The 288,358-nt window shown below is 39.3% G+C and overlaps 1 protein-coding gene and 1 pseudogene across 1 annotated transcript; both read left to right on the forward strand.

The window, feature by feature from the left end:
• The first annotated feature begins 13,173 nt into the window (after positions 1-13,173).
• On the forward strand, positions 13,174-139,951 carry TAFA4 (TAFA chemokine like family member 4). The gene is made up of 4 exons (XM_030801757.1): positions 13,174-13,187; positions 17,498-17,613; positions 126,016-126,171; positions 139,812-139,951. Exons 1-4 carry the CDS (start codon positions 13,174-13,176, stop codon positions 139,949-139,951), a joined length of 426 nt encoding a protein of 141 aa, XP_030657617.1.
• A 45,936-nt stretch (positions 139,952-185,887) lies between these two features.
• Positions 185,888-263,133, forward strand: LOC100596420 (annotated as a pseudogene).
• Positions 263,134-288,358: the final 25,225 nt, after the last annotated feature.

Here is a 288,358-nt window from a genome sequence, read left to right on the forward strand (position 1 = left end):
GCTGGGATTACAGGCATGAGCCACGGGGCCTGGCCCACATATGCTAAATCATTATCATGATAACAGATTCTTTGATTCTCTTCTCTTGACTTAAACACCAGGGCAAAACAATCAGATATGCCTTTCAATATTTTCTAGGGCCTGTGAAAACTTTTCTGGATTCTTGGATCACACATAACATGTTGATTTTAATCTCAGATAAAGCGACTGGTTCTGAATCACTGCTGGTGACGACTGACCTTTGCTCAAGCTGTAACATGTGTCTCCTTGGGGTCCCTTCCCATCTCACCCCCTTTTCACCTTGTCCTTCTCCAGCTCTCCTGATTGTACTCACTTCCCTGTGCCACATGTCCTGGACCTTGTTTCTCCCGTTCCTATTTACCTTAAATCAAACCTGACCAGTCCTTTGTCTCATTCCCTCACAACCTTACTATCTACCAGGAAATCGGTCAGTGAATTCCAATGTGATCTGTTGTCTGTGACTTCCTGTGATGTACAGTCTGGGTAACATTTTTCATTTGGAAAGAATGCTTTCACCTGAGGTAACCATGTCAAGGGGGAAATTTTGAGTTTTGTTCTGGCAAGTAAGATGGGTAGAGAAAAGGAGAGTCAATGAAGAGACTCAGGACAATCTGAACTTTGGACCAGTTACAGCGTGTGGTGTCTTGTTGATATATTCATTTATTTGTGTATGTCTTCATCAAAACAGATTTGAGAGCGACTTTAAGAATAATCATTGAAATGAGAGATAAAGGGAAAAATAAGTATTTTTTTTTTTTTTTTTTGAGATGGAGTTTCACTCTTGTTGCCCAGAATGGAGTGCAATGGCATGATCTCAGCTCACTGCAACCTCTGCCTCCTGGGTTCAAGCAATTCTTCTGCCTCATCCTCCCAAGTAGCTGGGATTACAGGCATGCACCACCATGCCCGGCAAATTTTTGTATTTTTAGTAGAGATGGGATTTCACCATGTTGGTCAGACTGGTCTCGACCTCCTGATCTCAGGTGATCTGCCCTCGGCCTCCCAAAGTGCTGGGATTATAGGCATGAGCCACTGTACCTGGCCAAAAATAAGGATATGCAAAATTAAGCGTAAGATTAGCATATAAAAGGCATGATGAAAAGTGCTGTTCACTTACTGAAGACGAACTATAGATTTGGCTGTCAGCTTCCTAGCAGCCAAAGTGAAGAGTGAAAAACAATAGATTAGGCTGGGCGTGGTGGCTCACACCTGTAATCCCAGCACTTTGGGAGGTCAAGGCGGGTGGATCACTTGAGGTCATGAGTTTGAGACCAGCCTGGCCAACATGGCAAAACCCCATCTCTACTAAAATACAAAAATTAGCCAGGCATGGTGGTGTGTGCCTATAATCCCAGCTACTTGGGAGGCTGAGGCAGGAGAATCACTTAAACCCGGGAGGTGGAGGTTGCAGGGAGCCGAGATCATGCCACTGCACTCCAGCCTGGGTGACAGACTGAGACTTCGTCTCAGTAAAAACAAAACTAAACAAAAACAACAGATTGTATGAAGTACAGTGTCCATAAGATAAAAATGAGTATTATTGAAACTTGGACCTTATAGTTAGTTCGGTAGTTTGCTCCCACATGGAGTGTCTGAGATACCCAGCAGGGATGTGAGAGGACCCCATTTAGAGGCCTGGGCTTCTTAGGTACCCTACTCTCCAGATAGCTGGCCAAATTCATTCTCTTGTACTTCTCGTCAAAACCTTAGTCTGTGAACAAGCAGTCAATAAGGTGTTTTGCCACTTTTTCTTCTCTTGAGGCCATCTATTTCAGTATTTGTTGTATTTGCCCATGAGACAGACACCAGCTCTAGAGAGAGGTTAAAAAACCGAGTGGCATATTGCAAGACTGGTAATAACATTTTGCTCACTTACTCAAGCATTCATTCATTCACAGATTTATTGAGAACCTGTTGTGTGCTCGGTGCTACGTTTGGCCTTGGAAGATCAGTTTTTCTTGGGCTGTGTTGTCACCATCCTGCTCCAAGCCATCACCATCTCTTGCTTGGACGGCTGCAGTAGACTCCCCGTTTCTGATCCTGCCCCCACATAGGGACATTCTCTACCCAGCAGCTGGAGGGCTCTTGTGAAAACCTAAACCATCTCCTGTTTCTCTCCTGCTTACAACTCTCGTGCCACATTTGGAATAAAATTCTAACGGCACACTATGGCCTACAAGCTTCTGCCTGGTCTGTCCCTGGATACCTCTCTGCCATCACCTGCTACCTAACATTACCTCCTACCTCTCTTTGCCTTGCTTACTCCCCTCTGGCCGCCCTAGCTACCTCTCCGCTCCTGAACACACCAAGCTTATTTTAGCTTCAGGCCCTTTGTGCTGTCTATTTACCTGGAATATGCTTCCCTTGGAAGGTCACGTTATGTAATTCACCATGATGTCACAGTCACCTCAGTGAGGCCAGGCCATCCCTGAACACCCGCTCCAAGTAGCTAACCTCTTTTCCTCCAAGCTCAGCTAGTCTCCATCACATTGTTCACTTTTGTTTTCTCTGTAATGCTTCTCTCAGTGCACAGTTACCTTATTTATGCTTGCTTACCTTTTTGTCCCCACATACTATAATGCAAGCTCCAGGACACTGGGGACCTTGTTTACCCTCTGTGTCCAGTACTCAGCACAGGCTCTGGTACAGAGAGTTGATAAAAACAAAAAAAATCCTTGTTGAATGAATCATGCAGAGGTGACCCATTGAACACAGAAATAGAGCATGGAGGCTGTGCTAGCTCTTCTAACTTCCCTGTGTATAGCTAATTACCCTCACCCACTGTATCTCCCCTCCTCTTTTCTCTATGTGAGTTCTGTGGTTTCCTTTAGTGTCTCTTCCACTTCCCCCACCTAATCAAATCAAAACAAAACAAACCCACGCACGTAGACAGACCTTTCCCGTCCTAAAGAACAACAAACAAAACCAAAAACAGCTGGGCACGGTGGCTCACACTTGTAATTCCAGCACTTTGGGAGGCCAAGGTGGGTGGATCACCTGAGGTCAGGAGTTCGAGACCAGCTTGGCGAACATGGTGAAACCTCGTCTCTACTAAAAATACAAAAATTAAGGCTAGGCCCAGTGGCTCACGCCTGTAATCCGAGCACTTTTGGAGGCTGAGGCAGGTGGATCACCTGAGGTCAGAAGTTTGAGACCAGCTTGGCCAACATGGTGAAACCCCGTCTGTACTAAAAATACAAAAATTAGCTGGGCATGGTGGTGGGCGCCTGTAATCCCAGCTACTTAGGAGGCTGAGGCAGGAGAATTGCTTGAACCTGGGAGGCTGAGGTTGCAGTGAGCTGAGCCTGGGCGATAGAGTGAGACTCCATCTAAAAAAAAAAAAAAAATTAGCCCAGCGTGGTGGTACGCCCCTGTAATCTCAGCTACTTGGCAGGAGGATTGCTTGAACCCGGGACGTGGATGTTGCAGTGAGTGGAGACCACACCATTGCACTCTAGCCTGGGCAACAAGAGTGAAACTCTGTTACAAAAGACAAACAACAAAACAAAACCAAAAACACCCTCAAACTTCTCTTTACTCCTTTCCATCTTTACTTTTACTGTTCTGTGCTGTTGCCTCTTCCAGGAAGGTTTCCTGGATTACAGCAGTCCCCAGTGATCTTACCCTTTTCCATATGGTTAAAGTCTTTGTTTTCATTATGCTAAAACATGCTGCCAAATATTGAATGGCCTACTCTGTTGGCTGCTCCTTGTGTGTTTTTGTCTTTTCCGGTTAGATTTGTGTTGAATTGACAAGAATCAGTCTTCTTAATTTCCCCCAGCATGTCCCAGTATAATGCCAGTGCTGAGTCTGCTTTCAGTACAGACAGGTTGGGTGTTTGAACATCTTTAAATAGCTTAGGACCTTTGATAGTTCAGAGCATAGACTTGTGTTACAGAAGTAACAGGGCCAGGCGTGGTGGCTCATGCCAGTACTTTGGGAGCCCAAGGCAGGAGGATCGCTTGAGCCCAGGAGTTTGAGACCAGCCTGGGCAACAGGGCAAAACCCTGTCTGTACTAAAAATACAAAAAATGACCCAGGCATGGGGATGTGCGCCTATCATCCCAGCTACCCAGGAAGCTGAGGTGGGAGGATCACATGAGTCCCAGAGATGAAGGATGCAGTGACCCCTGATTGTGCCACTGCACTCCCACCTGGGTGACAGAGCGAGACTCTGTCTCAAAAAAAAAAAAAAGTAACGGGTAGAACCAACAAATACTGAATCTCATTAAGCCTGCATTTATTAGTATTCCATAGAAATAATTACCATTTTATTTAGAAGCTGTTAGTATATTTTGATTTAACTTTTTCTTTTGGTAATACTATTTGGTGTGATAGTGTTATTTAAATTATATCTTTTGTTTATTTAAGGATAGTTTGCATTCTATTTATAAATATGGCATTATTAAAAATTTAAATGTGTAATTATTATAATAAAAACATGCATATTGTAAACCAGTTAAAGTGTTAGCACGGTCAAAGATTTCCTTGTTTTGCCCACAGGAGGGCACCATTGTCAAACAAAAGATGATTTTAAGGTTGAAATGTAATTACAGGTTTAGATTAAGCTTTTAAGAAGCCTTTATCCCACTAATAGATTAGAATGGCCAATATTGTCTGCGATGGGCTTTGTCTTGCCATGTAATCCACTCATGGCTGAATTTACTGTGTATATATGTCCGTGAGCTGTTTGTTAACGGTAGCTAAATCACACTGTACTTTTCCTAAAATGCTCTGCGAGTTATTGTTACAGCTGGAAGGCACCTTGGAGGTCATCCAGTTAAACTACATTTGTTTACAGATGAGGAATTTGGGAAGCGTAGAGGTTAAATGACCATTAATTTGGGAGTGAAACTGGGGGCTTACATTTATTAATTTATTAACAAAACATATTTAACTTCCACGGTATGCAAGGTATTATACTAGCAGTTGGGGTAGAAGAGAAATAAGACATCATCCTCCCCTGAAGAACTTTGCATTCTGATTATAAGTAAATAGACTCCCACCTGCCCATAGTAATGATGATAATATTAGAAGACCCGTAATTTAATGTTTACAAATATTTTTTATGTAGGAGTTAGATCCTATCATGTAAAAACTTTTCAGATAAAATTCAAGTACTTGGCAACTTGTAGATAATCTCCAAAATTTATGTTGGCTATTGATTATGTTAAATAAAATCCTTAGACATTCTGTTTTGAATATTTGAAAAATGAGAAATGAGAGGAAAATTTCCAATTAAAAACTGGTCTAATTAAAAGAAATAAACCCTCTGCAGTAAGGATAATTGGGCCTTGAGAGATTTATGGCTAAATTGTCATTACCGTTTACATTTGTTCAGCCCCAGACCTGGGCAATTTCACTTGGACAACAAGCTGTGGAGCCATGCTGGGTGCTGCTGATTTTGGTGAGCGCATTTTATTTTATGTAACTTGCCAGCTAAGTTTTCAGTTTTATGTATACCGGATCTCAGTTACCCATTATTACTTAGCAATGATTGCTTTCGTACTTCTTACTTCACAGGCACTTGAAGGCTAGAGTTTTTCTTTGTTAACAAAATGTGTGGTTTGACCATATATCCATTAGGAAGGAATTTATCCGTGCACTTAAATGAAAATGCTGTGTTGTTTTAAGGAATTTCTCAGTTCTTAAAGTGACAGTGTAAACCATATATAAACATAGTATGTCTGTTTATTTAAATCATTTCTGACTAGAAGGGCCTTTTTTAAAAATGGGAGAAGAATCTTATTTCTTTCTTTGTACATATTTATGGGCACATGTACAGTTTTGTTACATGTATAGATTGTGTAGTGGTCAAGGCAGGGCTTTTAGTGTATCCATCACCTGATTAATGTGCATTGTACTCATTAACTGATTTGTCATCATCCACCCTCCTCCAACCTTCTCACTCTTCTGAAACAACTCTCTACCACCTAATTTAGATGAGATGGTATTGGTAACACTTGAAATTAAAATGCCGTTTATAAAATTCTTTAATATTTAATAGACAGTTATTGTCTTTAATGGCTCATTTACAATAGGCTTTAGCACGTTGTAAAATGGTTCAGTAGGAAATTCTTCACTGATGTTTTTAAGGAAGCAATAAAAAGCAATTTATGACAGGTGTGTACCACATATTGGTGGAAAAACATGTCTGCTTTAACATATGACAATGAATATTCTCTAAATTACAAAAGTAATTCCACATATGTGATAATTATAAATGATGGCTCAGCGGAGGTTCTGCCATGTATCAGTGCTTGAAATATATTCATATAAACATTGGTAACCTATTAAGTACATTTACTTTCATCAGCACACTCTTTAAGAAGGTCATTAATACCTGCCTTATTTCAAGATATATTTGTCAAGAGAGAGGTTACATTTCATTTTGCATGCTTTGGTGGAAAAGCTGTTTGCAGATTTCTAAAGACAATTCAATGTGATTGTGTTATTTAAGCAACTGGAAATGGAAACATCTTACCTCATTTCTGTCTAGAGAAATGATGAATGGTTTTATGTAGGCAAGTTCTGCTTCGAGATTTCTATTGATTATCCCAGAATGGAGAGACATCACTTAGTGGGATAGTCTCCCCGCATCCCTACCCTTCCGCTCATAAAACCCTCTAGTTACTCCCCAAACCCAGACTGCTGATTTCTGAAACATTTCTCCCTTCCATCATCTTCTGTCTGGGTGGAAATTAGTGTGGAAAAATGATTTACCACAATGTCTAAACTCTTTAGGGTGTCACTTCTTACATCATTAGCTGAAAAAATTATTCCTACTTGTGCCCCAGTACCCAAGGGGCTGAGTACAGAAGGCACCAGGCTATCCCGGTAGATCCCAGCCCGGGAGGTCAGAGATGAACTGATGGCGAGTCTGGAAATAGCTAATTATCCAAACCTCCTCACTCTGGAGGTGATGCAAGATGCGCTTGGAGATTTCCCTGGTGAGTGGGCAGGCGGGAAAGGGCAGTGTGTTTAGTAGCACTTGGGCTATTTTTTTTGTTATTAAGCAGACTCTGTTTTGCTGTGTATTGTTGCAAAAATGCTTCTGAATTCAAATGTGTTAGGAGATGAGTTTGAGTGGATGCACAGACAAAAATCCGTTTTTAATGTTTTGATGCTGAATTCCTTCATAGAAACCAACCGAAGTAATTTAGCCTTCATGTATGATGTTCTGGCTCTGGTATATCTTCACTGAAACGTTTTAGAGAGTTCTATTCAGAAGTGCAGCTGTTTTCCATATTTAAAAAAATGGTGGCGAAGGCACTCAAGCTGTATATAATTCTTGCATACTTGGTCTTAATTTGGGAAATGACATTAGTTAACCTTTAATAAATCTGTAGCAAATGAGAAGCCTGTGCCACTGTTTTTCACTAGCTTTTCAGAGATGAGGCAATATTTATTTAGGCATTAATGTAAACCATCATAGGCACAATCCAAGGATCTGCTAACAAATTCAGTCCAATTGTCTACACAAATTCAGCCACAGACAGAATTTTTATTGTCAGATTGATGACCAATGTCTTCAAGTCCTGAAGAAAGGCAGATTTATTTTCCTCCTGTTTACTAAAGCATGAAAAGGGACTGATATTTTTTGGAAATACTTTTACTAGAACTGAAACTGTAGGTACATTGGTACCATACAGCAGAAATTAGAATCTTGGCTCAGTCACTTACTAGCTAAGTGAGCTTGGACAAGCCACTTCTACCTATGCCATATCGTGAGGTAAATAAATCCTTCTTTTAAAGTCAGTGTATATTTTAAGATGACTAACAAGTGCATGGTTCCTAGCAGGCGCTATGTAAGTGTTTTTAAAATAAAAACAAATAAACCTGCTCTGGAGGCTTGGGTGAATGCTCAGAGAGGTGAATTAACCAGAACATTCAAACTTTCACTTTCCTTATTGTTTAGAATTGGCAATAAGCTCTCAATCATTTTAGTGTGTTTTATAAACTGAAGCCTTTTAAATACATATGTAATGTCTTAATTTAGTATAATTTCCAACTTAATGAAAAGTTCATAGAATAATACAAAGAATTCCCATATACCTCGTGCCCCTATTCACCAACTGCTTACCTTTCGCTTATTAGTTTTTGCATTCATTAATTCCCTCTCTCTTCTTCGTTCCCTCTATCATGCTCTTCTTTCTCTCTCTTTCCTCTTGGCTTCTTCCTGCCCATGTTTTCTTAAAGTCATTTGAAAATAAATGGGAGGCATTTGCCTCTTTATTCTTAAATATTTCAGGGTGTATTTAATAACAAGGGCATTTTCTTTCTTAACTACAGTATGAGGATCAAAATCAGGAGATTTAATGTTCATAGAACACTGTAATGCAATCTACAGGCTACTTTCAGATACTGTTGATTTTCTCAATAATGTCCTTTATGGCTACGTATATGTGTCCTTGTTTTTGTGTGGGCATACGGTTCATTCTGAGAATGACTATTTTTTCCTGGTCCAAGATCCAATGTAAGATCACAGTTGCATTTGGTTGCCATGTTTCTTGCCTTTATTTGAGACAGTTCTCATGGTTATTTTAATTTTTTTTGTCTTTCATGACCTTGATACTATTTAAGAATGCAGAGAAATTATGTTGCAGGATGTTTCTGAAATTTGAGTTCATCTGATTTTCCTCATAGTTAGATCCAGGTTTAAGGTGAGTGCGTCTTTCAGTTTTAAGAGGAACTGGTATTTCATCATCGTAGAGTTTTAGAGGGAAAGATGGGGGAAATGTGATGCCCTGCAGATTCACATGTGGAGTGAGGTGGGTGTAGCAGACAGAAGAGGTATTCTGAAGGTGTTCATCTACAAGCGAATGACTGTATTCTGAAAGAATAGTTCTCTAAGGGAATTCACCCCACCAATAATGGAGGCAAGTAGATCAAGAGACGAGGAAGGCACAGCCTCTCTATTTTCCTTGATAAGAAATCAAGTGTAGGTAGAATTCTTTCTTGTGTAACATAGAAATAAATTAAACATCTGAAGAATGGTCTCTTCTGCCTGGGAACCTCAAAGTTTCTTGGTACCAGGAGACATAAATAGGCTTTCTGCTCTTTTGTAGTAAATCAGTAACTGTCTCCACATAATACCCACACATCAGGCAGAAGATGAAAAATGCAGCCCAGCATCCACCATCTTTTTAGTTCATTCCGAGAATGACCAGACATGTTCTAAAAAAATTTTCTTAGTCTAGATATGGGCAATGTCTTTCATCATTGAAAACACTGAGACTCTTTAAAAACAAATGACTTTTGAAGCAGAGTGATAGAAAGGACTGTGTTATAGTTGGGAACAACAGAGGAATAAAATGATTCCAAGTAAATGCTTTCTTTTGGTGCCATGCACAAAGTTGTTGATCTTGAATGTACTGAAGTTTAGAAGTGACACAGTTTGGTTTAAGTGTCCCTTCCAAAACTCATGTTGAAATTTAATTGTCGTTGTGATGGTATTAAGAGGTAGGATTATTAAGAGGTGGATTAGGTCATAAGGCCTCCACCCTCATGAATGGATTAATGTCATTATCTCGGGGGCTGCATTCCTTATTGTGAGAGTGGATTGTTATACAAGCAAGTTCAGCCCTTTCTCACTCTCTTGAGCACTCTTTCCCTTCCATCTTCTGCCGTGGGATAATGTAGCAAGAAGGCCCTCACCAGATGCTGGCACCTTGATATTAGACTTCCCAGTTCTGGAACTCTGAGAAATAGATTTTTTTAAAGGTATTCTGTTTCAGTTTCAGGTATCGTGTTACAGCAGCAGAAAACAGTCTAAGGCAAAAAATTGGTACAGAGAGTGGGGTTATTGCTATAACAAATACTTGAAAATGTGGAAGCAGCTTTGGAGTTGGGTAATGGGTAGAGGCTGGAACAGTTTTGAAGTAAATGCTGAAAAACTGTATTGCTGTGAATGGAGTGTTAAGGGTGGCTCTGGTGAGGGCTCAGAAGAGAATAGCTGTAGGGAAAGTCTGAGACTTCTTAGAGATCACTTAAGAGGTTGTGATCAGAATGTTGTTAGAAATATGGATGGTAAGGGCCGTTCTGATGAAGTCTCAAACAGAAATGACAAACATGTATTGGAAACCAGAGTAAAGGCAATCCTTGTTTTAACATGGTAAAGAATTTGGCTGAATTGTATCCATGCATTAAGGTTTTAGAAGATGGAAGTGTTTTAGAAGATTCCATTAGAAGATGGAATTTAAGAGCAGTGATCTAGGATATGTGGCAGGAGAGTGTTCAAGGTGCTGCATGGCTTCTTTTGGGTACTTACAGTAAAATGAGTGAATAGAGAAAGTATTTAAAGACAGAATTTACAATTAAAGGGGAAGCAGAACAGAAAGATTTGGAAGACTCTCTGCCTGGCCATGTGAAGAATAAAACAGCATATTTGGGAGAGAATACTAAGGGTGTGGTCAGACAAAAGACATTGCTAAAGTGATTGATACAGCTGGAATGGAGCCAGGTGCTGTTCAAGACAATGAGAAAATTACCCTGACGATATTTCAGAGATCCTTTCAGGCAAGCTAGCACCTTGAGAGCAAGATTTCAAGAGGGGTACCTGCAGGACCTCAGCATTCAATGCCCTATGCGGCCTTGGAATTCTCCCCAAATTCCAATGCAGCACTCCTCAAGCAGGCCCAGGTACAGCTAGTGCCAGAGCTTCAGAGGGCACAAGTGGTATGCCTTGATGGTGTCCACATGGTGACGATCCTGTGGAAGTACTGAGTGCATGAGCCTTGGGGCCATGGTCACCTCCACATAGATTCCAAAGGATGTATCAGACAGTCTGGGTTCCTGGCAGAAACTTGTTACAAGGGAGGAGCCACCACAGAGAGCACATATGAGGGGGCAGTCCTTCGGTGGAGCCATGGGAGCGAGGCTACCTCAGAGACTCCCGAAATATAGAGCTGCCAGTGTACAGCTCCAGCCTGGGAGAGCTGCAGCCATAAGACTCCAACCCAAGAGAGCTGCTGAGTGGATGGGGTCCAGCAAAGCCATAGCGCAGGGCTGCCCATGGCATTGGCAACCTAATTCCTGCTGTAGCATGTCCAGGATGCAGGACATACAGAGCCAAAGGACATTATTCTCCAGCTTTAAGACTTAAGGTTGTTTTACCTGTTGGGTTTTGGACATACTGGGAACCAGTTACTTCTTTTCTTTTCCTGTTTCTCCCTTTTGGAATGGGAATGTCTGTTTTATGCCTGTTCCATCATTGTGTTTTGGAAGTAGATAACTCGTTTTGATTTTGTAGGCTCACAGCTGGAGGACATTTGAGGTGGGATGAATCTTGAGTCTCATATGTGATTTAGATGGAACTCTGGACATTGGGCTTTTGAATTGATGCTTTTGGGCTATTGAGATGGAATGAATATATTTTGTATGTGAGAAGAACACGAGTTTTGGGAGGCCAGAGGTGGAATGTTATGGCTTGAATGTCTCCTCCAAAACTCATGTTGAAATTTAATTGCCTTTGTGCTATTGGACTTCTTAGCCCCTAGAACTGTGAGAAATAAATTTCTTTGTAAATTACTCAATTTCTATTCTGTTATAGCAGCAGAAAACACACTAAGACTTGACAAGAAAGAGTTAATTCTTTCAAGTAAGTGCCTCAGGTACACTCTGGGAAAATATGACTGAATGAGTTACTGCTCAGCCTAAAATTAAACTCCTGGCTTCTTGTCTGGCGTATGAACTATTAGATCACATTACTTTCCACTGATGGATCTATTTTTTTAATGAATTGAAGAAAGAATACCCAGTGGTTCCTTTTGTGTGAAGAAAATAAGATAAATATTAGCCAGGAAAGGTCATTTTGGTTTCCAATATGTGGGGAGTTCATTATGATGGGTTCTGATAAATTATATTGTGTAGTTCTTTCTGCTAGCAGAAGGTCACATCATGCCGTTGGGTGGACATAAGGACAAACATACTTAATAAAGTTGGAGGATCTGGGAGATGAACATTTTCAAGTTGTTTTTTTCTGAGCAACTCTTATTTATACAGTTATTTAAAGCCATTTCCCTCTTGTTGAACTAATTACTCAAGGCCCATACTCTCTTACGTGCAGCCCCAAAGTGGCGAGTCTTCAAATTTATCACCGAAAGTGTTCTCTAATCAAACTTGTGGAATTATCTTTGGGTTATCTAAGAGAAAAATCTCAGTTGTGCTTGGTGGTAGATTCTTAATTGGTTCTACAGGATTCTAAAGTAATTAGACTGCATTTCAAAAATCATTTTTATGTTATATTTGTAACTTGAATATTTATTAACACATATCATAATTTTTCTCTGATCTCTACCACTGGGAGGGATGTATTTCACTTATCATCATTACAAATGGTATAGTTTCATGTTCTATTTTTTTCTTAACATGTCTTTGCTTTAGGGTCATCTCAGTCCTTTTACAAATGTGTTCACTAAGTAGAAAAATCCTTTTAGGTTTATGCATTGAGGGAGTGTCAACTACAGTATTCACAAGTGTTCTTTATATTTTGGTATGGTGGATTATATTGGAAACACTTTTTCTCTTGGTGTCGTATTAATATTTTTTCAAAAAGCAACCTTGTAGATTGTCTAGCATCATCTTCAGGCTTATGTCACACAAATCTAAGAATTTAGATCTTCGTGCTGGCTTTTCCACTGCTCTATGGGCTTGGGCAAATTGCGTGTCTTGAGAATGCATTATCTCCAATTTCCATTTTTGCCTGATGGTCAGTGAAATGGGAGAGTGAAGTTTGTGCATTTCAAATGATTTGGGGCCCTCTGTTAAATTTTGAATACCCTTCCTGTTGCAGGAAGTTCTTTAAAACTATATCGTGTTAAGTAATATGTGGCTAGTTAATGACTGTAGAATTCTGTATCTTTTCCTCCCTAATAGTAGGACACCTCACAACTATGGATATATTTGGCTGTCTGCCACTTGCCTGAAACTGCAGGTGTCATGGTTAAAAGCCATTATTTTGCTACTGGAAATTAATTTCATTTTAACATTAAAATGCTAATTGATCCCTTTTTTGGGCTTTTTAACATAGGTCTTCTGAGCTACGATAATTTTTTGGAACGGCAGAAATGATTGGTTCTAGCAACAGATGGGAATTTGGAGTCAGTCTGAAATATATCCTGGAATAATTGTGTTTGACTAGAACCAAATCGTATGAGGTCCCCAAGGTAAGATTATTTTAACATTCACCTGGACATGATATCTTTACAGAGTATTGAGAATTTAGGAAAAGTGAGTATCCTGGAGTTGATGATCCTTTTTAGAAGCCTGCTTTTACACTTTTTGGGAATTTGGGGAAATGTTGATCTTTTCATTTTAGCTTTCATCTGTGAAATGAAAATTATTTCAGTTTGCAAAACAGTACTTTGGTTTATTCAGTAGGGGAAAAGATGAGGAAATACAAATCTATTGCTGAATAGATTTCTGGCCCCACCCCTACCACTCTGACCTGGCGTTTCTCTGGGGGAATGGTTGTTGAGCTATTGTTAAGTGAATCCTTGTTTTAGGGACTGGGAACTTATTGCTGCTCACCCAGCAACTTGTTACATAGAATTGTCCACGTAAGAAGAAGATAGATTAGGGATCATTGTCCAGGATTTGGAATGTGTGCCCTTGAGACTTTTGATTTAAGGCATTTGTTGTTGGAATCCAACCAGGAAAACAGAAACCATTCTGCTGGCTTTTTCACTGCTCCGTGAGCTTGGGTAAATTGCATGTCTTGGGAATGAATTATCTCCGACTTCCATTTTTGTCCAATGGGAAGTGAATTCAGGAGACTGGTTATACATATGATGGGAGAGTCAGAGAAACTGAGCAGAAGATACACAGGAAGCCACTGCCATTCCCTGGCTGGGGACCATGGAAGCAGTTAGTCCGTGGGGAAGCAGTGCCTAGAAGAAGGAAACTAGAGTGGAAGCTAGAACCACAGTGGGCCCTTCTGGCAGGAACTGGAGCCATGGTGGAGAACTGGCCACCCCACAGATCCTGCCAAAGACAGAGAAGGTAGGGAGAAATGTCCTGGCCTATCCCTTTTCCTAGTTTCCAGGCTCCAGCTGTTGCCTTTCCTTGACTGAACCCAGCCAGTAACCAGCTGACCTGGGAGCCTGGGAAATGCAGCCTAGAGGGCCCTCCAGCCTTCATTACAGGGGAAGGGGGAAGAATGGATCTGAAGGCAAAACAGGCCCAGACTGTCATATAATTCATATATTTAAAATAAATTTTTGTTTCTTTTTAATAAACTTATTTTCATTTTATAATACAACTTTCATTACTGAAGAGCATCCCATCTCATGGCTGTGTCATAATTTGTTTAACCAGTCTCATACTGTTAAATATTTGGATCATCATTTTTTTTGTCTTTCCCTCCCTGCCTCCCTGCCTCCCTGCCTTCTTCTTTTGAGACAGGCTGTCACTCTTTGCTCAGGCTGGAGTGTGGTGGTATAATCATAGCTCACTCCTGCCTTGAATTCCTGGCCTCAAGCAATCCTTCCACCTCGGTCTCCCAGTGTGCTGGGATTACAGGCATGAGCCACCATGCATGGCCAGATCATTTTCAGTAGTATAAGCAACAAAAAAAAGTCCCATACATTGCTGGTTATTTCTTTAGGGTTAAATCCCATAAGTGATCTGCTGGATTGTAAACGTTTGACACACATGATCAAATTATCAATCAATTTATGGTTTTATCGAGTTAAACCCTTTCTCTTTGTATTAGAGATATTTCATTCAATTATTGCCAACGGTGGGACATTATTTTAAATATTTTAATTGCTTTCCTTTGAGTGTGGGTGGCATTGTGGTTTTGATGAGTTTCACATCTTTGATTAAATTACACCTGTAAGGCATAGATGAAGGGATTTCACAGGTGTTTTTACGGTTCCACATACACTGAATTTAGTTAATCAAAAGAGAGGCTATCCTGGGTGGGACTGACCTAATGAGATAAGCCCTAAAAAGGGGCTGAGCCTTTCCTGGAGGAAGAGATTCAAACCATGAAGGAGCATGTGCAGGGGCCGTGTGGCAAAGACGTGAAGGGCTTGAGAGCAGTTCCTGGTTGATAGCAAGAATATGGGGAATACAGAGAGTCCCAAGAAAATGGCTTTTGCCAACAACCTGAGAGCACTTGGAAGTGATCCTTCCCCAGTTGAGCCTCCAGATGAGGACACACCCAGCTGACACCTTGATTTTAGCCTGTGAGTTTCTGAGCAGAAGACCCAGCCAGAACATGCCAGACTCCTGACTTACAGAAACTATGAGATAATATATTGGTGTTGTTTCAAACTGCTCGTTTCCAAGCACTAAGTAGGCCCGACCCTGCTTAGCTTCTGAGATCAGGTGGGTTGAGGGTAGTATGGCTATAGATGGTTGTTTTAAACTTCTAAGTTTGGTAATTTGCTTCAGACATTGCTAACATCCTAAACTTACACAGAAACATGATGCCTTTCTGCTTTGAAGGGCCTTTAGTTTCTCAAAGCATGCCTTCCATCTCCACCTCAGCGTACTCACATGAAGAGGACAGAAACTCTAGAAGCAGCTTGAAATGTGGCAAAGAAAATAATATGTGGATCTTACATGAGTTCTAGATGCTATTATCAATCACATAATTTGGGGGAAGTCCAGAGGCTCAAATTCCGGTATTTGATGATTTTTTTTTGTTAATGGAACACTCTGTCTCACACATAATGTTTTAAAATTCCAGTTATTACCCCAGTATCAGCTATCGATCTATTTGTTACAAAGGTTTATTCCTCTTACCCAAGGATCAGAAGTTCAAATGGCCACATGTAAATGAGTCGGGCTGTTTGGGCCCAAGGTACTGACTAGTGGGAGGGACTATGGAGACCCATCTGGGGGCAGTGGCAACCACTCCAGCCTCTTACTCCCATGTGGAAATGTGAGCCCAGGGATGCCAGGAATAATTTTTCAAGAGAATCTGGATTCTGATGTGCAATCTGGACATTTTATGTGTTGGCAACCAATTCAATTTATTTTTTTTTTTAAAAGCACAGATCAAACAAAACACATTTGCAGGCTGGATCAGATACCCTGGCTTCCAATTTGTCATAATTAGTGGCCCCAAAAGGGACAATTTCAAGGCTTCACATAAATGAAAGATGAGTTTTCTATTCCTGCATTGCAAATTACCCAACATAGCCGTTTAAAACCATTTTGAAACAGTTTAAAAGGGCAAAAAGAAGCCAGTGCTTTTTGTTACTTTTAACACCAAGTTCTTCAAAGATGATTGGCCTGGCTACTTAAAAAGCAGACCAAATCTCAAATCAATAAGCAATACACCCTTTAACAAGATCTATTTGACTGAATTGTGAGAGGTCACGGAGAGAGAAGGTTGGCAGCAGAACATGTGTGTGCCTCGGGGTATGGAGTGGGCATGCAGTTACCCTGAGGCTTTGATGTGTTTTCCTGGAACAGGGAACTGGGACTTTGGTAGAGGCACTGCTAGGTTGCTGGCAGCTGGAGGTGCTTCCTTATAGGACTTCCTTGCCTGTAGGGGTCTTGCCTATAGTGTGACTCAGACAAGAAGCCAAACTCAGGTACCATGTTTTTATTGTCGGCCCATAAGTGTGTATATATTTGCATATATTAAACGGGGGTTTCTTCGATCCGTTGTGGTAATAATAGATGCCATGAGGCATGTGTGAGGAAGAACCTAATATCACCGGAATTTCAGATGCCAGATGCAGTGACTTTTGCTTCAAAAGTTAATATAAAAAAAGCAAACAAAAAAAGTTAATCAAGTTCTATCTACTTAATTCCCTTATGATGTTATAAAACGGCAGAAAATTAGGCAGCTGGGAATAATGTTTTTGTATCTTCCTTTTTTTACTCTTTTGTTTTAGAATAGACCATGCAACCATAATGTAAACTGAATTGTCTTTGAGCAACTGTTTAGATACTGTCCGTCATACGAAGTTAAATTCATTTTATATTCACTTGTACTTGTCCATACTCCTCCCCAAAGGAGGAGCTGAGATTGGTTTAATCAACTATGAACCTAGTCTTCCAGACCAGAAAGCCTTAGTGTACAGTCAGAGAAACCAGGAGAAAGTTCTTGGACCACATGTGCAAAATCTCCATGGATTCTTTCAGATCCAGAAACCATATATATTTTATCTGGATCTGGCTCTAAGTGTGTTGCTTTTACATCTCATGGTATAAAATAGAATAAAATCCCCATGCTCTATTAGGGTAACTGAAGCAACAACTTGCAGATTCATAAATAAGCTTCTCACTGATGCATAGTGCTAACTTGGAAAACTCTTAATTATCAAAGTTTTTATTGAAAATTTAGTTAATGCTCAGTGCAAATAAGGTTCGATTGGTGTTCTGTTTTCTTGGGAGAAAGGAATTCCGGCTCCAGGGATCTGCCCCTGCTTTGTCCCGCCTTCCTAGGATGGTGCTTGCCAGGGAGTCTGGCCTTCCTCAGCCCTCACTGACTCCAGCCCTGCTTTTCCTCCAGGATGAGAGTCTGTGCTAAGTCAGTGTTGCTGTCGCACTGGCTCTTTCTAGCCTACGTGTTAATGGTGTGCTGTAAGCTGATGTCTGCCTCGAGCCAGCACCTCCGGGGACATGCAGGTAAGCCCTTTAAGCTCATTATGCACTGCTGAGATAACAAAACCCCTCCAAACGTCAGAGTCCACATTAGACACAGATAACGGATGTGAGCTTCTGATGGGGTGTAAATAACTAGAGGAAGCATGAAATATGGTGGAGTAACACAGTTTAATGGTTTAGTGCTTTAAGAGTCCTTTAAAAATATTTTTCAGGCTTTTCAAAACTTTTGTTTTCTTGGGCACACTTTTATTTTTATAGCAGTTTTTCTCAAGGAATCCCAGAAAACCAGCAGTAATTTGTGTGGTTGGCGTGTGTGTGTGTGTGCATACATGTCAGTCCATCTGCCCATCCATCCATCCATCAACTCCTGCAGCTTCCTTAGAAGTAGAACATCTTTATGATAAACTTAAACTAACACTTGTAGGGCTGTAGTGAAGGGAATAGTCAGATAATTTAAGATATTTTTGAGAGATGTGGAGAAAATATGCTACATGATTTTTTAAAAAAAAGAAAAGAGAAAAAGCTGTGGTAACTTTCGTAAGGGACTTAAAATGGATGTTGTCTAAAGATTTAGAGGCAGTCATTCTGATAACTTATAGTGAAACTCATATCTCTGCATTGCTGATTTTTAAAGGCGAGATGAAAACCATCAGCTGCTGATCAGTTTGTGTTTTTTTTTTTGTGTGTGTGTGTTTCTGTCCTTTCTTACATCAACATTTAAAGTGACACAGTGGAAACTGCCCAGTAAATTATGTTTTCCTGAATAATTCATATGTGTCAATGGACTTGTGGTCAATTAATTTGCTCTCTCAGCTTTGGTAATCTGAGACATGGCAGTGCAACAAATGTTTTGACTTCTTTGGGAAAGAGTGATGCCTGAACCCTAAATCACGTATGGGTCAGAATTATAAATTCTGTCTCCAAAGGTCTTGTGTGTGGAAACTTCATGAGATATTCTTACCACCAAATATATAACATGTCATACTTTCCACTTCGTTATTCTGATATTTTAAGGTTAGTCATAATTTAAGGCTCAAGATAATTTTTAAAATCTCACACAACTCAATTTTCCCTCCTCAAGTGACAGTTCCAAGAAGATGAGAAAAATAATGATTGAAGTTTCAGCAAATCAGCATAAAATCAATACCATCTGGCTGCTGTGAAGTGCCCACAGCTAGTTGGTTATTGTGCTGTGCCTATTTTTATGAGTTTGTTCACGAGGATAGTGTTTGAGGTCCTCAATCTTATCTCTTTTCTTGAGTGGAGTTTAAGAGTCAGATTAGTTGACAGGTGAAGCATTGCAGTGGGATTACCACCCGCTCCCATTCATGCTGTAAATTTTCTCTAGTGATCTTCAGGGAATGAAAGTCCATGATCCTTGCAATGTCCATGTGGCATTTTTGTCCCAATTTAGTGCTCAGCTGATGGAGAACTTAGGATCACCAGAATTAACTGGGGCAGTGCACCGAGATCCTGAGAAACTCTGTTCAGATTTTCACTCTACTGTGGGTATGTTATAGGAGGTCTGACAGCGGGAGCAAGTTGCAGAGGGTTACCTGCAGACGGCTGTGTCTGAGTGTCCAGAGAGGCTCCTGGCACTGTCCCATGGGCTTCATGGTTAGTGCTGGCCAATTAAAGAAATGGTGGCACTAGGAAACCCTAGTTAGAAGTTGGATGCTTTTTATGGCTTGGATTAGAAGAGTGGATGTTGATTGCTGTGTGTAAACAAGGAGGTATTTTACAACCCTATCTCCACCTACCTGGCTAAGAGATGCAGAAGAAGGCGGGAATCTCCCCCCAGTTTTGGGAGATGGGTGTTATGGTAGGTGTGTATCAAAGATTTAATTTTAGTTTAAGCATTAAACCAAAATAAAAACCCACCTAATTTTCACAGATTGGGTGGTGAGACTCTTGAAGACAATTGGCATTAATACATTTCCGCAGAGTCCAGAGGTACTATTTTTAATCAACTAAAAAACATAAGAGACTGCTTTTGTTGTTTTTAAAGTCTATTTTCCATCATAATTGAGCAGGAGATCACATATACATATAGGACTGTGTAGCTTCAAGCTGTAGAAAAGGTGAAGGGGCCAATTGGCAGGTTCGTTTCTTTTAAAAGGAGGCCAGGGCTAACTCTTGTTATTTCTTCAACTAGCAATGTCCTTTTGTTCCCCCTTTTCTTTTTGGCTGTAAGCAGTGCATCATTTTCCCACAAGAGGGCAGCAGATATGTTTTGTGCGGTGGAAAGATGCCATCTGGAAGGAAGTTTTGGAAACTCGACTCCTGTGGAATTAAAGATTTACGGATCTTCCTAGAAATTTCATCTGGTGTAGACACGAGTGTTTGGGACAGAAAGCACCTTACAACTTTAAGATTTATTCCTGGGAATACTAGGAGACTTCAAAAATTCAGATTTTTGTGCTTTAAAGATGAAATCATAGCCAGTTTTCTGATGGAGCTGAGAGAGTTGAGAACTTGGGTGCTATTGATTTATATGTTCACTTTAATAGTTCCATGTCCCTAGAGAACTTTGAATATAACCTGGACTGCACTAATTCAATTCCACAAAATGCTGTGGTGTTTATTTAATATAATGTGTTGGCATAAAGTCCCTGGAAAAACTGGGGCACACCTGGACATGAGGCAGGTGTGGGGGGTCTACATGTTGGGGGGTCTAAAGTCAAACCTAATTCTGGTTCTGGTACATCTTGGCTGTGTGGCCTTATGCAGGCCACTTAACCTCTCTGAACCTGTTTTATCATCTGTAAAGATGGAATGATATCCATGCCTATTTTATTTGGAGTTACTGGAATAACTAAATAAGGAAAAGTAGGTGAAGGGATTAGCACATAGTCAACATTCCATAAATGGCAGCTATTTTCACATTTGGAGGCATCTAGAATGAGTGTGGAAAGGTTGGCATTCCAGGAACGGCTGAAGACTATAAGCATGGGTAGGTAGATGTGATCAGAGCCTTCAGGGTTTGAAGATTTCTCATGTATAAGAGAAAAAGGCTTGTTTTTTCACCGTTCTAGAAAACTGACTATGGCAAAGAAAGTCGCTTTATGAAGACTGAGGTTTCAGCTCATCCTTAAGGAGAGAAAGGCTTCAACAAGCTGGGGAACAGAGTGAACCAGAAGGGTGTTGAGAGCCCTTTTATTTGCTGGCCTTGAGCTAAATCTGCTGTAGAGAGGATGTCTCACTGATTGGGAGGTAGTTAGATGTCAAGAATTGTGAAGGGTCTGAGCTTTTACCCTCCTCGCAAGCTAGTAGGTTAGCTGGTCATAGTTTTGTGAATGCTGGGCAGAAGGCATGAGATGATTGGGTCAGAGACAAAAGATTTTATTTTAGTTAATCAATTTTTTGAGATGGAGTCTCCCTCTGTCACTTACGCTGGAGTGCAGTGGCGCAGTCTCGGCTCACTGCAACCTCTGCCTCCCAGGTTCAAGTGATTGTCCTGCCTCAGCCTCCTGAGTAGCTGGGATTATAGGCGCCTGCCACAATGCCCAGCTAATTTGTGTATTTTTAGTAGAGATGGGCTTTCACCCTGTTATCCCCCAGGCTGGTCTCGAACTCCTGACCTCAAGTGATCCACCCACTTCGGCCTCTCAAAGTGCTGGCATTACAGACCTCAGCCACTGTGCCCGGCCCGAGACAAAAGACTTTATTACTCATGGCACAGGAAGCAGCATGAGCTTCAGGTTTGCTTCAGTTCTTCTTTCATTCTTGGGCAAGTTATGAAACCTCTTCAGGACTCAGCCTCTTTCTGTGTAAAATGAGAATCATAAAAATAATAAAAAATAAACCTCAGAGTTGTAATAAGGAATCAATTAATACCTGGGAAATGCTGACAACTGTGTTTGCTTAGTGAGTGCTCAAATGCTAGTTATCCTTATTTAGACCTGTCTTCTTCTTTTGAATGTTATCTGTTTTGTATAGGTTCTGTACTGTTTAAATTTATGGAAATTTAGGTTTTCTGGTTTTTTTTCTGTTATAAATGATTATGCAAAATATGCATGTTGTGATTGTGTGTTTTGGTGGTTTATGTTGTTTTTAACTTACAGTAAATTTTTTGAAGAGCAGTTGTTGTAATCCAAGTTTGAGCCCATGTTTTCTGTCCCCTATCATGGCTGAAATTTATAGGAACCCTGCAAATACTCTTGACTGTATGGACGGTTTTAGTTCTAATTTTCTACAATAAACCTGGTAATTTCAAAACTACTAATTGAGTGGGGCATATAACATCTACTACAGGAGTCTCTCTGAGGCTTAAATTTGAGATAACATTTGTGAAAATGATAAAATCGTATGTACAAGCGGCTATTTGTACTTTGCCGGCAGAAATGAATTGTACTTACACAGATGTGTTTGAAAAATGATTTGCCTGCATTGCCTAAGTTCTGACACTAGGGGGTAGGCAAGGCTTATCATAGCTAAATAGAGCCACGTAATTTTGCATGTTATAAAAAACGCGCTGAAAAAAATCAAAGGAAACAGAGGAAATTAATTTTACTAACACATTTTATTTAACCCAATATATTAAAAATATTATCATTTTAACATGTGAACCTAGCCACATTTCAAGTGCTCAATAGCTACATGTGATTAGAGCCTACTATAATAAGTACCATGAACTAATAATGAGTTAGGTCTTAATGTTGCTTTTTTAAAGATTAGAATTATGGGTTATTTTAATTTTCATGGGTCAGTCGTAGAGCACATTGTTTTATCTCCCTTTATTTCACTTAATTTCTTTTATGTTTTATTTAATTATTTAGTTCTCTTTTTTTTTTTTTTTAAACAAATGACTACTAAATTTAGAAAAAGTACCAGGTAAGTGGGATTTGTAACCTCAAGTAATAAAGAAAGGGGAAGAGTTGTGTTTCCTGATGAATTGCTTATGCTATTATTCTCTGCAAGAGCATATATTTAGGGAGAGGGAAGTGGCAAAAGCAATTTGACAGTGTGTGTGTGTGTGTGTGTGTGTGTGTGTGTGTGTTTATGCATGTGATATCAACCATTAAGTCTTAAAGTTACCCACTAGCAAACTTATTTTGATCAATAATGAGCACTTACCCACTGGGGTAAGTGAAACTTGATGATACTGTTTTAATACGGTTTCTCCTGTACTTTTCTCTGTCTTCCTTCTTCCTGTCCCACTTCCAGTGAATGGTTATATCAGTAAATCTATGGATGTATTGCTATGCAGGCAACTCCACAATAACATACTCTATTTTATGAGCAAGAAAAAGAAAAGGCTGTGGAATGGTTTAAAGGGCCTATGTTTTGGTAGCGATGAAAAAAGGCATCTATAAGATAGTGGTTACTTTATTCTTTCCATGGGGAGTTTTTGCACTAAAAACACAGACGGCCCACTGCAGCTATATTCCATCTGAACTTTACAAAGTAGAGTGCAGACACCTGTATTATTTAACAACCGTACTAGTGATTACTCAGACCTGCAGCTAAAGATGAGAACCACTGATTCAGAAGAAAAAAAAAAAAAAACAACTGGAAGTTTGACTCTAGCTCCTATGAAGGTACAGTTTGATCTGAGTGGTGATGAGTCTCCATTTCAGTCTTGATATGACATGGTTAGGCTGAGGAGAGGTGTATTTCACCCGTCAAGGTGACCTCCATCTCCACATCTTGGGAAAGACTGTGACAGTACTTACTCATTTTGTACCAGCTAGGCTTTCTGGATGCTAAAAGCTTCCATCGTGAGGGATTCCATTGACCTCCCTTGTACCCCATATTATATTTCTTCAGTGCCATTTTGATGGGCTTTTAATAAGAAGGGAAAGGAGCACATTATATGAGGTGTTAAGATTCGGCTTCTTCTCACCTCCTCAGCTGCAAGTTCAAGTCCCAGTGCCACTGGCAAGGTCAGCTTTGCGAAATGTCTGACAAATGAGCATGCTTTACATCCTTTTGTGTGTGTGTGTGTGGGAAGAAAGGGTTGTATTACTGATGGGAGTAAAGAATTTCTGTTCCTCAAGTGAGCTTGTGAGCCACCCTACTTGGCAGAGCAGGCTTTTTCACCCTTCCCTCTTTGAGTCCTTAAGGCAGAACAGGCAACCGTCTTTGAAGAGTTCTCTGGGTAGTCTGGGAAAAGATTCTCCTTACCCTTGAGAAGAAACTTCCCTTTTTCTTCTTTCAAGCCACAGCCTTAGACTTCTCTAAACAAAGCCTGCAATTTGGGGTTTAAAAAGCTACAGGTCAATACCTCATCTGTATGCCAGTGCTATACGAGGGAATTGGAATCATTCGTTCCATATAAGGAAAATAAAATCATTGGTAAAAAGAAACAGCAGGGCTGTAGAGATGGGGCAGGAAGAAAAATGACGTTTTGTGTTTTCCTAGGTGTTGCTTGGATACTTTAAATATTTTGGTCCATATGGTAGTCTCAGAATAGATCTCTGGAAATAATATTATTGAAGGGACATTTAAAAACCCATTACAAAGGATTGATTGTGAGAAGACTGTGTTTGCAAGAGTTAAAAACAATTTGACTACTAAGGCCAATTACCATCGATGCTTATATTTTAGGGTATGTCTGGAATCATATAAGAACGATAACTAAGTCCGACAGGGTGAGAAGGTCCTGAGGTGGCTGGGTGTCTCCAACTGGGCTCTGTTTTTTTCTTACCTGTTGGGGATTGGGTAATGGGATCCTAGAAGCAGAGAGGGAACAATAGAGAAATTTGTTTCAGGAAAAATATAATATAGGCATGAAATGAAATAAGTGAACAGCAACACTGTTGTTAGCAGCAGGCAATTTTTCAGTATTTCATCACTGACATTGCACAGCTACCTGGGAAAGGGTTGGGAATAAATAGCAGCCATCCAAGGGTGTGGGAGATTTGAGCAATCTGAACTTGGTTGTGCATAAAGGGGTCAAGAGGTGTGTCTTCTTCCTCAAAGTCAAACAGTTACAGATTTTGGAAAAGTCTCCTTTGCTCTGGAAAGTCTTATTTGTTGTTTAGAAAGCATTTGCAAGAGATGGTGGAAGGCTTGTCTTTCAAGCAGAACTTTCAAAGCCTGGTTGGATTTGAGCTAGAGGAATGAACATGTGAACATGTTGCTGTTTTCTGCCCTCTCTGCAAGTGTCCTATGATCATTTTACAGGCTTTTCAAGTAAGTGTTGCCCCGTGGAGGACAGTGATTTCTAGCTAGGCATAGTCTCTGTGTTTGAGCTGTTGCCGGCTAAACATGTCCAATAGGAAATAATGCCGACATTGAAAGGGAGAGGGCAGCTATTAATATGTATTACTTGTCTAGTTAGTTGCTTTCAGGATACCATCTAGAAATTGGAAACATTCACAGAATGGCTAGGTCAGCATTTTTCTAGCCCAGGGTGTGTGTGTGTGTGTGTGTGTGTGTGTGGTGTGTATGTCTGTGTGTGTCTGTCTGTTGTATGTGTGTCTGTGTCTGTTTCTGTTTGTCTTCTCCTGCAAAACACGTATGACACTGTCTGATCTCTCCAGGCGAGAGCAAGGTTGTTAGCGTCTCCTACCTTATGTTGTACTGACGTGGAATTTGTTTTCTAATAAGCCTGATTCATGCCTTATAGGTGTGTGATGCATCAGAACCTGGATTGTTTCTATAAGTCACTGAGACCTGAATTTGAACCCTACTATTTTTAGAATTTGTAATGGAACGTGTGATGAAAGATCAGCCTTGAAATGATAGGGCTGATATTTACCCATGCTGTCTATGAAAAGGGATTTGCTAAGCAAATAAATGGTGTAAATACATTTACCCAGGAGCTGTTCCTGTTATCTTAAAAAATTGTCAAGTGCTTTGGGAAGCATTTGTTTAACAAGAAGTCAAAATGCTTGTGCCTTCTCTCTGCAAAGTCCTACCTATGTGACCCTGGGCAAAGTTGTTTAATCTCTCTGAGCCTCAGTTTCTTCTTCCTGGAAGAAGAAATACTTAAAAGTATTTTTGTGACATGAAATGAGACAGTTTATCTAAAGGGCTTGGTATTATGTCTGGAATTTAATGCATTTTCTTATTTATTACTGCTATATAATAGTTGTACATATCTTTGGGGTACTTGTGATATTTTGATACATATATACAATGTGCAATGATCAAACCAGGACAATTGCAACATCGATCACCCCAAACATTCACCCTTTCTTTATGTTGGGAATATTATGATTCCTCTTCTCTAGCTATTTTGAACTAAAACCAAATTATTGTTAACTATAGTTGCTGTACCGTACTATTGAACACTACGTCATATTTCTTCTCTCTAACTGTATTTTTTTATCTGTTAACCTCTGTTCATCTCTCCCTCCTCCCAACCCTTCCTAGCCCCTGGTAACCACCAATCAACTTTCTACCAGTATGAAATCTACTTTTGTAAGCTCTCATATATGAGTGAGAGCATGCAGTATTTATTCTGTGCCTGGCTTATTTCACTTAAAATAATGACCTCCAGTTACATCCATATTGCTGCAAATGACAGGATTTTATTCTTTTTTGTGACCGAATAATATTCCATCGTATATATATGTACCACGTTTGCTTTATCCATTCATCCGCTGATGGACGCTTACGTTGTTCCCATATCTTGGCTGTTGTAAATAGTGCTGCAATAAACATGGGAGTATAGTTGTCTCCTTGATATTCTGGTTTCCTTTCTTTTGGATAGATATCCACCAGTGGGATTGCTGGATCATTTGGTCCTTTTATTTTTAGTTTTTGAAGGACCGCTATACTGTTTTCCACAGTGGCTGTACTAATCTACATTCCCCCCAATGATGTATGAGTGTTCTCCTTTCTCCACATCCTTGCCAGCATCCATTATTTTTTGTCTTTTTGATAAAAACCATTTTGGCTGGGGTGAGATGATATCTCATTGTGGTTTTGACTTGCATTTCCCTGTTGATTAGTGATATTGAGCATTTTTTCACATACCTGTTGGTCATTTGTATGTCTTCTTTTGAGAAATGTTTATTCAGCTCTTTAGCCCATTTTAAAACTGGATTGTTTTTATTTTTTGCTGTTGAGTTGTTTGAGTTCCTTATATATGCTGCTTATCAATTGATTGTTGGATGGATAGTTTGCAAATATTTTTGGCCTTTTCATAGGTTATCTTTTCACTTTGCCGATTGCTTCCTTTGCAATGCAGAAAATTTTTGCTTTTGTGACCTGTGCTTTTGAAGTCTTACTAAAAAATGTTTGCCCAGACCAATACCTTGAAGCATTTCCCCAGTTTTTGCTTCTAATAGTTTCATAGTTTCAGGTATTAGATTTAAGTCTTTACTCCATTTTGATTTGATTTTTGTATATAGTGAGTGATAGGGGTCTAGCTTTGTTCTTCTGCATATGGTTTTTCAATTTTCCCAGCACCATTTTTTGAAGAGACTGTCCTTTCCCCAATATAGGTTCTTGGTGTGTTTGTCAAAAATGAGTTGGTATTGTAAATAGTGCTGCAATAAACATTGGTGTGCATGTGTCTTTATAGTAGAATGATTTATCATCATTTGGGTATATACTCAGTAATGGAATTGGTGGGTCAAATGGTATTTCTGGTTCTAGATCCTTGAGGAATTGCCACACTGTCTTCCACAATAGTTGAACTAATTTACACTCCCACCAACAGTCTAAAAGCGTTCCTGTTTCTCCACATTCTCACCAGCATCTGTTGTTTCCTGACTTTTTAATGATCGCCATTCTAACTGGTGTGAGATTTTGGAACCAACCCAAACACCCATCAGTGATAGACTGGATAAAGAAAATGTGGCATGTATACACACGGAATACTATGCAGCCGTAAAAAAGAATGAGTTCATGTCCTTTGCAGGGATATGGATGAAGCTGGAAACTATCATCCTCAGCAAACTAACACAGGAACAGAAAACCAAACACTGCATGTTCTCACTCATAACTGGGAGTTGAACAATGAGAACACATGGATACAGGAAGGGAAACATCACACATCAGGGCCTTTCGGGTGGGGAGCAAGGGGAGGGAGAGTATTAGGACAAATACCTAATGCATGCAGGTCTTAAAACCTAGATGATCAGCTGATAGATGCAGCAAACCATCATGGCACATGTATACCTATGTAACAATCCTGCACATTGTGTACATGTATCCCAGAGCTTAAAATAAAAATAAAAAAAATGAGTTGGCTGTAAATGTGTGGTTTTATTTCTGGGTTCTGTATGCTGTTCCACTGCTCTATGTGTCTGTTTTTATGCTAATACCATGCTGTTTTAATTACTATGGCTTTGTAGTACATTTTGAAGTCAAGTAGTGTGATGCCTCCAGCTTTGTTCTTTTTGTCCGATTCGGATTGTTTTGGTTATTTTGGGTCTTTTATGGTTCCATATGAATTTTAGCATTGTTTTTTCTATTTTTGTGAAGAATGTTATTGGTTTTTCATAGAGATTGCATTGAATCTGTAGACCACTTTGGATAGTATTGATATTTTAACAATATTAATTCTTCTAACCCAGGAGTATAGGCATGTTTCCTTTTTTGTGTGTCTTTTTCATTGACTTTCATCAATGTTTAATAGTTTTCTTTGTAGAGATTTGTTGCATCTCTGGTTTAATTTATTTCTAGGTATTTTATATTCTTTGTGTCTATTGTAAATGGTATTGGTGCCTCGATTACTTTTTCAGATTCTTTGCATATAAATGCTATGGATTTTTGTATGTTAATTTTGTATCCTGCAACTTTACTGAATTCACTTATCAGTTCTAAGTGTTTTTTGTTGGAATCTTTAGGTTTTTCTAAATGTAATGTCATGTCATCTATGAACAAGAATGATTTGTCTTCTTCCTTTCCAATTTGGATGCCCTTTATTTCTTTCTCTTGTCTAATTGTTGTGGCTAGAACTTCAAATGTTATGTTGAAAAAAAGTGGTAAATTTGGGCATCCTTGTCTTATTCCAGATCTTAGAGAAATGTCTTTCAATTTTCCCCCAAGCAGTATGTTAGCTATGGGTTTGTTACGTATGGCCTTTTTTGTTTTGAGGTGTGTTCCTTCTTTACCCAATTTGTTGAGACTTTTTATCATAAAAGAATGTTGAATTGTGTTGAATGCTTTTTAAACATCTGTGGAAATGATCATATGGTTTTTGTCCTTGATTCTGTTAATCTGATTTATCATGTTTATTGATTTGCATATGTTGAACCATCTTTGCATCTCTGGGATGACATTGATTATTTGATCATGGCGAATGATCTTTTTATTGTGTCATTGAATTTGTTTTCTAGTGTTTTGTTGAGGACGTTTACATCTGTGTTCATCAGGGATATTGGCTTGTAGTTTTCTTTTCATTGTGTGCTTATCTGGTTTTGGTGTAAGGGCAGTACTGCCCTTGTAGAGTGAATTTGCACATAATACCTCTTCTTCATTTTTTTGAATAGTTTGAGTATAATTGGTGTTATAAATAGTTCTTTTAATATTTGGTAGAATTCAGCAGTGAAGCCATCATGTCCTGGGCTTTTCTTTGATGGGCGATCCTTTATGACTGCCTTAATCTCATTATTTGTTATTGATCTGTTTGAGTTTTCTATTTCTTCCTGGTTTAATCTTGGTAGGTTGTATGTGTCCAGGAATTTATTCATTTCTTTTAGCTTTTCCAGTTTGTTGGCATATAGCTGTTGATGATCCTTTGAATTTCTGTGGTATCAGTTGTTATGTCTTCTTTTTGTTTTTCTTTCTGATTATATTTATTTGGGTCTTCCCTCTTTTTATTCTTAGTCTAGCTGAAGGTTTTTCAATTTTTTTATCTTTTCAAAAAAACCTTTTGTTAATCTTTTGTATTTTTTAAAGTTTCAATTTCATTATTTCTGCTCTGGTATTATTTCATTCCTTCTACTAATTTTGGATTTGTTTGGTTCTCTTCTAATTTCCTGAGATGTATCATTGTTTATTTGAAATTGTTCTACTTTTTTGAAGTAGGCATTTATTGCTATAATCTTCCTTTTTAATGCTGCTTTTTCTGTATCCCATAGATTTTGGGATGTTTGTTTACATTTTCATTCCTTTCATGAACTTTTAAATTTTCTTCTTAATTGCTTCATTTTCCCATTGATCATTTAAGAACATGTTGTTTAATTTGCATGTGCTTGTATAGTTTCCAAAGTTCTTATTACTGATTTCTACTTGTATTCCAATGTGATAGGAAAAAAATACTTGATATCATTTTTAGTTTTTTGAATTTGTTGAGACTTGTTTTGTCACCCCACATGTGACCTGTCCTGGAGAATGTTCCATATGCTGATGAGAAGAAGTTGTATTTTGCAGCAGCTGGATGAAATGTTCTGTAAATGTCAGGTCTATTTTGTCTAGAGTGTAGTTTAACTCTGATGTTTCTTTGTTGATTTTTCTGTCTGGATGATCTGTACATTACTGAGAGGGGGGTGTTGAAGTCCTCTACTATTATCATATTAGTCTGCCTCTCTTTAGATGTCAATGTTTGCTGTATGTGTTTGGGTGCTATGGTGTTGGGTGCATATATATTTACAGTTGTTATATCCTCTTGCTGAATTCACCCCTTTATCATTATATAATGAACTCCTTTGTCTCTTTTACAGCCTTCGACTTGAAGCCTATGTCTGGTATAAGTTTAGCTACTCTTGCTCTTTTCTCCTTTCCATTTGCATGGAATAGCTTTCCTTCTTTTCACTTTCAGTCTATGTGTGTCTTTATAGGTGAAGTGAATTTCTTGTAGGCAGCGTATAGTTGGGTTGTGTTTTTAAAAAATCTACTCGGCCACTCTGTGTCTTTTAATTGGAGAATTTAGTCAATTTACATTCAAGGTTGTTATTGGATGTGTAAGTACTGACCACTGTCATATTGTTATTTTCTGGTTGTTTTGTAACTCCTCTCTTTCTTCCCTTGTTACTGTCTTCTTCCTCTGTGGCTATGTGATTTTTTCTCTGGTAGTATGTTTTAATTTGTTGCTTTTCATTGTTATTGTATCTGTTATAGGTTTTTGCCTCGCAGGGGTTACCATGAGGCTTACAGAAAAAATCTTATAGATATAACAAGTTATTTTAAATAAACAATAAGTGATCACAAAGAAAAGAAACCAACAAATGAAAAACAAAAACCCTGCACTTTAACTTCATCCCTTCCACATTTTGACTTTTTTGTTGTCTCAATTTATATCTTTTAATATTTTAATATTGCCTATCCCTAATAAGTTGCTGTTGTCTATATTATTTTTGATAGATTTGTCTTTTAGTTTTCTTTTTTTTTTTGAGACGGAGTCTCACTCTGTCGCCCAGGCTGGAGTGCTATGGCGCAATCTTGGCTCACTGCAAGCTCCGCCTCCCGGGTTCATGCCATTCTCCTGCCTCAGCCTCTCCGAGCACCTGGGACTACAGGTGCCCGCCACCACGCCCGGCTAATTTTTTGTATTTTTAGTAGAGACGGGGTTTCACCGTGGTCTCAGTCTCCTGACCTCGTGATCCGCCCGCCTCAGCCTCCCAAAGTGCTGGGATTACAAGTGTGAGCCACCTTGCCTGGCCTGTCTTTTAGTTTTCATATTAGTGACATGACTGGGTTACACACTGTAATTACAGTATTAGCATATTTTGAATTTATCTGTGTACTTACTTTAGCCGTTAGATTTTTACCTTCAAATGTTTTCTTTTTGCACATTACTGTTATTTTCTTTCACATCGAAGAACTCCATTTAGCATTTCTTGTAAAGACAAGTCTAATGGTGCTGAATTCCCCCAGCTCTTGTTTGTCTGGGAAAGACTTTGTCTGTCCTTCATGTTTGAAAGAAAGCTTTTCTGGGTGCAGTATTCTTGGCTTATGGTTTTTTTCTTTAGCAGTTTGAATATGTTGTCCCATCTTTCCTGGCCTGTGTGGTTTCCATTGAGAAGTCTGTTGCCAGACAATTTAGAGCTCCTCAATATGTTATTAGCTGCTTTTCTCATGTTGCTTTTAGGATCTTCTCTTTTTCCTTGACCTTCGAGAGCTTTTTTGGTAGTCTTATTTGGGTTAGTTATATTTGGTGATCTCTGACCTCCTTGTACCTGGATATTTATATCTTTTTTTTTTTCATATTTTAAGATTGTATTTATTTGACATTCTGGAAAAGGAGAAACTGCAGGAATGATGAACAGGTCAGTAGTTGTCAGAGTTTGGGGTGGGAGGGGAAAGAAAAATAGGATAGATAAGTAATTGAATAAAAAAGAAAAAAACACAAAACGAAGGGCATGGGGAAGAATAAACAACTTTACAGACTATTTCAAACAACAGGGAAACCACAGAATTATGAGGAGGGCAGATTTACCTGGTCATGAATACCTGGTGTGAATTGCTCATATAATAATACATCAGTTCTTGGCCACCATATGCAGTGTAAATTAAGAAATTCCTGTTGCTCAGTGGATGGAAGACTTAGAATGTGAGGGTGTGTTTACAATTCTTTCATTTGCCCTTTACTGAAATGGTGATAGATGCTATAACATATTTTACAGAGAGAATAAGCCTGGATTAGTTGTAGACTACATGATGTTTAAGTTTAGCTATCAAGGTTCAAGAACGGTAGGGATATAAAACAGACTGGCAGAGTGCTAGATATGATGCAGAGTAAACAAGTGAGGGATTCAAAAACTGAGAGGTAGATAGAGAATGGCTACGTAAGATACTCTTGATTCTCCCTCACTAAGCAAGTAGAGAAATGTTAACCATATTACCCTCCATAAAATCTATCTCTATTACAACATTTTCTAAAGCTTAAGTTTTTTGTTTGTTTGTTTGTTTGTTTGTTTTTGTTTTTTTTTTTGAGGTGGAGTCTCACTCTGTCACCCAGGCTGAAGTTCAGTGGCAGGATCTCAGCTCACTGCAACCTCAACCTCCCAGTACCTGGATATTTATATCTTGCTCTAGGTTTGGAAAATTTTCTGTCATTTTCTCTCTGAATAAGGTTTCTTCTATCTCTTGCTCTTTCTCAATTCCCTCTTAGACACCAGTGATTCTTAGATTTGTTCTTTTGAGTTAATTCTTCATATTCTTTAGGTGTTCTTTGTTCCTTTTCATTCTTTTTTATTTCTTCTATTCTGACTGTATATTTTCAAATAGCCTGCCTTTGAGCTCACATACTTTTTTCTGGTTTTATTCATTCTGCTATTGAGAACTTCTGATGCATTTTGCAGTCCAACCCATGTATTTCTCAGTTCCAGGATTTGTTTTTTGTTGTTGTTGTTGTTCATCTGATACATTTCTGAGTTTTTTTTTTGTGAGTTTGCAGAGTTGGTTTTTTTTTTTTTCTTTTTTTTTTTTTTAGAACTGCTGTTTTGAATTCTTGATCTGAGAGCTCACACATCACCATCTCATTAGGTTTCATCCCTGGCTGCTTGTTTTGTCTGCTTAGGGAATTCATGATTCCTTGTTCGCTGTTGTTTCTTGTGAGTATATGTCTATTGCTTTGTATGGAAGGTTAATTATTTATTTCCGTCTTTGCCCCCTGGCTTGTTTTGGTCTTTCTGGGGTATGTTTTCTTAGAGGTTCTTTGCAGTTGCCAGTTGAATTCCCTTAATCCTAGATTGCTGCTTCCTTTTTGGCACTAGATGGTGCCCTAAACCCAGATTTGCTTCTACTCTTACTAAGGTTCTGCCAGTCCTGAAATGGGAGTGTGGGTCCCAGTGGGGATATCCTGCCATGTGAGAAGTATAGCTAGGGGTTCATGCCCAGAAGAACTGTGGAATGTGCCTTCTACAGTGTGGTGCTGCTGAACAACCACTCTAGTTTGGCATCTTTTTTGGCTAAGATAAAGTGCTGAGTTTTGTGAGCTGAGGTTGCTAGGCTTACATCCTGTATTTGTTTCTAGCACCCTCAGGGGATTTTCTCCCTACAGGGACTTGCTGTGTTTCCCATGGGTTGAAGCAGGAATGGTTTCCCTGCACAAGAACCCAAGATGGTTTGGAAGCTGGCTGTCCACCTCAGTCTCACTTTTTTCCAGTGTAGAAATCATAAATCTGGGTGAATTTTTTTACACATGGTGCTTGGCAGATTTGAGGGAGGTGCACTGCAGATGGAAAAGTCCATTTCTCTTACCATCTGTCTGGAGTTTTTCACCTCTCTGTGGTTTCAGGAAACATCTCAGCCTCAAATTTGAGCTCTAGCTGGTGTGGTATGTGCCTATAGTTCCAGCTACTTTGGAAGCTGAGGCAGGAAGATCACTTGAGGACCGGAGTTTGAAGCAGCAGCACACTATGATTTTGTCTATGTATAGCCACTGCATTCCAGATTGAGTGTATTCATCCATTTTCATACTGCTATGAAGAAATACCCATGACTGGGTAATTTATAAAGAAAAAGAGGCTTAATGGACTCACAGTTCCACATGACTGGGGAGGCCTCACAATCATGGCAGAAGGCAAAGGAGGAGAAAAGGTGTGTTTTACATGGCAGCAGGCAAAAGAGATGTGCCAGGAAACAGCCCCTTATAAAACTGTCAGATCTCGTGAGACTTACTCACTATTGTGAAAACAGTACAGGGAGAAACCTGGCCCCATGATTCAATTACCTTCCATCAGATCCCTCCCAGGACACATGGGGATTATGGGAGCTACAATTCAAGATGAGATTTGGGTGGGGACAAAGCCAAACCATATCAGCGGGCAACATAGAGAAAGCCAGTGTTTAAAGAAAAATTAAAAAAAACATAAGTTGTGGGATATTACTGGTGATAATCTGAGTGCTGAATGTTTGTTTTTGGTTTCTTGTGGAGAAGAGTGAAGCCAGATTGCTTCTGCCACTGTCAGTGCACATATTTTATTTTTGTTTTTTAACAGCTCTATTATATACCTAATGCTAAATGACGAGTTAATGGGTGCCGCAAAACAACATGGCACATGGATACATATGTAACAAACCTGCACATTGTGCACATGTACCCTAAAACCTAAAGTATAATAAATAAAAAAAAACAGCTCTCAAGGTATAGCTGACGTACAATAAACTGCACAAATTTGAAAGTGTACAATTTGTTAAATTTTAACCTATTTACACCCATGAAACCATCTTAATGATAAAAGTAATAAACCCTTCACCCCCAAAAGTTTCCTTATACTCTTTTGTAATCAGCTCCTCTTTCCTTCCCACCATCCCTAGGCAACCGCAGTTTTGTTTTGTTTTGTTTTTTGGTCACTGTAGATGAGTTTGCATTTTCTAGAATTTTGTTTGTGGGATCGTCTTCTCTTTCATCTGGTTTCTTTCTGCATAATTGTTCTGTGATTCTTCCATGTTGCTGCAGGTATATAGGTTCTTTTTTTAACTGAAACATTTTAAATTGACACACAAGCTCATTTCTTTTTATTGCTGAGTAGTATTCCATTATATGCCAGACATTGTTTATCCATTCACTTGTTGATAGACACTTGGAATTTTTCTAACTTTGGCTATTACAAGTAAAGCTGCTGTGAACATTTTGTACAAGTGTTATACAGACATATGTTTCATTTTTCTTTGGTAACTACCTTGGGAGAAGAATGGCTGGTTCATATGGTAGGTATTTGATTGATTTTTAAGAAACTGTTAAATATTTTTAAAGTGGTGTACCAACGTGCACTCACCAGCAGTGAATGAGAGTTTCAGTTCCTTCATATTCTTGCTAGCACTAAGTATTGTCTGTATCTTTAATTTTAGCCATTTTTAATAGGTGTGTGGTGATATCATATTGCAGATATAATTTGCATCAACCTAATGGCTAATAATGTTGCACATCTTTTCATTTTCTTGTCACCTGTCTATTTTCTTTGGTGAAGTGTGTTCAAATTATTTGGCCACTTTTAAAAGTCACGTTGTTTGTTTTTTCAATATTGAGTTTTGAGAGATCTTTATTTATTCTTGATACAATTCCTTTATCAAATAACCAAATTGCAAATATTTTCTTCTGGTATGTGGCTTATCTTTTTATTCTCTTAACAATGTTTTTGAGGAGCAGAAGTTTTTGTTTTGATGAAGTCGAATATACTAGTTTGTTCTTTTACATATTTTACTTTCGGTGTCTTAGAAATATTTGTCCCAATCCAAGATCACACGGTTTGTTTTGTATATTTTCTTTGAGACAGTTTTTAGTTTTTGGCTTTATATTTAGGACTGTGATCCATTTTGAGTTAATTTTTGTGTATAACACATTTAATGCATTTTTAGTAGGTAAAAAATTGCTCATTATAAATTCTTGTTACTTAGGTGAAGTTGCTGCGAATACTTGAAAGTAATAGATTTATTTTAAAATGCCTTAGGCATTTTAATAAGTCAGATTGGTATTCCCAGACCAATTAGTTTGAATTAGTGAATTACAATAAAGGATGTGATAATTTCAGCCATAGAGCTTTTCAGATAATATTTTAAACAGATCACATCTGTGCAGCTCTGAATAATAAGAATATCAACCCAGAAGCTGGAAGACTGGCATTTCTTCCACAATAGTTGGGTAGACTATGAAAAATTACTACAGCAAGTTGTTTACTCTCTTGGTCTCAGTTTTTACAGCTGTAAAACAGAGAAGTTACATGAGTTTTTAAGTTCACAGCATGTAGACTTTGGACTATTCGGGATGGGGCAGATTCTTAAGAGTCCTCATGTCCATCTTGGGATGAATAATTGACTGGATTGGATAAAGTGTCTCTTGTCTATACATTTCTCATTTTCCAAGCATGTGTTGATGGCATTTTGATGGAAAAAATACAAATAGACCTAAAAGGACTTATGACTTCCTGTCAATGCTGTATCATTCATCCATTTTTGAAATCATTGTTTAAGAATGCAACTACTATCTTATTGGAAATATACTGTGAACTTCATTCTTATTTTTCTTTCTACTTTTTTGAGACAGGGTCTCACTCTGTCACCTAGGAGGCTGGAGTGCAGTGGTATGATCATAGCTCACTGCAACCTCCACCTTCCTGGGCTCAAGTGATCCTCCCACCTGAGCCTGTTGTGTAGCTAGCTGGGACTATGGGCACGTACCACCATGCCTGGCTAATTTTTTTTTTTGTAGAGATGGGGTTTTGCTATGTTCCCCAGTCTGGTTTTGAACTCCTGCTGTCAGGCGATTGGTCAGCCTTGGACTCCCATAGTGCTGGGATTAGAGGCATGAGCTGCTGCACCTGGCTCGTGAACTTTATTCTTACTAGTAAAATGTACTCTTACTCATTTTAGCTGGGGAACCTCCAGCAAAATGAGTGTAGTGTGTGTGTCTGTGTGTGTGTGTGTGTGTGTGTGTGTGAAAATTCTTTTAAGCTTGGAGGCTGAATGAGGCCATGATGTAACAAATTGCTCAGCAGTTGTGGCTAGTGGTGGTTTTGGTAGCACTGAGATAGATGTCAGTTTCCAGACATCTCAGACGGTTCCAGCCCAAGGGGGTTTAAATGGCTTGACTCTGCTTCCGGGCCCTTGACAGTGGTCCTCACCCTGCTCAATCATGCTGTTGATAGCTCAGAAGGTGGCAAGGGTGATAGAGTGGTGCACATCACTATTGGAAATACATTTGTAGTTCAGGCCTTCCCGAAGGGGTAGAAGAGGAATCTCTGTCTATGACTACCCTATGTTATGTGCTAAACTGGAAATGCTCATGAACGTGTTAATAAGCAGGTTAATTAGGCTAAAAAGAGACATCCTTGTGAGAACCATTATGTGGTATGCTGCTAAATGCTTGTTGGCACGAACAGCAACACATCTGCCTACCCACAATCACCCTGTAAGTGGCATTTATAAATTGCTTAGATTCTTAACTTGGAGTGTTTTAATGTAACCAGTTTCCTTTTCAGTCTTATGAATTTTGTTTTATGCACTTACAATATGTGTTTTGAGAAGTTCATAGGTTTCATCATGGCATAAAAAAATGAAGAATTACTGTGAGTGTTTACAGGAAATCTTAGCCTACTTGCCTTTAGCAAGTCCCCTGACTTGTTAAGTGTCAGTGGTGGCCCAGACATCTAGTGGCTTCATCGGAAAACGATTTCCCCACAGGGAAAGCATGTGGTGGTCACTTGGGAAGCTGTCCTGTCATAACCTCAAGTTTGCCAGCTAACCTATGTGTCTGGAAAAAAGGGAGAAGAGGAAAATATGGTCAGCAGGAGGCAGCTGTGGAACAAATTGTGTAATATTGCAGTGTGGGGACCTGGAGCTTGCATGTGAATGATTTGGGGATACGTTAGTGAAGGTTTTGTGGCAATGTCCCCTTTCCCCAACACTATGTCTAGTAAATCACATGTCCATTACCCACATTCGTCTTCTGAGTGTGCATTTCCAGCCAGTGGGAGTCCAATGACAGGTCACAGGAGGCTTGATTTTCCACTGCCTTCTACTGCCCTTGTCTCCCTGCTTGTGGAGTGAGAAGTAAGTGAGTGTTTGAAGACTTCCGGGGCTGTTGTATTTTTCTCTGAGGGTGTTGAGCTGGGGTGGGGGGGGTTGGCTCACTCTGCTCTGGGGTGAATTCAACCATGTCATCCTTTGTTTGTGTCCTCTGGCACAGGCAGCACCTTGGGTGCTTTGACTGCATGGGTCCATGCATCTTTTGTGGTCTTTATTATAATATTATGTGAAAATCATTTGTGTCTGTCTCCCTTCCTGGACAAGAGTTTCTAAAGGTTAGGGGCAAGTGTCTTAGTTTTGTTTCATAAGATGAGTGGCAAAAGAAGATTAAAAAAATGAAAACTAACTGAAAGAGAGAATATTGAATCAAACAGGACGTTTTCTTTCCTAAATTAATTTTTCCTGCGGCTTGTCATCTCAGGTTTTCATATACAAGTGGGAAGGTTTTTCCAAGTTAGTTTTTGGTAGTGAAGGATATACTAAGATTCCAATTGCTGCAGAATATTCCACAGTGAACACTCATCGCGGGTAACTTCTGGATTTCCTTAGCAATGGACACTTAGGTTGCTTCAGCTCCCCACTACCCCCGAGAGAAAGACAAATGGAAACAATGGCACCAACAAAAATGCTTTGGTGATCATCCATGTAAGTGTCCCTTTAGGAAACTGTTCAGGAATTTTCCTGGGATGTACAGATGGGAAGGATTGCTGAGTCCTGGGGAGGGTGCATATTTAACATGACAAAATGCTAACTGATGGCTGACCACAGTGACCATTCCACTTTACAGTCCCAGAAACTGTATGTGATATTTCTTCTTTGAAAGGAAGAAATTTAAAGGCAAATATTTTAGAAAATAATTTCTCTGCTTCACTTAGTTTTAGGGTCACAGCCCAATGATGATGTGATTTAGCTTATTGGGTTAGAGACCTACGTGTTAAAGAAGTACTGTGGACTTGAACTTTTATTTTTATTTTAAAATTTTCATTTAATTTTATTTTTAGCTTTGAAATGCATTTTTTTTTATTCTTGGAATTCATCTTTCATGAAATTTTTGAGTAGTGTATTTTAAATTAAGCTCAAAAACATAACTGCAACCCAGTAGCAATACATGTAAGTGGTTTTCCATTCAAATTTACAAAATCATTATTTGTTAGTAACAAAAATATAGAAGGGATTCAGTTTGCCTTTTAATCCACAGTTTTTATTTTTAAAAGACCACTTACCAACGTCCTACTATAGATCGTTCAACAGAGAGAGGAAAAGGAGCACCACCTATCGAAGATTATTATAGCTGCATCATCCAAGTTACCCAGTAGCTTGGCGGTTGGATATTTCAAGAGCCCACTGTGGTTTTAAATGTTTTATTAGCAAATACATTCATTTGTGTACTAGATTTTTAATGTTTTATAGGTGAAAACCTAAAAAGTGACAGTAGTACACTTGATATTCATAACTAATAATTAAGTGAATAAACCCTTCTGTTCATTAGGTAGGTGCCATGTGGAGCAAGCTTTCACCTCATGAACTTATTTTGTTTTCAGAGAAATAGATACACTAATGACACAATAATGGGAACATTTCAGCAGGTTACCAGGAACTATTTCAAGGGAAAAGGAAATCCATAAACAATTACAAATTGACTCTGTCAAATTCTAATTTGACAGTTATAATTAACAATATCTTAGGTTAAAAAGCTCCAACACTAAGTTGGGACCTTACGTCCTAAGGCCAACTCCCCAGTCTAAGATGTTCAGGAAAGGTCCTACTTCCTAAAAGTCACGGGTACAATGGAGTACATGTTACTGAGAGTTGAACTATCTTGCAGAAAATTCTTTAAAACCACAGGATTCAAGGATCTTACCTAAATACTAGGCATACAATTTTTAATTTTGTAGTATTCTAGGAAAACCTCTTGCTAGGCACGCAGTTGGTGGATATTTACTATTTGTGTTTGAAACACTGGATCGCCCTTTTGTTAGCATTCTGGGTGTCCATCCTGGTTGGTGAGCTCTCCTTGCTAAACCCAGGCCGCAGCCTTAGCGCTGCTTTGCCTGCATGGCATTCCATTCAAGGCTGATGCATGGCTGAGAAGTTCTCAGCCTAAATTATTTCCCAAGTCTCAGTCCATTAACCAACTTGGTCAAAAGGCCAGAAGAGAAATGGCATTCTCGGAATATTATTAGCATTTTGTGGTGAATGCTAACTACTGTACATTTACAGCTGATTAAGTTTTGCTCTCTCTGTTTTATTATGGATTATGACAGGGATTTTGAGACTGAGTTCTGTTAAACAATAAACAGAACTAGCAAGGTCATTTTCTACCTCATCAAAGGAAAACTTTGCAGCAAGAAGACATGAATTAAGAAACAGGTTAAGTGTCTCGGGGAGGAAGGGATTCAAGTTTTTCAGAGCTGCTCAAGCAGGTATTTGCAATGAAATGTGAATATTACCAATTATTTATTGTCAGTGATACATAATTTTTCCACAAAAAATTGGTTCAAGGCCTGGTTTGAAGCAAAGCTCTCAAAGTGGTGGCCGATAGGTAATGTAGGCCCACAAATATGTTTTGTTTGGCTCAGACTATGTTTAATAACTGTTTTTTGAATTGGTTGCATTGTTTGAAAATCACAAGATTTGACATAATAATCCTAATTTGGCGCAACACTGAAATAATAACAGATTATTTCTTTTTTTGTAGCAGTCCACTGCAGCTGGCTTCTGGCTGCCCCCCAGCTCCCCACCCCAACTCTTGCAGATGGGATATTTTTCATTCTCTATGTGACCCTCAGGCCTGTCTCTCTCATTTACATTGACCCCTTGAACCTGCAGTATAAGCAAGTGAGTTTGAGACCTTTGACTCAGATATTCCAGAATGAAGATAAAAATAATTAGATTATATTCGAAATTTCAAGTTTCTTTGTCACCTTAGAACACAGTGGTTAAGAGTTTGGGCCCTAGGGTCAAAATAGCCAGGGATCAAGTGCTGGTTCTGCACAGACTAGCTGTGTGACCTTACACAGGTTACTTAACCTCTCTGAACACTAGTTTCCTCAGTTAAAAGGAGACAAGAGTTGTACCTACATTTTTATGTGGTTGCTGTGAGAATTCCACTTGCATCTATGTGAATGCATATGCCTGAAACACACACACACACACACACACACACACACACACACACACACATATCACTTAGAATGGTACCTAGTACATGCTAACCTGTCAAGTATTTTTATATTTGGTTGAAAAAAATTTTCACTAGGTCAGAAAAGAAAATTGGTAAGTAAAATGATGATTTCTCTTCCTTTTCCCATCAATTGGGAAAAGCAAGTAACATTTTGCTTTACATAGACATTCATTAAAATAGGAGGTACACTGGGTTAATGGTGTTATTAATCTGCATTCCAGCATTAATAACTACAAAAGAGAAGTTGTGTAAGCTGATGGATACTATTCTGTTCTTGATGTTTCTCATAGCAGAGAGACTTGAGGGGATGGAGCCATGCATTTCCACGATGCATTTGCTCATGAGTGAGCCTTCTTTCTTACGAGTGAATCACATGGCTTCACTTGATCTTAGCCAAAAGGTGGAGAAGCGAAGAATCGGATGACTTAAGCGCTGGCTCCCTGGCTCCACCTGGAAAGATGGCGACACTGCCATACTGACTGCTGAAGTGAGTGACATCTGACAGTCCAAAGAGGGGAGGAAAAGAAGGGCCACTCTTGTTGGAGACTTGATGTTTGATAAGCAGATGGAGAACCAGAAATCAGATTTAAATTACTGAATGATGGGATGAGATGGAGGTCAATTGGCCTGCTGTAGGCATTACAACCTCTCTTAACTAGAATCAGACCTTAATATGTTGTATTTCATCAGGTAATATGGCTTTCTCCCACCTCCTCTTTTCTTTCTTTTTCTTCTTTTTTTTTTGTTTTGAATGATGTTAGTTTCCAAAGCTATTGAGTGCTAAAGCCATGTCCAGTGAAATCTGCTTACATTCATTGGTCAGAACAGTCTTGAACACTTTGGAACAAATTAGGTTTCTGATGGCCAGTGCTATGGCAGAGTGGTCTTCATCTCAGGAGTTGTAACATTCAAGGAAAATTAATAACACTTTAATATATGTATATGTATTTACATTTCACCATGTATTTCTACATGTATCTTTAGATAATGATAAATTAGTAAAGTATTCATAGTTTTAAAAAGCTGATTGTAATTTCAGTGATTTGTAATCATATTGATGGCAATTGGGAGCATTTTCTGGGTTATCAAAAGTTGCTATCTATTGGTCCTCATTACCTAACCACCTAACATTATTTCCTGTTTATCTTCTTTTCAAATTGTCTCCATCTTCTAGGGTACAGGCATTGTTTTTCCATGTTTGCAGTGCTCCATGTGTGCTTAATGTACTTAGCAAATCAACAGGCCCTGATAGTCCCTTATTAAGAGGAATTATTGTCCTTTAGACATGCTATATTATTTAACATTTGTGCCACCCGGATAGCTGCATGTTTTCAGAAAGCCTCCGTGACAACATTTGGCAGTTTGCACAAATTGAGAGAAATCGTTAAATGCTATTGTGAAAGGGAATCTGATTGCCACATTTCGAACATATAAGGATAACAAGAATGCTCAGGATATTTAATTCAATAAAAGTGTTTTAAACATGACAAGTTTAATAGTAATTATTATTTTAGTATTATTAACAGGCACTGGGTCAAATCCTCTACCCTGCGTGTTGTCCCATTTGACTTTATCCTTGATCCTGGAGGTCTGTTCTATTATCCTGTCCTGTTTATGTTGAGGCTCAGACCCATTCTGTGTGTAGCTCAAGGTCACCCAGCCAGCAGATGGTGGAGCTTGGATTCCAGGTGTACCCATTTTCTTCCAAAGCTTTATCCTTCCCCTCCATACAACAGTGCTGCTCCAGCGATAGGTTTTGATTCTGTGTTGTGGTTCCTACCTGCGTGTCCCTGAACAGGAGTGAGGTATAATTCTTGTTGTTACTCCTTGCATATGAATGTGGAAGCTATAACTTGGGTTGACTGACTTTCCATGTAATCATTAGTGCTAGAAGTGAAAGTGGAACCTGTAATATCTGCCTTTTAGCTCAAGGTTCCTGCCTCATTATCACTATTATGGAGCTAATTTAAAGATCACATGAAGGTTATTGTACATATGGAGCCTGATGAAGTTACCCCAAGAGGCTGCCTAATGGGTTGAAAATATAGGCCAAGATGAAGACTGAAAGACTCTGGAAGTCTTTTCTAAGAGGGAATAGGTAAAATGTTTGGGAATATAATCTTTGGAGAGTAATATTATATAAGGCAACTGTGGTGCCTATCTACACTTTTGTGCCATTTAGAGATGGAATTTCAGAATGACATGCCTATTTTATTAATTTTAAAATGACACAAATAATAAAGCATTCTTATTTTAAAACATTTTAGAAAGTAGATAAAGCTGCCTTAGACCTCTCAATCTTCCTCTCCCACCATGCTCCTACCTAGTTTTCTCCTCAGGGGTAACCACCACCCTGTTTGGATTGTTAATCAGTTAGGGTTGTGTTCATCTGCATGGAATCAACTGAGTAGTTTGACCAAATCAGCATGTTTTTTCCTTACACCAAGGAGTCTGGGTGAGGGTAGTTGTACCAGCTCTGGATGGGTAGTCCAGAACTGGTACAAATATTAAGGATCCACACTCAATCTTCGTTTCTGCCTCACCATCTTAGTTTGGGACTGTTGTTCTCGTGGTGGGAAGGCAGCTCTCTAGTTTTAAATATTGTGTCTGCATTCCAGGAAGAAAGACGGGAAAGGGCAAAGGAAAACAGGTACACGGCAGTGAGCTTGGCCCTTTCTGTCAAGAGAACGGTCGCTTTGTGGAAGTCATGCCCAGTGAAAGCTGACGGCATTCAGTGGTCAGAACAGGGTTACTTGACCACTTTGGAACGAATAATGTTTCTGCTTGCAGGGAAGATGGGGAGAAGGGATGTTAGGTTGGCATTTACCTGTGTCTGTTTATCTACTCAGTCGTTTTCAGTGAATTTATATACGTGTATATATACATGTAGAAGTCTCTCTGTCTTTTAAGATACATGACGTCTACTCTAGATATTGTTTTGCAACTTTTTTTCCCCCTACTTATCAGTTTGTCTTAGGGATCAAATGCTACGTCAGTACATGTTTATCAGTTTCATTCTTTTCAGCAGCGGCTGTTTTTCTATAGTATGTGTGTACTGTAGTGCATTTAACCCTTATTCTCTTGATGGGCATTTTGGGTTTGCTAAATTTTTACTATTATATAGAATGTTTGAAAGTACACTCTTATAACAGTTGTGGAATTAAATGAAAAGTTGACTCCCTGACATATGTTCTATGTTAGCAGTTTATTGGGCTTCACTATCGAAACCAAATTATCTTCCCATTGTGTATAAAGTACAAGAATAAATCAAGGTGTTCTTACTATATACCAAAACTTTGCTGATTTTATCCACTTTGCATAGAAGTAATCTAGATTGTATTTTTTCTTTTTTGTAAATTAGAAGATAGAGAACATAATTGAACTCTTTGGTGTTGGTTACTTTAGAAACATTTAATTTTGAGTTGAGTTGTATAAGCCAGCATAGTTCTGTTGTGACTTACTTTTTTATTTCTTACTTAGCTTTCATATAGTCATTTGTTATTTATCATTGTCATTGTTCTGGCCCCTAAGAGTTCCACTGTCCCTTATTATGATTTTTACTCTGCTGTGGGTTTGGAACCAAGGGTGTTAGAATTATATGTTAACTAAGAGTGAACTGCTGTGTATCCAGACAGGTGCAAGTAAAATATAGAGGCTTTGTGTTAGGAAGTTGTGATTGATTTTTGGAGAGCTCAGTAAAATGTTTCTTTTCTGTTTTTCAAGTCTGTTTTCCAGAAGCCTAAGGTTGTTGGAAAGCACACCTCTGTGAAGGTAGCATTACTGTTCAACTGTCTTTGCAAATTGGTTAGGTAAAGAAACAAACAAATAAAAAAAAACTAATAAAATACACAACCAGAGAGAAGAATGTATTAGAGGGTACTTGGTGATTTAAAAAAAAATTAACAAAAACAAAACCAAGTCAAATAAGAGGCTAAGGCCACTCATCCGATTTGTAAGGCTTTAACCATATATTTGTTCTTTATTCTGTGGAACTGTATGACATTGCAAGACTCTTAAGACTTGGTGCCTGCCCAAAAAGGAGCTCAGATAACTCACAAGAGCAGCTGTGAACACACGGCCTTTTGACCATTAGTGAAAATGTATATGAATCTAGAATATTTTCCACACAGCTGATCATGTCACCTCCCCTGCTTGCAATCCTCTAGTGGCTCCCATAGTCCTTAGAATAAAGTCTGTAGTCATTTCCATGACCTCTAAGGCCCTGTGCAGCCTGAGTCCTGGCTCTGTGCCTGATGTCGTTTGCCATTCTCTTCTTGTTCACCTCGTTTCAGCCACACTAGCCTTCTTGCTGTTCCTCAGAGAACATTCTCATCTCAGGCCTGTGTTCCCTCCACCTGGAGCCCTCTTTCATGGTCATTCTTCCATTCCATTGAGAACTTGGCTTAAATGTAAATGTCATCTCTTCAGGTGTCTCCTCTTCCACCAAGTCATTCTCCCATACTCCTGCTTTATAATTCTTGATATAAATCATAATTATATGACATCCTATTATATTTTCATTTATTTTTCCAATGGCAATAATTATATTTTCATTTATTAGTTTCTCATTGAAAGAGGATTTTCCTAATTATATTTCCTGTGCCTCATACATAATAGGTGCTCAGTAAATATTTGCTAAATCACTGAATGAGTTTGAAAATATGACAGGCATCATGCCCTGTTTATTTCTGTATGCTCTGAGCCTAGGAATATGCTTAGCAATAATAATAACAGTAACAGCTGATGTTGATTGAGGCTTGCTATATTCTAGACCCTGTTCCAAGTGCTTTGCAAGTATTCATTTATTTAAAAAGCCTTTGAGGTGGGTCTTGCTATCATCTCTGTGTGCACAGATGAGGAAATGAGACACAGCAGTTGAACAGCTAGCTGAAAGTCACACAGATAGTAAGTGGAGGATCCAGAATGCCTCCACCTTGGGGCCTTCTTACCTGCCATTAGCTACCTTGTTGTGCCTTTCTTTGCCTCTAGCAGACAATCAGTAAATATTTATTACATTGAAATGGATAATTAATAAAGGGGGCATATTATGGGAAACAGATGGTAAGACACTGGAGGAAAATGTAGAAGGGTGCTAACTGTATTGTATAAATTAGAAGTAGGATAGGAATTAGCAAAGAGAGTGACCCAGGGAAGGTAGAGACCCATCCTCTCCTCCTTCCCAGACCTTCTTCAAAAGAGACATGGGGCTTGCCTGGGTTTTAAGAACAAGTCTCTACCAGTAGGCAGAGAGGAGGAAAAGTAGGCATTTTGGGGAAAATTAATCATAAATGATAAACCATGCATTTAAAATATTACTTAAAATACATTTGAAGGTAAGGGAAGGAAGATAGATATTACAGAGTCACACTTTCCCATATTCAAAACACAACTGACTCATGTCTATTAACACTTGAAGATTTATTTTTAGAATACTAGCAGAGAAAGAAAAGTTTTTTTTCTTGACTCTACAGTAGATAATAATAGTAATTAAAGCTAATAAAGATATAAGCATTGTGACACTCTGTTTATATCTATCTGACATCATAAAGTATAATTTACTTATTCAGGAATCATTGCTTTGTACTTTATTCCTCTGTTCTTGCAAATGATTCAAGTGAATCACAATTGCATTTCTTGTTTAAGAACCCTCAGTTTTCCTGAGAAGGGAGAAGAGTTTATTAAGGAGAAATTATTTCAGAACACTATTGGGAAACGTAGGATTTTAAGTCCAAAAGGATTAACTCGTCTGATCTTTAATATGGGATGAGGTAGATGAGGTAGATTTTCTTTTTCTTTTCTTTTTTCTTTTTTCCAGTGCTCACAGGATCCCAGGGTTTCAGTCTCATTGGTTTGCTTTATTTACATATTATTTTATTTTATTTTTAGTAGGTGACAATACTAAGATAAGGGTGACATAATAATGTTTGGGAACTTTGTTAGTAAATTTCAATGACTAAGGATTTAAGGCTAATAAATTGGAAAAGAAATTGATCATGGGTGTGTATTGACTTTTATGCTGAAGCTAAACTTGGCCAATTCAACTCAAAACTTTTAATTGAGGTTTTGGGAGGCCTGGTAAATTACACCCCCTACCCTGGGTTCTCCATCCCCTGAGTTGGTTGAGACAGTCACGGAGTCAGGCAGGTGGAGGTGAGTACATCACCTTAGGCACTGTTGAAACAGGCTGCCTTTAGGTTTGCAGCCAAGGAGCCTCACTAATGCTTCTCTCTGGAATTTGATGGACTTTTATACCCAGCTGCTGGCAGAGCTAGGCAGCCACAGGCCTCCACACAGAAATAGGCCCCAGTTGGCTCAGAACTGACCAAATACGAGTATGCTCTGGGAATGCAAGCGCCAAAGAGGGAGAAGAAAGTCCTAGGCTCAGTTTATCCTCCAAACTCATTAATTCTGTCAGTCACTCCTCCTTTAGATGCATGGTCCCTCCTAGCATTATATGGCACAAAAGAGTCCTCTCTCTCCAAACTTTGCTCCTGCAGATCTCCTTCTTTCTGTATTGGCCTCCCTCAGTCTTGAGATGCAAGAGTCATTTCTTCTCATCTTCATCACCTATCAGTTGTTAAGACTTCAGGTGGGGACTCTTAAAGTGTGGTCTTTGGCCACTTGCATCAGAATCACTGGGGAGCTGTTAAAACACATATTCCTGGGCTCCCACCCAGACAGATAGAGTCAGAGTCTCTTGGTGGGAGCCCAGGAATCTGTACTTTTAAGGAGCCCTCCTGGTCATCTGAGGCATGCTGGCCTTTGCTCACCCTTTTCCTATAGATCTGATCTCAGTATTGTCTCCACAGTTTGTTTCCCTAGATTTCTGGTACCACCATCCCGGGTACAGCCTCATTGATCTGTCTCCCATTTTGTTTCCTCCTCTGGTCTTGTCTTCCTTTGATTCTTTCCCGCTTACTATAACCTTTCAATGAGTTTTGAAATTCCAGTTTCTAATCCTATTAGCTACCAGGTAATGGCAAGTTGTGCAATCTATGGCTGGGAGAGTGTGCATATTGATAGATTTGAGATGATAATATTTGCCTAGCAAGTATATAAAAACTTCATTTTCCTTAGGGAGGCTTTTCCTGGCTAAAATCGCTCTCTCTCTCTTCACCCAGTTTCTATGGTCACCATGCTCTGTCCTTTATAGTAGCATAATTTGAATTTATGTTTATTATTTTTATTTTAAGTTCTGAGGTACATGTGCAGGCATAGGTAAATGTGTGCCACGATGGTTTGCTGCACCTATGAACCCATCACATAGATATTAAGCCCAGCATGCATTACCTATTTTTCCTAATGTTCTCCCTCTGTACACTGCACCCCCCGACAGGTTCTAATGTGTGTTTTTCCCCTCCCTATTTCCATGTAATTTCATTGTTTAGCTTCTGCTTATAAGTGAGAACATGTGTTTGGTTTTCTGTTCCTGCATTAGTTTGCTGAGGATAGTGGCTTCCAGCTCCATCCATGTCCCTGTAAAGGACATGATCTCTCCTTTTTATGGCTGCATAGTATTCCATGGCGTATATATACCACATTTTCTTTGTGCAGTCTATCACTGGTGGACATTTGGGTTGATTCCGTGTTTTTGCTATTGTGAATAGTGCTGCAGTGAACATATGGGTACATATATCTTTGTAGTACAATAATTTCTATTCTCTTAGGCATATACCCAGTCTACACAATACCATTCAGTACATGGGCATGGGCAAAGGTTTCATGACAAAATTGCCAAAAGCAATTGCTACAAAAGCAAAAATTGACAAATGGAATCTATTTAAACTAAAAAGCTCCTGCACAGAAAAAGTAACGATCATCAGAGTGAACAGGCAACCTACGGAGTGGGAGAAAATTTTTGCAATCTGTCCATCTGACAAAGGTCTGATAACCAGAATCTACAAGGAACTTAAATAAACATATAAGAAAAAAAAACCTGTTAAAAATGGGCAAAGGACACGAACACTTCCCAAAAGAAGGCATTCATGCAGCTAACAAACATGAAAAAAAGCTTGACATCACTGATCATTAGAGAAGTGCAAATTAAAACTGTTATGAGATAATATCTCACACCAGTCAGAATGGCAATTATTAAAAAGTCAAGAAACAGATGCCGGTGAGGTTGCAGAGATACAGGAACACTTTTACACTGTTGGTGGGAGTGTAAATTAGTTCAACCACTGTGGAAGACAGTACTGTGATTGCTCTAAGATCTAGAACCAGACATACCATAATTTGAATTTTTCATGTTTTTATTTTACTTATTGTCTGTTTTGTCCCTCACTAAGACATATACTGCATGGGGGTAGGGGCTATATTTTATTTACCTGCTGTGTCCCTTGTCCTGAGAGCAGTGATGGGTACATTGTGGATGCTTGGTAGTTATTGTTGAATGAATGAAAAGAAATGAGCAACTGAAACAATGCCTGGAGTCCTCAATTCCCTACCTTAGGCAATATTATTGTTGTATGATACCTACCCCTGAGTGTTGAGTATAAATGAGTTGCATTTATTTGAAGGTTTAAGAGTGCTTTGTGAGTCAGATAGAATTTGAAGAAGAGGAGGGTATAGATTCCGGTTGTTTCATGGGGAAAGAGGCAATTTTGCAACTCAATGGTAAATGGCAACTGGCAAGCCAAAAACCCTGACTATGTAATCATTTCTCAATGTGTACCTTTATCAAATCATCATATTGTACATCTCAAATTTATAGTTTTGTCAATTATACCTCAATAAAACTGCAAGAAAAAAATCCTTGGAAGGACAGAAGAATGGGCCTGGCATGCGATTAGAGGAACCTGTTGAGGGCTGTTGAACTTGAGTGAACTGTTCAGTAATGGATCCTTTGTCAGAGAAGAAACTCAGTAAGATACAATGTGAATGAAGGCTGGGGTTTTGTGAAAGGGCTGGTGTTCAGTGTTTCATTGCTATGTAAGCAACCACTCCAAAACTTCATGACTTAATGTTGTATTATATGTCATGATTATAGGTTGGGAATTCTGGCAGACCTGGTTAGGTGGTGGTTCTCCACAAGGACTGGGTTGCTTGGTGATAGTCAGCTGACACCTGGGCTAGTCCGAAGGGTCCAAGATGGCTTTACTCATACTTCTGCTACCTTGTCAAGGACAGCTGGAATGCTGGGCTCAGCTGGGTGCCTCTGCTGGTCTGTGTAGTCTCAGGGCCTCTCACAGAGTCTTTCTAGCAGGGTGACTGTACATCTTGTTAGTAGCTCAAGATTCAAGAACAAGCATTCCAGAGCCAAGAAGTGGAACCTGTTATCTCATGCAGCCTGGGCACAGTGTCATGTCTGCCATATTCTATTAATCAAACCTTTCACAGAGCCCGTTCACATTCAAAGGAAGGTGATATAGACCTCATGTCTTCATCAGAGAAGCATAGAAGAATTTGTGTCGATCTTAAATACGGCACAATGAGTTACTACCTTTTACATCAGTCTACTGGATAAAAAGAGTTTAAGAGATCTAAGAAGAAAATATGTGTTATTGGGCAAGGATCTTACTGCTAGAAGAGCCAAAGAAAAATAGATCATGGAAAACTCTATATTTATCATTATATTTTTATCAGCAAGAATTTTTTATTCCATTCTAGAAGGATAGCTTATGCTAGATATAGGAAATCTATTTATTTTAGGGAGAAATTTCAGAGGAGTATGTTTATTTTTCTCGCTAGGTACATTTTTTTTTTTAAGTTAGCATTCTCCTTGGTGAAGCATTCCAGAGAATCAAGTTGATTTTTTTTGGGTGACCTAATGAGGTGGAAAGGAGACAGCCTGTCACTTTGCATGCATCATGAGCTGTGCATGTTCCCACCCCAAGATGGTCATGCCGGAGGACATGGCAGAGGGGCTAGGGACTTTATTTTGGGGTAGGAAGTGGTGCAGGATAGATTTCTATTGCTCTGGAGTTGGCAACAGAAATTACTGTCTGAGCCACTGGTACTGGGTGTGGGAAATGTTAAAAGGGCATGGGGACTACTGGGAAGAACGTAATGATATTAAATATGCTTGTCCATTTATACTTTTAATCCAAGTGCATGGTATCATTGCCACCAAGGTAAGTTGATCAACCATGGTCCATGGAAAGGCTGTAAAGTAGGTTGAAAAGGCTGCTGAAAGTTTTTACTGTATTGATTTAAGATACCTCCTTCCTGGGGAAAAAGACATACAGGTCACAGGAAACTCCAGTTATATCTTGTGTCTAAAGAACTAAAAAATAAAAGCAAGACCATCGTTTTTTATTTGTTGATACATAGCTATCTGAGAGCAGAGAAGACTCTCACTGATCCATTGTCTCTCATCCCTTGCCTAGCCTTAGAGCCATGTGTGAGGTAGCACATAAGGAAATGCTGGACAGGTTAATTTCGTGTGTGTTCTACTTAAGTATGGAGAAGACAGATTCTCACAGGTGTTGCCAGGCGGTATAGTGTGACAGTTAATGTTGCAGGCACTGGAGTCAGACTCTGTGTTCCAAGCTTGGTTCTAGTATTTAATAGCTGTGGAAACTCCTCAACTATAACACAAAGATAATAATAGCATCTACCTTTTAGTACAGTTATGAGGATTGAATGCATTATTGTATGTAAAGTGGATATAGTAAATGCTACAAAAGTGATAGCTGTTAGCAGCAGTAATATTTATCTTTTTGAGAGCTGTTCCTAGCATTAGGTCTTGACACAAAGTAGAAACTTGAAAATGTTTGATGAATGAATTCTGCTTGGATTTATTTCACTTAACCTTTGGAGAGCATGTTCCAAGCAGGGATTGTCCACAAGGGTGGTAAATGTTTCTAAAACATGCTATACACCTGAGAAATTTCCATGGATTTTATGACCAAGTGGTTTCACACCTTACTGTGTTCATATCTGCTAATTTGTAACTGGTGGCCTTTAAAAAAAGTTCCTCTTGGATAGTGCAATCTGGCCCAGATACCGTGCTTTTCCCATGGTCTTCCCAACCTGCAGACCAGGAGATTCCCTCGGGTGCCTACGCCACCAGGGCCCTGGGTTTCAAGCACAAAACTGGGCAGCCCTTTGGGTAGACACCGAGCTAACTGCAGGAGTTTTTTTTTTCCATACCCCAGTGGTACCTGGAACATCAGTGAGAGAGAACCATTCACTACCCTGGAAAGGGGACTAAAGCCAGGGAGCCAAGTGGTCTAGTTCAGCGGATCCCACCCTGACAGAGCCCAGCAAGCTAAGATCCACTGGCTTGAAATTCTCGCTGCCAGCCCAGCAGTCTGAAGTTGAGCTGGGTGGGATGCTCAAGCTTGGTGGCAGGAGGGGCATCTGTCATTACTGAGGCTTGAGTAGGCGGTTTTCCCCTAACAGTGTAAACAAAGTGGCCTGGATTTTCGAACTGGGCGGAGCCCACCGCAGCTCAGAAAAGCCACTGTAACCAGACTGCCTCTCTAGATTGCTCCTCCCTGGGCAGGGCATCTCTGAAAGAAAGGCAGCAGCCCCAGTCAGGGGCGTATAGATAAAACTCTCATCTTCCAGGGACAGATCACCTGGGGGAAGGGGCGGCTGTTGGCACAGCTTCAGCAGATTTAAATATTCCTGCCTGCTGGCTCTGAAGAGGGCAGCGGATCTACCAGCACAGCGCTTGAGTTCTGCTAAGGGACAGACTGCCTCCTCAACTGGGTCCCTGACCCCATGCCTCCTGACTGGGAGACACCTCCCAGCAGGGGTTGACAGACACCTCATGCAGGAGAGCTCGGGCTGGCATCTGGCGAGTGTCCCTCTGGGATGGAGCTTCCAGAGGAAGTAACAGGCAGCAATCTTTGCTGTTCTGCGGCCTCTGCTGGTGATACCCAGGCAAACGGTCTGGAGTGGACCTCCAGCAAATTCCAGCAGACCTGCAGCAGAGGGGCCTGACTGTCAGAAGGAAAACTAACAAACAGAAAGGGATAGCGTCAACATCAACAAAAAGGACGTCCACACAGAAAGCCCATCCGAAGTTCACGAACATCAAATACCAAAGGTAGATAAATCCACGAAGATGAGGAAAAACCAGTGCAAAAAGGCTGAAAATTCCAAAAACCAGAATGCCTCTTCTCCTTCAAAGGATCGCAACTTCTTGCCAGCAATGGAACAAAACTGGATGGAGAATGAGTTTGATGAATTGACGGAAGTAGGCCTCAGAAGATGGGCAACAACAGACTCCTCCGAGCTAAAGGAGCATGTTCTAACACAATGCAAGGAAGACTAAGAACCTTGAAAAAAGGTTAGATGAATTACTAACTAGAATAATCAGTTTAGAGAAGAACATAAATGACCTGATGGAGCTGAAAAACACAGCACAAGAACTTCCTGAAGCATACACAAGTATCAATAGCTGAATCAATCAAGCAGAAGAAAGGAGATCAGAGATTGAGATCAACTTAATGAAATAGGAGTGAAGACAAGATTAGAGAAAAAAGAATGAAAAGGAATGAACAAAGCCTCCAAGAAATCTGGGACTATGTGAAAAGACCAAACCTATGTTTGATTGGTATACCTGAAAGTGACAGGGAGAATGGAACCAAGTTGGAAAACACTCTTCAGGATATTATCCAGGAGAACTTCCCCAACCTAGCAAGACAGGCCACATTCAAATTCAGGAAATACAGAGAACACCACAAAGATATTCCTCAAGAAGGGCAACCCTAAGACACATAATTGGCAGGTTCACCAAGGTTGAAATGAAGGAAAAAATGTTAAGGGCAGACAGAGAGAAAGGTCAGGTTACCCACAAAGGGAAGCCCATCAGACTAACAGCAGATCTAACTGCAGAAACCCTACAATCCAGAAGAGAGTTGGGGCCAATATTCAACATTCTTAAAAGAATTTTCAACCCAGAATTTCATATCCAGCCAAACTAACCTTCATAAGTGAAGGAGAAATAAAATCCTTTACAGACAAAGAAATGCTGAGAGATTTTGTCACCACCAGGCCTGCCTTACAAGAACACCTGAAGGAAGCACTAAACATGGAAAGGAAAAACTGGTACCAGACACTGCATAAACATGCCAAATTGTAAAGACCATTGACACTATGAAGAAACTGCAACAACTAATGGGCAAAATAACCAGCTAGCATCATAATGACAGGATCAAATTCACACATAACAATATGAACCTTAAATGTAAATGGGCTTAATGCCCCAATTAAAAGACACAGACTGGCAAATTGGATAAAGAGTCAAGACCCATTGGTGTGCTGTATTCAGGAGACCTATCTCATGTGCAAAGATTCAAAGGCTCAAAATAGGCTCAAAATAAAGGAGTGCAAGAATATTTACCAAGCAAATGGAAAGCAAAAAAAAGTAGGGGTTGCAATACTAGTCTCTGATAAAACAGACTTTAAAGCAACAAAGATAAAAAAAAGACAAGGGCGTTACATAATGGTAAAAGGATCAATGCAACAAGAAGAGCTAACTATCCTAAATATATATGAACCCACTGCAGGAACACCCAGATCCATAAAGCAAGTTCTTAGAGACCTACAAAGAGACTTAGACTTCCACACAATAATAGTGGGAGACTTTAACACCCCACTGTCAATATTAGATTAACGAGACAGAAAATTAACAAGGATATTCAGAATTTGAACTCAGCTCTGGACCAAGCAGACCTAGTAGACCTCTACAGAACTCTCCTCCCCAAATCAACAGAATACACATTCTTCTCAGCCCCACATTGCACTTATTCTAAAATCAGTCACATAATTGGAAGCAAAACACTCCTCAGTAAATGCAAAAGAATGGAAATCATAACAAACAGTCTCTCAGACCACAGCGCAATCAAATTAGAACTTAGGATTAAGAAACTCACTCAAAACCACACAAATGCATGGAAACTGAACAGCCTGCTCCTGAATCACTACTGGGTGAATAACAAAATTAAGGCAGAAATAAACAAGTTCTTTGAAACCAATAAGAACAAAGACACAACATACCAGAATCTCTGGGACACAGCTAAAGGAGTGTTTAGAGGGAAATTTATACCACTAAGTGCCCACAGAAGAAAGTAGGAAAGATCTAAAATCAACACCTAACATCACAATTAAAAGAACTAGAGAAGTAAGAGCAAACTCAAAAACTAGCGTTAAGACAAGAAATAACTAAGATCAGAGCAGAACTGAAGGAGATAGAGACATGAAAAACCTTCAAAAAATTAATGAATCTAGGAGCTGTTTTTTTTTTTAAAAGATTGTCAAAATAGGTAGACTACTAGCCAGACTAATGAAGAAAAGAGGGAAGAATCAAATAGACATAATAAAAAGTGATAAAGGGGATATCACTGCTGATCCCACAGAAATATAAACTACAATCAGAGAATACTATAAACACTTCTATGCAAATAAACTAGAAAATCTAGAAGAAATGGATAAATTCCTGGACACATACACCCTCCCAAGACTAAACCAGGAAGAAGTCGAATCCCTGAATAGACCAATAATAAGTTCTGAAATTGTGGCAGGAATTAATAGCTTACCAACCGAAAAAAGCCCAGGACTAGATGGATTCACTGCCAAATTCTACCAGACGTACAAAGAGGAGCTGGTACCATTCCTTCTGAAACTATTCCAAAAAATAGAAAAAGAGGGACTCCTCCCTAACTCATTTTATGATGCCAGTATCATCCTGATACCAAAACCCGGCAGAGACACAACAACAAACAAAAGAAAATTTCAGGCCATTATCCCTGATGAACGTCGATGTGAAAATCCTCAATAAAATACTGGTAAACCAAATCCAACAGCCCATCAAAAAGCTTATTCACCACAATCAAGTTGGCTTCATCCCTGGGATGCAAGGCTGGTTCAACATATGCAAATCAATAACTATAATCCATCACTTAAACAGAACCAATGACAAAACCATATGATTATCTCAACAGATGCAGAAAAGGCCTTTGATAAAATTCAACAGCCCTTCGTTGTAAAAACTCTCAATAAACTAGGTGTTGATGAAACATATCTCAAAATAATAAGAGCTATTTATGACAAACCCACAGCCAATATCATAGTGAATGGGCAAAATGTGGAAGCATTCCCCTTGAAAACCGGCACAAGACATGGATGCCCTCTCTCACCACTCCTATTCAACATAGTGTTGGAAGTTCTGGCCAGGGCAATCAGGCAAGAGAAAGAAATAAAGGGTATTCAAATAGGGAGAAAGGAAGTCAGATTGTCTCTGTTTGCAGATGACATGATTGTCTACTTAGAAAACCCCATTGTCGGCCAGGTGCAGTGGCTAACGCCTGTAATCCCAGCACTTTGGGAGGCCGAGGCGGGCAGATCATGAGGTCAGGAGATCGAGACCATCCTGGCTAACATGGTGAAACCCTGTCTCTACTAAAAACACAAAAAATGAACTGGGCATGGTGGCAGGCACCTGTAGTCCCAGCTACTCGGGAGACTGAGTCAGGAGAATGGCCTGAACCCAGGAGGCAGAGCGTGCAGTGAGCTGAGATCACACCACTGCACTCCAGCCTGGGAGACAGACTCCGTCTCAAAAAGCAAAAACACAAACAAAAAAAAACCCATTGTCTCAACCCAAAATCTCCTTAAGCTGATAATTCAGTAAAGTCTCAGGATACAAAATCAGTGTGGAAAAATCACAAGCATTCCTATACACCAATAACAGACAAATAGAGAGCCAAATCATGAGTGAACTCCCATTCACAATTGCCTCAAAGAGAATAAGATACCTAGGAATATAACTTACAAGGGATGTGAAGGACCTCTTCATGGAGAACTACAAACCACTGCTCAAGGAAATGAGAGACGACACAAACAAATGGCAAAACATTCCATGATCATGGATAGGAAGACTCAATATTGTGAAAATGGCCATACTGCCCAAAGTAATTATAGATTCAATGCTATCCCCATCAAGCCACCATTGACTTTCTTCAGATAATTAGAAAAAAGTACTTTAAATTTTATACGGAACTGCAAAAGAGCCCATATAGCCAAGACAATCCTAAGCAAAAAGAACAAAGCTGGAGGCATCTTGCTACCTGACTTCAAACTACACTGCAAGGGTACAGTAATCAAAACAGCATGGTATTGGTACCAAAACAGATGTATAGACCAATGAAACAGAACAGAGGCCTCAGAAATAACGCCAGACTGTCTGATCTTTGACAAACCTGACAAAAATAAGCAGTGGGGAAAGGATTCCCTATTTAATAAATGGTGTTGGGAGAACTGGCTAGCCGTATGGAGAAAACTGAAACTGGACCCCTTCCTTACACCTTATACAAAAATTAACTGGATGGATTGAAGACTTAAATGTAAGACCTAAAATCATAAAAACACTAGAAGAAAACCTAGGCAATACCATTCAGGACATAGGCATGGACAAAGACTTCATGGCTAAAACACCAAGAGCAATGGCAACAAAAGCCAAAATTGACAAATCGGATCTAGAAAGAGCTAGATTAAAGAGCTTCTGCACAGGAAAAGAAACTATCATCAGAGTGAACAGGCAACCTACAGAATGGGAGACAATTTTTGCAATCTATCTATCTGACAAAGGGCTAATATCCAGAATCTGCAAAGAACTTAAACAAATTTAAAGGAAAAAAAACAACCCCATTAAAAAGTGGGCAAAGGATATGAACAGACACTTGTGAAAAGAAGAGATTGATGTGGCCAACAAACATATGAAAAAAAAGCTCATCGTCACTAGCCGTTAGAGAAATGCAAATCAAAACCACAATGAGATACCATCTCCTACCAGTTAGAATGGCGATCATTAAAAAGTCAGGAAACAACAGATGCTGGAGAGGATATGGAGAAATAGGAAGGCTTTTAGACTGTTGGTGGGAGCGTAAATTAGTTCAACCATTGTGGAAGACAGTGGGGCAATTCCTCAGGGATCTAGAGCCAGAAATACCATTTGACCCAGCAATCCCATTACTGGGTATATACCCAAAGGATTATAAATAATTCTACTATAAAGACACATGCACACTTATGTTTATTGTGGCACTATTCACAATAGCGAAGACTTGGAACCAACCCAAATGTCTGTCAATAATAGACTGGATAAAGAAAATGTGGCACATATACACCATGGAATACCATGCAGCCATAAAAAAGGATGAGTTCATGTTTTTTGCAGGGACATGGATGAAGCTGGAAACCATCATTCTCAGCAAAATATCACAAAGACAGAAAACCAAACACCACATGTTCTCAGTTATAAGTGGGAGTTGAATAATGAGAACACATGGACACAGAGAGAGGAACATCACACACAGGGGCCTGTTGCGGGGTGGGGGTCTGGGGGAGGGATAGCGTTAGGAGAAATACCTAATGTAAATGAGGAGTTGATGGGTGCAGCAAACCAACATGGCACATGTATACCTATGTAAAAAACCTGCATGTTGTGCACATGTACCCTAGAACTTAAAGTGTAATAAAAATATAGAAATTTTTTGAAATTATACAAGACCTGTTATTTCTTCTCATATCTGATTGTTCTCATAATATTCCTGAGTAAGAAAGAGGTTGGAGTAGAAAGGTGTTAAAGTTTCAGAAGGAATATGGGTTCTCCTCATTCTGGAGCCTCCTTCCATTGTTTATAATAATACTATTTTGTGCCTCCTCTTCCCCTTCCTTGCCAGGTAATCCTTTCTGTCTACTGTTCTACCCTCCAATTCAGAGGAACATTTATGCATGCTCACTTACATTATTTTACTTATTTTGCATAATATCCTTCTGAGTTAACCTTCTTTTTTTTTTTTTTTTTTTTTTTTTTTTTTTTTTTTGAGGCAGAGTCTTGCTCTGTTGCCCAGACTGGAGTGCAGTGGTGTGATCTTGGCTCACTGCAAGCTCTGCCTCCTGGGTTCACACCATTCTCCTGCCTCAGCCTCCCAAGCAGCTGGGACTACAGGCTCCCGCCACCATGCCCGGCCAATTTTTTTGTATTTTTAGCAGAGACAGGGTTTCACCGTGTTAGCCAGGATGGTCTCGATCTGCTGACCTCATGATCTGCCTGCCTTGGCCTCCCAAAGTGTAGGGATTACAGGCGTGAGCCACGGTGCCTGGCCCTGAGTAAACCTTCTTATTATCCCTTTTTATGCATGAGAAATCTTGGTGTAATCAAATACCTATGGTTACATAGGTAGTGGCAGAGGTGGCTTCTCAAATCTGGGCCTTCCGACTGCAGGTCCAGTGTTCTTATGGCACCTTCTCACTTTGGTGCAAATAAAACTTTCCTGCCCTATGCCGTGATTTCCAGCCTCTGTGCTTTTTAATTTTTATTTAGTGCTCAACAGCCCTCCCTCACCTTGCAAAACTCACTTCATTCTCTAGAGCCCTTCAGCATCCTTGCTGGTTCTGAGGGTCCTCCTAGTTTGGCTTCTTTTATTATGAAAAACCTTGTTGTGATGTTGACCTTTGGCCTGGGTAACTGACAGTGTTGCTTTCTGCCTGAATCATGTTTGAACTGATGAAGTTTTACCTATTCCCTCTTCACATCCCTTAGGTTATAAACTGTTTGAGAGGAGGAATAGACACCTCTTTGTGTCTTCAATGGAATCTAAGATGGAGCCTTGCATAGAAGGGCAGAATGGTCACAGATTTGACCTGAGATACACTTTGGAAGGCCTCACAGATAGGGAAAAGCTGTCCTTTCAAAGGTTTCATTTTCATTCTTATGAGTTATGCTGGAGACTAGGTTTATTAAAGAGTAAAGAAGCTGCTCAGTGAGCCTCTCCTTTTTATTCTCCCTATCCTGAAATGTGTTCATTAAGGTAAGGTTAATACTGGATAAATAAAAATAAAATTCAGTGACTGCACACACTCTAGTGAAGGCCCCAGAAAGCCATTGCAGAAAGCGTTACTTTGCTTTTGTAATAGTGCTGTAATGAACATACACGGGCATGTATCTTTATAATAGAATGCATTCCTTTTGGTATATACCCAGTAATGAGATTGGAGTCAACCCAAATGTCCATCAGTGATAGACTGGATAAAGAAAATGTAGTACGTATACATTATGGAATACTTTGCAGCATAAAAAGGACTGAGATCATGTCCTTTGCGGTGATGTGAATGGAGCTGGAGGTCGTTATCCTCAGCAAACTAACACAGGAACAGAAAACCAAACACTGCATGTTCTCACTTATAAGTGGGAGCTGAACAATGAGAAGAGATGGACACAGGGAGGGGAACATCACATGCTAGGGCCTGTCAGACAGCAGGGAGAGGGAGAGCCTCAAGAAAGATAGCTAATGCATACTGGGCTTAATACTTAGGTGATGGGATGATCTATGCAGCAAACCACCATGGCACATGTTTACCTGTGTAACAAACCTGCATATCCTGTACATGTACCCCAGAACTTAATAGAAATTAAAAAAGCTTTAAACTTTGCCCCCAAGAGGTAAGTGAGAGTTGACCAACCAAGCATCAGACAGCGAGTTTAGAAATTAAAGGGTAAGAAAATCCTGTACGCTTAAAATGCCTGATTCATAGTAGGTACTTAAAAGTAGCTGCCGTTAGAGTCAGGCGGCTAAAACGACTGAATCCTAGTTCTGCCCCTTGCTGCCTGCATGACCTTGAATACTGAAGTCTGAGCTTCAAAACTGTCATCTGTGAGCCTGAAGATATTTCCAAAAACATTGCATTCTGTGTCACATAAAGCATAATTTCTGGTATTTAGTGTGTGGTAGGCAGAATAATGGTCCCTTAAGGAGATGCACATTTGAATCCTTGGAACCTATGAGCATGTTTACCTTACATGGTGAAAAGGGCTTTGCAGATGTAATGAAGGATCTTGAGATGGGGGAATGATCCTAGATGATGTAAATGGACACACTGTCATCACCAAGGTCCTTTTACATGAAAGGAAGTAGCAGGAGAGGTGGAATCAGAGAGGAGATACGATGACGGACACAGAGGTCGGAGTGATGTACTTTTAAGATGGAATGGGGCCACAGCCAAGCAACATGGGCAGCCTGTTTCAGAAGCTGGGGAAGGCAAAGAAATAATTTTACCTTAGGGCCTCTAGAAGGCATGCAGCCCTGTGGACACCTTGAGGTTAGCCCAGTTAAACCCATTTTGGACTTGTGACATGCAGAACCATCATAAATTTACATCATTTTAAGCGACTAAATTTGTGGTAACTTGTTACAGCAGTAATAGAAAAAATCATAGGAAGTATTCACAAATGATCTATGTTGTTGTTACAATTTTTTTTTTTTAAAATAACTTAGGGCAGTTATTTAGCCTCTCCAGCTTTCAGCTTCCTTCCCGGTATTTGGGCATGACCACTGTGGCATACCACTGGGGTTCTTTCTCTGAGTCATGGATCCCCTTGGCAGGATGGTGAAGCTGATGGACCCTTCTCATAATTATGTTTATAAAATAAAATCAGAAATAGGACAAAAGAGACCAATGATATTGAAATAAAATCATCAGATATTAAATACAAGTGTGATAGAGTAATATTTGTACTTTATTAACACATTTAAAAAGATCTTGTATATGTACCACATTTTCCTTATCTGGTCTATCATTGATGGGCATACATGCAGCCATAAAAAGGAACGAGATAATGTCCTTTGTAGGGACATGAATGAAGCTGGAAGCCATTATCCTCAGCAAACTAATACAGGAACAGAAAACCAAACACTGTATGTCCTCACTTATAAGTGGGAGCTGAACAATGAGAACACATGGACACAGGGAGGGGAACAACATACACTGGGGCCTGTTGGAGGGTGGGGTTTGGGGAGTGATAGCATTAGGAAAATTAGCTAATGCATACTGGGCTTAATACCTAGGTGATGGGTTGATAGGTGTAGTGAACCACCAGGGCACATGTTTACCTATGTAACAAACCTGTACGTCCTGCACATGTACCCCAGAAATAAAAATAAAAATTAAAAAAAAGATCTTGTAGCAGGCTTCAAAACTACGATAATTTGAAGTAGTGATGAGCATTCAATGACACTTCAACATATCTGCAATAACTGAGATGTGAGATGAAGAATGTGTTTGATTTCTTTTGATGACAAGTTTGCGGGTACTGCTAATACTACTGCATTTTAGTGCTTGTATTCATCGTTGAAAGAAATGTTAGATTTTTGTTGGAGTTTAATGGAATAAAGATGTAATTTTTTATCTCATTCAACTTCAGCACCGCATTTCCCCAAATTCTGTCGACCCCTTAAAGCCTGAAGACCTCAGGTTTGAATCACGGGCAGGGGCATTGTGAAAAGACCACCAGAAATCATGGTGAAACCTGAAGATCTTGATACTTATTGGTATCTTGATACTTACTGGTTGGTATTCTGTAAATCATTAGGGGTTGAAGGGGCAATAGGACTGTAGGAAGAGGAAATGACTGCTCCTAGTCATTTGGGAAATGCCAAAGCCATTCTTACAAACGCAACTGAGTTTATTTGGGCTTCATAGTTTGGAATGTTATTTGTAAAGCAGACTTACCAGAATAGAGGAGTTAGCAAATTAACAATTTTAGAGTAGAATTGAGAGTGGTGAAGATAAAATTAATTCCATCTTAGAAAGCATTAACACAATGAAAGAAATGGCATGATAAGAATTTTAGCAGCCAGGTGCAATGGCTCATGCCTACAATCCTGGTACTATGGGAGGCTGAGGCAGGCGGATGGCTTGAGTTCAGGAGTTGGAAACCAGCCTCCCTGAAACATGGTTAAACTCCATCTCTACAAAAGACAAAAATTAACTGGGCATGGTGGCACCCATCGGTAGTCCGAGCTACTCGGGAGGCTGAGGTGGGAGGATCGCTTGAGCCCAGGGAGGTCAAGGCTGCAGTGAGCTATGATTGCACCCCTGCACTTTAGCCTGGGTGACAAGTGTGACTTTATCTCAGAGAGAGAAAAAAAAGAATTTTAGCAATGTTGCCTCTTGGAGGTAATTTTGGATAAAAAAGAGTGGATAAGACAAATTTCTTGTCCAGGAGTGAATAAGAAAAAAGGCCAAGTAGATTGTGCTGGCCATTGTCACTCAGCAGGACACACAACTGAGCTTCATTCAGAGTTCATAATAGAGTAGCTTATTGGAGAGCATATCAAATAGCTCATTTGGTGAAAGTTTTAGGCTTATATCTGGCTTATGGCATTGCACATAGTAGGCATCCAAATGCTCGTTAAATTGTTTTGACTCAATAACATTTTATATCCCATTCACTGTTTGGGTTACATTTTTTTTTTTAAAAGTCAATATTTGTTTTCACTGGATAATTTAGAAAGACAGCTGTGGCAGCCACAAGTAAACAAGTAGCTTTTCAAAGCTGTCCACACCTGCCGTATAAAAAGAGCAAGCATAATACATTTTTATTTTGTTAACATGAGGCTCAATAGGATTGCAAAATTAATACCAGTAGATATTTTCTACAGGCGGTTTCCATCGCAGAATTACTGGAGAAGCATTCGCAAATACCTTTTTAAGTGATGGATTTGGCAGCACAGTCTTTAAATAGAAGACAGAGAGCTGTTAAGTACTTACCATGGTTTAAATACGTCAATATTTTCTCATTTTTCTTTGAATAAAAAGTAAATAAGGATAAAATACCTGAAAGAAGTATAGTAATTGGGAATGCGCCCTTCAGGCTTCACTCTTTATGGCGAGGTTGAAAATTCAGGGTAGCAGTGGTGTTTATTGCCAAGGTAGTGCCTTGAAGAACTCATATAATTCACAAAGCGTATCATTCAGGACTTGTTTTCTCTTTAAAAAAAAAAAAAAGCAGGGAGGTTGTCTACATAGTGTATAAATCTACAGCCATCATATCTTATTGTTGTTTTGATGCTGTGTTTATATCTTAGGATTATCTCTAATAGCTGTGAGTCTGCACTTAAATTAACAGCATGGTATATTTTGGCAGTGGTTCAAAAGTTATTGATTTTTGGTTATGTTTTTCAGCATCACTGAATGTATGGATGACATTATTATAGAATTTGTAAAAGGTTTTAACCTGGGAGTATTGGCTGTTAAAACACACAGCACAATAGTGACTAAAATGATTTACAGAATCCGTTTCCATACTACTAAGTCCGGGGGTATTTGTACACTACATCATTTGGTACCCCCTTGTAGTACAGCATAAACACAGTTTGTGATTCCTTTGGTTTACAAATTTTGAAATAAAATTCCTTGCATTTTTAAAAATTATGGTGTATTTACATTTTTAAAATTCTGTGCATAACCTGAGACTTTAATAATTTGTTTAATTGACAACTAAAAGTCATATGTATTTTTGGTGTACAAATGCTGTTTTGATATAGCTATACATTGTGGAGTGGCTAAATCAAGCTATGTAACATAGGTATTCCCTCACATACTTACCATTATTTTGTGATGAGAACACTTAACATCATTTCTCTTAGCAATTTTCTTTTTCTTTTTTGAAACAGGGTTTTTTTTTTTTTTTTTTTTTTTTTTTTGAGACGGAGTCTCTCTCTGTCGCCCAGGCTGGAGTGCAGTGGCGCAGTCTCGGCTCACTGCAAGCTCCGCCTCCCGGGTTCACGCCATTCTCTTGCCTCAGCCTCTCCGAATAGCTGGGACTACAGGCGCCCGCCACCACGCCCGGCTAATTTTTTGTATTTTTAGTAGAGACGGGGTTTCACCGTGGTCTCGATCTCCTGACTTCGTGATCCGCCTGCCTCGGACTTCCAAAGTGCTGGGATTACAAGCGTGAGCCTCCGCACCCAGTCGGGTTTTTTTAAAATAATAATAAGAGGCATATTTTATTCAGTTTCCCAGTAAGTCAATTAGAAACGTGCACTATTAAAACACCAGTTACAATTCAAATGGTACCATAAATAATTAGAATATACACTGAGCATTTTCAGAAATCAGCTTCCATGTCTTGATTACTAAATGGAAAGATTCTTTAGAAAAGTCCCTTACCCTATATACAGAAGAAGAAAAATTAAGGATGCCATAATGACATCTATCAGAATTACTGGAAAACATTTTAATTTAGCATACATTATTTTTTATTTTTATTTTTTATTATACTTTAAGTTTTAGGGTACATGTGCACAACGTGCAGGTTTGTTACATATGTATACATGTGCCATGTTGGTGTACTGCACCCATTAACTCATCATTTAACATTAGGTATATCTCCTAATGGTATCCCTCCCCCATCCCCCCACCCCACCACAGGCCCCAATGTGTGATGTTCCCCTTCCTGTGTCCATGTGTTCTCATTGGTCAATTCCCACCGATGAGTGAGAACATGCAGTGTTTGGTTTTTTGTCCTTGTGATAGTTTGCTGAGAATGATGGTTTCCAGCTTCATCCATGTCCCTACAAAGGACATGAACTCATCATTTTTATGGCTGCATAGTATTCCATGGTGTATATGTGCCACATTTTCTTAATCCAGTCTATCATTGTTGGACATTTGGCTTGGTTCCAAGTCTTTGCTATTGTGGATAGTGCCGCAATAAACATACGTGTGCATGCGTCTTTATAGTAGCATGATTTATTATCCTTTGGGTATATACCCAGTAATGGGATGGCTGGGTCAAATGGTATTTCTAGTTCTAGATCCCTGAAACAGGGTTTTGTTCTGTTGCCCAGGTTGGAGTACATTGGTGCTATCATGGCTCACTGCAGCCTTGACCTCCTAGGTTCAAGTAATCCTTCCAAGTAGATGGGATTATAGGCACATGCCATCATGCCCAGCTAATTTTTTAATTTTTTTGGCAGGATGAGTTTTCACTATGTTGTTTAGGCTGATCTCAAACTCCTGATCTCAAATTCCCCTGCCTCAACTTCCCAAAGTGCTGAGATTGCAGGTGTGAGGTACCGTGCCCAGCCTAACAATTTTCAAGTCTGTAATATATTGTTATTAACTGTAGCCACCATGATGTGCAGTAGATATCTTGAACTTATTCTCCCTGAAATTTTATGTCATTTGACAAATGTCTTATCCCCCAACCTCTGGCAAGCTCCATTTTACTCTCTGTTTCTATGAGCTCAACATTTTTAGATTCCACAAATAAGTGAAGTCATACAATATTTGCCTTTTTGTGCCTGACTTACTTCACTTAACATAATGTCCTCCAGGTTCATCTGTGTTGTTTCAAATGACATGATTTTCTTCTTTTGTAAGGCTGAATAGTATTGCATTGTGTATATATGCCACATTTTCTTTATTCCTTCGTTCATTTATGTACACTTAGGTTAATTTCATATCTTGGCTATTGTGACTAGTGCTGCAATGAATGTGGGAGTACAGGTATCTCTTTGAGATATTGATTTCATATTCTTTGGATGTATATCTGATAGTGGGATGGCTAAATCATGGTAGTTCTATTTTTAATTTTGTCAAAGGAATGTTGTACTATTTTCCATAATGGCTTCATTAATTTACATTCCCACCAACAATGTGCAAGGGTTCCCTTTTCTCTGCATCCTCACGAACACTTAGCCTTTGTCTTTTTGATAATAGCCATCCTAACTGGTATGAAGGGATATCTCATCGTGATTTTAATTTACATTTCTGTGATGATTAATGATGGTGAGAATGACTTGTCAGCCATTTATCTGAGAAATATCTATTCAGGTCCTTTGCCTATTTAAAAAAATCAGGCTTATAGGTTTTCTTACTACTGAGTTGTTTGAGTTCTTTATATATTTTGGTTATTAGTGCCCTGTCTGTTTCTTGGTTTGCAAATACAATCCATTAGTTGTCTCTTCCCTCAGAACAATAGAGGCCATAGATGACAAATACCCAAACTCAATGGTGAAAGGTTGAAAGCTTTTCCTATAAGATTAGGAACAAGATAAGGAGGCCCACAGTTACTGCTTTCACTCAACATAATACTGGAGTTGTAGACAGAGCAGTTAGACAAGACAAAGAAACACAGGCATCCTTGTTTTATTGCACTTTGCTTTGTTGCGCTTTGCAGATGCTTTTTTTTTTTTTTTTAATATAGGGTCTCACTGTGTCACCCAGGCAGGTGCGCAGTAGTGCAATCTCAGCTCACTGCAACCTCTGCCTCCAGGCTCAAGTGGTTCTCCCACGTCAGCCTTCAGATAGCTGGGACTGCAGGTTTGTGTCACCATGCCTAGCTGATTTTTGCAGTTTTTGTAGAGATGGGGTTTCACCATGTTGCCCAGGCTGGCCTTGAGCTCCTGAGCTTGAGTGATCCACCTGCCTTGGCCGCCCAGAATGCTGGGATTATATGCATGAGCCACGGCACCCAGCCTAGACATTGCAGTTTTTACAAATGAAAGTTTTGTGGTAACCCTATATCCGGCAAGTCTATCAGTGCCATATTTCCAGCAGCATGTGCTTATTTCATGTATCTATGTCCCATTTGGGTAATTCTCATAATATTTCAAACTTTTCATTATTATGATTATCTGTTATGGTGATCTGTGATCAGTGATCTTTGACATTACTACCGTAATTGTTTTGGGGTACATCATGCACTGTGCCCAGGTAAGATGGTGAACTTATTTGATAAGTATTGTGTGTATTCTGACTACTCCACCGACCAGCCATTCTCCCATCTCTCTCACCCTCCTTAGGACTTCCTATTCCCTGAGACACAATAATATTACAGTTAGGCCAATTGATAACCCTACTTTGGCTCCTAAGTGTTCAAGTGAAAGGAAGAGTGACATGTGTCTCCTTTTGAATCAAAAGCTACAGATGATTAAGCTTAGTGAGGAAGGGATATTGAAATATGCTGGGATATGCTGAAAGCTAGGCCTCTTGCACCAAACAGTGAAGTTGTGGATGCAAGGGAAAAATTCTTGAAGGAAATTAACAGTGCCATACCAGTGAACATATGAATGATTTCTTTTGGAAGCAAAACAGCCTTATTGAAGATATGGAGAAAGTTTAATCTGGAGAGATCAAACCAGCCTCAGCACTCTTGTAACATGCCTAATCCAAAGCAAACCCCTAACTCTTAAGTTCTGTGAAGGCTGAAGGTAGGTGAGGAAGCTCCAGAAGAGAAGTTGGAAGGTAGCAGAGGTTTGAGGATTAAATAAAGAAGCCATTTCCATAACATGAAAACTGTAGGATGAAGTAGCAAGTGCTGATATAGAAGCTGCAGGAAGTTATCCAGGAGATCTAGCTAAGATCATTGATGAAAGTGGCTACACTACACAACAGATTTTCAAGGGAGACAAAACAGATTCCTGTTGGAAGAAAATGCCATCTAGGACTTTCCTAGCTAGAAAGTAGTCAATGCCAGGCTCCAAAGCTTCAAAGAACAGGCCGACTCTCTTGTTAGAGGCAAATGAAGCTGGTGACTTTAAGTTGAACCCAGTGCTCATTTACAACCCTGAAAATCCTAGGACCCTCAGAATTATGCTAAATCTACTCTGCCTATGAGTAGAGCCAGGATGACAGCACATATATTTATAGCATGGTTTTCTGAGTATTTTAAGCCCATTGTTGAGAACTACTGCCCAGAAAAAAAAGAGATTCCTTTTCAAATATTGCTGCTCATTGATAATGCACTTGGTCACTCAACAGGCCTGATGGAGATGTACAGGGAGATTAATGTTGTTTTCATGTCTGCTGACACAACAACCATTCTGCAGTCCATGGACCAAGGAATAATTTCAACTTACAAGTCTTATTACTTAAGAAATACATTTCATAGCATTATAGCTGCTTTATATAGTTATTTTCTCTGATGGATCTAGCCAAAGGAAATTGAAAACCTTCTGGAAATGATTCACCATTCTAGATACCACTAAGAACATTTGTGATTTATGGGAGGAGGTCAAAAGATCAACATTAACAGGAGTTTGCAGGAAGTTGATTCCAGCTCTCACGGATGACTACAAGGAATTTGAGACTTCAGTGGAGGAAGTAACTGCAAATGTAGTAGAAATAGCAAGAGAATTAGAAGTCGAGTCTGAAGATGTTACTGAATTTCTGTAACCTTATGATAAAACTAGTGGATGAGGGGTTGCTTCTTATGGATGAACAAAGAAAGTAGTTTCCTGAGATGGAATTTTGTGAAGATTCTGTGAACATTGTTGAAATGACAATAAAGGATTTAGCATATTACACAAATTTATGTGATAAAACGCAGGGTTTGAGAGAATTGACTTCAATTTTGAAAGAAGTTCTGTGGGTAAGATGTTTTCAAACAGCATCACATGCTACAGAGAAATCTTTCATGAAAGAAAGAATTAATTGATGCATCAAACATCATTATTGTCTTATTTTAAGAAATTGCCACAGCCACCCCAGCCTTTGGCAACCACAACTTTGATCAGTCAGTAGCCACCAATATCAAGGCAAGACCTTCCACCAGCATAAAGATTATGACATATTGAAGGCTCAAATGATTGTTAGCATTTTTTAGCAATAATATATTTTTCAATTAAGTTTTTTAGACATAAAGTTATTGAATAGACTGCAGTAGAGTATAAACATAACTTTTATATACACTGGGAAATAAAAATTGTGTGACTTGCTTTCTCGCTACATTTGCTGTATTCTGGTGGTCTGAAACTGAGCTTGCAATATCTCAGAGATATGCCTGTAAAAGGTACCCAAGTCAGAAAGGAAGAAGTTAAATGGTCTCTGTTGGCAGATCACATGATATTATATATGAAAAATCCTGAGGATTCCATAAAAACTATTAGAACTAATAAATGAATTCAGTAAAGTTGCATAATAAAAATCAACATACAAAAATCAGCATTTCTGTACAGTAGCAACACATCTGAAAAGAAATCAAGAAAACAATCCCATTTATAGTAGCTACAGAAAATATATAAGAATAAATTTACTCAAGTACATAAAATATTTTTAAACTGGAAACTACAAAACACTGATGAAAGAATTTGAAGAAGTGGCAAATAAACGGAAAGATATCCCATGCTCATGGATTGGAAGAATTACTATTGTTTAAATGTCCACATTACCCAAAGCAATGTGCAGATTCCATGCATTCCTTATCAAAATTCCAATTACATTTTTTATAGAGATAGAAAAAAAAGAATTCTAAAATTCATGTGGAACCACAAAAGACCCTGAATAGTCAAAGCAATCTTGAACAAAAAGAACAAAGCCAGAGGCATCACGATTAGAAAATCTGTTACCCGATTTGAAAATCTGCTACAAACAAGTAATTAAACAACCTGGTACTGGCATAAAAACAGATACATAGACCAAGGGAACAGAATAAAGTGCCCAGAAATAAATCCACACATTTACGGACCATTGATTTTTGACAAAGGTGCCAAAACACAATGCCAACACACAGTGGGGAAAGGGAAATCTCTCAATAAATGGTGCTGGGAGAACTGGATATACACATGCAGAAGGATGAAATTAGATTATTATCTCACATCATGTACAAAAATCAACTCAAAATGGAGTTAAACATAAGACTATGAAACCATAAAACTGCTAGAAGAAAAAACAGGGAAAAGCTTTATGACATTGATCTGGGCAATGATTTTTTTTGGCTATGATCCCAGAGCACTGGCAACAAAAGCAAAATTAGAAAAAGGAGATTACATCAAACTAGAGAACTTCTGCACAGCAAAAAAAAATCAACATAGTGGAGACATTAATAATATTTTAGATTTCACTATTCAAAATTTGCATATTTCAAAACTAAAAGAAATTGCAAACAAATCATATTGGCAACAAATTAAATTTCCAGACAAATAACTATTCCCATACTGTTATAGTGAACTGTAATGTTCAAGTTATTTTGTTATACTGGAATTTCAGTGCATTGGGAAACCAAATTTAAAAACTGGTGGCTTCAATGAAACATTTATTTTGATTCATTCTGTGCTTTCAGTGTTTTGATCTTTACTTTAAAATGTGTAAGCTCACTTCTATCATCATATTTGAGTAGAATACCTGTAAATGGATTGTAGCTAACCATGAAACTTGCACTGTTTTCTAGGGTATAAGGGCATTCCTTGAAAGCAGTTGTTAACTATGAAGTTGATTTGATTATTATAGATTTTAATTTTATTTGAAAATATTTTTTGCTCCTCCCTTCTCTGCCTCATTGACATGTTTGATCATATGAGTTGCTTTAACCAATGAAATCTGAGTTTAAGTGACATATGTACCTCCTGGATAAAAGTGTAAAGTTAGTAGGGGTTTCTATGTTCTTTTCCTACTATCATGATAAGCAGCAATGTTCCAGGTAAAGCCTACTCCCTTGATTTGTGTACTAGAATGAAGATGACATGGAGCCAGAAGCATGGCTCATTTTCAGTAGACATTTGACATTAAGTCAGAAGTAAACTTGTTGTGAGCCACTGATATTTTGGGCTTTTTTGTTATTGCAGTGTAACTTAACCTATTCTGACTGCTATGCCACACTTAATTGTTATCTCTAGGTTTTTAGAGGAAGAAATGCTCACTAAGGGTGTGTGTATGTGGAAATTGAATTGAACCATAAAGGAAAGTCTAGAGTTTAGAGTATTAGAGATGAGAATGGAATTTGTCATGGGGAGATCAAAGGAGTCAAAGATGTGAAGATAGAATTTGGGACTGCTCATAACCTATTAGGAAAAAAGTAGGCTATGGTAGCTCATTCAGAGAGTTTAAGAAGGCAGTAGATTATTTTTTTAAGGTAGGTTGGGTCTAGATTATCAACACTTGAAGATAATTTGGAAATTTGGAAAGCTTTTGCATAAGATGAAGACATTAGTACTGCTTCATTTTAGGACAACTGTTATGATAGAAGGATGGATTAGAGAGGTGATGAGACAGGAGACAAAGGATGCTTTCCAATGGCTGGACTCAGGTGGGAGGGTTGAGGGCCCAGGACCAGCTGGAAGCTTCGAATGGAAAGGTCATTTTTAGGGGCTTGCTCATGTATGTGAACAATTCTGTCTTGTGAGACTCTGCTTTCCTGTGTGTTCCTTCTTCTCTATTGTAGCACTTCCTTTACTCTTCTGTGCTAAATTTTACACACAATATAATCTATATGCATATGTTACACATCCTTCCAATATAATGCTCTACTGTATTATAAGGGAGACACAAAAGAAGACACATACAATAATCTGTAGTTCAATATGTAGATGCTCCGGCATGACGTCAGAGGACATATTGTTGTTACCAGATACTTGCAATTATATGTCAAATCTTCGTGAATGACACAGCTTCAAATGCAGCTCAGCAAAGGTGTGTTAGGTTGGTGAACTTAATACAAAGCAATCTTATGTAGGTGATGCAGCTACATGAATTGGTGAGTGTCTCTTGATAAAGCTCTGAACAAAACAACTCTCTTTGGATTGACGTAATTACACTCCTAACTTTAATAGACAGTGATTTCTAACACTGTATAAACATACTTTGTATTCAGGTGCAAAGTCAAGCCAGGCTCTAAGCTCTTATAATTACAAATGTGTTTTTGCCTATGTGAATGCCCTGCAGGTCATTAAGAATAGTGAAGATTTTGGGATGATTCTTCATTTTGCAGGACTCCAGGATCATTGTAAGATATCAAATGTCATTGTCTACCCAATTCTTGTGACAAGCTGCAATGCCCTATGTTTCAAAAATGTCTACCTGTGGGCAGTCTGGCTTGGATTTGGGAATTATTGTTCTTCATCATTGCTTCCACTGCATGGTAATATCAGCTTGCATATGCCTTAACAAGGCCTCATTGTCCTCCCTAGAGATAGACAGACAGGAACTATCAGCTTCGGCTTCTATTGCTAATTGCCTTGTCTTTTGGTAATCTTTGTTCAAATTCTAAGCACTGGAAGAGGATAAACCCAACATGGTGCGTTTTTGTTTTGATTTTATTTTTGAAATTTCAGGCACATGATCCAAGTCACTAGCCAGCTTGTGGATTAGCTGCCCTAGACCGATCAGCTGAGGCAAACAAGGGGCAGGATTGCAGAGAAAAGGAGTTAGCATGCTTCATGCTGGACATGTCTGATATGCTTAGTTATTCATGTTCATCAGTAAAGTAGAAGTGCATTGGCAGGACTTCATTTGGTTCATTCTCCTATTTCCAGCTCCTAGACTAGTTTCTGGTACATGTTAGCACTCAGTAAATGTCTTAGTCCTTTCAGACTGCTGTAACAGAAAACCATGTACTGAGCGGCTTGACAGAAATTCATTTCTCACAGTTCTGGAGGCTGGAAGCCAAGATTAGGGTCCTAGCATGGTCAGATTCTAGGTGGCAGACTGCAGACTTCTTGTTTTTTCTCATGGTAGACAGTAGAGAAGGGAAACTATAATCATGACTCCTATAAGGGCACTGATCGCATTCATGAGGACTCTATCCTCATGACCTCATCTAATTCTAATTACCTCCCAGAAGTCCTACCTTCTACCACCATCATATTGCAGGGGGTAGGGTTTCAACATATGAATTGTGGGGCATGTAAAGATTTAGACCATAACAGTAAACAACTACTGAATGAATGTTGATGACATTTGTGTATCATTGCTATCTTATATACTCTTGGCCAAGTCTTGTACGTAAAGAAGTTAGGGTAAAAACTTTTATTACAAAAAGCTTAACAACAGAGTATATAATATGTGACATAAATATATAACATAGAATGATAAACCAAATGGCTTAGGCTTACTTGTACTTCCTTAGAAATGTCATTTGAATTAAAACATTTTTCTTGTTTGTTGCTTTTGACAATTTTTAAAGCAGGCAATTAGAATGTGTGGAAACTGCTAGAAGAGTGTCTTCTACCTACTAGTAAATTTGAGGAAAACTATTTTTTCTCCTTACTTAACAAGAAAATGCCATGTCACAAACTTCAGGGAAAGTATTATTATTTTTTCTGTTTCCTGACTACGGAGGCATAAACTATAAAACGAAATACTGCCCAAGTCCTTGGCATATTGCTTTTTACAGTGTTCACAATGTTGTCAGGTACTTAAAGTCACCCAAATTCAAGACCCAACTTTTGTACTCAATTTGTTGTTTTTGAGTTATTTTCCAATAATTTATAATGTTGTTTTATGTGTAACTGATACCTTTTATATAATGATTTATTCAGAGATGCTTTAAAAGTGTGGATTGGTGATTTTCTTTTATGTTTTCCTTAAAAGGTTGAATTGAATTCATGATGTTTCCTGGAGCAGTGGGCTACACCTTGTTTCTTACTTACGGTTTAATTATATAAAGTTTGAAAAATAGACCAGGCATGATGGCTCACGCCTATAATCCTAGCACTTTGGGAGGCTGAGGCAGGCGGATCACCTGAGGTCAGGAGTTCGAGACCAGCCTAGCCAACATGGAGAAACCCCCATCTCTACTAAAAATACAAAAATTAGCCAGGTGTGGTGGTACATGCTTGTAATCCCAGGCAGGAAAATCACTTGAACCTGGGAGGTGCAGGTTGCAGTGAGCCGAGATCACACCACTGCCCTCCAGCCTAGGTGACAGAGCAAGACTCTGTCTCAAAAAAAAAAAAAAAAAAAAAAAAGAATCAGAGATGTAGAGACCCTTGAAGGCCCCGAGCCTCTTGAGGGCAGGAATCTTATTTGGTAGGGCTTTAGGAAGACAATGAGTCTCATCCCTCTTTTTTTTTCCTACTTACTGAAGCTATTGAAAACAAACACAGGGTCAGAGAGGAATCAAAACTTCAGTTTTACCACTGGTAAAACTGGGTTAGAGAACGAGAATCAACCCTTGAGCCTAGACGGACTTCTTAGTACTTCCCTCCCTGCCTTGAGTTTTCTCCTTGGGACTTACACATGGCGAAACAGGCCCCTATGAACGATCATGTCTGATCATGGCTTTCATCATGTCCCTTGAACAAAGCAAGGCCACATAAACACAGCAACTGGGAATGAATCAGCCTTGCCCAGGACAGAATTAAGGACCAGTGGATGCTGGACTCTTGTCATTTCACCAATCAAATCAAATCTCCCTCTTCCCATTTGGAGGAGCAAGTGCAACCAGGCAGCAGTTTCAAACCCATTCTGTAGAAACACACCGAAAGAGGAACTGTTCTCTTTAAATTACTCATCTGTTTATTTCTCATCTAGCAAAGAACATAATAAGCATTAACAAATAGATAGATGGCTCTCACATGTATTTATTTACTGAAGCCTGGTAACTACAAAATATTATAACTGGCTGCAGTAGATAGGATATGAGCTACGTTTGTAATTTGGCAATGAAGGACATTTTCAGTAGAGATCATTTTGGATGGCATTTCAGATACTCAATTAGGAAGAAGGGAACAAGGGAAAAAAAGCTAGAACAAACCGTCTTCTTAGAGTTCTCTCTTGCATTGTACAGCTCAGCATCCCCGTAAGCTTGAATTTTGACAGCAAATTGCCAAACAAGAAAGCACTCGAAGCTCCACTTCAGGTTCTATATTGTGAAAATGTGGTAATTTAATTAAAAGGCCAACTTCCTAACCATGTAACCTTTAAAAAACGGGGTTGCAATATGCATTAATTCTACATGGAGAAGCTAAGGTGATTTCTCGGATGTTCTATGCTTAGAAATGCTACTGTGCGGTGGGAAGATTCTCATTTCTCTATATGTGTCAGACAGTTCTCTGTGTGCTCTGTGTTGTTCCGCACTATTGTGTTTTGGCTGCTCTTCAATGCAGAGTACTTCTAGGGCTTACATATTTATGATAACTTCAGGCCATCTGCCTCTCAACTACTATCAGAGAATGAAGAACAATTTTCAACTTCAACAAAGCCATACTCACCACACCAAAGCACTTCTCATAGTATTTATCTTCTAGTGCACTAAATTTTGGTGTTCTAAACTCATGTTGAAACTTGGTACTTTTTTTTTTTTTTTAAACAATTATCCTTCCTGCCAACCCCCCGCTCCCTAAAGAAATCAACATGCTACCTTTTATTTCTGGGCCAATGATCAAGGTTCTAAACATGACAGATTGATTTTGACCTTCTGATTTAGCATGTAAATTAGGATACTTGAATTAGAATGCTCCATATTTTCTTCCAGTTTGTGTGTAATGCCAACAGATTGGTATGAATCAAAATGGAACTCTTAGAAAAAGATACCATTTTAAAAATGTCAATTAGAGATGGCAAAACTGCATATGAAAGTTAGCTAACTGGTGATATCAATTAGAATAGTTTTTCCTATTGCTTAATACCACCATTATTATTTTGTAACAGAGTAAAAATTTAATGTAACCTCCACTTTGTTATTTTGAAAAACTTAGTGAACATAGATGTGTATTAATATTCCTTTGCTGCATTTACTTGGAAGAAAAATCTGAAGATACCAGTGGCTGGCTTGCATCTTGTACCACACTGTAGAATTCTAGATTCTGGAAAAAAAATACATCGAATTTTATGTAAATTATTAGAATGATTAGGGGACAAGTTCAAAATTCAAATTAATGGATTTTTTTTCCACCTATAAATAGGCTTTCTTAATTATCTTGATCAGAGGTAGGTAAACTTTGGACAAATCTGGCCCACTGTATCTTTTTGTAGGGCACGTGAGCTAAGAATAATCTTGATATTTTTAAGTGGTCATTTTTAAAATGATTGTACCAATATAACAGCCTTGATTTTGCAGTTTGGCCTCTAAAGCCTAAAATATTTACTGTTCGGTCTTTTAAGAAAAGGTTCACTAACCCTTGAGCTAGATTATGGTGATAAGACCTAAATGAATTGCCACGATAGATGTGTAGTGGTAAAAATGCCTCTCTGGGTCACATTCATGTTGTGTCAACAGATATTTGTAGTAAGAAAAGCACCACTGCAATTTGTGCTGTGTGTGGAAATGCTTTAAGAACTGAGAAGCTACTTAATCCCAGCTTTTTATGTAAGCCACTGAACAGCCATCCAGTGGAAAAGAGATTTGGTTGGTTCTTAACCTGGACCTATATATTTCCCCCAAAGGCTGTAGCAAAATTCACAGGGATTCTAGAGCTAGTTCAAAGATATGATGGCCAGTTAGACAAAGACAGAATACAACAGGAATGCATCAGCAAAACAATAATCCATTCCGATATTTTGGCAGGGGGACATGGATGAGAGTTTCACGTGGAAACCTACATGTCTATGACCATCAGAAAAGCAATATTTATTAAATCTTTTATCTCTATAAAAATAAAACAAATAGCCCTGGCATGGTGGGTGAACTTTCTTGGGATTTAAATCCAGAAGAAGTCTGACTGTGAAATTCTGGAGTCTGGAGGGAGTTATGCAAGTTAATGATGGGCTTTTTCATCCAGGCAGCTATTGGCCATTCAACACTTGAAAGCCCAATTAGCTTTGCAACAGTCAAAGGGGTGGCATCTTCTCTCTTCTCAAATTTCTGCCTCTTGCCCACACCTTTGGTGACAAAGCTGATGTCCCATCATTTTGATCTCATAGCTTTGCCTTTTCCTTAGCCTCATTTTCAGTTCCCTGTCTTGTTAATAAAGATTCCAGCTTAGTTCTTCAAGTGCTTCGGTTCTCATTAATTTGTGGAATATGCACCTGTAGAGGAACTTGACTTTCTTTACTCCTAAGTTTTGACAAGCTTTCAAACGTGCCTTAATGAAATTCTTCAAGAGTGGTCTCCCCGTTCTGATGCCAGTCCCTGGCGAGCTGAGAAGCAAGTGTGGAGCAGACCAGTTAGGGAGGTGAGTGTGGACAGCAAGGCAGAGAACTCACACTCTCTAAGTTCGGGCAGTTGCTTGGCCACTCTCTGGCTCAGTTTTCTTCATAAGCAAAATTGAGGGGCTGGGTAAGGTACTCACCATGTTTCTATCTGTTTCGACAAGTTTGATTCTGTAAGTGACTGGGATAGAATCCCTGTAAGAAAATGTGTTTTATACTCAGATTGCTGTTGTGCTCACTGGGGTTCAGGGTCAGCACAGTTATTCTGTATTAATTTCCTACTGCTGTTGTAACAGATGATCACAAACTGAGTTGCTCAAAACAACACAAATTTGTTTTGAGTGCTGGAGTATTGGCAGGGCTGGTTCCTTCTGGATGCTCTAGGGCAGTGGTTCCCAACTTTTTTGGCACCAGAGACTAGTTTTGTGAAAGACATTTTTTTCATGGACTGGGGAATGGAAGGATGGTTTTGGGATAATTCAAGTGCATTACATTTATTGTGCACGTTATTTCTGTTATTATGTTGTAATATATAATGAAATAATTATACAACTCACCATAATGCAGAATCAGTAAGAGTCTTGAGCTTGTCTTCCTGCAATTAGTTCCATTTGGGGGCAATAGGAGATAGTGACAAATCATTAGGCATTAGATTCTCATAAGGAGCGGGCAACCTAGATACCCCATGTGTGCAGTTCACAATAGGATTCACACTTCCATGAGAATCTAATGCTGCTGCTCATCTGGCAGGAGGCAGAGCTCAGGCTGTAATGTGAGTGATGGGGAGTGGCTGTAAAAACAGATGAAGCTTTGCTCACTCACGGGGCACTTACCTCCTCCTGTGCAGCCTGGTTCCTAACAAGCTACAGACAGGCACCGGTCCATGGCCTGGGGGTTGGAGACACCTGCTCTAGGGGAGACATGATCTCTTTGCCCCTTTTAGCTTCTAGAGGCTGTCTTCGTTCCTTAGCACGTGGCCTCTCATCACTTTGCCTTTTCTCCTTCTGCTTCCTTTGTCACATTGCCTTCTTCCTGACTTATTTTCCTGCCTCTTCCTATAAGGAGCCATGGGATTAAATTGGGACCACGTGGCTAACCAGGGATAGCTTTCCCATTTTTGGCTCCTTGATTTAATCACAACTGCACAGCCTCTTTTACCAGGTGCTATGGTCTGAATGTTTGTGGCCCCCTCAAAATTCATGTGTTGAAATCCTAACCCCCAAGGTGATGGTATTAAGAGGTGGAGTCTTTGGGAGGTGATTCGATCATGAGGGCAGGAGCCTCATCAGTGGGATGAGTACCCTTATGAAAGAGACTGCAGAGCTAGTCTCTTCCACCATATGAGGACACAGAGAGGGCTTTGTTCCAGGGCCAGGAATCAGGCCCTCTGCAGACACGTTGATCTTGGACTTCCCAGCCTCCAGAACTGTAAGAAATAAATGTTTGTTGTTTATAAGCCACTCAAATTATGATATGTTGTTACAGCAGCCTGAATGAACTAAGATACCAGGTAAGGCAACACATTCATAAGATTCTGGGAATTAGGATGTGAACATCTTGAAGGAGGGGGGACATTATTCTGCCTACCACAAACTCCTGATACTTTGCTGCTCAAAAACTCTTCAGTGGCTCCCTGTTGCCTAGAAAGTAAAGCATTTTTCAAGGTATGTCTTTCTTTTAACATAAACCAGGACTGCAGTAAAACAGATTGCAGTTTCCTTTTCATCTTAATTTACCAGTGACATATTTAAACTTAATTGCAATGACCATGCTGAAATTTAAATTTGCATATTTTATTTTTTTCTTGTTCCTTTTAAATTTTGTATGACTCAATTTTACTAGTTCAGCTTCTCTTAAAAAAGTTAGTTGATGGTTTTATCTTGTATGTAGTTTTATTTTAGTAAAAAACAGTTTTACAAGTTTTAACAAGAATTCAAACATAGCCCAACTCCGAATATATCATAAACCACTGAATTGTACACTTTGACTTAATTGTATGGTATATGAATTATATCCCAAGCTGTTATTCACACATTTATATGAATCTAAACAACAAATGATTTTACATTTTTGTGCTCTTGGTGGTGTGCATACCCCAAATGAGCAATGTCCCTTGAATGCAACTAAATGTTCAACAGCTGCCATGCATGAAGCTGGAATATATCCCTCTTATAAAAATTAAGTCCAGATTCCAGATACATTTCTAATAGGTTCTACTTATTACTTCTGGTTATTTTGATTTTGTTTGCACTTATATTGTCAAAACACCATACTTTTGAAAAAATTGATGGCTCATAATTTTGCTGAAGAGAGGAAGCCGTTTTCTTTGCTCCATAATTACAAGACATTTATATTTTTAGATTTATAAACACCAATTAACATGACAAATTGGGTGAATATTTTTTCATTTCTGCGTTATCTCTTCCCCTCCATTCACCTTCGTACACACCACCTGCCTTCAGCATATCTCCATTTACCAATTGCATCAAGTAAATTTTGGTACCTAGGTATCATAAAAGAGGAAAGAATATTGCCATGCCACTGTTTAATAAAAACAGGATGGTCTATGTTTTTCTCGTGAGATACTATGTGATGAAATCCCTAATGCTGAATGACAACTGGATGAAGATATACCTATATTATATCCTTTTTGAGAAATATGTTGTTCATTCATCAACTATTTCATTAAACATTTAAAAAATTGTAGTGAAATGCACAAAGCATAGAATTTACCATTTTACCAATTTTTTAAGTGTATAGTTGGGTGGCATTATGTATACTCACATCGTGGTGCTACAGAACCATCCGTGGAGTGCTCTTCATTTTACAAAGCTGAAACTCTGTACCCATTAAACAATAACTGAGGGTGATGGTATTCGTCACCTTCAGCCTCTGACAACCACCGTTCTACTTTCTGTCTTTATGAATTTGACTACTCTAGGTACCTCATATGGTATTTTTCTTTTTGTGACCAGCTCATTTCACTTAGATAATATTCTCATGTTCTTCCATGTTGTAGCATGTGTCAGAACTGCCTTCCTTTTTTTTTTTTTTTTTTTTTTTGAGATGGAGTCTCACTCTGTTGCCCAGGCTGGAGTGCAGTGGCATGATCTCAGCTCACTGCAACCTCTGTCTCCCAGGTTCAAGCGATTCTTCTGCCTCAGCCTCCCAAGTAGCTGGGACTACAGGTGTGTGCCACCATGCCCAGCTAATTTTTTGTATTTTTAGTTGAGACAGGGTTTCACCGTGTTAGCCAGGATGGTCTCGATCTCCTGACCTCATGATCCACCCGCCTCGGCCTCCCAAAGTGCTGGGATTACAGGTGTAAGCCACCATGCCTGGCCCTGTCTTCCTTTTTAAGCCTGAATGACATTCCATTGTATGTAGATACCACATTTTGTTTATTCATTCATTGGTTGATGGGCATTTGGGTTGCTTCCGTCTTTTGGCTATTGCAATAATATCACTATGAATATGGCTGTACAAATATCTGTTCAGGTTGTTGCCTTCAATTCTTTTGGATATATATCCAGAAGTGGGATTACCAGATCATGTGGTAATTCTGCTTTTACTTTTTTAAGGAAATGCCATATTGTTTTCTACAGTAGTTGTACCATTTCTGACAGCAGTGCACAAAGGTTCTGTTTTCTCCACATCCTCAACAACACTTGTTATTTTCTATTTTATTTATTTACTTTTTTTGATAGTAGTTATTGTAATGAAAGGGAGCACGTTTTTCTTTGTGGTATTGACTTGCATTTCCCTTGTGATTAGTGATGTTGAGCATCTTTTCATGGGCTTGTTGGCCACTTGTATATATTTGGAGAAATGTCTATTCTAGTCCTTTGGCCATTTTTAAATTGGGGTGTTTGATTCCTTGTCTTTGAGTTATAGGGATTCTTTATATATTCTGGATATTAACCTCTTATCAGAGACATGATTTGCAAATACTTCCTCTCATCCTGTGGGTTGCTTTTTCAAGCTGTTAGTTATGTCTTTTGATGCATGGAAATCTTAAACTTTGATGTAGTTCAATTTATTTTTTCTTTTGTTGCTTATGCTTTTGGTCATATCCAAGAAATCACTGCCAAATCTTATGTCATGAAGCGTTTCCCTGTTTCTTCTAAGAGTTTGTAGTTTTAGGTCTTACATTTAGGTTTTTGATCCATTTAGAGTTACATATATAGATTTTAAAAATAGTGAGTAGCAACCCTGCCACATTCTTTTGGAATGTATAATTCCAGTATATATATAGTTGCACCGTGTCTTTTTGGTTCCTAAGGCCAAAGGATTTCTTCTGTCCTTTAAAAGTTGAGAGATATTGTCTATATTAGAATTATATATACTGTGGTAGTGTATGATTTCTTTAAATCTGAACCTTATAATCAGGTGTTTGTTATTCTACAGTTTGTCACTAATTTTTCATTTATTGCTTTATTTTCTAATTATTGTTATATATGCCCACTGCAACCAGCAAGTGGTTTATTTAGGGTCTATAGAACTCGCCCTGAGTTTTTAGCAACCCAGTGCAGTCCAGTGGTGATGGCCACAGGGGTGCTTGTGTCACCCCACCCCTAGCTCCAAGCAGCTCAGCACACAGAGAGACTCCATTTATTTGGGAGAAAGTAAGGGAAGAGAACAACAGTCTCCGCTTGGTAATCCAGAGAATTCTTCCAGCTCTTCTCTAAGACCACCAAGGTGGTACTTTACAAGTGTGCAAGGATCACAGTGTTCCTGGGCTTGGGGTGCTCCATAATGCAGATACGGCTTAGATCACAACACTCGCATCTGTTTGAATACCTGGAAAGCCTTCCCAAAAGAGGACAGGTACAAACAAACTCAGACAGCAAAGACTACATTAAATAACTAACCCTTCAATGCTCAGACACCAACGAACATCCGCAAGCACCAACACCGTCCAGGAAAACATGGCCTCACCAAATGGGCTTGAGCTTCAAACAGTAGCTCGAGGATTCAGTTTTTCTTTATCTTTTGCCTCTACTTTCCTCTGGATTTTGTATTTATTTTTGGGTTCCATGTGGCGGCAAGATGATGACAGTAGCTCAAGCATTACATCCTTGTAAATTTTGGTTTAGCAGGATAGAGCAATGAACTCTGGTCATTATGGCAGAACACCTGAGTTAGCCCTAACTGGGGTCTTGCTTGGGTAAGCTTGAGTCAATAACTCATGACTAAATCAGTGGTTGTGGCTAGGGGTAAGCGCAAGGCGTTGGCCATCTTAGGTTGGGGTCATATGATCTGTAGCTGAAGCTGGAAGGTAGGGTCTCATGTAAACCAGAAGATTGAGAATGGGGGAAGGGTGTTTTACTAAAGCGAAATTGGAGGTGTTACTAGCATTGAGGGTAATGGATACTGAATGGCCCCAAACTAACAATTGTCAAATCTCTCTCCATCTAGAATGTGTTGTACCCTCTCTGTTATCAGTATCTGAAGCTCTTTAAGATCTAGCTAAGATCTTCACCTCTTTGAGTCTTTCCTGCTGAACTCCCAGCATAAAATAATCTCTAATTTATCTGAATAACTGTGGAATCTGTCCTTTATTTTACAGACATCTAAAGAATTATTTATCTCTCAGACCGTGTATGCTGAGGACAAAGACTGTGTGTGTGTGTGTGTGTGTGTGTGTGTGTGTGTGTGTGTGTTTATTGAGACACAAATGTGATTCAGAAACAGGCTTAGTTTAGGCTTTCTAACACTTGGTAGGGTATGTTTTTTCATCTATATCTACTCTTGGTTCTGCAACAGCTATATTTTTTTTTTCTGTTTGTCTTTTTGACGGGAGCAATTCCTATGACTTACCTCTCTGCATTAGTGGTATTAATAGGATGGCTATTAAAAATAATAAAGGGAATCAGAATTGTTGGGTCATATTAAATAATGGTGCTGCATCATGCTTTCTGAGGTATGGAGTGTATATATTTTACCCCACCAAAATGATTGATAGAGATGTCTTCTTGGCTTATTGGGCTGCAGGCAGGGATGCCAACTGTGGCATCTGCAGGTAGGCATAGCCGTTCACTAGTGAGATCACTACACAGTGTGGAATTTTGAAAGCAATATGATGAAAAGAGGGAGTCACAGAAAATAGAAGCAATATGAAAGTGCTAAGGAGAGGGGAGAGCTGAGCAGCTGTGAATGGTGCGGGGGAGGAGAGAAAGTCATCTGAAGGCTAGAGCTGTCCCTGTTGTTTATATTTATTTGAAAGTAAGGGACTTTAAAGCCAGGTGTTAGATTACTTTGTAATAATGCAGCATGTATTTAACATAAGTGAAATACAATGATCTTTATTTACCCTGTGGCTTTTTAAATTATGACGGGAGAAATGAAAATGGCCAGAGTAGAAAACAAACCTCCCCATGTTAATGATTAGTTCTTCAGGAAGGGTAAGTAGAGGGGAAAAAAGTGACACAAATTAATTGGTGTAATCTTTCCTTAGCTTGGGTTCATGGACAGTGACTCCTTAAAACATGAATTCTATGTTCTCATCGATGGCAAAATAAATTCTCATGTATCTACCAAAGCTTGGCAAAAAGATATTAGAATTTTCAAGAATACCTTTTATTCTAAAGAGAGGAGTTTGAAAAAAATCAGGGTTTATACAGGTCAGGATCCTTGAAGCTCCTCAGGGAATAGAAGATGTTTATGTCCCATTGATTCTGACAACCTGCCCACTTGTAAATGAGTCATTAGGGATGGGTTGTACGTGGAACAGCTTCAAAATTCCAGTGTCTTGACACATTTTTTGATTACACCATTAAACACAGTAAGGTTACATCTTGAGTTATTATATAGACCGGCAGGTAAAGGGATGGCATTTTCTGAATTTCGTTTTATCTCTATGTAATTCCTCTTTCTGCACCTACATTTGATTCATTGTTACAGGGTGAATTAAACTTGCATGAATGAAGCAGTTTTTAAAGTCCGTAACTTAAGCACAGCAATAAAAATGGCAGCTCCATTTTAAAAAAAACCAGCTCAAAGTTTCACTCATTCCTTTCACGAAAGATCGTAATTGTTACTCTTCATGAAGTTCAGTTAACTGTTACAGGAGAGAGCATTGATTCATACTAAATGTTTTTAATGTCCTGTTGCTCAAATATAAGCTCAAAGTTAAAATGCCGTTTTTGCAATTTGGCTTTCTGACTAATTATTGCATAAGTGGCAATTGGATTTCCAAATTGGGCTGCCTAGCTATGAACCACCAAATAGGATTGCTTATCTGAAGCAGTTTTCTGCAAAACCAAACCCTGAAATGAATTACAAGCAAACAATTAAAATGGAGGGTGTTTTCAATAGAGCAATAGCCATCTGAGTGCAGTTATTGGCCATATATTCTTTTAATTTTTCAGTCTGCTTGGTGGAATTTAAAAACAATATTACATTCTCCTTTTCTATTTAGTAAATGTTGGGCTCATGCCAGTGAACCATCTTCTTTTTTTCTGAATGGAATCAGACGATCTCACTCAAAGATCGATCTTCCAGGGTACATTTGGATAAATCAGTTTCTATGTCCCTGAAATCAGAGAGTGATTAACTGCCTATATTCGCCTGCCAAAATTGAGATGCTTTGCGAACTCAAGAATAATAAAAGCAGAAATATAGGAAAAATGTAATCCCGCCATTAAGAGAGAACATAACTCCTTGATCTCACAGAAGCAGTAGCACAGCTGTATAAGGATCATGAAGAGAATAAGAGGGCTTTTTACCTTTGTGTAGATGGCCATCAATTTAATAGAAATATGAAAGTATCAAACTCATTTTAGTGCTTGAGATTTTGCTTGAATTTAAGATGAAAGGTCTGAGTTTCATTAGGAATGGAAGCAAAGTTGTTTCTATCTTCAGAATGTATTTTGTTCATAAGTGGCATTCTTTTAATCTAGTTAATTTGAAAAATCTTAGATGAAGATTATTGCTGCATGAACACTAATTACAAAATTACATGTACAACTGCAGACCAATTTAGGAACACAGAAGATTTTTGTCAACGAACAGCAGGGCAAGAGATAGAATAAATCAATCTGTTCTGAAACTTCAAGAGCTTTGAGGGGATTATCTTTGGAGTATGTGTGTGTCATATTTTGTATCTGAAATAGAGAAAGAATACTATCCTCATGTTAGAAAAATTTCTTTTTTTGTCTACTGTGGAGGTTTGCACACTGTGCGGCATGCTAAGATACTGGGGAAGCTTTTAAAAATCTGAACACCTAGGTCATATCCCAGCCTATGAAATCATAGTATGTCCTTCCAAGTTTGAGACGTCACCTCTCTTTCTTCCAAAAATTTTCATTGACTCATTGAGGGAGAACATGATTGTCAATGGGTGAGTCCATATGTATAATCGTAGCTAATTTTCTCAACCAAAAAATAGAAATAAGATTAATAATTGATGATTTCCCTCCACTAATGATGAAAGGACTTTTTAGTCTGCTAACCTCTTACTCTGGATAAGTAATATTTAATAACACGGTATTAGTTCAGCCTTTCATTTTGCGAATGAGTGAAATGGGCTTGCAAAGATGGGTGTCGATGGCATGTTTCTAAGAACAATTAGATTGTTTAACAATTTGAGAAAATCTAGAAAACTAATGAAATCCATTATTGGCCATTACATATTGACAGTCTTCTGAATTTTCTGACAGTCTCAGAGATTTTTTTTTAGAATCTAAATCTCTGCCTTAGGGTACAGGAGTATGATTGAGAGCAGGGATTATACACTGGTGGCCTGTGGGCCAGGTTTGGCCCACTGTGTTGTGTTTTAGATTCTGGAAATACCACATCAAGGTCCTAATTTCTAGTTTCTAACAAAAGTTTAGCATATCTAGAGCTGAAAAGCTGCTGCTCCTCTGCGACAGGGCTCCCTTTTGCTTCTGTGTCCCACTAGGTTACATAGCTGCGTTTCTTATTTACCTTGTAGTCTTTGAAGTTTGAGATCTCTGCTTCATGACAAGAGAGTGAGACACAGTATGGTTTATTTCTTGGGCTTCCTGACAGAAACAAAGTCATTTATTTTCTTATTTTCTTTGTTTTTAAGTGATGATACATTATAAAGAGAAATATAGTCCTCTGCTGCATTAGCTTCCTAAGGATGCCATAACAAAGTGCTACAGCTGGGTGGCTTAAGACAATACACATTTATTCTCTTACAGTTCTGGAGACTGGAAGTCTAAAATCAAGGTGTTGGCAGGGCTACACTCCCTCAGAATCCTTTAGAGGACGATCCTTGTTGCGTCTTCCAGCGTTTGGTAGCCGCAGGCATTCCTGGGCTTGCAGTTGGAGCACTTCAATCTCGGCCTCCATTGTCATCCTCTCTTTGTCTCTGTCTTCAGATGACATTTTCCTCTTCTTACAAAGACACCAGCATGTTAGATTAGACTTCATCTTAACTTGATTACACATGGAAAGACCTTATTTCCAAACAAGGTCACATTTACAGGGATTAGGACTTAAGCATATCTTCTGATGGGACACAATTCAACTTCTAATACTTGTGTTGTGCAGACAGCATGGACAGTGTGACTAGTGCCCTAGGGCCATGTGTGGTCAGATAGTTAAGGTGGTTCCCTTTTGTGGACCAGGTGGCCTGAGATCAGTCCATAGGAGAAAGATGACTCTATCTTCCATGACTTTGTTTTAGTTCTTTACCATGTTTCTTCCTGTTTGGTCACATGTGCTTATAAGAGTTTGCATCCATCCATGTTTGCCTTATCCTTCCACTGACCTACTACACACATTGGGGGTTGCCATAAATACTTTGAAAGGAAATAAGTATGTTGAGGAAGTGGGCCAGAGAGCAAAAATGGCCAAAGTAGGGTTCCTGAGACTTGCTTCCTTCCTTCATTAGTGCTAAGGGTGGTACAAAAGGTAGGAGAGTTCCTTTCACTCTTCACTGCTCCTGTGTTCTCCCCACTTGGCACATTTTCCTTTGTTACTATGCCATTGTACCATTTTGTTCCCTGGTTGGGATGCCTCTGCACAAATGTCTGATTTGAGGTCATTTGCATTAGTAATTCAGGGGATTCTCATATCCGTATGAATATGATGCTGACCTTCTACCTGAGAATTTACTGTATAACATTACTCATTTGAGTATCCTCAGCATGGTCCTTTTTCCCCATTTATTTTGTTAAATTATGAGTATTCTCACTTTAATCTGATAATCTCTCTTTTAATTTGTATGCATAGATCATTTACATTTAATGTAATTATTGAAATATTTTGACTTAGGTTTACCATTTTATTGTTTTCTGTTTGTCACCTTTGCCTTTTGCTTCTTTGTTCCCATTTCCTGCTTTCTTTTATTTGAGTAATTTTTAGTATTTCATTTCATTTATTGACTTTTTTATACTTCTTTTTTTTCTTTTTTAGTGATTGCTCTAGGGCTTAAAATGTACATATCTGATCTTTCAAAGTCTACATTACAGTTAATATTTTGACACTGAGCAAAACGTAGAAGCCTCACAAGCATATAGATCTCTTTATCCTCCTCCCTTTATATGATAATTATATATATTACATCTACATACACTGAAAACTCTATTAAAAAATGTTATAATTTTTGCTTTCAACGGTTATACATATTTTTAAGAACCTGAGGCGAAAAATAGACTATATTTACCCAGATATTAACGATTTTTGTTGTTCTTCCTTCATTGATTTTCTTCCTTCAGGTTTCCCTCTGATGTGGTTTCCCTTCAGCCTGAAGAATATCCTTTAGCATTTCTTGTAGGGCAAGTCTATTGCCAGTGAATTATATCCTCATTTTAGAGGTGAGAGGTTATCACGGTTTCATTGATGTGTGTGGATATGTGTTAAATGTGTGCATTTCTTTTGCTTTCTGATGAGAAACAAAGTTAATTCATCCAATGGATATTTTACAGTGGCTACTGCGTGTCAGGCACTAGTTGAAACTAATTATATGGCAGTGAACGAATCAGAAATTTTTTTTTGCTCTCTTGAGCATCATGTGTAGGGGGATAGACAGTAAATAAGCAAATAAAGCATAATATGTCATGAATTCTATGGGGAAAAATAAAGTTGGGGTCAGAGATTTGCTCCCCCAGCTCTATTAAGGCACAATTGACAAATAAAAATTACATATATTTAAGATGTCTAATGTGATGTTTTGATATACATATACATTGTGAAATGATTACCACAATTGAGCTAATTAACATATCTATCACCTCACATTGTTACCTTTGTGTGTATGTGTGTGGTAAGAATAAGATCTACTCTCTTAGCAAACTTTGTCATTAAAACAGTATGATACAGGCATAAAAAGAAGTGCATAGGCCAGCAGACTAGAAAGCCCAGAAATAAACCCTGGAATATATGGTCAACTAGTGCTTGACAAAAATCAACTCCAAATGGATTAAAGGTTTTTTTTTTTTTTTCCAGACGGAGTCTCACTCTGTCGCCCAGACTGGAGTGCAGTGGCACGATCCCAGCTCACTGCAAGCTCTGCCTCCCAGGTTCACACCATTCTCCTGCCTCAGCCTCCCCAGTAGCTAGGACTACAGGCACCTGCCACCACGCCTGGCTAATTTTTTGTATTTTTAGTAGAGATGGGGTTTCACCGTGTTAACCAGGATGGCCTCAATCTCCTGACCTCGTGATCCACCCACCTCAGCCCCCCAAAGTGCTGGGATTACAGGAGTGAGCCACCACGCCAGGGCCAAATGGATTAAAGATTTAAACATGGCTGGGTGTGATGGCTCCCATTTATATATAATCCCAGGGCCTTGGAAGGCCAGGGCAGGAGGATAGCTTGAGCCCAGGAGTTCAAGACCAGCTGAGTGACGTGGTGAGATCCTGTCTCTACAAAAATAAAATCAAAATTTAGCCAGGTATGGTGGCATGTGCCTGTAGTCCCAGCTACTTGGGAAGCTGAACTAGGAGCATGGCTTGAGCCCAGGAGTTGGAGGCTGCAGTGATCTATGATCATGCCACTGCACTCCAGCTTGGGTGACAAAGTGAGACCCTGTCTCTTAAAATATGTAAACACAAGGCCTAAAACTGTAAAACTCCTAGAGGAAAACGTAGGTGAAAAGCTCAGTGATGTTGGTCTTGTCAATGATTTTTTGGCTATGACACCAAAAACACTGGCAACAAAAGCAAAAAGTAAATGAGTGGAGACTGCATCAAACTAAAAGTTTCTGCACAGCAAAGACTTGTGCTTTTAAATAGCATAGTCAGAGATGAGCTCTCCGAAAAAGGCAATGTTGGAGTAAAGATTCAAAGATGAAGGAGCCAGTCCTGATGATATCTGGGGTAAGAATGTTCCAAGTGAGGGGACGGTGCGGGCAGCTGTCCTGAGGCAGAGGTGATTGGCATGTTTGAGGAGCAGCAGTAGAGTGGGCAGGGTAGTAGTGATGGAGGTGGTGGTAAGGAATACAGTCAGATGACTGAGGCTGGAGCTATAGAGATACTGCCATGAAAATGAGGTGAGAAAGTGTAGCCACGTGTTACACAGCACTGCGCAAGATTTATGTAGAGAAAGCTCTATTTTATTTTTAAATGTTTACTCTTCTGGGGCTATAATGGATCAAAACCCTCAAATACCTAAAGGAACTAGTCTTATCTCTTACAGAAATATGCAAATACACATCTAGCAATGCAATCTTCCAGTATTGCCGGACACACTGGAGAGAGATGATTGAGTTACATCTCTTGATTTTTAAGTACTAACAGCTAAAACATTTTCAGAGCCTTGAGCCAAATGAAACACCTGTGGGTTGGAATCGGGTTACAAGTTGCTAGTTTTGAGTGCTCGTCTAGAAGTTTTATTACACAACATGCAGCTCCAATCCATCATTTTTTAAGGAAAATAATGGTTTGTGCATAGATTGCTTTAAATTTGATTTGTATTCTTTATGCCTTCTTTTGTTTAATTTGCTGCAGTCAGGGACTGTGTACCATAGTGAGTGACTAGGAGAAAATAATTTTATTTGCAAGTGTTGCTGCTTGTGGTGTAGATCAGATGTGACCTGGTGAGATGAGCCAAGGGGCTCCGATTTGTAAGTGGCTCAAGGACAATTCCCATGATGTCGATGGACATTCGCCCTCCTCCCTTCTTTCCTCTTTACAGTGGCAGACTTTGGACATGCATCTGACTTTATTGCCTGAGAGGCTTATTATATTTAGCACAGCTTTCTCCACAGCCTGGTGATATAATTATGATTGTTATCTTCTCCTTATCTCCCCTCTTTTTCCCCTTTATGAGATGAAAACCTCTGGTATAAATATGTGACAGCGAGGGCATGTGCTTTTTCTTCTTCTCAGCCTAATGGATGAACAGCTGGGAGTTAATGAGCTTTTAATAGTGAGTGTAGGGGGTTAGTTTGTTGCAATTTCAGTCTCCGCTGAATACTCTGAGGTCTCGTTGTTTTCCTGTTTCCCCTTAACATTAGCTTTATTGATACCTGCAAACACCTGTTTGAAATTCACTCAGCATGGAGGAGACATATTTCTCTTTGGATCACCTTGGCCTCAACTGACTCTTTAATTATGAGGCTCCTGTGGAACTTCATGTGAGGTTTTATATCTTCATTTTTAAGGAACTAAAAATGTTATATAGGATTACATTTTTATTTAGCACAGAAATAACTTTCTGCATGAGCTTTGTATATTTTTTCCTGACTCTTTTTATTTTTTCTCCTCTGTCCTTAAAGGCAAAACAAGACAAAAACCTTCTTCCACAAATACATTTTGTAGCAATTTTCTTAGCCTTTATTTCTCATTTATCCTTCCCCAGTAAATTAAAATTTTCTCAGACCTACCCATTGTAAATCCTGAGTCATAAAATGATTTCTTGTAGATGAAAAAATAATCATGATTAGCAATAATACCTAACTTATATGCAGTTCGTGGATCACCCATATAAAGCTTATAAATCACTTTCATGCATCTGTATTTTCTCATTTGGTATTCACAATTACCTTCTGAGATGAGCTAGACAATTATTACCATTTTACAAAGTAGAAAACCAAGATTCAGTACATTATTAAGATTAAGTGATTATAAAAGCTAATACTTATATGTGGTAAGATTTCAAACAGTACAAAGTGTTTAAAAAAATTTACCTACTTAGAGGTAACCATAGTTAACTCTTTCCTTCTTTGAAGAGATGGAGTCTCACTATGTTGCCCAGTCTGGAATGCAGTGGCTATTTTGCAGTGTTTACTCATAGGTGTGATTGTAGCACACTGCAGCCTGGAACTCTTGGGCTCACCTGATCCTCCCATCTCAGCCTCCTGGGTAGCTGGTACTGTAAGCACATGCCACCTCACCTGGCCTCATAGTTAACTATTTTCTTGTGTTTCCTCCAGTAATTTTCTTTTTTTTTAAATTTAGTTTTAAGTTCCAGGATACATATGCAGGATGTGCAGGTTTGTTATCTATATAACGTGTGCCCTGCTGTCCTCCAGTACTTTTCTAAACTTATATCTACTTTTTTTTGAAAAACACAAAGTAGAGAATGCTCTCCCTGTCATCCAGCAACTTGCTTTATTAATTTAATTCTATAGAATGGAGAGTAAACATATCTGATACCAAGCCATATAGATCACCTTCCTGCATTGTGGGGACTTAACGTAGTTTATTTTTAAACCCTATTGATGGACATATTGTGTCCGGAATTGGTGGGTTCTTGGTCTCACTGACTTCAAGAATGAAGCCGCGGACCCTCACGGTAGTGTTACACCTCTTAAGGTGGCACGTCTGGAGTTGTTCGTTCCTTCTGATGTTCGGATGTGTTTGGCGTTTCTTCCTTCTGGTGGGTTCGTGGTCTCGCTGGCTTCAGGAGTGAAGCTGCAGACCTTTGTGGTGAGTGTTACATCTCATAAAAGCAGTGTGGACCCAAAGAGTGAGGAGCAGTAGCAAGATTTGTTGCAAAGAGCAAAAGAACAAAGCTTCCACAGTGTGGAAGGCGACCTGAGCGGGTTGCCACTGCTGGCTCGGGCAGCCTGCTTTTATTCTTATCTGGCCCCACCCACATCTTGCTGATTGGTAGAGCCCTGTGGTCTGTTTTGACAGGGCGCTGACTGGTGCGTTTACAATCCCTGAGCTAGACATAAAGGTTCTCCACATCCCCATCAAATCAGTTAGATACAGAGTATCCACACAAAGGTTCTCCAAGGCCCCACCAGAGCAGCTAGCTACAGAGTGTCTATTGGTGCATTCACAAACCCTGAGCTAGACACAGGGTGCTGATTGGTGTGTTTACAAACCTTGAGCTGGATACAGAGTGCCGATTGGTGTATTTACAATCCCTGAGCTAGACATAAAGGTTCTTCACGTCTTCACCAGACTCAGGAGCCCAGCTGGCTTCACCCAGTGGATCCTGCATCGGGGCTACAGGTGGAGCTGCCTGCCAGTCCTGCGCCATGCACTCGCACTCCTCAGCCCTTGGGTGGTCGATGGGACTGGGCGCCGTGGAGCAGGGGGTGGTGCTCGTTGGGGAGGCTCGGGCTGCACAGGAGCCCATGGAGGGGGTGGGAGGCTCAGGCATGGCGGGCTGCAGGTCCTGGGCCCTGCCCTGCAGGAAGGCAGCTAAGGCCCGGTGAGAAATCGAGTGCAGCGCCGGTGGGCTGGCACTGCTAGGGGACCCAATACACCCTCTGCAGCCGCTGGCCCAGGTGCTAAGCCCCTCATTGCCCGGGGCCGGCAGGGCCGGCCGGCTGCTCTGAGTGCGAGCCTGCCAAGCCCATGCCCACCCGGAACTCCAGCTGGCCCACCAGCGCCGCGCGCAGCCTCGGTTCCTGCTCGTGCCTCTCCCTCCACACCTCCCTGCAAGCAGAGGGAGCTGGCTCTAGCCTTGGCCAGCCCAGAAAGGGGTTCCCAAAGTGCAGCGGTGGGCTGAAGGGCTCCTCAAGTGCTGCCAAAGTGGGAGCCCAGGCAGAGGAGGTGCCGAGGGCGAGCGAGGGCTGTGAGGACTGCCAGCATGCTGTCACCTCTCAATATGGGTTGTTTCCAGTTGTTGGTATTTTGAAAGAGTACTGAACAGCCTTGTACATGATCATTGTGTATGTTTGCAAATACATCTGTAGAATGAATGCCTAGAAGTGGAATTGCTAAGTTAAAGAGCGTGTGCATTTAACATTTAGGTGCCTCTTAAGAAAAGTGCCCTAGTATTTTATTGCAATATTTTCACAACGTGGCCATTTACATGAAAAGTTGTTCCTTCCCCTCATAATCTCTCTTAATACTTTGAATCATAAAGCTCTTCAAAATTGCCAGTCAGAATTATTTTAATTTTTGCTTCTTTAATTATTAGTGAGGTTGAGCATCTTTTCATATGATGACAAGCAATTTGTGTTTCTGTTCACGTGTGACCCTTTGGTTTCTTAACCTTTTCTTAATTGATTTTTAAAAGTCTTTATGTATTGAAGAACATAGCTGCATCTGTCTTGCTGCACATCTTTTCCCTAATTTGTCATTTGTGTTTTGACCTTTTTTTTCCATTTAAGACAAATGTTTATTGCAAGAGTAAACAGGGTCATTATAAAAATAAACTTGGGAAAATCTGAAAAGCAAAAAGAAGAAAACTGAAGTCTCAACAATCTTTTTGTTTAGTGACAATCACATCTGTTATTTTGGTATCCAGTCTCTCCCTCTGTGTGTGTGTGTGTGTGTGTGTGTGTGTGTGTGTGTGTGTGTCTGTGATTTTTCTTTGAAGTTTATCTTGAAAACTCTGGAGCCATCTGGAGAGTCAAACAAACTAGGTGGGAAACTCTGAAACAGATAGATCCATCATTTTTTGGATCACTGTCCCCTTTCCATTTTCTTTGAGAAAAGTCCTCAGTGTTTACAAATATCTTTTCCTTGTTTTCCTAAATTTATTCTTGGAAGGCCTCTCCCCATCTCAGTTTGGTCTTTGGTCACAGTGCCGAGGCCCCCAGGCTGGATGAAGCTCCTCTGTGCTTGTCTATCTAGTTCTGAGACTGTCTGCCTTTGTTGTGGATTTTCTACATGAATGACCATGTAATCTGCAAATAAAAATAGTTTTATTTGCTTTTTATTTCTTTTTCTTGCCTAATTTTCACTGGCTAGGACCTCTAGTTCAATGATGAATGGAAGTGGTGAGAGCAAATATTCCTGCTTTGTTCCCCGTCTTAGGGGGAATGCATTTGATCTTCATAGTTGTGTATGTTTGCTATAGGTTTTCTGTATGTGCCTTTTATCAGGTTGAAGAGATTTCCTTCTATTTCTAGTTTTCTGAGAACTTTATTTCTTATGGATGTTGAATTTTGTCAAATATTTTTTCTGCATCTACTGACATGGTCATATTGGTGAGTTACATTGATCTATTTTTAACATTAAATCAACTGCATTCCTTGGATAAACCTTACTTGGTCATTACATATTATTATTTTTATATACTGCTGGAATTGATTTGCTTTTCTATTGTTGTAAAATACACATTTTTAAAACAACTTTAAGGTGTTCAATTCAGTGGTACTTAGTACAGTCACAATGTTGTACAACCATCATGACTGTCTAGTTCCAGACTGTCTTCATGACCCCAAAGGGAAGTCTCACATGTTTTAAACTGCTACTCCTCATTCCCCCACCCTCTATTTAGCCCTGACAATCACTAGTTTGCTTTCTGCTCTATGGAATTGCCTGTCTTGGTCATTTCATATAAATGGAATTGTACAATATGTGGCCTTTTTTGTCCATCTTTTTTCTTTTTTCACTTAGCATCATGTTTTTAAGCTTCATTCGTGTTGTAGCATGTATCAGTACTCATTTTTTTTCAATCACTGGATAATTTATTGTATGAATATATCACATTTTATTTATTCATTCATCCATTGATAGACATTTTAGTTGTATTCACCTTTTGGCTATTTTGAGTAATGTCGCCATAAACATTCATGTATAAGTTTTTGTTTGAACATCTGTTTTGCACCATTTTACATCCTCATCAGAAATGTATGAAGGTTCCAGTTTCTCTATGTCTTTGCCAACACTTAGGTTTTCCTGCTTACAGCCATCCTCTTGGGTGTGAAGTGGTATCTCGTTGTGGTTTTGATTTGCATTTTCCTGAAGACTGATGATGTTGAGCATCTTTTCATATGCTTCTGGACCATTCGGTATCTTCTTTGGAGAAATATCTATTCAAGCCCTTTATAAGTTGGGTTATTTGTCTTTTTTTTGTTGTTGAGATGTAAGAGTTTTTGATGTATTCTGGATACTAGACCCTTATCAAACATAGAATTTCTAGATATTTTCTCCCATTTTCTGTTGTTTTTCTACTCTTGAAAGTATTCTTTGATACTTAAAGTTTTAAATGTTGATGAAGTCCAATTTACTTATTAGTTTTGTTTGTTTGCTTGTGTTTTTGGTGTAACATCTAGGAATTCATTGCCAAATCCAAAGTCATGAAGATTGACCCCCATCCTTTTTTCTAAGACTTTCATAGTTTTAGTTCTTACTGATTTGCTTGTGTTTAAAAGGATTTTTGCATCCATTTTATAAGAGATACTGGTCTGTAATTTTCTTTACTTTTAATGTCTTTGGTTTTCATATCAGAGTAATGCTGGCCACGTAAAATGAGGTAGTAAATGTTCCCTCCTATTCTTTTTTCTGGAAGAGTTTGTGTAGAATTGATAATTCTTCTTTAAATGTTAGGAACAATTCAGCAGTGAAGTCTTTAGACATGTGGTTTTCTTTGTGGGAAGGTTTTAAAGTATCATTTTAATTTATTGACATAGAGATACTCATGCTGTCAATATCTTTTGGAATGAGCTTTGGTAGTTTGTTTTTCAGGAATTTTTCAAATAAGTTATCAAACTTATTGGCATGAAGTTGCTCATAATATACCATTTTTCTTTTATTATCAATATAATCTGTAGTGATGTTTCCATTTGTTTATTAATATTGGCGATACATATTTTTTCTCTTTTGTTCTTGATTAATTTGGGGCGGTTTATCAATTTGGCCTTTTCAAAGAGCAGACTTGTTTCATTACTTGTTTTTAATTATTTTTCTCTTTCATTGCTTCATGCTGATGTTATTTTTTTCCATTTTTTGCTTTGAATTTAATTTATTCTTTATATAGTTTTAAGTTATATGGAATCTTAAGTTTTTGACTTAAGGCCTTTCTTGTTTTTGAATATAAGGATCTATTTTTGTATATTTCCCTTGGTCACTGCTTTCAATGTGTCTCACACATTTTGATATGTTCTCTTTTTATGTTCATTGTATTAAAACATATTCTAAAACTTTTATGATTTCTCCTTTGAGCCATGAATTATTTAGGAATACATTGTTTACTTTTCAGTAGTTTGGATTTTTCCAAATACTGTTCTTTTATTTACTTTTAGTGTAAATCCTTTGCAGTTAAAGAACCTGCCAGGTATGCCCTCTAGGTTTTTAAGATTTTCTTTTTTATGTCCTAGAATATGATCTGTCATGATGAATATTCCATATTGTACTAAAAATACGTATTCTAATGCTTTTGGGCATACTTGTTCCATAAATACCAGCCAGTTGCTGATTGTTTACTTGTTTTATCAATTACTGAGAGTCAAGTTTTACGGTCTCTGTATTAGTCTGTTTTCATGCTGCTGATAAAGACATACCTGAGAATGGGCAATTTACAAAAGAAAGAGTTTGTATGAGATTTACAGTTCCATGTGGCTGAGGAAGCCTCATAATCATGGTGGAAGGCAAGGATGAGCAAGTCCCATTTTACATTGATGGCAGCAGGCAAAGAGAGAATGAGAGAGCTCGTGCAGGGAATGCCTCTTTTTAAAACCATCAGATTTCATGAGACTTATTCACTGTCACAAGAACAGCATAGGAAAGACCTGTCCCCATGATTCAGTTACCTCCCACGGGGTCCCTCCCATAATACATGGGAATTCAAGATGAGATATGGGTGGGAAACAACCAAACTATATCATTCCACCTCTGGCCCCCTGGCAATTCTCATGTCCTCACATTTCAAAACCAATCATGCCTTCCCAATAGTCTCCCAAAGTCTTAACTCATTTCAGCATTAACTCAAAAGTTCACAGTCCAATGTCTCATCTGAGACAAGGCAAGTCCCTTCTGCCTATGAGCCTGTAAAATCAAAAGCAAATTAGTTACTTCCTGTATACAATGGGGGTACATGCATTGGGTAAATATCGTCATTCCAAATGGGAGAAATTGGCCAAAACAAAGTGGCTACAGGCCCCATGCAAGTCCTAAATTCAGTGGGGTAGTCAAATCTTAAAGCTCCAAAATGATATCCTTTGACTCCATGTCTCACATCAAGGTTATGCGGATGCAAGAGGTGGGCTCCCACAGCCTTGGGCAGCTGCTCCCCTGTGGCTTTTTAGGTTGTAGCCCCCCTCCCAGCTGCTTTCATGGGCTGTCATTGAGTGTCTGCAGCTTTTCCAGGAGCACGTTGCAAGCTGTTGGTGGATCTACCATTCTGAGGTCCTCTTCTCATAGCTCCACTAGGTGGTGCCCCAGTAGAGACTCTGTGTGGGGGCTCCAACCCCACATTTCCCTTCACTGTCCTAGCAGAGGTTCTCCATGAGGGCCCTGCCCCTGCAGCAAACTTCTGCCTGGGCCTCCAGGCATTTCCATACATCCTCTGAAATCTAGGCAGAAGTTCTCAAACCTCAATTCTTGACTTCTATGCACCTGCAGGCTCAACATCACATGGAAGCCACCAAGGCTTGGGGCTTCAACCCCTGAAGCAACAGCCCGAGCTCTACCTTGGCCCCTTTTAGTCATGGCTGGAGCAGTTGGGATGCAGGGCACTAAGTCCCTAGACTGCACACAGCAGAGGGACCCTGGGCCCAGCCCATGAAACCATTTTTTCCTCCTAAACCTGCAGGCCTGTGATAGGAGGGGCTGCCACAAAGGTCTCGGACATGTCCTGCAGACATTTTCCCATTGTCTTGGTGATTAACATTTGGTTCCTCGTTACTTATGCAAATTTCTGTAGCTGGCTTGAATTTCTCCTCAGAAAATGAAAATGGGATTTTCTTTTCTATCTCGTTGTCAGGCTACAAATTTTCCAAACTTTTGTGCTGTTTTCCTTTTAAACCTGAATGCCTTTAAGAACACCCAAGTCACCTCTTGAATGCTTTGGTTCTTAGAAATTTCTTCCAGTAGATACACTAAATCATCTCTCTCAAGTTCGAAGTTCCACAAATTTCTAGGGCAGGGGCAAAACGCTGCCACTCTCTTTGCTAAAACATAACAAGAGTGACTTTTCCTCTAGTTCCTGACAAGTTCCTCATCTCCATCTGAAACCACCTCAACCTGGACTTTATTGTCCATATCGCTATCAGCATTTTGGGCAAAGCCATTCAACAAGTCTTTAGGAAGTTCCAAACTTTCCCATGTTTTCCTGTCTTCTTCTGAGCCCTCCAAACTGTTACAACCTCTGCCTATTACCTAGTTCCAACATCACTTCTACATTTTTGGGTATCTTTTCAGCAACACCCACTCTACTGGTACCAATTTATTGTATTAGCCTGTTTTCATTCTGCTGCTAAAGACATACCCGAGACTGGGCAATTTATAAAAGAAAGAGGTTCAATTGGATTTACAGTTCCACGTGGCTGGGGAAGCCTCACAATCATGGCAGAAGGCAAGAAGGAGCAAGTCCTGTCTTTCTTGGATGGCAGCAGGCAAAGAGAGAATGAGAGAGAGCTTGTGCAGGGGGACATCTCTTTTTAAAACCATCAGCTTTCGTAAAACTTATTCACTGTCATGAGAACAGCATGGGAAAGACCTACCCCCATGATTCAATTACCTCCCACTGGAACCCTCCCATAATACGTTGGAATTCATGATGAGATTTGGGTGGGGGCACAGCCAAACCATATCAGTCTCCAACTATAATTGTGTGCTTGTCTTTTTGTTCCATGTGTTTTGAAACTCTGGTACTAGATACATACCCATTTAGGATTATGTTTTTATCTTGATAGATATTCACCTCTTAATGAAGTTCCTGTTTTTACTTCTAGTAATAATCCTTTTTTCTGAAGTTTACTTTGTAATTTAATATTAATGTTGCCATTCAGAGTTACCTGTATGAGTGATTCAATGGTGTATATTTTTCATTCTTTTGCTTTTAATTAATGTATATCTTTATAAAGTGGGTTTCTTATAGACAGCAAATAGTTGGGTTTTGTTGCTTATTCATTCCAAAATCTCTGCCTTTCTAATTAGTGCATGTGGATGGTTTACATTTAACATAATTTTTGATATGGTTAAATTGAAATCTACAGTCATGTGTTGCTTAACAATGGAGATGCTTTCTAAGAAAGATATTGTTAGGTAATTTTGTCATTGTGCACATATCATAGAGTATAGTTACATAAACCTAGATGTTATAGACTATTGCTTCTAAGTTACAAACCTAGACAGCATGTTACGGTACTGATTACTGTAGGCAGTTGTACACAATGGTAAGTATTTGTATGTCTAAACATAGGAAAGATACAGTATTATAACCTTATACTTCCACCATTGTATATGTGGTCTGTCATTGACAGAAACATCATTATATAGCACATGACTGTTGCATATTACTATTTGTTTTCTACTTCTTTTATATATTCCTTATTTGTTTTTCTGCCTTCTTTTGAATTGAGTAGTTTTTATGATTCCATTTTCCCACCATTATTACTAATTATCGATACCTTTTAATTGTACTTTTTAAAAAATGGTTATGCTTGGGCTTTACTATCCAGTAAGGCTGCCACTATCCCTATGTAGCTGCTTAAATTTAAATTTTTAATTAATTTACAATTAATGCTTGAAATTTCATATGCTTGGGTAAACTAATGACATTTCAAGTGTGCGGTATCCACGTTTGGCTAATGGCTACCATACTGGACAGTATAAATATAGCACATTTTTATCTACACAGAATGTTTTCTTGGACAGTGCTACCCTGAAGCTTAAAATATGTCACTTTGTCTCACAGTCTACCTTCAAATAATATACTGCCTTATGTATATCATAAATATGTTCCCGCAGTGTGCTTTTGTTTCATGCCTCTGTCTACTGTTTTAAATTCCATAGTGTGTTACTATTTTGCTTTAGACAGTGAATTATAGTATTAAGAGATTAAAAATAAAAAAAAATCTTTCATATTTGTATAATTTCCAGCACTCATTATTTCCATATATATATATATATAATATATATATAGAAATGTCCATGCAGTGTCATATTCCTTCTGCTCTGCCTGAAGAAATGCCTTTATTATTTCTTATTGTGCTGAGTTGCTGACAGTAATTTATTTTAGCTTTTGTTGGTCCAAGAATGTTTGCATTTTGCCTTTTAAAAAATTATCACACACACCAAAATATAATTTGTTTTGCTATTTCTTCTTTGACTTGATGATTATTTAGTAATTTGTTGCTTAATTTCCAAATGGTTTTTCTGATTTTCTTACTATTGGTTTCTAATTTAATTAAATTGTGTTTAGATATCATGTTCTTTGTGATTTTGATAGTTTTAAATTCACTGAGACTTAGGAAATGGTCCACAATATGGTCTATTCTGATAAACTTACCACATGTGCTGAAAATAATGTGTATTCTGATGTTGTCAGTTGTACTGTTCCATAAATAGTAATTAAATCCAGCTGGTTGATAGTTCTGCTGTGATTGATGGTGGTGGTGTTAATATTGTCTAGTTACTCTATTAGTTGCAGAGAGAAGGGGGGAATCTCAAACTATGGATGTAGAATGGTCTCTTTGTCCGTTTAGTTCCAACACGTTTGCTTCACATATTTTAAAGCTTTACAGCATACACTTTCAGGCTTTCTATATCTTTCTGTTAAACTGACCCTTTTGTTATAATGAAATGTTCCTCTTTATCCATGATAATGCCTTTTGTTTGGAACTGTGTTTTATCTACTACTAATGATGTAGTGATTCCAGTCATTTTATGCTTGCTTTTTGTATGGTGTATCTTTCTTTCATCCATTTACTTTTAATTTTCCTGTTTCTCAAAGTGAACCTCTTATAGATAGCATAGATTTGGGTCTTGTTTTTGTCTATTCTGACAGTCTCTACCTTTTAATTGAATTATTTAGTGTGTTACCCTGGATTATAATTATTATTATCTTTAGGTTTGAGTCTACCAGCTTATTTTTTTGTTTTCTGATTGCTGCCTCCCTTTTTATGTCCCTCCATTCCTCTGTTACTCTGTCATTTTTGAATACTTTTTGAAACTCTACTTTAACTTTTGTACTATATTTTGCCTTCATTTTTAAACATAAAATTTTGAGTTGACAGTTTTTTGCTTTTTCCCTCTTAGTACTTCAAAGATCTTGCTCCATTGTCTTCTGGGTCATTTTTTCTTGCTTTCTTGTGTGAGTGTCATCATTTTTTATTGAATGCTGGACAGTATGTGTGGGACAGGATACAGAAGTAAATATTACTTATGATTTATGATAGGAAACAGGCCTATCTCTTCTGCTATCGGGCCAGGAGTTGGGTCAATCTAGCCAGCAGTTAAGCTGGATTTGTTTTTGGTTGTTGCTATCGTTGCCCGGGTCTCCTACAGCCTTCCCTTGCCTTCAGCTCTGGAGTGTTGCTACTTGTGGTCAATATGGGACCTGTGTTACCAGAGCACATTTTTAAGGTTTCCTGCTTCACCCTCAGCTTTGAGCAAACCCTGAACACCCTGCAACATGGAAGAAGTCTCTCTCTTTGCTCTTGTCCCCTCTCCAAAGGTAGGCTGGAGTTGCTTGTGCATAAGTTTAGTACTTGAGTTGGGAACAGGGGTACTATTTCTTGGCTCTTCTGCTTCCAAGGGTGTGGCTTTCTCAATGCTCCTGGTACTGTCTCCATGGCAGCTGAATTTTCCCTTGTATGAGTAGCGGTAAGGTGGTTTAGGGAGGGAACAGGTTTCCTGCCACATTACTCTCCCCAGCATTGTGTTTTGTGCCTGTGTCACAGTGACAGCTTATCCCCAGTCTAAACCTACACTGCCTAGTGAGTCTCTCTCTCTCTCTTCTCTTGCCCTGTCTCCAAGCTTTCTCATGAGCACCTAGTGGAGGAAATTGGAAAAGAGTGAGTACAAATTCCCCCAAATCCTGTTGCGTCAGAGGCTCCCAGCTTACATAAGGCCTTTAACAAATAGCTAAAATCTGAGTTGTTTTCTGATTATCTGCCTGTATAGCAGCTACCGTTTCTTCCCCTGGTCTGACAAATGTCAGTTAACATCCTCACATCCTTTGGAATTTAGTTCACTCATTCTTTGTTACTTTCTGAGGGTCTCAAGACAGTTAAGATTTTGTACATGATCTAGCTTTTGTTGTTATGATGGGAATAGCTTTCTTTTTTGCAGCTTTTTAATATCCCGAGAACAAGTGTAGAGCCTCCTCCTATGTTTTGACTTTATTTTTATTTTTATAAATTTTAGCTACACAATTTCCTTTTCACAGAGTCACTTAGAGTTTTCTTCCCCCATGCCTCTGATTTCATGTTTTGATTGGAAAGGGCTTTCTTACTACTAAATGAAAGAATGAAAAGAGGATCTCTCATGTTTTCTCATAGTGCATTTACAGTTTATTATTTTACATTAAAATTCTTGATTCACCTGGAGTGTATTTTGATATATAGCATTTTATATAAATTCAGATTTATTTCTTTCCAAGTGGCTACTAGTTAACCCAATACCATTTGTTGATTAATTCATCTTTGCTCTACTGTTTCTCTCATATGTGCTATTAAAAAGTAAACGGCAAGATTCAGGTGGAATGCTCAACCTTTACTGATATTCCATTTAGTTGTATTTCTTGGTTTTCTTTCTGATGTTGCTTGAGAGTAGACAGTGTGGAGAGAATTTTCCTTTCCGCAAGCAGTGCCTCTGTGTTCATGGTCTTATCTTTCTTTCTCTCTGGTTCAGGAGCCATTTCAAAGGAGATAATGTGTATTAAATAGTCAATGAAATGTAGTCTCTTACAGAAGTGTGGGGTAATTTCCATCTATCTAACGCTTGCAACAGAATGAAAGAATTCAGTAGTATTAACATTATACTATAAACATTTTGCCTTGTTTATAAGTTCCAGGGTTTTGTTGCTATTGATTTTAGCAGGTATTTCCAGGAGTAAACTACTTCTTCCAGAGGCTACCTTTCCAAGTATTGCCACCTCTCCTAGGACTGGAGCTTGGGAGTAGATCCCTATTTCTATTGTTAGCCTCTCTGATGTCTACCCCCAGGCCTAGCTTGACTGCTGTAGTTCATCTCCTGGATGAAGAAGGAAGGTCCATTTCTGTTTGGTCTCTCGCTCCAGAGGCTTTGTTTCTGAATGAAGACTACTCTTTTGACAAACGTGTTGACAATATGGTTCTGATCTTAGGCTGTTGGTTACTGCTTGAGTAAGTCTCACGCTTGCTTTAAGTTTTTTTTATTGCTGTTTTCGTCACACATTATTCCTTGTTTCCCTGTCCTTCTCATGTCTTAAGAGCCTCTGCTCTTAATCTTCATCTGTCAAACCAAAATTTTATTAGAAATTTAACTAAATTGTCACCATTCCACCATTTTAATTTACCTGATATGGCATAATGAATAATGTATCTGGTTCCTGGGACAGAGCTTTGAAAACCCTTGGAATTTGCTGAGTGACAGGAGTGTCTTTGATATGCCACTGAGGTGACTCAGTGAGTCATATCCTTACATAGCTTCAGGTGGGGGCAGGTCATCAGAAAGACCAAGCACAGGATTGGAGGGATGGAACTTCCAGTGTCTGCATGGGTAGAGGAGGGGAGCTGGAGATTGGGTTTAGTCACATGCCAGTGATATAATCAATCATGCCTAAGTATTGAAATCCTGATAAAAACTTCGGACACCAAAGCTTGGTGGAACTTCCTGATTGGTGAACACATTGATGTTTCAGGAGGGTGTTGTACCCTGAATCCAAGGGGAGAGGGCATGGACACTCCACATCTAGGACCCTTCCAGACCTTGCCTGATGTGTATCTTTTATAATAAAATTGCAACTATACATAGGGAGATTTGCTGAGTTCGATGAGTCATTCTAGTGAATTATCAAAGCTGAGGGACTTGTGGGAACCCCTGAATTTGTAGTCAAGTTGGTCAGAAGTGCAGATGGCCTGACACCTAAAGTGGGGTCAGTCTTGAATATTTACACAATATGCAATTAGGTTGCATAATTCCAGCTGCTTATAATATCCCCTATTATAGGGGACCTTTTTGAGAATGACTGAGCTGGAGTTAATCATGACTTTTAATTTTAATAGATGCTCTCTCATATAGATGATTGAGATCAATAGTTGTCTGGTTAACAGAGAAAGTCGTTTGGAGAAGGAATTACTGTTTTAAAAAGATGAAACATGCAGTATTATTCAGAGTTCTCCAGAGAGACAGAACCAATAGGATGAGTGAATGGATGGATGGATGAGAGGGGATTATTAGGGGAACTGGCTCATGTGATGATGGAGGCTAAGAAATGACAGGCAGTCTGCAAGCTGGAAACCCTGGGATGCTGGTAGCATGCCTCAGTCCAAGTCCAGCTCCCCTCCCTCTACCCATCCAGACACTGGAAGCTCCAACCCTCTAATCCTGTGCTTGGTCTTTCTGATGGCCTGCCCCAACGTGAAGCTATGCCTTGGAACCAGGGAAGCCAATGGTGTAACTCTCAGTGCAAGGCTGAAGGCTGCTAATGTTAAGTCCCCAGAGTCCAAAGACCAGACAGCCTGGAGTTCTGATGCCTATAGGCAGGAGAAGATGAGTATCCCAGATCCAGGAGAGTGAGGGAGAGAATTCACCTTTCTTTTGCCTTTTTGTTCTATCTGGGCCTCCAGCTATTTGGATGGCACTCACCCACATTAATGATGGCTCTTCCCTACTCAGTCCACTGACTCACATGCCAGGTCCCTCTGGAAATGTCCTCACAGAAACACCCAGAAGTAATAATTTATCAACGAAGTATTCCTTAATATCCAGTTGACACCTAAAATTAACCATCACACATGCCTTAATATTTTATTTGAACTTAATACCCATAAATGAACTCATTTACCAATCATTTGATGTAAGATCAAGGATCTTCGCTGAACATGGATCGAAAATCTGAATTCCATATGGTCTTGCTTCCATAAAGCTCATCTACTTTATGTCATCCCTGAATTTCAAGTTTTCTGGTTAAAATGAGGTGTAGGCCTTAGACACTTGTGAAGCCTTACAGAATTTAAAAAAAATCTTTCTCCCTCCCTTTTATACTTATTTTGCCCATTCCTCATTTGGTTGCATGTTTTTTTTACAATTTGCTTTTGGGTCTTACCAAGCATTTGGATTTCTTTTTGAAGAAGCAATTCTCTTGGTTACACAATATTCAATTAGGTTGCATAATTCCACCTACTACAAATGATGTAAGCAGGTTTGGTAACACACAATTTTGGTGAATATGAAGCTCACCTCTTGCTCTTCCTATGTGAGAGCATTCATTATGCTGTGGCATTCTATTAGAATATTCTAGAAAGGCATTGGGTGGTTAGTGGTCTTCACACCTCTGAATCCGTTTGCACATTTTAAGTTGACATCTAAACTTCTTCTGCATTAGTAAAATTTTACTGGAGTTTCATCTTTTAATGAAATAACTTTGGAATGGTGGTTCTTTTGATAATACGAATTTTTAAACTGTTTTTCTTGGGTTTTAATCTGGAAATGTTTACTCCTAGTTCCATAGTAATGAGATGGGAGTGTTCCCTTATCCCCCTCGCAGGAAGTGTGACAGGGGTGTGGCTCATATTTTCAGTGCTGCGCTGCCCAAACCCCAAAGGGGAGCATGCACATGGGCAGGTACAGAGGCCATGGGGAGCACTTTTTGGGCTCCAGTCCTATGGCAGTGTCTAGGGCTGTCATGTCTGCGATTCCTGAAGCCCCAGTGGATGTGTGTTACAGTGTGTTCTTTCAGCTTTTCTGTCTGCAGGTGGCTTGTGTTAATCAGCTCAATTAGACATTCTGCCTTATCACAAGGACAGAGGGCTTTCTGTATCCCAGGGTTCTTGCCTTAGTGTACCAGAAAAATCAGGTCACATGCGGGCTTGGAGGATGAGTGCAAGGTTTTATTGAGTGGTGGAGGTAGCTCTCAGTGAGATGGATGGGGAGCCAGAAGGGGGATGGAGTGAGAAGGTGATTTTTTCCCTGGAGACAGGCCACCCAAGGGCTGAACTCTTCTTTAACCACCCCCAGCCAAACTCACCTTGGCGTCCGAGTTGTTCTGCTGTTGTTGGTCTGCAGGTGTCTGCTGGTGTGTTGTGCTCCTCTTGATGTCCAGCCGCTTGTGTGTGTGCCCTCTAGGTCTCAGGCTTTTATGGGAACAGGATGGGAGTATGGCAGGCCAAAAGGCAACTTTTTGGGCACAAAAACAGAAATGCCTGTCTTCATTTAGGTCCGTGGGCACAGGCCCGAGGGTGGAGCCCTTGCCAGGGACCCCCCCCTTCTCTACCCGGCACTTCCCTGCCCTCCTCCTGTATCAGTAAGAGATGGGTTGTTGCACAAAAAAAATTTTCTTTATAAAGTGGAAGAAAGTGAGGTGGGTCTTGAGAGCAGGCATGTGCCTCCATCATCATCTCAACTTTTAAAAATGTATGAAGGATAATCTGGAGGTTGATTCCTTAAAATCTGTCTGTGGATCTGTCCCTTGGAAATTCGTTGTTTATTTCTAGGGGTTCACATTCCCTAGTTTGAAAACTGGTGTTTTAGAGCATTGGTTAAGAGAGCTTCTGCTTTATTTCCATTTTTATAATTGCTTTTATTTTTATAAAACCAGCCTTTGCTTATTTCAGAAATTTTCTCCTCAGTCTCATTCCTCACAGATAATCACTGTTATCAGCCATGGTATTTCCTGCTAGATTCTTTCTGGGCATTTCAAAACATGCTATCATCAACCTGTCCTGAGCTGTCACAAACTTTTCTACCCTTATAACAGCATGTAAAATGCATAACCCCTACAACTGACGCAATTTTGGCATCATTCCTAAAGCAGTCATGTTTTTAGGAGGGAGATATTTTTGACAAAGTGTTTTTCCCAAGAATTGTATTAAAAACAATCAGAAAACAAAAATGAACCCACAACCCAAAATCTGGGATGTAACAAATTTCGCATTTGGATGGGATTATATTTAGATTTTTTTTTTCATGAATCTGATTTCCTGACTAGCTTGGAGGTTGGGCACAGTCCTATGCAGGGATATTTTTTCCTGGGGTTTCATCATAGTAAGGTACCCCTGGTGGTTCTGTGGCCATTGATAGAGCTTTTACATGGCAGTTATTTTCTGTGTTAGTGTAAGCCATGTATGAAAAAGAGGATTAAAAAGATTAATTCCTGAATTTGAAAAGAATTTACTGACTGTTTACTACAGGGATCCATCCACAAATAAAGGAGTTGTGTTCCCTGCCCTTGTAGAGCTTAGAGCCTAAGAGATGGTGTGCAAGAAAAGATTGTTAATCAAGTAAATATTATGAGGATGCTACTCGGTGGGATTTCTGCATTTGTTTTTGGGAATTTTTTGGTTTTTACTAACACACAATAATTGTACATATTTATGGGGTATAGTGTGCTGTTTCGATACATGTATGCATTGTGTAAAAATCAAATCAGGTTATGCTAGCGTTTCCACCACCTCATGCATTTATTATTTCCTTGTAGTAAAAATGCTCAAAATGTTTTCTTCCAGCTATTTTGAAATATACACTACTGTTAATCATAGTCACCCTACTGTGCAGTAGAACAGTGGTCCCCAACCTTTTTGGCACCAGGGACTGGTTTCATCAAACTTGATGTTTCCATGGACTGGGGTGGGAGAATGATTTGGGGATGCCTGAAGCACATTACATTTATTGTGGACTTTATTTCTATTATTATTACATTGTACTATATAATGAAATAATTATATAACTCACCATAATGTAGAATCAGTGGGAGCCCTGAGCTTGTTTTCCAGCAACTAGCTGGTCCCATCTGGGAGTGATTGGAGACAGTGACAGATCATCAGGCATTAGATTCTCATAAGGAGCATGCAACTTAGATCCCTCCCATGTGCAATTTACAGTAGGATTTATGTGCTCCTATAGAATCTAATGCTGCTGCTGATCTGACAGGAGGCAGAGCTCAGGCAGTAATGCAAGCAATGGGGAGCAGCTGTAAATACAGATGAAGCACTTGTCTGCCGCTTACCTCCTGCTGTGCAGCCCAGTTCCTAACAGGCCACAAACTGGTACCTGTTCATGGCCTGAAGGCTGGGGACCCCTGCAATAGAACACCAGAATTTATTCCTCATCTCTAACTGTAACTTTGTAGCCATTGACCAATCTCTCCCCATCTCCTCCTCCCCTCTCCTATTCTTAGCTCTGGTTCCCACTGTTCTAGTGTTACGGGTTCAACATGGTTAGATTGCACATATGAGTCAGATCATGCAGGATTTGTCTTTCTGTGCCTGGTTTATTTCATTTAACGTAATGTCTTCCAGATTAGTCCATGTTGTCACCAATGACAGGATTTCACTTTTTTAAACGACCCAGTAGTATGCCATTGTGTGTATATATGATATTTTATTTACGCATTCATCCACTGATGGACACTTAGGTTGATTTCGTATCTTGGTTCTACATGCCGTTGCAATAAACATTGCAGCTATTTTTTTGGCATATAATTTTATTTCTTTTGGATACATACCAGGTAGTGAGATTGCTAGAACTTGAGATAGTCTTCTATTTTTAATTTTTTGAGAAACCTCCATACTGGTTTCCATAATGGCTGTACTAGTTTGCATTCCCACTGCAGTGTATAACCACTCCATTTTCTCCACATCCATGCATTTGTTATTTTTTGTCTTTTTGATAATAGGCATTCTAACTGGAGTGAGATGATGTCTCATTGTGGCTTTGATTTGCATTTCCCTGATGATGAGTGATGTTGAGCATTTTTTCATATACCTGTTGGCCATTTGTATGTCATCTTTTGAGAAATGTCTATTTCGGTCTTTTGCCCATTTTTCAATGGATTGTTTGCCTTTTCTACTATTGCGTTGAGTTTCTTATATATTCTGGATCTTACCCATTATCAGATGTATGGTTTGCAAATATTTTCTCCCATTCTGCGGTCATCTCTTCACTCTGATTGTTTCCTTTGTTACATAGAGCCTTTTAGTTTGATGTAATCCTATTTATCTATTTTTGCTTTTCTTGCCTGTGCTTTGGGGATCTTATATTTTGGAGGTTTTAACAATTGTTAGTCAGTATTCTTATAACAAGTGGTGTGTGCATGTGGGTGTTTGGCTGCTTAAGTAAATCTGAAAAATGTAGCAAATAAAGATTTGATTTTTTTTAACCTGAAAATAACCTTAGCAGTATAGGAAAAAAAGTACTAAGGATAGAAAATGTACAGATTTTTAGAAATATTTATCAAATGCAAAGGAATCAATTCTTGTGCGTGTATGCATATATGTATGTACACATATGTATGTGTGATATGTGGAAATATATATATATATATATGTATGTATACATATAAGGACTTACCTATGAATGTATGATAGTATGGCTTGAAAATCATCTGTCTGGTTAGATTTTGAAATATATAATCAGATTTATCAAAATTATGCTGGTATATATTTGAAAAATTAACTTCCTCATCTTTCTGTGTCCCACATTCCACTGTTCAGTTGCAATTACTGATCTCTTTTTATATATTGTATATTAACACCGTATTTCTCATCAATATTTATACATTGCAATTTATTGATACATCAACTTCAGATTTTACTTATAACCTCTTGTTAATATATAGTGTTTCCTTTCTTGGATAGTTTTTCTGTTTCTAACTGCTTTATTTGCATGTGTAAATGTTTGTAGCTTATGCATTTTATGAAATTTCCTATTGTTCCCGAGATCATTTCCATTCTGGCTTTCTTTTCTATTCTGGCTTTCTCTTCTATACTGGCTAGTTGAAAAACTGAGTCTGGGGCTTCCTTTCACCACTCTTTTGAATTGGATTCCTTGATTCCTGGGTGCCATATCTCTCTCTAACTCTACCCTTTTATTTTGCTATAGCATATCCTCTGGTAAATTCCTAAATAATTGTGTTACTGACAATAAAAGTTTTGAGTACAGTACTTGGGTGACAGGTGCACTAAAATCTTAGACTTCACCACTATACAATTCATCCATGTAACCAAAAACCATTTGTACTCCAAAAGCTATTGAAATAAATAAAATATTAAAAACAAAAAAATAAAAGTTTTTAGGCAGGATCTAATATATTTGCTAAGTCTCATGCTTTATTGATAGTTTTGTTGGGTGTGGAAATCTTTTTCAGACTTTTAAAAGCATGAGTGCATTGGTTTTTAGCATACAGTGTTACTTTTCATAAGTATAATAAAATTATTTTATTTATTTTTCACATGTTAATATTTGTTTCCCTTGGCTTTTCAAAGCCCTCACAATTTTCTTTTTGTTATCCCCCAAAAATCTGAATTCCATGAGGAGACACCTTGGTGTAGGTCTGCTCTTCATGCCGTGTTTCTGGGCACTAACTGAATTCAAGTCTTTCTGATCTTGGATATGTATTCTTTCTTTGGTGGCATCTTTACTCTGCTTTTTATAGTTGTTCTTTATCTCTGAAATAGGATTCAGGGTCATCTGGATTGTTTCTCTAAGTATTTTCTGTTCGCTTTCATAATTTTCATCTCTTTGCTTTTGGAATTTTCTGAGTTTTTTTTGAGGAAAAATTGATTTTAGCTATTAAAAATTTAAGAATGCTTTTGTATTATTGTCTGATTGATTTTTTTATCATAGCATTTGTAGTATCTGTACATACGTCTCTCTCAGAAGTATCACAGCAGAAAGGTTAACAGCATTGTTTGAGAATCCTTATTACCTGGATTTGATGTGTGGGATTTTTTTTTAAAGAGTATTTGACGATGACCTTATGAAACTTTGTCTTGTTCCCTTACCATCCCTATTATCAAAAACTTAATGAGATTATATATGTGTGTGTATGTGTGCAGGTGAGTGTATTCATTCTCTATTTGATTTCACATATATAAAACTCATGAGGAAGTATATATAAACTTTAGGTACCTGGCATATTGTAAGTGCTAATTATTATTATCTCCTTCTCCTTCTCTCCTTTTTGAGTAGTACTACTATTATTGGTATGCTTAGGTGCTTTTCTGTTCCTTGTCATTGATTCTCCGTTCTCTAGTTCTATCTTTTCTGTTTATTTATTTTGGTCTCTTTCATATTGGAGACTTTCTCCCAGCATTGTACCTTTTTTCTGGAAGCATGGACTCTCTGAATATGGACGGGAATGATGACTAATGGACTTGTTTTTGAGTACACTGATGGTCAGCAAGGCTTCTTGCTGTCCGCCCCATGCATTGAAGCACCTATTGAGGTCCTTTAAAGTGAGTCAGTCTCTTCCCCTCGGTATCCACTTCTGCCTGTCTCAGTCAGTCACTCCTAATCCACCTGCTTTCCATCCTCCAAAAGGATATTAAATGTCTGTCCATAGCTGATGTATCCACTTCTGTACTTTGCTCTTCTGAGTTCGGATCTTATGTGTTCCTTTTCTTTGGTTTTAGTGGGGTCTTGGGAAAGAGAGAAGATACTCACAGGTGGTTACTCTGCCATCTTTAACTGGAATTAGAAATTTAAAAATCAATTGAAATCTGGTTCTGCTAAGTGCTATTAAGGAGAGATTCATGGTGCCACATGAGAGTAGCATTCTCATATTTTAATTCTGGACTTAGATACTTAATGACATGTATAGTGTGTAAACAAAAATAGTATTTGTAAGAGAGAGTTTAACACCTAAAATATTGTTTAGGTTATGATAAAAAATGCAGCTTATTGCTGGAGACTATTTTACTTAGGGCTAAAATAGAACAAAATTTCCTAAGGGAAAATGTTAACAATACAAATATACTTTTTATATTTAAAATGTACAAGTGGAAACTTATCACCAATTTCTACATTATACGTACAGAGATTTATTTATTTTTGTTCGCTGAGATGGTCCTGCATACAAATTTAGTAGAAGAACAAATAAGAAATCTATCCAACTGTGGATGAAATGTTGCTGAAATCACAAGTGCACATATTGAAAAGGACTTATAAGGACTAAAACAAGTCCTTTTGTTTATTTTTATCTTCTAACTCTCCATTTGGCTTTATTCTAAATATGATATATATAGTTTTTTAACAGTTCTTTAAAACTGAACACAAGCAATTTCACTGCTCCTTCTGGCTTCTTTGTCTTTTGGTTAACCACACACTTGGCTGTCACTCTGCTTTTGCAGGGATGCTGGGAAAGGGGGATGATTAGGGTAGAGGGAGGATGCCAGTGAAGGGCAGTGTCAGTGCCCTGCTTGTCAGCTGCCTCCAAATGGAGAGTTTTTTGCAGTCTTTTCTATGTCTTTGCAACTATCCTCTCTCGGAAGCAAGGTACTCACTGTGATGGACTGAGCATGGGAGCCACTTCATTTGATTTCCTCTCCACTAGTGGCCCTGCTGAGTTTGAAACCTTTACAAGCACTAGGCAATAGTAAAACCAGAGCCAGACAAACAGGAAGTGGAGTGTCCAGTACAGTCCATTGCAACAGGGATGAGAGTCATGATATTTCCCAGTGATCTACAATGAATTGGGCTAAAAAGCCAATTTACTACATATGTAAGCACACAGAGAGAGACTTCTCAGAAACATGAGTGATTTGTTTTGCTCAATTATTTTTCCAGGGTGATGCTCCCTAATAAGAAGCATTTCACCTTTTTTCAGCCTATGAAGTTATAATTACTAAGTAACAGTGTATTAGTCAGTGGGGGCTTCCATAAATACCATAGTCTGGACATATCATATCATTGGAGATACCCTAAATTTGGCATGAGTTGGCTCCTGGTGAGAGAGCTGAGGGATTAATTCATTGACTGAATACCTGGGAGGGAAATAAAGGAAGTAATGCACCAGGTGGGGAAAAAAATTAAAGATTGCCACTATCTCAAATCTTAAATTCAATGAACAGTTGGGTAAGGGGGCCATTGTAATTTTGATTTTTTTTTCTGCTAGAAGGCATTTACTTTTCTTTATTCTGAGAAATATAAACAACAACCACCAATTTAATCAAATTATTTTTATATTTATTTCCAGATCTTACCAGTTTAGTAGTTTAAATAGCTTATAATAATAATAGTTGTGATTTTTTATTACTAATTTTATTACTATTCTACTATTTATTGTGCACTTATTACATACCAAGTGCCATTTCAGCATATTATCTATATTAGTCTTTACCCTCACATCAGACCTGTAAGGTGTATTATTTTGCAGCTATGGAAACCAAGGCAAAGAGAAATGAAGCCACTTGTTGAAAATCTTGTAGAAGTACAGAGATGGCAGAGCAGCTATTTAAACAGAAGAGCCTGGGGGTTTTATTTTTATAATGGCTTCTAGGTATATTTTGTAATGTTAACTTTTCTCCCCCAACTCCTTATTTGGAAATTTCTCAAATTTAAAGAAACATTAAGAGTACAATGAACATCTTTATATTCCTTACTAGATTTGCCACTTGTTTACATTCTACCATATTAGAACTACTAATTACATATCTGCCTATCTAGCTTTCTTTTTTTTCTGAATTTTTTGAAAGTAAGTGACAAACCACATAAGTTTTTCAAGAATAAGACCATTCTCTAATACAACTTGCTATGGTGATAATCTATGTTGATACAGACTGAGGCAGACTTGGTTTAAACAAAGATTATATCTTATTGATATTTCCCAGTGATCTACAATGAATTGGGCTAAAAAGCCAGTTTACTACATATATAAGCACACAGAGAGAGACTTCTCAGAAACATGAGTGATTTGTTTTGCTCAATTATTTTTCCAGTGTGATACTCCCTAATACGAAGCATTTCACCTTTTTTTAGCCTATGAAGTTATAATTACTAAGTGACAGTGTATTAGTCAGTGGGGGCTTCCATAAATACCACAGTCTGGACAGCTTAAACAAATTTATTTTATTATAGTTCTAGAGGCTAGAAGTCTGACAGCTTCAAGAAGTTGTTGATCTTGGACCTCTGGCAATTCAGTTTCTGGTGGGGGCTCTCCTCCTGGCTTGCGGACGGTTGTCTTTTTGCTATGTTTTCACGTAGCCTCTTTCTCTATGTGGGCATGGGGAAGAATGAGCTCTCTGATGTCCCTTCCCCTGAGGACACTTGTGCTGTCAGATTAGGACCCCACCTTTATAACCTATTTAACCTTAATCACCCCCCTGAAGCTCTATCTCCAAATACAGTCCTACTGAGGGCTAGGGTTTGAACATACAAATTTGTAGGGGATAAATTCAGTACCGTTCATAACATAGTTTGATGGAATATTTACAAAATATAAGTGGATTAGGTTCACTGAGAAGTATCTCAGTATAACATTTGAAAGTATATGTTCTTTATTTAAATCAACTCATGAAGAGGGAGCTATTTCTAGTTCATGTGTATGCATACTTGTGTGTGTGTGTGTAGTCTGTCATACATACTAAAGACCAAGGTTTACCTAATGATGAGATCCCGTCAGAGCATTTATTCCTTGGTGCTGATCATCTTGAGATACTATGAACCTTCAAATCTATGATATTATTAGCAAAAAAGTGGTAAACATGTAGTAGATTTCTGATTAAGAAAACTGACAAAAAAAGTCCTTAGAAAAGGTAGTGTTTTGAGTCGTAAGAGAAGATAAATTTTAAGACTTATTAGAAGTGATGAGCTTGGGAGGTTTTTAGATATCTTAAAAAGTAAGCGACTGAGGAATGTTGGTTAGAATATAGTATTTTTTTTGTGTTGATTTTTGACCCACTGAATAACTTTTCTTGTAATATCTATTAGAATCGAACAATAATAGTTAATCTCACAAAGACAGAGTGTTCCAAGCAGATGAGAAATTTTCCTTGAAATATATTAAAGTTAGGAAATATATTTCTTTTGGGTGTAGGAAGAAGGCTCTGAGTGGAAAAGGGAAAGAGAGCTGGGATGTAATTCTTAGACTGGATTTTGCTACATGGCTTTTCAGGGGAAAGAATGTAATATGGTCTAATATATCATCCTCCGTTTTACAATTATCTTTTGCCACATGATCACAGATGTTCACAAAAGCATTCAAGAGCTTCACTGATTTTCCTAAAGTTCTCTCTTTAGGCCTTTGCTACTTAAATCACTCTCTTTTGAATATTTCAGTTGACTTTCTCATCTTCAGTTGTTGACCTAAATCTGCCAAATTCTCAGTTAATAGCTATGAATGGTGTTCAAGCATCTCTCAAACATTACTCTGTCTCAAAAAGAAAAAGGAAAAAAAAAGGAGTCTCGCTCTGTTGCCCAGGCAGGAGTGCAGTGGCATGATCTCGGCTCCCTGCAACCTCCACCTCCTGGGTTGAAGTGATTCTCATGCCTTAGCCACCTGAGTAGCTAGGATTTCAGGCATGTGCCACCACACCTGGCTAATTTTCATATTTTTAGTAGGGATGGGTTTTGCCATGTTGGCCACGCTTGTCTTGAATCCCTGGCCTCAAGTGATCTGCCTGCCTCAGTCTCCCACAGTGCTGAGATTACAGGCGTGAGCCACTGTGCCTGGCCCCAACATCACTGTCATTGACTTTATGAGATTCTTCATCTTTTGTAATATTTGCATCATAGGATATTTTCGACAGTCACTGAGATAGACAGACTTAACAGGACAGCACCTGGTGTTGAGTGGGGACTAGTTTTATGTGGGCAAGGCGTACTTCGTTTTGATGAATTTAAGAAGTACATGGCAAAAACCATACCCTGCAAATAGACCATCCGCTGCAAGTGTAATGTATCAAAAACTGGGGAGAGGAAGATTGTAAATGAGCCATCTATGCTCCTATAAAGCCTTTCCTTTGATGCTCTACCCATTTCCTTCTACCTATTCAGACATGTCTATGAGATTTTCCCCCATAGCATACACATATGCTGTAATTTCCCACATCTTAAAAATGTCAGCTAACATCTGTATATCCTATTGGTGGCATTCTCATTTCTCTCCTTCCCTTGATAACACCATTTCTCAAATAGTCACTATAGTTAATGTCTACAATTTCTCAATTCTGCTGTCTCTTAAACCCATTCCAATCAAGATTTACCTCCATTCTTCTGCCACTTTTTTTTTTTTTTTTTAAATTAAGCCCACCAGTGGCTTTCCCAGCCTCTTAACGTAGAGGTAATCTTTTTCTTTATCCTCTAGCTACAGTTTTTCCCTCTGGGATTTTATCTAGTCTCATGGCTTTAATACTAGATACATATGCCAATAATGAGCAAATGTCTTTCCTAAAGCCAGACTTCTCTCTTGAACTCCAGACTTAAATGTCTGGACTTCTCTCAGTTAGGTGTCTAATTAAAATATGAAATTTAACAACCAAGCTCTTAGTTTTCTCTGGTTTAAGGGATGACCCCATTTTTCTTGTTCAAACCTGGAACTTTGGAGTTAGCCTCTTAACATCCAGAATCTCCACATCTAGAAGCCTCTACATCCAGAATCCAACCTCTTCTTCATACCTCCACTGCTACCACATTGGTCCAAGCCCCCACCAGCTTTCCAGGGATTACTGTGGCAGGAGCTGTCTGTGCTTCTTCCATCCTTGCCCCTGTTTAATCTGCTCTGATCACAGTAGATTCTCTTAAAATATATGTCACATTAAGTCATTATAAGCTCAAAATATCCAGTGGCTTCTCACCCCACTTTGAGTAAAAGCCCAAGCCTCTATGGTGATCCATGGGGCCCATGTAATCACCCACACAGCTTTCATTATCTTTCTGGCATCATCTCCTTATTGTTTCTTCTCTGACACAGCTCTAGTCACAAGGGCATTTCCCTTCAGGTTTTGCAAGGCTTTATTCTTTTCAACAGCTTTAATGTCTCACTCAGTACTCAAATGTTGGTTTCTTAGGCTCTTCCTATTTTAAATTGCACCTTTCTTGCTTTGTGTTTCTTCTATCACTAAAATATGAAAGATCTTCAAGGAAGATTTTTTTTTGCTCATTTTGTTCAGTGTTATATTAGCAGGTGCTTGTCAAAGAGTAAATTTTTAGCAAATAATTATTGAATAAATATGTAATAAAGCCAAAAGGCATTTATTCAGTGTCTACAGTGTTTCAAGTAGTTCACTGTGTTCATTAAGCACTTTTTTTAAACTTCATAATTATCATATACTACTTACATATGTGAAATACAAGATTGAGAGGCTTAATCAAATTACCTAAGTCTGGAAGCTAGTATTCCAGCTCAGTTCTTTTGACTCTTAAGTTCAATACCCTGTCTTTTGTTACCAGCAGGTAAAGATAAATCCACTTCCATCTTAGGAGAACAGTCAGATAATTCCATTTGGCATCTCTACTTGTTGAGACCACAGGTGTCCCTCTTTTCTAGTGTCCTATCCTCAGCACCTGGCAGAGGCCCTGGCACATAGTAAGGGCTCAGTGGATATTTGTCTTCACAAGTAACCTACCAAGTGTGTCCATCAAATGGCTACTATCGTCTTCTACACTGCGATGTCTTCCTTCTTGATTAAAAGCCAAGTTGGGATAGGGATACGAGAAGAAAGTTGAGAATTACGAGAGAACTGCAACTAGGAATACTAGGCATGTTTGCCAAGGGAAGCCACTATCCGTGGCCTCATTTTCTGCTTTCATTTCATGAAATCTTGTATTTAGCCTTCTCTTTCCTCTGTTCTGCTCCCGTAGAGAGATAGGCTGAAAATGCCATACAGAAAACCACACTCAAATCAAACAAATGCATTCTAAGAAGATCAGTGGAGTGTGAGACTTCTGTTTGAGGGTGTATTTTCTAGTGCTGGGCAGGAGGAGGAAGGGGAAAAAGGATTTGAACAAAAGGAGAAAGATGCAAGGGAAATAATAGCATAAAGAAAGTCTCCCTAATCTGATGCTTTCTGTGTCTGTATTAGCTTTCAAGTAGTTTCAGCTGAAGAGCTTCTATTGCAGATATTTTATCCCTTTCACGATAGAAAAGCCCTGTCTGCACTGGGACAAATGGGTATTTTTTCTATTGTTTGAAACTTTTCTTAAAAGTATATTAAGAAAAAAATGATATTTATTTAAGCTATTTACTCTTCAGATAAAATTAATCCATCCTCTATAGCAGTCCTGAAGCAATCAATTTTTGCTGTAAGGATTATGATAACACTTTTAATGGTGTCTACATCAACTATTCTGGTGAATGAGGAAACAGGCATCTCACATGTTACAGCCCTGCCAGTATTTTAAGTCTTCATTTTTGAACAGAAAATATGCAACCCGATTGCAATTTCAGAAGTGTGGAAAGGAATCGAGTAACAGTTTCAAGTTTCCCCACTTAAAAAATATGTCTCAAAGAGCACCAAGAACAGTCTCTGGCACGTAGTATGCTGTACGTAAGAGTTGGTAAAATAAATAGAAATAAGTACCTACCCATCTACCCCCCATCTGCCCACCCAGACAAAGCCAGAAGGGAAGTAGCTTAGCCACTGAAAGGATTAACAGCATGAAGGGGACAGTGTTTTGTTTTTTGCTTTGTCCAGTTTCCCTCCTAGGAGCAGCCCCATTTCTGGATAACGCACTCTTGCCTGCTCCAATTCACACTTCAAAACTTAAAGTAAACTCCATATGAGAAGTTTCATCTGCAACTTCTCACTTATTGCATGGGCCTCATGTTATGTTCTCAATATTTAGCTTCAGTTTTCAAGATGGATCACCACACCATTATGTTCCCCTGCTGTTTCAGAGGAAAAATTCATCTTTGTTCTAAGTGAATTTACTTGAAGTGGCCACTCTCTGGTACCAGGCTTATTGAACAAGGCATCCCCCCTGTACCTTTTCAGAGAATTAAGTTTATAACAAGAGCTTCTAGTTTCTTGTCTGTTTCAGCTTTCATTTTTCTCCCATCCTACAATACTATATGTCATACGTGGTTGTAAGATATCTGTGATGGTTACTTTTCTGTGTTATCTTGACTGGGCCATGAGGTACCCAGATACTTGGTAACAATTATTCCCAGTGTATCTGGGAGGATGTTTCTGGATGAGATTAACATTTGAATCAATGGATTGAGTAAAACAGATGGCCCTTTCAAACGTGGGTGGGCCTCATCCAATCTGCTAAGGACCTGAATAGAAGAAAAAGGCTGCTCTACCCCTAAGTAAGAGAGAATTCTTCCTGCCTGACTGCCTTTGAGCTGGGATATAAGTCTTTTCCTGCCTTCAGACTTGAGCTGAAACATTGGCTTTTGCTAGGTCTTAAGACTGCTGACCTTCAGATGGGAATGACACCATTGGCTCTCCTGATTCTCAGGCCTTTGGACTTGGACTGAAACTAGACAGATGGCTCTCCTGAGTTCCCATCTTGCAGACTGCAGATCTTAGGACTTGTCTACTACCATAATTGCATGGGACAATTCCTTAAAATACTACTTTTTTTCTCCATGTGTACATCCAATTGGTCCTGTTTATCTGGAGAACCTTAACTAATACAACGTTATAACATGAGCTGCTCAAACAATTATAAGCAGCAATTTCTATGTGCCATTCACACGGGATCCTTATTTTCTACCATCAGGCTTTGAGCAACTTTAAGGACCTGTTGCCGAGTACCTACCTCCTGTGCCAGGAAATTACAAAGAAATAAAAATATGTCCTTATTCAAAGATAATAGTTGTATTAGTTCATTCTCATGCTGCTAATAAAGACATACCCAAAACTAGGTAATTTATAAAGGAAAAGATGTTTAATGGACTCACAGTTCCACAAGGCTGGGGAGGCCTCACAATCATGGCAGAGGGCGAAGGAGGAGCAAAGTCACGTCTTATGTGGCAGCAGGCAAGAGAGTGTGTGCAGGGGAACTCCCCTTTATAAAACCATCAGATCTTGTGAGACTTATTCACTCTTGGGATCAAGAACAACATGGGAAAGACATATGCCCATGAGTCAATTACCTCCCATCGGGTCCCTCCCACGACACTTGGGAATTGTGGGAGCTTCGATTCAAGATGAGATTTGGGTGGGGACACAGTCAAACCACATCAGTTGTCCACTGTCACCAATACACAAATTTCTAAAACACTGTATGGAATCACACAAACACTCTCTTCAAATAGAAAAAGATGTTGTCAGTGGGAAACTGAGCTATGTCCCATGACTTGCTGAGGTGGCGATGCCATTTTTGGCTCTACTTGGTAAAATACAAGCTATAAAGCAAGAGGGGAACCTTTCCTTCAGCTTTTGGTTTGAATCTCACCTCTTCTCAATCTCTAGTTATGAGGCCCGGGGTGAATTAGTTAATTTCTGTACATTTTCTTAAAGATAAAATCGGAGTAAAAAATACTACCTACCCCACAGCATTTTTATAAGATTGCACAGAATATTTGTAAAAAAAAAAAAAAAAAAATTCAAACAGTACCTAAAACCTATATTTATCAAATCTAAGATGCCATCGGTTGTGAAATATACCACTATTATGCGTATTCCTAAGACGGAAAAGCAGTGTCAATTATAACTGTAAGGTGCTATTAGTTATGTCACTTCCTGATGTATTAAAAGGTGAAAAAAATATGTATCTTAAAATCAGTGAAATATGATAGTTGGTGCTGTATAAATAATTAAAATTCTGGATCAGGCAAGCTGATAATTCAGGGCACTGTGGCCCAGTTCTAAGTTTGAATAGAAAATAATCCATTTGTACTTGTGGATGGTTATATAGTTCTAAGTAAATCATGGCATTACTGAACATCCAGATCATTTCTTGACTGCTCCAAGAAGTTACTGACACATGTACTTTTCATTTTCTTAGTGGGGTTTAAAGCTGCTTTCATTACAGACGACTCTCAAGGGTCATTTAGTAATCTAACCAAGGCATGATGGTTTGTTATGGACTGAGTGTATCCTCTCAAAATTCATATGCTGAAGTCCTACCCCCAAATGTGATTATATTTGGAGAGAGGGCCTGTGAGGTGGTGATAAAGAGTAAATGAGGTCATTTAAGGGCATGGCCTTAATCTGACAGGACTGGTGTCCTTATAAAAAGAGGAAGAGACACCAGAGCTTGTTCTGGACACAGCAAGAAGGTGACTGCAAGCCAGGAAGAGAGCTCTCATCAAGAATTTAACAGGCTGACATTTTAAGTTTGGACTCTGTCTCCAGAGCTGTGAGAAAATACATTTCTGTTGTTTAAGCCACCAAGTCTATGGTATTTTGTTACGGCAGCCCAAGCAGACTGAGACAGTGACCAATGGGAGGACATTTCCTGAGAGAGAACTGTAAAAGAATCATCCTGGCCCCTGCCCATGGCTAGTTATTAGCTGTCAGGGAATGTTTGACTGAAAGTTGCTGATTTGCATTTGCAAACCAAAGACAGGCTCTCCCTTCCAAACTTTCCCAGTCCTTACTTTTCTGCTCACTCAGTGCTAAAGTTTCATCCTACTTTACTGACATTATAATTACTATTTATTTAATTTTACAATTGTATACAACTACCTATGGGAAATCAATGCTCTTGTTATGAACATTTAATTAGGTTTATCATTTAAATCACTTCTCCATATTCATGCTTTCTTAAGTAGTAGATTGAAAACTTTCTCTCTTGCTGGTAGTTTGATTCTCTGGGTACTGGTTCTGTCTGTGTACATTTTACAAATGAAACTTTGCCTTAGCATTTGTTCTCACCAGTAATTGAATTTTCCTGCCATCAGCGTTGAAGATGGCATGACAAGGATGGTCCAGAAAACATTCAGAATAATATTGAGGTTATTGTTTGGAAAGCCTGTCTTTATGGATTAAAAAGTCTGAATCATGGAATATTTTTAAATTGGTTTTATTTTGAAACACATGCACCAACAGAAACCAAGCAAAGCATTATCCAGTGGGAGTCCTCGGGGAAACCTCTTTTAATGAGTAGATGAAATTGCTTACAATTCACATAACAATTTATATGTAAATGGATGTATCTGAAAATCATGAACACACTTGAGGGTACTTGAAAAAGTTGTCTTTCCTTAGTAATTTCTGAACAGAACCTCTACAATCTCGTTTATGTTATTTTTATCAGAGCAAAGGTAAGTCTCCCCAGCCTGGTATAGCTAGAGTTGGTGTATTAGTTATCTACTGCTGTGTAACAAATTACCCCAAATCTTGGAAACCTAAAACAATCAACAGACGTTATTATCTCACACACAGCTTCTGCGCATCAGGACTCTGGGAGTGGCTTAGCTGGGTGGTTCTGGCTCAGGATTTCCCATGAGAGTGTAGTTATGCTGTTGGCTGGGGCTGTAGGATCCACTTCCACACTTATCCATGTGACCAATGGCAGTAGACTGTGGTTCCTGGCTATGTAGGCCTCTCCATAGGGCTGCTGACAACATGGTTTCCCCAGGACAGATGATGAACACGTGAGTGAGCGTGCCATTGTCTTATCACCTAATCGTGTACATGGCAAACCATCACTTCTGCTGTGGTATGCTGTTGTCACACAGACCAACTCTGGTTTAATGTGGGAGGGGCCTGCGCAAGGAGTCTGTTTGCAGGTTTACTGACTCGGCTGTTGTCGGGACACTTCAGTTTCTTCCCACCTGGGCCTGTCTATAGGCTCATGACAGGGTTTCCCCCGAGTGAGTGATCTGAGGGCCTGGAGATGACAGCCACCTAATTTTGAACTTGACAAACCAGCACATCTGCTGCATGCTTTTGGTCATATAGACCAACCCTGGTACCATGTGGGAAGGGACTGCACAAACGTGTGAATACTTGGTGGTGGGGATGACAGGGGAGCATCTTAGAGGGTGGCAGCCACAGTTGACATGTGACCTAAGCCAAGCCAGTCAGATGCACCCTTTCCTAGAAGTGACACGTGGAACAGAATGACAGATTCCGAGTGGAATTACTCACTCAGGTTGAGCCATGAGAGTAGTTCCACTTATGGTTAGCTACATTCACTCTTTCTTCTACAAACTCCTGATCTTCCAGTAAAGTCTCTTTGCATTAAGTTAGCTCAAATCAGTTTCTGTTGTTCTAACAAAAGACTCCTAACGGGTAAATGGATTCCAATGTAAATTACCCTTAAGTACTTGTGCAGTACAGAAACTGTTTTATCACAGGATGATGCAATTCAGGTGGTTGGTGATGGGAGTTACAGAGAGTTGTTGGGAGAGTAGCAAGAAACTGTGGTGGTAGATTGGAATTGGAGATGTCAGTGTGTACTTATGCTGTACCCGCACACGCATTTCCTTGACCTATTTGCTGAAAGGGCCTGAGTCACTTCCTAGTTGTGATGAGTAAACCTATACCTTGAGATTGGGTTTCTAAGTCTGATGCCCCACGAAAAGTAATCAAGGATTCTTGAAGAAATTATGGGGGCAGGGAAAATACCAGGTAAGTCTGGAACATCTTGAGGGTCAGAAGGTTAGTAAGTTCTCAAAGAATGATGAGAATATGACACAGCTCGTCCTGCCTAGATCTGGGACAATTTGAAGGGTCTCCTCCTGCCCAGATCTGGGACAATTTGAACATTAACATAGAATCAGTCTTACAACTATCATATTGATAATTGATTCAGGTGGAAATCATCAATGGGTACTAAAACTAGTAGGTGAAAGTTTGATAAAGAATGAGATATATTCATAGTCTCACTAATATATCTCCCTCAAAATGCTTACTAATATAAAGGGAAAAATAATACCTTTACAATGGAGAAGGCTGACAGATACCATCCTAACCATTTAATTAAAGGTAATAGCACTGATAATGGGATGAAAGGACATTGGGTGTTTCCTGATACGATGCACTAAGAATATAGAATCACTTCTGGGACAATCTGCTAAAAATGCATTGCTTGAATCTAATCAAGAGGAAGCATCACGCAAATCCATACTGAGGGACATTCTGCAAAATAAATGGCATGTAACTCTTGAAAAATGTCAAGGTCAAGAAAGAAAGACTGAGGAGGAGTTTCTGAATAAAGGAGGCTAATGAAATGTGACAACTGAATGCAATGCATGCACCTTGGTTGGATTCTGAGCAGGGGGAAAATAGCTATAAAAGGCATTAATGGGACATTGGCAAAATTTGAATGTAGATTGTACAAAATTTGAATGTAGATTGTACGTTACATAGTAGCATTGTATCATGTCAAATTTTCTATCTTTAATCACTATGTAACCTTATGTCTTTGTTTTTAGAAAATACACAGTGAAGTACTTAGGGGTAAAGGGGCGCCATGTCTGAAATTTACTCTCAAATGGCTTAGAAAAACGAGAGAGTGAATGATAAAGCAAATGGGGCCACATATTAACTGTGAACCTCGGTGAAGTCTGTTACAGCAGCAATTGCCAACTAAGAACAAAGTACCACACATTTAGCACCATGTTTCTGCAGGTCAGAAGTCTAGCATTGCCTGGCTGGATTTTCTGCTCAGCGTCTCACCACTGGGTTAAATTCAAGGTATCAGTAGGCTGCATTCCTTTATGGGGAGGCATTGGGGAAGAATCAGCATCCAGGCTCACTCTGGTTATTGGCAGTTCTTGAGGTTGTAGGACTGAGATCTCCATTTCCTTGACATGTGGCCCCTCCATCTTCAAGCCAGCAATGGCACCTGGAGCTGTTCATCTGTCTGCTTTTCAGGGCTCATTTGAGACCTGAATGGCCTGACCTGGATAATCCAGGCTACGATCTCTCTCTTAAAATCAACCAGTTGGCCAGGCACGGTGGCTCACACCTATAATCCCAGCACTTTGGGAGGCCGAGGCAGGCAGATCACTTGAGGTCAGGAGTTCGAGACCAGCCTGGCCAACATTGTGAAACCCTGTCTCTACTAAAAATACAAAAATTACCTGGGCATGGTGGCACACACCTGTAATCCCAGTTACTTGGGAGGCTGAGGCAGGAAAATCGCTTGAATCCAGGAGATAGAGGTTGCAATGAGCTGAGATCGTGCCACTGCGCTCCAATCTCACTGACAGAGTGAGATTCCCTCTCAAAAAAAAAAAAAAAAAAAAGTCTATCAATCTCAGTCACATCTGCAAAATATCTTTTATCATGTAATTAATGTGACATAACCATGAGTGTGACCCCAGGGGTTGAGGATCCTGGAGGCCTCATTTCTGCCTAGCACAGGTTCACAGAAGCTTTTTGCACTCTTCTCACCACCTTTATATAAATTTGAAATAATATGTTATCAAAATAAAATGTTACAAAGACTCATAAGCATAGCACAGGAAGTTGGAAAATGTCATCATAGCATCATTTTGGTTTTGGTGGTGTCATTTCCTTCTAACAGCACTGGGTTTGTTTTTCTCCCCCATTACCTACTAGGTCACCACCAAATCAAGCAAGGGACCTGTGAGGTGGTCGCTGTGCACAGGTGCTGCAATAAGAACCGCATAGAAGAGCGGTCACAAACAGTCAAGTGCTCTTGCTTCCCGGGACAGGTGGCCGGCACAACTCGGGCTCAGCCTTCTTGTGTTGAAGGTAAGACCTCTCTGGTCAGTATCTCTGGTATTTCCAAAAGGCCAAAACCCACCAGGAATTTCCCTACTTTACTGTCTTTGCAACCCAAAGAAACCTAGGGTTGCTTTGAGATCAGTGTCAATCCAAAAGTGAACATAAATACAACTCCAAAAATGTCTTGATGGTAAGATAAGTCTTCAATAATGTCCCACAAGGGGTACCAATGGGGAGTTACATTATAGGGCAGTTGGGAAGATGTGCTTCAATTCCTTTTGCCCACCTGTCTCCAAATCTCACTCACCAAAGCAATTGTTTCCACTGATGCCCTGTTCTCCTTCCTCTTATACTCTGTACTCAAAATTAGCAGCATGACTTTCTCACTTCATGCTTGGTGTTATAGGTTAGTATCCTCTCTTTTATTCCTAGTTGATCATTTTAACAGACATTTATAGGACAGTCTCTTTGGAACAACTTCCCTGGGAATAGTTTGGAATCATGTATCATTCATTTGTAATCTCCAAATCCCCTAGCAGAGTGCTGTGCCAATAGTTAAAAAATATATATGAATGTTGATGGTTGTAGGTGGAGGCCTGGGATTGATTTCTTTTGATACCCCTGGCTTCTTCCAGCAGACACCGTGTTAGAAACAAGTGTCAGTCCCCAGGGGAACAGATACACAGGGTTAGTCCTGTAGCAGTTGCTCTGCAGTGTCACGAAACCTCCCTGAAAATGAACATTTCCAGTCTCATTTGATGCATGTCTAAAGGTCAGCAGTTAAAACACACACACATTCTTAACTCCAGATCATATTGCACAGCGAACAAGAATGGCTGATTTACCTGCATCCCATTCCCCCTACCAAACACACATATAGACATACACAACTATATGGGCTCTGTGGTTACAGTGGTATATATTAGCACCATCTCAGCCACCTTTAAAACAGGAAAGTGAAAGTGGAAATTTTCCACCTACAGTTCTTTATCAGAAACTTTGGGGGCCAAATGTGTTGCTGAAATGAGACTTTGCTCATATTTTATGTGGGTAACATAGTAAATATACCATCTATTACCTTACAGACTTACTGGACTCTCCACTTGCACCCCATAATCACAGAAATATTACTATATCTGCAGTGAAATGTATGAATATTCATGCAGGATGGGATAAGGCTGGATAAAGAACTTCATGTTAATTCAAGTCAGGTTTTGCTGTCATCTTACAGAAAACCTGTCAATTTCCAGAGCTTTTTGGATTTGGGGATTATTGATAAAGGATTGTCAACCCATAAAAAAAAAGATGAAGATCTTTAACATTTAAAAAATGGCATTTAAAAGAAATATGCTGAGTTTCTGTATCTCCAGCTGGGGAAGTCTAATGTATTTATCATCTCTATTAATTGAATCCAAATCACATCACAACCATTCTTTCTCCTGGCTGTCTCTCAAATCAGCCCACTTTTTTCCATCCCCACTGCTACCTCCACAGTCTAGGGGCCACCCTTAGATCTTGCTGAGTGTGCCACACCTCTCCTTCCACTTTCAGTCCTGTACCCAGAATGATCTACGCAAACAGAATGGATTATGTCACTCCCATACTGAAAACCATATTTTAGTGGCTTCCCACTGTCTTTAAGATAAACTCCAGGAGTTCTTTACCGTGGCTTGCAGAGCCCTGCAAGATCTGTGTCTCAGTTCTCTTTCAAGTACTCTACCCTAGGCAATCCAGAGTTCTTCCCATTTCTTTTCATTTCTGCACATTACTAATTTATATCCCTTGCCTGAATCATTGCCCTCCTCCCCATGACACACACCTGGTCTGCTTAATTCTTCTTATTCTCCTTTCAAATCTCTTTTAAGTTCTTGCATCACCCTGGACTTCCAGTTCATGATATTCATCCCTTGTTATTGTAAAAACGTGTGCCTTCCAGTTAGTTGAAGGTAAGACCTCTCTGGTCAGTATCTCTGGTATTTCAAAAAGCTTGTGGATAGGGATGTGGTCTCTTACTTTCATCTTTCCCCATTGGCTGGCCCACAAACAAGTTTTAGTACAGTGGAGAATGGACTTTGCTAATCACAGATTGCTCTCTACAGACAATGTGTTTGCTTGCCTCTGTAGGCCTTAAACGTCTTCTAACAAACTCTTTTTATATTCTGTCTAACCCAGAATAATGTTTTATAATATTCAAAGCACTTTTATTGGTACCTAAAAAGTACTGATAGGGCAGTTATGACTATTAGTATCTTTATCTTAGTAAAGAAAATATGAATACCTTACCCCAAACTATCTTGTTTTAAATTTTTATGTATGGGCAAATCCCCTTTGACCACGACCTTAGGAGTAACTATGTGTATCTGTTTGGTCAATATATTTTTCTGTATATTTGTGTATTTGGAGATAGGTTTAGTAGAAAACAGTGGTAGATTTCAATATGAGTGTGTGTTTTACACAAATGCTATCACATTGGATATTTCACTCATCCTGCTTTATTCCTATCAGTATTAGGTTGCAGAAGTCTTTGTGTGCTGGTACATACTGATCTAACTGGGTGTTTTCAATTGCTCCATAGCATTCCATGTATGGATAGGCCACAATTATTTAGCCATTCGTCTTCCTTTTTAAAAATAATGATAAGGTCTTGCTCTGTCATCTAGGTTGGAGTGCAGTGGCATGATCATAACTCGCTGCTGCCTTGAACTCCTGGGCTCAAGCAATCCTCCTACCTCTGCCTCCCAAAGTGTTGGGATTACAGGTGTGAGCCATTACACCTGGCCACCATTCCTTTATTAATGGACATTTTGGTTGTGTTTATGGCAAAACAAACAGACTCTCAGGTTAATTAAATGGTTTCCCTTGTGTCACAGGATCAGTGATACGGACCAGTCATGGAGCATCTGAGCAGAGTCTTTGCAGTGCTGTCTACTAAAATGTTCTGTGATGATTCACATGTTCCCTCTCTATATATTTATGGAGATAACCTGTATAGATAGATATCTTATATCTATATGTGATGATATATATGTCCAGTGTGGCTAGTAGCCATTAGCCACCCGTGGCTATGGAGCATTTGAAATGTGGCTAGTGTAAATTTAGATTTAATAGGGACTTGTGGCTTAAAGCTTCACATTAGACAGTGCAGGTTATGCTTGATGTAAACATGTAACTTGAGTGTAACATTTGTTGTCAGAGAGTGCCAATACCCTGAAAGGTGAGATTGTGTCTTTCAACTTGTGTCTCCTATACCTAACATTGTCTGGCAAACAGTTGGTGTTCAGTAAATGTTTATTGGATCAAAGTCACTGAGAAGTGTAGGAAGTTTAAGCTTTGTTTGGGATGTATGTCTGATTTCATCTCTCTTTGATCTCTTCCTTATCTGAATATGTTTCCATTAGGGCTTTTTAGCTTTACCTGCTTGATCTTTATCCCATAATAATTATGCAGTATCATGCCCTAATTGGAATGTGAGAAGACCTATTCTCTGCTGATATGTTCCTCTTATCTTATTTGTCAATAAGAATAGAAAGGATCTAAAATATAACATTTACCTGAATTTACATTTAAATTAAAACAAAGGCAAGAAGATGTTGGCATGGGGCACTAATTAATGCTGACATAGAAACTGGAATATACTTTTGCATTTCTGTTAATCCACACCACAGATACTTATCTAGTGTTTTCATTGCTTTTCGGTAAAGCCATAGATTATATTATATAAACAGGGAAAATAATTAGCTGTTCCCGTTCTACCAAACTTTAACTTATGAAACCTCCCCTGAGTTATTGAAGTGGGTCTTTAATATACATTGGGGATTTGGGAGCTGGTACAGGGAATTATTTAAGACTGTGGTTACTTGGGTCCTAAAACGGACAGCTATTCAGCTGGTAAGCATTCTTCTTTTTGAATCTTCGGCTGGCATATACAGGTCTGTTTTATGGTGGAAACTATATTCTACACATTTATCAAAATACTGCTCTATAGAGATAATGCTGAATGGTTTTATGATAAAATGAGACAAATGTGTAGTACAAGGAAGTTTATTTTGTCAAAATGGTTTCTAAATATTGGGTTTAAAAGATTAATAAAACAAAAGCTCAGAAATGGAAAGTAGTTACTTTTCAAAGCTATTTTAAAATTTTTTTGATGTCTCAATTTCTATCACTTTTTTTTTTTTTTTTTGAGACGGAGTCTCGCTTTTTCACCCAGGCTGGAGTGCAGTGGTGTGATCTCTGCTCACGGCAACCTCCACCTCCCGGGTTCAAGCGATTCTCCTGTCTCAGTCTCCTGAGTAGCTGGGACTACAGGTGCGTGCCACCACGCCTGGCTAATTTTTTTTATATTTTTAGTAGAGACGGGGTTTCACCATGTTAGCCAGGATGGTCTCGATCTCCTGACCTCGTGATCCGCCCGCCTTGGCCTCCCAAAGTGCTGGGATTACAGGCATGAGCCACTGCACCCGGCCCACTTTTTCAAGATGTCAATTCATTTAGTTAAGAAGGAGAGTTACTGTGTGGACTGCAGACAACTTTCATGACTTCACGGGCTGTGTGATGAGACACAGGGTCTGTCTTTACAATGTGTTTTCATTCAGCATGTTCTCCTTCCACTTAAAACATATTTTTCTCAGTGCAGACACATGAATGACAGGATGGGAGTTGGGAGGATATGTATGTTGTATATGTTGGTTCGTTCATCATTTTAATTTGGCACGTTTGTGCCTGACCTGCCCTAGATGCCAGACAGAAGCATGATAAGGAGACTCAGGTCTTGGTTTCAAGGAACTCAGTTTACTAGTTCAGAGAAACAAACTTTTATTAATGAAGGACTCAAAGGGAGAACAGAGAGGTAGTCAGGGATGCTGCCCCTTGAGAAGCAGTGGGTCTGAATTTAGTAGATAGAAGGATATGATGGTGGAGAGAGTTAGGAAACAAGGCAGCACAGAGCATATGAGAGTGAGTGGGGCTAACTCGGGAACTAGAAGTAGCTTGGTCTGGCTTGGAAACGGTAGAAAAGAAAACTGGAAAGGTAAACAGAACCCTTGATATGAGAGGCCTTAGAATAAGTCAAATTTTAGGATTTAATTCCTGCCTTCTGGGAATTTGCGTTTTAAGAGAGTGTGCCAATAAGAAAGAGTATGAAGTATTATGAACAAAGTTTATATAAAGCACTGTAAGATTCCTGAGAAGGAAAAATATGATGCCTAAATTTGACAGGTCACCTCGTCAGCATAGGTTTCATGGTGAGTTCATAATCAGTCAGGATTTGTGTGTGCGAGCATGCATGTGTGTGTATTAGTCTCACACTGCTAATAACGACATACCCGAGAACGGGTAATTTATAAAGCAAAAGAGGTTTAATGGACTCACAGTTCCACGTAGCTGGGGAGGCCTCGCAATCGTGGTGTAAGGTGAAGGAGGAACAAAGGCATGTCTTACCTGGCAGCAGGCAGGAGAGTGTGTGCAGGGGAACCGCCCTTTGTAAAACCATCAGATCTTCTGAGATTTATTCACTATCACAAGAACAGCATGGGAAAAAAAAAAACCCACCCCCATGATTCAAATACCTTGCACCAGGTCCTCCCATGAAACATGGGGCTTGTATGAGCTATAATTCAAGATGAGATTTGGGTGGGGGCACAGCCAAACCATATCAGTGTGTGTGTGTTTGAGAGAGAGAGAGAAAAAACTCACAAGTGGGTGTGCAAAAACTTTAAATTCATGGAATTGCCCATGGTAGGGGCAGGAAGGAAGACATAAAATAGAGGTGGCATGGTGTTTATGATGGATTAGAATTATTTTCATAAGTAAGAGCTTTGAGCAGGTCTGATGAACTAGCACAACCTCTCATTTTGAGTTAGTATGCCTTCAAACTGTAGATCAGTGTTTCTCAACCAGGGGCAATTTTGCCCCCTTGGGGATATTTGACATTGTCTCAAGACAGCTGGGAGAGGGTGCTACTGCTGTCTAGCACATAGAGGCCGGAAGTGATGCCTTACATCTTACAATGCACAGGATTGACCGCCACGGTAAAGAATTAACCAGGTTCAAATGTCAATGACATTGAGGTTGACAAACCCTGACTTAGAGGTTCCCAATGTATGTGGACATGCTTGTGTGGGGCTGCATTTAGTAGAGAGGACAAACGTAGATCACAAAAGATCAGTGTGTGTGTACTCATGCACTGACTCAGTACTCTGTGTACGTTGTGGAACTAACAATGTTGTGTTATTTGCAGAATGTGTGAACAAGTAAGATTCTTTAAAAAAATGGCTAGTGCTCTAACTACTGCTCTTATGCCTGTTAGCTGGGTCAAGTTGGTATGGCTTCTCTTCTTAACAAGAAATATAAAAGTTAATGGCTTATTTTTAAAGAACACAGAGTCTTGAAATAATAATATGATTGAAATAACTGAAGACGCAAAGTGTTAAAATCTTGGAGCATATGCTATAAAGCATATATTCTAGGAAGATGTTTTCTTAATTTTTCTGTTCGTAGTTGCAGTAAAAACATACATTTTTCTTTAGAATATCTTTCACCATGTGTATTAGGGTTCTCTAGAGGGACAGGACTAACAGGATAGATGTATATATGAAGGGGAGTTTATTAGGAGTATTAACTCACACAGTAACAAAGTGAATTCCCACAGTTGGCTGTCTGCAAGCTGAGGAGCTGGGAAGGCAGTCCTAGACCCAAAACCTCAAAAGTAGGGAAGCCAACAGTGCAAGCCTGAGAGCCCAGAGCCCCTGGGAAACCACTGGTGTAACTCCAAGAGTCCAAAAGCCGAAGAACTTGGAGTCTAATGTTTGAGGGCAGGAAGCATCCAGCACGGGAGAAAGATCCGTTCCTCTGCCTGCTTTTATCCTAGCTGTGCTGGCAGCTGATTAGATAGTGCCCACCCAGATTAAGGATGGGTCTGCCTTTGTCTACGAACGCAAATGTTAATCTCCTTTGGCAACACCCTCACAGGCACACCCGGGAACAATACTTTGCATCCTTTAATCCAATCAAGTTGACACTTAATATTAACCATCACACCATGTAAATACAGCTAAACTCAATCAACAAGTAAGTGTCCAACTCATGAAAAGTGAGCATGTTCGTGGTTATTATAATTTGAAGTCTAAGTAACTGTATGAATACATAATTGTGTTCTGTTTAACCGAGTGATGTTTACTTGGGAAAAGAATACAAAATAAAACTCATTTTATACATCAGAGAGTAACGAAAATGTACCAGAAGCAAAACAGCTGATTATCACATGAAATTTTCACCTCCACAACAGCATTATAGAATATATCATTTGCTACCACAAAACCAGGAAGGGCTTCACTGTCTTTTTATTTTTTTCTGTCTTTCTACATAAAACTGGAAATTCATTACAGGTTGGCAGCTTGAAGATAGGGGTATTATGTGTTTTCATAAGTCAGGAAGCATGGGGCTTTTAAATGAATTTTACTTTAAAAATAGAAGTGACAAGACACTTTCTCATTTAAAGTGTATTATGATATTTTGTAACAGGAAAAAAATATCTATGCCTCCTACAAACTTATTTTCCTGTGGAGACAAGGCTCAGTAAAGTGGGCAGATGTTCTCACCAGTAACTTTAATAAAATCCTACTTCTGAGTCCTTTGTCCCTGCCAGTGAGGCTGAAGGTGCACTCGAAGCTTAAATTTCCTGGCTGCTTAATCACCATATTCTCTGTCAGGTCGGGTTCTCACCTTTGCTGTCAGTTTCTTAGTCAATGCTTAACTCATAACGGAATTTGCAATGTGTCTTGATTTACTGTGGTATTTCCTTCTACGTCTGTCATTTCTGAGAGAGTACTTGCCATAAAGCCTTTCACAAAGAAACTCCATCATGGGTAACACATTGACGAATAGGAGCACCTCACAATGTGTTCTTCTGTGAGATGGGAAAATATATATTTGCAAATAGGACTCCTTTACAGTTCAGGGCAGCTTGCTATTTTAAGGAATTTGAAGCAAATCTGTTTTTAGAAGAAAGCATCATTCCATATTTTCCAATTAAACGAAAAACCTGGTAGATAATCTCATAAGAGTTTTGTCTTGGTCTTTCGGGCTTCCTTTTTAAATGTTTTAATTTAAATCTCTAAACACTAGGTAAATGCTGATTTTTTTCCTGTAGTTAAGAAGTGGCGTAGTGTTCTGTGATACACATCCGGATCTGTCATTTTTATTTCCCCCTCCAGCTCCTTTTGTAGGTTTTGGCATCAGAAGTACCTTGTGCCCCCATGGGTTCAGTAAGTAAGTGCTGGCTGGCATTTATCTGCTGAAAGGTTGAGATTATCTGATTCATTCTCTTTCTCTGCAGGGAATTTATTCCGCAGTTTCTCACTTCACTCCCACCTCACTTGCTCTTCTGTTTTAGAGTTTGTTCTTCTCAAACTCTTCTGGCACCCAGTTTTCTCTACCTTATTGCACTACTTGGCTCAGGTTCCTTCCCTGGCTGTCTGCTGCTGAGAGACCCAAGTCTAATCTTGAATTTTCCTCGAGAGCCCCTAACGGTTCCTTCCCAGACACCCTCCTAATCTGGGTGTCCAGGGCTTCACTGACGATCTCTCACTTCAGCCACATGCGTCTGCTGGCTTCCAGGTGCACCCGTCACTGTCGCTCCTGTCTTCAGTCGTGGACCTCTGGCCACCTGTCAAGACTGCTTTTGAATCTTTCATGAAGCTCTGATACCTTTCCAAAGTACATGGGTTCTCACTCCTGAGTGGAAGAAAGTTAGTCTAAGGAAGAGTTTTGAAGACAAAGTATTTTAAATTCAGCTCTAATTCTATGTAAATACAACTAAGCTCTGTCAACATTTAAGTAACTTTTCTAGTCCTGCAGATGGTATTTTAAATTGAGGTCTGGGGACCATCTCTTATTTATTTTTATATCCACTTGGAACCAATCCGTGGTATTCAGACAAGAATGAATGGTCAACACTATGAGTATAGTAAAACTCTATGTAGTACTTCCTAATCTAAAATATTATTGTAAATTGTGATAAAGTAGAGACTACTGGATAGAGAAGAAGAAATTCTAGATTCTAGTACCACCCTCCACCCCTTTACTAACTCTGAGGGAAGCTCTGGTTTTTATTTGTGGTACCATCTGGCTCCCTTTTCTGGCTTCTGAAGGTTGTTGGGACAATCAAAAGAGGAACAGTAAGTAAAAGTGCTTTGAAAGTGACACAGCTCCATGAAGTTGCAAGGGGGAAATTGTTATGATATGAGGCTGCAAAGAATCTTTTTTTTTTTTTTGAGACAGAGTCTTGCTCTGTCACCCAGGCTGGAGTGCAGTGGCGCGATCTCGGCTCACTGCAACCTCTGCTTCCCGGGCTCAAGTGATTCTTCTGCCTCGGCCTCCTGAGTAGCTGAAACTGCAGGTGTGCATCACCATGCCCGGTGAATTTTTGCATTTTTAGTAGAGGCGGGGTTTCACTATGTTGGCCAGGCTGGTCTCGAACTCTTGACCTCAAGTCATCTGCCCGCCTAGGCCTTCCAAAGTGCTGGGATTACAGGTGTGAGGCACCATGCCTGGCCAAGAATATAATTTTATTAGGCTTTACCTGCTATGTACATCCATCTCAGTTTAGTGGCAGTCTCTGGCACAATAAATAACCAATTTGGCTAGGTTCCTTTCTTGGTATTGGCAATGCCTGATTTAAATAACAAGTGGTTACCCTAGATCACAAATCCACCTGACTTAGGTCCTATTTATTTGTTGTGATGGATATCACCAGATAGTAGGCTCAGTATATTCGGCCAGAATCAGGGACAATGTCTGGCCCCTTCAGTGAATAATGAAATTGTCCTGTGCTCTCATCAGGCCACATAGTGTTTGTCTGACTGGGCAACTGTTTGAATGCACTGGCGGCCTCCTTCCATACAAGGATTCCATACAAGGGCACTGGCTGCCTCCTTCCATAAAAGGATTTGTTTCTAGTAGACGCATAAGGGAGGGAGGTATGAATATAAGCGTTAGCACCTGGGCTCTAGCATTAGACTGCCTCTCTTCAAAAGCTTGTTTGACTGTTTTCAGACTCTGTGACCTTGCCCTAGTCACTTGAGGACCCAGGACCTCAGCTTTTTCATTTCAATGAAGTACAGGAAAACGTTTTTAAAAATATTTTTTATTTCAAAAGTTTTTGGGGAAAAAGTGGTTTTCTATTACCTGAGTAAGTTCTTTAGTGGTAATTTGAGATATTGGTGCACCCCTCACCTGAGCAGTATACACTGTACCTCATGTGTAGTCTTTTATCCCTCACCTCCCTGCCCTGAGAAATAATTTTTAACCTCCGGTTTGTAGTGAGGTTTAAATTAGAAAATGCAGGAAGGAAATTAGCAGGGTGCCTGGCCCTCAATAAAAAGTAGCTGTTAGGATTTGTAAAGCTTTGTTTGAACTAGAGTTTCTGACTTCACAGGCAGCATAGTTTGAGTCAAACCTATCAGGAAAGTCTTCAGGGCTTCCTATATATAAGACCACGTTGTCTGCAGAGAAAATTTAACTTCTTCCTTTCTAATTTAAGTACCTTTTATATTTTTTTCTTGCCTGCTTGCTCTGGCTAAGACTTTTGGTACTCTATTGAATAGAAATGGTGAGCGTAGATATCCATGTCTTGTTGTATATGACCTTTATTATGTTGAAGGTACATTCCTTCGGTATCAAATTACCTTTGTTGAGAGTTTTTATCATAAAGGGATATTGAATTTTGTCAAATGATTTTTCTGCAGGAGATGACTACATGATTTTTATCCTTCATTCTGTTAATGTGGTGTATCACATTTATTGATTTACTTATGTTTAAGCATTCTTGCAGCCCAAGGATAAATCCCACTTGATCATAGTGGACGTGGAGGATCCTCTTAATGTGCCGTTCAATTCAGTTTGCTAGTGTTTTGTTGAGGAATTGTGATCTATGTTTATCAAGGATATTGGCCTATACTTTTCTTTTTTGTAGTGTCCTAATCTGGCTTTGGCATGAAGGTAATGCTGGCGTTGTTAAATGAGTCTGGAAGTGTTCTCTCTTCTTCGATTCTTTGGAAGAGAAAGTGGAGAGTTAGTTACTTCTTTTTTTTGAGACGGAGTCTTGCTCTGTTGCCCAGGCTGGAGTACACTGGCGTGATCTCGGCTCACTGCAAGCTCCAACAGCCGGGTTCACGCCATTCTCCTGCCTCAGCCTCCTAAGCAGCTGCGACTACAGGCGCCTGCCACCATGCCTGGCTTTTATTTTTAGTAGAGATGGGGTTTCACCTTGTTATCCAGGATGGTCTCAATCTCCTGACCTCATGATCTGCCTGCCTTGGCCTCCCAAAGTGCTGGGATTACAGGCATGAGTCACTGCACCCAGCCTAGTTCTTCTTTAAATGCCAGGTACTAATAAATTCAGTAAAGCTGCAGAATGCAAAATCAACATCCAAAACTCAGTTGCATTTTGCTAACAATGAACAGTCCAAGAAATTAAGGAAACAATCCTATTTTTATAATACCATCAAAAAATAAAATACTTAAGAATCAATTTAACCAAGGAGGTAAAAAAATCTGTACACTAAAAACTGTAAGACATTAATGAAAGAAATGGAACAATATCCTGTGTTCATGGATTGGAAAAATATTGTTAAAATGTCCATACTCTCCAAAGCAATCTACAGATACAATCCCTAACAAAATTCCAGTGGCATTTTCCATAAAGATAGAAAAACAGTCTTAAAATTCATATAGAACCACAGAAAACCACAAATAGCTAAAGCAATTTTGAAAAAGAACAGAGTTGGAGGCACACAGTCCGATTCAAATTATATTACAAAGCTACAGTTATCAAAACAGTATGACACTGGCATAAAAATAGACACATAGACCCATGGAACAGAATAGACAACTCAGAAATAAATCCATGCATTTACAGTAGACTAGTCTTTGACAAGGTGACAAGACTACACAATGGGTAAAGGATAGTCTCTTCAATAAAGGGTGCTGGGAAAATTAGATATTCCCGTGCAAAAGAATGAAGTTACTTGAAAAGGATGTAAATGTAATCTGTGAAATGAAACTCCTAGAAGAAAACATAGGGAAAAAGGTCCTTGATATTGATCTTAGACATTTTGGTTATGACACCAAAAGTACAGGCAACAAAAGTAAAAATAAACAATTGGGACTACATCATATGAAAAAGCAGCCTAGAGAATGGTAGAAAATATTTGCAAGCCATGTATCTGATAATGAGTTAAGATCCAAAATATAAAAGAAACCTACCTGCTCAATTGCCAAAAATTTGTACCCTAATTAAAAAGTAGGAAAAGGAACTGAATTGATATTTTTCCAAGGAAGACATACAAATGACCAACAGGCATATGAAAAGGTGAAGGAATGCCAGGCCCTCCCACTTTCCCATGGCTTCTTGTAATTGACTTTAAGTGGTTGCTGGCCACTCACTAGAATGGCATGGAGAGATGAATACCATGTATGATGGAAATTTTTAGTGCTTTTAGTTTTTGCTATTGACAGAGAGCATCAAACATAAGAATCAGTTGCAATACCATTGTAACCTGCAATCAAAGATGATGACCATATTAACAGCTGACATTTTCTGAGACTATTGTGACTGACTGGCTCAAAGTCAGCAAAGACTTTCACACATGGATTAACTTTATCCTCTTAACATCCTGGGGTGAGGATCTACTTTTCACATGAAGAAATTGACACTAAGAGAAGTTCGAGAATTAGTCTAATCTAGACAATGGCACAGTCAGATTCAAACCCAGGCAAGCCCACCACAAAGCCTGAGATCTCGCCAGCTATATTTTACAATTGGGCAGTCCACTGCAAAAGTGATCTGTTTTATATTTGTATAAATTTAAGGGTACATAGTGGTGAAGTCTGGGCTTTTAGTGTAGCCATCACCCAAATAGTGTACCTTGTACCCCTTAAGTATCTTCTTGTCCTTCCCACCCTTCCAAATCTCCAATTTCTGTTGTTCCATGACTCTGTGTCTCTGTGTACACATTATTCAGCTCTCATTTATAAGTGAGAAAATGACTGACTTTTGACTTTGACTTTGTTTCTGGGTTATTTCACTTAAGATAATGACCTCCAGTTCCATCCATGCTGCTGTAAAAGACAGGATTTCATTCTCTTCTGTGGCTCAGTAGTATTTGATAGCGTATCTATACCACATTTTCTTTATCCAGTCCTGCATTGATGGACACATGTTGATTCCATGACTTTCCTATTACTACTGCTGCGATAAACATATGGGTTGCAGGTGTCTTTTTGATGTAACAGTCTCTTTTCCTTTGAGTAGATAGCCAGGGATGGGATTGCTGGATTGAATGGTTGATTTTTAGTTCTTTGAGAAATCTCCATACTGTTTTCCATAGAGGTTGTACTAATTTACCTTCACACCAACAGTGTATTAGCATTCCCTTTTCTCTGCGTTGTCACCAACATCTGTTGCTTTTAAAATGTTTAATAAAAAAAGAAACATTTTGTAGAGTAATGTAGAGTATATGCCTGATTGGATTCCTTAAATTTAGTAACAGTAAACTTAATAGCAGTCTTTGAACTCAGTGTACTACTCTGTATTGAGTTTCATTTTGTCCATCTTTGGAGGAAGAAACAAACAGTGTCATAAATATTATTTGGCCTTTGTTTTCCAGCTTCCATTGTGATTCAGAAATGGTGGTGTCACATGAATCCGTGTTTGGAGGGAGAGGATTGTAAAGTGCTGCCAGATTACTCAGGTTGGTCCTGTAGCAGTGGCAATAAAGTCAAAACTACGAAGGCAAGTATAGACTAAATGCAACTACAATTTACAACTTATCAACTGTGGGGCTTCCTCCCCTTGATTTTATTCTGTCATCAAGAACACATTATTATGTGTTGATAAACCTGCTTGGGCAGTGCTGCCTTAGGGCTTTGGCCTTTTTGAAAAGTGCATTTCCCAGCATCATTCTGTGTGTCAGATTTTATAGAGCAGTGATTTGGTGGGAGAATTCATTATTTTAGGCAGGGCCACTAAATTCATTTCAGCTTCTTCACAAGCCCAATTTCAGAGTTGACAGGCCAATGTATCAAAACACCATGGCAAGAATCCACATCCAGATGATTTACTCAAGTAGAAATACCTATTGCTTTAAAGGAGATTTAATGGTTGGAGATTCTTATTCAAGACTTAGAAGCCAACACTTTTCTCCCCAAATGGTCCTCTTTTCAATTCTCACTGTCGCTGAAGAACACCATTGTCTACCCAGCTCTCTAGCCAGAAACCTACCTTCTTCCTATGTTCAGTTGGTTACATTGTCCTTAGGATTTTTACTACCCAAGTTTTCCATGATTCTTCAACACTGTGCTTACTCCTCTTGTCCACTCTGCCATCTCATATGGAGATGCATCTAGACTGCTACATTGCTGCCTTCCAGTCTGGTCCCTACACAGTGGCTACAATAATTTTGTAAAATGCACATCCTCTAAGCTAGTCCACCTCAAAATATTCCACTTGCACCCTCTGGTGATTGGTCCACTAGCCTCTGCCTGGTCCTTTAATGAGTAACATGGCCAAACCACCTCCGCTTCCTTCTTGCTACTCTAAACATCCTGGCCTTTTGTCAGTCCCTCTTACCCTGGTCCTTTTGCATGGGCTGTTCCCTCTTCATAGAATATGTTTCCCTCCTTTCTTTTCTGGTTCATCATCATTTTTTCAGGGACTTCTTTCCTGACTGAAGTCATGCTCCCGGTATCTCTGAGCATTTATTATGGTTACATTTTACATAGATTGCTATCCATATTTTGCTTAATACCTAGAGCTTTCTGTCTGGTGGGAGAACTTTGATGTTGGGCCGTGGCTTTGTTTTTGCTTTCCCTACTAGTATCAGAGCCAGCTGAATGCCTTGGTAACTATTTCTTGAATGAAAAATGACATGACCAAGGTCATTCTAAGATCATTAGAGTTGGACATACTGGAATGGAGTGACTCTTTGGTTCTCATTGCTATTGAGCTTTGATCCCTTAGGAAGTACATACAGGGAATGGTTTCTTGCCTTTCTTATGTCGTCCCCTTTATGAATACTTTGAATGAGAACTCTTGAGTGTTTAGTAATTCATCTTCAGCCATGGAGGTCAAAAACAGGCCAGTTCTCCTTCTAAGTGTGAACATGAACTTTTACATTAAGATTTTGTAAAATATATTAAAATATAAAGATATTAAGTCTAAAACAAAATATTAGAAAATATGATTCTACAATACATTTTAAATGGGAACTTTAGCTGATATTATACCCCAGATTATCAGTGGAATAGTTGTCAGTTGATTGTCTAGGTAGAACCAGACTGTTTTCAACGTTAATTGCGATTGTCAACTAACTTATCCTTGTTAGTGATACTGAGATGACTGGGATAACGACCTGATATCTGCTTTTATATCCAGAGCAGCAGAAGTCCATGGAGTCATTTATTGGTGGTGCAAGGAGGTCAACACTCTAAGCCATTCCCCGTAAACTTCCATGCTATATAGACCCAGTGTGCTTGCTAAGCAAACCCTGCCTTAAGATAATTTCCCTATCCTTCCCTTGGCCCATTTCAGCTATTTTTTCCTAATTCCTTCCTAAGTGAAAATCTTGGAGTAACCCGTGAATTAGGGTATTACATCCATCAGTGATAAAAATTTTCTTTCATCATATTTCTTGTAGGCTAAGGAATAACATTTTGGAAGATTATATTTGTATTGATTTTTATATATAAATATAAAACAAGATCATGAGCAAAAGTCAACTGTTGTTCTCTTGGTAGAATGGCTCTCTATTTATGTGTAGTTAGAGAAGGCATTTGCAGGAAGCAAACCCTTAGGGGCATTTTGGCTCTGTGCTGGGAATGTAAGTTTGCTCTAGCTAAATCCTCAATGGTAGTGACATTTCATTTAGCACTTTGAAAAGTTGTAGAAAGATAATACAGTCCCCCAAGCCATCATGATACTTGGGCTGCCTTTTTAGTGATATGTCATTTGAGAATAATCTTGAAGTCATAAAACTTTGTTTCCTTTATTAATCTAAGTCAGTGTGACTTGAACTGCATAAAACATTTTATGTCTTTTATGGATCTTATGCACATAGAGTAAATTCATTTGTGGATCTGTGACTAGCTTCCAGTAGTATCTTTTTCTTAAAATTGTTACTGACCATACACCACAGGTAAGACAGAGGTCCTAGAAAAGCAGACCAATTGTCTCCCTAGAGAATGTATTAACTAAACTGTATAACAAAATAGTTTCCATTTTCTTTAAACAGTTCATGCACAGCAGCATCAAAACACAGAAAGGCTAAAGTAAGATGGTCTCCAGTAAGCCAGCTATGTCAGAATTTTATTTTCCATTTAAATGCAAATATGAAAATAGTTGGCAGTTAACTTGAATATTAATAGCTTTAGATGAAGATACGAAAAGAGAGAGGATAATTCCCTAACTCGTCATCTTTTCTAGGTATAAAATATTGCCATTGAGTTTACTCTGCCGACATAGTTTTCAGTGTCTCTAGAGGGGATGCAGCCACTGCTTCTTGTGGGAAAATAAGACTCTCTCTGTGGACCTGCCTGAATTTTTTTTTTCTTATTTGAAATCTGGTTTTTGCTGCATACTCTGAGCTAAAGAGTTTTTTACTATCTGGGGTTGCCATTTTAAGCCTTCTAACAAAGGTATGATGTCTTCTTAGCATGGAAGCCAAGCATTTGCCATATCTTGTTTGTGAGCAGAAGCAAATCACTTTGAATCTTGAGACTTTTTAATGTTCTTATTTTTGAATACTAAGGGTGAAAAGCTATGTCTTTAGAGTAGCAGCTCTCAACCAGAGGCATTTTTGCCCCTGAGTAGACATTTGGCAATGTCTCGGATATTTCTGGTCATCACACATTGTGAGGATGCTACTGGCATCTTGTGGGTAGAGGCCAGGGATGCTTCTAAACATCCTACAAAGCACAGACAGCCTCTACCACAATTATTTGACCCCAAATGTCAATAGTATGAAGGTTGAAAAGCTGCTTTGGAGAATAGTGTATTTTTTTCAGTAGCTCTTGGCAAACTTCCTACTTGATTCTTTTACTTCATTTTGTTTTTCAGAGTTTCTATTGTCTAAATTTCCAGTATTTCATATTGGAAAATTTCTACAGAATGGAAGCAACAGTTTTGTCTTCAGTATCTTCCTCAAATGGCTCTCTAATCTGCCTGTCTCTTGGGCCGTCACCATGGGTCATTGTCAATATAATAATAATTTAATGCTATCATGGGAATGTGTAAAAAACACAGTTTTGAACGCTACCTCTAGGATATTCTGGTATAGTAAGTCTGGGATAGGGCTTAGAAAACCATGCTTTTAAGAAAGTTGTTCTTAGGGTGATTGTGATCAACAGGCAGTATGAGGGAACCATTAGTCTCAATGAGCTCTCTACCTGTTCTCACCTTTAATTGGCTTATACCTTGCTTTCTCTGCATTAAAGGTGAACTCCCTGCCTAGGTTCCCTCCCTGTTGAGAGATCATCAATGGATCCCCATTGGAAACTGGTGCAAAATACAGATTATAAGCATCTTAAATGGGCCTTCACTGCCAATCATTGTATTTCCCCATACCATTGCTGCCTCCTTTTTCCACTTCCCCTTCTAAAAGTCCACTTGTCTTTTAATATCCAACTCAGATGACTCCTTTACCCTCAAGTTTTGTCTTCCCTGATCTCTATAGTCGGACTTGAAATGCCTCAGGGTACCCTGATGAATGGGAGTAGAACTAATATCCATCAAAATTCAGAAGTAGCAATGAATCTTCTACGTGTAATCAGTACAATAATAATTTTAAAGGAAAATAAATCTGAGAGCATTTTATCATCCAACTTCAGTGAAGTTGTCCAAAATGAGCTGGGCATGGGGAATAAGTTGCCTCAAAGAAGATGCTTTTGACAATTACATCCTGGATGTAGACTGATCCAGAAAGAGCTAACATCACAATAGCCACCATTCCCTGAGTACAAACCATGTGTTAACCACTGGGCTGTGTCATTCAAGTCACATATTTTATTTACTCTTTGCTACAACTGACGGGGGCAGGTACTATTACCTCTGTTTTGCAGATGAAGAAACTAAGGCAAAGAGAGACAATCTACCCCATCACAGAACATGGCCAACTCCATCATTCAGTGGCTCAAGCCAAAGATCTTGGAATTGTCCTTGATTCCTCTTTTTCTTACATGTTTGTTCTATTTGTCACAACTCTTTGACAGTTCAGTCTTGCCATGCATTCCTCATCTCTTCCTTGAACCTCAGAAAAAGGCCAAAGTGTTTGCATTTTCCTCTTTCTCTCTTCCTTCAACCTTCCTTGACATCCTGTATAGAAGAGCAGCCCTCTACCCTCCCTGCCCCAGCCTTTCTTTCCTCTATTATACTACCTTACTTTTCTCCATTGCCCATATTATTAATTTTACCTGTTTGTCCAACCTCTTCCTCTGGAATAGGGATCAGCAAACTGTGGCTTACAGGCCAAATCCAGCCCTTGGCCTGCTTTTGTATGGCCCATGAGCTAAGACTGGGTTTTACATTTTTAAGTAGTTGGAAAAAATCAAAAGCAGAATATTTCAGAATGCATGCAGATTATATGAAATTCACATTTCACCATCTATACATAAACTCTGGAACAAAGCAATGCCCATGCATTTATTTATTGTCTATGGCTACTTTTGTGAATGAAATAAAGGCAGAGATAAGTAGTTGCTATTGTGACTGTATGGCCTGCAAAGCTGAAAATATTTATCATATTTAGTCCTTTCCAGTAAAAGTTTTCCAGCCCCTTCACTAGAAGATAAGCTCCATGGAGGCAGGGTTTTTGTTTAGTTTGCTGTAGTTACCCAGCACAAACAAAAGTGGAGTAATATTGTTGAATACACAAAGGCCATATGTCAGTTAATAGCAAGGCTGAGGTTTGCATACACAGCTGATTGGGTCTAAAGCCCGGTTATGGTGACTATACTGTCAGATAATTTGCTTTGAAAAAATATTTTTGTGGTGTAGGCATCTTAAAGTCTTATGCTTTTTTTTCCACCTTAGCTGGTATATTGACTAACACGTAAAATTTCTTACATGACCAATCAACTATAGAAACTGCTGTTCTATTTTCTTAGATCATAAGCAATGAGCCTGGATGTCTGAAAAATACAACCACTGCCTTTTTAACGGATAATACAGCAGTTTTACAAAATAACCTATTTTCAAAAGTGAAAGTTAACTGCATAAAAAATAACATTACAAAGGCAATATTTTTATCTTGACATGCGCTGATTTTAGTCAACCATTTATTTGAAAAAATTTTAGTGCCATTAACAAAGCATGCTCAGCATGCATGAATTGATGGGCGATGAGTGTACCTAATCAGATGGGATTTTTATAACCTCACAAATACAAAGCCAGACTGCATAATACCCTCTTATGGAAGTCTTTGTGCATGTATTCTTTATATTTCTTGCTTTTAGGCTGCAAAGCAGAATTTGAACAGTTGATTTGGTTAGGTCAGTTATAGGTAAATGTACAAACTGATAAAGTCTTCACAGTCAGTACCTTACTGGTCTTGGGGGCAGGAATGGTTATTTTGGTGCGCATGGAGTGTTGAATATTCCCTTATTTTGATCTGTTTTAGGTAACGCGGTAGCGAAGAGAGAGGTGTGCTTCAATCCTGGAGGGGCAGCAGGATCCGGAGCGCTTTTGCTTGGATTCCCATCCTGGCCCCTTTGCAGAAAATTGTCTAGGATTTCAGCAACTTCATATTTGTATATGTGGGCTGTGAGAGGTGGCATTCACTTAACTGGCCCAGCCCTCTCTGCTTCGTGATTTTATTTCATTGAATTATAACCACAAGCCACCACACATTTGACATCCTATCTGTCTGGATTCCCAAGGAACATACCTCCAAAATCCGAGAAGAGCAAATCAGAGTCTTCAAAATGGTTCACCACTAAGGGCATGTTCATTCTTCACTTTCTTTCTGCTTTTACAAAAGAACTTGGATGTATGTTCCAAGGGGTCCTCATTCTGTTCCTTCTGTTCCTCTTTTGAATTTTTCCTTTTGAACTTGTATTAAAGTGGTTTTAAAGGGGGGTCTAAAAAGATTACTAACTGGTAAAGAACGTTTATTTTATAACCCTTGAAGAATAGAAGGACATAGTTGGATTATTGTGTGTGCATTGTATTTTTACTATTAATTTTTTTTGCTTTCCGTTGTCCAGTTAGCAGAGATAAAATGAGAGCATTTTAACTTCAATGTACCATTTTACTGAGTGCTGAGGAAGCATATCAATTCCAATATTTTATAACCAAAGCTCTATCAGAACATATTTATAAAACTTGTTGGAATTTTTACGGCTTTTGTGTAGTCATGTAGGTAAATCATTTAAAATATAAAACTCAAATTAGATCAAGGGTTATTTCTTAGATCAAATTTCTGCCAATTATGTGAAAATATTTTAACTCCTAGACAGGAGTCTTTCAGTGCTGAATTTTTAGACTGTAAATGAGTTCTTCTTAACTTAGCTGTTTCCCTACTTCTGTGTTAGCCATCTTATTTCTTTAAAATCTGCGTCCTGATTGGCTTAATGATTTTGCAGCAGACATGTCTGCACATATTCTCAGAGGCTGTCATGCAGAAATGTATGAAGCAGATGAAGAATGACGGACCCAGATTTTAAATGTATAATGTTATTAAAGTACGTACTACTGTAAAAATATGGGATGAATTTTATATATTAAGAAATGCCAAAAACATAGTTTCTGCACCAAGTTAATTAATTATCCGTGTCCTTTCACACTTATGGGGGGAAAATAAATCAATACTTTTATTTGATTTTATTCTTGCAGAAGGAATGCTAAATTTTTGAATTTGACTAGATGCTTACTAAATTTGTTATGATCGCATGAATAAGTAAAAAAAATTCATCCAAAAACATACATGTTTTTGTGATTATTATATGCCTGAAGACTTTGTGTTAACATCCTACCTAGGCTTGCACATTTTAAACGTGAAAAACTCCTTTAAAAAATAAAGAACACATAACTTTGGGGATGTGAACTATATGGCAAAGTTGGCACATACATTTGGGTGGCTTAGTTTCTTCTCCCAAACCTATGGAGCATTAAGCTTAGGCACACTCATGATATTTTATACATACTTTGCTCCCTTTAGTATTGAGAGGTATGCTTCTTTATATATATGTATATATAAATATATAATGGAAATTTTATGATACATGAAACAGTGACTTAATTTTTTAGCCTATGTGTCTGATCTCATACCCCAAATAAGATCAAGTAACTATGACAGTACTTCACCTTAAGGTCCATCTCTGGTGAGTAAACCACTTCTGGGGAATCAGTGGTCCATTTGGGAAATTGGGGTATTTTTACAGAATTTAAAACAAACATACCAGGATAGTTTTGAGGCTGTTTGTTAGTCACAGCGTGTTAGGACTCTGACTGCCACAGGTAGTCTCAACATCTAAGAAACATTTTCTGCTTGTATCTGTGTGGACACAGCCAAAGTCTCCATAAAGGAACAGTATCGAGATTTTTCTCTCTCTCTCTCCCTCATATATCCGGATGTGCTGCTCCAAACCATATACCCCTTTGCCTTCATTTCCACATTGGAAAGGTGGAACTCACTCTGCTAATAAATTACATGTAAGGAGCCTCTACAAGACTGTTCAGAGTTATTGGCAAAATTCTCTATCCTTCTACAAACCTATTTTTCTACTCAGTTTGGGAGATCTTTATTTCCATCTCACAGACGAGAATTTAAGACCTACAAGATATCACACCGACCCAAACTCACACAGGGAGTTATTACTGGAAATTATACAATGAGGGTCATGATAAGATACAGAAAATCCTAGATTTATTTTTCTTTGAGAGTACTTTTAAAATACTATTTTGTATTCTAGGTGTCCCGGTGATGGGCTAGCCTTAAATCTGTAGCCAGATTCTGTTTGCATCCAGCACCTGCGCTCTTTGCCACTATCCCCATGTCAACAAACTGATGAAGAATATCATGTTGCTACACATTTTTAAAAAATGGGTAAAATAATCATAACTGAATTTCTGCCTGAGTGTAAAAGAATATTTGTATTTTAAAAAATTCATTTAAAGGAAACCTGGCCAGGAACAATATTAAAAATATTGAACTGCTGTGTAGTTGGTCTTGGACTATAAGCTGCCTGTAAGTTACATATACCACTGTGCGCATCGATAGATCACCAGCCCCTCCTCATGCCAGAGGCTACCTGAGAGTGTAACTGAGCAGTCTAGCTTGAAAATGCATTTTTAAACTTTTTTCCCCTCCTTTTTTCCCAGTCTCAAGATGTAACCCCAAAACAAACTGTAGAAACTTTTCCTTAGTCTTAAAATATAGCCTCAAAACATACTTTGAAACTCCGTTCCCTTCCCTTTCCCACTATGTACTCCTTCTTTCCCCCATGCACATTTATCTAACTGTATGCTTTTATCTAATTGTGTGCTTACTTAGAAGTTCCGGGGGCTAATATTGAGACAGACCAAGCATGGAGACCCAGCTGCAAAATTCTAGACATTACCTCAAGGTGGTTAGTCCACACCCCAGCCATTTTAAGATGACAGCCGCCCATGCTCCTGGTAGACAACAGTTCGAGATAGCCACCAGAAGAAGACATGTGGACCTTGTATTCAGCACCATTCCCCCATGCCTTCCATTCCAAGTTCCCCCTTTAAGCCCTTCTCCCCAGCCGAAAGTTTGAAGTGGTTCTGGAAAGGATGAGCTGGCTGTTTCCCCACGGCTAGCTCTGGAAATAGAATCACTCTCCTTTCACTACACTTCGTCCTTGTTATTGGTTTTAGAAGTGGTGAACAGCTAAGCCTGCACTTGATTACAAGAGCAGATACAATCTAGCATATGTTATGTGGATTTCCAAGATTGCTTAAACAAGCAGATGTGGCAATTTTGAACAGCCTATGTTATCTCACATCAACACTATTGGATGCAGAGGAGAAGCTGCCCCTTTTATGGGTCTATATACACTCCCTCGTCTACCACCATCACTACTTGGCCAGCTTCTTTCATTTGAATTTTTGCAAGAACTTGTTGGTGTGTATATAATAAGGTTGAGCATCGACTCCTGAAGTGGCAATGGAAACACCGTATCAAAAGTGCCTATTTCACAGGTAAACTGGAAAATGCTTCTGTGAAAAATTCTTTGTGCACTATTAGGGACACATTGACCAAGGATAAATCCAATGCTAGTCTGTTGATTAACTTCACCATTGAGTGAAGCAGTCTAGCCTCAACGAACTGGCGTAGTATCTGCATATAACCTAAGCACATCCTCCCATAAACTTTAAGTCATCCCTAGGTTACTTATACTACCGAATACAATGCACATCCTATATAAATAGTCATCATACTCTATTTAGGGAATAATGACAGGAAAAAAGGTTTGTACATGTTCAGTATAGACACAACCATCTTTTTTCCCCCAAGTGTTTTTGATCCACAGTTGGTTGAATTTACAAATGCCCATGGACTGTAATCAGCTCTTAATAAAGTTGTGTATTATTTATGAATAACTTGTAGTCCAACTAGTCATTTCATGCCAAAAGAAAACCCAAAAAGCCTTGCCTGAAAACTGGGGCTTAAGGTTTAAGTGTATGCAGCTGATAGAAAATTGTGAACAGGTAAGACCAGATCTTTTCATGTTTTTTCCTTGTTTCCAAGTCAGTGAGAAATTTGAGCAAGTAAAGAAAGGACAAACTCACTCAAGAAGCATTGCTTCCTGTTGCCCTTAGCTGTCAATTTGGCAGAATGTTGAAAAACCCTTGTGCTTTCTTCATGGACAAGTAAATGCCTTGGCCTGTAATACCTATCTGGTGGACATCAGAGCACCACTGGAAAGAAAGATGCAGAACACAGGTTATCCCGATTTAATCTGAAACATGAGATGACACACACACACACACACACACACACACACACACACCACACACACACACACTCTTTCAGGTTCGTCTTGCAAAAAACTCAAGCCCCATTCAGCAGCCATATGAGGGGAAACAATCATTTCAAGTTACAAAGTAATCTTGTAAACAGAAACTTAGAACAAAAGAGCCCAGTAAATAATTGATGAACAGTTACTGAAGCATGTTGGGCGTCTTTGTAGTATTGATTTTTGGCTATGAAGAAAGCAGGGCTCTGCAAGCTCATACTTTCGTTTCTTCTATTCGGTACTATCAATATTCATAGCCCACTTACATGTTAGGAATGTAAAATTATGCATCTTCTATGTTGTTCATTTGGGCCCTTGCTCTCTGTGGATGAGGTCTCTGACTCATTCCTTAATTATCAGCTTTGATTCTCTTAATGAGAAGTTATCAAAATAGTTCAGGACACTGAATTATTAATTGGATAACTGTAATTAATGATCAAGAAATGGAAGCAAGCAAATAAACTTTGGTCTTCTATTTCCAAGTCTGAAATACTATTCTCAGAAGTTCAGTTGGGTCTCTGAACTTCTCTGCCTTCTCTTTGAATTGCATCTTCACCATTGCTTTGTTACATGTATTAAATTCAGCGCTCAGTGTTTTATAGGCCATTCACAGACAGCACAGAAAAATAAAATCATGACCTTGCTATTTTAGCATTGCAATAACTGAAAAGAAAACATAAAAAATAATCCATATTTTCTGTCTCACACACAAGTCAATAGAGTGGAATGCTTAGGTCAGCTCAGTGGGGGCATGGGTTGAATTAGGAATCAGGACAATACTTTGGAATATTTAAATCTTTATGAGTGCTATATATCTGACAGGGACCAAAACTGATTCTGAGTGTTACAGCAAAGAAACTAAGGTAAAACCACGAGGTTTCAGCTTGAGAAAGAGTTAGTGACAACTCTTGAAACTGTCAAAGTCCGAAAAACTGGTATTTGATGCTGCCATATGCTATTTCAATCACTGTCTTTCCTGATTCACTATTAGAGCACAGACAAGGAGTAGGAACCGAGGAGGAAATCTGTGAAAGATGCTGTGTCTGACGTTCCCAAGGGAAATGGATTTTGCCTGTGGAAAGTCAGTGCAGATGGCTCTGATTTGGCCACGTATGCATTTGGCTTAGGTCAGAGTGAGCGAAGTAGTGAGGGATTTGCATGGCTTTTTGGGGGGCTCTTATTTTACAAAAAAGATTAGGAAAAAGTAACCTTAAAGACCTTTCTCATGTGTTACTCCATTCCTCTTCTTTAAAAAGAGCTATGTTGGTTTTTCTCTTCCCTCTTGATATCTCAAACACAAAAAGGGGAGAGAAGAGAGTAGGGAGCTATTCGGGTTCAGAATAGGGCTTGGAAGGAAGATCTGCCCAAGAGCTAGTTTGTAAAAATTGATATATTTGACTACATAAAAAAACAAAACGTTGTACATGGCACAACCACGTAAACCAAACTAAACTCAACCTGGGAACAGTATTAATAGCCTATATGGCAGACAGAATACTGATATTCATATATGGAAAGCTTTTACACACCAGTAAGCAAAAGATGAACATCTCAATAGAAAAGTGAACAGGAGAGAGGCCAAGATGGCTGATTAGAAGCAGCTGCAATCTCTGGCGCTCACAAAACGGTGAGTGAATTCTGCACCTGAGGTATCTAGGGTCTCACATTGGGACTGACTAGGAGGATGACTCAACCCATGGAGAGTGAGGAAAAGCAGGTGGGGTGATGGTCCACCCATAAGTGGCAAAGAGCCAGGGGAACCTCCACCCCCAGCCAAAGGAGGTGGTTAGTAACTGCGTGACCCTTACTGGGAAACCATGCTTTTCCTATGGATCTTTGGAACCAGTGGATCAGGAGATCCTTTCATGAGCCCACATCACCAGAGCCTTGGGTCCAAAGCACAGAGCTATGCAGAGCCTTGGTGGAGTGGTTGCCTACCCGCTCACTGGGGTATTTAGGGAAACCCAGGAGTTTTGCGTAGTCCAGACCCAGGAATTCCAGCAAGGCAGGAGATCCTGTGCATTTGCCTAGGAAAGGGGCTGAATCCAGGGAGCCAAGCAGCCTCATTCTGTGGGCGCCACACCCATGGCACCTCATAAGACTCACTGGCTTGGAATTCCAGCTGGCCAGCAGCGGCAGGCTGGAAATGGCCTGAGATGGATGGAGATCCCAGGGGGAGGGGCAGGTGCCATATCTGCTGTTCCAGTTGGCTGCTGTAGCCTGCCAGTACTGGGGACCAGGAGGAAATCCCCACAATACAGCACAGCTACTGTGTCTGATCATGGCCAATCTGCTTCTTTAAGTGGGACACCAATCCATCTCTCCTCACTGGCAGGGGCGTCCCGGTGGGAATTTCAACAACTGCAGCCCGGGTTCTAGGGACAGAACTCTCATCATTCCCTGGTGCCGCTGATCCCAGGGGACAGGGGCAGCCACTATGTCTGTGGTTAGCAGACTTAATCTTTCTAGGCTCCTATCTCTGAGAAGGCCGGGTGGTCAGTGCAACGCACCTGCTCTGCCAAAGGAGCAGCCAGACTGCTTCTTTAAGTGAGTCTCTGATCCCATGTCTCCTATCTGGGTGAGACATCCCAACGGGGTCTCCACACACCTCCTGCAGGAATGTTCTGGCTGGCTTCAGGTCGGTGCCCCCCTGGGATGGTGCTCCCAGAGGAAAGAACAGGCTACCATCTTTGCCGTTTTGCAGCCTTCACTGGTGATACCTCCAGGTATGGGAGGGATGAAGGCAACTATGCTCTGGAATGAACCCCCAGCAAACTGCAGCAGCCCTACAGAAGAAGGGCTTGACTGTTAAAACAAACAAAGCCAAATCATGAGTGAACTCCCATTCACAATTGCTTCAAAGAGAATAAAATACCTAGGAATCCAACTTACAAGGGATGTGAAGGACATCTTCAAGGAGAACTACAAACCACTGCTCAATGAAATAAAAGAGGATACAAACAAATGGAAGAACATTCCATGCTCATGGGTTGGAAGAATCAATATCGTGAAAATGGCCATACTGCCCAAGGTAATTTATAGATTCAATGCCATCCCCATCAAGCTACCAATGACTTTCTTCACAGAATTGGAAAAAACTACTTTAAAGTTCATATGGAACCAAAAAAGAGCCCGCATCGCCAAGTCAATCCTAAGCCAAAAGAACAAAGCTGGAGGCATCACGCTACCTGACTTTAAACTATACTACAAGGCTACAGTAACCAAAACAGCATGGTACTGGTACCACAACAGAGACATAGATCAATGGAACAGAACAGAGCCCTCAGAAATGATGCCGCATAGCTACAACTATCTGATCTTTGACAAACCTGACAAAAATAAGAAATGGGGAAAGGATTCCCTATTTAATAAATGGTGCTGGGAAAACTGGCTAGCCATATGTAGAAAGCTGCAACTGGATCCCTTCCTTACACCTTATACAAAAATTAATTCAAGATGGATTAAAGACTTATATGTTAGACCTAAAACCACTAAAATCCTACAAGAAAACCTAGGCAATACCATTCAGGACATAGGCGTGGGCAAGGACTTCATGTCTAAAACACCAAAAGCAATGGCAACAAAAGCCAAAATCGACAAATGGGATCTCATTAAACTAAAGAGCTTCTGCACAGCAAAAGAAACTATCATCAGAATGAACAGGCAACCTACAGAATGGGAGAAAATTTTTGCAACCTACTCATCTGACAAAGGGCTAATATCCAGAATCTATAACGAACTCAAACAAATTTTCAAGAAAAAAACAAACAACCCCATCAAAAAGTGGGCAGAGGACATGAACAGACACTTCTCAAAAGAAGACATTTATGCAGCCAGAAAACACATGAAGAAATGCTCATCATCACTGGCCATCAGAGAAATGCAAATCAAAACCACAGTGAGATACCATCTCACACCAGTTAGAATGGCCATCATTAAAAAATCAGGAAACAACAGGTGCTGGAGAGGATGTGGAGAAATAGGAACACTTTTACACTGTTGGTGGGATTGTAAACTAGTTCAACCATTGTGGAAGTCAGTGTGGCGATTCCTCAGGGATCTCGAACTAGAAATACCATTTGACCCAGCCATCCCATTACTGGGTATATACCCAAAGGACTATAAATCATGCTGCTATAAAGACACATGCACACGTATGTTTATTGCGGCACTATTCACAATAGCAAAGAGTTGGAACCAACCCAAATGTCCAACAACGATAGACTGGATTAAGAAAATGTGGCACATATACACCATGGAATACTATGCAGCCATAAAAAATGATGAGTTCGTGTCCTTTGTAGGGACATGGATGAAACTGGAAAAACAAACAAACAACAACATTAACAAAAAAGACCTCACAAAACCCCATTTGAAGTTTGGCAACCTCAAAGATCGAAGGTAGATAAGCCCACAAAGACGAGAAAGAATGCAAAAATGCTGAAAACTCGAAAAGCCAGACTACCTCTTCTCCAAATGACCGCAACACCTCTCCAGCAAGGGCACTGAACTGGGCTGAGGCTGCTGAAATGAATGAATTGACAAGTAGGCTTAACGAGGTAGGTAATAATGAACTTCACTGAGCTAAAGGAACATGTTCTAGCCCAATGCAAAGAAGCTAAGAATTATGATGCTAAAACATTACAGGAGCCGATAACAAGAATAGCCAGTTTAGAGAGAAGCAGAGATGACCTGATGGAGCTGAAAAACACAATATGAGAACTTCACAATGCAACCACAACTATTAACAGCTGAAGAGACCAAGTGGAGGAAAGAATCTCAGAGCCTGAAGACTATCTTTCTGGAATAAGACAGGCAGACAAGAATAGAGAAAAAAGAATGAAAAGGAATTAACAAAACCTCAAAGAAATATGGGATTATGTAAAAAGACTGAACCTATGACTGACTGGGCTACCTGAAAGAGATGGGGAGAATGGGGCCAAGTTGGAAAACATACTTCAGTATATCATCCAAGAGAACTTCCCCAACCTAGCAAGACAGGCCAACATTCAAATTCAGGAAATCCAGAGAACTCCAGTAAGATACTCAATGAGAAGATCAATCCCAAGACACATAATCTTCAGATTCTCCAAGATCAAAATGAAGGAAAAAACGTTAAGGGCAGCCAGAGAGAAAGGTCAGGTCAACTACAAAGGGAAACCCATCAGACTAACAATGGACCTCCCAGCAGAAACCCTGCAAGTCAGATGAGATTGGGGGTCAATATTCAACATTCTTAAAGAAAAGGATTTCTAACCCAGAACTTAATATCCAGCCAAACTAAACTTCATAAGCGAAGGAGAAATAAGATCCTTTTCAGACAAGCAAATCCTAAGGGAATATGTTACCAGCAGGCCTGCCTTGCAAGAGCTCCTGAAGGAAGCACTAAATATGGAAAGAAAAAACCATCAACAGCCACTAAAAAAGCATACTGAAGTACACAGACCAGTGACACTATGAAGCAACCACATAAACAAGCCTGCAAAATAACCAGCTAGCATCATGATGAGAGGATCAAATTCACACATAACATTATGAACCTTAAATATAAATGGACTAAATGCCCCAATTAAAAGACACAGAATGGCAAGCTGGATAGTGTCAAGCCCCATTGGTAACCTGTCTTCAAGAGACTCATCTCATATGCAGACACACATAGGCCCAAAATAAAGGGATGGAGGAAAATTCACCAAACAAATGGAAAACAGAAAAAAGCAGGAGTTACAATTCTAGTTTCTAATAAAACAGACTGTAAACCAACAAAAATCAAAAAAGACAAGAAAGGGCACTATTATAATAGTACAGGGTTTAATTCAACAAGACCAGCTAACTATGCTAAATACATATGCACCCAATACAGGAGCAACCAGATTCATAAAATAGGTCTTAGAGACCTTTAAAGAGACTTAGTCTCCCACAAAATAATAGTGGCAGACTTTGACACCCCACTGACAATCTTAGACAGATCAAGAAAAGAAAATTAACAGATATTCAGGACCTGAACTCAGCTCTGGATCAAGCAGACCTGATAGAGATCTACAGAACTCTCCACCCCCAGACAAGAGAATATACATTCTTCTCATCACCACACGGCACTTACTCTAAAACTGATCACATAATCGTAAGTGAAACACTCCTCAGCAAATGCAAAAGAACTGAAATCATAACAAATAGTCTCTCAGACCACACAGCACAATCAACTTAAAACCCAAGATTAAGAAACTCACTCAAAACCACACGACTACATGGAAATTGAACAACCTGCTCCTGAATAACTCCTGCGTAAATAATAAAATTAAGGCAAATATCTAGAAGTTATTTGAAGCCAATGAGAACAAACAGACAATGTACCAGTCTTTTTGGGATGCAGCTAAAGCAGTGTTGAGTGAAATTTATAGCACTAAATGCACACATCAAAAAGCTAGAAAGATCTCAAATCGACACCCTAACATCACAACTAAAAGAATGGGAGAACCAAGAGCAAACAAACTCCAAAGCTAGCAGAAGACAAGAAATAACCAAGATCAGAGTGGAACTGAAGGAGACAGGGGCATGAAAAACCCTTCAAAAAAGAAAAATCAATGAATCCAGGAGCTGGTTTTTTGAAAAAATAAAATAGACTGCTAGCTAGATTAATAGAAAAGAAGGAAGAATCAAAGTGACTCAATCAGAAATGATAAGGAGGATATCACTATTGACCCCACAGAAATACAAACAACCATCAGAGAATACTATAAACATGTCTAGCACATAAACTAAAAAATCTAGGGGGAGTGGAGCCAAGATGGCTGAATAGGAACAGCTCTGGTCTACAGCTCCCAGTGTGAGCGACGCAGAAGACGGGTGATTTCTGCATTTCCATTTGAGGTACCAGGTTCATCCCACTAGGGAGTGCCGAACAGTAGGTGCAGCACAGTCGGTGCAGCACACCGTGCACGAGCTGAAGCAGGGCGAGGCATTGCCTCACTCGGGAAGCGCAAGGGGTCAGGGAGTTCCCTTTCCTAGTCAAAGAAAGGGGTAACAGACGGCACCTGGAAAATTGGGTCACTCCCACCCTAATACTGTGCTTTTCCAACGGGCTTGGAAAACGGCACACCAGGAGATTGTGTCCGGTACCTGGCTCAGAGGGTCCTATGCCCACGGAGTCTCACTGATTGCTAGCACAGCAGTCTGAGATCAAACCGCAAGGCGGCAGCGAGGCTGGGGGAGGTGCGCCCGCCATTGCCCAGGCTTGCTTAGGTAAACAAAGCAGCCAGGAAGCTTGAACTGGGTGGAGCCCACCACAGCTCAAGGAGGCCTGCCTGCCTCTGTAGGCTCCACCTCTGGGGGCAGGGCACAGACAAACAAAAAGTCAGCAGTAACCTCTGCAGTCTTAAATGTCCCTGTCTGACAGCTTTGAAGAGAGTAGTGGTTCTCTCAGCATGCAGGTGGAGATCTGAGAACGGGCAGACTGCCTCCTAAAGTGGGTCCCTGACCCCTGAGCAGCCTAACTGGGAGGCACCCCCCAGTAGGGACAGACTGACACCTCACTCGGCCAGGTACTCCTCTGAGACAAAACTTCCAGAGGAATAATAAGACAGCTGAATTTGCGGTCCACGAAAATCCGCGGTTCTGCAGCCACCACTGCTGACACCCAGCAAAACAGGGTCTGGAGTGGACCTCTAGCAAACTCCAGCAGACCTGCAGCTGAGGGTCCTGTCTGGTAGAAGGAAAACTAACAAACAGAAAGGACACCCACACCAAAAACCCATCTGTACATCACCATCATCAAAGACCAAAAGTAGATAAAACCACAAAGATGGGGAAAAAACGGAGCAGAAAAACTGGAAATTCTAAAAAGCAGAGCACCTCACTTCCTACAAAGGAACGCAGTTCCTCACCAGCAACAGAACAAAGCTGGACAGAGAATGACATTGACGAGTTGAGAGAAGAAGGCTTCAGACGATCAAGCTACTCCAAACTACGGGAGGAAATTCAAACCAATGGCAAAGAAGTTAAAAACTTTGGAAAAAAAAATAGATGAATGTGTAACTAAGATAACCAATGGAGAGAAGGGCTTAAAGGAGCTGATGGAGCTGAAAGCCAAGTTTAGAGAACTACCTGAAAATTGCAGAAGCCTCAGTAGCCGATGCGATCAACTGGAAGAAACAGTATCAGCGATGGAAGATGAAATGAATGAAATGAAGCAAGAAGAGAAGTTTAGAGAAAAAAGAATAAAAAGAAACAAACAAAGCCTCCAAGAAATATGAGACTATGTGAAAAGACCAAACCTACATCTGATTGGTGTACCTGAAAGTGGCGGGGAGAATGGAACCAAGTTGGAAAACACTCTGCAAGATATTATCCAGGAGAACTTCCCCAATCTAGCAAGACAGGCCAACATTCAGATTCAGGAAATACAGAGAATGCCACAAAGATACTCCTCGAGAAGAGCAACTCCAAGACACATAATTGTCAGATTCACCAAAGTTGAAATGAAGGAAAAAATGTTAAGGGTGACCAGACAGAAAGGTCGGGTTAGCCACAAAGGGAAGCCCATCAGACTAACAGCTGATCTCTCGGCAGAAACTCTACAAGCCAGAAGAGAGTGGGGGCCGATATTCAACATTCTTAAAGGAAAGAATTTTCAACCCAGAATCTCATATCCAGCCAAACTAAGCTTCATAAGTGAAGGAGAAATAAAATACTTTACAGACAAGCAAATGCTGAGTGATTTTGTCACCACCAGGCCTGCCCTAAAAGAGCTCCTGAAGGAAGCACTAAACATGGAAAGGAACAACCAGTACCAGCCACTGCAAAAACATGCCAAATTGTAAAGACCATCAAGGCTAGGAAGAAACTGCATCAACTAACGAGCAAAATAACCAACTAACATCATAATGACAGGATCAAATTCACACATAACAATATTAACTTTAAATGTAAATGGGCTAAATGCTCCAATTAAAAGACACAGACTGGTAAACTGGATAAGGAGTCAAGACCCATCAGTGTGCTGTATTCAGGAAACCCATCTCACGTGCAGAGACACACATAGACTCGAAATAAAGGGATGGAGGAAGATCTATCAAGCAAATGGAAAACAAAAAAAGGCAGGGGTTGCAATCCTAGTCTCTGATAAAATAGACTTTAAACCAACAAAGATCAAAAGAGACAAAGAAGGCCATTACATAACGGTAAAGGGATCAATTCAACAAGAAGAGCTAACTATCCTAAATATATATGCACCCAACACAGGAGCACCCAGGTTCATAAAGCAAGTCCTGAGTGACCTACAAAGAGACTTAGACTCCCACACAATAATAATGGGCGATTTTAACACCCCACTGTCAACATTAGACAGATCAACGAGACAGAAAGTTAAGAAGGATACCCAGGAATTGAACTCAGCTCTGCACCAAGCCGACCTAATAGACATCTACAGAACTCTCCACCCCAAATCAACAGAATATACATTTCTTTCAGCACCACGCCACACCTATTCCAAAATTGACCACATAGTTGGAAGTAAAGCTCTCCTCAGCAAATGTAAAAGAACAGAAATTATAACAAACTGTCTCTCAGACCACAGTGCAATCAAACTAGAACTCAGGATCAAAAAACTCACTCAAAACCACGCAACTACACGGAAACTGAACAACCTGCTCCTGTATGACTACTGGGTACATAACGAAATGAAGGCAGAAATAAAGATGTTCTTTGAAACCAACAAGAACAAAGACACAACATACCAGAATCTCTGGGACACATTCAAAGCAGTGTGTAGAGGGAAATTTATAGCACTAAATGCCCACAAGAGAAAGCAGGAAAGATCCAAAATTGACACCCTAACATCACAATTAAAAGAACTAGAAAAGCAAGAGCAAACCTTTCAAAAGCTAGCAGAAGGCTAGAAATAACTAAAATCAGAGCAGAACTGAAGGAAATAGAGACACAAAAAACCCTTCAAAAAATTAATGAATCCAGGAGCTGATTTTTTGAAAAGATCAACAAAATTGACAGACTGCTAGCAAGACTAATAAAGAAGAAAAGAGAGAAGAATCAAATAGATGCAATAAAAATGATAAAGGGGATATCACCACCGATCCCACAGAAATACAATCTACAATCAGAGAATACTGCAAACACCTCTATGCAAATAAACTAGAAAATCTAGAAGAAATGGATAAATTTCTCGACAAATACACCCTCCCAAGACTAAACCAGGAAGAAGTTGAATCTCTGAATAGACCAATTACAGGCTCTGAAATTGTGGCAATAATCAATAGCTTACCAACCAAAAAGAGGCCAGGACCTGATGGACCCCCCTCACAGCCGAATTCTACCAGAGGTACAAGGAGGAACTGGTACCATTCATTCTGAAACTATTCCAATCGATAGAAAAAGAGGGAATCCTCTCTAACTCATTTTATGAGGCCAACATCATCCTGATACCAAAGCCTGGCAGAGACACAACCAAAAAAGAGAATTTCAGACCAATACCCTTGATGAACATTGATGCAAAAATCCTCAATAAAATACTGGCAAACCAAATCCAGCAGCACATTCAAAAGCTTATCCACCATGATCAAGTGGGCTTCATCCCTGGGATGCAAGGCTGGTTCAACATACGCAAATCAATAAACGTAATCCAGCATATAAACAGAACCAAAGACAAAAACCACATGATTATCTCAATAGATGCAGAAAAGGCCTTTGACAAAATTAAACAACTCTTCATGCTAAAAACTCTCAATAAATTAGGTATTGATGGGACGTATCTCAAAATAATAAGAGCTATCTATGACAAACCCACAGCCAATATCATACTGAATGGGCAAAAACTGGAAGCATTCCCTTTGAAAACTGGCACAAGACAGGGATGCTCTCTCTCACCACTCCTATTCAACATAGTGCTGGAAGTTCTGGCCAGGGCAATCAGGCAGGAGAAGGAAATAAAGGGTATTCAATTAGGAAAAGAGGAAGTCAAATTGTCCCTGTTTGCAGATGTCATGATTGTATAGCTAGAAAACCCTATGTCTCAGCCCAAAATCTCCTTAAGCTGATAAGCTACTTCAGCTAAGTCTCAGGATACAAAATCAATGTACAAAAATCACAAGCATTCTTGTACACCAATAAGAGACAAACAGAAAGCCAAATCATGAGTGAACTCCCATTCACTATTGCTTCAAAGAGAATAAAACACCTAGGAATCCAACTTACAAGGGATGTGAAGCACCTCTTTAAGGAGAACTACAAACCACTGCTCAATGAAATAAAAGAGGATACAAACAAATGGAAGAACATTCCATGCTCATGGGTTGGAAGAATCAATATAGTGAAAATGGCCATACTGCCCAAGGTAATTTATAGATTCAATGCCATCCCCATCAAGCTACCAATGACTTTCTTCACAGAATTGGAAAAAACTACTTTAAAGTTCATATGGAACCAAAAAAGAGCCCACATTGCCAAGTCAATCCTAAGCCAAAAGAACAAAGCTGGAGGCATCACGCTACCTGACTTCAAACTATACTACAAGACTACAGTAACCAAAACAGCATAGTACTGGTACCACAACAGAGACATAGATCAATGGAACAGAACAGAGACCTCAGAAATAATGCCGCATATCTACAACTATCTGATCTTTTACAAACCTGACAAAAACAAGAAATGGGGAAAGGATTCCCTATTTAATAAATGGTGCTGGGAAAACTGGCTAGCCATATGGAGAAAGCTGAAACTGGATCCCTTCCTTACACCTTATACAAAAATTAATTCAAGATGGATTAAAGACTTACATGTTAGACCTCAAACCATAAAAACCCTAGAAGAAAACCTAGGCAATACCATTCAGGACATAGGCATGGGCAAGGACTTCATGTCTAAAACACCAAAAGCAATGGCAACAAAAGCCAAAATTGACAAATGGGATCTAATTAAACTAAAGAGCTTCTGCACAGCAAAAGAAACTACCATCAGAGTGAACAGGCAACCTACAGAATGGGAGAAAATTTTTGCAACCTACTCATCTGACAAAGGGCTAATATCCAGAATCTACAATGAACTCAAACAAATTTACAAGAAAAAAACAAACCACCCCATCAAAAAGTGGGCGAAGGACATGAACAGACATTTCTCGAAAGAAGACATTTATGCAGCCAAAAAACACATGAAAAAATGCTCATCATCACTGGCCATCAGAGAAATGCAAATCAAAACCACAATGAGATACTGTCTCACACCAGTTAGAACGGTGACCATTAAAAAGTCACGAAACAACAGGTGCTGGAGAGGATGTGGAGAAATAGGAACACTTCTACACTGTTGGTGGGACTGTAAACTAGTTCAACCATTGTGGAAGTCAGTGTGGTGATTCCTCAGGGATCTAGAACGAGAAATACCATTTGACCCAGCCATCCCATTACTGGGTATATACCCAAAGGACTATAAATCATGCTGCTATAAAGACACATGCACACGTATGTTTATTGCAGCACTATTCACAATAGCAAAGAGTTGGAACCAACCCAAATGTCCAAGAATGATAGACTGGATTAAGAAAATGTGGCACATATACACCATGGAATACTATGCAGCCATAAAACATGATGAGTTCATATCCTTTGTAGGGACATGGATGAAACTGGAAACCATCATTCTCAGTAAACTATCACAAGGACAAAAAACCAAACACCGCATGTTCTCACTCATAGGTGGGAATTGAACAATGAGAACACATGGACACAGGAAGGGGAACATCACACTCTGGGGACTGTTGTGGGGTGGGGGGAGGGGGGAGGGACAGCATTAGGAGATATACCTAATGCTAAATGACGAGTTAATGAGTGCAGCACACCAACATGGCACATGCATACATATGTAACAAACCTGCATATTGTGCACATGTACCCCAAAACTTAAAGTATAATAATAATAATAATAATAAAGTAATATTAATTTAAAAAAACCTAAAAAACTAGAAGAAATGGATAAATTCCTGGACACCTACACCCTCTCAAGACTGAACCAGAAAGGAATAGAACACCTAAATTGACCAATAAAAAGTTCTGAAATTGTGGCAGTAATAAATAGCCTACCAACCAAAAAACAGCCCAGGACCAGACAGATTTACAGCTGAATTCTACCACAGGTACAAAGAAGAGCTAGTACTATTCCTCCTGAAACTATTCCAAAAAATTGAAAAGGAGGCACCCCTCCCTAACTCATTTTATGAGGCCAGCATTATCCTGAGACCAAAACCTGGCAGAGATACAACAACAAAAAAACACTTCAGGCCAGTATCTGTGATGAACATTAATGCAAAAATCCTCAATAAAATTTTGCAAATCAAATCTAGCAGTCCACCAAAAAGCTTATCCACTACAATCAAGTTGGCTTCATCCCTGGGATGCAAGGTTTGTTCAACATATGCAAATCAATAAATGTGATTCATCATATAAACAGAACTAAGGGCAAAAATGACATAATTATCTCAATAGATACAGAAAAGGCCTTTGACAAAATTCAACATCCCTTTATGTTAAAAACTCTCAATAAACTAGGTAATGAGGGAACATACCTCAAAATAATAAATCCATATATGACAAACCCATGGCCGATATCATACTGAATGGACAAACCTGGAAGCATTTCCCTTGAGAACCAGCACAAGACAAGGATGCCCTCTCTCACCACCCCTATTCAACATAGTATTGGAAGTTCTGGCCAGGGCAATCAGGAAAGAGAAAGAGATAATGCGTATTTAAATAGGAAGAGCGGAAGTCAAAATGTCTCTGTTTGCAGATGACATGATCCTCTATCTAGAAAACCCCAGCATCTCAGCCCAAAAGATTCTTAAGCTGATAAGCAACTTCAGCAAAGTCTTGGTATACAAAATCAATGTGCAAAAAATTGCTAGCCTTCCTATACACCACCAACAGGCAAGCACAGTGCCAAATCATGAATGTACTCCCATTCACAATTGCCACAAAAACAATAAAATACCTAGGAATACAACTAACAAGGGAAGTGAAGGACCTCTTCAAGGAGAACTACAAACCACTCTCAAAGAAATCAGAGAGAACACAAAAAGAAAAACATTCCATACTCATGGATAGGAAGAATCAATATTGTGAAAGTGGTCATATTGCCCAAAGTAATTTGTAGATTCAATGCTATTTGCATTAAACTACCATTAACATTTTTCACATAATTAGAAGAAACTATTTTAAAATCCCAAGGAAAAAAAAAGCTGGAGGCATCCTGCTACCCAATTTCAAACTATACTACAAGGCTACAGTAACCAAAACGGCATGGTACTGGTACAAAAATAGACACACAGACCGATGGAACAGAATAGAGAACTCAGAAATAAGACTACACACCTACAACCATCTCATCTTTGAGAAACCTGACAAAAACATGCAATGGGAAAAGAATTCTCTATTTAATAAATGGTGCTGGGGGAACTGACTAGCCATATGCAGAAAACTGAAAGTGGACCCCTTCCTTACAGCTTACACAAAAGTTAACTCAAGATGGATTAAGGACTTACATGTAAAACCCAAAACTATAAAAACCCTAGAAGAAAATCTAGGCAATAACCTTCAGGACATAGGCACAGGCAAAGATTTCATGATGAAAACATGAAAGGCAATCGCAACAAAATAAAAAATTGACAAATGGGATCTAATTAAACTAAAGAATTTTGCACAGCAAAAGAAACTATCAGAGTTAACAGACGACCTACAGAATGGGAAAAAATTTTGCAACATATTCATTTGAAAAATGTCCAATATCCCAAGTCTACAAGAAACTTAAAAAAACAACCTCATTAAACAGTGGGCAAAGGACATGAATAGACATTTCTCAAAAGAAAACTTCATGCAGGCAACAAACATATGAAAAAAAAAGCTCAATATCCCTGATCATTAGAGAAATGGAAATCAAAAACCACAATGAGATAGCATCTCACACCATTCAGCACGGCGATTGTTAAAAAGTCAAGAAACAACAGATGCTGGTGTAAAGAAAAAGGAACATTTTTACACTGTTGGTGGGAGTGTAAATTAGTTCAATCATTGTGAAAGACAGTGTGGCAATTCCTCAAAGACTTAGAGGCAGAAATACCATTTGACCCAGCAATCCTATTACTGGTTACATAACCAAAGGAATATAAATCATTTTATTATAAAGATACACACATTCATATGTTCATTGCAGCACTATTCACAATAGCAAAGACATGAAATAAACCCAAATGCTTATCAATGATAGACTGAATAAAGAAAATGTGGTACATATACACCATGGAATACTATGCAGCCATAAAAAAGAATGAGATCATGTCTTTTGCAGGGACATGGATGGGGCTGGAAGGTCTTATCCTCAGGAAACAAACACAGGAACAGAAAATCAAATACTGCATGTTCTCATGTATAAGTGGTAGCTGAACAATGAGAACACATGGACACATGGAAGGGGGAACAACACACACTGGGGCCTGTTGGGGGTGGGGCAGTGGGAAAGAGTACATTAGGAAGAATAGTTAATGGATGCTGGGCTTAATACCTAGGTGATGGGTTGATCTGTGCAGCAAACTACCATGGCACATGTTTACATATGTAACAAACCTGCACATCCTGCCCATGTATTCCAGAACTTAAAAGTTGAAGAAAGAAGAGTGAACAAATGTTATTAATAATTCACACAAGAAATAGAAAAAGGCTAGAGGTTTGCCGTTCTTGATGAGTAATCCAGACTGAACAGTCTTTCATGTATCAGCTTGGCCAGTATTAAACAGAAAGAATTATCTAGCAAGAATTACAGGGGTACAGTGTTACATCACACATATTATGTATTAGGAGCTGTAACCGTGTATTACCTCTTGACTTCAAGATTTCTACCTGCAAGAATTTATCTCAAGGAGTTGAGGCCAAGTGGTTTGTGCAAGAATATGAATCACAGTATTGTTCTTAAGACCAAAAAATCAGAAATCCTTAATAGCCCTCCCAAAGGAATTGGTTGTACTTCCAGTTCTACACAAAGTGAATTCTATTTTACTTCTTCTGCTAATCAAAACCAAGGTCCCTGGACGAAATACATAAGTTACCCAGCAGAGGACTCTAAAAGGTGGAGGAAAAGCAGATTGCCTTGGGTTGTTGGAACTGAATGAGGCCCTGGGTTTTCTTTTCTTTTCTCTTTTTTTTCTTATCTCCTGTATATCTCAGATTGGGCACTAGAGAAATCTGAAACTCAGCAGTATCAATAGATGCAGACAAAAAAATACCCCCAAGAAAACCCTGTTTTCTCTTGCCCAAAGAACTGGGAAAAGTGCAACACAATAGTCCAGAAGCCTTTAATGAACATCTATCTGTTCTTGAGGTAAACACCATGAAAAAAAACTACACCTACCCTCCGCCACAACAGGTGTTGCAGCAGTAGTGTTTGTGGGTGGAACCCTTTCTTCCATCTCTTTGCTCTGCATGTGAGGCTGTATCCTTCCTACGTAGAGCCTGTAAGTCAACTCTGACTTCCACCTTCTTGTTACTCACCTCCCAGACACCACAGATATGAGGAAGCACCCTTGCTCTCTGGAGCTGGTGGGAAGAATTGTACATCCATCTCCTCTGCAGGAAAAAGATGACTCCCCCTCCCCAGCTGTGTCAGTGCATAAAACCCTGTCTTCTGTCTCCTGCAGTAATGAGTGCCCCTGCCTTCCCCATTCTAGCCATTGCTAAAGAGACGACAGGGTATACTCCTGTCATCTAAGTTGGTACACAAGCGTGACTAACCAGAACAGCAGAACTGCAGACTTATGACTAGACTGACATTTGAATCATGAGCCACAAAAGTGAGCTGGACGTGCATTTTGAATTTACATGGTTGACCAGCTGCCAAAATAGCTTTACATAGGAATCAGTCTGACAACATAATATTCAAAATATCTAGAATAGAGCCCCAAATTACTCAATATATTAAGAAATAGGACAAGCCAAAATCATATAAAAATGTGATTGACAGATGCCAGAACTGAGATGACACAGATGTTGGGGTGTTTATATAAAAATTTTAAAGCAGCTATCATAAAAATGCTCCAGGAAGCAATTACAAATGCTCTTGAAACAAATGTAAAAATAGACTGAGCAATAAAATAAAAATACAAAGAACCAAATGAAATTTTTGAAATGAAAAATACAATAAATAAAAACAAAATTAAAAGCCTCACTGGATGGGTTTAATAGCAAAAGTGAGATGAAATAGGAAGGAATCCATGAATTTAAAGATAGACCAATAGAATACATCCAGTCTGAACAATTGAGGAAAAAAAATAGATGGAAATAAAATGAACTGAACCTCTGGGACTTGGGAGACAATAACAAAAGATCTAACATTCATGTCCTTTGAGTCCCACAAGAAGAAATAGAATATGAACCTGGAAAAAAAAATGGCCCCAAACTTCCCAAATTTAGCAACAAGACAGAAACCTACCATTTAAAGAGCACATGTAAGTAAGTTTTCGTGTCTCTGGGGGTAAATACCCCAAAGTGCAATCATTGGCTTGTATGGTAAATCTAACTTGATAAAATGAGTTGCCAAACTTTTTCAGAGTGGTTATACCATTCTACATTCCCACCTGCAATGTGTGAGAGATCCAGTTACTCTGCATCCTCACCAGAATTGTACAATCAATTCTTGTTATGTTTTATAATGTTGCCACAAACACTAAATTAATGAATACTGAATCAAGGCTCCTAGGGGAAATACAGGGTAAGTTTCCTACCAGCCTCTGGTCAGAATATTTTCAACCAATCGAAACACAACCTTTTTTTATGTCTGTTTCTGTTTAAAGGCACCTTATTTCATACATTATTGTTGATTCATTAGCATTGTACTCATGGCCAATAGTACTATAACTCACGTCTTAACAAAGCTTGTCTAACAGACGTTTTTTTTTTTTTCTCTAAGCCTGTTTGTTATTCAAACTAGCCAATACTAAACTATTTACCCTGGCTTGCCTTGCTGTTGAAGAAATCCCAATAAAGGCTCTGGTCTTGTTTTTTTCTCATTCCTGCTTCTGTCTCCTGACCAAAGCTTGATGCTCCCACTGTGGCCTTGCATGGCATGGTATGCTCTCTTCTCTTGGGAAATGTAACTAATCAATTCTTCAGTGGCATTAAGGTCCTCATGTCAGGCATCTCTGTAAATTACAGTCTCTCTGGTACAAACGAAAAGGGTTTAACTTCCTTGTTTAAACTGTCTCTCTTTGAAACAGGTTCACCAGTATATTTAATCTCCAACTGAACTCCCTTGAGATACTCCCATGGCATACCCGGTCATCCTAACTTGGACTGAAGTATTTCTCTTGAGGAGGAAGAACAACCCAGAGAGCTAGAAATGCCATTCCGTTTGACTGTCAAAACTCTGAGATTATAACTCACTCTTTCCACTTGATCTCTCATACATAATAAGTCTTGCCAACCCAGAGATTCCATGTATCAGAATGTGTGGAAAGAGATTTGTGTATTCATCAGAATTTATCTATTACCTTTTCCTCTGATCTCCCACATTCCAGGTTTTAGTGTAAGCCTGAGACATCTTTGACTTCACTGTGCAGAAATCATGACAGAGAGAAAAGCAATGTTTACTGAGCACCCACTGTAAGTAAGGCACAACACAGTATTTCACCAGCACTTCCCAGACGAAAATCTGCGTCTTAGAAAAATTCAAAAGCCATGCTGAAGACACAGGTAGTAAGTGTTAGAGTTGGAATTCATACCACTTGTCATGTTTCTACTTTGTCTCTCTCAGAGATTTGCAATTTGAGAGTAAATGTTAGTAAATAGTAATGTCAGCAACCACAATTCATTTTCAAGGCCTTACAGATTGAGCAAAAAACCCCAGAGAAGGCATTGTAAAAATAAAGCCTTATCAGGCTAGTGATAGTGGAAGTCAAAAGCAGATTTAGACTCTAATGCTATAATAAAATTTGTAATTATACAAGACTGTCCAGAACTGGGAATAAGAGTTCTTAGAAAGTAAATAGATTTAAATGAGAATTACTTAACTAAAAATTTGATAAGACACTAATTGATTTCAGCAGTGAGACATTATGTAAAGTAGTCAGCAAGACTGCTAAAATGAGGAAGTACGTGTCTTGGAGTTTAATGGAACATTATCCCAATTGCCAAGACATCCTCTCAGCAGAAAACAGGAGGCAACAGGATGCTATTAGATAGGAGAAGGTTGGTTTTTTTTTATAGCTAAAAGGAGGGGCAAGCAGCCTCTGGTGGAATACTTCTTCTGGTTTTGGCTATGCACGTGATAACTATTTTCTGATCTGACTTCCAAACGCAGAATTTTGTTGGTTGGTCCAAAGTTCCCCTGGGTTACAGACTCATGTCTCTTAATACTCCATGCAATGCTCCAGAGATGCAATGACAAAATCAAAGGCTGACAGGAAAAAAAAGGAGTATCTTCCATTTGATCTCCTAAGGAGGCTTGAAGCCATATGGATTTTTCAATAAATGTCTTCATTCTACTTTCTTACAATCTTTCTCTGACAAAGGAGAACTCCCTTTAAGTTTCCGTCCAAAAAGGTATGTTTGTCAGAAATACAGTAAGAATTGGGCTATCATGAGCATTATCAAATCAGTTCTAATGACTGTATTTTGAATAAAATATGGATATTAAAAGGACAAATTATAAAACCAAGCTCATTTTATGGCATCCCTTTGGGAGAACCCTAGGGGATGTTGATTTACTGAATCAAAGTAAAGCCTTTGTTGCTAAAATTGCCTAATGATATAATTAGACATTTGATCAATCGCAGTATTAGAGCTGTTTTAGTCTTTCAATGAACAAGTGGAAGAAATATGAACCCTTTAGTTCACATTAAAAAATAGGAAGGGCCAAGAAACAAAAAAGTTTCTCTTTCTTTCCTTTTGTTTTCTTCTGCTCTTTGGGATATCTGTGATTTGGTGCAGATCAATTGCTAGAGATGCCTTTATAAATCAGATGTATTCAACAGGTAAATTGATCCAGTCATTCAGAATATATCTGTGCTCATCTAATGGGAGGCTAAGATACTCCAGGGCATCAGGTTCCATTTTCCTGTTTTCATCCTTCAACTGTATCTGAACTATCATTGCCTAGATAGCCGCAAGACACTGAAAGAAACATACATTTTGTCTATTGGAATCTGAGGTATTTTGAAGGGTAGGCAGATTATCCTCAGGAAAGTTGACTCTTTAAATAATAGACTTGTTAATAAAATAGCATGTTTAAAATCTATTCCCAACAGGATGAATGGTTTTCCCTTGGATTTAACTTTTTAATTTGAAATAATTATAGGAAGTTACAAAGATAGTACAGAGAAATAGATCTCTGTACCTTTCACCCAGCTAACTGGTTACATCCAACATAACAGTAGCATAATATCAAAACCAGGAATTTGGCCTTGATACAATGTGAGTATATAGTTTTACATCGAGAACTATTCCATTACTACAAAATTCTCCCTTATATTAAGCCCTTTACAGTCACACTGCCTTCCCTGCCACCCACCACTGCTAACCAACCCTTAACAACCACTACTGTATTTTCCATCTCCCTAAAAACTCAGCAGAATGCCCTGAGACTCGTCTAAGTGGCACATGTCAATAGTTCATTCCTCTTGATTGCTAAGTAGCATTCCATGGTATGTATGTGCCACGGAGATTTTGCTTAGCCATTTACCTACTGAGGCACATTTTCATTGCTTCCAGTTTTGGCATGCCCAGGTTTTGGGCAAACATGGTTTTCATTTCTCTGGGATAAATGCCCAGAAGTACAACTTCTGTGACATCTAAGTGTATTTTCAGTTTGTTTATTGGTGTTTTTAGCAGCCAAGCTTTTTGAGAGTGGCCGGGCCATTTTTCACTACACTAGCAAAGTATATGTGATCTTTTTCCTCCACATCCTTAGAAATCCTTTATCAGTGTGTGTTTTTGATTTTGAGTTCTGAGAGCTTTTATATATTCTAGTTATGAATCATTTGTGAGCTATGTGGTTTGCATTTTTTCCCCAGATGCATCTTATCTTTACTGATCTTTCACAGAGCAAAAGTTTTAAATTTTGATGAGGTCTAATTTATCTATGTTTTTCTTTGATAGATTATGCTTTTTGTGTCATGTCTAACAACTTTTCATCAAGCCCCTGGTCCTGAAGACATTCTCCCATTTTATTCCTGTAAATTTTATAGTTTTACATTTAAATCTATTTGTATAATATGTCAGGTTTAAGCTGAAGTTCATTTTTTGCCTGTGGATGTCCAATTGCTCCAGTACTATCTCTTGAAAACACTACTCTTCTTTCGTTGAATCGCTTTTATTTCATGGTCAAAAATCAGTTTGCCATGCTTGTTTGTGGCTCTGAGTTCTCTATTCTGTTCCATTTATCTATGTGTCTACCCCTCTATCAAACACGCAGACATGATTATTATATATTAAATACTGAAAGTGATAGTGATTCCTTCATTTTTTAAGAATTATTTTCGTGATTCTATTTTGCCTTTCCAAATAAGTTTTAAAATAGTCTTGCCTATGTCTACAAAAATTATTGCTAGGATTTTGATATAAATTGTGTTAAATCTTATTTAGGTTGAGTAATCCTAGAATAATTTTAAGATAATTAATGTTTACTAAATTGTATTTTCTAATCCATGATCATGGAGTATTTCTCCATTTATTTAGATATTTGATTGCTTTCACCCAGCATTGTGTAGTTTTCAGCATACAAATCTACATAGATTGGACAGATTTATACCTGAGTAATATTTTTGGAGTAATTTTAAGTGGTATCTTATTTTTAATTTTTTTTTATGTGCTTACTGCTAGTGTATAGACATACAATCGATTTTGTATGTTTAGCATGTACCTTGAGACTTTATTGAACTCATTTGTAAGTTCTAGGAGGTTGCTTTTTATATATTCCCTGGGATTTTCTATATATGAATTAGGAAAAAAGCAGTTTTATTTCTTCCTTTCTGATATGTGTGCCTTTTCTTTTCTTTCCTTATTACAGTGGCTAAAACTTTTACTTCCATTTTAAATAAGGCTGGTGAGAGCAGTCATTCTTGCCTTGTTTCTGATTTAGGGGGAAAGCACTCAATCTTTTACCATTACATTTAATGTGAGCTATAGGGTTTTTTTTTATAGGTGCTCTTTATCACATTGAAAAAGTCCACCTCTATTTCTATTCTTCTGAGTATTTTTAGTTAGAATAGGTGTTAAATGTTGTCCAGTGCTTTTTCCTGCAATAATTAAATGATCCTGTCATGTTTCTTCTTTGTTAATGGGATGACTCATATTACTGATATTTGAATATTCCAAGAATCTTGCATCCCTGGCATAAAGTCCATTTTGTCATGATGTATATTTCTTTTTATATTTTACGGATTTTTGTTTTTTTGAGACACTATCTCCCTCTGTCACCCAGTCTGGGGTGCAGCGGCAGGATCTCAGCTCACTGCAGCCTCCACCTCCTGGGTTCAGGTGATTCTCCTGCCTCAGCCTCCCAAGTATCTGGGATTACAGGTGTGTACCACCATGCACAGCTATTTTTTTTTTTTTTTTAAGTAGAGACGGGGTTTCACCATGTTGGCCAGGCTGGTCTCGAACTCCTGACCTCAAATGATTCACCCACCTCGGCCTCCCAAAGTGCTGGGATTACAGGCGTGATCTGTAATATAGTTACACTTGGCCTATATTACTGAATTCTGTTTGTAAATATTTAGTTAAGGACTTTTTTGTGCATATACTGGTGTGTAGTTTCCCTTTTTTCTATTGTCTTAGTCTGGTTTGTTATTAAAGAATACCAGCTTTATAGAATGAATTGAAAAGTGTTCCCTTCTACGCTGCTCTCTGGAGAGATTGTTTAGAGTTGGTGTTAATTCTTCTTTAAACAATTCTTTTGGTAGGCTTCTCTAGTGAAACCACGTGGGCCTAGAGATTTCCCTGTTTATGACCATTGGTGTTCCTAGGTTGCCAGTTTCTTCAGCACCCAGAAAGCAGCACCCAGAAAGCACCCCTGGGTTTGCTGAGGCAGAAAGCAAGCCCAGGGAATTCACTATCAAGTTGTTCCCTGGATCCTGAGCTTCCTTGCTAGTCTGCCTTCTTCTACCTCTCAGACTTTTATCGTATTTGTTTAGACTTTTTATTTGTACTTATTGGGAGAAATAAGGAAAAGTACGTATGTTCCATCTTCTCAGGAGTGGAAGTTTTCCACAGGATTTTAACATGTTGCCTAGTGAGTAGCCAAGAAGAAAAATGTTTAGGAGAAAGGGGAAAGGACATCAAATTCTTGAAAGGGAATTCTTAGAAAAATGATCAGTGAGGATTTGGGTTCTGATAAACAACCTACTTTTATTTTCCTTTCTATTGTGATGTAATTCCAATACCATAAAATTTATTCTTTTAAAATACACCATTCAGTGTTTTTTTTTAATATATTCAGAAATTTCTGTAACCACCACCACTATCTAATTACGGAACATTTTGGTAATTCTAGGATGAAACCCCATGCTCACTTACAGTCATGCCACATTCCCCACTAATATACTTTCTTACTAATATACTTTCTGCCTCTGTAGGTTTGCCTATTCTGAACAATTTATATAAGTGGGATCATACCATATATGGTCCTTTGTGTTAAGTTTCTTTCACTTAGCAATATTTTCTAGGTTCATCCATGTTGCAGAATGTATTAGTACTTCATTTTTTTATGGCTGATTTATTAGTATATTCCATTGTATGGCTATACCAGATTTTGTTTATCCACCTATTAGCTGACAGACTTTTGGGTTGTTTCCAGTTTTTGACTATTATAAATGATGCTGCTATAAATGTGTATTCACACAAATTTTAGTGTGAACCTATGTTTTCAATTCTCTTGGGCATATACCTAATATTTAAATGGCTAAATGATATGCTAATTCTATTTTTAACTTTTTGAGAAATTGTCAAATGTTTTCCAAAATACCTGCACCATTTTACATTCTCGCTAGCAGTGTATTAGGCTTCCAATTTCTCCATGTCCTCATTTTAATTTTTTAAAATCACAGCTCTCCTAGTGAGTGTGAAGTGGTATCTCACTGATTTTATTTGCATTTCTCTAATGACTAAGGATGTAAGTACATTTTCATATGTCTATTGGCAATTTGTATATTTTCTTTGGAGAAATGTCTATTCAAATAGTTTGTCTATTTTAAAATTTGGTTGTCTTTTTATTGTTGACATGTAAGTTTCTTTATATATTCTGGATATTAAAGTCTTATCCGATATATGATTTGCAAATGTTTTCTCCCATTTTGTGGGTTGTCCTTGCACTGTCTCAATATTGTCCTTTGATGTGTAAAATTTTTAATTTTGGTAAAGTTCAAGTTATCTATTTTTTGTTGTTGATGTTTGGCTTTAGGTGTCATATCTAAGAAACCACTGCCTAATTGAAGGCGATCAAAATTTACACTTTTTTTTAAGTTTAATTTCTGCTTGACACAAAGTGCTATTGCACATATTTATGAAGCATACTGTGATGTTTTGATACATGTATATATTGTGTAATGATCAAATCAGCATATTTAACATCTCTATCACCTCAAATATTTATCTTTTTTTGTGTGTGGTAAAAACATGGAAAATCCTCTCTTCTAGCTAGTTTGAAATACACAATATTAACTCTAGTCACTCTACTGTGCAATAGAAACCCAAAATTTATCTTTCCTAATTAACTGTAACACTGTCCCTGTTAACCAATGCCTCCCTATGCTCCCCAAACCTTCCACTCCCAGTCTCTGGTAACCACCATTCTACTTTCTATTTCTATTAGATCAATTTTTTTAGATTCCATGTATGAGTAAGATCATGTGGTGTTTCACTTTCTGTGCCTGGCTTACTTCACTTAACATAATGTCCTCTGGGTTGATTCATGTTGCTGCAAATTAAAGGATTTTATTCTTTTTTATCCTGAATAATATTTCACTACACACACACACACACACACACACACAAACACACATTTTTCTTGTCCATTAATTTGTTGATGTACACTTAAGTTGATTCCATATCTTTGTTATTGTGAATGGTGCTGTAAGATAAGTGTGGATGCTTAAAAAAAAACAGTATGACTGTTCCTCAAAATATTAAAAAGAAAACATATGATATGGCAATCTCACTACTGGGTATATATTGAAAGGAAATCAGTATGTCAAATAGATATCTTCCAGAAAATTGAAGTGAAGGGAATTCTTCCAAATCCATTCTGTAAGGTCAGCATTGCTTGACACCCAAACCAGACAAGGACGCAACAAAAAAGAAAATGTCAGGCCAATATGTCTGATGAACACAGATGCAAACATTCTTAATAAAATATGAGCAAATGAGATCTAGCAGCACATTAAAAAGATCATTCACCATGGTCAAGTGGGATTTATCCCTGGAATGCAAGGATGGTTCGACATCTGTAAATCACTAAATGTGATTCATCACATAAACAGAATTAAAAACAAAAACCCCATGATCCCCTCAATGGATGCAGAAAAAGCATTGGATAAAATGCAACATCGCTTTATGATAAAAGCTCTCAAGAAGCTAGGTATAGAAGGAATATTAAATGCCATATATGACAGACCACTGCCAACATCATACTAAATGGGGAAAAGTTGAAAGCTTTTCCTCTAAGATCTGGAACAAGAAAAGGATGCCTACTCTTGCCATTTATATTTAACAGAGTACTAAAACCCCAGCCAGAGCAGTTTCACAAGAGAAAGAAATAAAATACATTCAAATAGGAAAGGAGAAAGTCAAATGGTCTCTGTCTGTAAATGACATGATCTTAAATATAGAAACCCCAGAGACCTCACCAAAAACTCTAAGAACTGATTTTTAAAAAATGCAATAAAGTTGCAGGATACAAAATCAACATGCAAAATTTAGTAGCGTTTCTCTATACCAACAATGAACTAGTGGAAAATGAAATGAAAAGAGCAGTGCCATTTACAATAGCTACAAAAAATATTAAAATACCTAGGAAGTCTCTGAGGAGAAAGATTTCTATGAGGAAAACTATAAAATGCTGACAAAAGAAATTGAAGAGGACACAAAAAATGGAAAGACATCCCATGTTCATAAATGGGAAGAATATTGTGAAAATGACCATGCTACCAAAAGCAATCTAAAGACTCAATGCAATCTGATGAAAATACCAATTAGATTCTTCACAGAAATAGAAAAACAATCCTAAAATTTGTATGGCACCGCAAAAGGTCCTTAATAGCCAAAGTAATCCTGAGCAAAAAGAGAACAAAGCTAGAGACATCACATAACAAACTTCAAAATATACTAAGGTAACCGAAACAGCATGGTACTTGCATAGAAATAGGCACATAGACCAATGGAACAGATTGCAGAACTCAGAAATAAATCTACATATTTATAGCCCACTGATTGTTGACAGTGGCACCAAGAAAATTCACTGGAGAAATGATGGTCTCTTCAATAAATATTGCTGGGAAAATTGGATATCCATGTGCTGAAAAATTAAACTAGGCTCCTATCACTTACCATATACAAAAATGAACTCCAAATGGGTTAAAGACTTAAACATAGGACTTGAAACTCTGAAATTACTAGAAGAAAACAGGGGAAATGTTTCAGGATGTTGGTGTGGGCAAAGATTTTATGGAGAATACCTCAAAACCACAGCAATAAAAGTAAAAATAGATAAATGAGATTATATCAAACCAAATAAGTTTGATAAAGCCCTTTACCTTTTTACTTCTGTAAGTTTCATAGTAACAGTCCCTATTTCAGTCACGATTTCAATAAGTTGAGTCTTTTTTTTTTTTTTTGTTAAACCACGTGTTTTTCGATGTTGTAGTTAATCTTTTCCGAGAAACAACTTTTGATTTTGTTAAATGCCTCTATATTTTTTCTATTTTCTATTTCAATTATTTTAGCTTTAATCATGATTCTTTCTTTGGTTGCACTGAGTTTAGCTTGATCTTTTTTCCTAGCATCTTAAGTTGTAACGTTAAGTTTATTGATTTGAGAACTTTAAAAAACTTATTGTTATTTGTTGCTATAAATTTCCCTTTGAGCACTACATTAGTTGTAGCCCATAAGTTTTGGTATGCTGTGTTTTCATTTCTTTCTTCTCAAAGTATTTTCTAATTTCCCTTGTGATTTTTTTAACCTCCTGGTTAGTTAGAAGTATACTGTTGAAGGTCCACATATTTGTGAATTCCCCAAATTTCCTTCTGTTAATTTTATATATAGATAAGAGAGACAGTATTGCTCTGTCACCAGCTAAAGTTCAATGGCATCATCATGGCTCACTGCAGGCTCAATTTCCTGGGCTCAAGAAATTCTCCTACTTCAGCCTCCCAAGTAGCTGCGACCACAGGCACATACTACAATGCCCAACTAATTATTTAGTTAAGATGGGGTCTCCCCTATGTTTCCCAGGCTGGACTCGAGCTGCTGGGCTCATGAGATTCTTCTGCCTTGGTGTCACAAAGTGCTGGGACTACAGGTATGAGCCAATGTGCCTGGCATACAGCAATATTCTAAATGTATGTTGTATGTGTCTTTAAAAAGGTAATTTAAAAACTAATGTTCTAGATCAGGGGCCAGGAAAGTTAATTGGCAAAACACCAAATAATACTTTAGGCTTTGTGGGTCATATATATAGTCTCTATCACAATGGCTCAACTCTCCACTTACAGTGAAAAAACAGCCATGGCTCATGTGTAGACAATTGAGTGTGACAGTGAGCCAGTAAAACTTTATTTATAAAAATAGGCAGTGGCCTGGACCATATTTGCCAACCTCTGGTCCATATTAATGTTTTTTGTCAGTGTGATTTATTAAGAGAGTTGTTTTATCAATACGATCCTCTGTGCTCCTTTGGGATATTTCCTCTGCATAATTTCAGCAATGTAATTTGATTTTATAAAATTTACTCATATTACAGAGATTCTAATCGACCAATCCATGATGTGTTTATTTTCAAGAAGTAATTCTTTTTTAATGTCTTCAGTTCTGAAACACAGATACGAAAATACCTTCCCATTTTGTTTACCAGTCATGTCTGTGTTACTGGAAACTTTAATATTGACATTCGACATGTAATGAAACAGACACAGCATAATACTCTCATCCCAAACGCAAACAATCTGATACACGGACTCAAATGAGTCACATCTGTGTTCAGAGAAAATCCCTGCAAATCAATTATAAAAGAGCATCCTAAGATATATCATATTTGGCTGAGAATACATGAAGCTGTGTGTTAGAAAATATTTGGCAAGTACCAAGGCTTCAAGATTCCAAGAATACTCCGGAGATTTCAGTGGTCCAGGACAGGGAAACTGTGGCCATTCCAACATACAGGTGTGACAACAGAAAAAACTGAGCGTTAATTGATTAGCCGCTGCTCAGTGGCATGAAGCAGTCTGCAGCAGAGTCTAAATGAATAAATAACCAAATCCAGGCTATAAAGTAATGGAATGATAGATTGCTCAGGAAGTTTCTGTTACCAAGACATCTTAGTAAGAGCTGCAAGAACACCTTTATGCCCTGGGAGAAGATGAGAGACATGGATGTAAGGTATTTATCACTGTATTATTACCCTATGGCACGTTTCTTCTAAGAGCCTTGAATTGCTGCCACAAACTTTCCCAGTAAGGGAAAGCAGACGGGGAGGTTATCTCAGTTTAACAGACTCAGAAATGATGGCCCAGAGTGGCTTCGTGACACACTGGTGAGCTTGTTTTCTTCAGCTCTGGAGCCCTCTTGGGAGAAAATCTGGACAGCTTACCAAGCTGCCTGCCTTCAGCTGTGTTACAGCAAGTATTTACCTAGCTCTGGCTGGGCCTGGTGAGGAGGATAAGAATAATAGCAGTTTCTGTTGTTGCAAGCATATTAGGTACCAGAATCTGTGTTAATGGCTTGACATATGTTATCTCATTTATTCCTCACAAATAACACTGTGCAGATAATTAAAGTGATCTCCAATTTAAAGATGAAGAAACTGAGGCTGTGAATGGTTAAGGGACTCAACCATACTGAACCCTGTCCCTGATTCCAAAACCCTCTATAAATATTTCCTGTAGTTTCCTCCGTCAACACAATGGTTCTGGTCTGCCTGGCAGCTATACTTTGTGCCAAAAAATAGTGATGCCCCTCTGGCTCCCTGACCAGTCTTTTGTGAATCTGGGCAGCCTGAAGTAGGCTCTCAGAACTGAATACATGCCCAAATGAAATTGTCAGAAAATGATAGATTTTGGCTCACACGAATCAACTGGTTCTTAAGGGCAAGAGTTGCCTACTTCTGGTTCATTCTTTCCTGGAGTACAGATAATAACTGCTGTGGAAGGTTCTAGGAGGTCAAATGCTATGTGAGCTGGGAAAGCCAAAAAAGCTGTGGCATGCAGAATTCTTTTTTTTGAGATGGGGTATCGGTCCATTGCCCAGGCTGGAGTGCAGTGGCACAATCTCGGCTCACTGCAACCTCCACCTCCCAGGTTCAAGCAAAGGCAGAATTCTTTTTTTTTTTTTTCTAGCTTTTAAGTTCAGGGGTATATGTGCAGGATGTACAGGCAGCTTTGCTACATAGGTAAACATGTACCATGGTAATTAGCTGCATAGATCATCTCATCATCTCGGTATTAAGCCCAGCATCCATTAGCCATTCTTCCTGATGCTCTTCCTCCTCCCACCACCCACTCTCCAAAAGGCCCCAGTGTGGGCTGTTCCCCTCCCTGTGTCCATATATTCTCACCGTTCGGCTCCCACTTATCACTGACAACATACTGTGTTTGATTTTCTGTTGCTGTGTTAGTTTGCTGAGGATAATGGCTTCCATCTCCATCTATGTCCCTGCAAAGGACATGATCTCATTTCTTTTTATGGCTGCATAGTATTCCATGGTGTATATGTACTACATTTCTTTAGTCCATCATTGATTGACTTTCAGGTTGATTCCGGGTCTTTCCTATTGTGAATAGTGCTGCAGTGAACACATGTGTGCATGGATTTTTATAATAGAAAGATTTATGTTCCTTTGGGTATATACCCAATAACAGGATTCCTTGGTCAAATGATATTTCTGCCTCTAGGCCTTGGACGCACACTGTCTTTCACAATGGTTGAACTAATTTATACTCCCAGAAACCGCATAAAAGTGTGTCTTTTTCTCCATCACCTCGCCAGCATCTGTTGCTTTTTTGGTTTTTTAAAAATGGCCATTCTGATTGGTGTGAGGTGGTATCTCATTGTGGTTTTGACTTGCATTTCTCTAATGATCAGTGATGTTGAGCTTTTTTTCATATGTTTGTTGGCTGCATGATCTGTCTCCTGGGCTGGAATGCAGTGGTGTGATTTTGGCTCACGGCAACCTCCACCCCCCGGGTTCAAGTGATTTTCCTGCCTCAGCCTCCCAAGTAACTGGGACTACAGGTACCTGCCACCACGCCTGCCTTTTTTTTGTTTTTGTTTTTGTTTTGTATTTTTAGTAGAGACAGAGTTTTACAATGTTGGCCAGGCTGGTATCAAACTCCTGACCTCGTGATCCGCCCACCTTCGTCTCCCAAAGTGCTGCGATTATAGGCATAAGCCACCATGCCCAGCCGAATGTGTTCTTTTGAGAAGTGTCTGTTCATGTCTTTTGAATACTTTTTAATGGATTTTCTGCTTGTAAATTTAAGTTCTTTATAGATGCTGAATATCAGACCTTTGTCAGATGGCCAGATTGCAAACATGGTTTCCCATTCTGTAGGTTCTCTGTTCACTCTGTTGATAGTTTATTTTGCTCCGCAGAAGCTCTTTAATAAGATCCCATTTGTCAATTTTTGCTTTTGTTGCAATTGCTTTTGATGTCTTCATGAAATCCTTGCCTGTGCCTATGTCTTGAATGGTATTGGGTAGTCAGAATTCTAAGGTGGTCCCTGAATTTCCTGCCCCTTGGTGCTCAGGCTTTGTAATCTCCTCCCCTTGGACCTGTAAATATAACATCACTCCCATGATCAGGTTATATGGCAAAGGTGAGGGGATTTTGCAAATGTGATTAATGTCTCCATTCAGTTTTTTGTTTTTTTGAGAAAGGGTCTTGCTCTGTCACCCAGGTCAGAGTGCAGTGGCATGATCTTGGCTCTGAGCTCAAGCAATCCTTCTGCCTCAACCTCCTGAGTAGCAGGCACTACAAGCACATACCACCATGCCTTGCTAATTTTTGTATTTTTTGTAGAGACAGGGTTTTACTCTTTTGCCCAGGCTGGTATTGAATTCCTGGGCTCAGGCAATCTGTCCAGCTTGACCTCCAAAGTGCTGGTTTTATGGGCACTAGCCACCCTGGCTGCCCTCAATTCAGTTTGTCTTGAGTTAATCAAAAGGGAGATCATCCTAGGTGGGCCTGAATAATCAGATGAAAACCCTTAAAGGCAGATCAACTTGTTCAGAAGAGACTGATTTTCTTGCTGATCTCAAAGAACTGCCATGCTGCAAGAGGGCCACACAGCAAGAAACTGGGGGCACTGAGAATGACCCCCAGCTGACACCTATTCAGAAAACCGGGATCTCAATCCCATAACCAGAAAGAACTGAATCCTGCCAAAAGCCACATGTGGTTGGAAGAAAACCCTGAGCTCTAGGAAAGTGTGCAGCTTGGCCAACACCTGAATTGCAGCCTAGTGAGACCCTGAGCAGAGGACTTAGTGACACTATACTAGGACTCCCCACCCATGGAAACTGTGAGGTCATAAATGGGTGCTGTTTCAAGTCACGAAAATTGTAGTAGTAGCAGCAATAGAATATAGGAGACTTCCAGGAGGAAAGGCTTTCCCACTTCTCTTTTATCCTCTCCAAACCCTTGTCCAAGCAGCAGCTGGGGTGATTTTTCAACACTGTGCATGAAATCATGTCTCTCCTTGCATCAAACTTTCTAATGGCTTCCCTTTGATGAGAGCCATCTCTACACTCCCACCAGAGCTCACAGGGTTGCATATGACTTGGCCCTTGCTCTGCCTGCATTCACTGTGCCATTCTTCTCTCTACGTCTACACTCCATCCAGCAGGGCCTTCCTTTACTTCCCAGAAGACACGACCAGGTACTTCCCAAATCTGGAGCCTTCACACATGCTTTTGTCTGGAATATCCTTTACCTCACTCTATACTACTTCATTCTCATTATTTAGATCACATTTTCATAGAAGTCTTTCCTAATTCCCTATTTAAACTACAAGCCTTGATTTCCAAAAGAGTTATTCTGCCTTAAAGGTTTGCAGTCATATATTTGTGTATTTTTAATGATCGTCTCCATCCTTCCTTCCGTATTAGACCCTAAGCTCCTTGAGGGCAGGATGCAAGTCTATTTTATTTCATACTTAATATGTAGAACCCTGAACAGTCGGTGGTGTGTAATTCATTAAAGCTGCTTACTGAGAGTTTTTATTCTCCTTCTATGAGATCAAGGTAGGACTGCTCTACTTGACCTGTGGAAGCCCGACGTGGACACATGATTTCCTTTCACCCACTGAATGTGAAAGGGCATGATGATTATTACTTCTGGGTAGAAGATTTTTAGTATCAGTATATAAATGTCCATGCTTCTCTGTCCCTGGCCTAGCAACACATGATGTTCTGAATCTGCCTTGTTCAGTATAGTAGTCAGTGGCCAAATTTTGATTATTGATATTTATACTAATTAAAATTAAAGTAAAAATTCAGTTCCTCAGTCACATTAGCTGCATTTGAAATACTCAGTTGCCACCTGTGACTAGTGGGTGCCATTTCGGGCAGTGCAGATGTAGGCCATTTCCATCATTACAGAAAGATCTATTGGCCAGAACTGCTGTGGATGCTGGAGGCTTGTGTTTCTGAGTAAGGAAGACATAGAAGAGAGCCACCAGTTGCTTTAAGAGGCATATTATTTGAGTGTGAAATAACCTGTGTGTCAGTAACTTACATTTCAGGTTTGTTTGCTACTGCAGCAAAATCCAGGCTATCCTCACTGTTGAATGTAGTCACTAAATAATTACTTGCTAAATACCTTAAGGATTAAATTTCATAAGGGAGATTTGCATAAAGGATGAGGAAGGAAGAGCTTTTAAGGGGGCTGAGCAACCTCAGCAAAGGCTTGGACCTGGGAAATTAACAGGACCTCTGGGAGTCCTAGGGTTTATGTGAGGAAGCTTTAGACCTGAGAGAGGCCTGGAAGGAAGCACAGAAGCCAGAGTTAAGAATCAGTGCACAGGGCATGAGGGAAGGTCAGTGGTAGACCAAACCCACATCTGACTCCTGAATCTCTTGAGCAGTTGTGATTTTCAGAGCCTACAACCTGAACTCATGTCTGATGCTGCTTTGCCCATTTAACTGCTATGATATGCTACCTCCCCAAATGGTACAGCTGTCAAATGGGGTATATTAGTCTACTCTCACACTGCTGTAAAGAAATAGTGAGACTGGGTAATTGATAAATAAAAGAGGTTTAATTGGCTCATGGTTCTGCAGGCTGTACAGGTAGCATGGCTGGGGAGGCCTCCGGAAACTTTCAATCATGGCAGAAGACAAAGGGGAAGCAGGCATGTCTTCACATGGCCAAAGCAGGAGGGAGAGAGAGAAGGGGGAAGTGTTAACACACTTTTAACAACCAGATATCGTGAGAACTCACTCACTGTTACTAGAACAGCAAGGGGGAAATCCACTTCCATGATCCAATCACCTCCCACCAGGCCACGCTTCCAATGCTGGGGATTACAATTCAACATGAGATTTGGGTGGGGACAAAAATTCAAACCATATCATTGAGATGACAAGCTTAGTTCAGAGCATTATTAATTTGCTAAGCAGAGCATACATGAAGAACCTGGAGGGTGGTCAGTAGCCAGGAGGCTGTCCTTGTTGTCCCAGAATTGGGATATTAATTGTCTCAGAATTGTCCCAGAATTGTGGGTAAGAGCCACAGCCAAGGAAGAAACTGGAAATACACTATGTTCTAGTCAGAGTGAAAATGGCAGCCATTTCTGGCAACGCTTGCGTAAAGGTACCATTGAAGAAGGACTAGTCCCTTCTCTCCAACTTGACCTTGCCACCCTATTAATAAGAAAAATGTGCAAGAAGAGCTATGACCTCTACTTCCCCAAGGGGCATGAGGTCACAGGTACTCCCTCTCCCTGGAGTCTAGAGACAGTCCTCCAGGAAACTTACTCCTAAAACTGGTGAGTGGCGCTACTACTCCCCTCACACACCTGCCAGGTAGGGGACAGGAGATTGATTCCCTCTTAACAGTGGTGAGATTTAGGACTGGCCATTAACGTGGTAGAGAGGGAGAAAGAATGACATTTGAAAGCAAACAGGATTGAATCTCAAAATCTAAAAAGAAACAATTGGAATAAGTAGAAAGCACCCAAACTTCATGGAATTGGGCTAAAATACAAACGGGGCTGTTCCTTGGCTGGGAAAGAGTGGGGGAGGCTTGACATGTGCTCCTTGAATGATATCATTAGGAAAATGTTTTTCTTGTTTCTATTCCAATAACTTGGAACTTCTCCATGAGCCAGTTATCCTAAGGTCATGGCTGGGACATAACAAGCCCCTGATGACCTTCCCAGGTGCCACAGCTTATGAGATGTTTTAAGAATTGGCTCTTGAGTGCCCTTCAATTCCCCCTTTTGAGCTCCAAGTTGATGAAACATAAAGTAATCTTCAAAAGAAAGTATGGGGGATACAACTTGATATTCTTAGAGTATTTCTAGTTTTATAATTAATTCACGGATGAGAGAGCCATTATCTGATAGCATCCAGAAATGTGGAAATTATTCATTTCAGACAAGCAACCCTGGTCCTGTTATAGTTTTTGATTAAAATGAAAACTTACCAAGTTTTATTTCTCAAAATATGATAGCTTCATGGGCAATTGAAATCAGCTAGTTCCATTGTTGGGTTTCTAATTGCAAGGCTTATAATAATATTTTTTGGAGTCAAACATGACATAATGCTAGGACTCCTGGAGCTAGCAAAGATGATAAAGTATTTCTGCCACAGCAGGTACTCTGCAAAATCCTTTATTAAAAAGAGCTGCCAAACACACGCTCAGAGTGTGATGGATTGTACAGAAATGAAGAGTGACATGCTACGAATTTACAACATTAATTTTTTCCCCCTAATTAAAGCAATGGGAATGGCCTCCAAACAGAATCTGGCTGGAGCTGGACAGGAATGATTATATTCCCCAGCACTCCACAGGATGGATTCTTGACCCAGTGTTCTTAAAACAAGAGTGTTTGAATTAAACTATCAGCTGATGGCAAAAGGTAACTGACATTATTTAATTAAAAAGCTTCTCTACCCTGTTATACCTGACTTCTACTTCCACTTGATATGTGGACATTTTTCTTTTTTTAAAAAAAATGTATAATTAGGCTTGGTAATGTAGCTGTCCTGTTGACAGAGTAAACTCTCCTAACAGTAAGAGTGGCTGACTTCTAGACATCAGAAAGTTTCACGGAGTAATTCAAACTGTGATGATGTGTGTGTTAGCAGCAATGAAGAAAATCTTGACAAACAATATCTACTAACAACTCTGACTGCCAGGGAAGGTGTGAATGACTTTGCTTTTTCTGCATGTTTCTTGTACCGAGGGAAATGAAGGCATACATATGTCTCCAGTAGGAGGTATTTAATGAGTCACAACGATGGTGCAGGAACAGACTGATATATTTTTCAAGGCTTTTGGAAGAGAAAGGGTGAGTGGCCATGTATTCGTGACAAGTGGATCACATCTGGAACAAAGAGTTATTCAGAAACAATAATGTGCCCCAAACAAACAGTAGACTCTGTGGCTGCACCAGCCCATTGGTCCCCAGCTGTTTACTCATCTCCTAACTGTCAGTCAAGCCTTTCCCACACTGATCCATACAGGACAATGGGAGTGTTTCTTTCATCTAGCAAATTTATAGCTTCCCTCCTTCTCCCAGAACCGAGGACATGACTAGGAAAATACACAAATTCGTCCACCTCTTTCCATGGCCTCCTCCCACATTAGACTTTAATTTCTCAGTGTTCTTTAGATACCTCAGTATTTCTCATCCCAATAAATTGGTTTTATTCTAATATTTTTCTGTATAGGGTGAGTAGCATCATTATTAACAACATGAACTTCGGAGCCCAGCAGCTCCATGACTTCCTAACTGAATGATCTTGGGCAAGTTCCATAATTCTCTTCTGCAAAAGGGAACACTAATGGTATCTATCATCAAAGAGTTGTTCCGAAGTTCTGAAGATGAATTGAAGTTATGTATATGTGCCTACCATATGGGGTGCGCTCGCTAAATGTTAGCTATGAATATTTACCATCATTATAGTTATTATCAATACACTAAGACCTGATATCACTCAAGCCCATTAAAAATTGCATTTGCAGAATGCTGGAATTGATAATAAATTATAGAAACATAAGGGGGTTCAAATTGTTTTAGCAAGAAGACGAGAGGCCTCTATTATTAAATTCCTCTTGTCAACAGTCTTAGTGATGAATGATATCAGAAAGGCAGAGTTAAAAAAGTGAGAGGAAAGAAAAGTGGAAAAAGAAGATGAAGAGGAAGAGAATTTCAGAATTCTGAGAATAAGAAAGAAGGGGTGAAGATACATAATTCTAAAACTACATTCTTACCTTTTCCCCTCAAAACCAGTGGTCTGACAGAGGTCATGAGACCTCAGATCCCTGCTCACATGCCTTTGTAATCTTCTCCAAATACTTTCCTATCACTATGATTTAACTGTGTCCCTGCTGTACTAGAAATATCCTTCTTGCTATGAAAATCCCATCCACTTATTTGTATGTTCTCTTCAAACCACTGTGACTTCTTAGAGTCCACAGCCCAAAGATGGCAAACAGAGTTCACCTCAGGTACCATCTTCCATGGACTGGTTATGATCACTTGCTAAGCTATGTTAAAAAGATTATAAGTCCATGTCTGAGTTCACTTACTCATGACTTTCCTCCTGCCTTGAGTTCACTCTTGTGCAAGATCATTTCACCTATCTCTCAAACTTTCTGAGGAATTCAATCACAAGAAGTTATTTTGTGTTCTTCCTTCTATTAATAGTTTCACATCAATGCTTTGCATGCTGCAAATACTTGGTAATTATATATCGAATGATTGACATCCAGGAGTAGAAATTAAGGTATTTGACTGAATAGAGACAGGCCCCATGACATCTCTTTCTTTCCTCTTGAAATTTGGCTCTCTGAACACCTACAATGTAAAACCTCATCAGCTCCTTTAAGCTTTTCAAAGGAAAATACTCATACATTTCCCATACCTGTAAAGGAAGATGTGTCTGGCACAGTCTGCAGAATTAGTCTCTGGAACACAGAATTACTGGATTTGTATTATTCAGTATCATTTTCTCTGTCCTGCAAACCACTGGGAATGGCAGGCCAAAACAGCAGGCCTATTGAAAGTAAACACATATCCACTCATCTCCACAGGAACTACTTTGAAAAGGGTGTTCAAAGCCAGGGCACACAAGAGCTTAGACTTGGCAAAAATCACAGCTAGCTTGGAAAGAAAGTGACTACTCACAGTGGTGCCAGTGAACTTTCCCTATTCACTATTGCTTCTCTCATTGGGTTCATGAAAAAGCCACAAAGAACCAACATGGCAGGGCATGCTGTCTACAAGTCAGAATAACTATTGCAATTTTGGGGCTGCCTAGATGTATGTGAGAGAGACAGGTTCTACGTTGGCGTACACAGAGTGAGGGGATGTATGCGTGTGTGCATGTGTGCCTGTGATGGTGCAGATGGGATTAACTCAGTCAACTCAATTTTTCAGGACCATTGCTAATTTATTTAGTTTAAGCTAGAGAAGTATTGAGGTATTCACTTACCAATTAAGCAGGAGAGATGTTGCTTGGGTAGCTGTAACAAGGGGTAGTATAGCTAGAGAAACATAGATGTCCAGACCAAAGGATATGAAAGGGCTTTACATTCACCAGATTAGACCAAGGTTTCCCAATCTTGGCAATATTGACATTTTGGGCCAGATAATTCTCTGTTAGAGAAGGGGGCTGCCCTGTGTACTGTAGAATGTTTAGCAGCATCCCTGGCCTCTACCCACTAGTGGCACCCACTCCTAGCTGTAACTACCAAATTGTCGCCATATATTGCCAAATGTTCCCTGGAGGAAAATGCACCCTTTCTTGAAAAGTACTGGACCAGACCTTTCTTTTAGTTTCATGAAGATGAGAGAGACATCAAATCAACACAGAATCCCTTGGTGATATAGTTTCACAAATTATACACATGTACCTTATGTTTTATCACTCAGCACTGCCTTAAGAGAAATTTGTGTGTCCCAATCAGCAATTGTGTTTAAAGTTTCTTCAAAGTATTAAATAATTTTAAAGAACATAGATTTTTAATTTGAAACATATTAGCCTACATTAATCAGCATATTTTATGCAGATAGAATTATATATCCAAAGACAAACTAGCTATAATCATACATAAATCATGGTAAAGCAGGGAGTATAATTAAATCGGAAATGAATCTACAAACAAAATACAAGCACAAAAACATATAGAATAAGTATGTCCCTTGCTGCATCCTTTTTGGTATTGCTACAAATTTGGGGAAAAAAGAAATAGGTAGAGTGGGAGTTGGATATACATTTTGCTTGTCAAAATACACTAGCACAAATAGATTTGTGAGCAGGTATAGTTCACTGCTATCATCACTAATCTGGACTTACAAACATCTTGGCTTCCCAATGAGAAGGTGAAGGAAAACAAATAAAACCTCACTGGCATTAATTGAATGACAAAACAATGGGAAAGATACACTGTATTACAAGTGTTGACTAAAAATCTTCATGCCATTCATTCATACGCATTCATTCTATTTAAGGTTGGCTACTACTCATTAACTTATTAGACAGACATGGTGTGAAGAAAGGAAAACTACGGACAAGCGACTTTTTTTTTTTTTTTTTTTTTTTGAGATGGAGTCTCAATCTGTCACCCAGGCTGGGGTGCAGTGCCATGATCTCGGCTCATGGCAACCTCTGCCTCCTGGGTTCAAGTGATTCTCCTACCTCAGCCTCTCAAGTAGCTGGGATTACAGGTGCCCACCACTAGGCCTGGCTAATTTTTGTATTTTTAGTAGAGACAGGGTTTAACTAAATTGGCCAGACTGTTCTCGAACTCCTGACCTCAGGTCATCAGCCGGCCTCGGCCTCCCAAAGTGCTACGATTACAGGCATGAGCCATCATGCCCAGCCAACAAATGACTTTAGGCAAACTTTCCAATTCAATATTTTTTCCAGCACAAAGAGAAGCATTTAATCAAATTGTTTCTGCCAAGCAAATTGACTATTAATTTATCAGATCCAAGGCTTGATTGAATAAAGGCAGTTTTAAGTGTAGTTCTTATCACTAGGAAAAAGAGTTAGAAACACATAAAGTCACCTCAGCATTATACTTAAGATTGGATAATTTAACTAAGTAGTATTTTCATGAAGTTCAGTCATTATATTATCATTTTCCATTTTAAAAGCAAAGAAATTTTAAAATCAAACTTATTTTTAAACTCCTGACAGCTCTCTCTTGCTCACCGTTTACATCTTTTAGTTTAAGGGAAAGGCTTCCTACTTCATTTGATAAAATGTGGCATCTTTTATTCTTAGTGTATTTTGTATTTTGCTTGGTAACCAGGCATCTTCAAAAGAAGAAAGTCATTCCTGAACTGTATTGGCATTCTGTGCACACTTCTATTGTGAAAGACATTCCTTTGTTTGCTGAAATACCTCTGTGTCTCCATTCTAAGAATCACCACATGAAAATACTGATGGAATCTACTCTCTGTATAAAATGTAGCCAGCTGGTGCAAATCAGCTCCTAATATACTTATGAAAACATGAAGCATTTTATTTTGCAGACTGATATTAACATCTTCTATGAATCTACACATGTATTCAAATGACTGGAGTTAAAAGCAAAAGCCAATCCTCCAAACTCAGCCCAGAGAATACTGCCTCTAGAAGCCACCAGGAGCAGCCAGCCCCTCTTCCCTATTGCTACAGTAGTTTGAACACAGTTCCTGTTAGCATTCAGCCTGCTGTATTACGATGATTTATTTTCATGTCTTTCTCCCCTAGCAGACTGAACTACTTCAGAGCAATGAACACTTCTTATTCATTGGTCTAACTTTCAGAGATTGTCCTTTCATGATACTGAGCATATTTACAGTAACTTATCTAGTGCCTGCCTTCCCTGCTGGACTGTTAGTAGGTGGCAAACACTGATAATAATGTACATGGAACTGAAGATGTGCTAGGCCTTGTTCAAAATGTGTTGATAAAATCCTTTTTATTACTTACTACTTCATGTGAAGTAACTACAACTATTATTGGTGCAAATGTAATTGCAGCTTCTTTCATTACTTTCAATGGCAAAAACTGCAATTATTTTTGCACCAACCTAATATAATCTTTATATAGTCACTGAGAAACTCAATAACTGAGAGGTTAAGTAACCTGCCTGAAGTAATAGAGCTGCTAAGTCAAGAGCAAGGATTTGAACCCAGACAGTCTGGTCAGAGGCAATTATGCTAAATCATTATGTTATACTACCTATACACTATCAGGGCCCTCAACAATATTTGGTAAATGGATAAAAGGAGGAAGAGAAAAAAAACGATGAAATGAGGAAAGAAACAAATGAACAAGAAACATATAGTCATCAAATTTTTGCTGAATAACTGAGGAGTAGAATCTAATTTTTACAGCAAGAAAAACTAAGTATTAGCAGGCACGATGGCTCATGCCTGTAATCCCAGAACTTTGGGAGGCTGAGGTGGGCAGATCATTTGAGGCCACCCTGGTCAACATGGTGAAACCTAAAAGCAATGGCAACAAAAGCCAAAATTGACAAATAGGATCTAATTAAACTAAAGAGCTTCTGCACAGCAAAAGAAACTACCATCAGAGTGAACAGGCAACCTACACAATGGGAGAAAATTTTTGCAACCGACTCATCTGACAAAGGGCTACTATCCAGAATCTACAATGAACTCAAACAAATTTACAAGAAAAAAACAAACAACCCCATCAAAAAGTGGGCAAAGGACATGAACAGACATTTCTCGAAAGAAGACATTTATGCAGCCAAAAAACACATGAAAAAATGCTCATCATCACGGGCCATCAGAGAAATGCAAATCAAAACCACAATGAGATACCATCTCACACCAGTTAGTGTGGCCATCATTAAAAAGTCAGGAAACAACAGGTGCTGGAGAGGATGTGGAGAAATAGGAACACTTCTACACTGTTGGTGGGACTGTAAACTAGTTCAACCATTGTGGAAGTCAGTGTGGCGATTCCTCAGGGATCTAGAACGAGAAATACCATTTGACCCAGCCATCCCATTACTGGGTATATACCCAAAGGACTATAAATCATGCTGCTATAAAGACACATGCACACATATGTTTATTGCAGCACTATTCACAATAGCAAAGAGTTGGAACCAACCCAAATGTCCATCAATGATAGACTGGATTAAGAAAATGTGGCACATATACACCATGGAATACTATGCAGCCATAAAAAATGATGAGTTCATGTCCTTTGTAGGGTCATGGACGAAAATGGAAATCATCATTCTCAGTAAACTATCGCAAGGACAAAAAACCAAACACCGCATGTTCTCACTCATAGTTGGGAATTGAACAATGAGAACACATGGACACAGGAAGGGGAACATCACACTCTGGGGACTGTTGTGGGGTAGGGGGAGGGGGGAGGGATAGCATTAGGACATATACCTAATGTAAATGACGAGTTAATGGGTGCAGCACACCAACGTGGCACATGGATACATACGTAACAAACCTGCACATTGTGCACACGTACCCTAAAACTTAAAATACAATAATAAAAAAAAATTGTTTTTAAAAAATCATAATTTCAGTATAAATAAATAAGGGTATACTATCAAAAAAAAAAGCAAAACAAAAATTATCTGGTGGGGGAGGTGCACACCTGCAATCCCAGCTACTAGGGAGGCTGAAGCATGAGAATCACTTAAAGCATGACAATCAACTTTTTGTCTCAACAACAACAGTAAAAAAAAGGAAAACTAAGCATCTCATACACACACACACACACACACACACACACGCATACACACAAAGTTTCTAGATGCTACAATGTATAGTATACCTAAATGATTTAAGTTGAATAGCTATTAAAATAGTAATCTTGAAGAATTATTTGTGGTATGCACAAAGTGCCTGTGCTAATGTTGACTGAAAAAAGAATATAAAATAGCATATATCAGCACTATGTAATACAAATATTATGAGAGACACAGATGTGAGTCACATATGTAATTTTTTTTTTTTGAGACGGAGTCCTGCTGTCGCCCAGACTGTAACCCAGTGGTGTGATCTCCACTCACCGCAAGCTCCGCTTCCTGGGTTCACGTCATTCTCCTGCCTCAGCCTCCCAGGTAGCCGGGATTACAGGCGCCCACCACCACGCCCGGCTAATTTTCTGTATTTTTAGTAGAGATTAGGTTACACTGTATTAGCCAGAATGGTCTTGATCTCCTGACCTCGTGATCTGCCCGCCTTGGCCTGCCAAAGTGCTGGGATTACAGGAGTGAGCCACCGTGCCAGGCCCACATATGTAATATTAAATGTGCTAGAAGCCACATTTAGAGTTAATAGGTGATGTTAACTTTAATAATTTATTTTGTTTAACCCAATAGAGACGAAATTTTATTTCAGTAATCAACATAAAAATTATGAGGTATTTTATAGTTTTTAATAATAAATCTTATAAATCTACAGTATATCTTCCTCTCATAGCTCATCTCAAAAAAGACTATATTTTAAAGGCTCAATAGCTATATGTGGCTAGCAGCCACCATCCTGGACAGTGCAGTTACATAATATTATTTCTTTTAAACAAAGTCACTTGGTTAGCCCTTCTGTCTATGCCTATTTACATGGAAAACTGTTGGCAGAGAATACGGCAACTTATTCATTGCAGTTATCTTTAGGTTGAAGAGACATAGGTACCAGTTTTTTTTTTTTTTTTTTTTTTTTTTTTTTTTTAAGACAGTCTCACTCTGTTAACCAGGCTGGAGTGCAGTGGCACAATCTCAGCTCATTGCAACATCCACCTCCTGGGTTCAAGTGATTCTCCTGCCTCAGCCTCATGAGGAGCTGGGATTACAGGCACCTGCCATGATGCCCAGAAAATTTTGTATTTTTAGTAGAGACAGGGTTTTGCCATGTTGGCCAGGCTGGTCTCGAACTCCTGACCTCAAGTGATCTGCCCACCTCGGCCTCCCAAAGTGCTTGGATTACAAGCATGAACCACCGTGCCTTTCTCTTCATTCTTTAAAAAGTATGTTCTTTTAGAATCAAAGAAACAAAATAAAATATTACAGTCTCTACTTACAGTCTCTCAAGAAATACAAATATTATTAAAAGGAGTAAAATGAATATGTAAGACATGGGAGTGAATTCAACATGGGATTCTTCTATGTTCTGAAACTAGCACAATGGTCAACGTTCTGGTGGAATATGAGAAGAGAATGAAAAAGACACCAATGGCTTTGAGACAATGGCCCTACAAAATGGAAATGCTACTAGAGACTCCAGCTTTTGTAATGGGAAGCTAGCTTTTACATACAAATCCTCCTATGGAAAAACAACAAGTGCTAGATAAATGATCCAATAAGTCTTCTTAAAAACAACAAACAGAATAGTAAGACATTAGTAAGCCAAAAATGGAAGAAAAGCTGAAAAGGCAGAGAATTAAACATGGAATAGAAGCTATACTCTGAGGGTATTTGCTGGTCTTTTCAAATTTAACTTTAAAAGGCTCTCAGGGAGAAGTCAGAGTCCACGGAAACATACACATTGGAGATTCTGATAGGAGACTCTCCATGACAATCTAGAACTCTAAAGGCCTCCATCACCAGGGAAAATGTAAAGTGAAGATTAAATAAAACCCAAAATAAGTAGAATGAAGAGAGTAATTAAGATAAAAGGGGACACCGATTATGTAGAAAACCAGCAAACAATAGAGAAGAAGCAATGAAATCAAAGACTGTTCTTTGAATGAAATAATAAAATTGATAACTCTCTAGTCAGACTGACGCTGATGAAAGCAAGCATGAATTACCCATAGCAGGAATTACAAATCCTACATTATTAAATGAATAGCAATGCAATGTTATAAACAATTTTATTTCAATAAACTTGTTAACATAGAAGAAATGGACAAATACTTTGAAAGATGCAAACTACCAAAACTAACTTAACATGAAATATACAACTTGAAATAATTCTCTATTAGAGATATTCTATAAACACACTGCAGGCCCAGTTTTATTGTTTAGTGTTATCATGAAATTAATGAAGAATTAATACCAACCCTATGAAGACTCCATCAGAAGATAAAGGAATAATGAACACTTCCCGCCCTGAGTCCAGTACCAGCCTAATAATAAAACCAGAAAAAGACCTTAAAAGAAAACTAGAGTTGAATACTCTCTAAGACAAAAGACACAAAAATCTTCAACAAAATGTTATTAAATCCAGACATATGTAAGAAATAATGTATTTTGACCAATATTATGAGAGACACAGACATGAGTCACATATGTAATTGTAAATGTGCTAGAAGCCACATTTAGAGTTTAATAGGTGATGTTAACTTTAATAATTTTGTTTAACCCAATACAGCCAAAATTTTACTTCAGTAATCAACATAAAAATTATGAGGTATTTTATATTTTTAAATAATAAATCTTATAAACCTAGAGTATATCTTCCTCTTATAGCACATCTCAAAAAAGACTGTATTTTAAACGCTCAATAGCTATATGTGGCTAGCAGCCACCATCTTGGATTGACCCCAGGAACTCAAGATTGGTTTAATCCCAGGAACTCCAGATTGGTTTAACATTTAAAAATCAATTAATGTAAATCGTTGTATTACCAGTATACAGAAGAATGGTCATCTTGATATGCATGCAAAAATATATCTGGACATGATTCGATGCCCATCAATTATAAAAACTCTTAGCAAGCTAGCTAGTGAAAAAAATTCCTTCAACCTGGTAAAGGGAATTATGAAAAAAAAGAAGCTCTTAAATTACCACTGGGTCAAAGAAGAAATCAAAAGGGAAATTAGAAAATACTTAGAGATGAATTTAAATGAAACACAATAAACCAAAGCTAACAGGATGCAGCAAAAGCAACACCAAGAGGGATGTTTAGAGCTGCGAATGTAGACTTTAAAAAAAATCTCAAATCAATAAACTGTATACCTTAGGAACTAGAAAAAGAAGAGCAAAGTAGACCTAAAGATAGCAAAAGGAAAAAAAATAAAAAGATTAGAGTGGACATAAACTAGAGAAGAGAAAAACAACAGGAAAATCAAGGAAACAAAGTGTTAGTTATCTGAAAAGAACAACAAAATTGAAAAACCTTTAACTAGACTGACAGAAAAAGAGAAGAATCTTAGAATTACTAAAATCAGAAATGAAAGTAGAGGCATTCTTACCGATTTTACAGAAATAAAAAGGATTAGGCTAGCCTGGGCAACATGGCAAGACTCTACCTCTAATTTTTTTTTTTTTAATTACCTGGGCATGGTGTCATGTGCCACGAGTCCCAGCTACTTGAAAGTCTGAGGTGGGAGGATGCTCGAGCTCAGGAATTTGAGGCTACAGTGAGCTATGGCTGCACCACTGCACTCCACCTGCAGTGACAGAGTGAGACTCTTTAAAAAAAAAGGATGAAAAGAGAATACAGTGAATAATTGTACACCAAAAAATTAAATAATCTAGATGAGATGAGCATATTCCTGGAAAGACACAAACTACCAAAACGGACTAATAAAGAAATAGAAAATCTGAATAGCTATGTAACCTTTAAAATAATTGAATAAAAATCTTCTCAGCAAAGAAAAACCCAAGACTGGATGGCTTCACTGTTGACTTCTAGCAACAATTAAGAAAGAACTAATGCCAATCTTTCTTAAACTCTCCCCCACAAAAAGTGAAAGAGGAGAAAACACTTTCTAGCTCTTTTTGTGAGGCCAGAAATACCCTGATATCAATACAGCACAAAAATACTACAAGAAGAAAAAAACTCCACAGACTAATATCCCTTAATATCTCTTAATGTAAAAATCCTCAAAAATACTAGCAACCTGAATTCAGCAGGATGTCAAGAGTGAGATTCATTTCTGGGATACATGGATAATTCAGCATACAAAAAATGATAAATGTAATACATCATCACATGAACAGAATGAAGAAAAAAATAACAGGCTGGGCGCAGTGGCTCATGCCCAGCACTTTGGGAGGCCGAGTCGGGTGGATCATGAGGTCAGGAGATCAAGACCATACTGGCTAACATGGTGAAACCCCGTCTCTACTGAAAAATACAAAAAAACAATTAGTCCGGCATGATGGCGGGCGCCTGTAGCCCCAGCTACTTCGGAGGCAGAGGCAGGAGAATGGCGTGAACCCGGGAGGTGGAGCTTGCAGTGAGCCGAGATTGCACCACTGCACTCCAGCCTGGGTGACAGAGCAAGATTCCGTTAAAAAACAAAAAACAAAAACAACAACAACAACAACAACAAAAAAACAGAATCATCTCCACTGACAGAAAAATCATTTGACAAAATTTAACACCCTTTCAAGATAAAAATACTCAATAAACTAGAAATAGAGCGGAATTTCCTCAACATGATAAGGGCCATATATGAAAAAAATCACACCTAACATTATACTCAATGTTGAAAGCGTGAGAAATTTTCCTCTAAGATAAGGAGGAAGAGAAGGGTAGCTTTTGCCACTTCTATTCAGTATAGTACGAGAAGTTTAGTCAAAGCAATTAGATAAAAGGGCATACATATTGAAAAGGAAATAGTAAAATTATCTTTGCTTTCAGATGACATGATTTTATCAATGGGAAACCCTAAGGATTCCACAAAAAACTTTTAGAACCATTAAATGAATTCAGCAATGTTGCAGGGTACAAAATCAATTCACACAAATTAGTTGCATTTCTATACACTAGCAATGAACAATCCAAATAAGAAACTAAGAAAACAATATTTTTACAGTAGCATCAAGAAGAATAAAATACTTAGGAATAAGTTAACTGTGGAGACAAAAGATCTGTACACTGACAATTATAAACTGCTAAAAAAAATTAAAGCTGACATAATTAGGTGGAAAGACATTCTATGTTTATGATTTGGAAGAATATTGTTAAGATGACAATATTACCCAAAGAAATCTACCAATTCAATGTAAGTCTTATCAAAATCACAATGGAGTTTTTTACAGATAAGAAAAAAAAATCATCCTAAAATTCATATGTAATCTCTAGAAACTCCAAATGACCAAAACGATCTTGAAAAAGAACAAAGTTGGAGACATCATACTCCCTGATCTTAAACGATACCACAAAACTATACTAACCAAAACAGTGTGGTATTGGCATAAGGCACAGACTAAAGGGAAAAAACAGCCCAGCAATAAACCCTCATAATTATGGCTCATCGATTTTTTTTTTTTTGAGACAGAGTCTCTATCACCCAGGCTGGAGTGCAGTGGTGCGATCTCAGCTCACTGCAACTTCTGCCTCTGAGGTTCAAGCGATTCCCCTGCCTCAGCCTCACAAGTAGATAGGGTTTTGCCACGTTGGCCAGGCTGGTCCCGAACTCCTGGTCTCAAGTGATCCACCCGCCTTGGCCTCCCCAAAGTGCTGGGATTACAGGTGTGAGCCACCATGCCCAGCCCAGGACTTGTCTTTTCAACAAACAATACTGGGAAAACTGGATATCTGCATACAAAATAATAAAGTTGGACATTTATGCCATATACAAAAATGAACTCAAAAGGAATCAAAGATAATAGCTACAATTATAAAACTCTTAGGAGAATACAAAGCAGAAAATCTTCATCACATGAGATTTGGCACTGATTTTTAAAAATGTGACACCAAAAGCACAAATAGATAAATAAATAGCAACAAAAAAGCAAATAAATAAATAGGACTTCATCAAAATGTAATGCTTCTGTGCATCAAAGAACACCAACAAGAATGTGAAAAGGGAATTCAAAGAATGGGAGAAAATACTTGCAAATATTACCTGATAAGTGATTAATATCCAGAATATTCTATGACTCAAAAACCACACAATTAAAAAAATGAGCAGAAGACTTCAATATGTACCTCTCCAAATAATCTATACAAATAACTAATAAGACATAATATGCTCAACATTATTGATCATTAGGGAATGTCAAAATCAAAATCACAGTGAGATATCACCTCACACTCATTATGAAGGCTATTATAAAAACTGGAAAATAAGTATTGGTGAGATATAGGGAAACTGGAACCCCTAAGCATTGCTGTTGAGAGTGTAAAATGGTGCTACTGCTTAGTGGCAGTTTGGTGGTTCCACAAAACCTTAAATAAAGAATTACCATTCTATTCCCATACAATTACCGTATGATCCAGCAATTCTACTCCAGGTATATACACAAAAGAAATGAAAGCAGGAACTCGAACAGATATTTGTACATAAATGCTCATAGCAGGATTATCCACAATAGCCAAAAGGTGGTACCAACTCAAATATCCATCAACAGATGAATGGATAAACAAAATGTGGTATATCTATACAATGGAACAGTATTCAGCCATAACAAGGAAACAAATTCTGATTTGTGCTACTACATGAATGAAGCTTGAAATTATCATGTTCAGTGAAATAAGCTAAACACAGAAGGACAAATATTTTATGATTCCACTTATTTGAGACACTTACAACAGGCAAATCCAAAGACACAGAAAGTTAGAATTTACCAGGGTCTGGGGGGAGGGACAGATCGGGAATTATTATTTGATGGGTACAGAGTTTATGTTTGGGATAGTAAAAAAAGTTCTGGATAGAGATAGTGGTAATGGTTATACAATATTGTGACTATATCTAATGCCACTGGGCTGTACACATAAAGAGTTAAAGAGGTAACTTTTATATTAAATATGTATTTTACGGGACAAAAATAAATTTAAAAAATACTAGCACAAACATAATAAAGATAAAAAACTAAATGCTCACAGAAGGATGTCCAATATCAAACATGGTACTGGAGGTCCTAGCCAGGGGAAAAAAAGCCATAAAGCCTTTTTGGAGACCTGATGTACAGTGTGATGACAATAGTTAATAAAAACTTATTAAATCTCTGAGGCTGGCAAGATGGCTGAATAGGAACAGCTCCAGTCTGCAGCTCCCAGCATGCTCAATGCAGAAGGTGGGCAATTTCTGCATTTCCAACTGAGGTACCTGGCTCATCTCACTGGTAGTGGTTAGACAATGGGTACAGCAGCCCAGGGAGGGTGAGCAGAAGCAGGGCACGGCGTTGCCTCACCCGGGAAATGTAAGGGGTTGGGGAACTCCCTCTGCTAGCCAAGGGAAGTTGCAAGGGACTGTGCTGTGAGGAACAGTGCATTCTGGCCCAGATGCTATGCTTTTCCCATGGTCTTCACAACCCACATACCAGGAGATTCCCTCGGGTGCCTACACCTTGGGTTTCAAGCACAAAAGTGAGCAGTCATTTGGGCTGACACCGAGCTAGCTACAGGAGTTTTTTTTTCATACCCCATTGGCACCTGGAATGCCAGTGAGACAGAACCATTCACTCCCCTGGAAAGGGGGCTGAAGCCAGGGAGCCAAGTGGTCTAGCTCAGTGGATCTTACCCCCATGGAGCCCAGCAAGCTACAATGCACTGTTGTGAAATTCTCACTGCCAGTACAGCAGTCTGAAGTTGACCTGGGATGCTGGAGCTTGGTGTGGGGAGGGGTGTCCACCATTACTGAGGTTAGAGTATGTGGTTTTCCCCTCACAGTGTAAACAAACCGGCCTGGATGTTCAAACTGGGTGGAGCCCACCACAGCTAGGCAAAGCCACTGTAGCCAGACTACCTCTCTGGATTCCTCCTCTCTGGGCAGGCCATCCCTGAAAGAAAGGCAGCAGCCCCAGTCAGGCGCTTATAGATAAAACTCCCATCTTCCTGGGACAGGGCATCTGGGGGAAAGGATGGCGGTGGGCACAGCTTCAGCAGACTTAAATGTTCCTGCCTGCTGACTCTGAAGAGGACAGTGGATCTCCCAGCACAGTGCTCGAGCTCTGCTAAGGGTTAGACAGCCTCCTCAAGTGGGTCCCTGACACCCATGCTTCCTGACAGAGAGAAACATTCCCAGCAGGGGTTGACAGACACCTCATACAAGAGAGTTCTGGCTGGCATCTAGCAGGTGCCCCTCTGGGATGAAGCTTCCAGAGGAAGGAACAGGCAGCAATCTTTGCTGTTCTGCAGTCTCTGCTGGGGATACCCAGGCAAAAAGGGTCTGGAGGGTCCTCCAGCAAGCTCCAGCAAACCTGCAGCAGAGGGGCCTGACTATTAGAAGGAAAACTACCAAACAGAGAGGAATATCATTATCATCAACAAAAAGGACATCCACACAAAAACCCCATCTGAAGGACACCAACATCAAAGACCAAATGTAGATAAATCCATGAAAAAAAAAAAAGAAAAAAGAAAAAACAAAACAGTGCAAAAAGGCTGAAAATTCCAAAAACCAGAATGCTTCCTCTCCTCCAAAGGATCACAACTCATCGCCAGCAAGGTAACAAAACTGGATGGAGAATAAGTTTGACAAATTGACAGAAGTAGGCTTCAGAAGGTGGATAATAACCACAAACTCCTCTGAGCTAAAGGAGAATGTTTTAACCCAATGTAAGGAAGCTAAGAACCTTGAAAAAAGGCTAGAGGAATTGCTAACTAGAATAATCAGTTTAAAGAAGAACATAAATGACCTGAAGGAGCTGAAAAACACAGCATAAGTATTTCATGAGGCATACACAAGTATCAATAGCTGAATTGATCAAGCAGAGGAAAGGGTATCAGAGATCAAAGATCAACTTACAGAAATAAAGTGTGAAGACAATATTAGAGAAAAAAGAATGAAAAGGAAGGAACAAAGCCTCCAAGAAATATGGGACTATGTGAAAAGACCAAATACACATTTGAATGGTGTACCAGAAAGTGACAAGGAGAATGGAATCAAGTTGGAAAGCACTCTTCAGGGTATTATCCAGGAGAACTTCCCTAACCTAGCAAGGCAGGCCAACATTCAAATTCAGGAAATACAGAAAACACCACAAAGATACTCCTTGAGAAGAGCAACCCCAAGACACATAATCATCAGATTCACCAAGGTCAAAATGAAGGAAAAAATGTTAAGGACAGCCAGAGAGAAAGGTCGGGTTACCCACAAAGGGAAGGCCATCAGACTAACAGCAGATATCTCTGCAGAAAACCTGCAAGCCAGAGGAGAGTGAAGGCCAATATTCAACATTCTTAAAAGAACTTTCAACCCAGGATTTCATATCCAGCCAAACTGAGATTCATAAGTGAAGGAAAAATAAAGTCCTTTACAGACAAGCAAATGCTGAGGGATTTTGTCACCACTAGGCCTGCCTTACAAGAGCTCCTGAAGGAAGCACTAAATATGGAAAGGAAAAACTAGTACCAGCCACTGCAAAACATACCAAATTGTAAACACCATCAACACTATGAAGAAACTGCATCAACTAATGGGCAAAATAACCAGCTAGCATCATAATGACAGGATCAAATTCACACATCATAGTATTAACCTTAAATATAAATGGACTAAATGCTCAAAGTCTGAGGATACAAAATCAATGTGCAAAAATTGCAAGCATTTCTATATACCGATAACAGACAAACAGAGAGCCAAACCATGAGTGAACTCCCATTCACAACTGCTACAAAGAGAATAAAATACCTAGGAATACAACTTACAAGGGATGTGAAGGACCTTTTCAAGGAGAAATACAAACCACTGCCCAAGGAAATAAGAGAGGACACAAACAAATGGAAAAACATTCCATGCTCATGCATAGGAAGAATAAATATCATGAAAATCATCATACTGCCAAAAGTAATTTATAGATTCATCACTATCCCCATCAAGCTGCCATTGACTTTCCTTACAGAATTAGAAAAAACAACTTTAAATTTCATATGGAACCAAAAAAGAGCCCACATTGCCAAGTCAATCCTAAGCCAAAAGAACAAAGCTGGAGGCATCACGCTACCTGACTTCAAACTATACTACAAGGCTACAGTAACCAAAACAGCATGGTACTGGTACCAAAACAGAGATATAGACCAATGGAACAGAACAGAGGCCTCAGAAATAACACATATCTACAACCATCTGATCTTTGAGAAACCTGACAGAAACAAGCAATGGGGAAAGGATTCCCTATTTAATAAATGGTGTTGGGAAAACTGGCTAGCTATATGCAGAAAACTGAAACTGGACCCCCTCCTTACACCTTACACAAAAATTAACTCAAGATGGATTAAAGACTTAAACATAAGACTTAAGCCATAATAACCCTAGAAGAAATCCTAGGCAATCATTCAGCACACAGGCATGGGCAAAGACTTCATGACTAAAACACCAAAAGCAATGGCAACAGAAGCGAAAATTGACAAATTGGATGTAACGAAACTAAAGAGCTTCTGCACAGCAAAAGAAACTATCATCAGAGTGAACAGGCAACCTACAGAATGGGAGAAAATTTTTACAATCTATCCATCTGTCAAAAGGCTAATATGCAGAATCTACAAGGAACTTAAACAAATTTACCAGAAAAAAAAACCCCATCAAAAAGTGGGCAACAGATATAAACAGACACTTCTCAAAAGACATTGACGCAGCCAACAAACATTTATAAAAAGAAAGCTCATCATCACTGGTCATTAGAGAAATGCAAATCACAACCACAATGAGATACCATCTCACACCAGTTAGAACGGCCATGATTAAAAGGTCAGGAAACAACAGATGCTGGGGAGGTTGTGGAGAAATGGGAATGCTTTTAAACTGTCGATGGGAGTATAAATTACTTCAACCATTGTGGAAGACAGTGTGGTGATTCCTCAAGGATCCAGAACCAGAAATATCATTTGACCCAGCAATTCCATTACTGGGTATATACCCAAATAATTATAAATCATTCTACTATAAAGACACATGCACACATACGTTTATTGCAACTGTTCACAATACAATACGTATGTTTATTGCAACTGTTCACAATAGCAAAGACTTAGAATCAACCCAAATGCCCATCAATGATAGACTGGATAAAGAAAATGTGGCACATATACACCGTGGAATACTATGCAGCCACAAAAAAGGATGACTTTGTGCCCTTTGCAGGGACATGGATGAAGCTGGAAACCATCATTCTCAGCAAACTAACACAAGAACAGAAAACCAAACACCACATGTTCTCACTCATAAGTGGGAGTTGAACAATGAGAAGAGATGGACACAGAGAGGGGAACATCACACAACAGAGCCTGTCGGTGGGTAGGGAGCTAGGGGAGGGATAGTATTAGGAGAAATAGCTAATGTAGACGACAGGTTGATGGGTGCAGCAAACCACTGTGGCATGTGTATACCTATGTAACAACTCTGTACATTCTGCACATGTATCTGAGAACTTAAAGTTTAATTTAAAAAAGTATTCAATCTTTGTAATTTGCTGAGAATAAATTTTAAGTATTCTTACTGCCAAAAAAGAGATGATTGTGAGGTGATTAATATTTTGATAGCTTAATTTTGTTAATCATTTCTCAATGTATATGTATATCAAAATATTATGTTGCAAACCTTAAATACACACTATTTTTATTTGTCAATTATACCTCAATAAATGTGGAAAAAAATAACATTCTAAAATAAGTGGTAAATTTCTTTTTGAAAAAATATAAGACCTTACAGGAAAAGTGAGAAAATAGTGAGATGATGCCAAGAAAATTGCCAAATATTTTCAATGGTGGGAAAGCAGCAGAAGCCAGGACCACAGCTGATATTTGACCAAGTAGAGAGTTTCACCAAACACTGACGTGTGTATATATTCCATTCTCAGCTGCCCTTGAAATGGCCCATGCTTTGTGATAATGATAACATTTTAAGAAAATTCACAGCAAGTTATGTAGAAAAGAAATCAAAACCAGCATGAATCAAATTCTTATTGCCAGTAATTAGAGGTTGAGTAACTCACATTGAGATAAGTTGGGGAGGTCTTTGGGCTGCATACAAAGAACTTGAATTTATAGAGAGGTTATATTAAGTCTGTGTATCTGAGTATTGCTGGTTATTTCACGTATGTTTCCCCCGCACTGGCTCAATTACAACCAGAGATAAAGTGTTAAGTAGCTATAAAGACATTCTGTTATATTCCTACAAACAATCATCACTGCAAGAAAGCATTTGGATGGAGAACGAGAAGAGTCATTGTCTTGGTGGTCTGTAGAGACCTGCCCCTTGAGTCTGCACAGAGAAAAATAGGGATACTATACTCAAAGAGACAGTAGAAAACTTCCAAATAGTCCCTGAAGCAGAAGCAGTACAAGACACATCTAAGGGTAACATAGTTAAAGTTTAACCTATTGGAAATGAAACCTTCTAATGAACCTTGAAATCTTCTAATGAATCTTAGGTCAAAGAGTCATCATTTATAGGTAACATGAGAGGTACAGCCATTTCAACAGTGAAATCACAGACCTTTGGAAAGTACTGTTAATGAGACTTGTACTTAAAGTGTATAGTATGCAGGAATAGAAATCTTCAAAAGAAAAAAATATTCTAGTCTTCAACAGTTCCACTGAGAAGCAAAAAATAGCAACAAATAAACATTCAGTTTAGTAATATAAAAAGAATAAAACAACTGACAAGGAGTTTGAAGGAATTAAGATTAAAGAACTAATTAAAAATCAAAAATGGAGATTTGAGAGAAAACTGTGAGAGCTGCATATATGTAAAAGGACAAAAAAATAGATTTTTGCTAGTTTGAATTATAAAAAAGACAAGACAACTTTGGAATGAGAAGGAACTTATTAGTATATCTGGAAAAGATTTTTAAATTATAAAAAATGCTGTATAAAGCTCATGTCTATTTAAAAATCTAAATTAAGTGATTATTGAGATAAATGTTTAAAATAGATTCATGATCAGCATACTCACGAAGTAAGTTGAAAATGGTAGAACAGATCTATGCCCTACAAAGGAGCAGGAGATAAATATTATGTTGCTGAGTCTACAAAACTACTTAATATGTTTTATAGCATGTGTGAGGATGATGCTGTCGACTAATTTTGTTTTTCTCCCACTTCATATGTTGAAGTCCTAATCTTCAGTGTTCGTGTATTTGGAGACAGGATCTTTCAGAGGTAATTAAGATTAAATCAAGTCCTAAGGGTATGGCCCTAATCCAGTAGGATTAGTGACTTTAAGTAAGAGACAGAGGGCTCTCTTTTTCTCACTGCCACATGAAGATACAATAAAGAAGGAGCCATCTACAAGCTGGGAAGAAAGCCTTCACCAGAAACGGAATCAGCCTGCACCCAGACCTTGGACTTCCCAGCCTCCAGATGTGTGAGAAATAAATTTGTTGTTTAAGCCACCCAGTCTGTGGCAATTTGTTATGGCAACCTGAGCTAACCAATTACAGATGGGAACCTTCCCAATTTATTTTCATTAAAGTAACAAAACTAATTCCAAAACCTATAAATAGTACTGAAAAATTATGGACCAGTCTCCTAATAGCTTAAAAATCCAAAAGAAAATATTGAATGAATTCAGCAAAGTATTCAAAGAATTAACTTTTTCTACAATTAACATTGTAGTTTTACACTAAAGCGGGATCAGAATAGTTGAACACTTGTAGTTTTATTAATCTCATATGTATATAAATAGGCTAAAAGAAGGGTCAAAAACCTTTTTTCTGTAAAGGGCCAGCGAATATGTTAGGCCCTGTGCAAAAGCAATCTCTGTTGTAAGTACTCAATTCTTTCATTGTGGCCCCAAAGTAGTGTTAGGTAATATGTAAATAAATGGGTGAGGCTGTGCTTCAATATAACATTATTAAAACAAGAGTGGGTTTTGCTAACCTCTGGGACAAGGAAGAAAAAAAAGATTTTATATATCTAGAGGCTAGAAAGGGATTTGATAGAATTCCACATATAGTACTTTAAATAGAATTCTCAGTAAAACGATGAATAAAATCAATTTTATGAGCATAGATAATCTTTTATAAGGAAACATGAGAAATGCAGCTTTTACAGTCAGGAAAAAAGTTACTGATGCCTCGTATTTTATTGCTATTATTCAATGTTGCACTAGATATCTTAGTCAATGCAACAACACAAAAAATAAATGACAGTCTAGCAGAAAAGATAATTTCTATAGTTTTTTATCCTAAAATGCAAGAAAATCAACTGAAAGATTATTAGAACAGATGCAGATTTGAATTGTGTGGTTAGATAAAAGATAAATATATGGAAAGATCAATAGTGTTCTTTATTAAAACTGAAAAAGACTCCCAAATAATATTATTCTCCTGAACAGTGACACATCCTGCTAAGTGATTAGGCCCTGCTGAAGGGAAACATGGCTGTTGTGAGCCACTGTTAGGGATGGGAGTTGATGGCATCATTGGAGTGCCATCATATATATAAAGATATATAAAGAACATATATATATATATCAGATATATAAAGAAGTAACTATTGAGTCTCACTGAAGAATGTAAAGAAGTCATGAATCAAGGGAAATCTATCTGGTCCCCCTGGATGAAAAAGTTGGTCATTGTCTGAATACTTAATCTCCAATAAAATCAGAAAAGCATGAATTTTAACTAGAAAAGTCATTCACTCATTCGCCAGGTAAGTAGTCTAGGCACCCTTCTAAGGGCTTGGTTTCACCAAAGAATAAATTGCAAAGGTTCTTGTCCTTGTAACTTCTTTCTGGCCCTTATCAAGATTACATTCTAGCCAGGCAACATAGGCCATAAGCTATAAGCCTAATTACGTATCTTAGAAGGTGGTTAAAGAGGCATAAAAGCGAGAGAAGGAAGATCAAAAGTTTAGTAGCAGTCAATTTTAAAAAGTGGGGTTAGGTGTGCCCTTACTGATGAGGAGACATTTAAGCAAAACCCAGAGGTCCAACAGGATTCCTATAAGGCTATCTGGGGGAGAAACATCTCAGGTTGAAGTTAGTGCCAAGGCTCTAAGACATAGATAAGAATTAGAAGGAATACAGGTAAGAGCAAGGAGCCAGCCTGACGGGAGTGGAATGAACATATGAGGGGGTAAAAAGTAAGACATGATGTCTGACAGGTGCAGGAAGAGGTCATGTAGATCCAGCATTCATTGTGTGAAACTATAGTAAAATGCTAATTATTAAATAGTACAATGTTAGTATTACTGGAATAGGTTTCTTCAATTATATAATAATTGAACCTGCTATGTAGCAGGTCAATAAAAGAGCCTCAATAAAATAGAAAAAATCATTTAGAAGAGCTAAATATTTGATAATTCACATAAGATAGGTTTGGTGTTCCAAATTTAGAATAGTCATCTTTGCAGGGAGCGGGGTTGGTAAGGGAGGGGAATGATCTAGTTGAATCATGCCATGGAAGAGAGGCAGGAGATTTGGAGGGCAAGATGGACTTGGCCTGTTATTGCTAGCTTTGAATACAGAGGAAGCAGTCCCCGGCAGGAGTCAGAAGGCTGGTATCAGTCTTCGTGTTGTCACTGGTTGGTCCTATGAAAGTTATGTAGCCTCTCCAGGCCCTGATTTCCTCAGTCCCTGTCACTGTTTCCTTTCCAGAGTGCCACTGAACACGTATCAGTGCACAATAGTGAATAAGATCCTAGGGGTGTGGGGTCCAAACTTTAGTTCAAATCCTGACTTGACTAGAGAGTAGCTGTGAGACCATGGCATTTATCTAACCTCTGCTTTTCATTGTTCCCATCTGCAAAGAGGACCACGACCCCTATTATACAGGCATGAATGGAATAGATATATAATACATATTATGTAGTTTGATACTCAGGTGCTCAGTCACTTTGTCCCCTTTTCTTTATCAGAAGTAAAATATTCTTGAAATAGGAGAACAATAGTAATAAAAGTTTACTTATTTGTGTGCTAGGCACTTTTTATTACCTACAACTTCATAAGATCAGTGTTATTATTCCCATGTTACTGATCAGAAAACTGAGGCTCTAAGGGATACAAAACTTGCTGAAATAGTAAATAGACTAGTAAATAGAATAAGTCTAACTTATTCTAGAGCTCAACTTTCAATTGCTACCATTTAATGCCTTAATAATTACCCATGTATGTAAGACATTTTGCATACATTACATATTTTACCTAAAAATGACCCTGTTAAGATAAAGCCTCGATTTTCCTTTTTGATCTTAAATTGAGGCAAATAGTTTGCTGGCGCATAAAGCTGGTTCCTTAGAGAATTAGAACAATTATAAGCTTCTCAGGAATCAGTAAATGGTGACGTCTGTCAAAAAGTGAAATATTGCAAAGGCAGCTGCTATTAGTTTTTAAATAACTGCTGGAGCCTAGTCCCGACAGCAAGAAGCTCCATATATATATTCTGCCTAATTTGATGGGGATGAACTTCAAAAAACAGATTAAATCTTTTCAGCTTTTTACCTCAAACAAAGATAATTAGCTTGAAATAGATGAGAATAAATCACAAATACTGTTATTTCAAAGACATTTCCTTCCACTTAATCCTGATTTGCTTGGTGCCTTGATTCATAAAAAGTAATATTCCATCTGTATATAAGTTTTGCATTTTGTTCAGAAACACCAGTCTTGTATTTTAGCCCCTAGATGGTAATTTCCAAGATTTCAGCTCCTCTCTTTTGACAGCTATTCACAAATTGCTTGAAATCTCATGAGTATAAACAACAAATAAAGAAATATGGTAAAACTGAGAAATATCAGGAGGTCAAAGATAAAGTGAGGACATTTTCCTTTACAAGCCTGAAAGAAGTAGTTCATTCAATTCTCCTTGCTGCTTTGAAAGATCAAGAGTCATTCCTAAGTCCTTTTCCTATAGCTTGCTTATATCAGCTGGAGCTCTCATTAGCCTGGAAAGGACCTCAGGAAGACATATATGCCTGCCTGATAGTTTCAAGCAAGGTTTTAACCAATATAGCAACGCAGGCGTCTGGGCAGTGCTTGTAAAACTGAAATAAACATTTGTCGATCAAACCCGAAGTTTGCCCTAAAGGACTACATTTTTTAGTATTATTTCATTTCCAGCAAAACCTCTACCTTGGGATCATGTCTAGAGGCCTAAACAAGGGCCAAGTCAATTTCCTTTTGTAACTTTGGCCGACGTGCCTCATGCATCATGTCTTCTCCTAAGCTGTTTACCCCGAGTTATCATTTATTTTAACCACCTAAAAAATTACTCCTAATGCTACTCAGGTATTTGGTTCTACTGACCAATATCAAAAACAAAATTCTGAATGGGATAATTTTCTTATTTTGTCATTCCAATTGGATCCACCAGCCACAGGGGACAAAGTGTTGGTATTTGGGCGCCGGAGTAGACAAGAAAGGGAAAGAACCTGTATTTGCTTTGGAAAATTATTCGTCCTTTTACAGATCATGGACTCTGGCTACGTATCTCTTAATGAAATGTTTCTAAACCTAACCAAACTGCCAGGAAGTAATTTGTAATAAATTACCGGCCTTTTGTATCACTTTCTATTTTCTTTTTTTCACCTCATTACTATGACAAAAAGTGTATTAGTGTCTGAACATTTCATCAGTTCCAAGAACTGTAGCTGTAGGCACTTCATAAAATGGAAATGGGTGACTTGGTTGGGTTCTTTATTGCATGTGTACCACACCCATAATTGTTTAGTTTGCATTGCATTTGCACACTCAAATCTTATACATGGGGTACCAGGCGGGGCTGGGGAGCTCGGTTGGTGATAGCAGAAGTTGTTGTCTTAAAATGGTTTGAGAGGTGATTTAGTGATTTGCATTGTGCAATAGGTAAAAAACTAAAACGTAGTAAAATATTGAATTATTCTAAAATAATATCTTAGATATCCTCTTCCAGTGTCACTGGTATTTGTATTCTACGGTTCCGGAACCATTTGAGTAACCAGAGCCAATTCTCCAAAACTGACCCCACAAAACAACTGACTGGGGCAGACACAAAAATCCATGTGTTACCTAGGGAGCAAGTCACCTCTGCTTCTAAAGCAGTCTAGGAAGGTTCATTGTTGGGCCACATATGACAGTGACAGAGAATTTTGTCAGAGGGGGAGTTCTGAGCAGCTGGGATCTTCATCACGGCAGATGAAAACAGGATTGACACGCCAGTAATAAATCTTCTATCACTGAAGAAACTGGTGATCTGTTCTGCTATTTTTTGCTTTGACAAACTCTCAAAAGGGGGAAAATCCACCTTAATAAAAGGACTTTTTAAATACTAGGATTGGACTAACAGATTTAAGGGAAGAGGGCCAGGGTCCACCTGGGACTCCGGTTTAGACAGACACCAGCCCACTGTTTACCTTAGTGTTGAGAAAAATTGATTTTTTTTTTCACAGATTCTGTGTTGCTTCCCTGCCCCGTGCCATTCAATAGTCAGGCCACAATCCTGGCTGACTGAGCCTTTGGGAGACCCCAGGGACACACTAGGAAATACGAAGCCATGGTACTCTAAGGGATTACATCTAGATGGAAAAGGAAAACCCTATTCTCAGAAACAATTAGTGAACAATTATGTTTTATGAATATTTTAAGAGATCGTTGCATTGTGGGGTAGCCAAAGAAATTTCACATAGTGGAAGGATTAAGCTTTAACGCTAAATTGAGTTTAAACAGCACTTTATCTATTTGAATATTTGGCTGGTTATGTTGTAATTTATATGGTTTCTCTTACCTCCCGAAAAAGTGAGCCTCAAACTTTGCGAGTGTTAGGATCACCTGGGGAATGCATTAGAGGAACGGTTTTGGGTGCTCTCTCATACACACATGTGCCTTCAGACATTCAGAACTGAGCCTTTCCTTAGGTTACATCCTTTTTAGAACAGAGTCAGGTATAGTTTGTAAATTGTAGCAATTTCTCCTCTTGTGAACATTTAGAAATATTAATTTATCTCCACTTATAACAAATGAATTGGAAATCTAATTAGGATTAAAATAAAGAGCCCGACTCAAGGCTGGCCACCTTGGGCAGCTGGCATAGGGCTGGGGAGGGGTCTCTGGGTGGGTACCTGCTGAGAACAAGAGGAGATGGGATAACTGTGGACAGCAGGATCTGGGAGAGATGAAAGGCATAGAGAAATCTGGCAGGTTTCCCATTATGTTGGGAAGTGTGGATACTGCAGTTTCTGTGGGCTTTGGGTCCTGATTCTGCCACATCCCAGCCATGTGAACCTGCACAAGTTCCTCGGCCCCTGTAAATGGTAGGTCTTCAGCTAACTTGGATATCAGTGCTGCTTATCTGAATTGGTATTAATATGAGCAATATGAGCAATATTTATTTACTTAAGAGGGTTGTTGTGTGTGTTAAATAATTCAACATCTGTGAAACTTGGTAGAATAAAAGTCAATAAATATTCTTTGTGCATTTAGTTTAAAATTTTCAAATATTCCATATCATTGTTTATATTGTCTTATTAAAATAGCCTATATGGTATGTGATAAATATGTTGCATTTTTACTAGTTCAGACTTTTTAAATTTTAAAATGAAGAAAAATTGAGTGCCATTTCTTGGGCCTTATCCTGAGAGATTTTTAGCTCAGGAGCTGTGGGGTGGGACCGAAGAATCTGCATTTTTGAAGCACTCCTGGGGATTGTATTATAGATAACACCTGAGCTACCTTTTGAAAAATAGTGTATATACCCAGAGTTCCTTATTGCAAAGAGAAGTATTCTGTATATTCTCTATATATATGTGGGGAAATCACACATTTTTGGGTGCTCAGTAAATGTGTGATAAATGAAGGAATGAACAGTTAAATGAAAAGGAAGACTCATTCTACATTTCTCACCTTCAGTACTGTTGACATGTTGGGCCGCATAATTCTTTATTGTGGGAGCGTCCTGAGCATGGCAGGGTGTTTAGGAGCATCCCTGATTTCCACCCACCAGATGCCAATGGTACCCTCTATAATCATGACTGAATTGTCACCAGAGATGACCGAATGTCCCCTGTAGGCCAAGTCATCCTGTTTGAATCAGTCTCATAGGTTGATGCAACAGCACAAGGGAAGACCCCTAGCACTGTGTGGGGCACATAACATGCATTAAACACTCACACCATCGTGTGAATCATGGCTATTTCTTAAGACCATTTTGGATGTTGAATTTTTAAAATGACCTTCAGATGAACTGAAGGAAGCACAGACTAGATAGAACATTCCAACAGAAAGGGTTGCTTGCTGGTTCTGCAGGCCTTCTTGTAAGGTTAGATAATTATTTTCTTTTTCAGAATATCTGAATATGAACATAGGAAAAAAATTAATTTGATTTTGAGCATCCCTAGTGGATGTCTGGCCCTTAATTTGAAAAAAATGTTATGGGTTGTAATTTATCAGTGTGATTCCCATTAATCCCATAAGGAGTCAATGAATAAATCCATACACAAGATTTGAAAATGTAACCTTGGATAGGATCCACTTGTTATATTCATGAGAATTATGATTGCCTACACATGGACACATTTCTCTTCTCCCTCTCCATTAAAATTTTAAAGCTACACACTTAGCGAAAGGAACTCATTTTGTCAAGTAGAAAAATTAAAAACATTACTACGATAAACATTATATTTACTTAATTATTTAAACATCTGGCCACTCGTATAGCTTTAACCAAACAATTGAGTTTCCCTGGGGTCAGAGGCAAGTGAGGCTGTGGTGTGAACTAGAAGTAGATGACTTTGTGCTTTCTTGAATCGCAGGAAACAATGAGGATTAGTATCCTCATAGAAGCACACAAGGATGTGTACATCTCAGACTGAATTCTGCCTTTTACCTGGGGTTCAAAATAATGAATTAGGAGCTTTAGTAAGATAGGTAAAATAAAAGAAATACTCATGTTGCCTTCCTTCTGCCTGAATTCTACCATGTCAGCAGCTATCGCTGTAACAGCTACGGCAACTGCAACACCAACACCACCACAAAACAATGCCTATTTCTACTACAAGAACTGCTACTATCACTACAAACCTCTTCTCTACAACTGCTCTTACAATGCAGTAACAACTACCATTGCTACCACATAGCCACAATGGTAACAGCTACAACGACGACAGTAACACCACTACTATTACTATGCTACTCTTTTACTAATTCTGAAAAATAACTCTGTTGAAAACTTACTGTTTCATGGATTTCACCACCATCCTCTGACATAGGTATTATGACCCCATTTTGAATAATTAGTTTGACTCACGTGCTCATAGAATGCAGTTTCAGGGTCCCAGAAGGTCCACTCAAGGTGTAACTCTGGATCTCCCGTTCAATGATGTGGGGCTTTACATTGTCTCCCAGGTGGCCATTCAACCTTGGGCAGGCAACTTCACCTTCCCAGAACTTGGCCATCATGCTTACAGAATGCAGAGGATGGATTAGATAATTCATAAATAGGTCCCTCTATTCCCTCTCAGACTGACTATCACCATATTATGTGAGCTGGGAGCACTGTGGCATCACACAGTGCCCTATAACTGAATGTTCATTTTGTCCTCTGGGTTCCCATGGGGATGGCTGCCTAGAGCTGTGGTCTAGCCAACAGGCGATAATTGAATATGTCCTCTCCGGGCCAAGAGAACATTAAGATCAGGATCCCCAGCATCTACATCAGGAATGGTGACGGAGTAGAACATTCTTATTTGAACTTTGCCTTTATTTGCGGTTCAAAAAATGATGACCATGGAAACCCCATAAGTTAGACATCCTTCAAAAGCATATTAACTCAAGAGAAAGACTGAGGGAGGATTAGGAAGCGGGAAGAAAAAGTTCAGGCCTTTTTGTAAATAAGAGAATTGTGAATGACAACAACATGCATAGTTTTGTTATTCGTAATAGCAAAAAAGTGAATGTCACATATATGCCCATGAGGAGGGGGCTGGTTAAATAAATTATGAAACCCTTCTACAACATGATACCCAGCAGCCATTAAAAATGATTCCATATTTGATACAGAATGACACCCATTTAAGTAAATGACAAAATAAAATTGTTATATAGCATAATCCCATTCCTCCTCAAATTCTCAACATTTCAAACTCTACAAATAGAAGCAAACTTTAAAAAAATATACAAAAATATCAGTCATAGGTACTTCTTGGCAGTGGGATTAAGTACAATTTTTGTCTCTATAAATTGTTAATAAGTAGAAAAATATAAAGCTATTTCTAATTAGGGAAAATTTAGATGTAGGGGGTTACAAGTATATTCTAGTGATATAGCCCTTCTTTGAAATGATTTTCCGCTCATCTCAACTTTGCAAATTGTCTGTAAATTTACATGCCACATTGGAATATCAGGCCTCTTCTTGTTAGAAAACCAAATCCCCTATCTGATCAGCCACGTTATTTGGAAGCTTTGATTCTAAACAACTTGTGGCTTCTTATGAAAGTTAAGTCCTCCCAGATGGAAATGGGTTAATACTGGCATGTGCAAAAGGATGCTCCATGAGTTCTGACAGCACCTCCTGTGAACATTGCTAGAACATGTGCCAAACTTCGAAGACAACTATTTTGAAGGAAACAATGCTTAGACATATACATTATAAGGTGTGAACTAAGAAAAGTACTTTTTAAAAAGCACATAAGTGAACACACAGAAAGGCAGCCCTCTTTTTAGCATAAGTTTATGCTAAAATTATATACAATTTTCAAATTAAGTCCTTTCAACCTCTAGTCTTGCCTCTCAGATTCAATTTCGTTTGCTAATCTATTTTCCTCCATCAGTTTTCTCTTTGTGCACAGTGCATTCTGGGCTCATTTTTTTTTTCCTACAGGCCTGGAGGCATTTTAATAGGCTGTGTCAACAAACGAGCTTAATTGATCCTGTTGGGCCTTCATTTATGCAAGGATGGTGAGGAGCGGATGGCTCAGTGCTCTTTTGAAAATTATAGTTTTGGAAAAATGCATTTCCATCTGATTTTATTTGCTGAAGGATATATTTGCTTCTGTGTTATTCAACATATATTAATCACTATATTACAAGCATCCCCACTTTATTTTTTTGAGATACTCTGTCACCCCGGCTGGAGCGCAGTAGCGCGATTTTGGCTCACTGCAACCTCTGCCTCCTGAGCTCAAGCGATCCTCCCACCTCAACCTCCGGAGTAGCCAGGACCACAGGCACGCACTACCATGCCTGGCTAATTTCTTGTATTTTTGGTAGAGACACGGTTTTGCCATGTTGGGTTGGTCTCAAACTCCTGAGCTCAAGTGATCTGCCTGCCTCAGCCTCCCAAAGTGCTGAGATTACAGGTGTGAGCCACTAGGCCCAGCCTATCTCAACTTTAACAGACACGTTTCCCCAACTCTGCAGGTATGAATGCTAGACCACCATTTGGAATTTATGGTAGCTGTTCTTCAAAGAGGTTCAATGGCTATCAAAGACCTTCTCACAGTCTTCCCCCCAGAAAACCCTGGTGGGGTGAGAATGAGAAGTAAAAGACCTATTTACCAGAGGACTGAGAACTAGCCCAAGAACCATATCAAACTTGGGTCAAACATTTTTCTCGAGTGCCTCTTAATTCTCCCAGCCTAGGTTTGTCCTCTCCACTATTCTCTTAGGCTGCCCAAGACTCAGTGATTTAGCATCTTTCCTGTCTGTCTGTCCTAAACACATTCCTTAAAACAATGTCCAGTGCTGGCAACTTCATTCTGCTGGTAGTCTCCCAACACACACACTGCAGAAAGTGCTTTGATCACATCATTTTTCCATCCTCTGACCCACCTTCTGGTGTTCAGTCGTGCTGCTTGGCATTATTAACACATCGGTTCAGTCTCCCACATGCTTCCTAACACCTCCTCCCTTCTCAAAATGCTAACATCTCCTTCTGCTCATCATTCTTTGATGACTTTGCTGTTTCCTTCAGAGACAATTAAAGCAATAACAAGAGAACTTCCACAAACTCCCATCTCCACAACCACTTACCTTTCAGTAGGTGTGTCTATATGCTGTGTCTTCCTTCCTGTCACCATAGGTGAAACTGCCACGTTTCTCCCCAAAAGCAACACTTTCCCTTCTGTACAAGAGCCCATCCTCTCTGCTCAAAAACACTGCTCCTGCAGTTAATTCCCTGCTTTCTTCCCCCTACGTCATCAATTCTGGCTCCTCTACTAGATTGTTCCCAGCTGTGTAGAACACGCTGCACTCTCTGCCACCTTTAAACAATCCTCCTTGATTCCATTGCTCCCTCCAGCTAAAGCTTCCTTTATCTGCTCTGCTTTTACAAACCTCCTCTAAGAATGATCTGTGCTAATGGTCTCCACGTTCTCCCTGAACTTATGCAACCAGTTTTTTCAGGTGTTCCTCCAGACCCCACTGAAACTACTTTCAGCAATGTCACCAATGAATTCCTTGTTGCCAATTCCAATAATCACCTAACTGGTCTCTCTTTTCTCATTTTCTCCCACTGAGTATTCTAAATACAGCAACCAGACATCAGTTAAATCATGTTGTGCCTCTGCTCAAAACTCTTTCCTGGCTCCTTATTGTATGAAGTCCTGATAATTTTAGATAATATCTTGCATGACATGGCCCTGATTACCTCTCTGCTCTCAACTCATCTTCCTCTTCCTCTTGCTCACTCTACCTCACTCAGTCATGTCATCTTCTTGCTACTCCTTGAATATGTCAGGCGGACATCCATCTCAGGGCCTTTTCAGGGGCTATTTTCTCTCTGACATTCTCTTCCCCCAGTTACATGCATGGCACACTTCCTCAAATCCTCCATGTATCTGCTCATATGTGACTCCATCATTGAGATTAATTCTGTCTACTCTATTTACAAATTTACTTTATCCCTGCTCTTGACAATCCCTTCTTCCAATTAGGTTTGTCACTTATTTGTTATTTATTATGTTTCTTGTCTGTCTTCTCCAGTATGAAAGCTCTTCGAAGGATGTGATTTTGTGTACCAGCTTTGAGGACCACTCTTGGCACAGTACACACTCAGTAAATCATGTCTCCAATGAAGGGGCTAATGACAAAATGACCAATATTACTTTTTGAAGCTTGGTTTCAAAAGACTTATAAAAATGCATATTTTTTGGCTTCACATATGACTACTTAATTATAGTCTCTGGAATTGGGCCCTGAGAATCTAGTTTATTCTTATGCACAATAATTCCTTGGAGTAGGAATGAGAGCGACAGAATACTGAATGGCTAGTTGGCAGTAAACCAATAATAGATAAGAAACTCAAATAACTAGGCCAATGGTTTTGAAACTAGGGCTATTTTGCTCCCCAGGTGACATTTGGCAATGTCTGGAGACATTTTTGATTGTTCACACTTGGGGAGAGTGGGGGTGGAAAGGGTGTGCTGCTAGCATCTGGTGGGTAGGACGCTGCCAAACAACTTACAATGCATGGCACATCTCCCAAGAATAAAGATTTGTCTGGCCCTAAAACGCCAAGAGGAATAAAGTTGAGAACCTTGGACTAGGCTCATTTTCCGTCCTGGACAGCTTCTGATCCCTAGCTCCAAACAAGAAGCTTGTCAAAGATTTACAGAAGGAGATCAAAAGGTAATAAGGCAAAGAGAACATTGTTTTAGGAGTTATGATGTGATTTCCAGCCTCAGCCCTGCTTTTAATTATTATCTGGATTATATCACTTATTTATTCTATTTAATTTTATGACCTTAATTGTTATATCACTTACTCATTCTATTTATGAACTTAATTTTGTCCCCTAAGGTGCATAAGTTGAAGCCATAACCTGTAACAGGACTGTATTTGAAGATGGGGCCTTGAAGGAGGTAATTAAAGTTAAATGAGGTCATAAGGGTGGGGTCCTAGCTGATAGTACTGTTTTCCTGAAAAGAAAGAAGAGACCTCAAGAGTGTGTGCGCACAGGAAAGACGCCATGTGAGGACACAATGAGAAAGGAGCCATCTGCAAACTAGGAACAGAGACCTCCCTAAAAACTAAGCGCCCTGTCACCTTGATCTTCTTGCCTCAAATTGTGGGAAAGTAAATTTCCTTGCTTAAGCCACCAGTCTGCAGTATTTTGTTATGGCAGCTTAAGCAGACCAACACATATTGCAAATTGGCTTTGCTGTTCATGCTGCCCTTTATTTTTATGAGAGCATCTTGCTTTTCCTTTGGAGAAGACCTTATCTCTTGCATCGCGCACTGTAGTTCAGGTAGGTTGACTTCACTTTCTGGCTATAATGACCTATGAGCTAGGTTTGGCCAATCAGAGTGCCTTGGTCTTTTCACCCCAGTGACTGAAACTAAGCCTGTAGAAATTATGGGATTTTATTGGATCTACTGGAGGAGATCTTCCTTTCTCCTAGCTTAATGTTTGGAAAATGTGATGCTGTAGCTACAAGGCATCTTTGCTGGCTATGGGAAGCTGCCTGAGAGTGAAGCCAACACTAAGGAAAACAGAACCAAGTGGTGGAGAGAAACTGAGTCCCAGTGATATTCAAATCTTTAGCTCTAACTTTGCATGGGGGCAGATGGGAGGGAGGAGCTGGAATTTTCATTCATAGAAGTCAACAAATTCTTATTTCCTTAAGTCTGTTTGAGTGGATTGTAAAACTTCCAACAAACTATGTCCTGTTTCAAATTTCCTTGAATATAACACAAGGAGCTGGATTTGCCTTATAGCTAAGAATTTGTAGTATGCACAAAATGGTCTCAAAGAGCCAATTTTTTTTTACATCTGATAATAACCAATAATGATGAAAACATGTACAACTTAAACCTTTGCCCATAAAGACATGTTGCCTGTGAATCCAGTTTGAGGAATACAGTGGGGATCAGAATCCATCCCAGAGTTCCTCCCTTTGGTAAAAGTTAAATTGGAAACCGCATGGGTCTTATCACATTTGGGAGAAACTGAAGTTCTGGTGGTGAGGCAGGCCAACTCTGGCCTAGGGGAAGAAGAGAAGGAGAGGAAGAACTACAACTGTAAATCAGTTTTTTTTTTTTTTTTTCAGACGGAGTCTCGCTGTTGCCCAGACTGGAGTACAGTGGCGAGATCTCTGCTCACTGAGGGCTCCGCCCCCTAGGGTTCATGCCATTCTCTTGCCTCAACCTCCCAAGTAGCTGGGACTACAGGCACCCGCCACCTCGCCCAGCTAATTTTTTGTATTTTTAGTAGAGACGGGGTTTCACTGTGTTAGCCAGGATGGTCTCGATCTCCTGACCTCGTGACCTGCCCGCCTCGGCCTCCCAAAGTGGTGGGATTACAGGTGTGAGCTGTAAATCAGTTTTTAATGTGTGCAGGCCACTTGGCTTTGCTGGTAAGGAATCATGTATTACATACATTCCATGATGCACCCAATGTGGAAATGGGGTTTATCATTCCTAGGAGGAGATAGTCATAATTCAGAGCTATTAACAAAACTAATAGGGCTGAGGCCCCGAGGAGCTTTTCTTAGAACGCAGGCACACATTCCACCTAACCCAATTTATGCAATGTCATGAGTCAGAACAGATCCCCATCAAGTCTGTCATGCTTGTCATAACATAGCATTTGAATAGAAGACATCCCTTCCCAAGAGAAATTCCTGCTAAGGAACTGTGTTATTTAATGGGGTTTAAAGATATCCTTTTAAGTTTCAGGGCCTGTTTGTATGAAATTTACATGAGAACAAGCAACTGTTGGCTGAGCTCCATTTAAAGGGAAACAAGCTTACTCCAGGCAAGGATTCAGCGGGGTAGACTCTGTGGCTATAATTAGCTAATGATGGCAATGGAGCATAGAAGAGAAGGAAGGTGGGGGGTGGGCTTTGGTTTGAATTTGGAATCACAAATACGTTTTTTTTTATAAGCTGCCATCTGTGAATTTGAGTTACCTCCAAATTAACCCTGTGGCTATTAATGACAATGTTCTCATCCATAGTGTCACTGTTCTAGCTGAGCTAATTGGACCAGAGGTGGACCCCTGGCTCAACACTGGCCATGACATTCTCTTGGGATTTGAAAGTGGGGCACAGAGACATTCTATGGTTTATGGTTGCCATTGGTTGTTTTTTCTTGAACTTGGGACATGTACGTTTCAAGAGACATAGGCTGATAGGACAGGACTGTCCCAGTCCTACATTTTTATTTAGCTTGGAGGAAGGAACAGAGCTAGCTTTGAATCCTTTGGAGGAAGCCTTGGGAAAAACAGCAAGTGATTTAGAAAAAAAGGATCCGGTGAAGTCTATTGTTTCTAAACACATGGCAGATGCCTTAACAGGTTATTAATTTCAAAACTAGGTGATGTTAAGAAAGACTATAGCTCATTATCTAATCCACTTTATGTTTTTATTTCAAAAGTAGCATTCCAAACTTTCTGAGCTCCTACAAGTTTAACAGTGAGAGAGTAATAATGTTGCTGGAATTATTTAAGCAGAAAATTATTAAGGCATTGAGAATATTGGAATAAAAACCAAACCAAAGTGCTTTTCCCATTATCTCAACAATCAACACAGAAGACTTCTGTGATCAGATGTGTGGGCTTTTTTTTTCCCTACACACCAAGCAAGCAAGCAAGCAAGCAAGCAATTTTGCAGCAGACACTAGCTGGGTGTTCTCTAATTTAATTCAGTTCTGACACTATCTCCAGGTAGACAGTGTTAGAATATCACAAGCTGAGGACTTAGTCCCCAAGACGGCCCTGCACTTCTTCTGATGCCAATCACAAGCTCCAGGTTGTTTAACCTGTGCTTCTAACCAACTGATTATAAATCAAAGTTCTTTCCTTGGGCTTAATTAATTTCCTAGAGCAGCTCACAGAATTCGGGGAAACAGTTAAACTAACTGGTTTATTATAAAGGGTATTACAAAGGATACAGATGAGGAGTGCATCCGGTGAGGTATGAGGGAAGAGGTGCCAAGCTTTCAGGACCTCGCTGGGCTCACCACCCTCAAGCAGCCTCCATGTGTTAAGCCATCCAGAAGCTCTCTGAACCTAGTCCTTTTGGGCTTTCATGGAGGCTTCATTACATAGGCATGATTGGTTAAACCATTGCCCGTTGGTGATCAACTTAACCTTGGGGCCCCGTTCCCTTCCCCTACTGTTGCTTTGGTCTTTTGGTGACCAGCTCCCATCCTAAAGCTACCTAGGGGGCTGCAACCCATCATTCAACACATTAGCAAATGAAAAAACACATCAGTTTGAAGACTCCAAAAATTTTAGGAGTTGTATGCCAGGAGATGGGGACAAAGACTAAATATATTTTACAATATTACAGGCATCTTGGTCTTACCCATCTTTAAATTATTTCCTTCTTCATTGTAGACATTTTCAAATAATAGTTACACACTTGCGGAATATTTTTTAATTGAAATGTAGAGAAATTAACAAAACGTATACCCAAATAAGACATATTGCCAAAATGGCACAATATGATTTACCGTATATAATCCATAGAGAAGGAGATCATCTCACAGAAAAGTAGACATATAAAAAGGCAAGATTGGTGTGTCAATCATGTATCCAAATATATTGCTAATTCCCAAATATCTGCACTGATCTCGATGCCATGGGTTAGGTCAGTATCCAAGTGATTGATTCATTATTCCTATGAATATGTTTTCCAAAGTTTATTTTGCAGTTAACTAGCAAAAGAAAGTCACAGTTTTTCACATCAGGAAACAGTTTGTGAATAAAAAGAAACCTCTCATTAGTGACATTCCTTTCTAAATGCTGTGTTGCCACAAATAATGACAGCAGATCATTCGGACCCCTCACTTATGCTTCAGTCTCCCTTGCTTTCTTTTCCTGCCTACTGTTATCTCTTTTACTTCTCTGATTAGAAAAACTTGTCCAGTGCTATTTTAGTAAAAGTGCTGGCTGAGCCTTTTGGAAAAGAACATGGCTAGGGTAGAAGGGACAGAATGAGTTAGCCCTGAATGTTTCATGTTTGGGGGACTTCAAGCAGCAAGTAACAGCTGGAACTTTTGTAGCTGGATAAAATTAGATTCTCCCTGAATTCCTCACTCAGTATCACAAGAAATGGGGAAGGATTATCCCTATTATGAAAGCATGGCTTAGTTCTAATAGTATCAGGAGGACTGAGGCATTGTTTCTTTTTTGGCTGACAGTGAAACAACTTTACAGTTAGCTCTAAGACAATGGCTGTGGTCAGACTCCTAGGTGTATGCAAATGATGGTGGCAGCTTGGCCTTCCGTACACACCTACCCAACAAATTAGTCCTGGGATGGTTCAGATGGCATTTGACAGCCGCTACAGAATCTCTGGCTGGAAAATCTAATTCATACACACAGGTAATTTCACCCCAAGGCAATTTTCAGAAAGACTTAAGGGAGGGTATGTTTATCAGGAGTCTGTCTGTAGGGAGTAAGAGACACCTCATTATTCTGGTTTAAACATAAAGGGATTTATGACTCACATCTCTAAGAAGTCAAGGGATCTACTAGCTTCAGGAATAGCTGAATCCAGGGGAATTGTTGTACTGTCTCTCTCCATCTCTTACCTCTGCTTTCTTCTGCAGTGACTTTTAGTTTCATACAGGCCTTCTCATCCTGGTGGTCCCTGAGAACTCTGGGATTATATTACATGTGCAACCACAAATACCAGCAGAAAGTGAGCTTCTCCCTCCCCAGTAGTTCTAACTATTGCTGAGATTTCTGAGATGGATTCACTTCAGTCTGGGGCGGGTATTGTTTAAGAAATTCATTGGCCAGACCCAAGGAAGTATTCTCTCCTGGAGTCAGGTGTGTTTATATGTATGAGATGGGGTATCAATGGCCCCCACTGGCATAGAAAAGAGGTGATTTCTCAAAGGAGAACCAAGATGATCTTACTAGAAGAATGAGGGCTGGAAGGTGGGTTTACAAAACCAGTGTTTGTAGATATTTACCACAAGCAGACACCTGCAAGGACTAGTCTTCATACTTGAGTACGTAAGGGCTGGTGATTTATCTAGATGAGGCATAGATGTTCACATGTCTTCATTTATGCTCACGGACTAGTTAAACCTGGAACGTTCAGATTTGACTTATTTTAAACTGACCAGGGTGAGGTTAGATGGGAGGGGACTTGGGAATAGGAGGGGAACTGACTTCCCTTTACACCTAGTACTTTCATAGATGTCATATATGTACGATTTATTCTTTTCTTATATTATTTCAAGGCAGGTATTATTATTGCCATTTTAATATGGAAACAAACAAAAAATAAAACAACAAAGAAACCTGTCTATGGTCACATAGCTAGTAAGAATCTAGCTCCTGTCTTCAACCTAGCACATTATTTTCATGTTTATATAACAAAAAACTGATTTTATACAGAGGTCTTGTGTTTGTGGTGCTGATGAAGGAGGTCACTCCCTGATGCTCAAAATGTGTTAGTATCTTTCTACCTTTTGATATAATTTCTGTGGTTTGGTTGCTCATCTCTTAGTTTGTGTTGCTATAAGAGCATACCATAGACAGGTTGGCTTTAAGCCACACACAATTATGTCTCACAGTTCTGGAGGCTGGGAAGTCCAAGGTCAAGGTACTAGCATGGTTGGGGTCTGGGTGAGGGCTCTCTTCCTGGTTTGCAGATAGCCACCTTCTTACTATGTCTTTGAATGGCAGAGAGTGAGTGTGCTCTGTCTGGTCTGTTCCTTCTCTTACAAGAACACTAATCCCATCATGGAGGACCCACCCTCATGATCTCATTTAAATTTAATGACCTCCCAAAGGTCCTACCTTCAAATAACACACTGGGGGTTAGGGTAGCAAGATATGCATTTTGGGGCATACAAACATTCAGTCTATAACACCATCCTAGCCTTCCATCCTGGATAATCTTAACTCATGGTCATTTATTCTCTTATCCTTTCCCCGGTTCTGCCTGCCTTCCTGCCTGCAATGTCTCTGTTTGCCAAACCTATTCATGCCAAAATAAGAGTTTCTTTTGGAAAATGAGCTGGAATCTCTCTGTCTTTCTCATTCTTTTGAATGTAGGCATCCTTGGTTGGCACATTAACTCAGAGAAGGAAAAACTTGGCTTATAGAGGCTGCTTTTGCGCCCATGCCCAATAACACCCATATCTTGGAACCAGGGAAGGCACAGAACTCATCCTTCCCTTCTTCATCCTACCCATGCTTCACTGCATTTCATTCTAAAACATCTTGCAATTTTTGATGCAGTAATAATAATGAATAGCATCCCCGGTTAAATTATCCAAGTAAGGAAGGAGGGCAAGAAGCTATCCCACTCAATTTGATATAATGTTTTATTTGGTATCTACTGAGAGTAACAGGCATGAGGTGCTAGCTGGCTGGGCTGAGCAGATTAATAACTTGCCTTGGGTTATCAGCTGAGTTTCATCCAGAAATAAATCCTGTCTGATCTCTTGGTACAAGCCATGAGATTATTCCATCTAGTCTTGAGGCAAGGATTTTTTGCCTCATAATTGAGCAGCAAAATGACACTGACTAAAGCATATTTTGTGTATCTGAGGGTTTGGCTAATTTATGAATTAGGATCGTGGGAGAAAGATGGCTTGCTCACTGTCATCAGAAATTTTATAATCAAGGAGGATATGATCATACTGGAGCAATGGTTCTCAGCCTGGGAGCAATTTTGCTGCCCTTCCTTCAAACAGAGGACATTTGGCAATAGCTGGAGACAATTTTGGTTATCACAGCTGTTGGGGGTTGGGGAGGTGCTCCTGGTATCTAGTGGGCAGAGGCCAGAGGTGCTGCTGAATATCCTACAATGCACAGAACAGCCCCACGATAAAGAATTATCTGACCCAAAATGTTAATAGTGCTGAGGCTGAAAGACCTTAAAGTAAATCACAAGTAGCCAAAGGTAATACTCCGAATTCTAAGCAGGTAGAATATTTTCTTAGACTCATATAAGAAATATTTCTCTCTCTGGCAGAAGCTGCTGCTCAGGAACTTAGTCCTTGTGTTAGTTTCCTATTGCTACTATGACAAATGACCACAAACTGGATGGCTTAAACAATACAAATTTATTATCTTACATTTCCAGAGGTGAGACGTGTCACTACATCCCTTCTCTGGACTCTGGGGGAACAACTGTTATCCACAATTCTCAGCTTCTAGAAAGTGAGGAATCTAGTTGCCTGCATTTCTTGGCTTGTAGATCTCTTCCATTTTTTCAGAGGAGCCATTTCATCACTCACCTCTGTTTCCATCACATTTCCTTCTCCAACTCTCTAGAACAGGAGTTCCCAGTCCCCAGGCCATGGACTGGTACTGGTTCATGGTTTGTTAGGAACCAGGCCACATAGCAGGAGGTGAGGCGTGGGTGAGGGAGTGAAGCATCATTTCTATTTACAATCACTCCCCATTGCTTGCATTACCGCCTGAACTCTGCCTCCTGTCATCTCAGTGGCGGCATTAGATTCTCAGAGGAGTGTGAACACTATTGTGAACTGTGTATGTGATGGATCTAGGTTTTGTCCTCCTTATGAGAACCTAATGCCTGATGATTTGTCCTGTCTCCCATCACCTCTAGATGGGACCCTCTAGTTGCAGGAAAACAAGCTCAGGGCTCCCATTCATTCTACATTATGGTGAGTTTATAACTATTTCATTATATGTTACAGTTTAATAATAATAGAATTAAAGTGCACAATACATGTAATGTGCTTGAATCATCCCCAAACTATCCCCCTACCCAGGCCCATGGAAAAATTGCCTTCCATGAAACTGGCCCCTGGTGCCAAAAAGGTTGAGGACTGCTGCTGTAGAACATGACTGCCTCTCTCTTACAAGGATCCTTGTGATGACATTGGGCCCACCCAAATAATCCAGGATGTGCTTAACAGAACCATACTTGCAAAATCCCCTTTGCCATCTAAAGATAACATATTTATAGGTTTCAGAGGTTAGAACATGAACATCTTTGGGGAACCATTATTTTTCCTACCAGAGTGCCCTTTCCCTGCTAGAAGAATCTATTGCCTATCCCTGTTTTCTGAGATACTTTCTCCCCAAACTCCTTTACATTACTAGAACTCTGTGACCAAAGAAAAATAAAAATCAGCTCTGGAAAATCAAAACAAAATAACATCCCCAATCTCAAAGAAAGATAGTTCTCTTAAAAAAGCTTCTGGCCACTTGGTCAAGCTTCTAAGCTAATTCCATGTAAAGGTGAATACAACAATTATAATAATCTCAAGATTCCAAGAAGACTGGAGAGTTGAGCTATTTTGATGGGCTTTCATTATTTTTTCTTTCCGTATATGGATTAGAACTCAATGGGGTCTTGCTTTAAGAATATGAATCTGTAATCTTTATTCCCTCAATCCTGCTCAGTCAAAATTTCCAGGAATACAGCTACCATTGTGGTCTAGATCCTTGTCAACGTCCAGCTTTGTTCTTCACAGTCCCTCAAAATGCTGATGCTGAACTTGAAGGTCACTATAACAGATTCTCTGTGAGGGATGTGTTTATTGCATTATTTGAGCACCTACATGGTTACCATTGTGTTTTGGAGGGTAAAGTGGGTACCAAAAACTACCAGACACTCTACCTGGGTTCAACGAACTTAAAATGCATTTGGCTCCACCTAAGTGATTTGGGAACTAGAAGAAAAAAATTCAAGCCAATTGAGTGAACATCTATGGAGCATGTACTTTGTACCAGGTTGGCATAAAACACTACCATATAAAGATAAATAAGCAAACACTTCCACTTAGTACCTAGGAGGGATTTGCCATAATCTACCTTTTTATAAGTATTTCCATAATAGCAAGACTTCAATTTGTTCCCATCTCTAAAAAACTTACATCCCTACCTATATGTGACATTGTAAAAAGAAAATAAAAGTTATTTCTTCATAACTGAGCTGTATTTTTTCACTTGTGTTTTTAGAGTGTCAATATGACACAGTGAAAAGCACATTGGCTTTCCAGTACACAGACCTCAGTATGAATCCCACAGTTTAGCCCCCTTCCCAAGAAATAGGAACTCTGGGCAAATTGCTTACTATCTCCTTGGTTCAGTTTCCTCATTTGTAAAATGAGATTAATAAGAGTCCAACTAAATCACTTTACCAAGAACCAGAAAAAAACATAAGGGCTTTACACAGGTGCAGCGGATGGGCCGGTGGCTGATGAGTGGCGGTCATGATCATCACCCTCCTCCAGTGACCTGGTTACCAAACATGCTGCTCCGAGTTAGAAGTACCGTTTCAGATGGGATGCATGCTTATCCTTTATAGCTCCTTCGCCTCCCTCATGGGCTGGGAAAGAGCTTAATATGAGGACTAATTAAAGTTGATAACACTGTTCAGTTCATATTTGGAATAATTTTTTCAATGTCTTTAAATGTAACTCACTTGTCATGTAATTGGATGTTATAAAAGTCTCCATTTTCTAAAAAAATTACCCAGTTGAGTATCTTCTGCAAGATGTTGACTCTATAGTTTTTAAAACCTATTGCTATTGCAGCTTTTCACTTTTGAAATAATCCCTCATTTTCATAGAGCACATAGGGCTGGCCATACAGCCAATTGTGAGCTTTTAAAACTCTCCATACAGGCTGGGCGTGGTGGCTCACGCCTGTAATCCCAGCACTTTGTGAGGCTGAGGCAGGCAGATCACAAGGTCAGGAGATCGAGACCATCCTGGCTAACATGGTGAAACCCTGTCTCTACTAAAAATACAAAAATTAGCTGGGTGTGGTGGCGGGTGCCTGTAGTCCCAGCTACTTGGGAGGTTGAGGCAGGAGAATGGTGTGAACCTGGGAGGCGGAGCTTGCAGTGAGCTGAGATCGTGCCACTGCACTCCAGCCTGGGTGACAGAGCAGGACTCTGTCTCTTAAAAAAACAAAAAACAAACAACAACAACAACAAAAAAACAAAAAAAACAAAACCCTCCATTCATATAGCTCCCATTTGGAATCATTTTTCTGAGAGGAAGAAACGATATCAATGTTTTTGATCTGTCCTATGATTCTAGAAAATTTGAACACTGACATCTTTCTTTTATGTGATTTTGAGTTGGTGGGCAATTGAGAGGTTGGGACATGGTATCAGAGATGACTGGATATGAATCCCAGCTCTGTCACTAACTTGCTTTCGTAGGACACTTAACTTGTTGTGCCTCAGTTTATCCATCTGCAAAATGGGGATTATAATAGAACCTCCCTAACAAGGATGTTGTGAGATTTGACAGAATACTTATATACTGCCTGTTGCATATATTATTATTGCCATCATTAATATTAGCAATACTATTTATTCTCATACTACTGTACTTCACTGATTTATGGGTGGAATAAATTTAGCTGTTACATGTAAAGGGCTTAGCGTAAAGTCTGGCACAAAGTTCTTAGTAAATGGCAAATATTACTCATTATCATTCATATTTAAGGGTTTCATAAACATTAACTCATTTAATAATTATAATAATTCTATGTGTTGATTACATTACTTTATTTTATAAATGGATAAACTAAAGCACTGAAGGACCAGAAAAAAATATATAAGGGCTTTTATACAGGCACAGTGGGTGGATGGCTGACTGATGAGTGGGGTGGGTGAAGAGTGGGTGGCTGATGAGTGATGATCATAATCATCACCGTCCCCCAGTGCCCAGGTTACCACATGTGCTGCTCCCAAGCATAAGTATTAATTTTCGGACAGGTTGCACATTTATCCTTTATGGCCCTTTCACCTCCCTCATGGGCTGGGAAAGAGCCTAAGGGCTAAATATCTTGCACAAATCACACAGGTATTAAGTGGCAAAGCTGGGATTTGAACCCAAGAGCCATTTTATATCATTTGGCTGTAAGATTCTGTTCCTGGACCAAACTGAGGGTTGGGCTGCTATTTCTTGTGGCCCAGTAATAAGATGCTGATGAACTGAGGAGGAAGAGAGTTTTTATTTCTGTAGCCAGTTACAGGGAGAAGGCCTGGAAATTATCACCAGAGCAACGCAAAATTATAAAGTTTTCCAGAGCTTATATACTTTCTAAGCTATACATCTACATGTAAGTGTGCATTTATCTAAAGACGTAAGTGATTGACTTCTTTTAATCTATAACTAAGGTCTGAGTCCTGAAGACCTTCCTCTGAAGCCTCAGTAAATTTACTTAATCTAAATAGGTCCAGGTGCTGGGGTAATTATCCTTATCTTGTATCCCGCTAAATCACAGAGGTTTGGGGAATTCCTTCAGACCCCCAATAAACTTGTTTGTGGAGGCTTGGGGAGTTTCTTCAGACCCACAATAAAACTTGTTTACTCCTAAATGGGTCCTGTTAAGAATTCCTTTGTTATTTCGTCGTGCTTTAAGGCCCAGGAAAGGCCTAGGCAAAACTCTTGGTGGGCTTTTGTTACATTCCAGCCTTTGTATACAGGCACTGGCTTTCAATATTTAACTTAACCACTCAGCCAGTACTGAAACAGTTGTTATGGAGGCCCGCATGAGTGAGACCTGGCCTGCCACAATTCTACTCCATTTAACATCTATCACAAAAGTGCCACTGGTGTGTCACTCAAGTCATGGCCATGCTGAAAGAGCAGTTACATTATCTAGAGCAAGGCCAGATAATTGAGACTGCAAAAATATTGCTGGACTTTGTATGGTGGTTCTCCTTCCAAGGTAGCATACCACCCACCTGGATGCCTGAGAGAAGGTAGGAAGTCAAATTTTTTTATTAAATGGCTAAGTGGGAACAGCCAAAAATTAAGCAAGGCTGGAAATGAATGAGACACCCACTGATTCTAGAAGAGCTGTTCTTATAGTAAGAATGAGTAAACCTTTTCACTGTTCTGGTGGTGATTAAAACAACTTAGCAACAGCAGTATCACCCCCTTAAGAAGAAAGAAGGCCTTAACAGGGAAGATGTGGCTGAGAAACACGGCTTCTCATAGGAAGCTGAAGTGTGAGATTACCTTATAATGCTGACCCTATAATAAGATGCTCTAGTTCAGGTGTGAGGCTAAGGTAATTCAGAGGGTCCTTGGAAATAAGCAGGCTGGATTCAGTGCATAACTGAGATACTGCTTCTCCTAAATAACATGCTCAATGAAATCTTCTTTGTGTAGATTGCATTTTACAGGCAGTAGGGCAGAGGCAATAATGTGATGAATTTGACAATATTCTTACTATACAATTTATTGAGCATTTACTAAGCCCTTCATTCTTTCCATACACATTTTCACTGGAATGATGTGAATTCTTACATCAGCCACCTAAAGTAAGTAATGCTGTTTCACCATTTTACAAATAAGGAAACTGAGGCAAACAGGCTTGTGACATGCCCTGTGTCTTACAGCTAGAATGTAGTAGAGTCAGGGTTCAAACCCAGGTTTGCCCACCTCTTTCACCTGCTGGTCTAATCACTCAGCCTCATGGGCTGCCAAGAATGGGAGAAAGAACCAGACCAAAAGTATTTTAGCCAGTCAGGAGACCTACAGGAAGGCACCTGGTTTCCTCATCTCCACAATGAGGAGTTTGTATACAAAATATCCTTGCTCAGTTTGTGTCCTTCATAAAGATGTCCTAAGGAACAGATCTCCTCATCAGATAAGCCAGCGTGATGTAGGGAAGGATTATAATTAAGATAACTCATCTAATTTTCTATCAAGTGTTAGAACAAAAAGATTGAAGCTGGTAAGAGAAACACACAAACCAAGTTCAGACTGGTTTTACTAAGAAAGAAATGGACACATGGTACTAAAAACTCTAGAATAGCGATACTTAAAACAGCTGATTTTCTGTCAATTTACTGTATAGTTAACGCGGTTCTCAAACTTTAGTGTAACCATAATCACCCGGAGGGCTTATTACAATGCAGATTGCTGAGTCCTGTTGGGCCAACACCCTATTAACCTCAGTAGGGAGGCACGAGGTTCAAGAGGCTAAAGAAGAGACTCAGAACCAGCAAATGAGACCTGGTTTCTTATTAGGGGTTTCCATACCAGGAAGAGAGTCCAGTGACAGTGGGCTGGACAGGAAAACTGCCTTAATTACGTGTCCAGCGGTGGCAGGCTGGATCACATGACCTCACAGCCCAGTGGCGACAGGCTCAGCAGGAAAATCACAACCACCTACAAATATCATGCAATTTATATAGGATTTTCACTTAGCACCTTCTCACAAACAACCTCCACCTGGCTACCTTCATTTACCCCAAAACTCAGGGCCTCTATCCCCTGTATGGTCCATGTTCCATGGGACAGGCTAGAGGCTCAGATCTTCCTCATAGACAAGGAACAAATCTCCAGGTTGGCCACTCCTGGATTCCCTAGCTTGGAACACACATTTAGGTGCATCTGACATACAGGGTCATTCTAAGGGTATGCTTAAATTATTACTGTCAAGGGCGTTTAACCTACAGACCCCATGCACAGAGTTCTGTCTCAGGAAGTCTAGAGTGGGGACGAAAAAATTTGCATTTCTGATGAGTTCTCAGGTAAAGCTGACTCTGCTGGTCCTCACATGAGAACCCACTGGCCCAGAGAATAGGATATGTCAGGTGAGGCTTGATTCAAAGGTATCTATGTTACCTATGTCCAAACTGCCCTCCATCTCTTTGTTCTGACATCTGTAGAGTTTTCTTCAGCTTTGGGCTCTGCATTTGCCTTGTCCTCTAGAATGGCTGCAGTATTTCAGTAGCAGCACTATATTCCATTTCCCCACACCGCATGGTTTAAGGGCTGGGAAAGCAAGGGTCCCTCTTTACCTGGGAACACAGCTTTTCTGCTAGGCTGTGTTCAGTACCTTACTGGTTCTGATTGGTCATGTGCTCTCTGTGACCCAAGGCCTGGGGAGGAATGGCTTAAGCCAATCAGAAACTCTGGAAATAAAGATGTGTGGTTAAAATACATGGCTGAGAAGGGCTGAGGGATAAATTCCACAAACAGAGATCAGAAACCTGATTTTGGGTGGGATTAAATAGGTATTGGAGAGAGAAACAACATATTCTCCCAATTTTATAACATGATGCAATGCCTTGTTACAGCCAGTGCTGTGGCCAGAGTGGCTTTTGCCTGAACAGTTATTTCAGGATAGGAATTATTCCAGAAGACATGTCTGACTCCTCTCAGAATCCTAGCTGTGCTCTAGTGGGGTTCTGTTCCATTCTTCTCACTTATTAAGTGAATATCATAAGCTCAAGATAAATTTTCTCTCTTCCTGCTTACATGGCTACAGAGCACTATGAAAAATAGAGACTTTAAAAAAAACATGGCAGTGCAACCAATCTTTATGCAAAAAAAATCTCAGAGTCTTAAAGCAGTAGCCATAGCCCTAATGATGACTGGGTATAAAGGAAACTCATTGCTGAATTCCAGGTAATTGTTTAGGCAACAGGCATCCTTACCATGCAGCGCAGGAGTGTCCACAAATCTCCAATTCACTGTCACAGCAAGGAGAAAAAATGCTTCCCTGCAGACAGGACCTTGGGTAAAAGGAAGGACTGCAGTTTGCTTTCTGTATACATTGCACCTGAGGTGAGCCCCTCGGGGAGGAGGCCCTGGTGGGAACAGCTCAAGCCAGCAAGGGCTGATTTTTGCTCCATTTAGAGGGCACCTGAGTTAAACAGGTGGAAGGCCTTTACTGTAAAAGGCCTCAGGGTCAGGAAACAAATAGCTGAGACATATCACTGTGTGTGAGTGAAATGGGAGCAAATAAATGAAGGAGGTGATGTGAGAGTGGAGATACATCTAACTTGCCCAGTCTCCCAGTCTCTTGGGCTGACCCTGCCTGGTGCTGGGAATTCTTGTTATATACCTGATCCCCCAGCACCTAACACACTGCTGGATACAAGCAAGAACTCAAAATAAAAAAGTACTTGGAATGTTTGGCCATTTGGGCTGGACTTGTGTTTCTGGTTAATACTCTTGTGGGCTTGTCATACATTTTGATATGTAAAGTGCCCATCAATCTGGCGGCTGCTGGTGTCATTGACCGCCAAAACTTAGGAAGCATTCTTGGGGCTTTAGTGTGATTAGTAGGAGGAACAACCTCAGGGAGGGGAAGGAAGGCATTCTCTCAGTAGGAACCACTGTGTGTCACAACTATTCATTTGCATATCAAAGACATAACCTCATATTAGATCACAAACTGGTGAAATCACGTTAGGAAGATAAAGATAACAACAATAGCAACACTATCTAGGATTTTTTTTTTGAGTGCTCACCATATGCCAGGCACTTTTAAGGGCACTTAACACATTTTAGCACTTGCTCATCTAACAAATAGTATGACTTTCCCTGTTTCCCAGATGAAGAAATTAAGGCAAAGAATTTAGGTTACTCGTTCAAAGTTACACAGCTAGTAAGTGACATATGCTGCTTTCAGTCTTCAGATTGGTGGTTCTCAGACATTGGCAAGCAATACATTCCCCTGCAGGGTTTGTTAAGAAGCAGAAGGCTGGGCCCCAACCCCAGGGTCTCTAATCATGTAGCTCTGGGATGGGGCCTAAGAATTTGTATTTCCAAGTTCGCAGGTGATGCTGATGGTGTTGGTCCAAGGGCCACACTTAAAGAACCAAACTCAGATAGCCTCTAGAGTTTACACACAACACATTTTGAGTTCAAAGAATATTCATTGAGAAATTGTGGCACAAGTCATTTTGACTTTTACACTTTACACTCATGTCATAGGATCCAAGTTTTGTGCCCAGATATGGGACATTTTCTCTGTCACCTCCAAAACCATGAGCATCTGAATGGTGTATGATGAGCATTTTGTGTAGATTTCCTACAGCTGTGGTGTGGAGGTTGACTTTTCTTCTCCTTATTCCTTCCCAGAGTAATTTGTTACCATGGCTTAAGGAGCCCTATATCTAGTAGCCATCATTTAGTGATTGGCTACATAAAGTATATACATTGAAACAAAAGAATACTTACAAATTTATGGGGAAAAATGGTGGTCCTCCTAAAATTTATTTTCCCCTTTTTATTGGGTATATGGCTGGCCAGTTACATAAGTTATTTCCCAGCTCTCTATGCAGCTAGGATGTTGTATGAGTCCATTCTCACACTGCTAATAAAGACATACCTGAGACTGGGTAATTTATAAAGGAAAAAGGTTTAATGGGTTCACAGTTCCACATGGCCAGGGAGGCGAATCATAGCGGAAGACGAATGAAGAGCAAAGTCACCTCTTACATGGCAGCAGGCAAAAGAGCATGTACAGAAGAACTCCCCTTTATAAAACCATCAGATATCATGGAATCATTCAATACCATAAGAACAATATGGGAGAAACTGCCCCCATGATCCAATTATCTAATACCTGGCCCTGCCCTTGACATATGGGGATTATTACAATTTGAGGTGAGATTTGGGTGGGGACACAGCCAAACCATATCAGGTGATGATGTGATTAATGTTTCCCTAAATGAAATGGATGCATTTTTCATTTTACTTTCCTCATAAGAAAGTTTCTTGCCTTGAATTTCCTTGTTTTCTCCTTTTTGCGAGCTGGAATACAGACAGCATAGCAACCTAGCTTTGATCTTACAGATGATGACAATACCTTAGGGGATAGTGAACAAGATGGGAGGAAACTGGGTCCCTGAAAGACTGCATGGAGCAGAGCTTCCCTGCCATCCTGAACCTCACATAGCTAAACTCTTTTATGGGAAACAATCTTATTTAAATCTAAATTTTTGGATTGTTCTTTGCTACAGCATCTTAGCCCTGGCAATAAATAATACAAATAACATATGATGGTATACATATATTGGTTATCTAAAATTACCCCCCACCCCAAACTTAGTGGCTTACAGCAATTAACATTTACTATCTCTTTTTCTGGTCAGGAATTGGGAGCAAGTTAGCTGAGTGGATCTTGATTGAGGTCTCTCATAATGCTGCAGATAAGATGTTGGTTGGGGCTGCTCCTTACTGGAGCTGGAAGATGAATTTCCAAAATGTCTCCCTCACATAGTCATTGATAGGAGGCCCCACTTCCTTGCCTTTCCATGGAGCTACTTAAGTGTCCTTAAAACATGTCAGTTGATTTTGTAAGTGATCTGAGGAAGAGGAAGGAGGAAGCCACAGTGCCTTTTATGACTTCACCTTGGCAATCACACTGTCATTCCTATAGTATTCTGTTGGTGTGCTAAGCAGCCCTATTAATGTGGGAGGGGACTACATAGAAGCATGAATACCAGGAAGAAGTCAGCCAGATGGCTGGGGGCCGTCTTGGAAGACTGGCACCACATGATATGAAACTAGCTCCAAGGTGAACTCGGTCGGGAATGGCAGGCACAGGATGCTTTAGATTGTTAAGGTTTTATGGATATGTATACATACCTATGCACACATACACATGTATATGCTGAGAGTCTTTCTAAAAGGACACCTAACAAACTGATAGCAGAGAGGGTGAGTTAGGGTACTAGGGTGTGAAGAGTAACGCCTTTTATGATATATCCTTTTGTATAGTTTGACATGTATATTTGTTTTTATCTAATGTTTAGTCAAAACATGATTTTTTTTCCTTCCCAACTTTCATTTGAGGTTCAACGGGTGACATATGCAGATTTGTTACATGTGTAAGTTGCGTGTCATTGGGGTTTGGTGTACAGATAACTTTGCCACCCAGGTAGTCATCAGTACCTGGATGGCAAAGGTAGTTTTCCAGTCCTCACTCTTCTTTCACCCTCCACCCTCAAATAGGCCCCTGTGTCTACTGATCCCTTTTTTGTGTTCATCTATACTCAAAAACAATTACTTTTGTTAAAAAGCCAAATTAAATTGAAAACTAAAACCAAAACAAAATGACAAAAGAAACCCAAACAATTGTTCTACAAACTTGAGTCCAACATACAACCAATCCAAAAAAAGCAAGCTTGCATCAGAATTTGATATTGCTTTTGCTTCTTAGACTAATAACTGACTATGAGTTAAACAGTTTTTTTTTCCTTTGTAAAAAGAAATTTTCCAAAGCAACAGTTTTCGTTAATAGTTAATATCTTTTCTGAGATGCACAAAAATTTGGAGGTTTAAGTGGGAAGTTCAGGAAAGTACACAGTGTCATCAACAGCAAATGTATTCAGTAGGCAGAAATAACAAAGCAACGTAATGAACTCAATTTTTCTCTTTTAGAACAACAACTTCTTTTATGTAACCAAAGGTAATTAAAATACTAATTGATATGGCTTGTGTCTTGAAACAAAGCAGACAATGACTACAGAATTGCAAAGTTGTTTGCAAACAATGAACAAATCCTGTTCCCTGAAATATTTTACTCAATATCTAGACTATGTTCTTCAAAAGGAAATGGGAGAATTTTTATGTTAGCTAGAACAATTATTTAACAGAAGTAATAACATTTCTTTGTTTAGGACCCAAAGATTGGAGCAGTAAATGGGGTTTATGTAGATAACTATCGAAAAAATGGGAGGTGGCAAACTTTTTCTCCATTTTTGACCATTCACAGCTGGTCAGCCACATCAGTGCATCTCAGATGATGCATGGTGACCAAAGTTTTAAAACTTTACATCTATGATATGACCAATATGCAGCCCATGCCACATGTGACTCATCAGACGAGTTAGAAAACATCCAAAGCAGTCCTTTCCCTTTTAAACAAGGTAAGTCAGTGGAATACACGCTTGGATATTATGGCAATTTCAAATTGCAATGGAAGTTTCTAAAAACTTTCTTTCCATTTTTTTACTTATCCCACCCCAGACCTATTCAGACAGTTCACAAAAGGCATTAGTCACCAGGTCAGACAAATAATACTACAGTAGATTATAGTTAATGGGGAGGAAGTGATTTGGGACAAATAAAGTATGATTGGAGGTATTTGTTTTGTTTTTTCTTTTTTTTTAATCTTTTTTTTTTTGAGATAAAGTCTTGCTCTGTTGCCCAGGCTGGAGTGCAGTGGTGTGATCCCAGCTCACTGCAACCTCTGCCTCCCAGGTTCAAGTGATTCTCCTGCCTCAGCCTCCTGAGTAGCTGGGACTGTAGGTACCTGCCCCCATGCCTGGCTAATTTTTGTACTTTTAGTAGAGACGGGGTTTTACCATGTTGGCCAGCTGGTCTCAAACTCCTGACCTTAAGTGATCCTCCTACCTCAGCTTCCCAAAGTTCTGGGATTACCAGCATGAGCCACCACACCTGGACCAGTGTTTGTTTCATATGCACTGTTGTGGGTAGAATTGTGTCCCTAAAAAAGATATATTTCAATCCTAATCCTTGGTACCTGTGAATACGACTGTATTAGTCCATTCTCACATTGCTATAAATACCTGAGACTGGGTAATTTATAAAGAAAAAGGGTTTGCTTGGCTCACGGTTCCACAGGCTGTACAGGAAGAATGGCAGCATTTGCTCAGCTTCTAGAGAGTCTGCAGGAAACATACAATCATGGCAGAAGGTGAAGGAGGAGCCAGCACTTCATATGGCCAGAGCAGGAGGAAGAGAGAGAGAGGGGGTAGGTGCTACACACTTTTAAACAACCAGATCTTGTGCTAACTCACTCACTATACAGTACCAAGGTAGGATGGTGCTAAACCATTCATGAGAACTCTGCCCCCATGATTCAATCACCTCCCACCAGGCCCACCTCCAACACTGGGGATCACAAGTAAACATGAGATTTGGGTGGGGACACAGATCCAAACTGTATCAACAACCTTATTTGGAAATACGGTCTTTGCAGATGTAAGCAGGTTGAAATGAGATCATACTGGATTAGGGCAGGTCCTAAATCCAACAACTGGTATCTCTATAAGGGGAGAAAGAGTTGAAGACCAAAGGAGACACGGGGAAGAAGGCCATTTGAAGATGGAGGCAGAGATTGGAGTGATGCAAATTTGTAGCTGCAAATCAAAGGAACACCAAAGATTGCTGGCAACTACAACAGGGTAGGAAGAGGCAAGAAGGATCCTCCACTTCTAGAGCCTTCAGAGAGAGATAGCCCTGCCATTACCTTTTTTTTAAAAGATGAGATCTTGCTCTGTTGCCCAGGCTGGAGGGCAGTGGCATGATTACAGTTCATTGCAGCCTCACCCTCCTGGGCTCAGATGATCTTCCTGCCTCCCCTGAGTAGCTGGGACCACAGGCAGATACTACCACATCTGGCTAATTTTTGTATTTTTTGTAGAGATAGGGTTTCTCTATGTACCCAAGGCTAGTCTTGGACTCCTCAGCTCAAGTGATCTGCAGGCCTTGGCTTCGCAAAGTGCTGGGATGACAGGTGTGAGCCACTGCACCTGGCCAACACCTTGATTTTAAACTTCCAGCTTCCAGAACTATGAGAGGTTAGATTGTCATTGTTTTGACAGTTTGTGGTACTTTTTTTAAAACAGCAGCCCTAGGAAACTATATCAGCAGTGGTGTATTAGTCCATTTTCACACTGCTATAAAGAACTGCCCGAGACTGGGTAATTTATAAAGAAAGGAGATTTAATTGACTCACAGTTCCATATGGCTGGGGAGGCCTCAGGAAACTTCCAATCATGGAAGAAGGGGAAGCAGGCATGGCTTACATGGTGGCAGGTAAGAGAGAGTGGAGTGTGAAGGAGAAACTATCAAACACTTAGGAAACCATCAGATTTTGTGAGAACTCACTATCACGAGAACCGCACAGGGGAAACCACCCCCATGATCCAATCACCTCCCACCACACCTCTCCCTTGACATGTGGAGATTATGGGGATTACAATTCAAAATGAGATTTGGGTGGGGACACAGAGCCAAACCATATCAAGTGGATTCTGTGGAACAACTATATTAAGAATTAATATGTACTAGGTAATAAGTGGTTTTTATAGCCCAATAAGTTTAACATGAATAAAGTTAAATATTTGATCCCTATAAAATTTTCTTACAGCTTTTGACCTAAAATTAGCAGCTACGACTCACTAAACACTACCCTTCTTTCCAGAAAGTATGTTGAAGACATTAGGCACGTTAATGCAGTTGATTATCACAGCAACTCTATGAGGCTGGAGAATATTACTCTCCCCATTTCAGAGATAATAAAACTGAGGCACGGAATGGTTAAATACTTGCACAATGGGCAGAGAATAGTGGAGCCAAGATTCAAAGCCACACAGTTGAGTCCAGAGCCTGGGCTGTCCTGTCACGTAAGGAGACCTGGGGATCTCCAAGGTTTCCCATCATGATGGTGAATCTATTTTTTGTGTGTGCAGAGAATTCATGGGATGAATGTTCAATGGAAGATGACTGCTGACCTGTCACTGGACACACATTCTACTGCTTAGAGTAGTATTTCAGGATTCAAGCAGTTTAGGATTCCTGGAAACATTAACTGAAACAATTATCAGTGTCCTCCAGTGGTGGCAGACATATTCGAAGAGCTGAACAAATTATTTTTCTAACTTAATAGTCTCACTCGGAATCACCTTTTTTTTCCTGCAGGACTTGGGATTTGAACAGGAAGGCACACATTAGTTAGTGACAAAAACAGCCTGACAAAAGCAGAAGAAAAAAAACCCACCCCAGCAAGTGGAAAAAGGAGCTAAATCAATGGGCTGTGAGAATTGAAGGAAAGCTGATTAGGGTGTGAAGAAATGGTGTGGTTGTGAGGCATGCCACGTTGCTGAGAGGATGAGCTTGTTTAAAAAATGAACAACCCAGAAGAAGTCAGGGAGACCTAGACACAGAACCAGCGGGATGCAACTATTGGCAAAGGGAAGGAAAGTGGGAAATGGCCAATCGCAAACATTTAAAAATCCACACATTCAGAGAATGGAGTGGGTGGATGACTGCAGAGGAGTAAACGATGGTGCTTCTGGTGTTAGAAGGTCAAGATCTGTTTTCCCACTCTCAGAAGACGACTCGCTTCTTATTTTATTGAAAATAGTGGAGCCGTCAGAAAACAGTTCCCTCCTATTTTCACCACCAAATCAACCACCCACCTGCATCTGTGCCCATTGATTTTCCTTCCCACCTGGCACATGGAATAAATGGCCCCTTCTCATATCTGCCCGTCACCTATGCCCTGGACGGTGTTCCCTCTCACCCTCCCTAGGACTTTCCTTCTGTAATCTTCCACTTTTCTTTTTGTGTCATTGTTTTTTCACTCTTTACAGGATCATCCAATCAGTTTATAATCATGCTAAAATTATTTCCCTCTCTGAAATGTTTTCCCTCAAAGCTACAATCTTCAAGCTACAACCCTATATTTTCCCCACCCCTCCTTTAGAGCAAAACTGAAGAATTCCTCATATTCTCTTTTTCCACTTCTTTACTTCCTGTTTATCTGGAAAGCACTCTAATCAGGCTTTTATCTGGACTATTCCACCGAGTCATTCTCTGTGTCTTTGTTGTCATCATTAGAACAACTTTGGGCCACCTAACACTTTTCTAGAACATATCATCTCTAGAGCATTGTATCTTAGTTTAACATGCAGTCCTTTGGGAATCCAGGTATTTTGCTTGTATTGGATATTTTATCCTACAAGCTACAAGTATTTACTAAGTAACATTAGGACATTTCCCCCTCGCCCAAATCTGCAATGATTACATTTATGATTTCTCCAACGCCACTGCCTACTTTATTTTATTTCAAAGAGACCTTTAAAAGACCCATTTATAACACTGAACTTTTGTAATTGTGATGATCATCTCTCCAGAAATAAATACTCCATCTGTATATAAAGAAAAGCAAAAAATAAATGTAAGAAATCAATTATGTTTAGGAGCCTCTCTCTACACGTATCTTAAACTAGAATTGACTGAGTATCTTTCAGGTGAGGTTTTCCCTAAATTACATTTGGTTTTTCAAAGTAAAGTAATTGAAAAACTTTGTAAAGACTTGCATGTAAGATGATTCCCTATTCTCTGAATGGTGAGCTTTGGAGAAAACAACTTACCTCATATTCAGGCATGTATGTTGTTTAAGGCTACATAAAAACTAGACAGATTGGTCTGTCACAGTGGTTGAAGTAAACCTTGTGAGTATACTCACAACAATTTCTCATAGGCCCAAACAACTAAACCACTTTTCTGCAAAGCAACACATCTTGATAAAATCCTGCATTCCCTGTCTCATCTCTTTCATTTTCTATATAAAGCGCCTCTTGAAAACACAAGTGCCCCACAGAAAAAGTGTCAGAACTTTAATTCCAGGTACAAACTTTAGTATTCCATAACTCATGGGCTCATGAAACTCATTTCATATTTATAACCTGTTTTTAGAAAATTTGGCCTGTCCCCTCTTTCTGAGGTTGGTTTCCTCATCCAGGACGTTCAGGTTGTCATCTCATATCAGAAATAATAATGAGAGTGCCTGGAGGTATGTTTCCTTTAGCACAGGTCTCTGAAGCCCACACATAGTATGTTCTCATTCCATTGGAATTTGTGGATATTTCTGCCATCTCATTCTTTTACCTCACAATTTTTCAAGAGTTCAGAAATCGATGAATATAGATTTGAGAAGTGAACATGTAGAGTAGACATGTTCCTGATTAGTAATTTTCATTTTAAAGAAGTTCAACAGATGAAAACCTTTTAGGTGATTTATAAATCTTTCTGTCAATAGAGATAAGATTTTTTTTTAAATGTTTAATTCCTGCTCTTTTTCCGACATCACTTTGCCTTCCATTACTAAAAACATAAAAAGTACTGCCACAGAGAAGAATAAGTAATATGGTCTACCTATATTCCATGATTTATAGAGTTGGCCCAAGGTCATGTAAACCACCATGTGGCATGACTTCAGTTCACCAATACATAGCCTTCTTTCTATGTAACTGGCCTCCTACTTAAATTCTCCCTATAATATCTTTTGGCTTAAAACATTTAAAACCACAGCTATTATTGCAAAACAACAATAGCAACACAAAGAATATCAGCTATTATTTATTGGATATATATTACCTTTTAGGATATAGCTAAGTGATCTACCCAAATTATCTCCTTGCAAGTTAGACACTATAATTAACTCAATTTTTCAGATAAGAAAACTGAGGCTTAAAGAAGCTAAGAACTTCCTAGACAAAGCTATTTAAGTGGAGGGCTTGATGAAAATCCATGCTCTTCCCCTCTTTGTATATCACCCCATTCTCAGAGCTAAAATGCACCCAGTAGATTCTCTCATCCAACTGCCTCATTTTCAGAATACACAATGGATGCCAAGAGAGGCAGAGTGACTCATTGGAGGTTACACAGTAGCTGACTCAAGATCATAGCCTGGATCCTTTTCATTTAAGTCTGATGGTCCAGGTGCAATATGATACTGCATCCAACATGATTAGGATTCTGGAAGACAAGGGACTCATACTGACTTTCCCTGATCTCAAACCCCAAGATGAATAGAGGCATTTTATTGCATCATTAAAATATTGCAAATAGGTCTTAGGAATTATCTAGTATCTTGTTTCTGTAGCTGGATGCCTCTTAGATCTTATTCACCAGACTGCAAAACTGTTCTGTTTTCAGTGACATAGATACCATCCCCAAATTTTATGATAGCCTTGTTTTTAACTGTTGTGATTTGTTCAATCAAAACAATTGAATTTGAAACAAGTTAAATGTTTACTTCAAGGATTAACTCACCTAGCCTGGCGCAGTGGCTCATGCCTGTAATCCCAGCACTTTGGGAGGCCGAGGTGGGCAGATCATGAGGTCAGGAGATCCAGACCATCCTGGTTAACAAGGTGAAACCCTGTCTCTACTAAAAATACAAAAAATTGGCCAGGCGTGGTGGCGGGCACCTGTAGTCCCGGCTACTCAGGAGCCTGAGGCAGGAGAATGGCATGAAACCTGGAGGTGGAGCTGGCAGTGAGCTGAGATCCCGCCACTGCACTCCAGCCTGGGTGACAGAGCAAGATTCCATCTCAAAAACAAAAATAAAATAAAATAAGGATTAACTAATCTTTCTGGGCTTGAGATACTGAACAAGCAACACTTGGCCTCATTCAGACCCTGCAGATATGTTTTTCACCCAAGAAAGTTTGGATTTCAACAACAGACCCATTCTCCTGGATAAAAACATTGATGGGGGAGTGAGTATACACAGACACCTTTTAATGAATGCCCAGTATAACACCCTTGATCATGTTTTGTACCTGACTACAAATAGTGCAAATGGTAGCCAGTTCCTATTTCCCCACTATTTGCCAACCTGGAGCTGCTTCTTTTGCTTTCTGAGGAGACTGAGTTCTACACTGATGTGACTGAAGTTCCTCTGCAGGGTTTCTCTGAAGCTCTTCATAGTTAACTGTGCATCCCTTCAGAGTGATGTCCATGTTTTCTGGAATGTCAGCAGGCAGATTGCTGAGAATGGCCTTCATTCTTGTAATAGATGCAGCAAAGAGACACACTGGCTTTTGACTCAAAGGAAACAGACTTAAAATTGTAGTAGGGTTATGTACAGGCACACACTTAGGAGAGAGAGTAGTGAATTCTTAGTTCCAGTTACTTTTCAGCTTGTTTTAGTTCATTCCCATCATGCTAAGTGGCAACCTTCCGTCTATACAAAGTGCTCCCATTGATTAAGTGTCCAACCATGTGGTTGTCTGGATAAGACTCAGGAGGAAATCCCTTTTGTTCATCTCATCTTCCTGAACTTTGCTCTAACTTCACTCATCATGTTCATATGGAAAGTGAGACCAATAGACTAAGACATATTTAGAGATATTTTGTATACTGCATTTTCATGTTTGTTATTCAAAGATAAATAGAACGTTTTCTCTTTTCAAGCTTCACTTCTCTATCCAATATCTATCATACATGTATCTATGCATCCATCTATCCATCTATCTAATCTCTAATTAAATTTTTATTTCTATATCGATCAGATGAAAAGACATACACCAAACCAAACATGATAAAATAACTGTTTATCTCAAACAGCTAACAGCTGACTTTCTATACACTCTGATTCCAACTATGCTTTTGTTAGGGTTTTGTGAAAACATTTCTCTGAGCCTGATGTAGAATTTTAGAACCACTCCTGAGGTTGACTGCCAAACCTACAAATTAATAAAATTAACGGGGACATTGACTTCATGCAGTGGTGGCACAAAAGAGTCAATTGCACAAAGTATGCCAGAGATTTTGATCAACAAATTTCTTCTAACAGATTGCCTGGCTGGAGTTTCAATCCTTATTTGCCATGGTACTAAAGCATACTATTTTTCATGGATGAAAACAAATGATTGTGTTGAAGAATAATTTGCCACCTCTTCTAGTGGTGTTTGATGGAACTATTCAAAGCCATGTGATCAATGAATTATTTATAAACTACAGTACTAATGTCTCATAGCAGTGCTATTTTTAAGGATATGTCAAGCTTTCCAATAGATCCTGGCCTTTTTTTTCCTTCCTGAGCATGGATCTTTTGCCCATTTTAAATTGTAAAAAGTAGAAACTTGGTAGAGAGAATGACATTTTATAACAAAAATCACCAATGGCCCAGTAGACAGCAAAGAAAATTGCCCTTTCCCCAGTTACATTTAATCTCCAGGGACAAAAATTTGGAGGTAAGGGAATTGGAATAAGCATACATTCTCTCAACATAAAGCCAAGATGGCTCAGTATCAATAAGAATGATACAATATGTTTTTATGTAAGATTTAAGGTAAGATTAACATATGAATAAAGTTCTGGGCAAGCTAATGGTTTTATCAGCTCACTTTCACACTATGTTTTTCACATTTATGGGGGTCTTTGTCCTGTCAGAGTCAGACCTACCCTGCAAGTCCTCTCAAGACAGCATTTCCTAATATCCCTCTATCTGAACAGACTAAATCGTCCAGCTTAAGGATGGGGAATATGTGGTGCTCACGGCTGTAACAGACATCACTAATGAGCTGCAGCACTATTACAGCACTCTGCTGCTGAACCTTCTTGGCCAAAGCATACTTAAGTTTTGTTAGTTATTTATGCACTGGTATTCTCGGAGAATGCATTTTACTACCCTCATTTTATAGGAAGGGCAAACAAGTTTTCAAAAGTTACATAGCCAGGACTGGAAGCAGGGTCTAAATTCGACTTTAAAACAGTATAACAACTGTTCCAGGCATTGTGGGGATAGTGGTAGAAAAACAAAATACTACCTAACCGTCAATTAACTCACAAGGCCACCACTAAATATATATATATACATATATATATAAATTACATTTTATATATAAATTATATATAATTATATTATACATAATATTATATTACATATAATATAGCTATATGATATATAATATGATATAATATATAATTATATTACATAAGGTTATTCAGGACTAAATAGGACTTGGACAGAGAATCTATGTCTTGGGAATTTGATTTTTTGAAAAAGTAGCCACTGTACATTAGAATGAATTGGATTTTCCTCACTGCTCCCTAAATCACATTAAGCCTACCATATCTAAGCCATGAAACATCTCCTACCTGGAATATTGCAATAGCATTCTAACTCAGGGGTCTATAACCTGGGTCCATGCATAAAATTCAGGGGGTCCTTTGAACTTGGCTGAAAAAAGCACTTCATTTTCACTAGCTTTTAACTAAAATTGAGCATTTTCTCCAATTATGCCTACCTGTAGCAAACCACGGTGCTATAAGTAGAATGTATGAATTGTTACCAGTAAAAATCATAAAAAATTATACATTACAGATATTGAAAGTATCTCGAAAATATTTGTGCTCATCATGTTTTGGAAATTATGGTGGATTTACCACTAGATTCTGTTATTTAATAAATTCATGAAGAGACATATATTTTCCTAAATGGCAGTTTTCTTTTAACATTTTGCTAACTGCATTTTGTATAACTGTTTCCTTCACAATCCTATGTATTTTTTCTCCACTTGAAAACACTTTCCTGAGGAGGGGGTCAGATGACAAAGGAACACAAAAAGCTCAAACTCTTGTTCTTACTTTTTTCCTTGCTTTCACCTGTGCTCACCATAGTGTGTCCTCCGTGCAACATCTCAGTAATTCTTGACAAAGATGAGTTTTATCATGTCTCTCTCCTGCTTTTGTCCTCTGATGGTTTCTAATGAAATCTAGAGTCCTTGCCATAAGGACCTATGCAACCTGTCCCCACCTTCCCCATGTTCTCAGATCTCATCTGCTCTATCTCCCCCTCACTAATCACTTCATGTGGGACCTCTAAGCTGAACTCTTTGCTCTTGCCTTGCACTTACTCTTCCCTCTGGCTGAAAACCTTGTTCCTGGTTATCCTCGTGGCTCTCTCCTGACTTCCTTCAGGTCTCTGCTCATGTGTCACTTTATCAAAAGGACCTTCTCTATTGTCTTAGTCCATTTAGTGTCACTATAAAGGAATACCTAAGGCTGGTAATTTACAAAGAAAAGAGGTTTATTTGAGTCATGGTTCTGCAGGCTGTACAAGAAGCATGGCACTAACATCAGCTCCTGGTGGGAGTTTCAGAGAAAGGGGAGCCAGCGTGTGCAGAGATCACAGGGTGAGAGAGGAGGCAAGAGAGCAAGCAGGGAGGCTCCAGGCTCTATTTAACCCTTTTCCTGTTTAGAAAAATAAAATGTGCAGCTCACTGCCAGCACTCATTTAATTTTACATAAACACATTCCTTGTGGCTGAAGTAAATCTGACTGATTTTCAATGTGAAAATAAAATATAGAAACTGTTCTTGGAGTTATGTATAATAACTAATATCAGGATCATCTGAATGATCAGAATTGTCTGTTTCAGAAACATTGGATTCATGCAATGAATCTTCAGCCAACAACTGTTCAAGAATGATGTTAACATCATTGGCATGCTGTGTTTTCTAGGATTTGACATTTTTAGCCATCGAGAATTACTGTATTTTGTAAATGGAAATACCACTACTAAAAACAGAATGCTGTAAATAGAATCATGTCTTTTGTTTCCAAAGTCTATTTACTAAAGTGATGTGAACATAATAACAAATGTGAAATATTTTGTGGCAAAGTTATTTTGGGGTAAATGCGGCAGCCGCAAGCACCACCTGCAAGTATTCTCGGGGCAAACGGGAAAAGCATTAACAACCAGCTCTTGCAGGAACTAACAGAGTGAGAACTCACTCATCCCCTCCCGACTTCGCCAAGGAGGATATTCATCTCTTCATGAGGGCTTCATCCCATGAGCCAAATACCTCCCATTAAGCCCCTCTTCCGATATTGGGGATCAAATTTCAACATGAGGTTTGGAGAGTCAGATATCCAAACCATTGCACCTATCTTATTTCAAATGTTACTGCCAACCTCAACACTCTCTTTTTCCTAAACTTGCCTAATTTTCCTCATTGCTCTTATCACCGTGAATGTATTGTATACCGGTGGTCACCCCATTGGACACTGGAGACTCAATTTTGTGTTAAAATAATGAACAGGTAAATAGTAAATAGTGTGCAGGAAAATGAACAGATAAGCAATGTACATGTAAGACATGGCCACGAGATGCCCATGGGTCAAGCCAAAGAGTATTCAAGGCTACTGATTATTTCTCCGGAGTCCCCTTCTTTCAGGGGAAAAGTTAAGGTGATCTGTATGGTTTGACAATAGGCCAGGTAATTTTACTTTAGTCTTCAGCAAGGGGAACTCTAAGAGGTGTGAGCAAAATCAGCATGTGGCCTGAGAGAAAGAGGTTATTGAACTGGGGCTAGCTATATGGCCTCTCAAAGGCTTGTGTTTCCCAACTATAGAATGGAGTTAATAATGATACCTACTCCTCAGAGCAGTACAAGGATGAAATGAGATAAAGCAGGTAAGAAGTTTAGACCAGTGCCTGGCATGTGGTAAGTGCTCAGTAAATGTTAGTTATCACTTTATTATTGTTTTCATTATAGAAATGAATCATCTAGCTACACTGCTGTAAACTTTAAACTAAGGCCTCCTCACCTAGGAGCCCTCAAAATGCTTCACAGGGGTTGTGAGGCCCCCAAAAGTAAACACCAAGTACTTTTTGAATGAGCATATCTAGATTTCTCTGGAAAAGAGACTCTGATGAACTCCTTCCCATGTGTCCCCTCCTCAACACCAGAGTGATCCAGCATCAGGGTGAAGACATAGAAGGCTGTGAAGAATGGCATGGTGAGCAATGCACAAAGCTGCTGCCTCAGCAAAACTATTAAGCCTCAATTTAACCAAAAGTCTAGGGGAAGATATTTGTCTTAAATGGAGCAAACACATTGTAGAATAGAAGGTTAATATTCATGAACTTGAGAGAGAAAACACTAGAGTTGAAGGAAATTTCCTACCACGGAGACTTAGGATGGTGAAACCATATTCCCAGAAAGTACAGGATCACTCACATCTGCTAATGGCTGCTGGCGATATATACAAAATAGTGTAAAACTTTGAGAAACAACAGTGATGTTTAAATTAGTGTGCATCAAAATTCTCTGAGATGTCTGTTAAAATTGCCAGAGATTCTGATTCAGGGGATGAGCAGTAGATTGAAAAATTTGCATTTGTAAGAAGCACCCTGTATTAGTCCATTTTCATGATTCTAATAAAGACATGCTTGAGACTGGGTAATTTATAAAGAAAAAGAGGTTTAATAGACTCACAGTTCCACGTGCCTGGGGAGGCCTCACAATCATGGCAGAAGGCAAGAGGCACATCTTTTTTTTTTTTTTGAGATGGAGTCTCGCTCTGTCGCACAGGCTGAAGTGTAGTGGCACGATCTCTGCTTACTGCAAGCTCTGCCTCCTGAGTTGATACCATTCTCCTGCCTCAGCCTCCCGAGTAGCTGGGACTACAGGCGCCTGCCACCATGCCCGGCTAATTTTTTTTTTGTATTTTTAGTAGAGACAGGATTTCACTGTGTTAGCCAGGATGATCTCGATCTCCTGACCTCGTGATCTGCCCATCTTGGCCTCCCAAAGTGATGACATTACAGACATGAGCCACTGTGCCTGGCCGAGGCACATCTTATATGGCAGCAGTCAAGAGAGAATAAGGGCCAAGTGAAAGGGATTTCCCCTTACAAAACCACCAGATCTCAAGAGACTTATTCACTACCATGAGAACGGTAGGAGAGAAACTACCCCCATGATTCAATTATCTCCCACCAGGTCCCTCCAACAACATGTGGGAATAATGGGAGCTACAAAACAAGATGAGATTTGGGTGGGGACACAGCCAAACCATATCACACCCTAAGTAATTCCAACACAGGTGGTCCAAGGCCCATTCTAAAAAAGATGAGTCAAAAGGAAAGAGGTTAGAAAACAGTCCTCTCAGCAACTTTCAGCTCAGCTCACCAGGATCAAAGAGCATAGCATTCAGGACCAATGCTTTAGGAGAGGTGTATTTGCATGGTGTATCTTTTGTATCTAAAGTGTTGGAGATCTGTGCAGTGACGGGAGGCTAGTTGAGGCTTAGAGATCCTTACCATTTCCTCTTTGGGAACTTGGCTCATATCCTCTGAACTTCCTATGATTCATCCATCATGCTTTTATCTTAGAACACTGGTTTCTATGTCCAGAAATCCCCAAGTAAGTTCTGAGTTGTCTTCTGGAATCCTAGATTTGGAAGGAAGACCCAGTGAGCGAATGCTACCAAAGAAACAAAACAAAGTGTGGTAGATTATTATTCAACAAAAAATCACTTGCTTTCACTCCTCCCTGACCTCCATAGGAGTAGTGTACATCCCAGCTGCATGGGTACTGGGCTTGTCCTGGTGACAGGTTTTGGCTAATGGAAGGTAGGTGGAAGGGACAATGTCTGGATTCCAAGCTTATGTTGTATGATCTTCATATGTTTCTATTCATCCCTCTGTGTATTGGTTTTCTGTGGTTGCTGTAACAAATTACTGCAAACTTGATGGTATAAAATAACTGAAATTCTTTCACTGTTCTGGAGGCCAGAAGTCCAAATTCAAGAGGTCAACAAAGCTGTTCTCCCTGCAAAGTGTGTTCCTTGGCTTCTGCTTGCCTAATTCTAATCTCTGTCTTTATCTTTCCACAGCCTCCTTGTACCATCTTCTCTTCTGTATCTTATAAGAACACTCACTTGGTCATTGGATATAGTACCCACATAGATTGCAAATGATTATCTCATCTTAAGATCCTGGACTTAATTACATTTACAAAGACACTCTCTTAGTTAGCTTGGGCTGCTATAATGAAATACCACAGACTTGGTGACTTAAACAACAGATATTTATTTTTCACACTTCTGGGGGCTGAAAAGTTCAAGATCAAGGTGCTAGCAGATGCCATGTCTTATGAAGACCCTCTTCCTGGTTTGCAGATGGCCACCTTCTTGCCACAGCCTCACGTAGTTGAAGAGAGAGAGAGAGAGAGTGCTCATGTCTATCCCTCTTCTTAAAAGGGCACCAATACCATCATGGAAGCTCCACCCTCATCTAAACCTAATTACCTCCCAGAGGCCCTACCTCCAAATACTATCCTATTGAGGATTAGGGCTTCAAAATATGAATTTGGGGGAAAACAAACATTCAACTTATAGAAGACTTTTTTTCCTAAATAAGATCACGTTTACAGGTTCAAAAGGTGTATTAGTCCATATTCACGCTACTGATAAAGACATACCCAAGGCTGGGTAATTTACAAAGAAAAGAGGTTTAAATTGACTCATAGTTCTTCATGTCTGGGGAGGCCTCACAATCATGGTGGAAGGCAAGGAGGAGCAAGTCACATCTTACACAGTGGCAGGGAAGAGAGAGCATGTGCAGGGGAATTCCTCCTTATAAAACCATCAGATTTCGTGAGACTTATTCACTATCACAAGAACAGCACAGGAAAGACCCACCCCTGTGATTCAATTATCTCCCACCGGGTCCATCCCACCACACTTGGGAATTGTGGGAGCTAAAATTCAAGATGAGATTTGGGTGGGGACACAGCCAAACCAAATCAAGGGGTTAGAACACGGACATATCATTTTGTCGGGTGTGGGGACACCTTTCAACTCACTATACTGGGAGCTTCTAATGTCTAAAGTGAGAGGAACATGCTCCAGTTCTTCAGTCTGGGCCTCAGTAGATTTGAGCACAACCCACACCCTGAAGCAGAGACACCAGCTCAACTGCCCAACTTGAACAGAGATAATTGCTGATTACTGTGTGCTGCTGAGACTTAGTGATAGCTCGCTGTATAGCAAAAGCTGACTAATAACCTGGGTATGAAGAGCATGCCCACTTACTCCCCTCTTGGCAAAAGGGAATTTTGTAAATTATGTCACAGACACAGTAACAGTAAGAAGTGACTTTGTGTTATGGAAGTTATTAGGGAGGCTGGTTTTGGTTTCTTTTACCAGATAATTTACCCCCAAATTGGCCTCAGAACATTCATTCTGCCTCAAGATTCACATATAGTGATTTAATTGCCAACTTGGAGAGAGTGGAGAGGGGAAGTGGAAATGATTTTAGCATTCCTTACTTGCATGCTCCTCAATAAAGCAACCCACAGTTGCAAATGATCATAAGATTCCTTTGGATAATTTGCATTTCTCTTTACAGAGAGAACTTGGCTTTTTGAAATCTGATGAAATACATTTTGAAACAAAACACTTTAACTTGAATATATACCAGCCTTGATTCAGCCATAAGAAAGAAATTATTAGGGGAAAATAATGGATGAGGCTCTGAAAAATGGGCTTGGCACCAAGCAAACAGAAGCCAATATATGGGAACGGTTGAGGCATTCAGCAGTGGAATAAAACTATAGCCGCACTCACTCACAACCCATGGTCCTTGCCCATGTACTGAATTAAATAAGACATTTAACTCATTTTCACAGCAACCTGTATAAATAGCTGCAGCAGATTCCATGAACTGAAAGAAAAAGCCAAATTTTGTTTAACTTTGTGTCCCCAATTCCTGGCGTCAAGCTTGATGCTAAGTATATGCTCAATAAGTGTTTGTTACATGAACACATGGGTGCAAGAGTGACTCTCTTAAAATTAAGACAGACTATGTAATTCCTCCACTCAAATCTTTTAGTAGTTCAGGTCTCATCCAGACACAAACTCAAAGACTTTTTGATGCCTGTTAGAACTTTACATGGTATGATCCTGAGCTCCACTCTGACCTCATCTGTCCACTACTGCTCTACAACACACTGATTTCTCCCCAGCCACTTCATCGTCTTCTCCTTGATTGTAAAACTCACCAAGCATTCTCTAGCCTCAGGAACTTTGCACTTCCTAACTTCTCTGCCTGGATTGCTCTTTCCCTACATATCTGTATGTCTTTTCAGTCTTTGCTCACACCATTTCCTTCTCCATTTGGCCTCCCATGACCATCATATATAAAATTGCAATTCCCACCCTCACTGTCCAACACTTCCTGCGTCCAGTCACTGCTTTATTTAGTCATTTATTCCTACTCCAATTTATCAATGAATATTGATATATTTATCTCTCTCTCCAGCTAGACTATAAACTCTTCCAAAGGAAGAGTTTATATATATAAATTTATAAAGAAAAAGAAGTTTAATAGACACACACACACACATACACACACACACAAACATATATATAATCTATCTATCTTAAAACAGTGCCTGGCACAGAGTAGTCACACAGTAAAGATTTGTTAAATGAGTGAAAAAATGGCAGTTTGTGCCATGCATTGAGTGATTCCATGAATAAGAAAATGCACTTTGGTAATGAATGCTGTTGCTACAGCTTTGTACCAGAACCGTCTCTTTAAAATTTACCTGAAAGGGCCCTTGTTTCTGCTACTCTGTCTTCTGACCACACTGAGGCTTCCTGAGGTTTCCTTACATGGCTTGCTTGGCATGCCATGCCTCCTATTTCTAGGCCATAACACTTAAAATCCACCCTCTTATAAATTTTCAGGAAGAAGAACCAAGATGGCAGGAAGAACTATATGCAGGCAGGAAGAACATCTCCCACAAAAAGACCAGATAGAGAAGACTGGCACACTCTGAGCAGACCTTCAGAAGGAGGCATTGAGAATAGACGGAGGGAGGATGCAAACCCTGAGCTGCAGGGGGAGTAAGGTAGGAACCCTGCACAGGGCTGCTGAGTACCAGGACTTATTCCTGGTCTTCAGTGGCTCCTGGGGAAGGAGTGAGTTAAATAGGCAAGGAGTGGCCTACTCTCACCGTGGATCTTCAGAATCCTAGCTGCAGGAGACCATATGACCCCCATGAACATTTGAGCTGACAGGGACAGCTGCTTGGAGAGGTGGCAGGGACAGAACTCTAGCCTATGTGGAGCCCAGAGGGTTTGGCTTGAGAATGGCTACAGTGGAGCATGGCCAGGGATGTCATACCCCAAGGCTTGCCATGCTCCTCTAGGTGGCTTTGGCTTTTGTTGACTCTTGGACCTAGACAAAGCAGGGTGGTCTTGCCTGTGGGACAGGAACAGTCTGATCTGAGCAGCCCCCTGTTTGTTGGTCTCTCCTGTGGTCCCTGCCTGGCCGTATCTGCTTGCAGCGCAGCCTTGGATGCACTTTCTGGCAGCCATCACCATAGATTCTTTGCTGGTAGTCGCCACCTAACTGTCAGAGAGCTTCAGTAGATGGACCCCAGAGGATGTGCACTTGCCCACAGCCTCCTCCCACTGCTTTGCCAGCATGTGTGGACCTCACCACGCTATTGCCACCAGTGCACATGTGAACCTCACCACTACTGCCCTGCCCCTGCCAGTGCAAGTGTACAGTACATGTGTGCATATGGATGCCACCACCCCACATTTGCTGGTGTGTGCACACCCTCCCACACCACTGTTGCCACCAGCATATGCACACAGACACCACCACATCAATGCTACTGGAGTGGGCACACACATGTGGTCTCTACCACCCCACTACTGCCGGCATACATGCACATGAGCATGGACCCTGCTGCCACCACCCCAATGAAGCGCTTTTGCCAGCACCCCATCAGGGCATTTTTACCAGTGGAGTGGGAACACCTCAGCGCCTCCAACACAGCAGGTGCCTAACCTCAAGGGGCCAGAGAATAGAGCTATAGGCTTGGTCCCAGCCCTCCAGGGTTAGAGCACACAGCCTAGGAGTGCTGAGCTGAGTCTTGGCACCCTGAAATAATCCAGGAACAAAGCCAGTCAACTGGGTCAAACCCTCAAGGGCACTAAAAAATACAAAAGCAAAAAAATCCCATCCGAAGGACAGCTACGTCAAATATTAAAGGAACATTAGCCCACACAGATGAGAAAGAACCAGCTCAAGAACTCTGGCAACTCAAAAAGCCAGAGTGTCTTCTTACCTCCAAACAATCGCACTAGCTCTTCAGCAATGGTTCCTAACCAGGCTGAAATGGCTGAAATGACAGACATAGAATTCAGTATCTGGATAGTAACAAAGATCATTGAGATTCAGGAGAAAGTTGAAACCCAATCCAAGGAATCTAAGGAATCCAATAAAATGATACAAGAGCTCAACCAAACTGATCTGATAGAGCTAAATAACTCACTATAAGAATTTCACAATATAGTCAGACACTGGATCACCTAGATTCATAAAACAAGTTCTTGCATACCTATGAGGTAACTTAAATAACCACACAATAATAGTGGGGGACCTCAACATCGCAATGACAGTATTAGACAGATCATGGAAGCAGAAAACTAACAAATATATTTGGGACTTAAACTCAACACTTGACCAAATGGGTGTAAAACACATCTATACAATATATGTTCTTCTCTTCTACATGTGGCATGCACTCTAAAATCAACCAGACAATCACCCATAAAACAATTCTCAACAAACTAAAAAATACTCCAAATCATAAGAAATACATTCTTGGACCACAGCACGATAAAAACAGAAATTAATACTAAGATGATCTCTTAAAACCATACAATTACATGGAAATTAAACAGCCTGCTCCTGAATGACTTTTGTGTAAACAATGAAATTAGGGGGGAAATCAAGAAATTCTTTGAAACTAACGAGAACAAAGCTATAATATACCAGAATCTCTGAGACACATGTAAAGCAATCTTAAGAGGAAACTTTATAGCATTAAATGCTCACATCAAAAATTAGAAATATCTCAGATTAACAACCTAATATGATACCTAGAGGAACTAGAAAAACAAGAGCAAACCAACCCCAAAGATAGCAGAAGAAAAGAAATAAGAAAAATCAAAGCTGAACCGAATGAAATTGAGATGGAAAAAATGACACCAATGATCAGTGAAACCAAGAGTTTGTTTTTTGAAAGAAGAGGACTAATAGGCTGCTAGCTAGACTAATAAAGAAAAAAGAGAGAAGATTCAAATAAACACAATCAGAAATGACCAAGGGGACATTACTACTGACCTCACAGAAATACAAAAATTACTCAGAGACTACTACAAACACCTTTATGCAGACAAACTAGAAAACCTACAAGAGATGGGTAAATTCCTGGAAACATACAACCTCCCAAGATTGAATCAGGAAGAAACTGAAAAGCCTGAAGAGACCAATAATGAGTTCTGAAATCGAATCAATAATAAAAAGCCTACCAACCAGGAAAAGCCCTGGACCAGACAGATTCACAGCTGAATTATACCAGATGTGTAAAGAAGAGCTGGTACAAATCCTATTAAAACTCATCCAACAAATTGAGAAAGAGGAACTCCACCCCAACTCATTCTGTTCTATGAGGCCAGCATCATTCTGATACCAAAACCTGGCAGGGACATAACAAAAATAGAAAACTTCAGGTCAATATCCCTCATGAACATGGATGCAAAAATCCTCAACAAAACACTAGCAAACCGAATCCAGCAGCACATCAAAAAGCTAATCAAACACAATCAAGTCGGTTTTATTCCTGGGATGCAAGGTTGGCTCAGCATGTGTAAATCAATAAATGTGATTCATCACATAAACAGAACTAAAAACAAAATCATACGATCATCTCAATAGACACAAAGAAGGGCTTTTTGATAAAATTCAACATCCCTTCTTGTTAAAAATCCTCAACAAACTAGGCATCGAAGGAAACTACTTCAAAATAATGAATCATCTGTTATAAATCCACAGCCAAGAGCATACTGAATGGGCAAAAGCTAGAAGCATTCTCCTTGAGAACTGTAACAAGACAAGGATGCCTGTTCTCACCACTCCTATTCAATATATTACTGGAAATCCTAGCCAGAGCAATCAGGCAAGAGAAAGAAATAAAAGGCATCAAAATAGGAAGAAAGGAAGTCAAATTACCTCTCTTCATGAACAATATGAATTTATACCTAGAAAACCCCATAGTTTCTGCCCCAAAGCAGAGACTTTCAGAAGTTGGAAAGGAAAAAAAAATTAAACATATAATATATTGCTTTTATCTACAGTCACCATAATTTTAAAAAAATCTCTAACTTAAAAAAAAGAAAATTCACCTGAAAGGAATGCTAGTCTTGAGATACGTGGAAGATTTGTAGGAGGTAATTCTTTAAGTTGTTTGTGATTATCTTTGACAGCTGGAATAATAAACCAAAACAGTGCTAATGTGCAATATAGAGGTAGCAATTGTGTCTTAGCTCTATATTACTTATAGTCTGCAACTGTGTATTGGTCAATAGAAAAGAACCAGATGATCATTGTGATTTATTAAATGTGTCTTCTTAATTAAGATGAAAGAATTGATGCATTAATATTATCTGCTGACTGGAAAAAAAATCCAGTGAGAGATAAACCCTTCAGATTCTGATAAAATGATTTGGGTTGGGACTTATGAAAAGCTAGTTCTTTTCCAATGGAGAGAAGTAGGGAGAGATACCTTAAATTCTGAGCCCTGGAATAGATTGTGGCTGCATCTTTGGCTTTATAACCAGCCATTAGAGTAGGGCCCTAAGAACCAATGATACACCTTTAGCTTTCCCTTGGATGGAAAATATAGGGAACCAAGTCAATGGTTCAGGAAGTGCCATTAACATAGCATTATCCATAAGTCAAACCACTCCCTAGGGGAAGGAACTCCAGAGTGAGAGCCTTGTCTATCTTGAGTGTGTTCTATCTTGGGGTCATGATAAGACGGGAGAGGAGGGGTTGAGATATGGGTTTCATGTACACATCCATATGTCCCTTAAATAGGATTTCATGAATATTTGGATTAAAAAATGTTTAAATCTGGTCAATCAAATGGGTGGCTAAAGAGAACTCAAATATACTGTAAACCAAAAAATTCTGCAATAATTCAAATGAGGGTGCTATGGTTTAAATGTGTTCCTCAAATTTCATGTGTAGAAAACATAATCCTGGCCAGGCATGGTGGCTCATGCCTGTAATCCCAGCACTTTGGAAGGCCGAGGCAGGTAGATCACTTGAGGTCAGGAGTTCAAGATCAGCTTGCCCAACATGGCAAAACCCCATCTCTACTGAAAATACAAAAAATTAGCTGGGCATGGTGGCAGGCATCTGTAATCCCAGCTACTCAGGAGGCTGAGGAAGGAGAATCACTTGAACCCGGGAGGCAGAGGTTGCAGTGAGCCGAGATCAGTAAAACTGTCTCAAAAAAATAAAATAAAAATAAAGAAAACATAATCCCCACACTCATATGTTGATTGGTTGTGGAGCCTTTGTGAGGTAATTAGGATTAGACAAAGTCTTTAGGGTAGGGCCTTCATGATAGGACTGTTGACTTTATGAAAAGCGGTCACTTAAGCTGACCTGCACTCACTTGCTTTCTCACCATGTGATGCCTTATGCCATGTTATGACACAGCAAGAAGGACCTCACAGATGCTGGTGCCATGCTTTTGGATTTCCCAGTCTCCAGAATCATGAGCCAAATAAATTTCTGTTCATTATAAATTACCCAGTCTCAGGTATTCTGTTATAGCAACAGAAAAGGACTAAGACAGAAAATTGGTACCAAGAAGTGTGGTTGTTGGTATAGCAGATACTTGAAAATGTAGAATTAGCTTGAGAACTAGGTAACTGGTAGAGGCTGAAAGACTTTGGAAGAACAAGTTAGAAAAAGCCTGAATTTTCATAAACAGAATGTTAAGAGTGATTCTGGTGAGGACTCAGGAGAAGGATAGACTAGGAAAAGTCTGAAACTTCTTAGAGATTACTTAATTTGTGTGACAAGAACGTTGACAGAAATATGAACAGTAAAGGCCATTCTGATGAGTTCTTAGATGGAAATGAAGATCAAGACATTGGAAACCAGACTAAAGGCCATCCTTGTTATTCTGTTGTAAAGAACTTAGCCGCATTGTGTCCATGCCCTAGGGCTTTATGGAAGGCAGAATTTAAGAATGAGGAAGAGGAATATTTGGTGGAAGAAATATATAGGCAGGAAAACATTCAGGCTGCTGCATGGCTACATTTAACTGCTTATAGTAAAAGAAGGAGATTAGTATTGACAGAACAAAGTTAGAGCTATTCATCAGGACAATGGGACACCAATACATGATATGGAATTCAGAGAAATGCTCTTTTCCTAGAAGCAGATGAGGCAATTTTGTATTATAAAACTGAATAATAGGTGTAAGAGTCAGGAGGCCTGGATTATAGTTCCAGATATACTACTCTGGGCACATCGCTTAACTCCACTGAGCCTCAATGTCCTCACTGTAAACAAAATCAATTGTATTTTGTCTGTCTACTTTGGAGGGTAATTCTTAAAATCATATAAGGACACATATGTCTGATCACTATATAAGCATAGCTTGAAAACATTTTTTTAAGTAAAAAAAACTCATAGCTTTTGTTAAAACAATCTTAATCCCATAAACCCCAGTATGGACTGAACAATCAACCCAACAGACAGCTGGGATGGTGTGGGCAGAGGACATTTAAGTCTATCAAAAATCAGATTTCTTTTGAAACAAGTCATTGTCTTATTTCTGAAGTTGCCCATATGCTAGCAATACCATGAGATTAAAATTCACAAAAGTTCTTTTTTTTTCCTTTTTTTCAGGATTTAAATATTTCACAGTTGAATTTTGAGGAAAAACAACTCCATGTTTAATGCTTTTACTGCTCCTTAAGGCTCCAAGTCAGGATTTAAGACCCTGCCTTGAAAACCTTAATAGAAGATGAAACCATGCTAACTAGGACAATGGAAATTTATGTATCTATGTGGAAGGATCCTTTGCGTGTGTGTGTGTGTGTGTTGGTGGGAATCTCTGCTGGGTAGCTCCTCACTGTAGTGGGAGAAAAAAATACATTAAAAATAATAAAGAGGCCAGGTGCGGTGGCTCATGCCTGTAATCCCACCACTTTGGAAGGCTGAGACAGACGGATCATGAGATCAGGAGATCGAGACCATCCTGGCCAACATGGTGAAACACCATCTCTACTAAAAAAACAAAAATTAGCTGGGCGTGGTGGCGCACACTTGTAGTTCCAGCTACTCGGGAGGCTGAGGCAGGAGAATCACTTGAACCTGGGAGGTGGAGGTTGCAATGAGCCGAGATTGTGCCACTGCATTCCAGCCTGGTGACAGAACAAGACTCCACCTCAAAAAACAAAAATATTAAAATAATAATAATAATAAAGGATGCTACTCTATGAAAATATATTTAAAAGACACTATTTTCTCCTCTGCTTGGGGAGCAGAGTTAAAGCTGTTCTGAGGATTCTGAAAAATTTCTCAGAGGTCTGAAGTCAACAGACACTCCCCTATGGCCTCAGTCTCACATGTAATTTTTCTTTTCCATGCACACATGTCCCTCTGCAATGCCCTTTGAGACTCAGTTTCCCTTTTAAGCCTGCCTGCATGAGGCTGCATTTCATACAGAAATTGTTACCTCTCTTTATCACTCTGTTACTCTTCCCAGAAAAAGGGAATACTAATTTTATTGGTCAGATTTTGGTATAATTTACAGAAAATTTACTATTGTATGGGGTCACTGCAAATTAAGAGGTTATACATATGATATTGAGGTATAGCATTGAAACTCTTAAAGTTCAATGTTAAAACAGACTTTGAATGAATGAAATAAAACAGGTTCTAAATCTACAGTTCTTTTCCTAATATTTATCTCAAGTCTTCAAAACTAGATTCCATGTAATAGTCAGACAATGGCATGGTGAATTTTCTTGTTTTTCTTTTCCTCCCAGATAACTAAGTTTTATTTTCTCTGTCATTCATATCTTCAGCCCAGAAACCCAGTTCCACACCACTGTAAGCAAGGCTATAGTATAGATTAAATAAACTTTTTTCTTGTCTAGGAATTTATATTGTTGTTTTTATTATAGGTTACAAAAGAGTTTATTCTTATATCTTTTGACATACTAAATGCTAAGCTTTCTCAGTTCTCTGCCTCCAGCCATTCTGTCTTAGGGATGTGAGTATTTACGGCTTTTGGCTGAAATTAGCGAGAGCAAGTTTGTTACTTGTTATCATTTTGGAGTTCATGAAGTTCTTGCGAAAGTCTTTCTCTCTGAGTCAGCCAGGACCTGGGACTTTGCTTGACTCCCATGACATGGGGTATAACACATGGGAAGATAAAATACCTTAAAGTTCTGCCATGATAATGGTGTCTTTCTAAAGGATACGACTAGAAGGCAAAGGGTGGTGCATAGGATTCATTAGACATAACAGTTGGCTGTAGCTCTCGCTCTGCTCCTCTCTCTTCTTTATCTTGCTTCCAAAATAAATGTGCATACAATCACTGAGGGCTTTTTGTTGAAATAGAGATTCTGACTCAGTAGATTTGGAAGCCACAGATTCTGCATTTTTAACAAGTTCTCAGGTGATACAGATGTTGCTGGTCTATGGCCCACACCCAAAGACCAACCCATGGGAGGACACTTCAGCTCAGCTGGCCAGAGAGTGCAATCCACTACTAGTGTAGCAGGCACAAATCTACCTAATAGTCCTTTGGTATTTTGATTCATTCAGCTTCAATCCATTGTATGCACTACTTCCTCAAGCTCTTTTTGTACGGGGGTCATTGGGAAAGCAGGTAGGATCTCCTGGTACAAAAACGATACCAATTCCTTCAGGATATTACCACTCTTCCTACCAACAACCCATTTATATTTCTAGATTTAAAACTGCAGTAGCAAAGTTATCCTCCAGAGGATAAAGACTAGTGGCCAGAAGGATGATTACTGGTGGCCAGAAGGTCACTTTTATTTCCTTTTCCTCCTTGATTTATGTTTAGTTTAACTGTCTTAAGCTATCCAGTCTCCATGGATGGCATCATCAGTTAGGCTGCCGATATTTTTCAAGACTTCTGTGAAGGGGCTAAGTAAGAGCTTTTTCAAACTAATGATACCTGCATTAAAATAACATTCACCAACACAGCTTTAAACAAGTGGAAACTCAACAAAGCTGCAAAGGCACATTAGCCTGTTCAACAAGGCAGGCGGGCAGGATGGTAGAGAATTTTTCTAGTTGGACTGAGGATGCTTACAGCCTCTGTTGATGATCTGTTCCTGGGGATCAGCAATAATATTGAATTGTATTCCTTCATGAGATGATTCTTCTATAAACACTACTAAACATTTGCTTTGTATTGGGGACCACATGAGGTACTGTGGGAACGGCAAAGATAAATAAGACAAGTGTTGGCTTTCCAGAGATCTAAACACAGGCCAGAACAGACACGTTGATGACTAGATTTTAAAGGATTCACTAGATGCCATTAATGTATGCATCCAATAAATATTTACTAAGCCACTACCACGTGCCAGGCAAAGTGGTGAAAATAATAGACATAGTCCCTTCTTCCATCGGAGCTCATTAAATAGCCAATTACACAAATAAATATGTGATGACAAATTCATATAAGTGTCATGAAAGGTAGATGGGCTATAAGGAAGAAAAAAGAGAGACCTGGTTGAGAATGGAATTAGAGAGAGCCTCTCTGAAGAAGGGACATTTCTCCTGAGACTCTGAAGGATAAGGAGGAGTTTGCTAAGTAAAGAGATGGGAAGACCCGTACAAAGGACAGCACAGCATGTACTAAGGCAGGAAAGAACTTGAGACATTCCAGAACTAAAAGCAGACCAGCATGGCCAAATGGTCATGAGGGAGAGAGAGAGGGGAACAAGATGAGGCTGGACAAGCAGGCAAAGAAGCTCATATTGAAGCACCCTGCAGGACCAGACGCAGCATTTTCTTCTAAATGCAGTGGGAAACCACCAACACAATTTGTATTTTGAGAAGCTGACTATGCCTTCAGACGGGAGAGAGGCAAAATTCTTAGTTGAGGGACTAGTTGGAGCTGTCAGTTGGGTCACGTTCATTATGTTCTGAGTCCAGGGACACACTGCTGGCCAATAAGGTGCCAGCTACAACCAATGCTGGTGCCACTGCCCCATGTGAAGTCTCTGTGCCCAGAACACCATGCTGGGGCCAGAGAAGACTTCCTTCTTCCAGGCATTAGGCATCACCACTAAAATCTCCAGGGGCATCACTGAAATTGTAAGGGATGTGCAGCTCAATGAGACTGCAGACAAAGTGGGAGCCAGTGAAGCCATACGGCTGAACATCTTCCCTATTGCTTGGTGGATCATCAAGCAAGTGTCTGACAATGGCAGGATCTACATCCCTGAAGTGCTTTACATCACAGGGGACACTCTGCATCCTCGCTTCCAGGGTGTCTGCATGGTGCCAGTGTGTCTGCATGGTGCCAGTGTTTGCAGATTGGTTACCAGCTGTTGCATCAGTACCCCATTTTATCATTAATGAGTACAAAGAAGTCCTGGCTTTGTCTGTGGAGACTGATTGCACCTTCCTACTTGCTGAAAGGGTCAAGACCTTCTTGGCTGATCTACCTGCCTTGTGGCTGCTGCTCGTGTGACCTCTGCCATCACTGCTGCTCCTACAGTGGCCACAGCTACAGCCAAGGTTGAACCAATGAGGAATCGAGAGTTGGACAAGGATATGGAGTTTGGTCTCACTGATCACCAAAAAGCAACCAACTTAGCCAGCTTTTTTTTTTTTTTCAAAATAAGTAAATAAAGACTTCTCTTAAAAAAATAAAAAGTTTCAACACAGACTAAAGTGCCTGAGGTCAAGATGGAGACAAATTTGGTCAGAATGTTGCTCTTATATTCTAAGGTGCCCTGAGGGGATGTACTTGGAGAAGCAATTTTGGAGCATGTACTTCAGAGAAGAAAGTAGACTTCAGAGATGACCTAAAAATACACAATAAGTTAATTTTAAAGTATCATTTTGTGTAAGACAATACACTAAGTGTTGTGGGACTTGAGCTCCCATCCCCATTTCACTATGTGTACATGTGTATACACAGTACACATGTGTAAACTTGGGCCGAATGCTTATTTTTCTCATATACAAAGTAAAAACATTGATATGATCTCTAAAGCTCCTTTTAGCTATATGTTTATTCTGTGGAAATGAACATGGGATTTGAATCAGAGGAACTGGGTCTTTTGCTCACTCCTGTGACCTTGGCCAAGTCACTTCATCTTGCTGAAACCAGGTTCCTCATTTAAAAATAGAGAAATGATGCTATCTAGAATTGCAGACACAACATTGAACACGATGCCTGGAACTTTGTAGGAAGTATTTGTAATGAATGAATACTTTTCTACCTCGTGAAGATTAAACGAGATCTGACTAAGTTTGGAAACTATATAGCTCTGTTTCAACACTCACTATGAACTCAAATTTACATTATTAAAAAACTTTACTGTGTTGGGGGCTGAGCATGGCTCTTTATCCAGCATTATTTGTTCAAATGAGGGTACATCTCCAAATTCCTCAGCACATATGAAAACAGCAGAAAGTGAGGCTGGATAAAAATGAGAGGGTATGCCATTTAATGAGCTATTAAACTTCCCATGAGAAAGCCAGAAACTCAGAAGGAGTTCAAAATAGCAACTGCTACATAACCAGCCAAATAATCAGTTACATTTATGAGCCAGCAATCCATTCTTAACACGCCTACAAGATAAACAGGAGAAACAAAATAAAATTAAAAAGCTGGCTTTGGCTCAGACTTCCCTGTAAGGTAACTTTATCGATCATCTTCAACACTTCCAATTTCCAGGCAACAGTTTCTTAATATGGACTTGCAGGTTTCATATGAGAATGACAAGTAAAGTATAAAAAGTTGCCTCTGCAGAAGACTCAACTTTTTACATTTTAAACTACTTCACCTTATGTTGGAATTTTCTTTAAATGATTGCTTGAGTTTAAGCTGTCAATGTTATTTAAATGCCAGAGTGGTTGCTCATCCTCGCCCCCACCCCACAGCACTCCATTCTAGATTTTCCGACTGCTGCTTTCCTATTCTTGAGAGTTGCAGGGGGTACCAGCTGTGATTCAGTTTGGCTTTGAAGTTCAGCAGCCTTCCCCTGTTTCCCATGAATGATTTCTCTCATTGAGAGTTACTTTGAGCTAGAGGTAGAATTTAATGTTCTCAGAAGACTAAAAAAATATCCCTTAGGTGTGTGATACGAAGAAAGAACATTGCCTCCTTATTTCTGCTCCAGTTCATCCATCTACAAGGTAGACCAGTGGGAAGGCTGGAACAAAGTCTAGGCTAAATTAATACTCTGGTTCCAATATTTGCTATTTATATATTGCATGAGGAAACCTGCTGGTGGCCCCATGGAGTGATCAGAAAAGGATAGGAGACAAAGACGGCTATGAGTACAAAGGGCATTGTGGACAAGAGCTAATGTTTCCCCAGGGGGAGTATGAGCGAGTAAGAACGTTAGTAAGAATATCAGCAAAAGTAGCAGCAATACCAGTAACAATAAGGTGCTACCATTTAATTGAGTGCCTCCAATGTGTCAGGCATAAAAGGTCCATCATATACATTGACTCTTGCACAGATGACGAAATGGAGATAAAGAGAAGGTCAGTGATTTGGCCAAATTTATTTAACTAGAATGATGAAGGAGTGGGATTCAAACCCAGGTACATCTCAGTCTACAGTCTTTTCATTTCATTAAGCTAGGGTGTCAAGAAGGATCTCAATAACTCTTTCATGGTGGCCTTATTTTTCTGTCCTCCCTGATTTCCAGGACTTATGTGAGGGTAGATGGAGCTTGCTCAGGGCAAACGGAATGACCATGTTTTGCTAAGAGAGTGAGGGAGCTTTGATTTTGTTTCTTGTTTAAAGCTAAAACGAATCTGAATTGTGATGTGTTGGCAAAAGGAAAGAGGAATGGTACTAAAAGTAGAAAATATCGTGGGATGTTTGCAATCTACTAGTAGGTGCATAGAGACCCAGCACCTACATGCCCCAAGAGGAAACACCAAGCCCAATGGAGCATTCAGATCACAAATAACTTATATCTGTTTGGGTGGAAGAGACGGACTCAGAAAAGGCTTCATGGAGGTGGTGGCTTTTGGTCTATGCTTCGAAAGGCAGAATTCTAGAAGGCAGAGATGGTATTCTAGAAAGCCTAACAGTGGAATTTTAATTAGTTGCATCTCAGACTACGGAGTGATTTTTAGGGCAGGAGAAACTTAAGCAATCTTCTTGGTCAACAAAGAAGGTCTGCCTTAGCAGTTTGCTAAAGTAGATATTATAATACTCTAGTAGAAAGAGATTTGAGCCTAGAGTAGAGGGCCTGGTTTCAAATTCTAATTCTGGCACTGAGGTGGGACTTAATCACTCTGAGACTTAATCCAGCAACTATAAAATTCTAATAACTTATACCCTGCCTTTCTCCTAGCTTGTGAAAAAGTTTAAGGTAGATGACAGGGTTGTAAATGTGAGAAATTATCATTTCTTTTGGAAAGTTTACCCCTCCATTCTGGGGACAGGGGTTCCCAGTTGAAAGTTTTTGAGTTCCATTGGCTAACCAATTTGCTGCAGGCCGTTTAACTGTGTAAGTGAAATCTCTCATGAAATCTCTCACGGTGTTTGAGTTTCGTGAACTAGTAAACGGTCAAGATAGAATTTAGACATCCAACTTTCTACATGTCACAATAGGTCATAAAAAATCCATCACACTTGCACACCAAGCACACACACACACACCTGCCTTCATTTGTCTTCTAGTTTAAAAAAATAGTTTGAACACCAAAAAAGTAGAAAGAACATAACCTCAGTAAAAATTCAGGTTTTTAAATGGAATAAATACAGCTTTAAGAGAAATTTAATTGCACTGTGCGTCTGCCACAGAAGGTGAAAGCATCATACTGTGATGGCATAAGATCACATGGGACCTAATTTCCCTCCCACAGATACTTGCTAGGGACAGGTTGTTTTTTAATTAATTAATTTATTTTAGTTGTTCTTCCACAGACTAGAGGATATAATTTCTCAGTATGGTTATTCTGTAGGCTGAGGCAAAGTTTAAGTCTCTTACGATATATTTTTCATGTCTCTACCTTCCTAGCCCGCAGCTTAGTATCTGAGATGGCACACTGAGGACAATGTGGGAGTATAGGAAATATAAAGGAGAATTATTTTGCGTATTATCTGAAGTTGTTATGGGTTTAGCAGGTAAAGTAGGAATTATGGTGGTCATTACAAAGATACAAAACCAACCTAAGTGTCCATCAGTTGGTGAGTGGATAAAGACAATATTATGTATATATAATACACATATTATATATAATTATATATATAATACACATATTTATATAATTATATATAATACACATATTATATATAATTATATATAATACGCATATAATATATAATTATATATAATACACATATTATCTATATAATTATATATAATACACACATATATAATACATATATATATATAATGTATACATATATACACACATACCATGGAATACTCCTCAGCCATAACAAAGAATAAAATAATGCCTTTTGCAGCAACTTGGATGGAGCTAGAGGCCCTTCTTCTAAGTGAAGTAACTCAAGAATGGAAAACTAAATACCATATGTTCTCACTTAAAAGTGGGGGCTAAGCTATGGGTACGCAAAGGCATATAGTGTGATATAATGGACTTTGGAGATTCAGAGGATAGGAGGGTGGCAGAGGAGTGAAGGATAATAAAACTACATATTGGGTACAATGTACTCTAGTCAAGTGATGGGTACACGAAAATTTTAGTCTAAAATTTAACCAAAAACCACTTGTACCCCTACAACTATTGAAAAAATGTTTTAAAAAATTAATTATGGTGAAGGTGGCCATGAACACATTTAACCTACAACTGAATTTAGACCTAAGATTTTCCCAGACCTGTTCTCTGCAATCAGATCCTACTCTATCAAATCCTCAAACAGGATAAAGTTAGAGGTCATAATGGAAAAATGGTACAAACTCTGAGCACATAGAGAATGTTTAGAGTTTTCACATATTTCTGACTCACTGCTAGGGATTTTCTAATTATGTTAAAAGCAGAAGAGTTTGAAAGTCCAGGTATCTGCATAGAGACCCTGTTTTTGTTTCCTTCTTTGGGGTTTCTTAAACTGGGATCAGCATACATTTGCAGAGCTGTAAACACAAAATCATGACTCTGAACTTTGGGGATAATTTTCAAGCTCTTCAAGAGTGTTTTTGATCAGTCATAACTTCTACTTTACACACTGACTCTAACACCTGTCTTTTCTCTTCCAACCAAATGAAGGGTCTGTACCAAGAATCATTGAGCTAAACAGTCTAGGACTTGAAACTTTGCTGGCAAGTAGAGGAACTGTTGATTCTATGTTAGGTGACCCAGCAAGTTCAGGAGGAGAGGACTGAGATACAACCAAAGAGTTTACACAGAAACTGAAAAAGAACCTCTAGTTTGTGTTTGTCACAGTGTACTGGTTAGCAATAGCCACAATAATGCCATGTAACAAATTACCTCTAAGCTTAGTGGCTTCAAATAACAACCACTTGTTATCATGCACTTGGGTCAGTGACTTAGCTGATGTAGGCTGTGATCACCTGAGCAGCTCTGCTTCTACCTGTGGGTCAGCTGGGTTTGGCTCTAGCCTTTTGGTTGGGCTCGGAACATTCTATTGCTCAAGCTGGAAGGGCAGAAGCTACCTTGAGCATGCCCTTTTCATGCAAGAGGGCAAGCCCAACCCTGAAAGCACAATTCAACTGTATGCTCATATCATGTTCACTAACAGCCCACTGTTAAAACAGGTTGTATGTCCAAACACACAGTCAAGGGCTGGAAAATATATCACGACTACCAGAAGGCCACGGAAGAGGTGTGGACATATAATTCCACTGCAGAGGGCTAAAGAAATTGGGATCAATAGTTTATGCTACCCCAGTGAGGAAGTCCAGACACACCACGGGAGAGTTTTAGAGGACAAAAGGGCAAAACTCTGTTTAGCCAGTTAAGTTCTTTTCCAGGCTGCTAAATAAGCATCCTTTCCCAAGGCAGTGACTTGATGTTTTTCTATTAAGTTTACTTTTGTTGCCAGATCTGGGCTCTGGTGGCCACAGCTGATTTCTCTAGAGCCAACACATGACACATAGGCAAATGCAGAATAAACGTTAACCATCAGAATGTGAAAAACTTAACACTTCTTCATTTCTGTGACTGAATTCCTAGCTCCGAAACAGAGCACTGATAACTTGAGATAAGTTGCTTAACCTCTCTATGCCTCAGTTTCCGTATTGATAAAACTGGTTTAATAATGGTATTTACTGAAAAACATATTTGAGGGAATAATCAATGAAAACGTCCTCAGCCTTGCTAGAAATCTAGACATCCATATAAAAGAAGCTCAAAGAACACCTCAGAAATTTTTCACAAAAAGATCATCGCCTAGGCACATAGTCATCAGGTTATCTAAAGTCAAAACAAAGGAGAGAATCTTAAGAGCTATGAGGAAAAGCACCAGGTAACCTATAAAGGAAAACCTATCAGATTAACAGCAGATTTCTCAGCAGAAACCCTACAAGCTAGAAAGCATTGGGGTCCTATCTTCAGCCTCCTTAAACAAAACAATTATCAGCCAAGAATTTTGTATCCAGTGAAACTAAGCTTCATAAATCAAGGAAAGATAGTTTTTTTCAGATAAACAAATGCTGAGAGAATTCGCCAGTACCATGCCAGCCCTACAAGAACTGCTAAAAGGAGCTCTAAATCTTGAAAAAATCCTTGAAATACACCAAAATAGAACCTGTTTAAAGCATAAATCTTGCAGGACCTATAAAACAAAAATGCAATAAAAAAATCCTCAAGGTTTCCAGGCAACAAGTAGCATGATGAATAGAACAGTACCTCACATCTCAATACTAACATTGAATGTAAATAAACGAAATGTTCCACTTAAAAGATATCGAATGGCAGAATGGATAAAAATTCACCAACTAAGTATCTGCTGTCTTCAAAAGAATCACCTAACACATAAGGACTCACATAAACTTAAAGAGTGGAAAAAGATATTCCATGCAAATGGACACCAAAAAGCAGGCAGAAGTAGCTATTCTTATATAAGACAAAACAAACTTTAAAGCAACATCAGTTAAAAAAGACAAAGAGGGACATTATATAATGATAAAAGGACTAGTCCAACAGGAAAAATATCACAATCCTAAATATATATACACCTAACATCGGAGCTTCCAGATTTATAAAACAGTTACTATCAGACTTAAGAAATGGGATAGATGTCAACACAATATTAGTGGGAAACTTCAATATTCCACTGACAACACTGGACAGGTCATAAAGACAAAAACTCAACAGAGAAACAATGGATTTAAACTATACCCTAGAACAAATGGACTTAACAGATATTTACAGAACATTCTACCCAACAAATGAAGAATATACACTCTATTCATCAGCACATGGAACTTTCTCCAAGATAGACCACATGATAGGCCACAAAACAAGTCTCAATACATTTAAGAAAACTGAAATTATATCAAGTAGTCTCTCAGACAACAGTGGAATAAAATTTGGAATCAACTCTAAAAGGAATCCTCAAAACCATGCAAATACATGGAAATTAAATAACATGCTCCTGAATGATTATTGGGAATTTAAAAATTCTTTGAACTGAACAATAACAGTGACAAAACCTATCAAAACCTCTGGGATACAGCAAAGGTGGTGTTAAAAGGAAAGTTCAAGGCCTTAAATGCCTAAATCAAAGTCTGAAAGAGCACAGACAGACAATCTAAGGTCAAACCTCAAGGAACTAGAGAAACAAAAACAAACCACACCCAAACCCAGCAGAAGAAAAGAAATAACAAATATCAGAGCAGAATTAAATGAAATTAAAACAAAAAAAGCACAAAGAGCAAACGAAACAAAAACCTTTTTCTTTGAAAAGGTAAATAAAATTGATCGACCATTAGCAAGATTAACCAAAAAAAGAAGAGAGAAGATCCAAATAAGCTCAATTAGAAACAAAACAGGCAATATCACAACTGAAACCACAGAAATACAAAAGATCATTCAAGTCTATGAACTTGAATTCAAATCTATGAACACCTTTGCATGCACAAACTAGAAAACCTAGAGGAGATGGATAAATTCCTGGAAATATACACCCCTCTTAGATTAAACCAGGAAGAAATAGAAACTTTGAACGGACAAATAACCTGCAGCAAGATTGAAATGGTAATTCAAAAAATTGCCAACCCCCCCCCCCAAAAAAAATCCAGGGTCAGATGGATTCACAGCTGAATTCTATCGGACATACAAAGAATTGGCAGCAATACTATTGACACTATTTCCCAAGATAGAAAAGAGAAAATCCTCCCAAAATTATTCTATGAAGTCAGTATCACCCTAATCCCCAAACCACGAAAGAACATAATAAAAAAGAAAACTACAGACCAATATCCCTGATGAATATAGATGCAAATATCCTCAACAAAATACTAGCAAATTGAATCCAACAGCATATCAAAAAGATAATCCACCACGGTCAAGTGGATTTTATACCAGGGATGCAGCGATGGTTTAACATACACATGTCAATAAATGTGATAGACCACATAAACAGAATTAAAAATAAAAATCACATAATCATCTCAACAGATGCAGAAAAAGCATTGGACGAAATCCAGTCCTTTATGGTTAAAACCCTCAGCAAAATCGGCATAAAACGGACATACCTTAATGTAATAAAACCCATCTATGACAAACCCACAGCCAATATAATACTGAATGGGGAAAAGTTGAAAGCATTCCCCCTAAGAACTGGAACAAGACAAGAATGTCCACTCTTACCACTTCTATAGAACATAGTACTAGAAATCCTAGCCAGAGCAATCAGACAAGAGAAAAAAATAAAGAGCATCCAAACTGGTATAGAAGAAGTGAAACTGTTGCTGTTTGCTGATGATATGATTGTATTCCTAGAAAACTCTAAAGGCTCCTCCAAAAAGCTCCTAGAACTGTTGAATAAATTCAGCAAAATTTCAGAATACAAAATTAATCTACACAAATCAGTAGCTCTGCTATACACCAACAGCGGCCAAGCTGAGAATCAAATTAAGAACTCAACCCCTTTTACAATAGCTGCAAAATAAAAAAAGCAAAAAACAAACAAACAAACAAACAAACAAAAAACTTAGAAATATACCTAACCAAGAAGGTGAAAGACCTCCACAAGAAAAACTACAAAACACTGCTGAAAGAAATCATAGATGACACAAATGGAAGTATATTCCATGCTCAGGGATGGCTAGAATCAATATTGTGAAAATGGCCATATTGACAAAAGCAACCTACAAATTCAGTGCAATTCATCAAAGTGCCAACATCATTCTTCACAGAACTAGAAAATACAATCTTAAAATTCATGTGGAACCAGGAAAGAGCCCACATAGCCAAAGCAAGACTAAGCAAAAAGAACGAATCTGGAGGCATCACATTACTTGACTTCAAACTATACTATAAACTCATGGTCACCATAACAGCATGGCACTGGCATAAAAACAGGCACATAGACCAATGGAACAGAATACAGAACACAGAAATAAAGTCAACGGATCTTTGACAAAGCAAACAAAAACACAAAGTAAGGAAAGAATACCCTATTCAACAAATGGTGCTGGGAAAATTGGCAAGCCACACGCAGGAAAATGAAACTGGATCCTCATCTGTAACTTTATACAAAAAACACCTCAAGATGGATTAAGGACTTAAATCTAATACTTGAAAGCATAAAAATTCTAGAAGATAATATCAGAAAAATCCTTCTAGACATAGACCTAGACAAAGACTTCATGACCAAGAACCCAAAAGGAAATGCAATGAAAACAAAGATAAATAGATGGCACTTAATTAAAGAAAAAAGCTTCTGCACAGCAACAGAAATAATCAGCTGATTAAACAGACAACCTACTTAGTAGAAGGAAATCTTTGCAATCTATGTATCTGACAAAGGACTAATATACAGAATCTACAAGGGACTCAAACAAATCAGCAAGAAAAAAAACAAATAATCCCATAAAAAAGTGGTCGAAGGCCATGAATAGACAATTCTCAAAAGAAGATACACAAATAGCCAAGAAACATATGAAAAAAATGCTCAACATCATTAATGATCAGGGAAATGCAAATCAAAGCCACAATGTGATACCACCTTACTCCTGCAATAATGGCCAAAATAAAAAAATCAAAAAATAATAGATATTGGTGTGGATACAGTGAAAAGGGAACACTTTTACACTGCTAGTAGGAATGTAAACTAGTACAACCAGTATGTGGAAAGCAGTGTGGGGATTCCTTAAAGAACTAAAAATAGAACTGCCATCTATTTGATCCAGCAGTCTCACTACAGGGTATCTAGCCAGAGGAAAGCAAGTCACTATACGAAAAATGTGCTTGAATGTTTATAGCAGCACAATTCACAACTGCAAAAATATGGAACTAGCCCAAATGCCCATTAATCAACGAATGGATAAAGAAATTGAAACAGCCCAAATGCTCATTAATCAAAGAATGGATAAAGAAAATATATACTTTTATATGTATGTACATATATACATACAGATATACATATATATGTGTGTGTATATATATATATATATACACACACACACACACACACACACACCATGGAATATTACTCAGCCACAAAAAGAAATGAAATAATGGCATTCACAGCAACCTGGATGGAATTGGAGACCATTATCCTAAGTGAAGTAACTCAGGAATGGAAAACCAAACATCATGTGTTCTCACTCATAAGTGGGAGCTAAGCTATGAGGATGATGTAAAGGCATAAGAATGATACAATGGACTTTGGGGACTCAAGGGACTAAGGGTGGGGCAGGTGAGGGATAAAAGACTACAAATTGGGTATAGCATATACTGCTTGGGTGATGGGTGCACCAAAATCTCACAAATCACCACTAAAGAACTTATTCATGTGGCCGGGCATGGTGGCTCACACCTGTAATGCCAGCACTTTGGGAGGTCAAGGCAGGCAGATCACTTGGGGTCAGGAGTTCAAGACCAGCCTAGAGTTTCCTAGTAGGGAAACTCTGTCCCTACTAAAAATACAAAAAATTAGCCAGGCATGGTGGTGCACTCCTGTAGTTCCTGCTACTTGGGAGGCTGAGGCATGAGAATTGCTTGAACCCAGGAGGCAGAGGTTGCAGTGAGCTGAGATTGTGCCACTGCACTCCAGCCTGGGTGACAGAGCAAGACTGTCTTAAAAAAAAAAGAACTTATTCATGTAACCAAACACCACCTGTTTCCCAAAAGCCTATTGTAATAAAAAAAATTAATTTAAAAAATTTTTAAAAACTAAAAATAGAAAAATATAAAGAAGACATTTTTCATACAACTATGCAATTTTTGTGTATTAAGCTAAATGTTATTACAAAAGAGGCAAAAACTTAAAAAAATGAAAAATCAATAAAGGAAAAAAGTTAGAAATTAAGGTTAAGTTATTATTGAACAAATGAAACCGTTTTAAAATTAAAAAATAATGGTATTTACTTCACAGAATCGTTGAGAAAAAATAAGAGAATTCAGGTGAAGCACTGGCTATAATTTCTCAACAAATGCTTTTTTTTTGCTACAAATATTAGAACAACTCTTAGAAAGTTTAACCAATAGATGGACAAAGGAGGATGCCCCTGAACATGCCATATCAGTCTCCTCAAGACGACTGAAGAAGGAATATGTGAATGGTACTTTCAAGTGATATTTTCTGAGAATAGAGCAAAATGGATATCAAAATACAGGGTCTCAGTTCAGCCTGGCTGCTAGATATCAGCAGCTTCCCATTTCCGCACTGCATTGCTATTTTACATGTTGGCCTCATGGTCACTTCAGGGAACATTTGCCGAACATGCTGTCAGGAATTTCACTGAAAGAACAGAGTGGCATCTGGAAGTACTGTTCATAGGACTTCTCAACTTCATACTTTATTTTGTCAGGCTCTGAGCGAAGGTGTTCATTAGTTTATACTTGCAAGAAGTCTCATTTTGGGAGATCTTTCTGTAAGTCACAAACCTGTCTGGACACAATTACTTAGGACATAGACAGTTCTCAGGAAATATCAGAGTGTCTTTTGACTTTGCAAAATTTTGAGCAAATACTAGGCTGGGCATTTTGTGCAGTAACAATATCACAGTCTATGTGGTACTATTCCAGGAGCAATTATTGCTGTTTGAAATAAATATCAGGTGTCTGGTGACACTCCTTACTTTAGTGGTTCTCAAAAGGGATGTCTCAATTTTACTGGTGTGCCATGTATCCTTCGAATGTATTTAAATACTGATTGATCTGTACAATTTTTTTGTTACAACTGAGGGTACATATTATTATGATGATTTCTGTCAGGTATCAGGTTGTGCTGAGTGAGGCTCACGAAACCCTGCAGAGCAGAGAAAACATGCTGACAGGGAGAAGAGGCTAATCATGATATCAAGTTATCATCCAGGTAAAAAGCCTCTTTTGTGGAATATTTAAGAACTTTGCCTTACAACTATTAGAGAGCTTAGTCAGAGAAGTGAACTCTTCTAAAAAGGTCTGCATTTGCTTGAAGGACAATCAACAGCGTTTAAAACTATGATTATTTTGGTAGACACTGTGAAGTATTATCCTCTTGTAATAGAATTGTACTGTAATTATTAGTCTTGTTTATTGGCTTCAATCTCTTCATTGCTTTAATGTATGGTCAACATTTCTGGTATTTTAGATATTGAGAACAACTAATTTAGTATCATAAAACCTTATCCTTCACATGCTGTGGGGAGAGAAGGTCAGTATTTACCAAATGAATGAGAATCTAGGATTTATGTGCTCATTTCAGGTTCTCAGGAGGGTTTAGGGATTCAAGGAAGCACAAAAATATCTGAGAAATAGCAAACTGGGAACATCCTCATATTAAAAAGTTGTGGGGTCAGGGCACGGTGGCTCACATCTGTAATCCCAGCACTTGGGGAGGCCCATGTTGGCGGATCACCTGAGGTCAGGAGTTCAAGACCAGCCTGGCCAATATGGCGAGACCTCGTCTCTACTAAAAATACAAAAATTAGCCGGGCATGGGTGTCTGTACTCCCAGCTACTTGGGAGGCAGAGGTGGGAGGACCCCTTGAACCTGGGAGGTGGAGGTTGCAGCGAGCCGAGATTGAGCCATTGCACTTCAGCCTGGGCAACAGAGTAAGACTCTGTCTCAAATAAATAAACAGAATAAAATGTTTTGGGGGCATTACAGGAGTTAATAAAAAATATTAGACGGACAGAGTGGGTAAAATAGTCCTCTCTAAAGCTTTTTCTTTTAATAAAAAGCCCCCACGAAAACATTTCTTTTCTAACAGAAAGAGGTTTGAAAAACCAGACCAGCAAGCATTGATATGCAAATACCGGTGGCTAAAAGCCCGGTCCACCCAATATGGAGGTTCCTACCACTTTTTCTTTGTTGCCGCTAGTGGAAGACATCATGGCCACCAGCCAGGTACAGGCCAACTGGGTAGGACTACATGGCGGCCAGCCAGGCATGTTAAAAGGCTAGGGTGGGAGGGCCAGTTTGCTCTCAGGCTATGTGAATGACACGCCTGGTCAAACCAATCCTCTGGGCCCTATGCAAATCAGACATCATGTCTTCTAGCCTCCCAATAGAACCTACTGATTTCCACTGCATGTGGGGTTTTCCATTTGGAGCCCTCTTCCCTTTGTATCGGGGAGCTGTTTTCTTCTTTCTTTCCTATTAAACTTTCCGCTCCTTGAACCACTCCTCTTGTGTCCGTGTTGCTAATTTTCGTGGGGTGAGACCAAGGACCCTGGGTGTTTCTGCAGACAATAGAGCCATACTGGAGGAGTGATGATAACAAATCAAATGCTCCAAAATAATGAAGAATAATATGCAGCTAATGAAAGAAGATGAAAAAAGTGCTGCATGCTGGACTTTGAAGGGGCAGAATACAGTGGTTGAATACACATCTGTTGAATAGACAAACATGTAAAAAAATAAAACAATGAGTCAATGAATAAATAACCTTCCCATATATTGTGGATTTACTATGTGTCACACATATATAGGACCTGATTTAAGGAGGCAGGTATTTTCATGCCCATTTGGCCACTGTAAGTTATAAAGCTGGAAATTAAATAACTTGCCCAGGGTGAGCTACTAAATGGTAGAGCTGGGATTTAGACTGAGAGCTATCTAATCACTATAACCCAATTCTCTAAAGTGATTATATTTTAGACAAAAAGTTATAGATCTATTCACTACAGAGTAGCCAAAATATAACCTTTAAGAAAGTTAAACCAGGTCATATCCTTCTTATACTAAAGCCTTGTGATAGTTTCCCATTACTCAGAAAATAAAACCCCAACTCCTGACCTGGACCGACCAAGAATGTCCCACAGAATCTTGCCCTGTCTAATCCTTAGTCCTTATCTTTTTACGCTGGACTCTCTGTTTTTCTAACCAACCACGTTTATTCCTGCTTCAGAGGCTTACATTTGCTGTTCCATGTGTCTGGAATATTCTTCCCCCAAGTCTTTTCAGATCTCTGTACAAATGTCACCTCTTGAAAAGATATTCAATGGTTACCCTGTCTAATTGTATGTCCTATTTCCTTACTTCCTTCATTGCTGTATTCACTCTCTGAAATTAGGTGTTTTCGTTTACTAGTTTCTTGTGTCTGAGCTCCAGTAGCAGGTGAGTTCTAAAGATCCCCTCAGGATTATCACAGTAGCCCAGTCCCTAAAACAATACCTGACGCATAGTAGACACTCAACTGATACTAAATGAATGAACAAATTCATCCTTTGAAGCAAAGACTGAGTGCTACTTGTCATCATGAAAACATTTCATTTGTCTGTAAGACAGATGATACCTTGAAGGGTAGGGAGGTAAAAAATAATGTCTGGGTAAGATGTTGTCACTTTAGGAAAGCACAAGATTGATCATGGAACATAACCCCCCAGCCTGTACGAAAAAAGCAGCAGAAAGATGAAGGTGAAACAGAATTGAACGGGTTGAGAATTTGTGGTCATATTCTCACTGGTCAGGTGTAACTTCATCACCTCAAAATGGTGCAGGTAAATATGAATTTTGGTCAAAGTTAGCCGATGACAAATTTGGCCACAGGGTCACAAGGCAGTCATAATTTTAATGTAAACAACCTTCCACAGTGAAAGCAGTATCCTATTTGTGCATGTGATTCCAAAGTAATATTTTAAAGGGCTGCAGCAATTTTGGCCAGGCACAGAACTGTACAAATCTGTAGCTAACTTTAAACCACTATCGAACTCAGAATATGTTTGTGTGAGTGTCAATTTGTGAACTCTTAGCTCTAGCAAGTTTTAGAAGATGACAAATTGATTCCCATTCAGCTACCTGTCCCAAGGTTAAGGTATCTCTGAGGAATGAGCTCCAAGACTAAGATGTAGTTTGGAATTTAACAGTTATTGTTTCAGGTTAGAAGTATAATCTAATGAAGTGTGCAGTAATATCCTGTGGTGAGCAGCTGAACGTTAAGCTGCTTGGGATGAGGTAGTGGATCTCATCCGACCTTGTCATCTATATTGAATTTAACACTCCCAGTGAACGCATTTTGAACAGCCCACCTCAAACGGATGCGATCTATTTCGATTTTCATTCTTCCTCCTAATAGTTTAATACAGCTGAGTAACTCCAGGGGCCTTGGTAAAAATCAGAAGTGTTGCTCCCTGCTGCCAGTTAAGGGCTGGTGCCTGAGGTAACTAGAAATTGACCTTCATAAAACACCTCTCTGTTTCTACCACTGATTCTAATTCCAGGAGGTGATTGAGAAACCCAATGGCCAATTCTCCCCTGAGAATCTCCCTGCTCTAACTCATGGAGGGCCTTGACAGATGTGGGAATTGTGAGAGATGAGAACTGGCAACATCTGTTTCCTTTTATAATTAGAGCTTAACTGCTCTGAGAAGTGGTTTAATGCTGTGGGGTAACATTACACAGTAGTTTCTGGTTTCCATATTTTATAGACCATAGCAAGTATGACATAATTCAATGCTGATCAATTCCATTTTCCTAGATGACCTGGTTACTGCCAAATGGTAAGAAATGGCATTTCTAGGATATTTGCATGAATTTTATTTTGACAGTCCATTGCATTCCCCATCTAAGGTGTGAGAAGACTGGCAGCAGTTTCTTATACTCCACCCAAGTAAATACTACACAATTATTTAACATTATTACAGAGGCAACTGGATAATCCAGGTCTTGGGAAGGGGGCTCAACTTCAAGCTCTGTTGAGAATGAATGCATTAATATAGAAAATAGAATGGGTAACTTTGGGCAAAATATCCCATTTGGATTTTAAGGTATACATAGTCTCTTTGTAGAAATCAGACTAAACTAGGTTAACTAAAAACCTCTATTTCTTCCTAATATAGTTCACATAGTTTTGGTCTCTCAGGAAAACAACTGAAAAAACCAGCAAAAATGGGGCAAACGTCACCTTAAACATTTATGGAGAGCCTGAAATGTGCTGGGCTCTGGGCTAGATTTTACAGCCAAGTGTCGTAACATAAGGCATTTTAAAGATGAAAAGACTGAGGCTCAGAGAGGCTAAGTGACTTTGGCAAAGTCCCACAGCTTGTCAGTGGCAGAATAAGGATTTGAAGCCAAGTTCTGCCACTAAATTTCCAGCTGTTTCCCAGCATCTATCTGCAATCAGGCTTTGGAATTCCACCCTTTCTAAATGGATAAGTTGCCCGAGGTAGGGGCTCCAAGACCTCCTTCTGAGATGCCATTTGGTGCATCAAGCACTGGAATGCTTTAAGGATCATCTCTGTACTCTCTAAATTCCAAGAGGATGGGACTTATACCTGTATTAAGTACCACTACTTCACTATTTTATTCCTAGTGCCTGGGAGGAAGTAGGTGCTTAATAAATGAGTGCATGAATGCATAAACTGATGAATGAATGGTCCATGCAGTTAGAGTCTAAAATACTTCCCTAAATAGAAAGAAAATGATCTGGATAAGGCACACAAAAGTCAACAGCAAGAAGCCATCAAGAGAATCCCCAGTTCAGGAACTTTGCACTGGCTTTTGTCACTGCTTGGATGATACTTTCTACAGATTCTTGCACGTTTGGCTCCGTCTCTACCTTTATCATCTCCAATGCCATCTCCTCAAAGATGCTTACCTCACTCTCTCCGCTTTGTGTAGAGTTGACCTTAAATCTAGTTACTTTCTGTTCCCTGACTCTACTTGATTTTCTTTATAGTGCTCATCATTGAGGCTATCTTGTTTATTCATTTGTTTGTGTGTTTCTTTGTTTCCTACCTTTAGAAGGCCAGCTGGCTTGTTTCACCACTGCATCCCTACTGCCTAGACACATAGTAGGCACTTAATAATTATTTCTTGAATGAATGAATGAAGCCAAGAAAAGTGAGATCAAGTCAGGACTTCAGAGGTCAAGGTCCAAGGGGAAAGGTCAAGGTCTAAGAAGCCAGAGATTAATACAGCAGCACATAGCTGATCCCCTGAAGCCTTATAAGTCTGTCTGTCTTGGGGTTTGGGGTCTACATTCCACCCAAACGCTCTCCTGGAGTTCAGCCGCTTTCCAGCAACCCCTCCCACAAAGATTGCTTGGACTGAACTGTTCTCAACACTTGGCCCTTCAAATTAGTCGTCAGTAACTGAATGCAGGGGTATGATAGAACAGATTCTACTTTTCTCCTGACTTCAGTTCCAAGGGGATAAGGCAGCAGTCCCCAACCTTTTTGGGAATAGGGACTGGCTTTGTGCAAGACAATTTTTTCCATGGAAGGTGAAGGGAGCGGATGTGATGGTGGTTTCAGGATGAAACTGTTCCACCTCAGGTCATCAGGCATTAGTTAGATTCTCATAAGGAGTGCACAGCCTAGATCCCTCACATGCACAGTTCACAGTAAGGTTTGTGAACCACTACTGTCCATGGCCCGGGAGTTGGGGAATCCCTGGGATAAGGTATCCATTTGGTCCCTGGTTGGTGTTCTCATGTCTCAAACAAAACAAAAGAAAACCTCCAAAAACTTACAATGTTATCTCTCAATTAAAAAAAAAAAGTATATATATTATAGAATTGTATGGTGACATTTTGCATTTTCCTTTAGCCCTAACTCCCTAAAAGCAGAAGTCTTTATATCTAGTCAGCTGTGAGGCCTGGCTGCTGTAAAGTAGGGGGTTAAATGACAAAAAAGCCCCAGTATCAAACAGACAAAGTGTAGTTTGGAAACTTTTCCCAGGCATGATTCACTACAAATGATCCAGCATCAGCGGCTGACTCCTCATGGAACAAAGCCCACTCTTGTCACTTCCCTGACCCTTGTTTCCTACCTAGACAGATGGCTTCATCTTCCACTTCTGCCATCGCACTGCCTTCCTCACCGTGGGATTCAATCAATGAACCTAACCAGAGTAAATGTGACGTAGGCCGGCTTGGCTGTTTCATCTCAGTGCAGTAAATGCCACCGTCAATCATTGTTTGGGCTTTTCCTGGAAAGGCCACAGGTTCTGGGAGAGTCTGTCATTTTCTAAAAGGCACATTCTGTTCTTCAAGGTAAGAAGAGACATTTGTCTAAACTGAAAGTGCCCAGGAAATATATATATTTTTTCTGGGGCCTGACAGGATAGGAACAACTGAGAATGTGTCCGCAGCGAATCATTCATGCAAAGTGAATTAATACTAATAATTACCGTGGATAGAGTTACCATGGCTGCCATTTATCGAGTGCTTTTTAAGTGCCAGTCTGCACTTTACATTACATCACTGAATCCTCACACCAATCCTCTGTGGTAGGCATTATTATTCTTTCCATTTCCCAGAGGCTCAGAGATATTATGGAATTTGTCTAAGGCCACACAGGAAAAAAAGCAGTAGAAGTGAGACTTGAACCCAGATATTCTACAGCAGTCATTCTCAACTGTGGGTAATTTTGCTTCCCAGGGGACATTTGGCGGTATCTGGAGACAATTTTAAAATTAGCTTTTTATTTTAGAATAGTTTTAGATTTACAGAGAAGTTGTGAAGATATTACAGACAGTTTCCATATATCTCACACTATGTTTGCCCTATTATTAAAATCTCTCCTGGGAAGAATTAGTATGGTACGTTTGTAACAATGAACCAATATTCATACACTATTCTTAAATACATTTTCTTCTTTATTCAAGTTTCTTTAGCTTTTACTTCATGTCCCTTTTCTAGGATCCCATGCAGGACATACACAGTGTTCATCTGTCTCCATAGGCTCCTCTTAGCCATGACAGTTTCTCAGAATTTCCTTGTTCGTTTCTGTTTTTTGTTTTTGAGACAGAGTCTAGCTCTGTTGCCTAGGCTGGGGTGCAGTGACAGGATCTCGGCTCACTGCAACATCTGCCTCCTGGGTTCAAGTGATTCTCACGTCTCAGCCTCCTGAGTAGCTGGGATTACAGGCATGCACCAAAGCGCCTGCCTAATTTTTGTATTTTGTAGAGACGGGATTTCACCATGTTGGTCAGGCTGGTCTCGAACTCCTGACCTCAAGGGATTCGCCTGCCTTGGCTTCCCAAAGTGCTGGGATTACAGATGTGAGCCACCACACCCGGCCTTTCCTTTTCTTTTTTTTTTTGATGACCTTGGCAGTTTTGAGGAGTACTAGTCAAATATTTTGGAGAACGTCCCTTGATTTGGATTTGTCTGATGCTTTTCTCATGATTAGACTATGGCTATGGTCTTGGAAAAAAGACCACAGAGATAAAGTGCCATTCTCATCCCGTCATTTCAAGGGTACATATTGTCGAATATGACCTATCACTGTTGATGTTGACCTTGATCATGTGGCTGAGATCGTGTTTGTCAAGTTTCTCCGTGGTAAAGTTCCTCTTTTGATTCCTTTCCATACTGTACCCTTTGGATAGAAGTCACTCTGCACAGCCCATACTTAAAGAGTAGAGAATTCCACACCATCTCCTTGAAGGCTGAATATCTACATACATTATTTGGAATTTGTCTGCACAGGAGATTTGTCTGTTGTCCCTATTTAATTAATTATTCATTTATTTATATCCTCATGAATATTTATTTTATACTTTGGATTATAATTCGATCCTACCTTACTAATTTTATTGCTCAAATTATTTTAGGTTTGGCCACTGGGAATGCTTTCAGTTGGCTCCCGTGTGCCTTTGACATAGGCCTACCATTTGTGTGTGTGTGTGTGTGTGTGTGTGTGCGTGTTTTGATAACTTCCTTTCTTTCCAACACCACAAGATGCACTAGGCTCATTTTGCATATTCCTTCCCCAGCCATAGAATCAGCTCTTTCCCTGGAAATGTTGTTGATTGTTATGACTGGGGGAGGGTCCTCCTGGCATCTAGTGGGTAGAGGCCAGGGATGCTGCTAAACATCTTGCAATATACAGAACAGCCCCCACAATGAAGAATTATCCCATGGAAAATGTCAATAGTACCAAGGCTGAGAAATCTCACTCTATTATCACGTAGAAGTTGAAATATCCCATGTTGACAATTACTGCCTATTCTTTATCCAAAGTTTCTAAGTGAAAATGTAGCAAAGGTGAGTGAGGGCACAACCAATGAATGCCACACAATGTTTCAACCAAAATGAAAACACCAGGCTAACGGATTCAAAGATTCTTTTTTTTATTTGCATGCATTTTCCTTGCTTTTCTGCTTGCCTTGAAGAAGGAAGTATATTTGCCAATAGGAGGGAAGGTTTTTTTAAGTACAGAGCACAAGACAGAAGGAGCAATGAGTGAACACATGAATCTAGCATCTGCTAAACTAAAAATAAAAGTCTGTGTCCCTGGGTAGCTCCATTACCAATCCATATTTTCCTTCTAGCAAATTATCCTTGGTATGAAGGTAAAACTCCTTTCCCAATCCTCTGTAGAAGGATATTTTAGAATTCAGTTTAAATAAATTATATGCCTGGAAAATATAACACAGTAACTGGTAAGAGAAGCAGATCTGTCGTTTGTGTCTTCCCTTGATTAAGCATAGTTAGTTTATCTTACACTGGGACACAATGACTGCTTTGTACGGTTGTCACAAGTCCCTGACACTTGTTCATGTCAAATTTCTGTTTGTAATTGATTTTTACATTGTAATAGTTTTGGCTAGTAGAGTTTGCATGCTCTTTCCCCACGTGTGATTTTTGTCTCTCTTGTTTTCAGGTAGGATGTGTATTTTATCCGTCTTACTTCCACCACTGCTCCCACTTGGGACTATAGAACGCACAAATTCTTGCACAAAGGAAATGAAATAACCAGCCTATGAATGAAGACAAAGCCAGGTCATTCAGAGAAAGTCAGTGCTTATGAAGTATGCCAGTTCAATCTCTGGGATAGCCAAGCATGTCCTCAGCAGACCAAAACAGATTCAGAGAATGAATTACCACTTAATGTGGATCTTCCTGAACTCTGACCCTCACTTCAACCCACATAATTTTTCATTAGAGAGAGGTGGCCATGAACAGGGAAGGGCACTAGACTTAGATAATTTTTAATTCTGGCTCAGTCATTGCCTAGCTGTGTGACCCAGGGCCACTCATTTAATCTCTCTGAGCCCCCTGGATACTCATTCATAAAAGTAGACCAATTTTGGCTACCTCATAGAGTTGAGGATTCAGTGAAATAGTGAATATAAAGCACTTTTTATAGTGCTACATATCGTAGATGTTCCACAAATTACTCTGATTAGACACACCTCTATACACCCCATGACATTGATATGTTGATTAGCAGAGAATCCTGAAATTACTGGAAAAAAGTAAAGCTCAGACAAATTAGTTCACTGCTATTGATCTTGTTTTCTTTTTTCATATTTAAGTGATAGGGTGGGACAAGATGATCTTTAAACTTTCAGAGTTGTTAAAATTCTAAAATTCTAGGATTCTCTTAAATAGGCATTGAAAAATGAATTTTAGCCCCCTCAATTGACATACATACATATATACATTATTATTATGGCTATTATTTACCATAACGAAATCTATAGGTTTCACCCAGCCTCATAGAATCCCAAGAGAATGCATAATTTCCTGCCCCAATTCTCTTCTCCTCCCCTCTCCTAGTAATCCACTGCTTGCTCTCACTCAGCCAGTGGGCCCAGGGGCGCAGATCTGGCAAAGGGCAAAGAAGGGCAGACCGAGGGTGGTCAGGTGAGGAAGAGGGACAAGGTGAGAGGTTCAGTTGGTCTCCACGATGAAGACATGGAGAAGACAGAGGATGGGTGTGTAGAGAATAAAAAGGGGATGGGTCATGGCAAGAAGGAGCAACGGCAAAGTGCTGGTGTAGAGAAGAGCAACGGAAATACAGTAAACGTTGAAAGTTTTGAGTTGGATCTCTTGAATTATCTTATGAATTTAAGTAAAGAATAGACCACTCCCTTTGAGTTTCAGACAAGTATATGCAACTGCCTGCTCTACATTGCCACTTTGATAGCATTTTAACATAATCCATCCGAGACTGAATTCCTAAACTTTGCCCAAATCAGCTTTACTCAACATCTTTCCTATCTCAGCTGGGGCAACTTGATCCTTTAAGTTGCTCAGGACAAAATGTTAGAGTCCACTTTACTGGAATTTTTCTCCCACAGTCATATCCACATAATCAGAAAATTTAGTCAATTGCTATTGTCAAATAAACAAGCAGAATCTGATCATTTCTCATCACTCTTATTGCTATTACCTTGCTGAAATCACCATTATCTTTTGCCTGCAATATTGAAATAGGTACTTGCTGGTTTTTCTGCCTCTGCCTTCGTACTCATGCCACAGTGATATAGTTAACATGTAGAGCAGATTATGTCATTTCACTGCTCAAACCCTTCAATAGCTCCCAATCCTGTGCAAAATGTGATGCTTAATTTTATGTGTCAAGATAGACAAATGGGATTACATTAGACCAAAAAGCTGCATAGCAAAGGAAATAGTGACGAGTGAAGAGACAACCTGTGGATTGGGAAGCATATATTTGTAAAATATACATCCGATAAGGGGTTAACATCCTATAGCTATATCTATACATTTATTTTTATTTTAAGTTCCAGGATACATGTGAAGGATGTGCAGGTTCACTACATAGGTAAACATGTGCCATGATGTGCCATGATGGTTTGCTGCACCTATCAACTCATCACCTAGGTAGCAAGCCCAGTATGCATTAAATATTTATCTTGATACTCTCCCTCCCTCTGTCCCCCACCCCTGACAGGCCCTAGTGTGAGTTGTTCCCCTCCCTTTGTCCATGTGTTCTCATTGTTCAGCTCCCAATTATAAGTTAGAACATGCAGTGTTTGATTTTCTCTTCCTGTGCTGCTTTGCTGAGGATATTGGCTTCCAGCTCCATCCATGTCCCACGATGGACAAGATCTCATTCCTTTTCATGGCTGCATAGCATTCCATGTTGTATATGTACCACCTTTTCTTAATTCAGTCTATCACTGATGGGCATTTGGGTTGATTCCATATCTTTGATATCATGAATAGTGCCGCAATGAACATACACATGCGTGTATCTTTAGAATGGAATAATTTATATTCCTTTGGATATATGTCTTGTAATGGGATTGCTGGGTGATATGGTTTGGCTGTGTCCCCCCACAAATCTCATCTTTAATTGTAGCTTTCACAATTCCCATGTGTTATGGGAGGCAACTGGTGGGACATAATTGAATCATGGAGGCAGGTCTTTCCTGTGCCATTCTCATGGGAGTAAATAAGTTTCATGAGATCTGATGGTTTTATAACGGGGAGTTCCCCGACAGAAGCTCTCTTGACTACTGCCATCCATGTAAGATGTGGCTTTGCTCCTTGCTTTCCACTGTGATTGTGAGACCTCCCCAGCCATATGGAACTGTGAGTCAATTAAACCTCTTTCCTTTATAAACTACCCCGTGTCAGGTATGTCTTTATTAGCAGTGTGAGAACAGACTAATACAGTAAATTGTTACTGGTAGAGTAGGGTGCTGCTGTAAAGATACCCAAAAATGTGGAAGCGACTTTGGAACTGGGTAGCAGGCAGAGGTTGGAACAGTTTGGAAGGCTCAGAAGAAGACAGAAAAATGTGGGAAAGTTTGGAACTTCCTAGAGACTAGTTGAATGGCTTTGACCAAAATGCTGATAATGATATGGACAATGAAATCCAGGCTGAGGTAGTCTCAGATGAAGATGACGAACTTGTTGGGAACTGGAGTAATGATGACTGACTCTTGCTATGTTTAAGCAAAGAGACTGGTGGGATTTTGGCCCTGCCCTAGAGACTTGTGAAACTTTGAACTTGAGGGAGATGATCTATGGTACCTGGTAGAAGAAATTTCTAAGCAGCAAAGCATTCAAGAGGTGACTTGGGTGCTGTTAAAAGCATTCAGTTTTAAAAGGGAAACAGAGCATAAACTTTGGAAAATTTGCAGCCTGATTATGTGATAGAAAAGGAAAAACCCATTTTCTGAGGAGAAATTTAAGCCAGCTGCATAAATTTGCATAAGTAATGAGGAACCAAATGTTAATCACCAAGACAATGGGGAAATGTCTCTAGGGCATGTCAAAGATCTTTGCAGTAGCCCCTCCCACACAGGCCTAGAGGCCTAGGAGGAAAAAAATGGTTTTGTGGGCCAGACCAAAGGCCCCCATGCTGTGTGCAGCCTAGGGACTTGGTGCCCTGCATCCCAGCTGCTCTAGCCATGTCTAAAAGGGGCCAAAGTACAGCTTGGGCTGTTGCTTCAGAGGGTGCAAGCCCCAAGCCTTAGCAGCTTCCACATGATGTTGAGCCTGCTGGTGCACAGAACTCAAGAACTGAGATTTGGGAACCTCCACCTTGATTTCAGAGGACGTATGGGAATGCCTGGATGGCCAGGCAGAATTTTGCTGCAGGGACAGGTCTCTCATGGAGAAACTCTGCTAGGGCAGTGTGGAAGGGATATATTGGGTTGAAGTCCTCACACAGAGTCCCCACTGGAGCATTGTCTAGTGGAGCTGTGAAAAGAGAGCCACCACCCTCCAGACCCCAGAATGGTAGATCCACCAACAGCTTGCACCATGCACCTGGAAAAGCTACAGACACTCAATGCCAGCTCATGAAAGCAGCTGGGAGGGAGGTTGTGCCCTGCAAAGCCACAGGAGCAGAGCTGCCCAAGACCATGGGAACCCACCTCTTGCATCATCGTGACCTGGATGTGAGACATGCAGTCAAAGGAGATTATAATGGAACTTTAAGATTTAACTGCCCCACTGGATTTTGGATTTGCACAGGGCCTGTAGCCCGTTTGTTTTGGCAAATTTCTCCCATTTGGAATGTCTGTATTTACCCAATGCCTGTGCCCCCATTGTATCTAGGAAGTAACTGAATTGATTTTGATTTTACAGGCTCATAGGTAGAAGGGACTTGACTTGTCTCAAATGAGACTTTGGACTATGGACTTTTGAGTAAATGCTGAAATGAGTTAATAATTTGGGGGATTGTTGGGAAGGCATGATTGGTTTTGAAATGTGAGGACATAAGATTTGGGGGGGACAGGGGCAGAATGTTATGGTTTGGTTGTGCCCCCACACAAATCTCATCTTGAATTGTAGCTCCCACAATTTCCACATGTTGTGGGAGGGACCTTGTGGGAGGTAATTGAATCATGGGGCCGGGTCTTTCTCATGCTGTTCTCATGAGAGTGAATAAGTCTCATGAGATCTTATGGTTTTATAAGGGGGAGTTCCCCTACACAAACTCTCTTGACTGCCACCATCCATGTAAGATGTGATTTTGCTCCTCCTTGCCTTCCAACATGATTGTGAGGCCTCCCCAGCCATGTGCAACTGTGAGTCAATTAAAACTCTTTCCTTCATAAACTGCCCAGTCTTAGGTATGTCTT

The sequence above is a fragment of the Nomascus leucogenys genome, chromosome 21 (assembly GCF_006542625.1).
Source record: "Nomascus leucogenys isolate Asia chromosome 21, Asia_NLE_v1, whole genome shotgun sequence".
In the NCBI taxonomy this organism is placed as follows: Eukaryota; Metazoa; Chordata; class Mammalia; order Primates; family Hylobatidae; genus Nomascus; species Nomascus leucogenys.

Coding starts and splice junctions, on each gene's coding strand:
- TAFA4 (XM_030801757.1), top strand. Junction 17,614..126,015: donor GCACCTCCGGGGACATGCAG/GTAAGCCCTTTA, acceptor ATTACCTACTAG/GTCACCACCAAATCAAGCAA. Junction 126,172..139,811: donor TCAGCCTTCTTGTGTTGAAG/GTAAGACCTCTC, acceptor TTTGTTTTCCAG/CTTCCATTGTGATTCAGAAA.